Below are 288,358 nucleotides of genomic sequence, written 5' to 3' on the forward strand. Positions count from 1 at the left end.
TGGGGGTGTGAAGTTTTGCGATGAAAATGTGATTGCAATTCATGTAGTTCTGGCATTTAGCTCTTTTGGTTGCACTACCATTACCAAAATAATGGCAGGAACCTTGGGACACTGCGAAATTGTCAAAGTTCAATGAGGCACAAACAGAAGCAGTCAAACAAGTTGAAAGCAAACAGTTAAACTAGATGAGCCACACATATTTTTGTAGGTAATACTTAAAATAAGTCTGTCTGATCCTCAATTTACAGGAAAGCTGAACAGCAACTATGGTAGCTTTAGGTTAGATGAGGTTTGTAAATTGAGATTCAAACAAACAGTTTGCGTGATAATTTTACCATCTCCCTCTACTTTCTCAGACAAATACTTAAGACTGTCTGATTGGCTTTTTTAAAACATGTATGACTGTCTATCTGCTTGTGTCTCTCTTTTTGTGTGATGTTGCTGCTCTCCACCATCTTGGTACAGATACACCTTAAATTTATTTGCATGTGGGTTTTTGTATCTTTTAATAGTAATAAATTGAAAGTAGGATTACATTCAATTGTGTTGAAGGTTCCTGACGTCATCCTCTCAGCTTGTACTTTCAGATTTTACCTTCACATAATCCACCCACTGAACTGAAATAATTGATTTCCACGTCTTCCTAAAATATGTCCCTAATCGAGAGTTTAGAAAAGAGTGTGGGTCATGGGTTTTTGGCAAAAGGAGCTTGAGAAATAAGAGGTTTATTTCTGAACCAGTTATTTATGTATCTGCAGCGCCAGAACCAAATTTCCTTCCTCTTGTTAGTTTAAAGTTTTGTTTTTGCATCCTAACAGGACAGTTCAACATGCTGCCCTCTATTGGTGTTATTGCAAGCTGCTACACACTGGTGCTGTGTTATCTGTTTCACACTTTAACACTGGGTATCTCTAACCCTCACCTGCTTAATTATTTAGATATTTGACATTATTATCATTATACAGCATCAAGTATCAAATGCTATGTATAATAATTGGTCTTTTGGCCTACTTTTTCTTTCATCAAATACCCACACAAAACCTTATCTTAAACTTAACTTTAGACTTAAGCAAATCTTTTAACACTGACGCACTGAGCAGTTCTTTTGTCCAATATTTATCTATATTTATACGTTGCAACTGTCAAATCAATATTTTGAGTATAATCATAGGCCCACTAGCACTGAAACATATTACATGTGCCAGAATAAGCACCTTAGTGTCAAACCTTCCCTGTAAAGTTAACTTGAGCACAGCATTGAATGCCTGCAATTTGCTTTCTCAGCATGACCTTGATGTTTGTAGAAGACAAAGATAATCTGGATTTTTCCAACCAAAAACTTTAAACCAAAAGTTTAGTCACAGATTTTTATGTAAGGTTGCTTGTGTAACTTAATTTGCATACACAAATGCTCTGACATAGCTAATGTACGAATTTAATGCACACCATGATTTTTTCCTAAACCTAACTAAGTAGTTTTTATGCCAAACTGGACCAAAGTCAGCCCATTTCAACATTTAGCAAGTGCTTATTATTGTAACCATGACAACAAAGGTAGGTTGAATATTTTTGACAAAGCTCACTTGACAACTGTTGTCAAAAGGGACCACAAATTATCTTCTACTGCACATCAAAAACTCAAAATGACACGCTAAAAATTCAAAGACATAACACGCGACTGATCCTTAAAAGTACCGTGCTATTTATAAGCCATCGCATTAGATCACACTGGGTATTGCCAGCGCGCATTATTATTGTCCATGAGCTAATGAACTGACCTTTAGCATTCACAATACCGTTAATGTTTCTGCATGAGTGTTACAGCTTAAGAGGGCAACAAATAAAGTGGCACTAATCTCAAGGCTGCTACATTTATGAACGGACCCTGACCACAGAATTTGTACAACTAAGAACACCCCTGACGTATGAACTCCTGGACATTACACCTCACAATGACCATGGCACTTTCACTGCTGCAGGTTAGTAGAACGGCTAACACTGATAATCAGCCCAGAGTGGATTTTCCTAAAGAGGAGCGCTAAGACAAAGATGACTCTAATATTAGACGGCAGCCCATCACTCTGCTTCCGCTTCCTTAGCTTCTGCTTCCTAGGAGAGAAGGCTGAAGGCTCTGACCTCACTGGAAATTAATATTAGAGGTGTTCTATAAGTTGGAAAGAAACCTTTTGAGGTTTTTGGTGTGTATTGCTGTTTAGTTTTCAGGCTAGCAGGCATAGTGTTTAACAGATAGCAGTGGTAATACAGATGCTTATGCTGCTAATTCTAAATTAGACCTAAAATATGAAGATACTGGTTAATTCTTAGGAAGCATTTAATTTAGGAACATTTAACTGGAACCTGCAATCTAAATGTAATGGATTAAATTAGCTCTAATTGTCAGTCTAAATTTTAAAGTATAATGAAAAGATATAAATTTAAAGTAGTCTCACCTCTCACCTCACCTAGTCTCATTCGCCTAGAGTTGAAGTTGAAATGGCAGCTACTGCTTTTTTGCTAGCTAACGTTTAGTTCTTTTTTTTCTATCATGATTTATTTAGCGATATTTGCATTAAGTTAATAACTGAAAAACCATGGTTGGTTCATTTAAATGAATATTTTCAATTACAGTTTACTGCACTGTTATAATTGTGAATTTACTTTCACCGTGAGCGTGAAAAGTAACTAGCTACAGCCTTAGCTATCGCTCAGCTAGCTTTCAGTTGCTTTTGTGCTGTAACAGTCTAGATTAGTTGTCTGTCTCTCTGTATCAATTTGACCTACTATTTTGTCACATTTTAAAGACATTATTTATATTCATTTGTTTTAGTGAGGATAAACGGATGCCAAAGAAGCTTCCTTTTGCTTTTGTACCGTTTGTGATGCTACATTTGTACAAAGCATCAATTTTAAAGTGATAGTCACATGCATCTTTTTTGTTTATGTAAGACATTTTATTTGTGGTTGTTTTACAATGATTTTTAATTGTTATGTTTGATTTTACACAATCAAATATTGCAAGTATACTCTGACGTTGGATTTTCATGACCTTCATGACCTGTTTTTTTCCTTTGCTGCCTCTGTAAAGCACTTTGTAACTTCGATTTTGAAAAGTGCTCTATAAATAAAGGTTATTATTATTATTAGTAGTATTTTCTATTGCTGAAATGATTTGTTTAGAAGCGAATTTGGCAAGCATTTTTAGTAAAAGTAAATGTTACATGAACAAGTGTTGATTTGAATCACTTTTATCAAAAATGTCAATTATCTTTACAAAAGTGTTCGATATTAAATAACATATTGTAGATAATGTAACGGTGGCAACACATCATGAATACATAGCCTGCAGGTATTTACATTCACACATGTTTAGTGCAATAGCTTTAGATGATGAACAGCAGAGGTGTCATTTGTTTTGCCAGACTCTGCCAGCCAAAGACACCCGGGTCCTCCCTAATGAAATAACCTCTTCTGACAGATGGCAAGCACCACTTTCCCTCTGTTGCATAATTTAAACTGACCTCTCTAATTGGACAATGATTCAAGTCATCAGCCTGTGGGAGAAGGTCAAACTTGTCTGAATAAAATCCTGGTTGAGTCTGAAAAGGATTTGTTTACTTTGGGAAAAAATATCAAAGTCACACATGAAAACATTGAAGTTTAAAACACATTATTAACATAGAAGACTCTGAGGCTACAAGATAAGGCGACTTTAAATTCAACCACAACATTGCAAGAGTGTCAGGTTATATGACAGTTAAACTTAATAATAATACTAAGGGCACAATTTCGGATGCATTTCTAATATTCACCCTCCCTGAACAAAAAGCCCTTGACCTTAGTTTGACCAAGACCTGAGCCATGACTCTGGCCCTAATCCAGTTGGATTTGGGTCAGGGTTCCTACCCTTAAAGGTCAGGGTTGATTATCCAACAAATTCAAGTGCAAGAGAGGACTAAGCAGTCTAAACTTTGTTGAAACATTGTTATCGTTAAATCTAATTTTTAGGGAGGTCTTGTATGTCAAAACATCATCACAAATGTTGTTTGTGTGGTTGTAATTTACATCTTTTCAGCATATAAATACATTTGAATGTGGTATTGTAATCTTTATTGTAACAAAATATTACATGCACCGAGTACAGAGCATGTAATAGCTGTGTTGATTTAAATATAAATCGCAGAGACTAAAATATGTTTCAAACAGGTTTGTAGGAACATGTACAAGAAGTCTTTAAAATAATTGACAGAAACACACAAAAACATTTAAAAAGCATTTTGCTAGCCGTTCTTCCCCAATGAGCCTTTAGCAGATTCTCTCCTAACCAAAGTTTGAAATTGTGCCAATTACGCATATATGTTATGTGAAAGGTGTTACTACGAGTGATCCCTCAGATAATTATCATCTGACTCTGCAGTTCGCCCCAGCTCTGCTGCTTAATTTACTCCTTGTTTTCTTACAGCTAATTGTTTTGGTTTTACAACCCCAAACATGTCTAGTTTTGTTCACTGTTAATGCTCTCATTAGTGTTGTTTCCAGCTGAACTGATTGGACACTACCTGCTCAGTACCAGATGGCAGGCGGACACAGGTAGTGACCCTGTGATGAACCAACAAAGTCTGATGACAGTTTTTCAGAAAGTTACAAAATGTAATCCAATTCTTGTACATTGACAAATATTTTGTTTTGTGACATTACATGAACTCTTAAAACCACATCACCTGGTGGCTATTTTGCCACCAAGATTTTCTGCCAGAAAGTTCTTTCTCCGCTGTTTGTGTCCCGTGTGAGACCAAAGGTCAACGTGACTGGCTGTGGTTTGATTGGATTTTGGCACCCATACTTGTTGGTAAGGTTTAGAAAAAGATTATAGTTTCGGTTTATGTAATAAGACAACGCTGACCTTTGGTTTCACGTGGGACATGAATCCTAGTCTCCTGGGTGAAAATCCTGTTTGTTCAACTTCCCCGGTACTCGGACTTTGTCACTCATTGTATTACATCACGAGACTTCCTAAAAGCTGTTGGGGTGCAGGCATGACAAACATTCCAATTGAAATACATTTGGTAAAAAGTTAGGGTGACTGCCATGAACATTTTTTGGAATACTTAAACTATGGATCTAATTTCCTTTAACTACTTCACGAACTGCCATGACACTGGATTGGGAGAACACAGCTGGTGGTATTAGGCTTCTAAAGAGCAATTAGCAATCATTAGCTTGCACGCTAGTCACAACAAAAGGTACGAATATAAAGAGTCTATGTAACGTGCATGTTGTTGTAGTTTTCTGTCACTGGGACTGTTTTAAAATATGTCACTCACAGGGCGCTACAATCATTAGTTCAAAGTTCAGATTACTGTAAAACTGCCTGGTTGGATTATGTTGCACTTGAAGGGGCTTATTTACTGCAGCAAATTGTTACCAGCCAACAAGGGTGGCTAATCCTCTTTACAGGAAGCGGTGAGGGTGGAGACTTACAACATGGAGCCGTCCCACCCTATCACACCAAAACAAGAGAGGCCACACGTCTGCATTGTCTCAATACACTTCTAATGCTACCATCAGATTTAGCACCAAAATCTGCAGAGAGAGGAGGGGACTAGGAAAGGTTCCTGGTCGTGTGTTTTGTCTGTGTAGCTTAGCGTAAAAAAGATCTCTGGATGGGTCAAGAGACAAGTGTTTTCCACACTGAATATGGAATAAGTGAGCTTCAAAAAGACACCTCAGGAATAGGAGTTGGCCTCCATCTCACAGGTAACATTGCAGACAGCAGAGTAGACGCTGCACTCAACAGTTGGAAAAGAGGCATGAATGAGGTAAGAATGAGGTGCATTGTTTGACTGGTAGCAGGGTGCACGTTACAGAACACAACTACAATCCTGACTTGACATACAAAAGTGCTTGCCTGGCAGGGAGGGATTTTCTGTGGACACCGAGGAAGGAGGAATCGAAACTGACAGAGAAAAGAGGAGCAGATAGGGGGTTGGACAGTGAGATGAAGAGGCAGACGCTTAAAGAGGCTTGGTGTCAGTGATCAAGTTAAGGGGGGAACTGCAGGGAGTAGTTATATGGTCTTGGCTGGTTGGCAGATCCCCAAGTTTGTTCAGCCGACAGATGAGGGTCCAGAAGGTGGCTAACAGGATGAGGCCTGATGGCCACGTGGGTACGCGGGGATTACAAGCAGCAAGAAGAAGGTAAAGAGATTAGACTCAGAAAGGAGCCTGCTTTTTTAACCTCGTCACTCCTGTCACACTGACAGAGTTGAGGACATCTCCTGAGCCAAAAATTCCAATCGGTGCACAATCTCTCCTTCCTGAACCTCTCCTCCCTCCATCGCTCCCTCTGCTCATCCATCCATGCAGCCACCTCGTTTGTTTACAGGGATCCAACAGCATCCAGGAACTAACTGCAGCTGAAGAACTGAGTGGACTGTACTCGCTCCCTCTGTGTGTGCTAACAAGCTAAAGTCAGCACCAATGCAGAGACTTTTGCACAATCTGCCGATGGATTCAAGATAAAGAGATTCTGGATTTTACTTTTGTTTGCAGAAGTATCTAATGACAAATGACAACTTCAGGGCTTGTAAAGCACATAAATTAGCCCATCATGCTTTTGAAGTCAGGATTCTTCCTCACTTTGTGTCTGTTTACCCTCCAAGCAAGTCAAATCAAAGGTAAGCATCCTGTGTGGTTGGCTGGTTGTTCTGTAAACGTATGTGATTTTCCCTTGGTTATTGCCTTCGTGTGATAATTGGAGAAAGAGATGCTGTTTGTTTTCATGCTGCAGGTTTTAGGAGATGCATGGGTGAGTGCTGGACAACTCAAAGTTTCAACAATCTATCTGTTGAAGATTATCTTTTAAATCCGCCTGCCTTAAGAAGGACCGACATTTGTAAAGTGTAGGAGAGAAGGTCAATGTCAACATCGCTTAGTTCAGGTGATAATATTCCTGCATGTTTTCTATCAATGAGTTGTTTACTGAATGGCATAGGACTTAAAGAGATGGCGGTCCTCTTCAAGGGCATCCAGACAGTCCGTGTGCCTCTGGTATTTTAAGAACTCTCTCTGCCAAATACCAAATGCTTGCTCAACCTCAAATAGATCTTTGGATTTTAAGAAAAATGTCAAACAGCCAGTGAGTCTTTTGGTCATGAATATTCACTATCAATTAAACGGGCAGAGACATTGAATACATGGTGACTGAGAAAGATAGCATCATTTCACCAGTGATAGAATTTGCATCCACACTGGTTGTCTCGTTTAGTGTGATGTGCCCGGGTGAGCTCATTATCCTGAAGGAAACAAAAGCCATTCTGTTCCCAGTGTTGCAGGACGCTAATCTTTTCTGGCTTGTTATTCTGCTGTGAGGCCTTTTTGCAGCCGCACTGGGCATTAAGGCCCCGCTCAAACACTCCCTCCTCACGCTCAGGCCCTCGTGTCTTTGCATGTGCAAGTCAGGCTTTAAGCATACGATTCCTCAAAAGCCCATTCAAATGTTTTCTCTGTGAATGAAAGTGCACATGATTCGGTTTTATTTTAGGCGACTTTCTTACCTGCTGAAATGTTTGGAAGTGGATGAAAGGTCAGCTGAACAGGTCTGCTGAATGTGTCTGCCTGACAGACGATGAACTGGGAGGATATTTGCCCATTAAGCTACAGGCTACAATATTAATAGTCACACATTCTCAGGATGTTCTTGGTGCCGGGCCAAATTTGGATTTGAGGAAAACAATATGGTTCATTGTAGAGTTAATTATTAATGTGTAATACAGTGATTAACATAGTTGATTCTTTATGTGTCTCCCATTCATCAATGAGGCATTTGTTTTGAACCTTTTTGCTGCGTACACTTTGATTCTAATTCTAATAATGATTAAAGCACAGCAGGCATGCACATTCCTACTTCAGCTATAACTTGGTTGGACACAATGTGAACCACACACATACACAACACAATACATATGTATACTGCAATGAAACAGCCACCACATACTATGACCTATGATTATGCCACGTAGTTAAACACACTAAGTTTGTTTACTATCATTACCAGATACTTAATCACAACAAATATTACTATAATGTGTTAAGGCCACATAAGAAGTTAACATTATGGCAACAACTCGGAATAATGTTTTTACAGTACAATGTGTGAGCGCTATGCTAATACATTAGATACATTACATATTTTAAGCAATGTTTGTCACAACAACAAAAACAGGGACATAAACAAACATTGAGAAACTGAATCATTGTTAAACTGTTATCATTCAGACGTTTCTATAACCTGTTTTGGTTTCCCTATGAAAAGTTGTAAGGCCTCCGATGGTAAGTCATTTTTGATGGGGGCCGACAGCACAGGGCCTGTTATGTAATTTGACTACATAATTTGTTGTGACAAAGAATCTGACAATGTTTAGTCTTTGAATGTTGTATTTCCAAGAACTATAAAAATATAATGAAAATTAAAATAGATATCTTTTTTTTCTCAAAAACGTTTAAAAAGTCCTGATTGGCAACTCATTTTAACGGCCTTTGAATGCTGGTCACATTACAACAAAAAACTATATTTAAATGTATAACATATAAAAATCTTGATTGGCTACTTAGCTAACTATATCGACCAAGAGAGCCAAATTGATCACTCATAAGGCCTTGGGAGAATTGGGGAGACTCTTAATACATTACATTTGAATATATTTTAATTGAGTCCCCTCCTTTATTAACACTGGGTAGGTACAAGCAAGCAGTTTCTTTTCAGACCACTGCTCATGAAGGAGAAGACTTGTTACAGTAACAGAGGTCCCTTAGTTTTTGTAACAATTACGATATCGATACTTGACTGTTGTTGTTGGCATTACCTAGACAGTTGTCAGTAGAGCCGCCATCACCTCCAGCATTTGACCACAGTTTTAGGTTTTTTGGCTTTTTTTAATGTTTGTTTTTGGCCTTTGCCTTTATTCTGATATGACAGTGCATAGGAATGGAAATGTTGGAAGAGAGATTGTCGTTGACACACAAACGACCAAGGGTCAGTGTCGAACCCAGGACCGCTGCATTAAGGACTGTGCCTCTATACATGAGGCACACGTTTTACCGCTGAGCTTTACCATCTATGTGACTGACTTTTGGCTAGCTAGCTAAATTGCTAGGATTAGCTTGTTACAATTGTAAGCGTTGAGTGTTGAATGTCAATCTATGGCAGAGCGGACAAAGAACACTGATCTCAGCGCTGCTGTTTTACTTTAGTGCATCTTCGGTGGCTGATAAGGGCAAACACACCAAAACGTACATTCACAGCAAATGTGCTGCATATACATAAACAATGCAAGGTCAAAAACACACAAATGTGCTGAGTGGAACGGTGTAATTTTTGAGAGGACAGAGAGAAGGGCCAGCAGGGGAATACTGGACAATAGTGAGTAACAGTACCCAGGAGATTTACAGCGCCTCCAGCCAGAACTCTGACTCCGGGGATGATGAAGACACAGCAGGGACGGGAGAGGAGTTAGAGGGAGTAGGGCATTAGTCAACTTCCACCACACGGATGGCCTGAATTGGGGAATCAGCGTGGTCAGACCTGGGTATGCCAGGAGCCAAAGGCAGCAAGAAAACCACCTCACTGCTGCTTTTCCGGTCATCAACTGTCCTCTGTTGTTCTCGAGGGGGGTCTTTTTCAATCAAAAACCAGTTCCTCTTAGTGTTCCCGCTTAAGGCCTGGAGCACATCTGTTGTGATGTCTGGATATGCAGCATTTTTCTGTTGAATTTGTTTTCTGGATTTGTGTGTATTTGTTATATTTGTTAGGGACCTTTGTCTGAATTCACAGCCCATTTCTCCTTATTAAAATCTTTTGGGCTGTTGTGGCTCCTTTGCCCTTGTCAGCCACCATAGTTATCACTCTGTAAGTGTTCCATGAGTTAGGTCCATGTTTTCAACTGAGCTGCCCCACCCTAACTGTAGTTTAAAAAGCATCTTAAATACATAAAAAAAAACAACTAAAAGACAATCCCCTAATCTTAGGCCTGGCAACCAATGGGCTTGTAATACACTTGGTGTAGAGTACTCTAACTGTTGGTAAATATCTCAATTATTTTATGTTTGATTTATCCAAATAGAGGATTATGAACATCTCCTAGAGTACAGTAAATTTCCATCTTGTCTAGGATGTCCTGCTAATAGCTCTGTGTCTGATGCCGATTTAACGGAGCATATATAATCTCACTCACTTTCTCCTTTACTTCTTCTATAACCTTCATTGTCTTGCTAATCCAGAGGAGGCACTGTTTGTCATTTGGGTCCAATGACCTCAAGTCTGTATTTTGGGGCTCATAAATCCTGGCTTATTGTCTTATAAAGTCCTCTGAGGTTTGCCACCTGGCATCACAATTTGTGCCTTTGTTCTTAAACAGCTTTATTCAATAGAGGGCCTGTGATTGAGAGTGTTAACTGGCACACTGGCTTGGTTAATGGTGTGGAATTACCTTCCACTAAAGCCTCAGGAGGGCAACTGAGGTTGTTTTCTTTCCTAAGATGATCAGAAAATAAAGGCAGTTTTACTCAGGAAGCAAGTTTCCTGAAACTTTGTAACAGAGAGGCTGCAGGGATTTCGTGTCCAACTTTCTGCTGTATTGTTTGCGTGGGACTGGATTGTTACCTGCTTTTAATCCTTTCAAGGTTTGCTGTGCACGCACATCCCTTTACAGCTGTAATCCATGTGCCTGCATTTATGCAACTACTCATTCGGACGCTCCGCAGTACAAACACATCTTTACACTCTGTGCCACTGAGTAGCTTCAGTGATGCAAGTCGCCCAAGGGCATCTCAGCAGCCGTTCCTTAGAGAGAAGACACTTTTACTCATTCGCTCTCTCGACACATTTGTGCACTTTCACAGCGTTCAATAGGATATCCTTCACAGAGCTGCACCTCAAGCTTCATGCCCCACATTTTTACACTACAGTGAACTTAAAGGCTCAAGTAACTCAATAAGAGATGCAGACTTAACCTACACTGCTCATTTGTCCCTAAATTAACTCTCAGGAAACCTCTTGGCGTTTGGTGCAAAACAGTGCAAAGAATAGAATAAAAACTTTAAGTACATAAACAGCAGGACTCCTACTGTCAATAAACTTAAAAGTAAATAAAAAATATATCCCATAATGCATCTCTTTAGGGTGTTTCATTAGACCCACCATGTCTTTTGACACAACCCCTTACCCCAGTTCATAAAACTGACTTTTAAAATGTAAAAGTCTCTAGTCTCAAACTGAGTTAACCCTGCTGACACCTTTAGGTACTCCTTGCGACGATTACACCGACCAAACTTTGTCAAGAGGGGCCCTTTAAATTTACACTTTGCTTTGCTTGCGATAATGTAAACTTAAAGATTAATGTGTTTCCAGGAAATACTATTTTCAATGGTGGTTTTGCAATTGCCAAAGAAACAATTAACAGTTAAAACCTTATTATACGTCTTACTTTTCTTCTTACTTTTCTTACTGCCCTTGCAGACCTTCATGACAACGGTTTTCCTGGACTCAGGGATGTGAAGCACCGGCACTTTCTAGAAGCCTCCAGACCGATCAGACACACCACAAATGTCAGAGCAGAGCAGGGTGGACATCGGACGAAAAGGTCAACGATCTTCCACACGGGGGTCAAAGTGTGTCCCCAGGAGACGATGACAGAAGTGATCGGCAGCCATCGGACCTATTACAAACTCAGAGGTAAGAGGACGTTTCCACTGTTAGACTTTGACGTGAGCTGGTATAAACTTTTTGTTTTGAACTTAAACTTAAGAATAATTATCTCTGAACATCTTACAGTGAAATGAATACGCTTGTGCCAAATGAGAATAAAGCATTTTAATCTATCAGATTTCCTGGAAAGAAGATAAAAATATATTTAAATCTTCTAAAATTTGTGTGATTCTCTTAATCTTGTCAATTAATGTCTGTACACATACATGTTTCTTCATTAGGAGGTGTGTTATTGGTCTTAATTTAAAGCCTGGTGATGTTGACATGATGATGCACTGAGGCTGTTTTGCAGGCTTTAGGGACACTTCATGTAATCAAGTTATATGCAAATGTCCTTTGTCCAAGAGAGATGGATTGCGGATACATTTAGAGGGAAAGATTTCCACCATGGCTCTCATAATGGCTCAGTAACTCAAATTGTTCCCCGACAGCTGCTGCGGCGTATGATTGTAAAAGGAGGCAGATTAATTTGGTGTGTTTGAGGTAATCGCATCGCTCCAGAATGAGTTTGTCAGACAATAAATTTCCCACAGGCATCGTGATGTTGGACAATGTGGAGCTCGTTTCCGCCACAGAGGCAGTTAAAACATGCTGTAGCTTCAGGGGGTCTTTGTGCTCATGATTTTTATATTCACTAAAATGTCACAGACATGCAACAACTTAAGTATACAGTTTGACATTTACTGGAACAGCCATTATGACCTTATTCTGCTGTCCCAATCAAATCATGTTTAATGTATTTTGAGACTTATTGTAGCATTGTGACATTGTAAACGGTTACATGCTGTGCGTTCATAAATGAAGCTGCAGTGAAATGTTTCTCTGAGAGGAAAATTAAGCTAATGTTATAGATAAATCGCTAAATCACTGCAAACTTGTCCCATGCAGAGAAGCCAGGATCTATGCTAAAAATCCTTTCAGTTCTGTTATTTCCACCCTGTCGCTTTTGGAGCAAACATATGAAATGCTATGGATTGTATGGCGTCTCATATTCATGAATATTTGTGAGTCATTTCACCCTTTTTCCAAATATTTTCTGTGTCAAAGTCAGAAGAAAACATTTAAATCCATGTGATTTGTCTTCAGTTTGTCAGGAGGCGATTTGGGAAGCGTTTCGGATCTTCTTTGACAGAGTCCCAGACTCAGAGGAGTACAGATCCTGGGTTTACACCTGCCAGCATGAAAACCTCTGCATGGACGACCTGGCCAGGAACTTTAGCAGCGCTCAGGAGCATCTCGATATGGTTGCCAGAGTGAGTCCGTGATCAACACAACCAAAGAACTATTTTCTGAACAATGTGTCAAAGCTGATATTGAAGCTGATATCTTGTTTCTTACTTTAGAGAGTAGCCATGTCAGCTGAAATTGAAGGGTAAGTGAAAATGTTCTTAAATGTTGTGTTTAATGTGACTTTCCTGTGCAAGTACACACTTTAAAACCACAATATGTCTATATGAAACATAGTACCTGGTAAAAATCCAAAGAAAGCATAAACATAGCTTTTAAAAACTAGGCTCCAAATGTTCAAACCAGCTAAAGCATTGCCGCCCTAATAAATAAAAAAACACTGATTGTTGACTACCTCACAACAAATATTATTTGTCTTAGTAAAACTCTTAATATGTTCCTTTATTCCCAGAGTTGAAACTGGAACCCCAGATCCAGATAGTGAATGTGAGTTGGACACTAATACTGTTAAATTTAAAACTATAAGGCTATGAATACATTTTCATAATGACATCACAAATTCACTGGTGACTCTCTGTTTTATCACAGGCACATGGACACCGCATCTGATTCTGCCGCCAACTGAGGTTGACGTGGTACGATAACCTGCAAAGTGTCTGAATCGACCTTTACCGTTTTTATTTTATTTAACAATTTGAGCACAAAAAATAATGTGAAGCTAGTTTAATAAAATTTTCTTTCCCAGATTCAAGAAGACTTGATAAAAGAGACCTTTGAGTACATTGTTGAATTCAGCGTCACAGTCGTGGACCCGGCTTACAACGACGTCCTGAGTGACCCAGAGGCTGTACAGAACAGTGACATCACACGAGAGCTCACAGACAAGGTAAGAGCCAAGTGTGAGTTTACAGACCCACAGCCGATGTTAAAGCCTCTGGAGATTTGGTTTGAAGAATTACAAACTATCATACTTCAACACAGCTCAATTTGCAGTCTATTTCTCAAGACTGTGAATGTGACTGATCACGTTTTGATTGCCCGGCTCTGCTTGGCTCTGCACACAACAATGCAGCATGTGATTATCGGCCTTGTGCAGCCCTGAAACATATAATTGAGGCATCTGAAGCAGAAGCCCGGCAAGCTTAAGATTTCCATTTCAATTAGTCACCGAGTGGTTTGCTACAAAACTCTTTGCTATCCATATTATAGTTAGCGGTTAGCATTCACATGCAATGTTAACCAAGACTCCCCAATTTGTTCTCAAAACTTGCAAATTGCAAAAAGAAAATATATTACATAACGCTATTGTGGATTTAGGTTTCCACTGGCTTTAACATTACTCTAAGCTGTCTTACTTGCATCTCTACAAACACAGAAAGCTCCTTGTCTGCATTTGAGAACCTTACTGTGTGTTTTAGAGTTTATTTTATTCCACAACAGCTGTTTTGTCACCTCTTTATAACCTCTTCCCCAACAACTTATTCTTGTGTTTCTTCCTTCCCTTCAAAACAGAACAGTTCTTTCTCACAGCACTGTTGTGTCATATTGTAAGATGTCTCGTTAGGAGATCAAAGATCACCAGCTTCTACGTTGTTGTATTGTTAGGTGTAATTATTCACCCTGATTGATTTAACAGCTTTAAAGTTGTCAGCGAAGGGGCTTAAGTCAATGACCACAAGCCTGAAATAGTAAGACCTAATCATATAGATTATCTCCGACTAAGAAGGCATACACTAAGACTCTAACCACGGCTCTTTTTTTCATGAGCTGAACTCAAAGATCGAAGACTTTTTCTATGTACACAAAAGGCCTATTTCTCTCAAATATTGTTCACAAATTTGTCTAAATCTGTGTTAGTGAGCACTTCTCCTTTGCCCAGATAATCCATCCACCTCACAGGTGTGGCATATCAAGATGCTGATTAGACAGCATGATTATTGCACAGGTGTGCCTTAGGGTGGCCACAATAAAAGGCCACTCTAAAATGTGCACTCTGTTTTATCACACAGCACAATGCCACAGATGTCGCAAGTTTTGAGGGAGCGTGCAATTGGCATGCTGACTGCAGGAATGTCCACCAGAGCTGTTGCCTGTGAATTGAATGTTCATTTCTCTACCATAAGCCGTCTCCAAAGGCGTTTCAGAGAATTTGGCTGTGCTCACTAACACAGATTTATACAAATTTGTGAACAATATTATATTTATTATTATTATTATTATATATAAGAAATAGGCCTTTTCTGTACATAGAAAAAGTCTTAGATCTTTGAGTTCAGTTCATGAAAAATGGGATCAAAAACAAAAGTGTTGTGTTTATATTTTTGATCAGTGTGACTGAATGTTGCCTCCACGCAGGCATTCACCACCATGCTCTGGCATATTTTTGGTCACAGTGTAGATCAAGAAACAAAAGTAACTACATGTGTTTGTGGCTTTCATAGCTACTACGATGTCCTATATTATTCTAATCTTTTTACCTGTTGACAGTTTGCTAGCCACCACTTTTTTTCGTTTTTTCGGAGCCTGTGTCCCCCTCCCCCACTGCCCTCTTGTAGTCCTCAGCGTTTCAAACTTTAGGTAGCATATAACTTGACTTGCACACCTTAATGCACACCTGTTCTTAATCAGTTAATCAGCTCAGGTAACTGATAAGGGAGCAGTGCAGGGGTCCGTTTCACAAAGCAGGTTCAACAAACTCTGAGTCTAACCCTGAACTCTGAGTTGATCTACTCTGAGATAGGAGTTTTCGGTTCCAGAACAGCTGATCAGAGTTAGTTCAATCAACTCTGAGTAGGTTCAGCCAGAGTTAAGTGCGTGCACACCGACTATAAGAAGCCAGCATTAATGGAGCCCCGACACCACGATTCACCATGGCAACGGTACACAAAAAGAGGTGCTCCTACGTCACACCAGTGGAGCTGGAAATCCTCATGCGGACGTTCAGCGAATACGAGCAGGTTTTTAGAAAAATAAAGTAACACGGCTGCAGCTGCAAAAGACAGAGAAGCGGCGTGGGAAGAAACTGCTGCTCGAGTAAATTTGCAAGTTTGAACTGGTCTATTTATTTAATACTTAATCACGACCGGAAGCTAAAATGTATATTAATTTAGGAGCAATCCAGCGGGAGAAAAAAAACATACATGGAAGCACTTCAATCATATTTTAAATATTAAACAGATTAAATATCATTCAGTGGCTGTTTTAATGTGCATTAGCTTTATCCCTAACATGATGCTGACTTCACATACATTATAATTCATGTTGATTAAACTGAATTGTGTTAGTTTAAAAAAAAAAACATCCAACTTACGGCGTCTTATTTGAGTGCTCTCGGCAGTGGTGGTGGAAAATTTAAAAATGAAGACTTTGACACAGATTTGTCTCTTGATTTTTTTTATCATAATTATAAAAGACTTTTGCAAAGCGGTCAGAGCAGCACAGAGACGCAACGTTTCTTCTTTAATTCGGTAACCGCTCAAACACGCTTGAGACGGGCTGAATGAATGAGGAAGTCGAATGAGGGTTTTATATTCTAGAGGGAGGAGACAGAGCGAAACTCTGAGTTTCCTGAAGAAAACCTGCTCGCGACCAGGTTAGGTTGAACCTAACTTTCTGAAACAGCAAACCTGAGGTTTCCCTCATTTCAGAGTTAACAAACTCAGGGTTTTCACTAAACCCGCTTTCTGAAACGGACCCCTGGGCTCGAGTGTTTGTTACGGGTGCTTAAAAAAATAAACAATAAATAATATTACAACAGGAAAAACTGCATTGATGCCGGGAATATAATTCAAATGCTTGTTATTGAATATAAAATGCAAGCAGAAGCCTATTTAATCCGCACATTACTATAGACCAAAACAAACAGGTTAGATAAATTAACATGCAGCACTCCAACACAGCCCCAATCCAATTCAAAATCACCACAACAAGAATCTGGGGATATACCAAAAACAGCGAAACGTCTTCACTACGTTAGCATCCGCATTGCTGGAATTAGCAGTCTGTGGCCGTAGCGGCCGAGAGCATCCGAGCTCCCTCGTTTTTTATCAGGAAAACACACGGTTAATGGTTTGCACTAAGGTAATGTACGGCATGTCACCGAAACGCATCGTCGCTTATATTAACTTCTGGGCAAGAAACTGTCAGAGTATGTAAACATATGTTTTTGTTGTCCCACACATTCATTCACACACAACAAGCAGCGGTCAACGGTCATCATCACTCGCCTCACTGAAACGTGACGTCATTACGTAAATTAAATAAATGACTAGATTTAGGTTTTTAAAAAGTTGGGGTTTTTTTAGGAAAATCTTAATGTTTTTTCCAAACTGTTTCTCTTTTATTCTCTTCTGTTTTTTGTATAGATGCTTCGTGTGTTTGAAAGGGTTCCAGGATTCAAGGAGATTCAAGTTCTGGGATTTCGGTAGGCAATTAAGTTTTAATCGAGGTTTTCTTAAAAGGTTGGCAGTCTAATAATGCTTTGTGATGATGGTGAATTTTTCCAAAACATTGCAGTAAATAAGATGGGAGTCTTAAAACATAAATTTCTTATTATGCTCTTCCCCTTCAGTGACTTTTATTGAAGTCTCTGGAGAAAATGTACCATCCCCCAAAATATCCAAATTTAGTACATGACTCAGAATTTTTCCCCTTTTCATGCAACCGTTTCCAGTGTGGTCTGTTTGTTGTGATGGTTTCTGACATGATTTGTCGTGTTGCAGCTCTGATGATGTGTCTGTGCGTGTGGTCTTTAACGGAGACACAGAGCTCAATGACGATATTGAGGCTCTTGAGGAGCCATACACAGACGAGGATGCAAATGCTCCTAAATTGAAGCGCATCATAGTCAGGGCCTTAAGAGAGGAACCATCACTCCCACTGGACATAAGGACACTCAGCTTCGAGGCTGGTAAGCCTAATACACTCATATTTAACTGAATAAAATACCATAACAGGATTTTAAAGTGTATGAATCTTTCTTTTTCAGTTAACACAGTTCATCCAGTCGCGGAGCTCGGCATGAACCCTGTTGAGAGTGCTGTATCTGGGGACTACAGCACACTGCCACCCACAGAGGACACTACTCCCACTCACAGCTTCCTCCCCACTGTGGCAGTGATAGAAAACTCTATGGATGCTTTTACAATTGAACCAGAAACACACACCTTTGTGCCTTTCATCCCAAACATCGTCCCAGAAACAACTTCTGCCGCCACTGATGAGACTCCTTTAATGGCATCAATAGAGGAGGAATCCACCGGAGATTCCGCAGAGGGGCCCAGCACCATTACAACACCAGACACAAAGCTTGATGAAGGAAGTGTGGCTGAACTTGAAGAAGCGTTGACTGACGGTAGGCCCTCTTGAAGTTAAATGTTTTTATGTCAAGGTTGTGGTGTAGACTCCATTTGGAGATATTGACAAGAAAAAAAGGGAACCTCAGGTTTGAACTGCAACTTAACCCTCACTTTGCCATCATGGTGTGGTTTGCCTTGCCTCTTGCTGATGGTGGGAAAGCGGTGGGAGAATGAGCTTATTGCTGTTACGGTCTAAAGACCCAACATACTGGAACAGCTGATGTATATTGGTTTATAATGGAAATAAAAGTTTTCCTGATGGGAAACGAAGAAGAAAAAGTACATTAAAGTTAATTATGTAATAAAAATAATGTAATTAAAATGACATTAAAGCTAACTTGAGAGGGTGATGCCAAACCAAAGAAGAGATTACTTATTATATTAAGGTAATTTAATTAAATTAGGAAAATACAAAATAACTACAAAGAAACTTATTGAGGAGTTGGTGACGAATGAAATGGCAGAAGGAAAAAATTAATACTTGCTGATTAAAAGCAAATAAAAATAAGTGTTTATTACAACATTATGTGGTAATTAAGTCTTCTTAGTAAGTTTTTGGCACTTTGAGTTTACAGGGATATATTCTGTAATGGAAGAGCTTCATTTAAAAAGGTTCTTCATTTTATTACATCACCGTTTAACAATGCTTTATTTGATTAGTTGGTTGATCCTCATGTCCTTTTAATATGAACCGAAACCCTAAGAGTATCTTTAAGTGGAAGCATAATCAAATTTTAATTTCCTCTAAGTTACTGGATAATGAGTATCCACACTGGACGGTCCATATAAAGAGTGACCTATTTTATGTTTTCATTTCTTCACCTGCACAGAATGCGCACCTCTCATAGCTAATAGAAAGGGCAGTGCAATTAGACTTGGTGGTTTTGTGCATGGAGATGCTCCCAGCTGAGGCACTACATCATATTAAAACCCATTAACAAGCAGTAGTTGAGTCATTACGAACTCATGCTGTGCAGCCAAACATTCTTCAAACCTGCAGAACTTCTTTTAAATTCTTGTGTGTCAGGCTGTGTCAGGCTTGTCAAGATGAATTTAGGAGAAATGTGTACAAAATGATGCACACTATATCTACAGAATAACATTTAATGATAGTTGCAGGTTTCAAAGACTTCAAATATTTAACTCATTGTGAAAATCATATGGACTTGAAGAAAGAGTAGGAACAACCTAAAACAATGTTACAGTTGGACAATGAGGCATCAGAATATAGTAAGAACCTTCAAGATAATTTAAGGAATAGTTTGACATCAAGAACTATTTTCTGTTAATTGAGAAGATTGACACCACCTTAGCAGGGGGGTCAGTTCGCCTGGTGTGTCCAAATGTCAATCATCTCTCTACTAGCGCCTCTAAAGCTAACATTACTACTATTACACTATGTGCGGTAATTATTGGTGTAACAAGCACAGATAGTAGTCTATCTGGCAACCTCACTGTTAAAGCAAGACTAGAAACTGCATTTAGCTATTGTTAGTTTAAATATAGGGCCAGTGTATAGCTCCCCAAAAACCAAAATAGTTTTCTTTTCACATTGATATTTGTGTTTGAATAAAAAATAAGATAAAAACAAGCTAATAATTGTGCTTTAGAGTTGTGGTGGATTTTTTTGAAAAAACTGAGTCTAGCTGTTTCCCAATGCTGTCTTTTTGCTAAGCTAGGCTACTCTCTTCCTGTCTCTAGCTACGTACCGAAGATGAGAGTGGTATAAATCTTCTTATCTGACTTTTGGGGAATACAAATAAATGAAGCATGTACGTTAAAAAAGGAAAGAAGAGGGGCAAACTGTGTGTCAAGGTGTTAACCTTGAGGCACAATGGCTAGAGTGGAGGTGGCTTTGGTCATCAGCCGTAGCAGGGTCCTTAACTTGTAGTAAATTGGTCAAAGCAGTGGGATATAATGGATACTGGTAGGCTACCTAACAGCTGAAACAGCAAACCTGCCTAAATTGCAATGATACCTCTAACAGCCTTCATGCAATTAAATGCCCTTTCTGATGTTTTCTTTTTTTCAGAACTACCAGAGCCAGTTGACGTGGTCAATGTGGAACATCCTACTGAGGTTTCCAGTGACCTGCCAGAGTTTACGGATCCCACAGTTACTGAGATACCTGTCATAGAAGCGACGGTCCCAGTCTACACTACATCATCTCATGAGCATGCTGTCGAAGGCATTTAAAATTCTTCTTGAGTTTCCAAAAATACAAATTGACACAATCTAAGACAGAACATATTATACAGTCAAAGAGTGACTCATTAAATTTAAGCTAACTTTATCTACTTGATACCTAGCTCAAGCAGGGGGGAAAAGCTAGCCGGTTGTGTAAGAAACTTTAATCATGCACCTACTACGACCTCACAAAAGATAACTGAGTGGGGTAATTTTTTGTGTAAATAATAAAGACAGTAGTTGTCTGGCAACTTCACTGAGAAGGCAAAACTAGTGACTACACTTGGCTATTGTTAGCTAAAAAACAGCACAGCTCCCCAAAAAAATACAAATCTTTTTACATTCCCATTAATGTGGTGATTAAACAAACAACATTAGAACATGTTAATTATTATAATTTAGAGCTGCTAGGAGGGTTTAAAAATTGGAGTCAAGCTAGCTGTTTCTTGACGCTTCCAGTCTTTATGTTATGTTAGGCTATTAACTTCCTGTCTCTAGCTATAATAAAGTCACAAACATAAGTGTGGTATAAAACTTCTTGTCTGACGTTTGGAATAAACTATTCTATACCTTAAATAGGAAACAAAAGGGGAAATTGTTTTAGGTGGAGGCGAAAGAGGCTGGTTGCAGTGGAGTTAGCCTGAGCCGTAACAGTAAAAACAGACTCCTAAACCTGTGGTCAAATCATGAAAGCAGCGAGATATGAAGGCTTGACCTTAATGTTTTACCTTGGTGCTACGCTAGCTATAAGCTGACACAGCATTACAGCCTAAATTGCAGTAACATCAGTAACAACTAGTGTACCTGTATATTCCTTTCTTGCAAAAAACAATGCCTTTTTTTTTTTTTTTTTTACAAAATCCCTTTCTTGATATGTTTTTTGTAGAAGTTCCAGAGCTAGCTGTCCTGCTCAATGAGGAACATCCTACTGAAGTTTCCAATGACCTGCCAGAGTTTACGGATCCTGCAATTACTGAGATACCCGACATAGAAGCAACAGTCCCAGTCTACACGACATCATCTCATGAGCATGCTGTTCAAGGCATTGAACCAGATCCAGATGTGGTTCTTTCGCAACCCCCGACAGAGAGCGGCGAAGCCCCCGAGGACAGAGACGAGTCTAGTGGAGGGCACAGTAGTGTGACCCCAGTCTCAATAGTCCTTCCTCCAGGGATCTCAAGTAACCAAGAGCATTTAGGGAACAGTGGAGTTACCCCAGCCTCAATAGACCCTACTTCTGAGAACCCTTACACTAAAGAGGATGTACGGGATAGTGGAGTTACCCCAGCCTCAATAGACCCTACTTCTGAGAACTCTTACAATCAAGAGGATGTACAGGATAGTGGAGTTACCCCAGCCTCAATAGACCCTACTTCTGAGAACTCTTACAATCAAGAGGATGTACGGGATAGTGGAGTTACCCCAGCCTCAATAGACCCTACTTCTGAGAACTCTTACAATCAAGAGGATGTATGGGATAGTGGAGTTACCCCAGCCTCAATAGACCCTACTTCTGAGAACTCTTACAATCAAGAGGATGTACAGGATAGTGGAGTTACCCCAGCCTCAATAGACCCTACTTCTGAGAACTCTTACAATCAAGAGGATGTACGGGATAGTGGAGTTACCCCAGCATCAATAGACCCTACTTCTGAGAACTCTTACAATCAAGAGGATTTACGGGATAGTGGAGTTACTCCAGCCTCAATAGACCCTACTTATGAGAACTCTTACAATCAAGAGGATTTACAGGATAGTGGAGTTACTCCAGCCTCAATAGACCCTACTTATGAGAACTCTTACAATCAAGAGGATTTACAGGATAGTGGAGTTACTCCAGCCTCAATAGACCCTACTTATGAGAACTCTTACAATCAAGAGGATGTACAGGATAGTGGAGTGACCCCAGTCCCAATAGACCTGCCTTCTGAGAACTCTTACACTCAAGACGATGTATGGCACAGTGGAGTGACCCCAGTCCTAATGGACTTGCCATCTGAAAACTCTTACACTCAAGACAATGTATGGAACAGTGAAGTGACCCCAGTCCCAATAGACCTGTCTTCTGAGAACTCGTACACCCAAGAGAATGTTTTGTCAAGTCCCAACGAGATTGAAGTGGAAGTGACCGAAACTCCAGAAGGGGACACTGGTAGTGGATACCCCTCGGAGTCAGATGAACGTCCGTATGGATCCACGGCTGCACCGGTCATGAGACTAGCCAACACCCCTCTGGTGACCTCAGTGGAGAAGAGCAAAGAGTTAGTGGTTTTCTTTAGCTTGAGGGTGACTAACATGATGTTTTCTGATGACCTGTTCAACAAGAGCTCCCCAGAGTATAAATCACTGGAGAATACCTTTCTTGAGCTGGTAGGTACAAAAGCTTTTGTGCTAGATGTCATGATTTTGCATGTTTCATTCTCATATTATTTTTGTCGTGCAAACTGAAATATGTGATAAAAGTACATTGGTGCAAAGTACATTGGTGCAATATATGCTGATTCATTTTGGTTAAAGGTAATATTTAAATAAGAGTAAACACACTTTACTGTAGCCATAAGTCAGTGCTTTATCTAGATCTTGTTGTCCTGTTTAAGTGAGGATGTACTTTGCAATGAGCCTTATCCTCACTGCAGCTTTTTTAAATTTAAATTATCAGTAAATTATTTTATATTTTTTTCTTGGATAAATTATATTTTTTATATAAATTCTGTGAGTTTGATACTGCTTCAAGCAATGGCCAATTTCGAGATCAAAATTGCACTATGCTAATGTTTTAACTTCAGAGGAGTCATTGTGTTAACCAGAAAAAAGGTGGTCAATTAATTCTGTTTTACTCAGACACAGCACTCTGGGTCAAGAAAATCGCCAAACCCTGGAGCTTCCAGTAAATCTGGGCTTGGGCGACAGACAACTTTAGCCTCCATACCGGTATTTTTTTTCCATATTGGAACTACATCTCCAATGCCTCAGAGAGAGCATAACCTTTCTATTTCTTTACTAACCTTTCTGAAATGCAGTATCTAACACTGGGAAAGCACCTAACATTTCTGAAATACTCACCTTTAGCTTTCAGCTTTGCTTTTGACATTAAACCTTGCTTCTTCTTTAGCCCATTGGTTTTATCTGTGAGTCTTGTGGTTCTAACATTGCTTGTTATTGTCTGTTCTGCCTTATGATTTTGAATTGTGCTAAAAATTCTTGCCCTTTCAGGCTTTCAGGGACAAATTAGTGTCTGCAAATAATTTGTCCAAAGTTCTTAGCTATGAAATCAAACAAGGTCTCTGCAGTTGAGTGGTATTGTTAAGGTTTTCAGAACCAAAAAACGTGAACACACAAAAAAGTTTAAATGAATTGTACAACATTTTGAGAATTAAACATATTTCCTCTTTTAGAGTTAAGGTGTGTCCAGACAGAAAGTGAGGCGAATGTCTAACCCTCACCCCAATCCCCCGTTAAAAATATCATCACTGGACTGTTTCGTTAGCTTTGTAGTATCAACCAACCATGTGAGTGGTCGCTTCGTGCCTGTTTACTCAACCTCTGCCTGATCTCAAAAGCTCTGGCTTTTTCTTTTACTTTAGTGTTTATCTTTTTCTCATTCTGTACATTTATGAATTAGCTGCAGATTTATACGGGGATGCGTTGAAATATTTCCAACTAGTTCTTCACCTCTGGTGAATTTGTGTCTTTTTGTGCCAACTTGCGTCTTTCCACCATCATTGTACGCAATTATGTGCATAAAATTCACCTCGCATTCAATGTGGACACACATTTAGACTTTAATATTGGTACCACACTCTAGCTGTTTGTTCAATATTGTAGCTGCAGCCAGCAGCAAGTTTTGGTTAGCTTAGCATAAAGACTTGAATCAGGGGGAAACAGCTAGACATGCTCTATCCGAATGGTCACGAAATCTGCCTACCAGCAGCTCTAATGCTCTTTGCTGGTCTCGAAGCACCTTACACTGACAACAACATTTCAGAAAATGCCCCGCTACATAACAGTCTTAACATTATTACCCATAAAATCACAAATCATGTTGTACACTGTGATTTTTTTATGGATTCAAAAATGAGTAGTACTCTTTGGACCTTTGGAGTTACTGGTAGCCACATTTTGTTACGTTTGGACAGGTGACCTGTGGTCTCCTGTTTCCAGTCTTTATGCTAAGCTAAGCTAACTTGCACATGTGTTGCTCATATGTGTGTTTCAAAATTGACCAGTGTATTTGTTCATGTTTTAAGCCTTAAAGAAAAACTTGCAGTGGGTTAATTAGTAATTAGACTGAAGTGTAGAATAATAATTTGATAATTAAATTTGAATTGCTAAAACTGTATTTCTTTGTACATAGTAGAGTGCAAACTAGCCCAGGGTGGTCTGAATCATGGGACCCTTGTCTGCCTTAGTCATATGACTTGTGAATTGTGGTAAGAAGCTTTAAATAATTCTGCTCAGTTACAGCACAACAGCCATTGAGCTATTAAGGGTTCCAGTCTTCTTAGTGCAACATCAGTCAGGGTTGTGTTTACATCTGTATGTATGTTGCAGCAACATTACTGTGTTGGTTATCTGGTATTGTAGACATACGTATTTGTATATCCTTCTGTACAAGTCAATGAAATAAAATAGATTACAGATTGGTAGAGGTCATTCTGTTGTGAGCATGTGTGTGCTTTAAGCATGTGAGAACTGTCTCTTTAAGCCTGCACCTATTAGAGTACATCAAAGAAAGAAGCATCACTTGACATCCCCGTTTAGTTTCAAGTCTTACCCCGGAGGGTACATATTTTTAGGCTTGTCATGGAACCCTGCACTCTAGGTTATATAAAGGCCTCATGCACAAACTGAGGGGTTACATTACGCTAAAAATTGGGTTGTGTTTGCTGCAATGCCAAGAAGCAGAAGGAATGTGAGCTACTCTACCACTAAAAGGTGGGCTTTGTTTTCTGAAAGAGTTACGAGCCTTCTTGGTTCCAATAGATGATATATCAGTTCAAGAAAGGTTACGGTTAGATATTTTGTGTTATGAATTTTTTTGAATTTGGATTTTCTCAATGAGGTTTAAGACTATTTTCATGGCAGATACATAAATGATCAATGTGTGCACTGCATTAGAGACTACCAAATGAAGAAGTAGGGATACATAGACACAAAATGCATGCAGAGATACATATTACAGACGTTTTTGTGTAGTATCACGGATTACACAGATAAAAGGCGTAACTTAATTACTCTCCATCTCCAATCTTTAATGGTTGCCCAAACCGTGGTTTCTGCAGTGCTCCTCATTAATCGATGTATTTAGCTTCCTTGCAAAAGTAATGTGCTCAGATGTTTGAACTGGTAAGTATTTACCGTATAATGTCTATTTTGACTATTCCATTAGGAATAGTCAACATATCATCCTTTAAATGGGCTGTTTGAGTAAAGAAGGGACACTTTGAAACAAATATATCAAACTTGTCCAAGTATAAATGAAGACACGTCGGATATAATATTCTGCAGCCCATTCAAATGAGCATGATGTGATGTTTTGCTGGATATGGGACATCGTTTGTGATTCGTTAGGCTACATTTACTGTCTCATATATGTGTTTACATATATATGAACCATTAGACTCCAGTGGCTTGGAGTTACCCCTGTTTGCCTTTGCTGCGTGCCTCCATTACTCCTGTACCTACTGGTTTGTAGCAACCAATAAAATTGGACATGGAGGCTGTAATGATTTCATTTGCTACAATCTTAATCGTAAGAACATTTAATCGCAGCTTTATACTCAGTGACTTTTTTTTTTTTTCGACACAAGAGAAGGGATGTTTCATCAGGATTTTCTAAAACAAAGAACCAGTAGATACATGTGTAACCTCAGAGAAGCCTATGTGATTGTGAGACTGAAATTAGGTTGTGTTTTTGTGTTGTGTTTTCTACATTTATTTACACAAGTCAAGTGTATAAAAGCGACTATGAATTCTGCTGGACTGGTTTCTTAGTCCACAATACAGACTGAGGTTTGTTGTGAAACTATTCAGGCTTGACCTTGTGTGGAATCGAAAGAGGTACAGATTGGTATCTAATCTAGAGTGTACAAGTAATGCTTGACATTCTGCATTAAGACAAATGGATGACCAACCAGCAAGCTGAGTCTGTGCTGCAGGCTGTTGCCCATTTGTTCCGGATAGTTAAACCAATCGTACTTCCCACTTTTCTCAGAAACTATTAGCTATAGGGAACTAGCTCCCTGTAAACTGTCCTCCAGTGATAAGTGAAGTAACCCGATCAGAGCAGAGCTCCTTAAGGCCCCTTATCTCCAGCCCGACATCCAGCCCAGCTAAAGCAGCGTAATCTCTCCCTCTCACACTGCGGCTGTTCGATGTTTGGCTCGTCTGCAGTGAACATGAAGTGGCTGGAAGGAGAGCGGTTTGGATCGATGAACATTGATGCAGGTCCATTACTTGAGCTGGTTGACTTCCTCCCCGTCTAAATATCTCCCACAGTCATCAGTCTAAGTCCACAGTCTTAATAGATTGGTTTCCCAGTTAGTCTTTCTAAGCTGAAAGTTTGGGTCTGTGGGGAGATTTTTTTATGCAACAATGTGAACAGTTGGTAGATATATATTAAAATGTGCCTGCATAGCTTAGTTTTTTACTGGGTTAATGTTTTATGACCAGGTGTTGGTAGTGCGTACAAAGGCAGAGAGCATTTGTGGAAACAAGTTTGAAGGCTCAGAGCTTAACTTAAGAAAAGATGAAGAAGTTGTTAAACGCTTGCTAGCCTATTAACCTAATTATGTTAATATTGGAGCTTTCTTGTCTTTTAAACTCAAAAAATTACATACATATAGTTTAACTCCACTAGAGTCCCAGGCTGCAAAGATTGCAGCTACTTCTACTCCGCTTAGCTAGGCTAGCTAACTTAGCAGGATCTGTTTATCCAGCGTTCCATTTTAATACCTTAAAACATGACTAGATTTTGCTTCTGCCTTATTTGGTACAACAAAACTCAATTAATAAGATGTTAGAGCATTACACACAAATTCAAATACAGGAAACACTTCGGAAAAAGTGCGCAGATTTTATTAAGCTAAAGCTAGCTCACCAGCTAGCCTGCAGCCTGTATGCTACTGCAGCAGGTTTTTACCTGTTTTTATAAAGAGTTTCTTGTTATGATATTTGATATATGATAAAACAGATCATATAAAGTCAAAGATTCTGGTCTGAATTCTTCCAACTCCTCTAAGTAGTTAATGCGTTTTAGGCTTTTAGGGTCATTGGGGTAATGCAAACACTTGAATAAACAATTTGAATACTTATGTTACTTTAAGGCACTTAACATAAAAGCTTTAACCGTACAGGATATAATAGATTTCTTGGATTTGAGATATCTTTGATGTCTGCCAAGTCTTTTTTAAATGCATGATCATTTAATTATCTCTCAGACTCTCAGTGACTAGAAATAGTGCCGTGTTCTGTGTTGTGATACTAATACTTTTGATCTAACCCTTATTTTGTTCTGGATGTAATTACACCGTGAACGCAGTGATGGCAGAATTTCATGCTTGCATCAAAATTTAATTATGAACCATTCACAGCTTTCACACCGTGTAATTTGACCTGAATAATTCAAAATAAGCCGTGCTACGACAACCTCAGTCCTGTCATTGTGGAAGTAAAACCACAGGTAAATGATCTCCGCTGGCCTTGTCTTCCTCTCAGGAGGACACAGCTCTTTACTGACACTTACTAACACTAACATCATTTCATTAGAATATCCGAGTAGAGATCTTTGTCTCACTAGGATAAAAAATGATCCTCTTTTTACCCTATTAGATTAAATCGATCTTGCAGAAGTGTTGCTTTCCAGGAAACACATGTTCCTGCTACAAACAAGTGCTCTTTATTACCGATCTAACTGAACAAAACTAACCTTTTAAATGAAAATATCATCTGCAGAAAAATGTAAAGAGATTAAAAAATATATATTTACAAATTAATTTACTTTTCCTTCTTTCCCCCACAGCTTCTGCCGTATCTACAATCCAATCTGACCGGGTTTAAACATCTGGAAATTCTCAACTTTCGAAATGGGAGTGTTGTGGTGAACAGCCGGATGAAACTGGACAAACCGGTACCTTACAACGTCACAGAAGCTGTTCACTGCGTGCTCGAAGACTTCTGCAGTGCAGCATCTAAACGGCTTGACATCGAGATCGACAGCCGCTCCTTGGAAATCGAGCCAGGTGAATTGTCCTTGCTTGAACAGAAGCAATCTACTCTTGTTGAGTGAAAGTAAAATTAAATTCCTTCTCCTGTTGTGAGAGTGCTGACACCTCATGCAGAAAAACAGATCCATAATGTGTTCTTGCAATGACACACTCATTCATGCAAGGTCAGAGTACCTGTCTGCAACACGCCTCCTCACTCTGCTGTCTTTCGGTGTGGTGCAGCATAGAGCTGCTGCATCATTTTGCTTGGAGGAGTTCATGACTGAATTTGACCTCTTTAAGCACACCTTATTGAAAGCAGACACCTTTGTTCACATCAATCAAAATGGCCTTTAATTTCTCCTCTGAATATGCAGACAGTGACAGGCAGGTTGACGCAGCACAAATGTTAATAAGCTATCGCCTCCCTGGTCTGTATTTCTTTCTTCACCTCTTTCCTCCTCTCTTCTTTCCTCTCCTCCTCTTCCCCCCCCCCGTGTTGGTTTCAGCTGACCAAGCAGACCCCTGTAAGTTCCTGGCTTGCAATGAGTTTTCACGCTGCGTGGTGAACAGTTGGACCGATGAGGCAGAGTGCCTGTGTGATCCGGGGTACAGCATCGTGGACGGCCTGCCTTGTCAGAGCACCTGCACTCTGCAGCCAGACTACTGCCTGAACGGAGGCCTGTGTGAAATAATCCCAGGACACGGAGCCACCTGCAGGTACGCAAAAGCTGACGAAAGAAAAAACAAATGACGACTCAGCCTCTTTAAAGGCTTTACATTTATAATGTTCTTTACATTACTATAACTTTCGTAAGAACACTTTAGAGTGGAGTTTTTTATTCTTCCCTATCTTAACGAACGTCATATTGTAATATTGTAATAGAGTTGCAAGCACAAGCAGGAACTGTACTGAAACACCCTTCCTTGGTGGTGCATTCAAGAACATTTAAGATGTGAGAGCGGACTGCTAAAAACATTGAGCATATCAATTAAGCAATATTGCACTTGAGGTTGTGATGTTGTACTGAATATCATCACGGTAGTAGGCACAAGGCCGCGGATAATCACAGCCGTGCTGATATTCAGTCTAACATCACAAACTCGAGTGGGATATTTCTTTTATACAACAGTTAAACAAGTAGCAAATAGTAAATAGTAATAATCAACAACAGGTAATTTTAGCTCAACCAACCCAACTAGTTACACAACTTAATTGAAACTGGACTGTTGTTGCCAAGCAACACAAACATTCTCCTATATCAGCACTCATTAAATGACTCTTATCCAATCTGATCACTTGGTCGGAACTAACTGTTGTATAATTAAGCAACAACACATGAGAGGGAGTGATGTTATACTGAATATCATTCGGTCATAGGCAAATGTATTGACTCACCATATGGCCCCAGGAGTGATATCTGATTAAACCAATCAAAATAGCTTCATATATACAGCTTCATTGTAACGTGGTTTTAATTTCTGGCTCATAATTGAAATATTAAGGTGATTGATGGGTGCCGTGCAAACTGTTTGGAAAACAATCAAAGCTATTGTACTCTAGTGCCAGACTGCATTAGTCTGACTTGCTTTTAATTGTAGTGTTCCTTTAAAGTCACAAAGAAAAATCATCTCGTTTTCCTAGTTAGGAATATTCAGGTCAAAACATGATGTTGTGAAAAGAATAAAGTTTAAAAAAAATGGTTAATTTATAAGAATTGCTTATTTGATTTACATTTCTTCTGTGCCTAACAATATAATATAATGTGCATCTCCCTACATAACATACTGTAAGAATTTCTTGTCATCTCTTTCAGATGCCCTGTAGGTAAATACTGGCACTACCACGGTGAACGCTGCAGCGAGATGGTGTCGATGCCGGTAGACCCCACGCTCATTGTAACCTGCCTCGTGGGAAGTCTCTGCCTTGTTTGTGCCGTCATTGGCCTTTTGGTTTTCATTAACAAGAAATGTATAAAGCCCAAAAAGACTTTGACCTTGGTGTAAGTACGAACGCTTTCATCTTTTAAAATTTAAAGCACTTTTTTGTACAAGGTGTTGCTTTGTTGCAGTGATTTGTGATGTTTTGTGTTGTAAGCATCTTTATTTACCACCTCATCTTCTTTACGTTATAGGAACACCCTTTCACCTTATGCCTTTGAGAATACTTTGAGGGTGAACCCAGTATTTGAGAATGATGATGGTGCCTTAAGTCAAGTTTCCACATATCCATGTTCTTCAAGTTCTTCTTCCCAATCCCAACAGTCTGAACAGGAACATTTTGCCCCTATTGAAAATATACATCTGAGTATCGAGGTACAAAGAGCTTTCATAGGACAAGTGACTAACCCACTAACCCCGACCTTCATCCACAGTGATAGAAACTAATGCGCTTTAACAAACTCTCTGCAAACGATCGTCCTGTTTTCTTTGCAGCAAAGTTTGTGTCGCTCTCACCCTCCATATTTTTATCTTTGCACTGTATGAAATGTTTCATGTATCTTTGAGTATCATTTAAATAATGTTTGTGTGTGGTTTTAATGATAATTTAATGTAGATCAGTGCCTTCTGGTACCTTCCATAATGGCTCAGAGGCCAGTTTAGACATCTGAAAGTACCAAAGAGGCATAACTTTGTCCCAAGTGCAACAAAGATGCACAGTTGTAACAACTGATTCTGTATTAGCAGCTGTAGGCATATTCTCCTGTAATATATCTTACATTCTGGCTGATCCTTGCATTGATATATCGCCTGCCTCTGTGCATTTGGTTGAAGTGCCTCTGGTTCTATTATATATTAATGAAGCTCTCTGTAAACACGGTCTCCTTTCTGTCTCCACAGATCCCCAGACAACTCTACACAACAAGATCAGATAAGTTAGTCTCAGAAATGGTGGACTTCCATCACTGTATACCACACAGTGAGGTGAGCCCCAGAGACATACCCCAAAATATCCTCTCACAAAAGTTAGATATATTCAAAATAAGACAGTAAAGAAAGATATTCAATATGCATTTTATCCATGTAAGTGTTGCTGATATTTCTTAACTTATATATTGAACATTTTACAGATTTATGGTGTATACAGAGGTAAAACAACTGTGTGTAGCTCTTGGTGATTTTTCTCTTCCAAACCAAATCACATTTAACTTTTGAGCATTTAAAGGGGGGGTATTATGCTAATTTCAAGCTTCATATTTCAGTCTGTGCTGCCTGTGGAGTAGCTTAGCATCATTTACAGTTAAAGAGACTCATCATCTGGTGCTCTGTGCAGGCCCTCATACAGCAACTACCTGAAACGACTCAGTCAGCTCTGAACCCCTCACCCCTACAAGCCCGCTTTCCTCTGATTGGTCTCGACCCTCTCACTTTGCGACGTCACACAAATTGGCATTCACAGTAGAGATGGCAGCTATCGTCCGCTGCAGTGGCCTAGATCTTCAGATCTCGTTTAGCTGTAAGATTAGTTCATTAGACTCGTTCACCAAGTCGTTCAGTAACACTTTAGGTCGTAATCTCGTTCAGTGAACAAGTGAGTGAGTGAGTGAGAGAGAGAGAGAGACACACATTTGGTCAAGTGATACGTTCTTTAGTTCTCCAAACCAATGACATGGTCATTTGATAAATACAGCCCTCCACCAAAAGGCTATTGGCCCGTGCTAACATCAATCACTCTGGTTTTCTATGAGGAAGAAGGTGGGGGTTGGGAAGCCACAGCCAGAGCAGTGTGAACGGAAGGAACGAATTTAATGCATGGAAGTGAACGGATCATTCAGTTCACTGAAAAGATGAGTTATTTTTGAACGAATCGTTCATGACCGGAACATCTCTAGTTCACAGCAGCCTGCAGACTGAGCTGAGAAGCCTGGGGATTACTCCAACATACTTTTGACTACAGATTTGACATCCAAGATTGGCACAAACAGCAGAATACCCCCTCTTTAAACATTAGCTTTCACATGAACCTGTTTTAACCTTGAAATGATTTCAATCTCTGCATGCTCAGCTCATGCTTTAATCATTGCAATGAAAAATTCACGATTTGTTGAGTTACTAGAGTGAATATCTGATTTTTTTCCAAGCAAATATCTTGTAGATTAAGTAAGAAGGCTTTTAGTCCTTTATTGTTAATTTCTTTAACTACTTTCATTGTCTTTCCTGTCTCCTCAGACTTGGGGTCGCCCAAATGAATACAGGACATGCTGGTTTTTAAGGCCATCCGATAACGAATGTTGTGAAGTCACAGACGTTTGATGACACCTCGGAGCTGGACTCGGTGACGCAGAAAGTAACACGAGGCAGCAGAGACGGACATTACTGTTTAACTGTGTGTGGAGGCTTGGAACAGTAGAGCAGTTAAATGGTGTTAAAGGTGTTGAGATTAATTGTTCATAATGTTGAAAGTGTCTCGTTAGACAGAAAGCTATGAATATTACGGTGGACTTAGGTTGTCTTAAAGTGGAACCTAACATTTATTCTATATATTGAATGATAGGAACATTTCCTGTATAGGGCTGGCAAAGGTTGTTCTTTCCTCACAATGAGGTATTTATTATTTACGAGCCGATACACATGGTCGTATCTTAAGCTTAGACTTTAAAATGTTTGTTTACTTTAATGCTATTCTTAACCACTGTTGTGTCCCAAAAAGAGAATGAATGTATGAGCTGGTGGGTCATGACATATTGTTGGCTGCTGAGCTGGATTTCCATCAGTCTGTCCTTTTAAAAACACCTCCTCTCGCCAATCATTGCTCCTTTGTTTTTTACACATTTTGCATTTCGAAGCAAAGAATAAAATGTTTTTTTTGCATCAAAAACGTGATGTTTGATTTTTATGTCTGTTTAATTGAGCCGGTTGGGATGAATGAAAATATTTATTGACAATTGAAAGGTTAAAAAGTACTTTAAAACATACCTGCGTGCTGTTTAATGTTTACTAATCATTACTCTTAATGTAAGTGGACAGCTTAAAACAAACCTTTACATGTAGCAAAATATGCACCAAAGAGGCCTTTAAGTACAAACCAAGGTCTAGTTTTGATGCATGACTGTTTGTATTTAATGTTTCTGTAGTTACTGATCGCTGTTTGTGTGTTTATTTGCAGAGGAAGGAACAAAAGAGCCTTAAGTCTGATTTAATCCAGATGATCACTTAATGGGAACATGCCTCAGATCAATGACATCAGCAGTACATTAACCTTTGTTGTTTAATTAATCTAAAATCTAATCCTGTTTGTTGCAATTACCTTTTAGAATGTCAGATCCATTTACAGAGCATTGACCGCAGGTGGCTTTCTTTTACCGATACTGTGAATATTATCGGCTCTCGCTTGTCAGTTATCTGCAGTAAGAAACAATCACACATGGGGGCATGAGTTTATTTTCTACAGTATTCCAGTGCGAAGGCCATCATACAACCAGATCCAAGAGGGAACATTTAAAGTGAATCATTAGTCACAGTCGGCTACAGTATCTGTCAGTAAATAGATGTGAGCCTACATACATGTAAAGCATGATTGTCCAATGAGATGACTGAAACAGAGGAGTCAAGTAATCAGCTTAATAAAATATAACATGAACAAACGCACACGAAGCAAACACACAACTTACAGTAATGTCTGTAAAACAATCCCAAACCCACAAAACTGCAAACACGAAAGCTTCTACATTTCCTTCTTACATAACAAATACAAAAGTGTCTCCTTTTTTAAAGGACTTCAATCTTTAGCAGAGGTGTGTGTGCGCCAGGAAAGAAACGGATGGATTAAGACAAGCTTTTAGGACGGATATAAACTTAGTTTTTATTTTTATTAATTAATCTTTAGCAAAAATAGATTCTATGACTCTGTGAAGTTTCTATTTATGGGCAGTGATATAATTTTTGGGGGAAATTTTGCCATTATAGTTCGAAGTTTAACCCAAAAGGCAACTGGAGTTGGTTGATGTTCTTGAACACGTTGCTAACTGATGTGTAATCAAGGGAGAGTCGTTAACCTGGCCTGTTGACCTGGTATTCCTGAGAGTCGTTAACACCCTCTGACGTTGGAGCGTTGTTGGGTTCACATGATCCAAAGTTTGAGTGTGCTTTCAGCTGTCAGGGCAGAGAATCCAAAATGCGTTGTATGTGAGTGATAGGTGGTGTTTTAGGCCACCACCTCCGTTAAAAGGGATGGTTTTTCAAGCTTAAAGTGCGAAACCACGAGCTGTTTATACAACTTTCTCCACAGCTATGGCGCCAATTTCAAATATAATTGCTTCTATCAATTACAGAGAACACCAGCTTTGACTGACAGTGGCTTTTTCCACGTTAGAATTGCTCCGTTAACACAGAGGGCTTCCTTAACACCTCTTTCAAACCAGCGGCCTCCTCTGGTTAAGAGTTCACATCCTGGCCAGAGAAGGCCGCTGGTTTGAAAGAGGTCAGGAGTTCACATTCACAACACCTATAAGCACATATAATGACCTACAGAGGCTTACATTTCTAGCTCCGTCCACCAGTCAATTTAGAACTGAAGACATGAGAGGTGAAATGTGTTCAAGAAGTTCAACCAAGTCCAGTTGCCTTTTGGATTAAGCCTCAAATTACCATGACCTGACTGAGAACCTTCACAGACGTGTAAGCCATCATAGCTTTGCCAACATTTTTTGGCAAGTGTAAAACTTAAATGGAGGACTGATAAAAACGTTTTTATATTTACCATGAAACTATGAATTGTATAAATATGTATTGAAATATAACTTGCTTACTGTCTCTTAGTTGCATATGATATGATTAAAATGATCTCTACCAGAACTTTAATTGAAAAATTCGTACTCAAATTAGACGTAGATGTTAAACGGTAATTAAAAGCTTGATATTCAGACGACTATGAAGAATGACGTAAAAGAAAGTACAAAGTCACATTTTTTGTCCCTTCAGCAGACCATTAAGGTTTCAGGTTAATAGCTACACAGGCTATGCACCAGTTAAGACTTCCTTGGTGTACTGCAGTAATAATGCAGTGTAAGGCATCAAGGTGGAAATTTCCATTCAAGAACAGACTGAGAAAGAGACTAAACGCGAATGCTAACGCTACACCAGTAAGGTGTTACACTCCAAAGTCAAGATATAAAAAATGAAAATAAACAAAAAGCAGGTGTTTAAAAAGGAGCTTCTCTCTCTGTGGTTACTTCTCTCCATCCCACAAACCGCAGCTACACTGCGCTGCCCCCCCCGAACGTGCTTGTTTGTGAGTCTGTGTATCAGTGTCATGTTTCAGGACCGAGCTGTGCTTATCTCGCCGCTCTGGGTCACTTGAGCAGACTCTGAAGCATGGCGGTGGCGTGCGTGGGCCGGGCCTGCTTGTTCTCGATGGCTCTCTTGAGGTACTGAATCCCGTCGCAGCGTTCCCAGATTTCTTCAAACTGCCGGGGCAGGATCTCCGCCCCCCTCTTCCTTGTCAGGCCCGTCTCCTCCAGACTCAGCTCACACATCTCCATGTCGTCTTTACCTGAGTGATGGTTCAATAAGGGCAGAGGTTTAGTGACAGGATATTTGGGCTTAAGTAGCTTGATCAGAGACATCGATTGATTCTACGTTTACGGCCAAAAACCTGTGAAAAAGTAGTTGCTCTCAGCTCTTGTCCATTACCTGAGAAGTAGGTTCATTTTAAGGGCTTAAAGTCAAACAGACTGGGGACCCTTGGACTAAATGATTAACTGAATTATCAAGAAATTATAATCAATAAAAAAAATGAAGGTACATTGCAGCCCTGAGTTGCTCTCTTTGCGATAGCATGCCAACAATCAATGCTGCTGACTCACCTGCGACCAGCACTATAGGCCGCTTGTCCGGGTGAAGCTCCATCTGTCTGGCTATCCAGGGCCCGTCAAAGTGGGCGTACCACCAGCCCTTCTTTTTATTCTGCGGGTCTTTGTACTGGTCGGCGGGTCGGATGAAAGGAATGCGGAAGTATCGCTGCTGCCGGTTCATGGCCACTTCCTGATGCTGAGCCGTCATGGGAGGAGCCGGGTTCTGTTCAGCTGCAGGCGGACGCAGAGTGATTACTTAATATGTAAAAATGGAAATTGTTGTTTATCTCCAACAAAGCATCTGTTGTTGTCTTTGTTTTCTGATATGATGTAACCTTATAATACTCCTGTTTTTGCATGTGTTGCTAGAAAACACTGAGTGAGGCATCAAGCTTTCAAAACACACAAGATGAAAGAGTAAATCTAACAAGGAGAACCTCGGGAAAGCAGCTTTCAGCCTCTTATGAAATGGCCTTGTTGTGACCCCTGCATCAGCAGAGACCAAGAACAGGATCCAAATATAAGAGAGCCAGTGCGCCTTTCAGGAACTATCATATCAAAAGAGAAAGGAGAGTAAATATAGTGAAAGAACAAGCAACAGTGAATGCAACGCCCCCATCATGTTTGATATTTATTTTTTAAGATGAATAAGAAGGGAAATTAAGAGCACTGGTATGCTTTCAGGCAGTCGCATAACATTTGTGTGTGTGTGTGCGTGTGTGTGTTGGAGGCACACGCCATGCATGGCTTGAGCAATGAGCAATGCAGCGAGCTGTCATACAAGCAGCTTTTGAAACCCGACAACGCGTGGCTGACAGTTATTTGCTAATTAAAATAAATATTTCCGACAGGAGGCGGATGCATTTTTAGGCCTTTGTGTTTCATCTGGTAATTGAATGTTTGAAAACACAGGCAGGTTATTCATGTGCAGGTCATTAATTCCTGCCGATGACAGCGTAAGGAGAAAGAGGGGGAACACTTGTCAGCTGGACCCTAATGTTTCTAATATTAGTGACTTTGTGAAAATACAGATGTGTGTTCATACCCACAGGTGAAGCCTTAAAAGACAAGAGCATAGGGATAATAGGGAAAAATCCCTCTACTAACCATAGTCAGTGACAGATTTGGGAGCCCTCTGATCGCTCCCGTCGTCATTACGTTTCTTGTTCTTGGACTTCCATGCGTGATAAACCTTCAGGCGACGGTGGAACTCCTCTCTGCAGGCCGCCAGCAGCTCAATGTCTGTCCACACAACATGACAACAGTGAGCATTCACATAAATGATTCAATGAAAAGATAAATGATTGGAATTGATGACTGGTGTTATTCACTTCCCACCTCTGTTATCTGGTCTCAGGAGATTTTCTCTAAAATCAAAGACTCTTTGATGCTACATGTTTGAATTTAATAACTCTATATGCCACCTATGGGATGTTATAATTTACATCTCTACAGTTGTGAGACTCACAAGAGACAGATTAAAAGACGAGGTCAAAACCTGGTATGTGGCTGACTGCATCAGGGCAATGTGAGCTTTTGTGGGCAATGTGTTACAAGGACTGTCCTTATGAGGCCGATGACAACGTGTTTGAAAGCAGGTGCGCGCTGCGGACGTAGGTGAGGACAGCGGACGAGCAGTGGAGGAGCAGCCCCGCCTACTCCCTGAACAATGTATCCAGAGCCGTATAGACAGAGACTCGCGTCAGTGGAGGTCCAATATGCTCCATGCTCCGCCATTGCGATGTTGCAACTCTCGCTCTCTACGGCTGTGAAAGTATCACCACCATCAGTCAGTCAGTCAGTCACATACAGACCCATGTGTAGGGCTGACCCCGGCAGCCAGCCAAAAAGGAGGGCTAAAATATCTGAGCTTTTGGCTCTATTATTGGTCGCGGTTGAGTAAACACCCCAGATGTCCTACATTTCCCATAATGCATTGCATTTTTTATATAAACTTCTAGCATCCTAAATACCCATCTTGATGACTCAAGAAAGCTGATATTTAGAGCCACAGCAGACAACAGAGAACTGTTTTTGCAGTAATACTTTATGTCATGAATAAACAGAACTTTATTGGTAAAATTAATGAAATGCCCCTTTAATATTACTTTTGTAACTCATTGTTTTGACCTTTCGACACATATTTAAGGAGTTTAAGACTTACATCCAGATGGATTCTTATGCCAACCGCAACATATCCAGTTATTTCCAGAAAACAGGAACATGGTAAACTTTGAGAAGAGGTGACGATTGATACCACTCTTTTCTCTTAATGTTCAATGTGGAGGTGGACCCTCAGCTCAGGGGTCACGGCGACTGAGCGAGAAAAAGCCTCTATCTGCCCCCTTAAAGCCAAAAATTGTTGTTTTTACACTTTGGCTTTTGTAGGTATAAAATAAACGAGACATAGTCTGTTAAAAAAGTGAGCTTAAAAGGAGCCAGTGGGTGTTTGGTGTCACCTTTGGACTGAGCCAGATGTACTGTTTTTCTCTGTTTTCAGTCATAATGGTTACGACATCTATGAGGACAATACAGACAATATACAGACAATACATCTAATTCTCTGTAAATGCAATGGCAGTACTGTTTATAATAAATGGTGTTGAAGGAATTTCGAAGTCACGTTAAAACATGGATTGGAAATGTTGCCACGGTGATGAAGGTTAAATATTTAGGGCAAAAAGAGTTGTGCAAAATTTTGATGAACTTGTCCTTTTGATTATAATGTAACTCTGTATAATGAAGAGTTCGTGGCCTCACAAAGCAAACATTGAAAACATGCAGATCTTCTAATGAACATAAGGCTATAATCAGTGAGACCTCAAACACAGCTTTTTTGTATATCCACTAGTACAACCAAAGCAACCGGGCTCCACAAATGAGCCAGATGTCCTTGGATTCCCACAGGGGATATCTGGGTCCCTAACATTGATCAGAGTACTGTATACAGGGGCAATTACAAAGCAGCAGAAAGGCATCTGCTTTTCATGCTGACTGAGGAGAGGGGTTGGCCGGGAATGACTCGGCAGGGCAGAAGTCTGGCACCCCTTAAAATGGTGATCGTTTCCTCTTCCCAACGCTAAAATGCATGCTGATGAGCCGGAGCAGCTGTGGGAACATGCTTAGATTAGTTTTTGGACTTTGGACACTGTGTACAGCTGCAGTCTCAGCCTTTGGATAAAAAATGTATGGAGAAGATGCCACATGTTTTACGGGACCAAACGGAAGCATAAATTTGCTGTAAATATTACGTGTTCCACCCTGGGATCTACTGAAAGCTGGGTCAGTGCACACACGCTCTGTAAAGTTGAGAAAGGTGGCATCGCGCTGAACTCGGGTGTGTTTTCTCACCACAGGAAGTGTTGATGACATCTCGCAGCTCAGCATACTTCCACTTGCTGAGGTCGTACTTTTTTACACCGGCAGCAGCTTTGGTTGCTTGCACCTGAGGGCCCCTGTGGCAAGGAACAGATGAACAAGGGTGTGTTAGAGAGAGGGAGAGAGAAAGGAAACAGGGAGTTAGTGTGCAGGGAGGTAAGAGTGTGATAAAGTGGGAGGGACTGTGTGTAACTATGCTGGAACTATGAGTTTTTAGTAACCTGGGATGTGAGGAGAAAATACACAAATATAAAAAGGAAAACAGGATTTATTAAGTGTCCTTAGTGAGAAATAAAAACAGATGCCTCACGTCTTTCAAAGCCCCCTGTCATTGTCTAAGCCAATTAAATTAACACTAGAGGCAGGTCAGTAGGGGAGCTCAAGTGCAGAGCAAGTCCATGTCCTTGCAGCCAAATGTTTTAAACTCCATAAAGATGCAAAGATCTTCTTGTCAGATTACATTTAACATCTGGCGGCATTTTTACTGCTTCTTTTACAGGCTGAAGTTAAATATAAAGGTGAAACGATGCAGAACTTTAGTAACTAACACTGATGGTGCAGAGTTTCAGCTCCTTAAATGACTGCTGGAGGAAGTCTGAGCTCCTGTCAGGCGTGTCTACAGCTTCCCTGCTGAGCTGCGCCTGCTAATGCTATAATACCAGGACTTAGCTCCTCTATTTACAGTCGGCATAGCTGCTAATGTTTCAGAGCAGAGGGTTACTGATGTACGAATCATTAGCCAGATTACCATTACCATTTATAATTCATACTGGCTGGAAAGATTGATTGAAACTGATTCGGGATCATCATCATTCCAGCAGAGACATTAGCCAGAGTGTGCTGGTCGTGAACCAGGGCTGAGCGCTGCAGCCAGGGAGGAGAAGAAGTGGAAGCGTAGCTACGGCCAGGGATGTGATTTTGGCGGGGGGTGAACAGGAAATGGATAGCTGAAGAAAGAGGGAGGGGGTCTTGTGGATGCTACGCCAGTGTATTTACTGTTATTGCACACATTTCATGTGCTCTGAGCTCTGTGGCCTGTACATGTAACACACGTGACCTTCTGACTTTCTTGCAGCAGATCTCCTTTTGGTTTCCAGGAGTCAGCTGACCACAGGGATTGTGGGAGACATGCAACGTGGCCGCTGGATGCCAGAGTCAACACTGACAAGATTACAGGCTATTGGATCAGATGTAATTTAGAGCTCACCCGAGCTACAGATAGGTTGCATGCAGGCTTTCTCCTGGCTTAAAACCATTGTATGAGGTTATGTACATTCAACCCGACCTACACATTGGAGTTCAAATGAAGACAAGTGGGAATAAAGAGGGTAGCTTTGATACCTAAGATATTGTGATTGGATAAGAATTCGAGTTCAGGTCAAAGGTTTTTCCTTCTCTGTGTCAGTTATTTTTGTCTCTGTCAGGACGTCAACACTAATGCTGAGCTCACTCTCTTCACTGGTGACTAAAGTAAACCTCGAATATATTCTTCATTACACAATTTAAATCTCAATATTTTAGTGGTTTAGGTCCTCAACCAGCATCCTAAACTTTAGGAAATCTGCTAACCGACATATAGCTAAGGCTAATTAAAATCAATTGATATAATTAATGAGATCAATGAGATTTAAAGAGGGGGTATTATGTTGTAGTATTTAAGACATATATTTAATGTTACAATGTTGGATGTCCAGACTAAACGTGGGTGAAGTTTAAAATCTGTAGGTAAAAGTATGTTGGAGTAATCCCCAGGCTTCTCAGCTCAGTCTGCCAGGTTTCACAGAGTTTTTCCCACACGCTGCACTTTGTGATGTCACAAATGTAGGGGCGGGGTTTCTTAAAGAGACAGAGCTGACTGAGTGGTTTCAGGCAGAGACTGTGTGAGTGCCTGTACAGTGCACCAGTGTGAGAGAAATGAGTTTTTTTTAACTGTAAATTATGCTAAGCTACTCCACAGGTATCACAGAGTGAAATATGAAGCTTGAAATTAGCATAATACCCCCCCTTTAAACTCTAGTACAATCCATTGATTGATTTAAGACCAACAACATGTCCGTAATCATCACACACTTATAAAGCAGTCATAAGCCCTAAATCTATCCAGTGGACATGAACAAGTACAATAAAATGTATGAGTGAGGGGAGTGAGCACATAGATGGTGCTATGTACCAGCACTACAAAGAATACACACTTTAACAGCTCATGCAGAGCTAATTAAGATCAGAGAGACAAAAGATCACATGCTGCACATTCTGATCAACCTCTCACATAATTATCCTCAAACCGGCTTTGGTTGTGATTCGAGCCACATGAATCAACATAAATCATGCATCTCAATTTGACTGTTGATTTCTCAGAATGAAAGATTTTTTCTTGTCTTTGCATTGCTGGTACGATCCTGAGTTTAATTCAAGGAGCTGAGACATTTGGGTGTGTGACAGAGATTAGGGCAGACAGGGAGGGAGCGAGTGGGGGATTTTTGGTGGTGGTAGGTTCATTTGGACACGGGCAGGTACAGAAACCTGTGCTGATATCTTACATGGCTCTGGCTGTGGATGAAGAGATAGGAAGATCTGAAAGAGAGTCATCGCTGGGAGAAAACACAGCAACAGGAGAAATGCAGTTACACACGCATGCTGAGGCAAAAATGACGTTCTTTATTGTCCGTGCTGCTTACATACACATTAAATATCTGCGCACATATACATTACCTGCGGAGACTCGCGTCTATCTGCCCCTCCTCGGTGATGAGCTCTGCCTCGCTCTGAGCGATCCTCATGGCTAACTCCCTGTCTCGTCTCTCCTGCTCCAGTATGGTGGAGCGCTGGACCTGCTCCTCACGCTCCAGAGCCAGCTGAACCTCCAACTCTGCCTGTAAACACAAAACACATCTTCTTTTATTGTGGGATGACATAAACCAAATCCTGTCTAAATAACAGTGCTGTCTGTGTCTGCTAAATTAGCTGAACTGGTCATCTGTCCACACACAACCGGACATATAACAAACACATTTTCAGGAACAATCAGAAGGACATTTTATAGGCTTAAACCAGAAGCTCCATGTCTTTAATTTAGACATGATTGATCACAAATTTAAGGTAAAAGCACAAACTTTATAATAGCTAATATAAAGGAACCTAGGGGACATATAAAGGAGTGTACATAAAGGGTATAACCTTAGTGGAAAGCCGCTAATGAAGTCCACAATGGGTACTTTTCTCTGAGGAGCTTTAAATATGAATGCGTCTCCAGTTAAGAATACATTATTCATACTGCAGGATGGTCCAATCATCAGCTGCGATACGTGTCCAGGGTCAAGCATGAGAGCCAAAACTCTCAGAGTGTTATGGTGTCAGTATGAATGTTGAGCTGCTGCATGCAGAAGCGAAGCAGGTGGGTTTTATAGACACCTGTTATCGTGCTCGAAACAGCTTTATTACAAAGATTTACTAGCAGGTATTATAAGCACGATCTTGACCATCTTTCTCCCAAATAATCAAATGTATTGTTCGCAGAATGAGGCCCACTCGATTCATTGAGTCCCTATCACTCAAATTTCACAAGTGGATGCTGTAACTAAGAAATAAAAACAGCCGCAGAAGTTGAATTGTGGGCTGTGAAGTGTGATAAGAGAAGTCCCTGTTCCCCTTTAAGAAAAGAGTTGTAGACTGGATGGCGTGCGATAGATAAAGCTAGGTTAAAAGACACTGATAAATAGTTTGAAGGGAGCAAGATACAGTGCTGGGCTGACCTTTGACACGGCAGAAAATAGAAAAGAACACCGAGTAAAATAAAGCCGAAGTCACATCAGGCACTCTGAAAGTTTAGTGCTGCAGCTTTCAGCCTAAAAGCTGCAGATAAATAAACTTTGCAAAGAGTCTCTTGGGATGTGTGGCCTACGACAGCCTGGTGTCACTACTAGAGAGAAAGAAGTGACAGCATGCAAATGTCCAACTGGCCCTGGATGAATAAAAATGGCTAAAGCTGTACAGAAGGTGAGGTGTGTGTTTAACAGATGGATGAATGTACGGTTAGGTAAGGTGAGACATGCAGTAGATGTAGGTGAGTGACACAGGCAGAGATGGATGAAGGTGACAAGGTGTAAATGAAGGTAAAAGGCATGATAATAAAACACAGGAGGGACAAATTAGTTCATCAATCAAGTAGAGTTCTGATAACAACACCAGTCTCTGTACTGCCTAAAATGTGGTGTCAGTATCAGTGAGGAGCCGTCAGTGCACTGATCTGATACCATCATTTATTAGCCCCACACAACAATCAACAAGTGTCAGGTAAATTATTATGTTGACGATAACAAGTGAGGACAATGCAGTGCTATTGGAAAGTGTAATGTTTAAACTAGTACAATGTAAGCAATCAGCGCTTTCACAGCAAAACTGAGGGATCCTCGGTATCGGCTGATATACAAGACTAACTATTCTGAATCAGTACTGGAAAGGAAAAAAATGTATTGGAACATCTCTTCAATCATGACCCTGTGGCCCCCCTCCACGAGTCTGACCTGTGTCATGACCCAGCTGTTGCCATTGAAGACCAAAAGCTAACGAGTGTTTCATGCAGGGTGTATAGAGAGGGCACAGCCCGGTAATGAGTCTGCCATTTCTAAGGTCAGTATGCATTAGTGGAAAAAAATGTACCTCATGAAATACAACATTTTTGTTGTCAAGTAGTAGTATTAGTGTGCTTTGCGAGCGCGGACTTCTTTTGGTGCGTTCAAATGCTTTAGGAAAACCATGTGTGCTCTTTGTGGGACTGATTTGACAACAACATGTCAGGTAGCTCTCAAATACGACGACAGATCTTAGATTTTCTTTCTTTTTCAAGCAACTCCTATCGCTATGTTTGTTGTCATTTACAATCTATTGTCATTGTCAGTTAGGATGCATTTGTTTTCTTGATAAGCCAATTAACTCTGTAGTCTATTAAAGGTCAGAGGTCTGACAGACTGCTCGACCTACACTACTGGACAAATACCAAGAGGAAACTGCAAATGTTAAATCTACTCGCATCACTAGATTTTTGGCTTCTTATGCTTGAAAATTATTATTGTTTTCGTAAATTGTTATTTCCTGTTGAGTAATTGATCCATTAATTGACTTGTGGTTTTAACTCATATCTCATAAAGTGAGGTTCAGTGGTAAACCGAGAATCTCTGTTTGTTTTATGTGTTAAACCGAGAATAAGCGGAGAAAACGTAATAATTCAGTTATCCAGAAAGACTGCTGCTGCACATTGTTGTGTAGAAACCGTAGAGTGCCCTGCTTAATCTCAGATTAGGATTAAGTCCAGGAAACCATCTTACTTACATGTGATTATAATGGCGAGGTATAAGCACAGATTCGCTGCAGGGGTTTAGGGTCAACTCAGTTAAACATTTGCACCTAAAAATCAAATCTGGCTGCAGTACAAAGTTTAAAAAGACGAAAGTAATGAACTTAACTTGATATTTAAACTAATATGTGGTCGTTCTTATATGTTTTCCTGGGCAAAAGAAGAATATTCAAGAAGGGTCCAAACCTGTATGACTTTCTCTTCCTCCTCCCTCTTTTTTCTGTCCTCCTCATCCTGCTTCCTCTTCAGCTCCATCTCTGCTTTCCTAAAATGTGAGAAGACAAGAGCTTTACTGACACTGAAACAACTCATAGTTTCAAACCTTTACCATTGCATTGGCTAAAATGTCTTCAAAAAATGTTTTACAACTTACAGTCTTCTGTCCTCTTCCTCCTGTTTGCGTCGCTGCTCCTCTTTCTCCCTCCTCTTCTTCTCTTTGTCCATCTCCTCCTCAATGTGTTTCAGCCGCTCGCTCTCCTCCTGCTCCTGCTTCTTCTTTTGCATTGAGGAGAGCAGCTGCTCGGAGCGTTTCACCAGCCCCTGGTACTCCGTGTCAATCTCTTTCCAGGTCATCACTGTTGCCTGGTGAACAAGAGACACATCAGAATGGCAGGTGAAAAGTTTGTAGCCTTAAGCCTCAGCAGAGTTCAAAGGCTTTGGTTGCTTTAAACACTGTTACTACAGGCAATAATAAAAACTGACAAGACATTATGGCTAAACTTTAATTTTGTTGGAATAAAACTTTCAAACAGAGGAGGGAAAATGTTGTGCACTTGTACCCTGACTCGGCACACGCTCCACTGTTACCATGGCACACTTTCCCAGGTGGCAACAGAAAAGAGTGACTGACACTGAACCTGTCACCTGCACACGGCAGCCACAATGCTAAATTCCCCACTTTACTTGTCATACAATCAACAGGGGGGAGGAGGGGTCACCGGATTGTGAAGATTCATTAGAGGGAGTCTCTAACAGTGACACGGGGAGGTGAGATGACAACGGCTGGTCCCCAACGTATGGAGATCTGAATGACAGCCATTGGCATCTCATGCATTATTCACGCTGAGACGCCATACCAGGAGCAATTTCTATGCACTCAGGATGCCAGGAGTATCAACAGCGAGGCTGCTAATAGGCCAACAGAGGAGCATGAGGGAGGGGAAGAGGGGAGAGGCGGGGCCAGGAGTCAGAGGTGCGTCAGTGTCAATCAGGACACCTCGAGGAACGTATCTACATACCTGTTGATTATGCAGGTAAAAACAGCATGCATAAAGTCAAGAAAATAAATACTATTGGGAAATTTAGTGCCCAGATGTCTTGAAATCATGTGGAAGTGTTTGTGATGATTTCCTGTACCCACAGGGTCCAATAAGACAAGTGCTTATTGCACAGGGAGAGCGGGGATTATACTAACCACGTCTGATAATTTAACAAAACAGCTTCACTAAATCATATTACCGGAGAGGAGAGGATTTTTTTTTCTACACCTAGCTCTTCTTCTTATCCTGAGGTGATTGAAAATATTGATTCAGGGAGAAAGGATGAGAAAAGGGCACAGCGGCTGAGGAAAGGGCACAGCGAGCAACTGGAGAAGACTGGTTGTGGCGGGGAGATTCATGTGTGAATGTAGAGGAGAACCTTTAAAGGTATGTGCTCTGGAATGTCTTCCCCGGATACACACATACGCTGAAGAAGAGCCAAATGCTAAGTGGAACCTGATAAACAGCTGGAACAAGTAACTTCAAAATCATAAGAGCTCATTAGGTTTTACAGAATGTCAGATGTGAACACAGTCCAGCCTGATGACTCACCTTTATCTTTGCAGACAGAGCGTCTATGGAGGCAGCCAGCTCCTGAACCTTTTTGGCCATCTCCTGCTTGCCCTCTTTCAGCCCGTTCACCACCACGTTGAAGCGGTCCATGTGCTTCTTCAGGTTTCGAACCTTCACCATACCGTCAATGCTAGGAGAGGCATGAAAAGGAGAAACCATCACCTACATATATAATAAACAAGCATGTAGAGTGTTTCATTTAATGGCCGGAGCTTAAAAGAGGTGAAAAACTTACTGTGTATAAGACAGACTTTTCACACTTTTTTTTCATCTAAAAAGTAGGCTGCGTCCTATATATCGATGCGACTAACATACCAGTATTAAATGCAGAGAGAGGTATGTTAGACGATATCACTATCCGGTTGTTAAGAGGTGACGTCACACCTCTGCATTAAACCATTTCTGGGTCCAACACGCTACAATATGCCGCAGTGCTGTTTTCGCTTAAAACAGCGAGGAATACTAACTTGATTGTTGCTAACGCTTCGTCACGGACATGCACCGCCATGATTGCTATTGCAGCCGCCATCCTCTCAACAATCAACATTACCGTAGGCTGCCAGCTAGCTACAGCACCAGTAGCTAGCAGGATTGCAAGCTGTGTGTTTTGAATGTGTTTCAAATGAAAACAAATTGAAATAGTGTTGAAATAACTTGTACACACGTTTTTATTAATAAGTAGCTATAGAAAACCTTTTTCCCACCCACCAAAAACAGACTGAGTCTTATATTCTGGTGCGTCTTATACTGCGGATTTTACAGGACATACGTCTCTGATTTATTTCTATTAAAACCTATTTTTTCCTCTTAGACTTATGCTGATCTCAGGGGCATTAATCAGTGGTATTTGGGTCGACAAACTAACACAGGCCATCTTATAAAAATGCACTTGACTGTTAGCTTGTGGGTATTAGTACCTAGTGGAACAATATCACAGGTGAGAGGAGAGTGTTTGGATCTCATTTGGCCTAATGTTTACAAGAAAGCACAGTTGTGGTGGGATTAACATACATTCATTATTCTCTCCTGCCTGATTATAACGTGGGTAAGAGAGGTACGGGTGTCCCTTTACAGCTCTGTATCACTATGTAATTGCTGAGTCATGCCCCGTATTTAGTGTTTTAATGTGACTTTTCAAAACAACTTTTTAAAGATACAATATCTTCTGTTGCTTTTCTTTTTTAAGCTTCATAAAAAATAGATATATCAATGCTCCAAATAGCTCCTTTCATATTGAACTACATGAGATCATCATGTGTTTGCCGGTATAAAACGTTTCCTCATGCGTCCATTCCCACACTGCCACTCAGTTCGAATGTGATCTGGAAACCCATCATCTGGATGGCTGCTTTCACCAGAGCCATTTTCCCCCCAAATGCAACCCAATCCAGCCAGACACGCTGTATTTCCCAAAGCAGTACAGTGAGACATCATTTCTCCACAGATGACTTTCTGGATTGATTCGAACTCTTAAATTCACAATGTGGGAAAGCCATCAAAACTCACCAAGCGTGAATCAGTTTAAATAAAAAGCACACAGAAAGTACAGGCCCGAAGAAACGAATGAGAGAGCAAAGGGCACAAACAGAAATGATGTGTGTGTGGACCAGGAGGAGACTCACCGTGGCTTATGCTTCTTCTTACACAACCACATGCGAACAGTCTTTTGAATCTTAATGCAGGCCATAGCTCTGTAGTTCATCTTGTTCCGAACTGTAAAGAGAAGAAGAGGATTCAAACAAAGACGTATTGAATACTTAAAGGTGTCTCCAAGGGGGGTTTATGCCCTGAACATGAACTGCAACAACCCCAGTTTGAGGCTGCTCTGAGACTTTGTCATTCCCGTTTTCCCTTCATCCCCTCATGTTCTGTTGTCTCTTTAATAAAGGGATATTCTTTTGTTGTTTTTGAATGCATGAAGATTTATCTGCAAAAAAAACAAGGGTGTTGCACAGAAAAAGGAGTTCCTCTGCATATGTAAAAGTTACCAAAAAGTTTAATCTCCACTTATGATACAACTTTGTATAAACTGCGATAAGGGGCACTATTAATCAGGCATTAACAAAACAAGTAGTGCAGAATATTGGATGTATACTCACATGCCCTCTCTTTCTCTCTCTCTTACACACACGCTAATGAAACTGTGATAATAAGGTGAAGTGTTGAAGTTAATAAACGACCAGGACGAGAGACATAAATTTCCTCGGGCCACTTATGTAAGAAATCAAGCAGAGGCAGTGTTCTGTTATAACCCTGATGTAATTCTATTTCATGCTTTTACACAAATAAGCTGGAGCCTACACTTCGTTATACAGTAGAAATCAATAACTTTGGCAGACTTTAATGGTTCAAGGAACTGCTTTTACAGTACTATTCCCTACTGCCTGAAGCTGCTGCTTTCAATATTCAGAATGAATGGGAAAGTGTGAAATATGATTTAGGAAAGCTGTGAGATGAGAGATTAATAATAAACTGTCAGGAAATGACAAAGTCAACCTCAGGAAAGTGGAATAACTGATATTAAGCTGTGTCACATTTTAAGACGTATATATATAATGTTACAATGTTGGATGTCCAGACGAAACGTGAAGTTTCAAATCTGTAGGTAAAAGTATGTCTGAGTAATCCCCAGGCTTCTCAGCTCAGTCTGCAGGCTGTTGTGAACGCCAGGTTTCACACCGTTTTTTTCTACACTTTGTGATGTCACAAAGTGCAGCCTCAGCAGGCTTCAGAGAGCTGGCCAATCAGAAGAAAGCGGGCTGGTAGGGGCGGGGTTTCTTAAAGGGAGTTTTTGTAACTGTAAATTATGCTAAGCTACTCCACAGGTATCACAGAGTGAAATATGAAGCTTGAAATGAGCACAATACCCCCCCTTTAACTAACAAAAATAAGCTGCTTCCGTGGCCTATCTTCAATTACTGATACTGTTTTAGATTAATTGTCTCATCCATCCATTTTCTATATGGCTTGTCCTGTTCAGGGTCGCACAATATCTTTCAATATTAGGGCAAATGGAAGACTTTTCTCTGTATAAGCTCTGTGTAAGTACAGAAATCAGAAATGGAAGTTAAATGATAACTTAATAGGTAGTGTCACCATCTGAACCAAACATAACCTAGGCAAAGCCAGTAATAAATAAGAGTGTGGTAAGTGATCTAAATCCTAAAATGCACTTAAATCAATGAAAAATGTTCTAAATTGTTCTTAATCCACACTGCAGATACATATAGCACGTTTCAGTGTCTTCAACCTACGTTTGATGACAGACAAGCTGCACCACTGGACCTTCTTCCAGCGGCTGCACACCAACCACGTGTTGACTTTCTTCAGCAGCTCTGCCAGGTGGTCGGGATCAGACTTCATGATCTGATCAAACTCAGCAAACTGATGCCACAGACAAAGACACAAAAATACACATCAAGCTGTGATCCTTTCACTTTTAGAGATATGTGTTCTCATCACATTAATGAGACATAAAGCCGTTTGACTTCTCGGTACCTTTCCAGGGCGGAAGAACACTTTGGTCAATCCAAACTTGAAGTCATTGTCATTGAGTCCCAGAGCTTTGAACAAAGCCTACAGAGGAACAAATTCCCATTCAGAGACACAGCAACATCGTAAATGTGGGACACTAAACTGTTTATGTAAGCAAACCATTTCCCAAATGGGTCAGTGTGGCTGAAGGCCTTTTTATACAACTAATTAGGCTTTCTTAAACAGATTCGCTCCTGTATTTTTATAACTCTTTCTATTTGTCTAGTGAATTTATGTAATCCCACCTTGCAGAAAAGTCGAGGATTCAGGCGTGTGAGCTTGTCAGGCATGTACTTTTTATACACGTTATAGAGTTCATGGAAGGGGGCTCTGGAGGGGAAACCCCCCTGCATCAGGTCCAGCACTGACACCATTCCTAATCAGGAGAAACAACAAACAAAATACATGCTATAATTATAACATAACATGCCTCCGTATTGTTTTCTACCTCCTCTAATCTTCAATCAATACAGTAGGTGTGACCATAAGTGGGGTCAACCTACTTAAATGGCTTTACTAACAGAAGAGCTAAATTGCTTGAAGGTATCCTGAGTGCATTTACTCATCCTAAAGATTATAAATTGATAATATAACAAACCTTTAACAACAGTTTTGGTCGTACCTGAGCACTGCAGCTGTGAAAGAATCAGAGCTCCTTCAAACTGGTGGCTGACCATCTTCAGGTTGGGTTTTACACAGCGAATGAAACTTGAGCCCTACATGCACAAATATGAATTAGTAGATCAGAGAGCAAAAAGTGTGAAACCAAACATAAAGGACATATAACTTAAATGTTACTCACGGTACTTCGAAGCTTTTCCAGCAGCAGGTTCAGCTGAGTCTGTGTGTGCGCGCAGACAGAGGGAAACGTTTCATGATTTGTTGTTAATGTGTGTGAAGAAGGTAACACAGACAGATTAGGTAGCAGTGACATACATCCTTGTCACAGGTTAGTAAATGGGGGAACCAGAGTTTATAGTCCAGCAAGGACAAAAGCAAGACATGGCGATATATTTGTGTAGCATCTTTAAACAACAAGGCAATTCAAATTGTTTTATATAAGACATAAAGTCATAGGGGCAAGATATAAGCGTCCATTGGTTTGTTTTATATAGTAAACAGTTCTATGGGATTATAGTCATCTGGTGATAATGATTCAAACTTAAGAGGCCCAAGAACAGAGCCTTGGGGAACTCCACATCATTTTTTTTACACTAAGAGTAATATTTAAGGGTACAGTAATAATCATCCCTAGAAAAAAAGCACAACTATGAAATTTTGAGACCCTTGGAGAGTACCACTTCAAGAGCATGCCCGTTATTTTTGTGTAAGTTGTGTTACATGTTGAGTCAGTCCATAGTTATCTAGAAAATAACACAGCTCTTCAAGTCCTGCATTTTACTGATCCATAGTTACCCATTAAAATAAACTAAGCTATTCAAATTTTATTTCACATGTCTCTGACAATTAAAGACATTAGAATCTACAATGAAACAATTTATCATGTATTTGCATTTCAAATTCAGTGTAATCATCAAAAGTAGGATAAAAAAGGTTTTTTTTTTGTCATTATAATTACCAATGTTAATATAAAAAAGCATTTTTTGTTGAGTTCAGGAATTTTGTCTAACAATAAAAACTGACTTGAACAGCCACTCTGACCTTGAACTTGTTGCCAACGCTGATGAAGCCGAGCTTGCCCGCTTTCTGTTTGGTGTCCTTGGCGGTGTTGGAGTTCTCAAACAGCTCTCGCACAAATTTGTCTTTCGATTCACACACTAAGCTCTCTAAGGACATGTGAAGGGCATCATTATTCTTCTCCACAAACCGAGTCTAAAACACACACAAGAAGGAGAATTGTATTTCACAGATGTACAAAATGCAAAAGAAATGAATAAATGCTGCTGTGTTCAACGTACATTACTAAAGCAGGGATGAGTGATACTGTTATATTTGTACCAGAGTAACAAATGTGTTGGAGCTAGGACTATTTGTCGTTAAACCGCGTGGGTGATCAACAAAAGATGTTCAAGTCTAGCCAACTGTCTCAAATGTTGATTAATCTTGTGAAGCATTTTGGACTATCTCCCAGCCGAGGCAAAGAAAGACAAATTGTGACAGGCATTTTCCAGTAGATCATGAAAATAATCAGATCAGTTGTATACTTGACTGTTGAGCTTTAGGTAGCTTTATTTGCTAGTATCTCCGCTGTCTAATGTACGGAGACATAATTGATAGAGGTCTTAACACCTGGATTTTGTGAACACCGACCAGCCTTTACAGACCTATACAATAAAATCTGCGTTATGAAATACCGTTTCATAGCAGACAGCTCCAGCAAAATGCCTGATGATAAAGCCTTCGTCATCCCGCAGATTCCTGTGAATGGTCAACTTCGACTTCCGAGGAACCTAAGTGCGAGAGGAAGAAAGCAAATCAAATCTAATGCTAGTGCTAAAACACATAAATATTGATTTCACTCTCATCCAATCCATCACCATCTCTACAGCAGAATGGTGTTTATCCACACCACTATTGAATGAGGATGACTTTCTCTGGAGAATGAAACATTTGGATCAATGAAGTGGAGTGAAATGAAGCAAAAAGAAACAGAAATGATGTCATAAATAGAGGTAACATCTCACAGGCTCTGTGAATTGGTAATTTGATGTTATTTAATTTGTTCGCTTGCATGGAGACACAAGGAAATAACAACTGCACATAGAGGAGATACATGCCATGCTCATCTTATCTGGGTCGATTATTATAAAGGACCCAAAACATGGATAACCAACAGATTGTAGCATTTGTAAGCTCCATTAGCTTCATCACTTAAAAGAAGCACAATAAATCATCCTTAAAGTGTGAAAACTGCACAGCAGACATGTAAGCTAACAGCATATTCAAGCACTTAATATTAAGATTAATGTCTTTCACCCTATTAAATGTACAGAACCGCCTTAGTTATAACTCTCCCTGCAGTCGAGTGTAGCTGCAGCCAGCCACCTCTAATCTTAAACTTGAATTGGTGTCAAGGCTACACTTCTAAAAGGATTTCATGCTCGCAGAGACACAGGCAGGGAGACGAACAATAGCGACAATGGCAGAGACAGAGGGAGGGACCGTGCGTCATTCAGCGAACTACTGTTGCAAACAGGCAGAATAAAAAAAGTGATCACAATGACAATGTGCGGTTGCATTGCTGCCTCGTCCCTCCTTAAAGAACTAAATACACAAAGAAAGAGAATAATAGCAGGAGACTGGAGAGAAAAGACAGACAGAAGGAGAGAGATGCCAGTAAAGCCTTTGAATTGAAGTGAATTGAGAAGGAGAGAGAGAGAGAGAGGGAGGGAGAGAGGAGCTTAAGAGGTCTGACCGTCAGTCTGAAGTGGTCTTTATGCTTGCTGTGAACAGCCAGAGCAAAGTGTTGGTCGCTGGGCTGAGGAAGACGGTTCTCTTCATCCAAGATATCCAGGACTCCCACCAGCTTTGCTTCCACTAAGTCTGGAAATAACAATAATACATGTTACAGCAACATTATTATGATTCATGTACAGTCTGGCATGTACGGTGAAGCAACAGAAGGAAAAGTTAGATCTTCTTCTTGACAATCTGCATGTTTCAAATGCTTTAAGACATTTTAGGGACAAAAGAAAAATACTTTAATCTCAACTAAAGGGCCAGTTTATCGATTTTCAACCTCAGTCCTCTCGTGCTATTATGGGGAGCTAATGCCATTATGGTAGAAACTCACTCTACCATACTCTGTGCCTTTGGAGGACGCTATCCGCTTCTCCAATGGGCCCTGGAAAACCTCCGCCAGACTACGTAAAATGCGTCATCTGGCAGAGGCCAGGGAGCTCGCTAATCTACACTTCCTCAATCAAAGTCGCCCGCCTCCGATGTCTCGTTCAAAATCGTCAGGTTTGAAATGTAGACTGCAGACCTGAAGATTTTTTAGACCGGTATATTCTTGTCGTATTTCTGATTCTGTACCGCTCTGAGCCATTGCCTTTAGCGAAAACAGTAGTATTTCACTCCAGCGTCTCTTGCTGGGCCACTCCTTTCAGAGGGAGGGGCGCAATGCACGCTGGGTGTTGTAGGAATGTAGAACGGGCGAAACCACGAGCTGTTTGTACAACTTTCTCCACAGCTATGGTGCCAATTTAAATATGATTTCTTCTATTGATTACAGAGAACACCAGCTTTGACTGGCAGCGGCTTTTTCCAGGGGCGAACTGCTCCTTTAAGGTTTCACGAAAGGACTCATCGTCGCCATTCTGACACCAAAAGTTAAAAAATATAAAAAAATTCAGCTTCTATAAAGGACATTTATTCGAAATTTCCTGTTTACTGTTTCTGAATATTCAAAGCACAAAAGCATGTTCATCAGGATGCTCATTTACCCATACATCTGAATTATTCATACGGCATGCTGTGTTTGGAATACAATCTAATAGCCAAGGACCCCTGGAAAAATCTGCATGAACAAGCACCTGTGCATAAATCCTGAAGATTGATGAGTGAATTAATGGCCAACCCAAACGGTCATTTGCAAGTCATAAATGTTATTCACGGCTGTCAGTTAACCTCACACATGAATAATCGCAGCCTTTGAAATACAAATCAAACTGCTTCACCTTGATGCTCTGACTACTTCATCCCATTAATGCCGGGACAGAGACGACTCAAACAAGGGGGCATTATTTCTCCGGTTTCTCATTGCACAAAAAAAAGGGACATAAAACCCACAAAAACTAATTGCGCTTGCTCCCTTCAGACACACAGATATGCCAGAGACTTGGATAATGAGAAGTTGGTATTTTTGTCCCCCTGACAGGTGTATTTTGGTTGCACAAGCATCGGCCCAAATGAATGCCAGGCGGGTGAGCTGATGTTACACTCAAACCAACCTTGGTACATCTGTGGGCTGTGGGTTCGGCAGAAGGACGCACTCTGTCAGTCATTTTGTGTTCTGCAGCACAGGCCCTCAAAGGCAACACTTCATCTTAATGATGTGCTTGAGTGTCACTTCATGATCCTGTTTCCAAAAGGTCAACCGAGAAACAGAAACATGTACACAAACTCCTACAGGTCTAACTTTGATTCTGGTCGCAGAATCAACTCAGACATTGTATCAACTTTGTCCTGTATTTTGTTTTGTGCTTTTATTTTGAAGTATACAATTCTGAGATGTTTTTATTGTCTCTCAGCTGCAACTTTTTTCAGGGAAACTTTTGAAAGTAATGGCTAAGGGTTTGAGGATCACCAGCGTGAAATGAGGCTGACATATGCCCCTTTCCCACTGGTCAAAACACCCACTAACACCTGCTAACAGCTGGCATTTTTGCTTAGTGGGAAAGTCTACAACTGGCATTGAGACCCGGGTCAAATGACTCTGCAGTAGACCCGGGTAATTATTAGCGCGATGCTATGATGTGCATTGAAGCTCCGGCCGTTGCCGCCTAAATACAAAAGAACATACAACGGCAAATTTGTTCTTTCTTTTGTGCAAGATGCCGCAACGCTGGCAAGACGAGGTGTGAATGCTTCTTCTGATCCGAGGGGGAAGAACCCTGTTTCTGGCGCGATTTTGACGTCAGACGGTGACGCAGCAGAAAAGAGACTGAAAGGAGTATACTTCACTTGCAATGGGAAATGAGATAATCGGCATTTATTAGTGGGTCTTCCCAGGTCTGAAAATCCGGCATCAGCGCGCTAATTTTGGTGGGAAAGGGGTAATAGAGACTCACCTATGCAGTCCTGGTTGTCAACATAATGCACCTCATTCACTCCCAGCCCTTCTCTTTGATACAGCTCTTGCTCCTGCACAGACATGAACAAATGTCAGAAGTCAAACCTAAAGCACAAAATGTCTTTACATTTTTTTTGAGTGACTTCAGACAGTCATCAGTGACAAAAAAAACAAACAAAACACTTCAACACAACACGATTCAGATAATGAGAAAGAGGCTGTAACCAGAATTGAGGCGCATTAATTGGAGACCTTGGAATAGAATAACGTTAAGAGATCACAGGAGACAAACAAGCCTCATCATGTCCCCTGAGAAATTAGCATTCTAATGAGAGAGCGCAGGAGAGACGGGGGGGAAATATAAGTGAGAAAACAGAGAAGTGAAAGACAGATTAGTTTTCGTCTGTCTCGTGAAAGAGCGGGTTAACTTTGGCCTGTGAGTGACACGAGAAACAGACATCCACGCGCTGCTCACCCACCTCTTTCAGGATGCGCTCGTTGAAGAACTGCTGCAGTTTCTCGTTGCAGTAATTGATACAGAACTGCTCAAAGCTGTTATGTTCAAAATACTCTAGAAGGAGAAAAAAAAACATGTATTTCAATTAATTTTTCAAAATGAAGATTTTTGCAAAGGCGGTGCATAATTATATGGCAGTCAGGGGAAATTAACTCTCAAGCAAGAGCCCTGCTAATGAAGACTGTGTGCGCACAAAGTTTCAGTTAAACTTTGTGCAATAAATTCATATTCATCACTAACTGTGTTTCATTACCAAAGCCAGCGATGTCCAACACCCCGATGAAGTTGGAGGAGGTCTGGAAGGGGAAACACTGGTTGACCCGTTTGACCACATGATCAAAGAGGCGGCTGTAGACCGCCTTGGCCAGGGCATCGCGAGCATTGTTTGCCTGTTCCACCTTTAGAGGCACCCTGGAGGGAAACACAAAGTGGGGCAGTGAGAGTTAGTCCGAAACTGGGACAGGCTAGCCTCTTGTCAAACCTCTCTCTTTATTTTTGTTCTAATCAACCCATTTTTCATGCGGCAGCAAAACTTCAGCCGTGTTGATGTGACACTTTTTGCCGCATAGTGCCGTTCCCCCTCTGACCTCTATTGTAAGCCGGGCGATCATTTTTAAATTAGGGTTTCTGAGCCCAAGATGAGGTATTAAAACTAAAATATGAACCTTGAACTCTCATAGATTCTCTAAAGGCACTTTATCACATTGTCTTTTTTTATTATTCAGAGGGGTTGAGTGTAAAGACAAAGTGCAGATCCACAGTGACCCAGAGTTCAACTCAGCTGTCCCCGCTGGGAGGAAGGTGAATCTAAAATAAAAAGGTCTCCCGTTTGCTGTGAAAGCTTGTTCGCTACTTTTTTCTTTTGATATTCAAAGCACTTGGTCCTCTAAAAAAAAAGAGAAAATGCTCGTCTAATACAAAATGGACTATTCCACCTGTGCTAAGGCGAAGCTACCCCATTCAGCCAGAGAAAAAGGCCACATTCTCTCCATTTAACCACGACCTTTTAGTTAAACGCAGGTCTAATAATAAAGCACATTAAATCCTTACGATTCATCTTACTTGCATGTATTTTCATCTATGCAATACGTCCTATGCAGACCTAGCCACCACCCCCTCTGTAACCCTCACCCTCCCAGGGGTAGGGGTGGATCTGTCTGGGGCTTAATGACAAAGCCAGGCCCCCTTCGCTCCACCTGCTCCCCAGACGCCGGGCCTTTACTGTACTGCAGACATGCTTGCCTGCCTCCTCAGATACGGGCTGCATTATTTATGTGGAGAAAACACTTCCAGGCCAGGCCAGCATCTGGCCCTCCTTAAATATTTATCTATCAAACCTGGCTCCATCACTCAAACACCACATCGCCACCGATGTACACAGGAGCTGCGCCAATACTGCACCACATGCCGGGGTGTAGTTGTGCAGTGTGACTCTGAAAACCCTTCACATTGTGTAACTGTCCCTTATCACTGGGGTTTGCTGTGAGCATCACAGGGCTGTAGGTCATAATAAGATCATTTACTTTAATCTTTTCATCTTAAACAATAGAGACATCTCAGCGCTTTGAAGGTAATAAGTACAGCAGCCTCCTTTGACAATTAAATTGTAGCTGGTTAATCTCCGTCCAGGATCATTAGCTATTTTCAGAGTCCAGTTGTCAGAAAAAAACTGTGACATTGACTTCTGAGGAACTAATAGGATAATTCTTTCTCAACAACAACAATATTTTCTAAAGAAGCTGCACAGAGTTGCAGGACTCTGAAGCTGCATGCTGTCGTTCTTACTTGATAACTGTTCCTTTGGCGCCCCCTGCTGTTGTGAGCATGACTCTGGTTGTGAGGCTGACGCGCAAGTCATCCTTGTCCAGACCGAGCAGATCGGCACAGTACTCCAGAGTCTGACCCGACTGGTTCTTCAGGACACAACCACCTGAAACACACAGGAAGACGCAAACGATTTAAAAAAATCATCCCACAACAATCTGTAGTCCTTAAAATGTGCAAGATTATTTATTTTCCTTTGTGTCAGAATTCTTATTTAATGGACAGAGACTTCTAACAGTCGTTCTCTTAATCACTGTTTGAGACCATATAGGTGACGATATCCAAGGACAGTATATTTGTTCTCCAATATTGCATATTGATCTAATACTGTAACATATATGTGAAATGAAGTGCTCCAATTTATTGAAAAAAAGAAGCAAATGCATCCTTTGCAACTTGTTGGATCATTTCTATGGGCTGATTATTAGTTAGTAGTTTTCTTTACAATTATTGTTCGCCTGTCGAAAGTGCCTTTTTAGGGAACAATGCTCTTGCACAGGAGAAAAATAATTTCTTTCTTTCTGGCAGCAGAAAAGTTGGAAAAAGGAATTTGTTGGTTTTACTGAAGACAAACATAACAGGACTACACACAAAGACATCATTAAAACTAGAAACAATTAAAACAGTAAAACCACAGAACAATACAGTGACGCATTCAAAGTAATCATCCAAAAATGACAAGTTCTCTTGAGAGATCTTGCCAGAACCAAAACACTGACAATCTCTCAGATAATGTCACAATAACTTAAAACAAAAGTATCCGTCTAACCTGAGGAGCTCCCCGTTTCTTCAAAGTCGATGTTTCCGAGATGCAGAACACCTGCGACCACCCTGAACAGGTCCAGCTTCTCGGTGTCGTCCAGCCCGATCTTCTTCATGGCCCCGCACATCCTGTTGAAGTCGCCTTGGTCGTCTAGGAGGGGGTCCTTCAGAGCGCCGACCTTAAGGTGCTAAAAAACAAAAGAGTGAGTCAAAAAAAGTCAAGATGAATAAAAAAACTGAAAATTAAATTCAATATAAATCATGATTTACTCAAACAAATGCAGTTATTCATGTTTTATTGAGTAAATCTGATTCTAAATTGAATCAAAGGAGTCCAGCAGCCACCAATAAACTAAAAAAGCTAAGTTTAATGTGGACTTTGCACTTTTAACAAACCAAAACACTTTACATAAAAGTGTTCAAAGAGCCACCACCAACAGCACACAGAAAGCACACCGTCCTATAAACTACAGAAGCTCTGCTACAGCAGCTTTGTCTCCAAATGTCCTGACAAGAACTCTGTTTGTAGCATTAAAAAAAGCTGATGTGACATCTAGAAATATCTCAGAGGATGAAATTAGAAAAAACAGGCATTAAAATTAATACAATTAACAAGGGCTGCACGATTAACACTAAATGTAGGCAGACCTGCAAAGTATGGAATACATATATTAATTGTGCAGCCCTGCATTGTATGACTGAATAAGCTGAATAAGCCATCACCCTTAGTCCTTTTCTATTGAAGCACGACTTAGACCCGGCCCCACCCAAACCTTACAGACACATGCAGACAAAAAGGAAGCATGCACTCTTATTTCCTGTTTGGACTACACACAGCAGCACGTAAAGCCTGAGAGCCTCAGAGTTTACGTCAGGAAACAAACAGGATGAAGAGCAGGCACAAAGCCCTGATAAGAAAGGTAACGTCACCTTATTGTCCTACATAACAGACACGTGGAGGAACAAACAGACAGCCATGATTCAATTAGATAATGTACTTACAACTGCACAGCTTACAGTGCTAGCATCACAAAGGTACTGTTATTGATTATGTCTTCACATAGTTACACAAACCTTTTCACATTCAATTTATAAATGCTAGAGAACTACAAGTTCAAGCAAGTATTCATCTACATTTTGGATGCAATATTTCAATAGGAAGTTCTTATAGTATTTTTAGCACAAGTAAGATTAAATTACATCTTAAAACAGAGTTTATAATTAGCCTCTTAGCTAATAAAAAAGTTCCTCTCTTAACGTGCTAAACTAAATAAACCCATTATAAGTAAATGCATTAACTGAGAACTGACAGCACCTCCTCTTCTCACCACTAATCGACATGAGACTTTGATTAGCATAAAAGAAAATACTCTAAGAAAACAAGACTTAGAATGAACATGTATAATTAGTCCCTGAGAGAGCAACATGTCATACTTATTGTTCTAATTGTTTCATGATATTAATTACACAGCTCCTGCAGGCTCTGCATACTATCTCACCAAGGCCCTCGTTCTTTTCATGTCATACATAATTCATCGTTTACATAAAGCTGAACTACTTTCCTGGCATGAAATATTCCTATTGACCAGTTCTTGCATATCATTTAAGATTTACAGCTACTTTTCCTGGAATACTGTCTCTGGTGTCCTTTCAGTCTAGAGCTGCAGGGATCAGACGATGAATGGATTAGGTGACTTAAAGATTTATAGTCAATCTTTTCAGGCATTTTTTAAGCAAGATCAAGATCATAATTGGGAGTAAATAAAGAGTCTTTGACTTTTGGACTGCTCGTTTGACAAAAGAAGCAATATAAAGATTGTTCTTAAGGATCTGGGAAATTATGATGAGCGTTTTGCTAAATATTCTGACATTTCATAAAGTTAAAGATTCATTAGCTGGGTTTACATGAAGCCTAATATTCCGCTTACAATTGTTTTAAAAGCTCAAACCAAATAAAAATGCTGTATTTAAACACCTCACTTAGAATGAAAGTGCAGAGAGGTGCTTTAAACCTTTTCATGAACCGATCAAATGAAAAATTGTACCATGTAAATGATTTGACCCGATGACATCCTGACTGTGTCCTTCTGCACATGCCCTCCGTCTTGACGTAAATGCATGGTGATGTATGTTTCACAAGATGGCAGCATCCAAGTTAAACTGGACAACCTCAGAGAGCATGTTTTGTAATTCAAACATTAAGAGACCTTAGACGGCTAGATGGAACTTTTCGGTACGTGTTTCCCACACATAGACTACACCTGGGCCATCCAGGCATCTCAACGTCTGCCAAAGTCTATTTGGTGAGTATTCTATCATGTTTCTTATTTTATCTGTTCAAGATCTTCACCCACGACTGACTAACGTCTGAACATCCTTCCCTTGTGCTGTGCCCCTGCCGTTGCGAGGAGCATCTCCACACAAGCTTGTCACAGAAACACACACACAGAGAGAAGACTTCTTGTACTTCGGTGTTAAATTTGGACCTTCTGGGGCGCTGGTTTAGCTCAGTCGGTAGAGCAGGCGCCCCATATACAGAGGCTACAGTCCTCGTCGCATTGATCGCAGGCTCGACTCCCGGTCTGCCGATCATTTGTGCATGTCAGCCCCCACGCTCCACTCCCCACATTTCCCGTCTCTCTTCAGCTTTCCTATCGAATAAAGGCAAAAAGCCAAAAAAATAATCTTAAAAAAAAATGTGGACCTTCTTATGCCACTATTTTAAAAGCTTTTAAGTGCAGCGCCGAACCCACCAGCGCGTGTCACAAAGTTGTTCCGATAAAATGCGTCGGCGCATGTTAACACCAGATCATAATGGATCACACCCCATGTAAACAGTTGTAAGCAGTCTTCAATCGGATTGACAAAAAGCGTGCATATAAACCCAGCTATTGACTCATCCTGAAAATAACTACATTATTTGAAATAGTTGTTAATTCCATCCTTATTTCAGACCGGTTAAACGTCTATCTGAGTGCAGGGAAAAGCGCAGGAAATAATCCAAAAGTGTTTCATTATCTTATCTGTCACTGCTCTTTGATATAAAGTACGTTTCCATACAAAGTGTCCAAAACAATCATGTGCATGGTTAAAGTGATAGAGCCAGGACAGAGCGGGACGTTACCTCAGGACTCTTGCGGTTCTGCATGATTTGTTTATCTGATTCCTTACTGGCAAAGTATCTGGTGCATCCTCGGTTCAGGTACTGTAACAGAGAAAAATCAGCTTACAAACAGTCAAACGTAATTAGTATTTAGTGATATTAAATTCAGAAACAGTGTAAATGCATTTCACTGGTGGTGGCAAACCCACAGGGGATATTTATATTGATTTTTATCAGCTCAAAGATTTACTCTACTGTCTGCTGATATTGCTGCACAGCTGACTAGTGGTGAATCACATGAGGTAATTGCCTCTGTTGATGTGGGTGTCACCTCAGGGACCTGATATAATGACACTATGGTAAACATCTAAAGGAACAGCTTGAGCTGCTTGTTGTTCCGTTAAGCGTTGTTTTGTAGAGCATGTAGAAGAAAATAAGGGCTCAGGTAAACACCTTTATGCTCTCTGACTTTGCCCCTGTTGAGTTGATAATTGCATTAGCAAAGGAAATAATTCAATTGTGACTTTTTTTTTTACAGAGGGAATTTTGATTTCACACGGGAGGACCTCTTCACATCCCTTAAAATGAACCAATGCGACTCCTAGTGGGCGTCCAGAGAACTACCAGCCATTGCTCCTTCAGCACTGAGAAAAACTTCACTTTGGAAAGGCTAAATTGAAACTATCTTCATGTTATCTGTGCTCTCATTGGAGGTTTAGGATGTCTTATTTGTATGCATATTATTGGCCCTGCAGACCCTTATGTTCGTCTGAGTCCACTGACCCTGAAGCTGTCTGGAGAGTCCAGGTGCAGCCTCTTCTTTATGTCATCGGACGCCCCGGCACACAGCCTGTAGAAGATGTGGTAGTTCCTTTCGTCGTTACTTTGCATGCAAATCCTCGACTTCTCCAGCAAGTAATGCGACACGAATCCACCGACTACTGCGTTCTGGAGACGAAAGAAAAGCTCAGGTTTTAAACATCATGGTCCACACTCAGCCAGTCATCAACCGAGAATGTAACCAGTGATTAAAGATTACCTTCTCATTAAAGTGGATTTCCACAAACTTCCCAAAGCGACTGCTGTTATTATTCCGGACTGTCTTTGCATTTCCAAAGGCCTCAAGAAGGGGATTGGCTGAAATGAAACAAAAAGAATCAGAACCACATTGGACCGCTACACTACAAACAATAATTAAACTGAGATGATTGTTTGTGTTTCGTTAAACATTACCTTCTACAATTCTCTCGTCAATATCTTGACCACTTCCATATGTTGTGGTGAGATATCTACAGAACAGGGAGGACGTGAGGATGACATCCGCAATGATGATAAATATGTAAAGTACATCACAAGAAGATAAAGACAATATTGTTTGGATGGACCTCTAAAAACAGAGCAGGCAGTTTTTTGTTTTGTCAATGTGTGTTGGTGAAGTATCTTGGTTTGCAAAGAGAGGAGGACATTTTTATTCCAACAGCTCTTTGTATACTCAGAGGACAGCAGGTAAGAGTAAAGGGACAATGAAGCATGGGAGGCAGCAGGTATCATGTGGGCTCTTACCTCAGAACAAACTTGGTGTTTTCAGTCTTCCCAGCTCCAGATTCACCAGAGACGATGATGGACTGGCTCATCTTGAGAACCTTCATGTCCCTGTAGGCTTTGTCAGCTAAAACACAAAAAAATCACTTAACTTTCTAGTCATAATAATCTAACACAATCTGCAGTATTGCAAAAATGTAGAAATTAAGTCGTGCATAAGAATACCAATGTGACAAGTCATAAGGGGTTGCTCTTAAAATATGACACTGAATATTATTGTAGATGTCTTAATTGTGCATTTTCATATTTACTTCTGTTTATGTTTCAAATTTAAAGACCCCCTCCAGTGAAAATTAAGTGTTTAACCTTGTAAACATCTCCATGTGGTGTTTTTCATGTGCTACAAGACATATCAGGGACAACATCAGCAGTCATCTCCATGGCTGGACCTGTCTGCTTTTAAACTGCAGTGTACCAAGGACAGGCTGAACAACACGTTTTCAGATTGGCAGGTTTGAGACGTCACAAACCTAAGGAGCCAATCCCGTTAATTGACAGGGTGATGCTATGTATATCATGACGCACATTGTGATGTCACAAAGTGCAGCCTCAGCAGGCTTCGGAGAACTGGCCAATCAGAGGAAAGTGGGCTTGTAGGGGCGGGGTTTCTTAAAGGGACAGAGCTGACCTGAGTCGTTTCAGGCAGAGGCTGTATGAGGGCCTGCACAGAGCACCAGTGTGAGAAAAATAATGATTTTTTTTAAACTGTAAATGATGCTAAGCTACTCCACAGGAATCACAGAGTGAAATATGAAGCTTGAAATTAGCATAATGCCCCCCCCCCCCCCCCCGCCCATTAGTATTAGTTTTAAATGTGTTTTAAATCAACCGTTCCTCTTTTTTTAAAGCACTACCACCTCAGCTTGTACATGCATAAACTCATCCCTTAACAGTGATCAGAAGGTGTGAGCTCTCACCTATAGCATATACGTGAGGTGGCAGAGTTCCCAGAGACTTCCCTCTGTATGACTTAATGGGGTCAGGGCCGTACAGCTTGGGGATGTCAGTGTAAGGATTCACAGCTATCAAGATGTTTGCCACAAAAGTCTGTAATACACACAAATACAGGCATGATTAGAGTCACTTAATTCAGATAATAAACAGCACATATAACATATACATTATTAAATAATGGGAGACAACAGAGAGGAAAACGAGCCCAGTGAAGGCTGCTGAGACACACCTTAACTTGTTTTCCTGTCTTGCTTTTCCCATCTACCAGCTGTCCCTTATTTCCTAAGTGAGTGTTGGATCAGGATTGGGTTTGTCAGTCTGACTTTGTGACCCTTTTCTATCCCGCCTTCCCTCTGTACCACCTGCTACTTTCCCCCCTAGGGAGACGAGGAAAGGGATCCTCTCTCCTTCTGTCCTCCAACCTGTTGCCGTATCTCCTTATTATGCAACTAGATAGTAGTGACTTTAAGCCATTGCAAGAGCAAATAACGAAAGGTTACATAGCAGAATATTGTGGAACATACATAGATGTGGTCTTTATTGTACCGCACTCTGACGTTGTTGAGAAGAGTGGCTTCATTCAAGTACATAAGTGAACCTGAAAAAAGAGGGGACAAACACGACAATTAAATTAGTAAAAACACTTAAAGGACAACAGAAAAAAATATTGTCAAAATATAAACGTGTGTAGACTTACAGTTGTCATCTACATGTTTGTTGACATCATCCTCTGCAGGGAAGACTTGGCTCATTGACGCAAGAAAGGTCTGAAACACAAAAAGATTCACATGATGTCGTTTCCAGGACATGCAACATGTCACACTCCCTCTTCTTATCCTTTCCAACTTTGTATGCAGGATTCTGCATTGTTTATTTCTTGTTATTTGCAAAGCTTATGACACCAAACAAATGCTGATTAGCATCCAAAAAAAGGGAGACATATTAGACACCATAAAAAGCTAAGCAAGCATGCACAAACATGAATCATTCATCGTGCTTAAAGATCACAGTAATGATGTTCGGTGCGACATGTTCCCAGGCTAAATTAGTTACTCATATTCTGGGTCTATTGTTTTAGGAGTCTGAGTTAATGGAAATAAACTCAATGGAACAAGCGGGCTGTGAGAGGAACAAGGGGGAGACATGGCAGGGTGATGAATAATTTGGTGGGAGCGCAACCAGATCTGAACACCTGAGTGAGTTAGTGAGTGTACGAGGTGGGTGTGTGCACTCCAGCAGGGATGAAGGTGGTGTCTGAGCAGGTCTTGTAGGAACCAATCAATTCTTTGTATTATTAAAATCAACCAAACTTTAATACCAACATTTAGGACCACCAGGGAATGAAGCAATGGTGCTTCTATTAAAGGCGAGTGACATTATTAACAATACATTAAACACATTCATTACTCTCCCTACATCAATACTGCTTGCATGTGTGAGTGTGACCCAGTATGTGCTATGGTGCATTGTTTATTACCACAAACAGGCTGCGAGCATAAACAGAATCTGCTTTGTGTGCCAGCTGCAGTGCCTGAGCTCATTCTGGACATGCCCATCCACATTAATAACCATGTGAGAAATGTCTAACCAATAAAATTGACAAAGAAGAAGAGGCAGCCATGCTGAGAGTTGTGTACCCACTGAGGCACTAATGAGCTCCTCACTGTAGTAAAAAAAAAGCACTCAATGGGCCTTTCATTCGCTCCCTGAATGAGGCAAAGTTTATGCCTCATCATAATGATCATTCAAAGTTCACAGCTATTCGTAACGAGATTCACTTCAAACTCAGCGTAGCGCAGCTTTAAATATTTATCTTCATGAGTCATTTAGAGCGGAGCAGAGTGTTAATATTATGCAGCTGTCTGTCAGTAGGGTGAGATAATTGCTCATTTTCAATGCAACTTTGATTCAGCAGCTTCTTTGCTACTGCTGAGATCACTGAAGTACAGTTTCAATGTGAAAAACCTCAAAGTATTGAACCTTCAGAAATGTTTTAGAGTAAGAAAACATGGTTACATTAGAGAATCATGATTTCATGTTCTGTATGGACTCAAAGTCAGCCAAAAACACGGCATCGATTTGTAACAAATGCTTTTAATAGGAAGATGATATTTTGTTACTCAGATTGCACAAACAGTAGTGCTATGATATTGGATGTTTCACTTAGTTTAAATAAAAAAATACAACATAACATCCTGCTAACAATATGCAATACAATATCATAAAAATGGTAGATGTTAGCTCAGTCTGTAGGATCTTGGCTTGGGAACCAGAGGGTGGCCGGTTCAAGTCCCGGTGCGGACCAAGCATGGAAATTGAGATTGGTAGCTGGGGAGTATTCTCAACATTACAAAGCCCTTGTATCTAACGTATTAAAGATATTTTTGCAGTGCAAGTAATTCCTACTCACAAAGAGCTGTTCTGAATACATGATCAAGAGTAATGTAAAGCTATCAAACTTAGTAATGAAGTGTTCTTATTAGGGATGCTAATAAAATTAACTGCTAACCCACAATGAGGATGTTGACCGATTAATACTATCAGTTAAACAGTTTAAAAAAACTGTTGTTGTATATCTCTGCGTTCCTGGGACATCGGTACCATCTGACAGTCTCACAGTGCACCAGACTAACCCCACGGCATGTCGACATGTTGCTATTTCTTCACCAAAACCGAACTGTCTCCTACATAATAAGGACCGGTGTAGGCCTGGTCTTTTTATTTTAAGTTTCCATAGACTGTTGTTCACGTATTGACTGTTTTTGAGCAGAAATTAGGGTGAACAATTCCGCACGAGGCACAGCAGAGTAACTTGTTCTGTGTTCTGTGTGCTGACCGTCAAAGAAAGGTCGGCTGTAAATGTTTATTTACTTATCGTTGCTGCTGGATCACACAACTGTATTCTCCAGTGCGTGCGGAATGGACACTGGACAGTGTATTAATATCTGTGGGCACGATTGACGGTGCCACAGGTATTTACTTTTTAAGGTTAATAATAAATGTACCTTTTTAGTTGTGTGTGTGTTTCTGCGAGTATTAGAGAGAGCACGCATCAGAAGGAGCGCGCATGATGGAAAGCTTGTCAGTCTCAGCCTCTAAAAATGATATTTAATTCTTTTTGGTTAATGATTAAAGACTGTTAATAGAGGTAGGTTATCAGTAAAAAAAAATCTAAATTAGCATCCCTAGTTCTTATAGTGGACTGATCAAACACAGGCCTTACTCTTGACATAAATAATGGCTGTAATCCCTTTAGCTGTTCCAGTCCCAGGGCCCTGGGCCAGCATTGTGCGCGCTGGCTCACTGACACTGCTTTCTGGAGCACCTAAATAGGCCTAGAAGACAATTTGATGTGTTTCGGGAGGGAAAGTATAAGTTTATGTGATAAAATAAGCTCTAAACATAATACAGTGAATGATGCTTTAGTTTCAGGGTCCTGGTATTGTGCGTGCTGGCTCACTGTAACACTGCTGTGTTTGATGTCTGAGGTGAGAAAGGTCCACGCATCAGCTATGGTGAAAACACTTTAACCAAAAACTGTAGAGGTTACTGCAGGAGTCCATTCTGTTGTAAACATTAAAAGGCCTGCTTGCTGCTGGGGACATGTGACGGCTCAGGTGTAACAGGTGGCTTTTACCTCCTAATGAGCAGCTCTCCCGCTAGGCAACACTATCAGCGCACCTGCTGCTGCTCTCGTCATTTATTCATGCCTCCGTACATGCGGTCTCTCATGTTTCTCACATTTTACACATTGTTGTCCTGACGCCCTCAAATATCACTTTAGACAGAACACATACTCTTTAATTTCTCACACACAGCATTATAACTCTCCATGAAAGACTTGGTTTTTTGAATGTATTAATTGTGTTTGTTGCAAGCACCCTCCTGGGATTTTATGGCAAACAACGCCTCATTTATGTGACCCACTACTTGAATGTGCAATTCTCCCGTGAATTTGCCGAGTCACATGAAAGGAAAAAAAGCAACGACCCCTCACCCGTTTTCCCAGTTGGCCTTACTTTGCCTGTAAATGGAAAGCCGGGGTGTGTGCTCGCGCCTGTGTGTTTGTGTGTGATGACCCACCTTGCCCCTCTGGTTCAGTGGCTCTATGGTGAGCGTGTCGGCTCCTATGTCAACGATCATGCCCAGCTGGAACCCGTCGGTGGGGTGGGGTGCCCACACTGGCTTCCCATCCTCCATGGCTTAGCTCCAGTCAGCACGACCACACAACTGGGAGACAGAAAGGGGGAAGAGCCCATATGTGTCTTTAAATACATATGCAAAGTACAGCGTACAGTTTTGCATTTTTCCTAGCGTACTTCAAACAAACTGAATTTGCTTCTAAGCTGGTCCCATTGCTTGTTTATGAGCTTGTAAGGCTGCACAACATATATTTCAACTTTTCCTCACAACTCACAAACTGAAGTTAATATGACTACTGGTAATTTAACAACTGAGGACACATAAATTCTGCCTGTGATACTGCCTAAAATGCATGATGGGTTATCGGCAAATATGCCAGTCAATGCACCGATTCAATACCATAATGTATTAGCCCAACACATACAAAAATCAACAGGTTTCAGGTAAAATATCACGTGATGATCACAAACAACAAAAGTGCAATGCTAGCAGAGAGGGTAAAGCCGGCTTTAGTCAAAGCTAACAAAATGAATACAATCAGTGCTTATCCACCAATAAAAAGTTTTTTTTTTAAGGGGAACATATTCAGCTATGCAATCAGTTTCCTATTATTCTAATGTGTTTTTAAATCACGTTGGTAAAGTTTGTTTTGGTTTAAAAATTGTTTACATATTTTAATGTAATTATTTTTCGGAGCCTCTCCTTCCTCCTGAAACGAACAAGCCGTTTTGCCATTCAAAGGTCAGACCTTAGCCACGATTGGCTGACAGTATTTGGAGTGAACGCGTAGCCCCTCCCCCAAGTGTGCGATCGCATCTGCTGTCATTGTACGGAATTGATGCCAAAATAGCCCCCGTGATAGGTGCTGACATCTTGCGATGGTGACGTCATCTGGAGCCAGGAGTCGGTGACAGAGAATCGGTGGGTGGAGCCACCGTAGCCACTTCTGCTACCCAAAACACACACTTAACTTAGCGAAAAAACAGCAAAGATCCCTCACGCTGGTGTGTTTAAAAGCAGAACAGCTTCTTTGTGTCGGTCTGAGGTTAACGTTTACAGATATGGGAACTTCAATGACTGTAGTGATTGTTTTAGTTACGTCTCCTCTCGTCGTTCCTCCTCTACTCTGCACAGATCGGCTGCAGGAGTCGCATTTGTCAACAGAACTGTCAATCATCCTTTTTACAGCATCAAATAACTAATTAAAAATAAACGCTAGGATGTAAATCAGCATGATAAGAACTACAATGACAGAAACCATGTTTGAGAAAAATGTCTTTGCCGTGTATTTTGATTTTATAGTTTGACTCACGGCGGGCTTTATGACCTATACTGCAGCCAGTCAGCAGGGGGCGCTCAAAATGTTTTGGCTTCACTTTTAGGGAGCTGTCATGTCGTCCATGTTTGAAATCTTGACGACGACACAAGCTAGTGCAAGAAGGCAGCCTGAGGTGAATGAGGGTGAATGATGATTGGTGAATTTCAGCGAAAGCAAGGTTCTACGTAGAAACGTGCAGCTGTTGCCATTTCATTTCAGAGGCGCCCTTTTTTAAAATGCAATTCTGGAAAAAAACACGGAATTATGCAGTTTCAATAAACGACCAAAAATGTGAAAACCATGCAAAATATGAGAACATCCATTCAAAAGATATGGGCCCTTTAATCCTGCTGGTGTCGGAGGGATACCCTGGTTCTAGAGTCATGAAATCCTCCTAATACAATAATATTTTGTGGGTAAACTTATCTTTTCTCTTATATGGAGACTATTATCAAAGTAGATAAGTGTAGAATCTTCTGTCAAGTCTCACAAAAGGAAATCATTGTTTTATCAAATGGATCTACTTTGGCATCCTCAGCCGCCGTCCAAGATTTGATTGGGACCTGACCCACTGCTGCTGTCGGCATCGCCTTCCATTAACTTGTTACTTCAAGTGCTGATCTCATAAGGGAGGATTTTCCACCTGAAGCAGACTGGAGTTGCCTCCGTAGGGATTTTTGAAATCTCCAGCAAGACGACACTACCCCCAAGTGACCTTCCGTAAACTGCCCCGCCAGACAAAACATCTCAAGTCTGTCGGTGAACGTCCGGACAGAGCAGGGTGAAGCTAAAGCAGATGATCCGGGGACAGTGCTGTTTGTGGTGCACCTTCTGCTCTAAATTCACTGGTTAAGTAACAAACCAAAAACTTTCTTACACAACTAAATCCCAATAAGCCTTAAGTTGGTTTGGGAATTCTAAGTAACCAAACGTCTTGGCAAACTGCTGACTGATGACTCAACTAGTGGATCATTTCTGTCTAAATCCTTTGTTGCCGAACTCGGAGCATCTTTAGTCTTTGTATTAGCACACTCGTCATTGAACAATTCTTGGCGTTTAATCCTACAACCACTGAGTTCCACATAACAAAAGTCCTGATTGTTACGCTTGAGTTTTCAATTAGCTTCAGGGATTGGGATCGAGGAAAGGATAGATGCTGCAAATTGCTGATGCAGCAAAAGGACCAAAGTTCTACAGGTACAGGGACATCAACCCAGAACAATGGCGGATCCAACGCAGGGAGACATCGATGGTCTTGCAGTATTAAAATTTGCGATAATACTTCTGCAGCTAACTTGGTAAGACGCAGACTTTGCTGAAAGTCTGATTTCTTTGGGTTGCATAAAAACGGTAAACCATTTCTAGTTATGGCGCAGAAGATAGTCCCTTTCATGTTAGCGCTGACAGACTTTTACTGCTCCATTATCCACAACGTCATGTCTGGTCAATAAACCTACTTCTGGCTCTTTGTTATTACACTACAAATTTCCAGTCACTCACACACTGGGAACAGTGGGCTAAGATGGATAACCCATACAAACAGAGACAGAAGTAACATTTATTGAAAAGCTAAAATGCTGTATTACTGGACAGGACACATAAGGGACAAAAAAAGGGTTGATTTGGGGGACTTCTGTGTACTTGTGCTAATGCAAAATAACTAAAAATATAAGAATGAATTATATACGTAACCACTACAAGTGTAAAGAAACAAAAAATGGTTTGCATCTAAAGTAAATGATCCTCAGCGGAGATAATATACAATGCAAATCAGGGCAGGGTGTTATCAATGCCTTCAGTGACAATGAACGTAAGATAAGGCACGATGTTATCTCAGTTTATGGTTACATAACCTATATATTATTACCGCAAGAATCTTTGTTCTTTTTCCCCCGTGTGGGCCGACAGCAGAGAACGAATATGATATCACACATTAAAGGACACACCTACCATAGAGGCCTAAACATCCACTCAGAATAAAACTTTAGGGCTTCTTACAAAATGGATCTATTGGATGCACAATAGCAAAGTGATTAATTAATTCAACAAGATACTAGAAACTTCTTGATCTTTAGTAGACAGCAGAGCCAGTGAATTGTCTTCACACACAGCAGACGCAAACTACAGTCACTGAAGCTCGATATACAAATCTAAATCACTTGTGTACACTAAATGGACGCTGCATGCAAAATTTCTAGTGGTGGTCATTTGATTATCAAACATTAAGACTGTATGGTTTTTGCATGGTAAATGAACAGAGCAAATTCTAGCATAAGAAGGCCTAATAAATGCACAAGAAGGAGGAAGGACTATATGTCTTTCCCAGTCAGTTATCTTCAACCTTCAAGAGAGCCTTTCTCAGATGACTGATAACTACAAAGCTTCCCACAGTTCCTTTCTTCAGTCCAGGGATAATTGGAGCATATCCTCACAGGAAATAAGTCCAGTTCAAAACTGCATGAACATCAAAAGCCTACATGACTATCCACATCTTTATATAGTATAAACATTGCATATACTATATAATGGAGAGGCCTATTTTGTCATTCATGTTATTCTGTAACAAACTCTGTTCACCTAATGTCTTTATAATCCACAACACAGCCCGATGAACCCAGAGCTTTGGGATTCTTCTGCTATACTTTCAAAGCGTACATCAAAACAATCTGGTTTATCACTTAGGGAGATGTTCTTCAACCTCTACATTACAAAGCCAAAGGCTTTACTGACTGTGGGCAAAACACAGAGCTGTCCCTCATGATGAGTAACTTTGACTCAGGCCTAAATCCTCTTAGTGTTTGACCCTAATCCAGAAAGAGAGGTGAAATGCAAGAGGTAAGATCTAAGCCCAACTAATAAAAGTCAGTGATCAATTGTGATGCAGGAGGGTTCATGTCACATGCAGGATCTCTTACAGTACAGAGAGAAGGAAACATAAACATACACACATGAATGGACACCGGTTAAAGAGTTAAAGCAGGACACAAAAAACACGCCTCTTGTTTCCTGCCTCTTGTTTCCTGTTCTCTACCAGGCAAATGGGACATGGAAAATGCATTGGATATTGACCACAGGCCTAAAGGATGAATAGATTTTTGGTCTAAAATAAGGTTAATTTGGCTGAGGGTTAGCACAGTGTTACAAATAGTAGAACTGAGCACAACAAATTAAATTACACAGTAAAGAAAGAAAGAAAGAAAGAAAGAAAGAACATGACCACAAATGTAAGGTTCTTAAGAACCAGGGATACTATGAATACAGTACAAAATACTGTGAGTTTAAATGAAGTAACAGTAGTAATACTTTTATGATGTCATGAAGTGGGAAAAGTGCTGTTTTTTTCCGAGTACATTGAAAGCAACACCCCTGATAAATTGCATCTCACGTATCAACCGCTTTTGAACAAGTTAAACGGTAAAAAGCAACGTCAAATACCTAATTATAACTACTTTGACAGTCTGGCAGCAACAGGTATTAATGCAGGCAAGGCTAGTAATTAATTGAATATAAAACGTTGTTAATATACACTTACTTTCATCCATGAAACTGTAATGATAATAAAAGTACCTGAAGCTGTTTCTGACGCAGGCTTTTCGCTTAAAAGTGCAACAGTTTGACAAAAGCGGGGACACTTACGACTCGTATCCTTCAGACAGTCAAATTTACGTTGAGGGCGACAGCAGCGACTTTTAAGTTCCTCATGCAGATGTGTAGTTGTAGCAGTAGTCCAACTTCCTCGTTGTGTCTCTTCCAGGGGCAGGAACGGGCCAACGCAGCTTCAGGCTGTCTGCACGACAGTCTGTGCTCGCGCTCCGGTGATCCAAGGTGACGTCACTGTCACTGTACTCTGTTGAAGGTGCGTTGACGTGCTGCTCGTAAGACCCCGTGACAGGTAGTTTGTACTTTTACCCTCTATGGTGCAGCAGAGGAACGTTTTTTTATCTTATTCATAAAGAAAACGTGATGATATAACATTTTAACCCCTATAAAGTATGCACGTGACTCTGCTGTAACAAGTTATAAATAAAATATATCAAACAATTCTCTGGTAACCGTTTTCTTGGACCTATATGTTACCACATGCTCTTACTGTACCTCCTATAATTCTTTTAGTATGTCAATATAGCCTAAGGAAAAAAAAATTAACCACAATATATAGTAATATATAGTTTATAAAATGTAATCATACAACTAGAGTAAGGGGATGAATTGAACAAAAACAGGGCTACTTGCCTTGTGCTGCCTTGAGTCTCATGAATATTTGATGGGCAGGTAATCTAAAACTTTTGGGGGGATTTTTGAAGGAGACACCCAATCCTCCATTGAAAGCTGCCACTGGGTTTGTAAATCTAATTAGGATATGTGATACTCCTGTATTGGACCATATCCGATTACTGACTCTAGATGACAGCATGTAAACATTAACATGACATTTTGAGTTCACAAGTTAAAAGTCCAAGTTAGTGTTTGCAAGAGATCCTAAATAATGCATATTGCATTCATGAGATACAACAGTACATGCAAGTCACACATTGTTATATTTTGAGCATTTTGTTTAACTCTGGTTAAGATAAATAAAAAGGATTCAAGACTATTTAAAGTCCAAAAATATATTTTTGGGAATACTGATCATACATTACCTTCATCACTGTAATCTAGGCCTTAAGTAATGTAATTCAAAGAAAAAAGGAGGAGTGATTGCACAGGGAAGATCTAAACCAGTAGTTAAAGAGGCCCACGCCACTATTGCACTTGCATGGACAATGGCTCCCTCAGGTGGCCGCAACAGGGACACGCAGATCGGTGTATCTGGAACTTAATCCCAAACCAATTAACTGTCTAACAGCAGAGAACAGAAAACAGAGAATGCACTGGAGAGATGATCATCATAAGCAACCAATGCACACTGGGGAAATGATGCAGGCAGAAATAATCTGCAAGCAAAGTATCAGATCTGCGACACACAATCACATAACACTTGATGCTCATGATGCGCATGCCAATAATATATATTACATTTTAATGTTTAGCATTGTTAATTTGTGTGTAACTAATAAAATGTAGTTTGTTATAATTATATTACATACACCTTAGCTTACATCAGGAGATCTGGTAAAAATCAGCTATACAGATAGTGAAGTTCAGGTGGCTATGTGACTTGTTGAGTTAAATACTTTAAATGTTGTTATTCTAAATATTTAAAAATCTCTCTGAAATTATTAAAAACTTTTAAGAATCATTTGCTTTTGAGTTTGAAGCAGAGTCGGTGTATCCATCGGGGCCCCTCCTCTGTCAATCACTGGACTACTTTCCCAGCCAATTATCTGCGGGGTCCCAGCTGCTTCGGACTTTATCTGTGAACTGTTTATATATTTCCTATCACACGCATTCTGTCGAGCCTGAGGGAACATGAAATGTTTCTGTAGGACTACCAGCGTTCAAATCTCTCTTTGCAAACTGGCAACACTTCGCGACTTCTGCCTGGAAACACGTCTGCAGGTAAGCTGTCCAGATCTTTGGACATGTGAAATACTTTTTTACTCATGATAATTGTTGTTCTCAGCGATCCTAAGTAGAAAACAAAATGTTCTTATACATGTTTAGGTCTGGCAAATGTGACTGGGATGTTTCTTCCTTTGAAACAAGCAATCATTTCTCTGGAAGATAAATATGGACTTCTTTCTTTATCTTATATTTATGGCTTCAATCGTCTGTAGTTGATTTTTTGCAACTACCAAATTACACTTATTCCAAATCTCTTTTTGGCTTATATTCGGGAGAAAATATTGACATTTTTGAAATGGTATGCACGTATTAGTAGCATGCAAACTGAATATAATGCCTTATGAATGTACAGGCATATATAATGGCATTGACTCGTGGCATTACTGTTTAGCAGCTGGAAGAAATTTCTGCCTATGATTTCCCTGTTTAATGTGAAACACTTCTGAAATATGATATTCTCTTGAAAATATCTATGTCAAAAGATCTTTGGTTAATTTCTTTAGATGATGCGTATCATCTTATTCTCTCTTGTTTCTCCAGTGTAGCCTAAACTCATGTAAAGGATGGTAGGAGATAATCTGTTATTTCCCATGATACTCATGTCCGTGCTGACATCGTATGGGCAGCAACTGGCAGAGGAGTCCTGCACTGTTCAGATCCTGGTCCCTGGACTCAAAGGCATGCTATTATGTATACTTTCTAACACACTCTATAAAAAGCAAACCAAAAAAATCATCATATTTTGATATAATTTTTTCCCTTTCTTGTTCTGCAAAAGGAGATCCAGGAGAGAAAGGTCAGAAAGGTGCACCAGGGAGACCAGGAAGAGTCGGCCCTCCTGGAGAGACTGGTACAGTTTTTGCAGAATACTGCCTCGTATTTTAGTTTCCAGTGCAGAGGGAAACATGTAGACGTATGCGTCTCCTCACTTTACACTACCGCTAAGCTGAAAGGAGAAAGAACTGGGGTAAAGATCACATTTCTCGAGCTGATAATGTGCTGTTACATCACTAGCAGGCCATCCAGAGATGGACAAGTGTTTACATTCGGGTGAGAGGTTGGAGGAGAAATGATTGGTGGAGTGTTTACTGAAGAACCTAATGAGGAGTGGAGGCTGTCGACATACTTTTTGATGGAGATTACACAGACTCAGCATTTTATTTCACGTACCTTGCTGTAAAGTGCAAGTAAATAGTGGATACCTCTTTCAGGTCAACCTGGGCTTAAAGGTCAGAAAGGCATTATGGGACGTTATGGAAAAGTAGGCCCAAGTGGAATGAAAGGTAATTACAAAACCCGGAAACATTCTTTCCACGTAGATGTTTATTAAAGTGAAATATATTTCATGTTTTATAAATACTTACGCTTCATATCTCAGGGGTGAAGGGCGACATGGGGGATCCTGGTCCAAGAGGCCCTAATGGTGATCCAGGTGAGAGATAACATGTTGTTATTCAGACTGTAAAAGAAATCATGGCAGGATTAGACGGACGTGTTTGGTGGAATGTGTGTTAATCCTCCACATATTTGCCTTATCAGGTGTTCCATGTGAGTGCACACCAATGAGAAAAATGATTGGAGAAATGGACATTCTTGTGGCGCAGCTCTCCTCCGAACTGAAATTCATTAAAAATGGTAAGATCTGAGCGTTTGACACCTCATTTCAGGATCAGTTCTTGCTGTTACTTGTTATCCTCATAGAAGTGCAAATGCTGGGCATGCCAAAGTGAAATTTATAGAAATACAAGTGCTCATTTTTCAGCACTGCCCTCCCCTGCAGCTGTTGCTGGCATAAAAGAGACAGACAGTAAGGTGTATCTGTTGGTGAAGGAGGAGAAACGCTACGCGGACGCCGAGCTCTACTGCCAGACGAGGGGAGGGCACCTGGCCATGCCCAAGGATGAGGGAGCCAACGCAGCCGTCGCGGGGTATATAACGGAAGCGGGCCAGAGCAGAGTCTACATCGGCATCAACGACCGGCAGCAGGAGGGTGTGTTCACCTACGCCGATCAATCTCCCATGACCACTTTCAGCAAATGGAGGAAAGGGGAGCCCAACAACGCCTACGATGACGAGGACTGTGCTGAGATGGTGGCAAATGGGGAGTGGACGGATGTGGCGTGTAATCCCACCATGTATTTTGTTTGTGAATTTGACAAAGACAGTGTCTGAGCTCAGTCTATGTTAAAGAGACTGCTTAGAAAACTGATAAATATAACAAAAACGGTTTATGTATTGATTGTGCTGTATCTTCTCTCTGTAAATACGAAGACAAAGTGACCACAAGTTGTGCAAACTACTATATTTTCTACTTTCTCTTTATTCTTATAGCTATTTATTTCTTGGCTCACTAAACATTCAGAGTTTTTGTTCCTTTCTGAGAATTTTACTTATTTTAAGTGCACCCTTAATCTTGTATTCTGCAACTCATTAGTGCCTGCAAGCAAACATATTGAGTTGTTATGTTATGCAAACTATCTACTGAGCATTATTTGCAGCAGTGGCGTCAACAAAACAAGACAAATAAGCTGTGGTGGGCTGTAGTTTGTGCATAAATTGTGAAATGAAAGACAGATTTTGGTTCCAGTTGGGTGCTTTTAATCAGAGAAATAAAATATATTCAAGACGTACGATAACTTATGTGCTGTTTCTTGTAAAATAAAGATTCACTAATAATGTAAACACAGAGAGAAAGTGTCTGTGCATCATTTCTGATGAAGACCTGAGCTGACTGCATGTATTTAGTGCAGCAGCTGAACCAAATGCAGCAGCGTAAGACAGCTCCACCCAGTGGACAAAAACCGTACTGCAACAGTCTGGGATTTAAAGTAAATGCCCAAGGCTGCTTGGACACTTTTTGACCTGCCATATAAGGAAAGAGCACAAGTGTAACAAATAAATTTAACATGACTCTGGCCATAACAGTGTAGAAGTGAACCAAACCCCGGAGCCTGAAATCAGAGCAGTATAAATTCAACCACCATTCATTTAAATATTTAACCCTGGACTTTCAATCTGTAAAATACTATCTGCGAAAACGCCTTTACTCCTGCACAAAAAGTGTCAACATATCCTGAAGCTATCTCAAATTAAATATGTCAAGCATTGTTGATCGATATGTTCTATTACAAATTCTGATGATGTATTTTAAATGTGCTTGAGTAAGTGACATACACACTGTGTAACAGTTAAAGCATACGCTCAACTCAGGTACTCAGTTTAGTTCATGCTCAAAGGTTTTGTATACTTTAAGGCAGTGGTTCTCAACTGGTCTAGCCCCAGGACCCACCACCGCCTCCTTGATGACAAATCGCGACCAAAATTTCACTCAAGTTTATTGAATGAAAAAGGGTGCAGTTTGGACCTGTGACAGAACAAAACACCACAGCAAGTCAGCTTCACAAAACACAACAGTGTAACAGTCCAGCAATGACCAGCAGGTAGCAGTGCATAAGAGGAAAATACTTCTTCGTCATTTCAGCAGAAATAAACTAAAAAAGTGCGACATAAATGCAACTACTGTAGGGCTCATCAAGTTTCAAGAATGTAAATGTAACTGTAGCTGGGATTACCCAATCAGTGGATACATGGAGTTTGAATAAACTACACTTCTACTGCACTACACGCACGTCATAGGAAACCTATGTCCTTCAAAATAAAAGTGCAACATAGACTTTTTACCACAACTTTTTTCTTTCAAGCACACATCTGCGACCCACCGAAAACATCTCCGCGACCCACTTTTGGGTCCCGACCCATCAGTTGAGAACCACGGCTTTAACGGTGTATATGACCTGAAGTTTTTGCAATAGTACTATTTTTCTATGAGTGGATTCTCATTTTGTTTTTTGTCTCATGATGTAATATGCGATATTCTACAGATAAAGGATAAAAATATGCAGCAAAGTCGGGCTAGTTTTGAGATTGTTTTTGTGTTTAATAGAAGAAGGAATTGCATTCTGCGAATCTGTTGTAGTTTTGTGGGTAACACTCGATGTAGACACAACTTTGCTTTGTTTACACTAAAACTCCACAGGGACTCTTCTACCACTAAAGCACAGAGATTACATAATGTGTCAAAGTGACAAAGGAAACTCCCCCACTGCTACTCCCCGAGTCTTCACTTGACAAGGGAGACACGGGAGTCTTTTCTTTGGGTAGTCACTCTTTGTGTTGCGGTTACATTGGAAGAACATCACTAAGAAAAAACTGCATATAATTTTTTTTAAAGTTACGCAACAGATATAACTGGTGTTTTTAAGGGACATTTATTAGGACGTATTTGAAGATTTATCTATGTTAGTGTAGCCTGGGACTCGACACTTTTGTTGTGACATGACTATTATTTAAAAATAATGCATTTTCTAAACACAAGAGAGTTTAAAATAATGATAAAATTAATTACCGTTGATAACAATATGACAGTTTGCTGAATGACAAAAACAAGACATTACATACGTTCAATGCGGTTAATATGGCATTTTCCTCTTTGTAAATCCTCTATGGTTTAGTTGTGTGATTAATAGAAGTTGTCTTACAGCCCTAGCTGCTATTGTTTTTTAGGCTGGGCATCCCAGCTGAGATGATATCCTATTGAGTCCCTCTAAGAGAAGGAATTTGAATATGCATGATTCAGTTCTCCTAATAAAGCACCGCACCAGTCCCTTAAGAAATGAATAATTAATGCTCAGATGAATTATGCATTTAATTGACCAGGAGTTGTCTGGCATAAACCAATTAGGTGCCATTGTTGGTGCAATCTCTGGTTACCTTTGTGGTAAACAATTTGGACAGCTCTGTCAAACAGTGGGCTGGCAGATAATCTGTTGCTGAAAAAATAGCCTGTGAATGGAAGATATGGCTACAGTGCATGGAAATGAGACAAAACACACCCTGCATCCATTTCTACATACTGCATAGGACTCAAAGGCATAACACCTGTATCCTAGATTTTACATATATGTAAGACAAAAGTCATTGTTTATCTAGAGGTGAGAGGTTCTAGATGAGAGGATTGGCAAATGGGTTGGAGAAAGGTTGTGTTGAGGTGTAAAGTAGACCTAATCCATACAGGTGTATCGATGGCTCTCATCAACGTTCACATATCATTTGAAACTCCCCTGCAAATAAAAAACATAATGTTGCTTAGAGGTAAATGCATAAAAAAATGCATTGTGCAGAAAGTTCAAGTTCTACTAAGATAAAAGTCCCATATTTAAATTTCAAAGGAGTTGGTCGGTTGATGTCCCTCACTTTGTTTATGCTGGATGCAGAAGGCTCTTGTATGTTTAATAAGGTAAGCAGGCTCGAAAATGTTGCCGAAAATCTGTATTGAAGTCTAACTTATCCCAACTTAACTTTTAAACTGCAATATTAAGGTCATCTTCCTAATGGAAAACTCACCCTATGCTCCAGCAGATCATGGACTGCTTCTGAATCTTCATTCAAAGGCAGTCTGGTTACTGGTCGCAGAAATATGGATCCTGGGGCCACTAACAAAAATAATACATAAGAATTAGGTAGTATGAATAAAATAAGCACTATAGATAAACTTGTTACATATTTGATATATTGTACATTATTACTTTTTATGGCCATGTTTATTGCAGTACAGATTTATAACCGTTTAATATTCCCCTGCTGGTTGCCTAGGAAACACTAACGATTTAGAATCAACGCTAAATTAACGTTAACAACAAACAAAAACATGCTAACGTTAGCAAACAACAACAGAAGGCGGATAGGTTTCTTGAAGCTACACCTCTAATTTGGAAGAGTTGGTTTCCATATCAGATGTTATCTCCAGTTACGTCTCCGGAGGCTCAGCTCACTTGTCTGTGACACATTTACTTTTGACACCAGACGCTGTTGTTGTTTACTTTTTTACCTGCTTCTGTAAGCTAAAGCTAGCTAAGTATGCCTTTCACAAGAGGTAATATGCTGCCGACAAAAACAGTAATTGTCTACAGGAACGGAGACGCTTTCTTTCCCGGAAGAAAAGTAGTTGTGAATCCGCGGCAGGTAAACAATTTAGACAGCTTGTTGTCATCTCTGACCAGAGGGATTGAGGCTCCGTTCGGCGCCGTGAGGAAGCTGTACACTCCCAGAGAGGGCCACAAGGTTCAGTGTTTGGAAGACCTGCAGCATGGAAGTGTGTATGTAGCAGCCGGAAATGAGCACTTCAAAAAGCTGGAGTAGGTACCAGTCTGTAAGGTGCACCCTCACACACTTTAAGGAGGTCATTTAAACGAGGACGAGGCCAGTAAGCTAGCTATATTGTCGATATCTGGTTTTCTGTCATGTTTCCTTCTTTTGTTTGGTCGGGATGACTGGGTTTGTACTCCATTGTTCTCATGGTATGTTTTACTTCTTTAAGCCAAGTCTATATTGGTGTACATTTTGGTTTTCAGTCTACTGTAAGAGCTTAATATGCCATGGTGTTTACTACCAGTTTTCTTGGAGTTAGCATGATGAGCAGGCTTAAAGCTTTCCTCCCATTATCTTTATAGATCATCAGTAACTGGATATGTTTCACCTAAATCCTGGTTTTGTGTCTTTAACATGTTTTTTAATGCCTTTCAGTTATAGTGAGATAACAACCAAGAAGCCACAAAAGAAGAAAATACAGCAGGTAAGTTAAAACCGCTCTTTTTGTGTTGGATCAGTCTTACCTTTATTTTCAGGTGTATTATTACTGTATGTCTGACAATACTGTATGGAGAGATGTATAGGCTGAAACTCTGGGGGAAAATTGTCTTAAATTGGTCTGAGTAACAATGATCCGAACCAAACGCGGATAATATACACAATAGTCCTGTTATCACACATAGGGTTTGAGTCAGACTAAATGCCCAATTTCTCACTTATCACTGCTCCTTATTCATTTTCTGAACCCTACTTTTTTTAAATTTCAGATCCGACCTGTTCATCACAGCAAAATCGTAGTTCCTGCTCGCTGTAGGAGAACTGCAGATGAGTCTTGCACGATTAGGTGAGTGTAACTTTTACTAAAGTAAGGTGTAAATACTAAATAATCTAATGTGAAAAACTTTAATTTCTGTGTGATTTAGTAAATATATTTTGTGTTTTTCCTTGTTTTCTTTTCAACTATTGAATGCTCTTGTATTTGTGTCTCATTGATTTGATGTGTTTTACAGTGTTTTTACCAACGGAGATGTCTTGGCTGCTCCCGCTCGAATACGGATCCCAAAGTATACTCTTAGAAGCTGGGAAAATGTTTTAGCCATGGTGACAGAGAAAGTGCGCCTCCGCACTGGTGCTGTGTACAGGTAAGGCTTAACATAAGTACAATGTGAACCCTTGTAGTCTTGAATAAGTCATGTGCAACATTGAGGGCACGAAGAGGTATAACCTGGAGTTGTTCTGTATTTAGAAGATGCGACCTGGCTCTAAAGAATACATTTTGGTATATTTTCAGGTATGCCATTATATATACTAGCTTCATTTTGTTTTCAGGCTTTGTACATTAGATGGACGTCCTGTCTGCGGTCCCACTGAGCTGGAGAACAACCGTCACTATGTTGCAGTTGGTGCAGAAAAGTTTAAAGCGCTGCCATATGAGCAGTGCATCCCCTGCAGGGACCTAATCAGGGAAAACAACAGGCTCCAAGGGTATGAGACATTAGATTTTTGATCAATTAAATATGTTTTTTTCTACATACTTTAAAGCAACATTGGATCCCTTTTTTTCTGTGAAAAAGAAGAGCGATAATATGTCAATTTTGGTCTCCCATTTTTTCGCTGCAGCCAAGACACACCGCCTGCTAACAGAAAGACAAGACAAGCTGAGGATGCGGTGAGTGCTTTTGCCTCAGAGTTGGCTGCTTTTTAACATCTGGTCGTTCACTTTTCTCGCAACATGCTACATTCCCTCTAGTTCATTGCTGTAACACCTCGGTAGTATCACAGTCCAACAGCGTATCTTTGCACACGCAGCATTTCAATTAACATTTCCCATGTGCGAGACTTGTTGTGGGGGTGCAATTCGTTATGAAACAGCAGTATCATCAATCACTGTCTGTAGGAGGCATTGAGTTACCTTTGCTTTCCACTTTGATGGGTAATCCCCACAGAGACAGGCTGGCCCACTTGATCAAGTGCAGTGAGCCTCATAGACAGATCATATGCACCAGGGGGACTTCACCGACTGAAAAAAAACCAAAAAAAAAAACCTCTTATTCAAACCAGAACCGGGACAATTTGTATTGTGATTAAGTAGACAGTGAAGTGCTTTGAATCCATATGAGGATTGCGCTGCTGTGGGCCCGAGCTGAGCACCATATCACACTGTGAAGATGAGAACATGCCCACTCAGCAGGTTCAGGTAGAGATGGGGGGCCTCCCTGTGAGAGATGTGTCTGACATCTGATTTTTCTAACCATGAAAGATGACAATGGTGTGACAGATGTCAATTTTTTTTCAGATGGAGAAAAATGCCCCGATGCTTTTTCTCTAGCTGTATTAAGGGCTTATATTGATGTAGTGTAAAATGATTTGAATATTTATTTGTTACATTTTGGAATCAGTATAAATTCTTATGTGTAAAACTTCATCTTTTTAACATCTATTAGAGCAAAAAAACATTGTATGAAAGCCACACAACAAATTCTGGTCAACTGAGCTTCAATCTTTAAGTAGGAAAATCTGAATCAACACCTCCTTTGCCATTTCACACATTACCATAAGGTGGAGACAGAGACAGAGCTATGGCTGTGTTTTCCATCCACCGGCTCATTGGAGTATTAGTCATTCAATGGACGTGATGCTGCCGCATTTTGCTCCCTTCGCCTCTACATCTGATCCCTCATGAATTTGTAAACATGATTTGACCAGTTAATAAGGGCCTTTCAGAGGGGACAGATACATGTGACAAAAATCACCCTCTCTGTCTTGATCTGTCAGCTGTTTAGCTTACTGATTATACATACATTTATAGGGTCATGTCCGTCATTAATTTCAGTTTGACCTCACAAAACAACAGCAGTCTGGTTTGAAACGCCTGTAAAAAAAGATCCTTTAAAGATTCCCCACTTGGGCGGTGTAAAATGTAACCTTGCTCTTGCAGCCTGGCTGTATGGGAAATGGAGTCTGTCCTGTCCTGTCTGCACCGGCGGCGGAGCGTTCCTGCATCGCTGAATGGGACATCTGGTGTGGAGCAGTCGCTTCAGTCTAAACTGACGGCTCTGCAGAGTGTAATATTAAAACTCCTGCACACCGTGTTCCCATTGGAAGCGTGCATATATGCTGAGTTAGGTGTTCACCGACATGATGAGGTAGAAACTCTTGAGGTAGACATAACATAAAGAGAAGATTAATAGGGGGGAGAGGACTGCAAAGAGAAATAGAAAGAAAGGGAATAATGATGTGCATCAAAGCAAAGTGCTTTCATATTACAGCGATAATGATGAGCAGCGCAATTGTGCTTCACATGTACTTGAATGCATCCTGTGAAAACAGCCCAGAAAGGCTGACTAAACCTTTAAAAGCTGCTCTCCCTGACATCAGCGATGACTTGCTGCCGCTCCACTGTTTCTGCATGATGTCATTGGTGAGAGGAAGCAGCAATGCCCCGTGGAAAACTAACCCCCTCCTCTCTGCTCACTGCTGCCAGCATGTCTGCTCACTGAGGACCCGGCCCTGGGAGTGGCTCCTACTGATACCACATCCCGCATGGCTAGAGGCTGGCCGGTCCAATTGGTTGGGACCCCAGTTTTCCCCTGGCTATCATATCTCGGTGTCCTCTTGTTGACTCCTGTTCTCTGCCACTTGAGAGGGCCACAGATTACTTGCTGCTCGGTCCCCCTGAGCCCCCTTCACACTAACTCTAACACTCTCTTTCTCTCTCGTGGTCTCTGTTTCTCTGGGGCCTCCTGATACACACAGTTGTCTGCTCCCACAGGACATGGAACTGTAGATATGTAATGCAGAAGGAGAGGCGAGATGACCTCAGCTTTTTTCCACTGCCGTGTTTCCAGTTGCGCTGCTACTTGTACTGTACTCTCCCGGCTCTGAGGCGCCCCTCGTCCTCTGCTTTCACCTCCCTGAGTGAGACAGCCTTGATTTAACTATGTTGATTTAAATAAGATCTATTTACATCTCACCAGCAGGCTGTAAACATGCCAAACAAGCTGTTCAATTTTTGATTGCCCAGATGTATTTCAAATCTGAACTTTACCGTGAAGTTGTTTTGCATCAGTCACACACGAATGAGGTTACGAAACTGAATTAACAGCTTACCGCTGCGACAGTGCCACTGCTCCTCTCGCTTTGATCTTGCGTGGTTATGTGGACACTACAGCGCTAGAGTGTGAACTCTGTTTCAACTCATCCTTTCGCTGAATATACAAGGCAAACTTCACTCTTCTTTTGTTGTTTTATTCCTCTCCCTCGGCCCACCAACGGCTGTAGAAATTCAAAAGAATATCAACAGACTTTGCCTCCGCATTAAAGAAGGCAAACAAGTGAAGAAACAACGCTGCTTCTCCCAAGAGTCCATGTTAGTGAGCTTGCAAACACCATTGCCAGAAGTGTATTCTGGTGGAAGCCTGAGATCACTACACTATCCCCCAAGCCAGCCCAGGGATCCAGCCAGGCAGCTGCAGTAAAGAGCGCTGTAGCTGAAAAGAAACATTAAGTCTGCTCTCTCGCGCTCCCTGTGTCTGTGTCTCTCATTCTCCGTGAGGGAGACATACCTCACCTCGCTACCTACGGAGGGGATGAGGAGCCTGTGAGGAGAAAATTGCCTTTTGTGGAAGCATTAATTCAGATGTGTACCCTGCTGTCTGAACATCACTCTGAACTCTCCCCACTGCTCTCTCGCTCCCTCACTCTCCCACCATTGCAACTAACTCCCAACCCTCTTTCCTTTCCTCCCCTCTTCATCAATAACCTTCTGCTGTCTACTGCTGAAGAATAACTTATTCCCTACGACTCCCTCCCTTTCCCTTTAAGCTTGTTTGGATTTTCATTGTTTGATCTGGCTTGATAAATAAGACAAATGCAGTTAGAAATTCATGGCTGCCCCATTTCATCAATAAATGATTAGTTTGCCACGCTCCCTGGTGATTGATAGGTTGTGCACGGGATGTATTGGAACCAGATGAATTCAATACAGTAGGAGTCGCGGGGGAGCTACAAAGCATATCAGCTCATGAAAAATTGAGGTCAATGGAAAATGTAAAAAAAAAAAATAAACACAGAAAAGAGAGGAGAACAAGTTTTGCCCTGCTGTGTTTTGTCTTTTGTCTTCTCTTCTTCCTCTTTACAAAACAACAGCGAAAAGTCGATGATGAATCACAGAGAAATCTGAGGAAATGTGCCTTAATCTGTGCCCCTGTTTTCTGCTCTCTTTTGTCTCTTCATGTAGCTTGCTCACACAGGCTTTGGAGAGGACCTTGAGCACGCAGCCAGGGGCCGCATGAAGAAACACGCAGCCAAGCCGGAGAGAACCAAACAACAGAGGCAGGTGTCCAGGAACCCAGTTCCCTTCTCAACAGGGGGTAAGCAGAGCAATTCTATAGAAATAGCTCTCTCTCTCAAGCCCCCCATCCTCATATTGCTTTCTTTCCACCTCCTTTTTTTTTACCATGGCAAAATGAAGAAACCTGTTGGCTTTTGATGACAAATATATATGCATATGTTTGGGCAGGGCACACATATAGGCGGATGCGCCATCCTATATTCCTCTGGGTTTTCATGAGAGGAGATATGAGTTAGAGTAGAGTCGAACAAAACTACCATTTGGCAGGTGAAGGAGCTTTCTTTGGATCCTCAACCTGTTCTTTTGAGTCCAAACAGAACACAGCCCCCCTGCTCTTTGAAAAGAAACGCTGTGAATATTAAACAGAACACGACTTCAAACACAAATCAAGGGGGCCTAAATCATAGATGAATTCAATCAGGCCATTTAGTTGAATATGTATCCAGAAAGCCTTGTTAGCTGCGTGGGGGGAAAACAAAATGCTCTAATTTGCTCCTGATGCGTGGATAAAAATGGTAATAAGTTATTAATCACAAATGACGCCGACGAAAGAACATAAAAGTGACTAAATAGTCCTTTGGATTGATGGGTTTGAACACTGAGGCAGTTGCGCTGTTCAAAAGTGACACTGTTAATCATTGATACAGAGTAATTGTGTGTTTGCTTCCTCTAACCAGTTATTCACTAGTGGTTGTTTCGGTCGTGTTTGTTTTACCATCTGTGCTCAGTAATTCTCAACTTGAAGAAGTCCTAATGCGCAAACTGTATAATGGGACATGATGTAGCAGCAAAGATGGGCTGTTCGTCCCAGTTTGAAACCATCCATTCTGTATGTATACAAAAACAGCTGACATTATTTAACAATTATATAAGTATAGATGGAAGTGACTATTTAAATTCCTCCTAATGGTTTATGATAACGCAGCTGTTTGTAGCTAGACCAGAGTGCAGATCCTGAGACACATTGTGGGAACTTGATAGTAAGGCTGTCACGATAACAAATATCAATCTGACAATATATCAATCACTTTTAGATTTAGATTAGATTAGATTAGATTTTGGTATACCAGTTGTATCTAATTTAATTTAACTTAATTGTTATCTATTCCTATTTCTATTTGTACTTGCCTTCTTGCTACTTGCTTGGCTTGTCTTTGTGCTGTTGCAACAACCGAATTTCCCCTCTGGGGATCAATAAGTCTTATCTTATCTTATATCGTCGTCCTGATTCGTGCAATACAATTACCAATAGGCTGGCGCCAAATATCGATATTTTAATTTTCAAATATACGGCGCTCTAAACAGATTTCCCAGCAATTTTGACTCACTGCGTCATTACTTCACGACTCGTTGCCGTGGCCCTTATTACATGAGTTACGGAAATAAATTGATTAGTTAATTAGTTAATTAACTAAAGTTAATTAGATATCATGATGTATCGTTACATGATTGTCTTGCAATCTATCAATAATCACAGAATCTCTGTATTGTGATATTACTGTTATCGTAGATAGTATCGCGTGACGTATCATGAGTTAGCCTGCGACTCGCGCCCCTACAGGACAGTAGCAGGGGATGGCAAGCCACAGCCACAACCGCTATGTTTACATTTTTACTGTTCATCAGACTTGCTCCTTTTTTTCCACTTTGTGTGGGTATTTTGACTGTTAAATAGATCCTAATGAAAACAGGAGTTAAAAGTTTAATTTCCCTGCCAGCTGTTCTCTTCTTCTGCTTCAGAGTTTCATTCTTTGTTTTTTAATTGGGAGGAAATGATGGCAGCTGCTCTGGTTGCAAAACTTAATGTAAATTCACCAGTGTTGGAACATTTTAGCTAAAAACCAAATTCAAAGGGGATTAAGAAAATTCACAAAATCTGGACAAGAAAAGGTCTCTGTGAAATGGGAAAATACAATAGAAATACAATACAATGGAATTTAAAGCCTCATCTTGGAAATTCAGGTTGCAAGGTTGGAGGTTCGATCCCCAGCTCCTCAGCTACATGTCGAAGTGTCCTTGGGCAAGGCACTGAACCCCAAATTGCTCCCAGTGGCATAGCCAACAGGTATGAATGTGATAACTGACAGTTGGGCCCTTTACGTAGCAGCCTCTGCCATCAGTGCATGAATGTGTGTGTGAATGGGTGAATGTGATATGTAGTGTAAAAACAGCTTCGAGTGGTTGCAAAGACCAGAAAAACACTCTATAAGTACAGTCCATTTACCATTTACCATTTATATAGATATTTATACCACAGTTAGTTTCAACCAAGTGATCTGATTGGATAAGAGCCATTTCATGAGTGCTGAAATAGAGTATAACATCACTGGGACTCCACTTTGTGTATCACTCCGCCTCAGCCAGGTGTTCTGAATACTGTTAATTAATGAATGTCATTGATCAAGTTGCTACCTCTGAATCACACAGCAGACTCTTATTTCACTGGTTGATGATAAATTAAAACAGATAAATGTACATGATAAAAAACAGCTGATCTGTGGTAACCTGTAGAAACAGAGTGCAGGAGAATGTTTGTGTTGCCTGGCAACAAAAGTCTAGTTTCAGTTAAGTTGTGAGCAAAAATAATCTGTTGTTGATTGTTACTTTTTACTACTATTACTACTATTTGCTGCTTGTTTAACTGTTGTATAAAAGCAATATCACACTGGAGGTGGTGATGTTAAACTGGATATCAGCACGGCTGTGATTATCTGCAGGATACTACAACCGAATCCCTGCTGTGATGATATTCAGTACAACATCACTGCCTCTCATTTGATATTGCTCAAATATGAAGCACCAAATTCAGGATAAATGAAGAAATAAAGATAAAGTAAACAGGTGATATTCATGGATCTTCAAACTTTTCATACAGGCATCAATTCTAAGTAGTGTTCACAAACTTGTGTAGGATCAGAGCACTTCTTTTCTTCCATCATTTGTCCTTTTTCTATATATCTAGAGAGAGATCTAGAAGTAATGCTCAACTGAAAACTTAATGAAGTTGCCTCTTTGAGCTAAACTAATTAGCGACATACATTTTTCGATACATTGTTCCTTTTGTCTTATCGCTGATTAATCCACCAGACTTTGTTATCTAATATTGAAATCAAATTTCTTACAACAATTGAAGTAGATTAAAGCTCAGTCGTCTGTTTAATTATTCACAGTATCACATCCAGCAGCCAAAAACAACAAGGAGTTTGTTTACAAGGGAAAACAACAGTGTGACGATGCTGTATAAGCAATTCCCCCCACATGCATCAAGAGCAACCTGTCACTGTCAGGAGCTAACCTCGGACTGGAAGTTCACGCTGGCTGGCCATATTTGTGGCAGGGCAGCTGTGGCTTTCTGTGGCCCTTTGGTCTGCGGGACCGCTCTAAATAAATAAATGGCTTGACAGCAACATTGATCTCTGGTGAAGTTGGACAGGGGAAAGCAAAGGGAGAGGACAGGAGGGCAGTGAGGGATGGAGGGGTATAGAGAGAGGGGGAATGAGTGTGCAGAAGAATGAGGCGGTGACTGCCAGCAGATGAGGTAATTGTGATTAATCACTTTTTCGCAGAGGGCAGCGTGCTCGATGCACAAAACATGAGAAGTGAGATGGCGGGAGCGGCGGAAGTGCAGGAGGACCGCCATTTGGAGGTGGAGCTGCCGATAGATCAGGTAAAACACAAGCCTGTGCAGCGCTGCAGCCTGATGAGGTCTTACAATCTTTGAACAGCGTGGTCCTGTTGACCAGACAGAATTGATTCCAGTCTAAATGCACCAGTATTAACATCACCTTGTTTAAAGAAAAGCCACCTGACCATGCGCTGATTCCATTGAACTTAAATATAGGCCTCTAGCTGCACCTTTCCTTTGAGCTTTTTGTCAGTGAAGAGCAAAAGTTGAGTCTAAAAGTTGACGAACAAGTTTACATTTGATGTAAAATGCATGGTTTAGGTAGGAAAAGGTGTCTGCCGCTATGACATCCTCTCCCCATTTTCCTCCCACTAAGCTCCCGGTGTGTTTTTCAGCTTCAAAAAGAATTCAGAATAAACTCCCACTCCCTCCTAATATTATTTTTTTTCCGCCAGAGTAAGGCTCATGAATGCTCAGCCGAACAAGTTACATAAATATATAAATATTTAGCAAAATCAATACAGCAGTGCAGTACAGTCTAAGCCAAGGGGGATCTTGTTTTCTCCCCGCCTGCAGGTTGAGGCCAAGATAGTCGAAGAGGAGGATGAGAGTTGCTGCGCGAGTCCCTGCAAGGCCCCCCTCCATGATTCAGACGGCTTGTGTCTGCAGAGGTCTTTGTCTGCAGTTTCCAGGAAGGATGTTAGTACCCTTATTATGAGTTCCATGTAGTTACTATTTCACATGTAGTTCATTTTAACTTTATTATTAAGTCCAATTTTTTCATTTGCTTTGGGATAAGGTCATATAAAGAATGGTCTAACCAGCAATTATGGTAATCACCATTATGGTAATCAACCAGCAGAGCGTCACAAAGACCTGCTTCCAGCAGCTATACTTAAATCCACTGTGTGTGTGTAACATGTTTCTCTGTCTCCATGGTTCTCTTTGTGAATTGTGTACTCTGTATTTACCAGCGCAGCTTTTCTTCAAGGCAAGGAGAGGCAGTGAAAGCCGCAACGCACAGTAGTACTGCTACAGACACAGGATTAAAGACACCTGCGCCTGAGGTACAACTCTATGTGCTATGACTTTACAGAGCTTAGCTGTAGCCACAGATTCTGAATATATCACAGCTTTAAAAAATACATACAAGTGTGTATTCTTGATTAGAGTCGAGCCCCATCACAGCGTGCGGTTGTATTCAGTGTCTGCACTGCAATATAGTCTGGTTATTGCATATATTCAGAGTGATGAAGTATGACTGGGATGTGTATACAGATGTTTTCGCATGGATCTGTGCTCCCTAGAAATTACACTCATTTAAATACACTTATTTTGCCCTGATAATCCCCGAGGGACGGCCGCGTGAAGCCGTGTAACTGTGATGAATGCGCACAATAGTTTGGTGATATTACTATTCCGAGCAATTTCATGCGGCTTTGAAATGAGAAGATATTGAGTCTTATTTAAGCAATCAATAACCTTGAACATTTTGTTTTAATGAAAACTATAATTTCAAGCAGTGGCAATTACACCAGAGGGGAATGTTTTGGTGTGGTGATGATTTTGCTTGCGTATGCACTTTTGCAATAAAGATATTCTTATCGGGGTAATTATTGACTTCTTGGGGCCAGTTATGACCCTGGCTAAAGACCTCATCAATAGCTTAATTCATTACTTATCGCTTTTAGTCATACATGAATGTTGCTGATTCAGATTGGCTATGGATTACAGGGACAGACCATTTGATAATGGAAAATAATAATAATAATAATGATCCTCGGGACGGACTCAGCTACTTTTTGCAATAACATCTCACCGAGCAGTTTTTTGATTTGTCGGCTAATGAAGAGTGACACAAGGGGAAGGTGGGATTCTTATTGCAAGCATGCCAGAGCACATCTTCAATTTTAAACCCAGTTCACACGAGAGGTGTCCAAAGTGTATGAGCGCTACATTAAAGGATGTCATTCAAGCTCAACTGTGGAAACTTTTTTGCATCAGAACATCTACTTCGCCGGGATTTAGCTTTGCAGAGATGTTGTTTAAAGTCATCTCGAAGTAAACAGTAATCTACTATGGCTGAACAAATGAAGAAAAGATCGATGACTACAGATACAACTTCAAAAATAAGTGAAAATCTAAAGAAAAAGAAACAAGTTTGACGCTCAGATGAAGGCAAACTGTCTAAAAAGGAAAGCGACCGTCAGCGAGGACAATCAAGAGTTACAACCGGAGCCTCCTGTGGACGTCACACATGTGACACTGTTTGGATATCTGGGAAGTGTGCTCCTGCAATTACCGCTTATCGCACGAGGTGCCGCCAAAGAGAACAAAACTGAGATCTTCCAGATTACAACTTTAATCGAGGACTCTGCTACATTTCTAAAAGGTCACCAGATCTGTGAAAATGATGCAGCAGGTGAGACTTAACCGAACTTAAAGTCTTCCCATCATTCACAAACGCTCTCCTCTTTCCCCTTTGAGGCCAAACAGACCGTCGCTGTCTCAAAGTCAGCAGCAACCTCATTATTTACACGGCTGTGAATAATAATGAGGGCTAACTGCGCTGCTATGACTCATACTTTGAGCTGAGTTGGGGCAGATTTCCTCCCACTCCTGTGCTCATATGTGGTCGTGACATGCCCAGAGTACTCCGTATATACGTGCATGTATATAGTAGATATTGATGACCAAATTCAATTACATGATTACATTTTCAGCCCAAGCTTTAAATGATTTATTGTATTGAATTTAAATAGTGAATACATTTACAGACAGTACACCGGTGAGGCGGTTGCATGCGTGCGATATTGACCTGTGTGGTCCGGGCCAAATAAAGAATAACGAGATTCAGCATCTCTGCCAAGTGGAGACGTCCGCTGGGAGTGAAGGCAGGCTATCTCAGTGGAAGAGAGCGAGAGGACGGCGGGCCCGAGCCTGATGCACATTTATCAAAGCATTTCTTATAATCACTTGACTGACTTTTGTTGGGCTTTCTGAAGGTTGGCTTTTCCTTTCGAGTGCACTCTGTTAAGGAGCTGATTGATTTCACGAGGGTTGGGGGGGGGGTCTGTCTATGTTGTAGATGTCATACACTTTGAGGAAATGCAGACAAGGGTAGATTTGTACTCACTAGTGTGCTACTGTGTTTACAACTATCATTTGTTTTGATTTAACAATATTGGCTGATTTATCAACCAGTCAGCTAAGCATTTTTTCTTAATTAATATTGTTAGAAATGCCAATACGTCCAGGGATGTTTGATCAATCGTCTTCCTCTTCTTAAGAATTTTGTGATAAAAAATCGAATCATTATTGACCGCCGCATTGATCCATTCCTTTCCTTTTCCAATGCGAGTCCATTTCATTTGTCTTTCAGTTGTTTTTCCCCTGCTCCTATTCCCTGAAGCTTAGGTTAGCCATTTCAAAGGCCCGATCCTCCCCATGCAAGGTCAACTATAATCAACTCTAGACAATGTCACCGCCTTGCATTTCCACAGAGCCAGGCAGAGGGAAGATGACTCCTCTGGGCTTTTAAGGACCTACTGCATTATACCATTCAATTACTGTTCATTAGACAGTGTACAGCCATTAATCAGACTGAGATGTTCTGCTAGTCCTCAGCGGGGACAATGAACTGGGGAAATTTATTCTGACTTCCTGTCTGGGCCGCTGTTTAGTCGTAAGAACAGAGATGACACTTTGGAATGCACTGAAGCTTTCAGTGCACAGACGTCCTAAACTGAACTGCTACTCCGCTCGCCGAGTCTGCTTTCAAGTGAAGTTCTCTTCTTCATGCAGCCTTGTCTTTGAATTTTAAAAGACATAGGCTTTGTCAGAGATTTACTGCATATGTGGGAGAGTATTACGAATCTGATATATCACTAAAAGAGGAAGAAGCTGACAGATTTACCGATTGGAGCTGCATATGCATCGAGTATGACTAGATGATGATATGAGAAACTGATTTATGTTTTCCAGGCGGCTAAAGAGAGGGAGCTCTGCTTGGTTCTTCGCACACTACGGTCACGGATGTGCCGCTTTCTCAAGGGTAGGTTCATCAAAGCATAAAGCCTGGTAGTAGCTCACTGGCAGCAGCAGCAGCGGCGGCGGCCCCCGCGTTCCCCTCCGCAGCACCTAATGCACCCATAAAGAGACCACTAATACACTCTGCATTACCAGTTCCTCCCTCACATTGCATGTCACCGGATCCGCAACCACCTCTCAACATCTGGGAGAGCTTTACGCCATGCTTTATGGAGACCATCTGGTTGAGTGGGTTTTTTTGCCTCCCCAATCTCAGATGACTTATTCTAGTATTAAAGGCACCTGCACATCAAGGTGTGCCATGCTAGGGCCCGAGATTATTCACCGCTCTTTATATTTCCCTCGTCGTTTGTAATTTGGAGCCACTCAGACAGAATGAGAGGTATGTGTCCCTTGTTACCATGGAAATCTTATTCCAAGTGGAGCTGCATGGTGTGACTTTTATTTGATTGATCAAGAGAAGAACACATCTAAAAAAAATACAAAATAAAAGCTGTATACATTTGATTACGGGGGGGAGGAAGAAGATAACATAGTGTTAAAGTCGAACCAAAGCAATGATGTAAAGTTGACATTCTCCTTTGTTGGCTGAATGTGCCTTTCAGCTGGTTCGAGCAATTTCATTCTAATTGCCTACAAAACACAGGCTTTGGCTGCGGGGCCCGTTCAGTGGTTTCCCAGCGTCTTCAATTGTTCCCTGTGAAAATTCCTAAGGTGACTAAATGGAACGGGATGTGAATCTCTGCACGCGGTTATCGCTGTCTGCCCTTCAATCTGAGCTTCGCCCTGTCAGCGTGACACCGGGAAAATCACCGCGTCCTGCGCTAACAGCAGGCTCCCCACCTCGCTCACAAGGCACCTGTGCTATCATAAAAGTACACAGATACACCTGCATGCACATGCAACATATGAGCACAGTTATCTAACAGACCCGGCATGATTTTTTAGGCATATACATGTATTCTCTTTCAATTTCCTCATATTGCCCGTACCAGAGGGTGAGATGCACACTCTAACTCTCGCTCTGATTTCCCTGCAGAATATCAATGGACACTGCAGGGGGCATTTGAGATATATCACAGCACATTATTGCTTCAGAATCACGTCTCCATTTTTTCTGTCCCTATCACATTATAGTGTTGTTGCTGTTTATGAATGGTTCTGCATCATTCATGCCTCACACTCCCTGGCTGTCGCAGCGAATCTGCAGATGACACAGATGCGATGCTTTTAACAGGCGACTCGGAGGGGAAGTGGGATGTGAAAGGAAATGCAAGTGATCGCTAACAGAATCTGCCACCTGCTTTGCAGTGAAATGTCAATATGTGGGCCGGTTTTTAAGCTGGGTGAAAATACGAGGCCTTTTTATAGAAGCAAATCTACCATCAAAGTGCTCAAACTGCCTCCTTCATACACTTTAACACGGGTATTCCATCTTCACCTCCTGGTTTCAAAGCAAGAGACACCACTGGGTTCAATTCGGCCGAGATTCTCCTTCAAAAGTTATTGGCACCGTGTACAATGGCCTTGTAATTTATGAGAACTGTTAGGGCCTCTGACAGAAGTCGTAAAGCATCTTGACTGATTGGGTAGATATGAGATGTGTGCAGTCACGGCATATTGTCGCCGGTATGTGCGCGCGACATGCAGAGAGTCGCGCGGCGTGCTCTGTCACAGATAAATTACTCCACACAGTCAAATTAAGTTGTTGTAAATCACCTCCCGGACCCGAGACTAGTCCTGAGTGACGACCTTTACGCCTATTTGACTTTAAGTCTTATTTATGTTAATCACATCTGTATTATACCGACAGTAAAATTGTGTCATATGCGAAAAGGTCATTGTTTTGCGGTGAGCCTGTGACGGGGACAGAAAAACACCCTGCTTTTGTTTTTCACTTTCTCTTCTTATACATAAAGTTATAATGTTCTTTTGTATTCTTTCTTTTTTACAGTCTTTGATCCTGAAAGTCATTAAAAAGGTATGCACTGTACAAACAGTATCATTAAATGTCTCATTGATTCAACTTGTAATCTCACACACATAAAACATACTGCAGAGCGCAGAGCTCCGTATAGCGCACAGCAGTGTTCATCCATATGGGGATACAGCTTGTTCCATGTTATTGTAGCCCATTAGAACAACTTGTGAGCACTACAGATGCTGGGAGAGGATATTAAATGCTTGTGAAAATCCCTCCACAAAGAGCTTCAAGATATTTACCAGCACTAAAGTAATCGCATATTCTATGGATGTTAGTCCACTGCGATACATCTGATGATGCAGAATGCATGTGTCTGATGCAGACAAAGAGCGAGTGGTATCCTTGGGGATGGTTCCTCTCAGGGTGAATGAGAGCCTTTTGTTAACTGCGGTAAAGTTGCGAGAGAATGTATGCTGTTCTTCTTATTAATCATATACATGTCTTGAAAAGGCCTTCAAAAAGCAGCAGCTCCCAACAGCAATAAGTTCCTCCCTCTTCTTTCTTTTTTTTCACATTTACATGGAGAAAAATAATAAGTACCAAAGACTCGTGTGTCGAAAATCAGCCATTGTGATGTGAGAGAGGCGTCTGCGTGTGATCTCCCCCTGCACTCGAGACGACAGGCTCTGTGAAGTGCACCACTGCCCAGTTACACATTAGCTTTGATTGCCAGTTTGTTGTGCGCGTAGCCCGTAGCTTTGAACCGCATCTCAAGATGAAAGCCAACCTTGTCTACTGTGTGTCCACTGTAGACCGCTGCTGTTGCTTATTTGCTTCAGGCACCATCAAGGGCTTCGGGACTATTTTCTCTCTCTATAGTTCTGTACCATGCTGGGGCGAGCATTATGTATAATTTATCATACAATACATCCAGAGACAGCGCGCCGTCTCCTCTTCATTTTCATTTAATGCCTCTTCTTTCTTTCTGCATCTTGTGTTGATTGTGGTCAACGCATGATTCCACTAAGGTGTGTGATTGTGGAAAGACTTTGATAATAGTGTTTCACAGCCTCTCTCTTTCCTCTTGGAAGCAGAGCCATAGAATACAGTGTCAGACTGCTGCGGACCAGACGTCCTCGCTCTCTTCCGTCTCCAGCAGCCAGCTGCTCATGTATAAGATGAAACAGTGTTATAAACCAAATAAAAATGTCTTGCCTCTTGACAGCCCCACCGTGAATATATGGCCTCTTATTTCAGTGAATATATTGCATAATTATGTATGGTTATGAATATTACATGGAGCCCCACACTGAGTGCATGGTAAGATGCCTAATTGCGGAGTTTAATTATTAAGAAGCAAAGGTCCTGAGCGGGTTTTGTGAGAAGCACTTTTGATAAATTATTTTTTGCAGTTTTCTGATGAATTATTTTGGGGGCTTGTGTCTAATCAGCAGGCGTAGTGGACGGCGTAACTGCTCTTGAGAGAGACTTATCTTCCCATGGAGGGGAATTACTATGCTGATTAAATCCACTGAAATCAACTAATAACTTAATGATATTGGAGTGGATCAAAAGAATGAATCATCGCCCTCTCGTACCGGCGGCTGCGAGGAACACAAGGGCACAGCGATGGGGAGGACGAGGGCTGTTGCCGTTGACCTCGGGGCGCAGCTTTAATATTTCTGCGTCGCATGAGGGAAGGGAAACGCAGACAGGGAGCATGTGATGGTATGTGCTAAAGCGAACCAAAGCACCTCATATAAAACACTGTGTAGAATTGCTTTACTTTATACTTCATATGAAGCACTTCAAGGAAAAAGTCCAGAGAGGCTGACTAAACAAGGAATAATAAACTAGATCTCCCTCAAGTACTGCCAAAGCCACTAGACACAGCTGCTTGTATAACTGCAGCGCTGCTTCTCTTCCTCTCCAGCTTGTACTGTAACTGAAGCGCCCACACAAAAACATTCCTCCCTAGTTATGTATTCAGTTCAAGTGCACTTAATATGCAGGAAAAGTTTAAGGCTTGACCTCGCTTTTGAGTCAAAAGAAATTTGAAAATGAATAAAACAAGCCTCTCTGCGTGTTACTTCAAATATAGAACCGGCTCGCATGATGTATTCCTCCATAAAAGCTAATGGCTGTAATACAGACAATAAGAATCATTGACCCACTTAATCGCAGCTCCATGTTGCGCTGTGTCACTGTGAAACTAAGTTCACCACAACTGCAGGATCAAACGCGGGGTAATAGCCGGGCCGCCTCCTACAAAATGCATGTCGGTCTGGCACTTATGAAACGCAGGCAAGCTGCTTTTCGCGAGGCAGCACAAATATGTGAATAATTGATTGATATCGATGCGAGGATCACCGCGCTGTATCCAGTAGTTGTTTGGTTAAGAAGCCTCCCGCGGAGGGCAGGAGCCCGGCCATCTGTCAATAACACGTCAGCCGTCTCACGCGGCGGGCACTCTGACCAGCTCAAACGCTCCAGTGAGCAGCTGAACAATTGTTCTCAACGTGATGTTAAATCAGCTTTTCTGCTCTGGAGCCAAAGTGTTTCAGGTCTGCTTCAGTCACGGGTACAGAGAGTATCAAATAAGAGCCATATTCTAATTCTGCTCTCTTGCTGTGTGATACAATTGCAGTGATTACAATTGATTCATTATGATGTGGAGTGCAGCTCTGGAATTAATAGTTGATGCAAGGTGTATACATAGTAAACATTGCCCTTTTGACCTTTACCCAGGTGCATGAACTACAAAAACCTCTTTGGAAAAAGGCTTTAGATGCAGGATGTGACAGCTATCTCAAATCAAGCTGCAAACTCCAGCGCTGAAAAATGAAGCTGATGGGAATGTTGAGGGTGTGTCCAAAAGCCAATTCTTATGAGTCAGATCTCATAAGGCTCCATAACTTGACAGCAGAAATAAACATGTTTACAACCAGGTCTCTATAGCTTAGTTTCTTTATATAACAACTACATACAAAGGGGGGAACTGTTATATAACTCCCCCATTTGAATTATATTAGATATGATTGGCTGCCTGCCATAGATGTCACTGAACATCACCTCTCAGCTGTGAGTGTTGTTACCTTTGCGTTTTTTGTCATGCAAATACCTGACAAGTAATTCGGCTTGCTGTTCAGTTTTTTGTACTAAAGACTGCCCAAGAAGTCTGTGCCAATGACTCTATGTAAAGATGGACGACGCTTCTGCGCCTCCTCTCGTTGTACAAAAATGATTCCTTAATGCCATCTTGCACATTGGGGAGACTGCGCAGTAGAGGTTGGCTGGTGGAGCCGCGTTATTGATGTCCCGCTCCTTCCGCTATCCAAAACACACATTTAACTTACAGAAAAAACAGCAAAAATCCCTTATGTCAGCTCTTCCTGCAGCAGAACTGCTTCTTTTGTTGGTCTGAAGCAATGACTGTGTATAAAGATGACTCCATCCACTCTCATTGTATGAAATTGATTGCCAAAATAGCCCCTGTGATAGACGCTGCCATCTTGCGCTGGTGACGTCATTTGGAGACAGAGCTGCGCAGTAGAGATCGGCAGGTGGAGCCGCTGTAGCCGCTACCGCTAACCAAAACACACACTTAACGTACCAAGAAAAACAGCAAGTATCCTGCACGTCGCCGTATAAAACAGCAGAACAGCTTCTTGTGTTGGTCTGAAGCAGACGTTCACAGGTATGTAAACTTCAGTGACTGTAGTGATTGTTTTAGTTACGTCTCCTCTCACCATTCCTACTTTACTCTGCTAATCTGGAACAGATCGGCTGCAGTAGCCAAATTTGTCAACAGAGCTGTCAATCATCCTTTTTACAGCATCAAATAACTAATTAAAAATAAACTTGTTAGAAAAATGAACACTTGGATGTAAGTCAGCATGATAAGAACTAACTATAATGACAGAATCCATGTTTGAGAAAAATGTATTTGGCATGTATTTTGATTTCATAGTTTGACTCATGTCCCATCTGTTAACATGGAGGAGGCGGGCTTTATGACCTATACTGCAGCCAGTCAGCAGGGGGCGATAGAGATGTTTTGGCCTCACTTTTAGGGAGCTGGCATGTCGCCCATCTTTTTATACAGTCTATGGCGTGGTCTGGTATGCTCACCAAATCTAGTATAATGTTAGCATAACTGGCAGTTATCAGTGTCTGCGGTGGCGTCCAGAGCATAGGAGTCATGAATGTTGTTGGCTTTAGTCGGATCGTGCCAATCACCTGTGGCAAGTGAGTCGCTACTCCGGTGATGTTCCACAGTCTCTTTTAGCTTCTTTATTTTTATATTTAAACATGTCTGGTCAGCTGCCACACCTACGTCCATTATTTACATAGTCTAAGTCTTAAATGCACAACAATCTAATATCACAGGCTAACTGAGCAGCTTTTGTACAGATGAGGGATTTTAGGTTCAGTGCCTTGCTCAAAGGCACATAGTGGCTGTTATTGAAGTTTTAAAGGACACTCCGGTCACAGGCTGAATTGGATAAAAGTGTCTGTGAACTTTTGTATGTTGTGTAATTGAGATGAAAATTGCTGAAGGTCATTTTTCACAGAGGCTCCACATGCCTTGAGACCCATATTGAGCTTCCTTGCACACGAGATGGACAGGTGGTGTTATAAAAAGACCTTTCTCACCGCTGACATCATCCTGAGCCACCAGGAGGCCACTTTTCCTCTCTCTCTCTCTCTCTCTCTGGCCCTCTCTCTCTCTCTACCCACCATCTGAAGCTAATGGCTGGAAGCACAGCTAAAAGCTCTCAGTGTGATAAGGTAATGTGGAGTCAGACAGACAGAGCAGACAGAGAGAGAGTGAGAGAGGGGGGGAGGAAGAGTGCTATATCAGTGGGACCATATATACTGATTATACAGTGATGAGGAAATGGTCTAAAAATAAAAACAAATGGAGAATGCGAGATGATATCACTGCACACAGATTGCTGACTGCAGTGTTTGCAGTCACATCCAGATGGTTGTGGAGCGGGGATGACGGTGGGAGCCGAGGCTTACTGCTGTCCTCTCGTCTGACCTTCCTGATGTCATGCTTGATAAAATAAAAGCGCGTGGTAATTTTTCTCGCAAACTCACACGCTTTTAAAAGTGAAATTTATAACATTTCAGCTTTTAATTCACAACCTGTCATTGTTTTGAAATGGAGGTGTTAATATCCATTCATGTGTGGTTTTTTTCGTGCCTGGAAATTTAAAACAAACGAGCATATTGTGCTTGTATCATTTGCTCAGTCCTCACTTTGTGCAGATGGTGCCAACAGTCTAAATTACTGCTAAACCAGACGCTCCCTTCACTCTTCTCTCACCTTGTCCTCACTCTGCCGACTGCACACACATACGCCTGTTTTTCAGTTTCTTTTTTCCTCCTTCCTCGCCTGCCTCGTACGTCCTCTCCCTCTCTCTCTCACCCCCTCTTGTTCTCCTTTATCTGCTCCCAGACTGGCTGTCCTTAGTAAGATGGATGTGTGCATTCCCAGGGCAGATGGCCCTGTTGTTACTCTGTGTACCCGGCTCACACTTTAACACCCGGCCTCCTTGTCTGGCCTGACGGGCCATTGCCTGGGGAAAGGACTCTTGCTTCTACACCGTGCAGCAAACATGTGTGTTGTGCAGCTAACCGCATGGGTGCTCACACCTTTTCTTTGTAAGGGAGTAGACTGAAGCAGACTGTGTGCCAAATACACAGATGGGTTCTTTCTTAAAGGATCACAGTTTTTTTTATATCGGGAAGCTTTAATATACATACAATATACATTAATTTGCATAGTAAGATGTTGGTTATGTTTTCTTAAGGATTCATTGAGACATTTTTAATGTTTTTATCTCCAAAGTAGCGTTTATACTTTAAACAAGATCTCTAGTCTGCCCTGTGAGTACCAGAGGAGTTGGAAACATCAGTCATTAAAAGTTAAAAAATAGTACCAACATTAGGAGTGACACCTGAAAAAATTCAGCCAAGACAAAATTGTAGTAAATACAATTTCATATTTATGTTCAGGGTCAGCGCTGTCACAGTTTGAAGAGTCCTAATTCAAACCCCAGTTTGGACGAAGTGGGCCTTTCTGTGCGGAGTTTGCATGTTCTCCCCTGTGCATTTCGACTCCCTACCACAGTGCAAAGACATGCTCGTTAGGTACATTGGTGACACTAAAATTGCCTGTAGGTGTGAGTGTGAAAGGTTGGCTGTCTGTATGTGTCAGCCCTGTGATTGACTGGCGATCAGTCCATGTTTAACCCCACCTCTTGCCCAAATAACAGCTGGGATTAACTCCAGCCGCACGCGACCCTGAACAGGATAAGCGGTATAGATAATGGATGGATCAGAATCAGCTTTATTGGCCAGGTATGTACACATACAAGGAATTTAACTCCAGATGGATGGATGGATGGATGGATGGACGGATGGATGGATGGATGGCCAACCAACAAGGTTTGTCCCATTTCAAGGTATTCCTCAAATTGTTGCCAAGAAACTTCCATTGTTTGAGGGGACAACAGTGAAGTGCGTTGTTGTCCTCAATACCTCAAACCAATTAAGTTTCTGTCAATTGTGTGATTTGATTAAATGTTTAATTTAGGACAATCATAGCAGGTCATCATGATCACTGGTATTCCATTTAATTTGGTCTTCACTCAGTGAAATGGCAAACTGCACTTATATAGCACCTCTCAAGTGTTCCGACCACTCAACATGCTTATACACCACACGTCACATTCACAATCAAACAATCATTTGCTTTCAATTTTGTTCAATGCTTAACTGATAAACTAATCATTCATTCACATACATACCTGATGGCTGTGCCTTCAAGAGCAATTTGGGGATCAGTATCTTGCCCAAGGACACTTCGGCTTGTAGACTGCAGGAGCTGGGATCGAAACCGCCAACCTTCCGATTGGAGGGCGACTCACTCTACCTCTGAGCCATCGCCGTCCTAGTGGTAAGTATATTTTGTTGCAGAGAAAGTTGTCCATAAAGAAATCACACCATTTGCCCCAGAGTTTGTTAAACACAATGAATCCAAGTACTCACACTACCTGACATTATTTTGTTACTTTAGTGAGTTTTGTGTGAGAATAAGTGCTTTACATATATTTCTGTATGAACAATATGGCTCTTACGTAAAGCTTCTAAATGTTTGTCCTTCTCTACTTCAAAGTGGTTCATTCAAGATGCATGCATTCATTACATAACCTATAGGAAGGAAATGGTAGTTTCCAGTAGGAAATAGTTCCCCACGTAATTACCATGTGTTGTACCTCCAAACCTGTCTTTGTGTTCTACTGGCTGTTTACACTCTGTTGTTGTTTAGTCTGCTGCTTACTGAACAGATGTGTTCGCATGTCTTTTGAAGCTAGTACATTCTAGTTAAATATCAGCACATGGATGCTTCTTTGTAGCTCCAGATTAACTTCCTGTTTAATAATACTTCTTTCTTTCAGTTACAGTAAAAGTGTTCTGATTGCTTCTTAACAAAGACCAGTATTTCTACATGCATGTTCTGCATGCGTTCCACCTCTTCTTACCTCCTGCTGGTACCGATTTGGCAGCATTCAGCATGACGGCGACCTGTGCCTTTTTGATTGATTCGTTCCATTTCATTGCCATGATAAACTTTTATAACAGCTATCATTTACTGGCAGCATGTGTGGACCTCTTTAGGAGATCTGTGCTTGATTCCTACTCGTGATCTAAGGATGATAAATCACTGGGTACACATAAATTATATCAGTGATATCACATGCAGTACAGGCCTTTAGTGGGCACATATGTAAATCCAGCACGGGATGTTCAGCTTTGCGAAATTGCAGTCTTTGTCTACCCTCTAACCATACAATTTCTTTCATTTCAATCTCAGCACGCAATTGGAATATTGTCCCTTAGCTGCTGCTATCATATGTAATGAATGTGCTGCCCCAAAGGTGAGAGCCATAATTGATTAAAAACCATAATGTTTTCCATGCCTCGGTGTAGTCGGCGATAAGGATATCTGTGATGTGCGAGTGTGTACGTATGTAGGTGTTCTGTGTGTGTGTTTATGTGAGTGGACGGGACGGGACATCAAAGTCGCGTTAGCCGTGGCTCTATTTCATCCCGGCTAATGAAGAAGCTGTGAGTGTGCTTCTGGGTCACAGTGGGAACACGCACAGCGAGGTCACTTCAAAGGCGGGATAATGACGGATTAAGTCTAAATCACGGCCATGCTTTAGTCGCTGTCTCACATCTAGCCTGTCGCTTTGCATTTTATTAACAAATCATGGCAATATGATCTGGTGAAAATGTGCCTGCCTTAATTTCGCTTGTCCATCTTACTCTGCGCAAATCCCCTACATCCAGATTAGCGGGATCCTGGTGGGCAGAGTGGTGGGCCTTCTATAAACCCCTTGATGGCGATGAAATCTTCTTTCATTACTGTCTTTATATCTCCTTGTGTATTCTTGTTTTAATGCACTGCTATCGCTGCAGTTCCTTATTGCTTTGTGTTATGACTGTGACAGTGCTGCAGCTTTTCATTTATGGAGACCCTACAGCTTCCCGGGCAAAGATGTTCTATCCTTTGCTTGTTCTTTTCTGCATTTAAAATTAACCAACACACCCACAGGCCTCGGAGCTGAGTCAACGAAGCAGACATTTCTGCATCATTGCTACAGTTGTTGCTACAACCCTCTGAACTACACATGAACTAGCAACGGTTTAGAAGGGGAAGACACTGCGAGATTATTAAGCTTTAGTGCTCTTATGTGTAAGAGGATGGCACGTGATTATATTGTTCTTGTTCGGTATATAACCCTCAGGATCTTTGACCTCAGGCCTGCTGTGCCTGTGCTGGTACAGGTATGTAGGAAGCACTCGGGGAAGTCTGATTGCAGCTGGTGTGATATATCCTCCTGTAGACCGTCCAAGAGCACTCAGATACAACACAGCCTAGCAGTTATAATCAAGGGCACCGACTTCAGGCTGGCTGCTTTAATCCTTGTTTGTGATAAAGAGGTGCAAGGTTGGTGAAATGTTCAGGTTTTTCCAACTCTTACGTATGAGGACTTGCTTCATTACTGTGTTTTATATCATTAATTAAACATCTTTGTGTTTTGCTCACACAAAATCAGCAATAAGAGGACATCACAGTGGAATTTTTGCGACCATTTTTCTGACATTTTTACAGAGTAAATGCATGCAGAATAGCTTGAAAAATAATCTACACATTAATGGATAATGAAAATAATCACAGCCCTAATCCAGGCTCCCCCGGACATTAATGTACACATTACTGCTAAATTAATTCACCACATACAGACACATAATCCAGTATACTGTACATACATTAATAAGACACACTGTATAAATGTTGGGAGTGAATACTTAGTAGAGGATTATTGGAGCTGAATCCGGGCTGCCCGGCCCCGTGTCCAGAAAGCCTCATTTGTCGGAGGCTCCGTGGCAGCTCCCATTTCACCTGGGTTCTCCCATGTTTAATTGGCCTCATTATGTGATTAACTTAGCAAATTTACCCCTTACCCTCAAGGCACAGCTTTGAATACTGGCAGACCACAAACCTTCCCAAAGTCACTCCATCACTGAAACCACAACGTCAGCATTTAGGCCGGCCATCACAATCCACTGGGAAGTTTTCATTTTCCTGCAGAGAGGCCTGTTTGCCTGTATTAACCTCTCCACCTTTGACTCAACACACCGCTTATAAAACTGCGGTAATTCATTCTAAGATGATTAGCAATATATCATTGTTTCCTTAGAAATGCTCAGTATGCATATTATGTTGCTTATCATGCTTTATATGCTTAGCATGATTTCTGCAAGCTCTGTATTCTTGTGTTCTCTTGTATTATGCATGACCCGTGTTGTATCATTTAGGTAGATGTCTGCATTCAGACCCTTGACCCACACTTCCAGAAAGCGGGGAGTTTGTATATGGAACATAAATCTATTTAATTTCAGGTTTCAAAGGCAGCTCTATTCATCTTTAGGTGTTGCCTCTCAGATTAAGCACAACCAGGGAGTCAGCAGGAAAACAACAACATGCCCTTATGTATAAAGGACAGAATTATTTGGTTGTAAATGACTACCAGAGGGTCTTATATGACCATTTTAATGTAATTCAACAAGATACCGGACACACTGGGTTAATGATGTAAAAACTGCTTTATAGGCCTTGAACTATTTATTTATGTTCAGGTAAACATAATGGTTTGGGTTGAAATAAATATGTTGGTTACGCAACGTTAAGTAACACTACTCTCAGTAACGCTACACTAAGTGATGTTACTTGAAGTTATGATATTTGAATTTATGCTAGTTACCTTATGTACGTTGCCTTAATAACCCAAAGGTGACTTTTGGTTTAACTACACACATAACCACAACCGTATCCTTGGTAAAATTCTTGGAATTGACGCTACACTATGTGACGCTACTGTAAGTGAAGATTCTTGATGTGTCGCTACTGTTAGTTACGTGACTTGAAGTTACGATACTTGAATTTATGATATTTAGCTACACAACCGCTTCCTTGGTAAAATTCTTTGAAGTGACGTGACTTGAAGTGCTGCTTGAAGTTACGCTACTTGAAGTTATGCAACGCTTCTTGCGCTAGTTACCTAGTTACCCTAGTTATATATGTTGCCTTAATAACCGAAAGTTGACTTTTGGTTTAGCTACATACGGGACAACAACCGTCACCATGGTAAAATTCTTTATACCACGTCATGTGACTCCCTCCTTTGTTGCCGTCATAATTTCTATAACCTCTAGCGGTCTCCTTGGTAAAATTCTTTGAAGTCGCATGACTTTGAAGTTACACGACTTTAAGTTACGCAATGCGTCTCGAAGTTACGCTATGCTACTTGAAGTTATGCTAGTTACCTTATGTACGTTGCCTTAATAACCCAAAGTTGACTTTTGGTTTAGTTACACACGGGACCACAACCGTCTCCTTGGTAAAATTCTTTGAAGTGACACGACTTGATGTGACGTGACTTAAAGTTACGCTGCTTCAAGTTACGCGACTTGAAGTTGTGCTATTTGAAGTTACACTATTTGAAGTTACGCTATTTGAAGTTACGCAACGCTAATTGAAGTAATGCTAGTTACCTTATGTACGTTGCCTTAATAACCCAAAGTTGACTTGGTTTAGCTACACACGGGACCACAACCGTCTCCATTGTAAAATTCTTTATACCACGTCATGTGACTCCCTCCTTTGTTGCCGTCATAATTTCTATGGCCACTAGCGGTCGCTGCCCTACTATTATCTTAAATATTGTTTGTAATAACCTGCTTGCAAAGACCACCTGTATATTTCTGTCTTTGTGAGGAGAGTCTGAAAGATTTTCCAATCCAAAACACAAAATCTAATATTTTGAAAGCACCACTTGTGTGTCTGCAGGTTCATAGATATTGGTTTCATTTTGTTGATGTCCTTGGAGGATAGTGCGGAAAATGAAAGGAAGATGAAAAACAAAGTCCATGATGTTAATCTACCCTGTCATCACTGAGATCTCACAGGTCCTCTGTGGGCTCCCTGACAGTCAGATGAAATGGCCTGTAAAGTGCCAATTTTACCAGACCACTTGTTATTTGCCAGCAAAGTCATAGGTTCGCTTCCTTGTTTAATAACGGATGGCGGAGGAGGTGGCGAAGGGGGGAAAGTGTGTGTCCATGTGAAGGCGGGAAGAGGAGTAGAGGAGGGGCAGTAGGGTAGAGGAGAAGTTTACAAATGGGATCCATCATTTTTCATGCACAGAGGTGACATCCCTCCGTCAGCCAATTTCGCTCCAATAGCCCAGTCCCTTGGTTCATTGATATCTGCATTAGGGACCTTTGTTAAAGGTCTCATCTAAATGCATTGAAAAACGCCTTGCTCCCTCTGTGTACCTCCTACTGTTAAAAGTGTGTGTGTTCATGCATGTTGCTTGTGCAAAGATTTGCCGACTTGGCTTTGTCTACATTAAGGTTAGTCTTCGTGGCAGTGCAATGTGGTGTCACTGAACCTGAAAAGTAAAAAAAAAAAAAAAAACAGCAAGAGAGAAAACTGTCAACAAAGCCACAACAAAAGCAAACTACTCCGAGCGCTCTGAGAGCAGAAGTGTTCTCACTCTGCGCCACTGAGTAACTCTTTGGTGTCATGTAATGAATTTAATAAATCTAAATGAACGGCAAAGAATGGGACGTGACCTTTGAACTTGTTTCAAGAAGAGGGCAGCTGGCACTGTGAAGGAGCTCATTTCAAATTGATATAAATATGACATTGCCTTCTGTATGAAGTTGGTTTGAGTAGGCCCATTAACCAAAACACTTCATATCCACTTCATTTTATTCCACTAAAAACACCACCCATCATGCCCTGCTCTTGTGCAGGCCTGCAGTTCAAACCAACCTGACTGTACATCCCTTGCTACTATTAAGAAGATTTAATTTGCTATTCCTATCCATCTTTTTATTCAGAGCCATACTGTGATACGGCAGAGGTGCTGAGGGGCTAATGTCGCTGTCAATCCCCCCCCCCCACATCCATCCCCTCAGCTACAATCTCATGGCTTAATTTCCACACAGATCCAAGCACCCTCCAGCTTTAAGAGGTCTCATTCGCACACTTGAATCAAAATTGCCCCAAACTCTCTTGTCCGGTAATTTCCAAACACTTTGGTTATAAGCAATGTTGCACTTTGAGCGGTTTTTAGCAGGTGCGCCTTCATTTTCGGTTCGTGAACTTTCAAGCGGAGGGCGAGCCGCACGCACAGCCAATCAAGTATTTCATTAATATATTTAAAGCAGATGTATGTCGAGCATTTCATTTGCAGCTTTTAGGTAGTTAGGCGATATCTCCTGGCACTCTCATAAGATATATTAAGAATAGTAATTAATAAACTTGATAATCTGAAATTGACTAATAATTTGGTGCTTGAGGACATCCCTGCAGTGTGGTCCCACAGGGATCCCATTAAAAGTCCCACTACCCACTATAATCTATAGTTGTCTAGTTGTGCTATATGCTTCAGCCATGCTGCCCTTGCAACAATATTGAAATCCACTTTCAAATGACTTTGGAGTGAATCATTTACATTAAGTTTGCAAACCTTGTGGCACATCACTGCAGCGACGTGAATGTGTCCCAGAATGTTTACAAAGAGAATAGCTCGGGGAGTACCTGCCACAGCCTCGCCTGTCACTCTTCTGAAGAGAAAATGTGAGTGTTTGACACGAGCTATTACTGTTGTTGTTTTCAGATACGGTCCAGGAGAGGACAGGTCCGTGTTAAAGTTCTTCAGTCGGAGCTGTGCGCTTTCCTCAAGATGAATTAAAGTGCGATTAATAGCGCAGAGGCCTCGACCCCCCCCTTTTGAATAACCCTCAAAAGGCAGCGGGAACTCGTTCTTAATGCTCACGCCGATGTGCTCCCTTTCAAATAAACTTAATGCAGCCGTACTCTTTATCATGTGAGGCGGAAATGTCAGCGGCGACTCAAACAGGCTCAGCCAAACCTCCCGAACACGCCGAGATTGGATGTGAAATCAGAGCAAGGGTCAGTGACAAAAAGAAATTGGGTTTTATGCAGAGCGTGCCTCAATACACAACACTCCCAAACCAAAGGTAAAAGCAAAAAAGCCCTCACCGGCTATTTTCGACCCATCATTATTTCTCATAAATCCCAAACTAGCCAGGACCAGTGCCTTTGACAGCATGACTGATGAGTTTGCCGTCGTGAATGTCAGGAGAAATGGTCTCCCGCACCTTATCTCCCCTATTTCTCATTGTGAGTGAGACTTGGGGGTTTTTATGGAGAAAAGCCACGGCCGTTGTGATGAGCATTACCCGGTGATAATGAAGGGCACGCTGCTGTACTGTCAGCCTCTGCAGGCAGACAGGCAGGGGAAGCAGGGAGGCTTGCACACAGGCGTTTGTCCATTCATGCGTTCATGTGCCCTTATGTCTTTATCTGGAGACCAGGATAAATGAGCATATTTATATATTTACACTGTGTCAGCGTTGTGATTGCCTTATCTGCTGCTGCCTTTCATTCACGGAGTGAAATGTCAAGAGGTAATCAAGTCAAATGTGCCTTCTGTCAATGCTATTCATAGATCTCAAATTGTATATTGGAAATATTTGGGTGATGGGTCTGTGAAGTGCTCCTTTCTGACATATTCGATTCAACTGGAGATGTTTCCATTCTGTTTGATTATTCATATGATCCACCTTTAAACCACATATAGTCCCATATATAATGGAGAAAAAATAGAAACCATACATTCTTAATGTTTGGGTTTTCACTCTGAAAGTCTCACCGCTCATTGAACAATTACGGTGTGTTTGAGTGCGTTCAGAAATTTAACCAAACCTCACAAGTCAAGTATGGATTTTCTTTTTTCCCCAACACAGCCTGTGTTTCTGAAGAAAAAAAAAAACCCCTCTGATTTGATGATGCTGCTTTCTAGTCCCACAAGTGAGCCACATATCCCACTGAGGCCGGCGTTAAGGGGCTTTCAGTGATCCCGCCTGTAACTTGGCATGCGAACCTGCCAGTGCAGACGGAGGATAATGAGCTCGGACCCAAGTCTGCGAGGCAGGAAGCTGCATATTTATGATGGCTTAAAGAAGCATTTATTGCCTAGTTTCCATCAGAGCATGGTCTGCAGAGACCTGACACTTTTCCTTAGAGATTAGTCTCCTGTAAGGTGGCGGTCTGGCAAGCTTGCTTCCTCCCTCTCTTTCTCTCACTCCTATCTCTCTCCCCTTCCTCTGCTTATTCTCCCGCCCTCTCTTACAAGTTTTCACTTTTTATGCCACTACATGTCCTTTGCCTCCGCTGATACAAATCAGGGTGAAAACATATTTGTTTACCGTGAAGAAGAAAGAGAGAGAGAAAGAGAAGCGGCGCTGTGCTAAATGTCAAAGAAGATGAGGTGGGTCAGGCTGGCGAGCGCGGCTGCGATTACGGCTGTCTTCGCACGGCATCATCACAAACTCTGACAACCTGCACAATTTATGCTCCGTAGGGCTAAGTCTTCCAGATCCGCTGTTTCACCGAGAAATTAAATTCACATGTTATCTTTAGAAACATCCTTCCTCTGTTTCCCCCCCCCTCCAATAGCGGTGTCAGGAGCAAAGCAATGTGCGGTGTCAAACTGCACCGCTCAAACCAAAGAGTAATGGATTCTGGCATAAGGAATCACTTCTGTCTTTCTGGGCAAAGCCACATAAGCACTCTTATCCGCTTGTGTTGATGTCTGTTTCCTTCAATAGTTTATCATATAGAGGAACTTATAGGATACGTAGGAAAAGTTAGCTATCATTTTTTAATGACTTTTAAGCGGGCAGGTTGTCGGCTGTTCGGCCTGCGATATGACAAGCTCCAATGTGCTCACGCCTCCACTCCACGCCTGTATGTTTGCCGAGCGCCTTGCGTGTGAGCTATATGATTCTTTCATGAGCCGTGTGGTGGCTGGCTTTTCATAGGCGCGCTCTCATTGAGCACTTAATCAATACCTGTCATCTTGAACTCATCCTCTAAAGTGGGCCCCTGTTCTTTGTCTGCCCCGTAATCCATCTCCATAGAGCTATTTGAATTTGTATTACACACTAAGAGGACCTTCTCCACTATCAGAAGACTTAACAGATTGTTTAAGGACCCTCAGTACGTATTTTCATAAGCACGAGACCCGCTTTATAAAAATCTATACAAGGGGCCTGAGGACCCGGTGCACTGTGGCGAGCAGGGTAAGCCGGGAACGTGTGGGGAATCTTAGATTTGGAGGAAGGCAATTTCAGCGTCTTGGTTTTTCTGATTGTTTTGTTAAAGCTGGTTTTATTGCTGTTGCTCAGCTCTTCTGTCTGTCTATTTGCTCTGGGTTTAAGGAGTCGGCAAAGGTAATTTATAGTATTTCCCCCCCTAGGAGAGTATTTGATAAGGCACTTCTAAAGCCGCACGGCCACAGGCTTCTAAAAAAAAAAAAAAGGGGCATGAGCACGCTTTCTAAATCACCGTCAGCTTCTCGTGATTGTACTTTTGCGAGTCTATCTGTAGTAAAGACTGATAGCACTCTGGGTGCAATGCCGCAGCGCTTGTAGTTTGTGAGTTTATCTGAAATAAACATTGATGGTATTGGAAGCACAAAGACACTCTGCATTTAAGTGATTCTTTTTTTTTTCTGGTTCGGTTCCAGTCGTGCAGCTCCGCCGTCTCAGAAACAAATGTGCAGCGAGCCGTGCTCTTAACACAGTTAAGAAAATAGTTTTCGAAAATTGGACCTTGAAGAATTCAGAGTGGGTGAGTAATTGGAGGTCAATGGAAAGCAATGCTCCACGACAGAGCTGAACCCGCAGAGAGAGAGGGAAAGAGAGAGAGGAGCCGGCAGAGTGTCAATCAGTCTGTGTTTTGCCCGCATTGCCCCTTAATTTAATCACTGTTTAATTACTGCCGTCCCCTGAGGGCTGCTCCGTTAGGTTCAGTTACTGAGCCTTCTCCCCTTCCTCTGCCTCCGTCTCTGGGTGCGTATTTAGCCCTTGGACACTCTCTCTAAAGCGGGCCACTCTCTCAGAAGCCTCAGCAGTATTTCAACCTTACCTCGGGGCCCCCCTCGCACAAATCTGCTGATGATAATGTCAAGGGCAAGCACATATGCATATGTGTGATGAAAGCTGGCCTGCAGGAGGAGAGGAGACGCAAATACACAACTTTATCCAGCAGAGGAAGAGCAGGGAACGTCTCACGGCCCCTTCCGTGTTTAAGTCTCTGCACGCAGGGTTGGATGTTATGTGGAATCCAAGAGCTCATCTTTAGAAGTCTCTGCTGGAAGGAGCGGTCCGGTTTACATAAACGCTCCCTGGCACTATATAATGTGTACTGTCATATGTATGGCCAAACACGGAGCACATGTTGTGGTTTCTCTGGATTACCCACCACCACAGATCAGACACAGAGACCCGCGTCGGGGGAATAACTCACATTTAGCTCTTAAGCTACAGCAATCAATATAAATTTAGCATGGTAATGATCAGGTGCAGGGGGTGTAAGTCTCCTGTGCCTGCCTCTCTCTCTTTTTCCTGGTACATGCCACGGCGCCACGGCTCCCAGAGGCCCGTGGGTAACACGGCTAAGGCTCGGCGCTGCACGTCAAACCTCAGCTGAGGATTACAGCGTGGGGAAACAAACAAACAAGGCTGTCTCAGAGTCTTAGCGACAGGCACAGGCAAGAGCCGGCGCTGGTAATGAAGCCACTGACGCTTATGCACACACACACACACACACGTGCACACAACAGCCCTCAACCCTGCACAGTTCCTGCAGAAGCAGAGGTATTTTAGAGCGTGTTAAGGATATAATGGGACAAATAGAGATGACGTGATGAGGGGGTTGTGTGTGTGAATGTGTGTGAGACTGACTGATAGATGAGATGCTGTCTCTCAGGAGAGTGTCCGTGATGATGACTATCGCCAGGGGAAGAGAGTTGAGACAGTTGTGGCTCCTGGGTATTCAGATTGGAGTGTTGACAGGTTTATTATTGAAGTTTGTTTTTTTTCTTACTCCTCCTTCCTCGTTCTGTCACTGGACGGGAAGTGTCAGAGTGTGATAGTCGCTGTCTCCGTCTGTAGTTTCCCTTCTTGACAGACAACAAGTCTGCCGTTTCTACACCAGCTGGTGTCTTGCCACCCTGGCAGCCGCTTCAAGACATCATCCGGAGGCTCGTCGAGACAACAATAATGCAGATTAATTAAACAGGGAAACACTTAATGTTTCGCTGTCTATTTTTATACGCAAAGTTGTAAAAATTTTACAGTGTGGGATGCGCAATCAATGCCAAAAACAGATCGAAAATTGGCTGGAGGACGGTGCCAAATGTAATCCCTTTGAAGCTTTCTCGCCGGCCTTGTTTGTGTCAAGCAGGATGCCTATAGCCGGAGAACCAAGGCCTGTAATGCAATTGACGACCTGCTGCCTCTGACATTAATAAAGATGGAACATGTACAGGAAATTAAACTCTCACTTTCCTATTGTAATGAGATCTTATCAATCATGATGCTGTTTACCCCGCAATCAGATAAAATGATCAAATTGAAGCTCAATCAGGGCCTCGTGCGACGCCATCGCTGTAACCTGCCGGCATTACTCTTCTAAATGGATGGCAAAGTGAATGGGATTTAAATAAAGACTCTATATGTTAATGGGCAGGATTTAGCTCCCCTGGTGAGCCACTTCCTACAGGGACGGCGAGGGGGGGGGGGGGAGGAAAGGAGCACCGAAGATGAATGTCAGGAGAGTGTTCTTGTGTTACACACATTTCTAATCTTCTTCTTCCTGCGTTAAAAAATGCAGGAAGGAGGAAAGCGAACATGTTGACCTCAGTGAGCGTCTCAGGCGTCTCTGTGTCCCGCTCGGCCACAAGAGGGGAGTAGCTAGCTGCTGAGACGGCAAACAGGCCACAGGTTCATAATCACACTGGAGAGATGTCAGATATATTAACTAAAAGGTATTATCATCTGCTTCAATTTTATATAACACTGGATTTTTTTTCTCCTCTTACATGAGCCTGTGATCTTTGATACAGAAGAGGGGGGAAGCATTATGTACAAGGAGATGAGGCGATGCAAAATCTAATGGTATTGGCTTTTACAGGTAATAAGGGGGGCACTGATCAAAGGTTCACAATACTCAAAAGCAGCTAGGTTGCACTCAGGAGGGGGACCAAGTGCTCTCCAGCCGGGCCGAGCAAATTGCCAGATCAGCTAATCAGAATTCAACTGGAAGATGTAAGTTAGTGGAGACTAATTGGAGACACATTTAAGGGGCATCCATCTGGATATGGCGATGCTCTCCTGCTCCTCTTAGTAATTTCTGGTGAATATTAATAATGTTTTTTATATTATAGTGTATGTGTGGAGTGGGGAGGGGAGGGAAGGAGGGGGGGGAGCGAAATTACTCCGAGGATATCTCAAGCGGACCATCCATCTACGTGCCCTCTCGGCTTCTCTTGAGGAGGCCGGTGGTGGAGGAGCCACGCGCTTATGAAAGACAGTGCATGTGGGATGTTATCAGCACCTGCTCAACACGGCTATATGAGCCAATTAAACAAGTATGAGTGTATGTTGTCCTCCTCCACGCGATTAGAATCACGATCCCAGGCCGCGTGGTCCTGCTTGACCTGGCTCACGTTGAGATGGAATATTTCCTGGAAAAAAAGGTTCAGCTAATGAAGCCACAGGCTGATCAAGAAGTCGGACGCAACTGTAGATTAATGAAGTCCCGGAGATAAGAGCGGCTGAATTTGCATAAGACACTCCACAAGAATTAGTAGTAATATACTGTATGTGTAATATAGGCAGTGTTAATGCTGTGGAATAAGTGGAGGTCTTACCTGTTGACTGTATATAGTGGTCATAACACTGCACTGAATTAACTAAACAAACTGTACACTTTACTTAGTTCTCCGTTAAACAACATCTTTGTCGTCAGTATTGTGACATTTTTCCGAGTGTAATTGAATATTTAGGACTATTTAGAGGAAGGATTTAAATTAAATCCTTGAAATGGGATTGGATTGCAAAAAAAAAAGTGTGCATAGCTCAGCAAATGTAGTGCGATACAAAGCTATGGAAAGATTTAGAGCTGGTGGAAAGAACCATGCGTTCAGATCACAACTGTTGAAGAAATAAATGATACCTTAACCACATCATTTGGAAATGTTAGCTACATATATAGCTGGTTTGCCTGATACAAACAAGCTTATATTCCAATGCGACTGTATCTGATGGCTGTGTCGTATTTGATTAAATACATTTGTGGAATATGAATCATCAATAAAATGTGTAAATACTTCAGAAAAGATAAAAGGCAGGGTAATTTTATCCAGAATTACATACAAATAGATGAGTTGACGGATATGCTGCGTGTAATGAGACAAATAAATAACTGACACATAGAACAGAGAGTGACAGAAATTGCAAATATTTTCCTATTTGACTGTCTTAAACCTACAACAGAGTACTAGGGCCACATTTCAGGAAAAAGTCGTAATATTACGAGAATAATGTCGTAATATTGCGAGAAAAAGCCGTAAGAGAAGAAAGTCGTAATATTACGAGAATAAAGTCATACGAAAGTCGTAAATATTATAGGAATAAAATCAGAATCAGAATCAGCTTTATTAGCCAGGTATGTACACATACAAGGAATTTGACTCTGGTTTAACTTTGTTCCCTATGTACACCTTAACACTAAATATTAAAAATCAAACTAATATGTACAAGCCAACATTCAACATTAAATATTAGTATCTAGTATTACTATTAACTAGTATCTACAAGCCTGCGAAAGACAATAGTGCAAATGGCGCAATGGCGTTATTACAAGAAAAAAGTTGTAATAATATGACATCTGTCGTACTATAAGAATAAAGTTGTAATATTACAAGAAAAAAGTTGCAGTATTCAGAAAAAAAGTCATAATACGCAAATAAAGTCGTAATATTATGAGAAGAAAGTCGTTACTTTCGTGTGTTTTTATGAAGGGGATTATCTGAAGAGCAGCCAGCCGCCTGCGCTAAAATGAGGAACGTGGAGCATCTTGTGAAGATGCTTGTAAATGATTACACATGAGGCTTAATACAACTTTAGCCGGAGCTTTATGTATTGAACACACCCGGTAGTATGGAAACATAGCATACATGTATCTCGCGAGAACATGCGAGATCTTCTAGTCTCACAGGTTTCCCTGAAGACTGTGTTACCGTATACAAGATACTTTCTTTTCTTTTGGCACATCAGCACCACTTTCTCACAAGTATCAGGACTCCTGATTTTAATCATTTTAGCGCACGCGGCTAGCTGGTCTTCTGATATTTGCCTTCAAAATAACATAAGCTTTATACAACTTTTTTCTCAGGAAATTGTTAATTTATTGTTGTAATATTACGACTTTATTCCCCTAATTCTGTCGTAAACCCTATGCTGTTTAAGGTATAAAGCTGTTGTCTTCCCATGATCCACGTTTTCAGTTTCCATGGATTCAATTCTGTGACCCTACGACATCATTTTTTCCCAAAGCTGTACAGTGGATCCCGACCTGCCAGAGAAAACACCGGGGCGAGGAACACCGTCAATATGGCATTCACAACTGCTGTTATTTCCCCCAGGACCTGGAATCACACATTTGAAACAATCCACCGGGGACACATTTAGACAACAGACCCATCGGAAAAGGCTGGTAACTCAAACCTCAGTGTCACACTGCTACATTTAACACACTTTAAAATGGAAAAAGAGGAAAAATAAAGATAAATCTATGTGAAGACGCCATCAGGTGTCACAATCTGGGTTTCTTTTTGCATAAAATAGGTGCAAGACCAATAACATCTAATGAAAAGACAATGTGTATGCTCAAGACTCCAGGGTCATAAGTCTGCTTGTATTATTTCTGAAATTATTCTTTCTCTCTTCTACAATGGTCACCATCTTTACCTAATATAATACTGCACTATAAACTGTATTGTAGAAGCATTTAGAGAAAATGATAAACCCACAAAGCTGTCATCAGGCTGGAGATTCCATTTAAGCTATGATTACTGTCCCAGATGTCAGTGATGATGGAGGCAACAAGGAGGAGTGTTATATTAGTCCCCAAAGCCTGACAACCACGACACCTCTCTGATTTTACAACCTAACTTTCTCTTACTCCACACGGAGACATTTTCACTCTGCTGCTTTGATATGCCTCGATGGTTTTTATATTGTAGGGGGTAAAAAAAAAAACCTCCCTCCGCAACGACAGGTGTCTGATTTCTATTCCCACAGCAAACACACGCCACAGCTAGATGCAGATTGCCTGTGGAGATCGCCGTGTGTGTGAAATAATAGTGTATCTGGAAATACTGGCCGCGGGACAGTCCGCACGCTTCCAGATGAGACGTGTGTTTGAGACGAAATGATACAACGGTGAGCGAGTGATTGCCGTAATGATAGATCCCTAACCAGACATTTCTCATAAATGGAAACTTGGGTTTGAAAAGACTCAGGAATGGGTATGTCAAAGTGTGAGACAATTTAGAGCAAAATGTTTTCGTACTAAATTGCTGCATCATGGATGCTCGGGATGCTTGAAGGTAATAGAGTTCACGTCTGGGTGGAATCAGTCAGACCATGAAAGTTTGGAAAGACTCATGTTGATGGACGGAGAAGTTTGAGCAAGTTTTCACATCTGGCTTGTCCTAAATGATTTTTTTGATTGATGGGTTTACGTTTGACATAATGCACCGCTGAAGCATGAATAAATGGAATAATTTTAACATATATTTAACACTAACGCTGTATCAAGGCGCTCTTTCAATGCCATTTTCTTGTGCTATGCAGAATGGAAGGTCTAACCTCGGGGTATGACGATATGATTAGAATGGGAAGTCATTCCCTCTCCATCCTCACGGCCACTGTGATAAAAATATAAGGAAGTGATTAGGGAGGTAGAAAAAGCTTTAGTTCATTTATATTTCATACCATTTGAAAAAGTAATCTGACCTATAGACACGGTGGCTCATGATGGATATGAAAGTAGGGAAGACGACATCTGTATAAACGGCTTAATTTCAATGGAATCGCTGCATTATTTACGTCATTAAAAACCAACCCTACTGCATAACCTATATTCAGAGGACAAATGCACTAATACAAGGTTGGAGATGAAAATAAGGTGACAGCATGGGCACTTTGCAAAGAGACATCTTAAATCAGCCTGATCAGTCGAGCATAATGTGATGGCTATTACATTTAGGCTGTACATATGGATATCTGTCAGGGAGTATGGCATGCTGTAAGTGGGAGATCACATCAGATATAGCTGGAGAGTTTGACATCAGGAAGGCACTGGTTGAACTCCATACATTATTAGTGTAGGGATGTGTCACTTTCAATTTGCGCTGCATTGCACTTGTGGTTATTAATTCTGTTTTGCAAACACTTTTTTCCATTAGATTATGATGGTCAATATTTTCACCATACAATTATCATGTCATCGAAAATGTCACAGTTTGATTTTTCATTTATAACCTTGCAGTAACTGATTTTTAGGCCACTTGGAGGCAGCAGAAACAAGCTGTAAACAATTATACACGATATATAAACAAGGTGGTATGTACCAACACTTTACTGTATTCGGAGCCCGATACCGGGCAGAGTCATCATGAAGTAAAGTATCTTAAAGGTAAAGTCATCATACAGTTAGCTGCGCGGTCAACAGAAGCTACACTTAGCAGCACTTACTTTAGCAAAGCTATCTGTTGATCAGGAGCCATTTCTCAAAAGTTGTGTGATTTCTTTGCTCATGTTATAAAGTTGTGTTTTTGCACAGCAGTCTGCGGTACATTAACAGAGACAGCATCTAACATTACAAAGTCTGATAATAAATTCCCTTTCTCTCTCCAATAATAAACCTGTTACACCCAGCGCCCCCTACAGGCCTGGAGCACTTTCGTTGTCTTTTGCATGTATCTTCTGAGTTTGTGGGTTTCTGACATCATTTCTGTATTTGCAGCCCGTTTGATGTTAATGCATATGTTTTGGCTTTTTGCAGCATGTTTTTTCAATTTGCAGCGCGTTTCTGTCGTTGCATTTCATTTGCACGTTTTTGAATTAACATCGTTTATGGATTTGCTGCCCTTTTTCTTCTAATGGAAATCGTTTGGGCCGTTGCGCGCGATTGCCCTTGTCGGCCACCGTAGGTATGGCTAATACCTTAGCGAAAAATCCATGCATCAAACAGACAGAGCAAACATTTATTCAGAATCTTCCTTATGAAGTCTGGTGTTAAGTTCGCTTTTTGCTCTGTTTTTGGTCTCCACCACCTGCTTCAGGAAATATCTGGTTCGTTAGCTGGTTAAGGTTCTAGAATGTTCGACAGCTAGTCGCTAACTTTCTTTGTCTGCTGTTGGGTGCTGGGAATTGCCTACACTGGGGATTTATGGCGGGGGTTTTTTGGCAGTAAAAAACGACACTAAACAAAAAACTATTGCCCACTTTGGTCTAAACTACCAGTGATGAGAGTAAACCAAATAAGTAAAGTTATGGATGGACAACCGCAACAGCTATAATATGTTTTAACACTCACTAAAGCAGAGTGGAACTTCAGAGATACTTCTTTCACATATGATCACCAATATAATCCACTGGTAATGTAAAAAATATTGATAATAGCTACTTTTTTCATACCTTATTACATATATATGTACTTTTTGCAAATCTGTCTGGTTCTGCAAACCAGGGCAGGTCTAACACACAGTATGCTGCCCTATTTATACAACATGCTATTACAGTGTTCAGTATTCAGTTTTAGTGTTGCTACCCCCATACACATTCAGCTCTGCATCACCAAACCAAGGTGAAGCAGGATACTGACATACATTAACTCTGACCCTGCCCAAACATTTACATACACCAAACACAAACCAGGTCTGTTGATGTCCCCATAAACATGACACATATGTGATGTGCCTGTCACACACAGGCAGTGTCACTGTGACCGTGTGACATTGTGACAAAGCCTTGTGTACCTATGTATGTATGTGAAATAGGAGCATGTGGGGGTGGTTGCATTTTGGGCTTTTTGATGAGTGTGATTGCGTGGGCGCTTTTATGCTGCCTCACTTTGACAGCACTGGTCCGGCCCCGTCCTGCAGGTCAGCTGGGGTTTAATTGTCAACCTTAAATATTCATGGGCACATTGAGTAGATAAATGAAGGTATAAGCACACTGTAAAATTTCCAATAGGTCAGGTGTCGCTGACTTCACCGGATACAATTTACTGTATGCTCTGACATTCGCTGCAATGCCAATTAATATGTTAAGAGCATGAAAAGAAACCCTAATGGCATTTTCCATTTATGCATTATGAAGTACTCCACGATGAGATGGATACCTTTAAGACTAAAGGTGCCGCGCTATAAAAAGGAGCGCTTCATGAGGGTGTTTTATATAGGAATGAATCTATATAATTCTAACATAGACTCAAACCTTTGATGCTTCCAGTCATTACTTTTTACCTGGGAAACGTGTTCCCTCTTGATAAGCGGAGCAGAGTGGTCAAATTATTTTACAGTCTGTCATTATACTCTTGGACAAAAGTGATCAAAGCCTCTGTACTGCAGAAACTCCAGGAGCTCTTTGTCAGTTTAAACTTAGTACTTTAAGTTGTATACTCATCACAAAATAATACCAGATACACCACACAATCTATTTCTGACCCAGATTCATATTTCATTAATATTTACACCCACTAACAGGCAAGTGTTACCGCTTTGTTGCTAGCTGAAGTACCTAGCAATGTTAGCTTCCGTTTGACCCTTTTAAACCAAAGAATGACATGTTATATAGTTGACCAACTATATTAGGCTAAACTGAATACTATTTAACAATTATTTGAACAGGGAATTACATATTATAATCATCATAAACATACTTCATGATACAAACTATCAAGCTAATGTTGAGTATAGCATTTGTTAAGCTAGCATAATCAGGTCCTTCTCGGTCTTATTTGCATGGATACTACTGCCACTATAACGCAAATTTTTCGCCATTTACTTGATCTACAATATTTATGAAAGTTTAATGGCAAAACCCAATTTATTTACTAGCTTAAAACTAGCTTGTAGCATAACTACACTAGCTTAGGATCTTTTCACTTAGAAGTAGCAGTGGTCTTGGTCCTGGTGCAGCTCAATCCACTTTGGTCTCACTTACCACTTAAAATGTAATATAATATGGTTACAGTAAACATTTGAATTTAATAATATTCCTTTCTTCTGTCTCGTAAAAGTGGTAGTATTTTACTTTTTTTCATGGATTCTCTTTTTTATGCAAACATGAACAGTAACGTAGCAACACAATCAAAGCCAAGTTAACCCAACTCAGCCTTCCATCTGTCCCCCTCTTGCCAAGGTTAGCATCCCCTCATCCTCTGTGCTTCCATCTTTCTCCTTAATGGCTTATTTGACGATAATTAACCCTGAATCCTACAGAGACGGGCCAGTGAGAGATTGATGGCCTCGTCGGCCTGCTACACCTGTTCTGCTGCAAGGCTCACAGTTACCAAACCATGGCCAAATATGACTGCCCTGCAGCCTCGCGTGTTGATGTCAAAGACAAACACAGGTCCTCCCCAGTGGCCTGGGTGTTCTGTATAGGGCGACATTGTGACCACAACCTCTGATTACACTCATTATTCCACCCTTGGCTGGCTGCTGTGAGGGGGCATCCCGGGCTCCCTTTTGTCCCAATTAGCTACACTGTCCCTTAAAAAGTCTATTCATCTGCTGCTACACATCCTCTCGCATACAGATGCTCTGAATTACTGGAAAGCGTCTTTCATCAGGCCAGTCCTGTCGTCACTGAATCCATTTAGGGAAGAAAACAAGTGCATATTTGGGAATTTGGCAGCTCATGGGGACTGTAGAGTTGACAGCTGAAATGAAATAGTGGCGGAAGTTCTTTCATTTCAGTTGTTGCTGTTTTGCAGACCTCAATTTAATGTATAAAGACTTAATATGAACATTTTTTTGAAATTGCTTTCAAACATAAGAGCTGTAATAAACCAACACATGTAGCACACTTGATTTTGTTGTCTTTTTTTTTTTTCTGTGTTAAATTTCTGCTGTAAAAGCAGAATATCATGCCAGAGCTGAATGGCATTTCCAGGCTTCACACATGTGCTCACTATTACCATGAACAGATGTTAATTAGTTCTTTTTTCTTCCCTTTACTTGAGATCTTCCTCTCTCCCAGAGATGGAGGCCTTGGTCGTCTTCTCGGCATGTTGGGGTGAAGCATGGGCCTCTGTCATGTTCACTGCAGAGGGGCTTTCGGGAGTTTGGGAATAATCGAATGCAAGAAAAGTGTTTAATTTTTCATAAACAGAGGAACCACCGAATGCACACAACTAACAATGTACCCCAAAGCAGATGTAGAGCGTTTTTAATTTATGGAGAACTGAGCGAAATGGGCAGATGGAGCAAGAGGAGGTGGAGGCATGCTGAGGGACTCCACTTTTCTCTCTTCTCACCTCACAAACAAGAGAAGCCTGTGAGCGTGTGCCACGACGCGCACAAACACACTCCCACACAGCGCTCAAAGACACGAGCACATGCACAAACGCAGACATGTTCCACCCCCAACATTTACATGCACACTTCCCACCGCAGCCATCACTTCCACCGCACACAGACACACACATCTACCCCCCCCTCCCTTTTTCAACACAATCCCACTCTCCCCTGCAACCCCTAACCAAACACACACACACAGATACAACCCCCTCCCACACATACACACACACACACGCACATACAACCAAAAATTATCCCACAATTAGCCCCTCACAGACGCACACGAGCAAATCCTCGGGGTTGAACTGGACCCGTTTGAGAACATTCAGTAATGAACTGCCTCATGTGCTCTGCAGAATCCGCAGCAAGTAGACAGGCTTCATTCTGGCGGGCCATATGTAGGTATGAATATGCATGGGAATCTGTCATACAGGCAGCAAGCACTACATATATATGATGCCAAAGGTCACCAGTGTGAGGAGTGAAATTAGCTCTCGGTTGGGCATTTGGAGACATGTAAGACTGTGTTTGGAGAGCGTGGGCGGACTGTGAATCATGCCAATGCGTGCATCTAGTCCTTTGCTCACTTTTAGAGGACAACATTGATTGAGAAGTTTGGCCACTCGCTAGTATTTGTTTTTGTAGGAGATAGAGGCAAAATGTTGAAGTCGGTTGGTAGAAGTTGTAAAAACACCAAGGCGGCACTAGTGATATGATGAATGTGTACATTGTTTGTTTTCCTGGCACAAATGTTGTTAAAGTCCAGTCTGCTTTATTAAAAGCCATGGTGATGCAGTATGTGGAATCTGACTGTTGAATTTAAACAGGTGCAAGAAAGTTAAGCCAAAGCTTATTTGTAGCTCAGGACTGTCTTGAATAATGCTCTCCTGCTAACGATTTTATTGTTATTTGATTGAAACTCCATCTGGTCCTGCACTGCCAAATACATCGTGATAGATAGACACATCAACAGCTTGATGGATCCATCAACATAGCCTGTACTATCCTACATTATGACAGATACCAATGACTGTATATATAGATGGACGACACGTCTCCATCTGCTCTCATTGTACAAAATTGATGCCAAAATAGCCGCCAACATCATTTGGAGTCAGAGTTGCGCAGTAGAGATCGGTGGGTGGAGCCGCTGTATCCACTTCCGCTAACCAAAACACACACTTAACTTACTGGAAAAAATGGCAAAAATCCCGCATGTTGGTGTATTTAACAGCAGAACAGCTTCTTGTGCTAGTCTGAGGTTCATGTTCACAGATATGGAAACTTCCAAGACTCTAGTGATTGTTTTAGTTACGTCTCCTCTCACCATTCCTCCTTTACTCTACTAATCTGGAACAGATCGACTGCAGGAACCGTTATTTGTCAACAGAGCTGTCAATCATCCTTTTTACAGCATCAAATAACTAAACTAAACTTGTTAGAAAAATGAACACTTGGACATAAATCAGCATTATAAGAACTAGCTATAATGACAGAAACCATGTTTGAGAAACATGTCTTTGGCGTGTATTTTGATTTAATAGTTTGACTCATGTCCCATCTGTTAACATGGAGAAGGCGGGCTTTATGACCTATACTGCAGCCGGTCAGCAGGGGGCGATAGAGATGTTTTGGCTGTCATGTCGTAGATTCTTTTATACAGTCTATGGAAATTACTTATGCATTTGCTTTATCTCCTTTAACAGTGCTGCATGGGCTTTGACACAGTGGCCACAGACAGAGATGCTAGCCATGTGCTGCCAAACAGCCCAAAGACTTCTCCTTTAGACAATCGTTAAAATAACAAATGTAAAATGACACCAACTTTTGTAAGGACCACAAACCACCAGAAATGACTTTGCATGATAGCAGTAAGTACATATAATAACATTAATATAGATGGAATTCATGCGTAGAGGCTGTCGGCATGAAATTGGCCCGCCTAGCCGGATAGAGACTATAATGCACATGCTCTGCTGGCCATGCTAGGCCTGCCAACATGTGCTGCTCAGTTGTATCTTTGAATAGCCAAATTTGAGGAATCTTCATTAAATTGTTTTTTGGCTCATGTTAAAAAGCAAATAGATGCCAATACATATATTTACATTACACAAAATTGGTAAGGCTCCACTGTAGTTGTGTAATTCTTTATGAAACATGATTAAAAGTCACTCCTCTGATATACTTTATAACATAAAACTACAAAACTTTTTTGCTTATCTTTTTAAACAAATGTGCAGAGTAGGATACTGACATTATGTCCATCATCCCGAGAAGCCCGAGTAGTTTTGGTTTATATCAGCATCTTTTTTATTATAGGCATTTGACTGAGCCACCTCTCAGACAGGGTTTTGTTGTAGTAAGACTTGGCCCTGTTGTTGATGTGTTTCATCTCTCCCAAATGACTTGTCACTTCGGTCCAAACCCAACTTCTTCTTGTAAAAAATAAAGACGGGAGATATTTTTGCGAGCCAGTTTGCAGTTCCAACAAGCACAACTATCTCCAGCTTGTTAACTATTTATTTGCTGTGACATTAGACCGCCATTGTGCTTCACCAAAACACATGTGTCCCCAGGCATGGCCCAGACGGCCTCACTGTCCCGCAGTCTTTCTGCTGTAAATTCCCCACTTAAAATTTCATGATCTCCGCTCGGCAGGATACCACTTCCATCATGAAAGAGTTCTCAAACCTAATAACCGTTACTACTCTGGCGGAGCCATCAAAAACCTATTTGTTTCAACAAAAGCCCCTCTCCCCCATGCAATGCTGCTTGGTAATAATGCCAGATAGGTTTTAAGGGCAATGAATTGTGGAATTACCATTTTCTCCTCTCTCTGTCTCTGTCTCTCTCTTTCCTTCTTTTCTCTCTCTCTCTCTCAAGATCATTATATTAAACACTTAATTATTCATTGGTAATGCCTGTCATGGTGAAATATTGTCCTCTGCCAATCTGAATGCATCATACTGCCTGGGCCTGCCTCTCTTCCCGAGGTTAATGGCACAGCCCTCGCCTGCATTAGCTTGGCTAAATGCAGTGCACCTCATAAGTCAAAGTTCTCTAAGTGAGTGGAGAAGTCATCACCTCGAGCGCTCTCTTTTTCTTTCTCCTTCAGCACGTGGGTCAGTGAGATCATCCCCGCACAGGAACTCGCTCCGACACACACACACACACACTCACGTATACATGTCCACATTGGATCTTTATTGTTTTATCTGAAGGATGGTTTGGGCTTGATAGAGCAGTAGCAGCTGAATGGGGCTCGCCATAAGGGCTTTTAAAGGTGAGGGGTGAACGGATCACTATTCATGCAGTGCACTCATGGACTGAACATCCATAGATGGGCCCCTATAGGGTACATAGAGCGTTATGACTAAATTATGAGTCTGACATTAGTCATTCCATACCACATGTTCAATTTGGATGGACATAAACAGTATTAAACAGATTACAGGAGATAGTGGTGACAAGGATCTCTCAGGTCTGATGCGAAGATGCACGACATGCTCCTTGTCTTAATACACTCAGGCATGCAATATTTCTTCAGCAAATATGCAGAGCTAACAAAAAGGATAGTTTTGTGCACTTAAGCAAATTGCATGTTGATTACATCTTCCTGATATTGCTGAAATGAAATTCATTTTATCATTGCTTAACAGGGAATTACACCTAATAAGAAATCCTTCCGGAATACACAAAAAAAATGCAAACATTTAATGTGTGCCAATAACAGGAAATGCTGACATATGGGCAAACATTTCACGAGCAATGCAGCTTTTCTCTGTGGCAAATAAAATGAATACAAAAAACAATTAATTTTATTTGAAGGGAGGTCAATCTGTTTTAACCCTCGCTGAATGAGGTGGCAGAGAAAAGGGGCAAAAAGGATGCTGGAGATTAATACCTTGTCTTAAAAGCCGATATGGATCATTATTTTACAGCCTTCTATTACCTGGTTAAACATGTATGACTTGGTGTCAGCACATTATTAAAGGTGCCTCCTTGCCCTGATGCTTACCTCACCGCTGGGCCATCTATGAAAGATCGCAGTTTGGAAAAAAAACAAGTTATTGCAAGAGCTTGCAATCTTTCTCAGCAGATTGTGTGGGCCATATCCTCTCAGAGGACCATACTGAATACAAAGTGCTTACTTTTCTTATTGGATCTGATTCTGCAGAAAACATAAATTAGTAGTGCATTGGCAATTTTCAGGTGTCATTTAAGATCTATAAAAATTTATTACTTATAGGCTGTCTGTGCAAGCAAGTTTTAGTGACCCATACTCATGTGTAAGTCGTTATTATGACAAAAACAGATGAGAAAGTTACGTAATGTAGTATAAAGAGTTCAGGTTCACACAGGAAGTAGGTTAGGGTGGATAGACTGGCCAAAGAAACACAAGACTTTCATCCATTAACTTGTGTTCACGTCAGATGTGTAGCTAAACCAAATGTCCATGTGGAATTATTTACGTAAAGCGCAAGTTACGTCACATACATAACATTTCTTACGTCAGGAACCTAAGTTATGTAACCGCAATGTTTTACTATATTTAACCAATTAGTGTTGGTTTCGTTACCTAAGATGTTCATTTATTTACGCAACGTGCGTAAGTTACGTACCATAGGTATTATTACCTACTCACAAACATGAAGTTACATAACCACAATCTTGTCCTCAACTTAACCCAATCCAAAAGTCAATGTATATTGTGGCCTTAACCTAACCCACAGGTTAGGTTCCTTTACCTAACGTTATATCGTAAGTTACGTTACCACTATACTATACTTTATTCTAGTTTATGTTTGTTCCTTTATGTAAACCAAAAGTCAGTGTTGAGTAACTTTTGTAACATGCGTAGGTTTCCTCACATATCCAACATGACCTACTTCACAAACGATACTTAAAGGTATAATAAGTAGGATTTTTCCTTGCATTTTGTCAACAACACATTCAAACTGGGCCCCTCCTCCTGGGCTCTTAATCCAAAGCTCACTCTCTCGTTTGAGAACACGCCCACCCCGCCGAGCTAACACCGACAGCATCACGGTTACCATTGCGCTAGCATGCTAACCGCCGGTTACTGTTACACTAGCATGCTAAGTGCCGGTTACCTTTGCGCTAGCATGCTAACCGCCGGTTAGCTTGTCCCACCTGGTTTGAGGCACCTACCTGTCCAACAGATGTCATGCCAAATGTGCATCGCTCTTTTGCCATGTTCGGTCTGAATGAGGCCCAGTTGCTAATTTGAACCACTCCCACACTCACCTATACACTGTGATTGGCTCAGGGAACCACGACAGCACCCCTCCTGCAAAACGTCCCGTGCAAAGCAAAACAACAGAACAGATGCAGAGGGAAGGGTCTGCACACACACACACACCAACACACATAGAGGCCCATAAGTGATGATTTATATTATATTATATCCTACTTATTATACCTTTAAGTTTCGTATCCATGATCTTTTTCTAAACTGAACCTTCTATTTTTGGTTCCTCCACCTAAAGAAGTAGTTTTGTGGCCAAACTTGACCAAACTGCAGCTGTTACACAACGTTAACCATTTGTTCCATTGCTATTTGTTTTGTTTGAGACCATCATTATAAATGCTGTTTAGAGAGTCATTGTATGAATATATGTTGCTTTACACTCATCTCAACCCTTTTTTTTAGTTTTCACACTTCAGTGGCTTACTATGGAATATATTTGACACCTGGTCCAAAATCAATTCCTTTCATGAAGTGTTGCACCTCGTGTTCTGCTTTTACTTCCATACTTCAGAACCTCATTAAAAACACAGAGAGGGGAGAGAAAGTCTCAAGGGGCCAACAAAAATACCATTCCTTCAAATCATTTGTTTGTTATTAGTTAATGACTCCTGAAATCCAACAGCACATTTGGGTGATGAAATTTCTGACCTTCACTTCACAGTTGACTCTCCTCACTGTAGAGCTCATTAGTGAACCATCTAATCTCATTAGACGATGCTGGGCTAAGGTGGCACAGTGACAAAGTAACCAGCCTCTCTCTCTCTCTGTCTGTCTCTCTTTGGTTTGGACCAGGAGCAGAAACAGGTGTGGGAGCGGGCGTTCGAGTCTGGGGGAGGCGGAGTCCTCGCTAACCCTTCTCCTCTAATTGCCGCGGATGCCAGTATGCTCGCTATCGGCTGCCTTTCATAACAGTTGGTGTTTGGCAAGAGGCTTTTATGTTTGTTTTAGCTGATGCTTTGCTACTTATTGTGTCTCTGTCAAAGGAATACTTTTTGCATCCTTAGTTGAACTGAAATATGTGCGTCCCCGGTGGATGCGGATGCCAACTGCTCCCAGACACATTCCAGTCAAACATCCACTTTTGAAACTTCCAGCAACAATCTGATGTTGATTTAGCATCTTACTGCAACTATTTACAGGAAACTTCTGCACATAGAGAAAGAGACAGAGGCACTGCAGCACAGCTGTGAGGATTAAACAATGTATGAGCAGCCCTACAGGTTCCACCAACTCCTTAGGCCTTATGCATATAGGGTAGATATTTCCTTGTTGGGACGGAGATAATCACATTTCTTCTCGCTATAACACGTTAAAGTCTTAAATCATTCATATCATGTCCTGTTTTATTATACTTGAGCTTTGTTCTGGAGTCTAATCTCACTCTAACAATAATTTTCTGATACACCTCCTTGATATATTTCACTCCAAACATCAGACAACCTCGGCTCCAAACTTAAAATTTACTCCTCCGTCTGCACATTGCCTCGGCGAGGCTCATATTCCAGATCACGCGGAGCCGTATTTATTGTCGCAGCTTATTTAAATAATCACCGGCGTGTCGGCGCACATTATGGCCCTCCGTCAAGGTAATAACACATTGTCAGTGCTGTTGGGAAGCAAATATTAAACCATAGATCAATGTTTAACAATGCATAATGGACTGGATCTGCATGTTCCCGTTTCCATTTCAGTTGGCCTTTGGCTATATTAGAATAATTTAATGCTCCAAATAATGTGAAAAAAAGCTGTTGTTATTATTGCTTTTTTGATAAATAGTTAAGGGAATCAGTGTTACATGTATTATAGAATATGAGGTTGTTTGCATGTGACAGTCGTTTGACTGTGATGTTGAGACCTTTGCCTTTGCAGAAACAGCAGGGGAGCAGAGTGTAAAGCAAAAACTACATATGAATCACTTTGATGCATATACAAACACAAGAGTACAGAGCTGCATATTTACAGTGAAACAATATTCTTTTTACCATTTAACCTATAGAGACCATAGGGTTGTTTTTCATATTATGGACATTCTGACACACTATGTAGTGAATTACTAACATCCTTCATGTTATATTTTTTATTACACGGCTGTGTTAAATAAAAGAATGCGATTGGTTAATTACGGCATTCCGAGGTCTGTTATTCCTCGATAACAGACCGTTGTTATGAAGAACAGACCGTTGCTAGGGATGCGGCTCTAATCACACCATCATGAGGACTAACTGCGATCATATCAATCTGCCAAAAGAAGTCCGGTAAATTTGACGTCGGTCTGTTTACAGAGGAGGAAAAAAGAAAAGAGTCAAGAGAAAGCAATAAAGGTTGAAAGACGCAAAAAAAAGCTGAAGACAGCACATGAAGTAAACATTTAACTGAACAGGATACGACGGTGTTTAAAGACGGTGAATGGAAAAAGAAGATGTCAACAGACTCTGACAGTGACGAGACAGAAAACCTCAATCAGGTGCTGATTCCTGCGGTCACGCTCACCTTGTCTTACTTCACCATCAGAGGAAATGTTTCAATTTGATGTGAGCAAAAACAGCTAGCTAAGCTCATTTTAAGAAGGTTACAGAGTTAGCCGTTGCTATGGACGCAGCGGACTATTTTTAAACAGAAATAAGCCTTTAGTGTGAGGGTGGGTCCTGCTCACTCTGTTCGGGTTCCATTCCACTGTAACAACCTGCCCACTATACATTATCCCTTAAATAGCAACCATTTGCTCACATACAGTGTTAACCATTTAGTTACTTGGTGGCATTGGAAAAAAGCTGTTAACACAATACTTACATCAACCACTTAAGTTGACATGGCTAACATGTTAGCAAGCAATTAGCTATTTTTTACATCCAGTAGTTAAGAAGCAACATTAGCATTTATTTAGAGTCGCCTCTCTGGACACCTGGAAAATGTTAGCACGATATTCACTCTCCTTTTAGTTCAGTTTTTATCCGGAAAGATGAGGAAAAAAAACCTTTGACAGGATACAAATTTGAGTTTTATCAGTTGCTTTCTTTGTAGCCTATTCAGTCGGAAGAAGTGTTTGAAATTTTGTACATATAAATTCACCTGACACTGTGCAGGTAGATAAATGTATATGTTGTGTTTCTGCTGACTGACTACAGTGGAGTCCCATATGGGTTGGACCAAGCTAACTATCTTCAGCAGTTCCAGGAGCACACACACAGACATGCACACACAGACTTCACACTTCCCTATCATGGCTTGGTGGTGAATCTGCTCGAGGTTCAATGAACCATCAGTTGGAAAATCTCCCCTGTTGATCCTGACTCATTGTGTGTTGGGTGCCTGGCCTGTGGCGTTGGCCCCAGGGATTCCTTCCTGGATCAGCTGTTGCTAGCTGAGCCAGCAGCTAACAGAGCCCTGGGGAGCTCCAGGTGGGTCTGATTAGCTCTCCACGGAAGACAAGGGTCAGGGGAGGGCGGCTCGGGTTACCTTCGAGGAGGAGTAAAAGGAAGAGAATAAGGGGAGGTGGGAAAAGAGGGTAGCTGCGTGCGGTGTGCAGGGAAATGAGTGGTTGTGGGGAATTAGACACATGTCGGCCGAGGTCTCAATTTTCCCGCAATCAGCACGACACCTGGCCTCGTCTTAATTGGTCAGAATAGCTCATCTAATCCATCGCCTGTCCTCCTCGGTGTCTGGAGCCTTCTGAGCTCCATTCGGCGCTGAGGCGAATGGACAAAAGACAGGGATGAAAAAGGGGGGCCTCCCTTTGAGGCCTAATCCAATTAGATAACTGTTAGAAACCCTGAGTAGAGTTTCACGTCCTTTAAAAGTACACACGAACTCTGGCGACCTCTGCGACCTCGGAGAATGCCATCTTGTTAAGAGTCGCAGCAGGGACCCCGATCCCCTTGTCTTGGTTTCTCTGACCGGAGGGTTTTTGTGTGTTTGTGTGTGTGTGTGTGTGTTTTAGAAAGAGACACAGGGAGGGATAAATGCTCCTGACTCATAAGGCAGCATCACCCCAGTCTGGAATAGATCGGCATCTGATGGTCTCTCCTGATAGTTGCGCGATAGAGCTTCTGTTTGCTTTCAGTTTAAAGTTAATTAACTCTTTAATACTCTTATGTAAACACAACAAAATAAAACAACACAACGCCAGAGCCACTCTCGCATAGAAAAGTACAGAAACCCGCACTACGGGGACCTTTCTGATTTATTCATATTTACAGAATCCCGATCGCCGTAGGTGATATCTTTGCCAGTAAATACATGAATATGCATCGCTGCTTTTTGAGACTTACACATTTCCCACACACCTACCACTTTTATTCATGCAGAAAGGTTTCAGGCGCTGCTTTAAAACAGCCAGCGTCCTACATTTTGTGAAACACATCTAAGTATCGTAAACTTGTGATGTGCCCTGTAGGTGGCGTGGCCTTCGGAGACTGCCCCTAAATGTTTGCTGAAGGGGGGCACCGGCTGGCCCTCGTAATACCCCGTAATGTCCCTGCATAGTGATCAAACAATGAAATTTAATCAGTGGCCTCCAGTCTACTTCCCATAAAAATGTGTTCTCTAATATAAAGTTCATTTCTATGAATATTAAAGCAGCATATCATCTGTTGAATATTTCATTTGATCTCCGCCTTTAATAATGCAAAATGAGGAATAGAACATTTGCCCCTTTTTTTTCCTATAGATGATGACTTTGTCCACTTATTGTATATATCACATATTGCATTACACGCTGTGGTATATAGGTGGAGTTAAAAATGGCACTTTCTTCTATGGATATTAGGCCACAGCTTGGGGCGTTTTCCCTGTCGTTGAAATGTACTGAATCAGAATGATGGAGGTTTAAGTAAATTTCTACAGTGAAGCATTGCTCGACACCTGCCCACTTTTGGAGTTAACTTTTCGGTGACGTAAAGCTTCTGGAAGCAGTAAAGATGCTGAAACGGTTACGTAAGGGCTGCACAAGCTCTGGATGATTATCTTGTATAATTGTGCGACATTATAAGGATGCAAATGAAGTGTGTAGACATGGCAACCCTGTTGGAAAAAGCCTTGAGGCTGTCTCCCCTTTGTTTCCTTCCCCTCTCAGCCACGTTCTAATTGTATTATCCCCGTCATTTTAGTTATTTGCTTCTCTCTCGCTCTCTGCATCCCTCCTCTGAATGTCTTTGTACGGCACAGTCATCAAGGTGATAATTGCATTGCCAGTCCCCAGTAAGAGACATTCTTAATTATTTCAGCATTAGGCGGTAGTTATACAGGCTATTAATGCTTGACTTCGCAATTATATACTTTGTTTGATTGCCTTTTATCAGCAGGATACAATGGGCTTATTTGTGCCTGACAAGAGGAACACCGCAGTTTTATGCAAAAGATAAGTGATGTGACATTCCCTGTATGGCTTCCATTCACATGCAAACGGCGCATGTTGCGTTGAAGTGCTTTTAATCTCGGCAAACATCCCGCACATGAAAATAGCTGCATAGAATTTAATGTGCGCTCGGAATGAGCTGTCAAGCCATGAAAAGAAGTTTGGGTCAGCGTGTGCTTTTGAAGACTTGACGCCTGCTTCCCCCGGTCTCCTCCTTTTATAAAATCTCCAAAGTCATTATCCAGTTTGGTCGGAAATGTTGACACCTTCTTTTGAACACGTGTTTCAGGCTCATATGGATCGCTCGAGCGCCCCTTCTTGGACTTGTTTGACCCTTTGTACTTTATTGTAAGCTGATGTGCTTTCCCCGCATCATTCCTCGAGTATCTGCACTCTAACAGTAACGCACTTACAATATGCTGCTAATAAGTGACATTAGATTTTACATGCTGCTTTATAATTCAATTCAGGCCTAATTACACTGTGGTATCCACCTGGCACCAGCCCCCACTACCACATTCCTGTGTCTTTAAAGCCTTGGCCCCGGCATCAAAGCCGCCTGGTTTTGATGATATTTTGGCACCGGGCTGCGTTGGCTGCAACTTAAATAGGATTAGAGTGTTGCCCGTTAAAGAAGGCCGCCGCTCTTCATCTCAGCATAACAGGATATTATGAGCACTTTTCAATGTCAGAACTGAAAGGAAAGAAATGTAACATATGAAAGGAAACGGCAAAACAAAAATAGTGCATCATTTATCATTCACTCGTATGCCATCACTTCCTTCACTTCCAGTTATGTGACTCCACTTAAACTCATGTGAACCACATTACATTTAACGCACCGCCTTTAAAGGGCCAGTCCGCTTACTGTCCACTCGAGTGCACCTTCGCTGAACGCTGTTTGGCTTGCCAACATTATTACAAGTTAAATCAGGCTCAGATATTCCTCGTCAGCACACCAGATGTCAAATTCAATAAAAACACTCACCTGATAGAATAAATGCAGAGCAGACAATGAAGCCAGTTCTCAAATGAAAGCGACTGCAGTGCCCACCGTTCACAGATGTGCATTAACATTGTCCGCTAACTGCCAGTTCATTGCTTATTCTGTTTTTAATTATTGCCTCGAACTGCCAAGCTCGGCTAGTTTTTGGCTGGAATATTAATGCGTGATGAGCTGTCTTGAAGCTGCACTTAGTCATTTCTGGCCACTGGAGTTAGCAAGTGCCCCGCTCCAAAAAAAAAACCTCCCACAAACACAGCCAATGTAACATATGCAACACATGTAACATCAGCTCATCAACTCGTTAGATATTGATCCTTGATAAGCCTGGAACAGAACTACTGGTGCACCAAAACAAATTCTATCTGTCTTAATTGCAAAAATAAATAGCTGCCATATGTGATGCATGTCTCAAGTACAAATAAAACTTTCAGAAACACAGTCCAAGTTACCCCTGGATCATAATTATTGTTATTTCAAAGCAGCAAGAAATCTTCTTCTACTTTCCTAACAAATTTAAATCCAAGGGCCTAATTCACTGAAGGATTGCGCGGCGTCTGTACCCGAACGACACAAAAAGGCTACGCCTAATTCTTGAAGCGCATGCAAACTGCACAGCAGAGAAAACAGCTGAAATTGGCCCCTTTATTTGCAAATAAGCCTCATTGCTAAAAAAGTCTAATTCACAAACAGCAGCGCTAACAGCAGGTAAATATTACCGTCTGCAGAGAGGGCTGCTTCGCGCAGAATTCCCAGTAATAATGACAACAGTTCCACCTCTTGTGTGACCAAAAAATGTAATTGTCTGTAAATAATATAAATATTATAATCAGGAGATCAATCGGTCAATGCGAGGCTCAACCCTGGCACACCTTGTCCACATATGTGGAGGAGGTCTGGAGCCGTTACCCAGCACAGGGATTATTATATCTATACAAGCTGCTCTTTCAGGCTTGCTCAGGAAATGCATAGCTGCATTACAGACTGTGAAACTTGTAAAACACCTGTCGAGTCTGGGCTTTACAATAAATTGTTAAAAGAGCTGCCCCCCTCCTCTCCCTGCTCATCACTGATCTGTGCTGGAGCTGAGCTCTGTCGGTGTGCAGCTCGGCGCAGCAGAGAGTGGAGGTGCAGACAGCTCCTCTCCACAGTCAGACGCAAAACAAGAGCAAACTGCACGGATCTGCCAAACTTTAGGGGCGTGTTTGCGCTTTAATATCATTAGTGCGATTTGCTTTGTGAATTGGACCTTGAGACGGAGCAGATAGCGGGGGCGCAATTTATGGAGCTATCAGCGACCGCAATTCATTCTTAGTGAATTCCCCTCTATGTCTCTTGGGTCTCTAGCTGCCAAATGTACGAGGAAAATGCCAGTAGTTTAAGAAGTTGTATTGACTTTTTAAACAATGCTGCGAAAACGTAATATTAATTGAATAATAGAAACAAAAGAAGCGGTCAATGATAATGCTGCTTCTGCTACTGAAGCGAGAGACAGAAAACCACAGCTCCTGTAACTGAATAAAAAGGCTTCAAGGAAAGAAAACTCGACTCACATGTCTCCTGTATAATTTATGAGGAAAAACAGCCTCACTGTGTGTTTGTTTTTATATCTAAAAGAATCCTGTTCATGCTTTTTATTTACCATCATCACTCAGTCTGACAGAAAATTCTCCCTGTGATGGAGTAAGAGCGCGAATGTTCCGATCAGTAATGAAAAGATTTCATCACAATTAATAAGCAAGCCATCATTTATTTATGCAGCAATTAATGTGATTCATTATTGATAAGTAAGATCAAGCGGCTCCCTGCTGTGTTTTAAAAGTTGTGTTTCAAAGCCATCAATGGCCATGCCACAAACATGTCTGCTCGTTCTGATACAATAATTATGAAAAGCACAGTGACTCTACTGATCTACAAACATGTCAGTGTGACTGCGTAAACACTTGTCACTTTGTCACTTTGTTATGAAAGGAAGAAATAAAAGTCCTGTTAGTTCTGTAGACTCATGATCATAAGGTAGAGTTAATGGACAAATTTGGTAACATGGTAACCGAGCTGATTGAGTGGCCCAAAAAAAGCACACAGAAAAGAAGAAGTACGGGTATAAGAATGGGTCAATACAACATTGAACTTAACACAGACTGCTGTTCTCTTCTTGTAGCCAATAATATGTGTTGTTGTTTATTTAAGTGGCCAATAACCTTATCTATACGTGTGTTAGTTCCTGCTATATCATGCTGAATATTACTTGGCATTGAGTGTTTGGGAACCTGTTACAGCAGCTCTCTACTAATACTTGTATTTAGACTTGTGCTTCTTCTTATCACACCCTGAGACACTATAGCGCAATTAGTTTAAGTTTAAACAGCACTATTTGTACACTGTTTGCCTTTAATTTTGAGTTTAACTGCTTTTGTATTATGTCTGTCATTGTTTCTTTTCTTGTTTTTACTCTTATGTGCTTTTAGTTTTTTATTATCTGTAATTAATTCTGTCCTTGTTCAGCAACATTTCACCTCTGGAGATCAAAAGAGGCTTCTCTTATCTTGTGTTTTGTACAGTAACTATGATGACAAAGTTCCTTTAATCCTAACAAAGTGATCATTCTCTTTTTTTTTTACTTAAACCTACTAAATAGTGTTGCCACATTAAAAAAAATCTTAGGGAAAACTCTTTTATTTTACTTAAACTTACCGCCTTTAATTTTTTTTTACTTAAAGCTCCTGTGAGGAACTTCCGATTTGTGTTGATTTTGGCGCCCCCTATGGACAAAGCCGTTCCTCTTATCTCTTTGCTGATTTTGTCCTTTACATGCTGAAGTGGTGGTTTTTAACACAAAATCTCATCCTGTTTTCTTTAACAGTCATATGTATCACTCACTTTAAGTTTCTGCCCTGGAAAATGTAAACAAAGGCAGCGTGCAGTTAATCGCTTCGTCTGACACCTACCCCCCCCCGCCAGCAGTTTCAGGCATTAAAAATAACTATATAGTAATAATCAATCTTGTCGCTGATGGTCTGGTTTGCTTTTGTAGGTCATATAGAGTCATCAGAATTAATTTCAGCTTGTTTCATAAGTAGATAAAAACTCCTCACAGGAGCTTTAAACTTACCAAAAAAGTGTTTTCTTAGTGCCTTTCTTAGACAGGGCAATTTTTTTTTTTTTTAAGAAAATGAAGTTTTTGAGATTAAACATTTGCAAACAAATATTCTTTATTTATGACCCTGGCTCCGGATCATTATTTAGTACAAAAACAAGACCAGAGAAAGCTTTCTACTTGGCATAAAGTTTCAGGTAATAAGTGCTGCATCCAGGAAATGATTTCAGATCTCTTCCTCAGCTCAGCCGGTGGGAGTATTTCTTTTTAAAGTCACTTAAAGAAATAAATGCTGACACAAAGAGATGAAACCCTCTGCTTGGAAACTCTGGTTTGGACCCTGACACTTGCTGCGCTGTCCTTCAACACTCCTTATAACAATAAAATGCGTTATAACTATTTCCTCATTTTTTTTCCTTCAGCCACAGACGGCCGCTATAATCTGCCTGACATCTACCCACACAGAGACCCCTTTCACACTGGCATCCACCCACCCACACACACACACACACATGCTGCTGCAACAAACACATGCACAGCAGTCATTGCCCATGCAGCAGGACATACATCAAGACCACCGTGTGGACATCAAAGATCAAATTACACCTCCCAGTATGAGACACATTGATAACCCCGATGTCAGTAGGAATCCAATCAAAATCTAAATTGTGCCCCACTAAAACGGCCCCCTTGATTAGTTCTCCAATAAAATCCATTTCCTGCCCTTGTGCCTATTTTAGGCGCTTTATTTCCCCTGTGGTACCGAGCAATAGGCCCTGCTCAGGACTCCCATCTCTGAAGGCCCGCTGTGATGTGTGTCTGTCTGGAGTGCTTTACAGGAGCTTGATGCTTCTGTCCGCCCCCCGACCATTCCCAGTGATTATACAAGCCCTACTCTTAGCTTTTCCAATATTCACCGCTGGCTCAACCTTTTGTGTCCACCTTGAGCAGAGCTAAACGGATAGTTTTCAGAAAATTGGGGCACTTTTTTTCTACCATTTTTTTTTTATCTGTAGCCTGAATTGTAGCTCTATCTTCCAGGGAGGCAAAGAAAATGACACGTGTAATTCAGATCCATCTAGTCTCTCCATCACAGGAATGGTGCCATGATTCGTTCAGCTACAAAAGTCCTATCCCCTGTTAAGCAGTCTTATATCTCCCCAAAAAAAGTGAGCAGAAGTTACGTCTGGATCTGTATTACCATTATTACATGCTGCAAGTTTTATGTTAATTCAACTGTAGCACTTGCAGTCATATTTCTCCTCGGTGCGTTTCCATATTTATTACACTCACTCTGCCTCTTTGTTATTCCTCTGGTGCCTACATTATGTGTTCCCTGGAGTGTGGATCTGCCGCCGTTGCTTCTCATGTTCCTGACTTTATAAATTGCTGTTAAGTAAAATTATGTCTTGGAAATGAACGCAGAGCTCAGGATTCATGGTTCAATCATTATTCTTACCTTGAAAGTAGAAAAGGGGGCTTTTGTAGAGCTTGAAAGGAAATAAGTAATTGCAGTCTTGATGGTGGATTGTATAGAGTATTGTTACACAGCATGGGATATATAGTATACTGTAAGTTCTTTGGACTGTAAGGTATACAGTGCAAACTATGATTTCTGTTAACCTGTTTGATCGGGTCCAGTGGCCGAGTTTTGAGTTCAGTTTACAGCCTGTAACAGTTGTATCATGTCTCCTGTGCCTTTGGAGGGAGCTGTCAGGTCAGCCCGACTTGGACTTGAGACTTGAAATATCAAACAAAAGTGAGGCATTAGAAAGTGGAGATGTGAAGTTTGAAAAAAGCGCCCACTTAAGAGGCAAATGGTATCAAGTTGTATTAAGGAAGTTTTTGGAGCTTAACTGATACCAGAGAGTAAAAGTCCGGATATCTAGGATATCTGCTGCTTCAATTTTCTCTCTCTTTTTTCAATTGCGTCTTCGAAAAGTTCTTCAACTTTATGGAAGTACAAAACTGAATTGCTGGCGCACCACTTTAATATGAACACCATTTTCAGATGCCCGTATAAGACACACTTTTAATACTTTTTTGTCATTTAAAAAGTGGGCTGCGTCCTACGAGTGCGACCAGTATACCAATATAAAATGCAGAGAAAGGGGTATGTTACTGTGTTACAGTATTTTACCCTGGCGATGGCACTATCCTGTTGTTAAGTGGCGACATCACATCCCTGCATTAAACTGTTTCCGGGTCCAAGCCGCTACAACGTCTCCTATTTACAATATGCCGCACTGCTGTTTCCCTCGCTGCGAGGAAAGCTAACTTGATTGTTGCTAACACTTCGTCACGGACATGCACCGACATGATCGCCATGGCAGCCGCCGCCCTCAAAACAATCACCGTTACTGTAGGCTGCCAGCTACCGTTAGCTACAGCACCGATAGCTAGCAGGATTGCAAACTCGACATGGTGAAAACAGATGGTGGGCTGTAATTTCTGTGTTTTGAATGTGTTTTAAATTAAAATAAATTGAAATAGTGTTGAAATAACTTGTATACACATTTGTATTAATAAATAGCCATATAAAATCTTAGGATACCCCCCAGAACAGACTGCGTCTTATATTCTGGGGCGATTTATATTCTGGATTTTACAGTATTTATGACCCTGGACATTTGTAGCATACCATACCCCCTCTCTCCTCCTGTCCTTTTTCTTTTCCAGATTTTCTGATAGTAACAGCAAAGAACCAATCATTAATGTTGTGTTTGAGCCCTAGAAAGCCCTTGCCTTTATTTTGTGTCCCTAAAACTAAATTTATACCACAGTTTAATCAAGTTGATGTCCGTCCAATTTTGAGAATTGCTGGTAAGCTTGATAACACAGACCTCAGCTGTATAACATGGTTAAATACTCTGCAGCTTCGCGGCTGTGGCTCAGTGGTAGTCGGTCATCTCAAATGGAATGTTGGGGGTTCGATCCCTGACCGCTACAGTCACATGTTGAAGTGTTCTTGGGCAAGACGCTGAACCCCAAATTGCTCCCGAAGGCGTAGCCTTTGGTGTATGAATGGCCGTACGATCCTGATTGGAGATTGGCACTTAGGCCTTTGCCATCAATGTGTGACTGAGTGTGTTAATGGGCGAATGTGACACGCAGTGTAAAAGTGCTTTGAGTGGTCAGAAGAAGTACAGTCCATTTACCATTTACAGGCTGTATGTTCTTTGTGATAGGTGCACTTTCTATGTAGCTCTAATGTATTCCATAAAAGTGTGTACACGCTGATGGACCGGTGTATTTAGGTTACTTTATTTGGTGTGTTCTTTTCTTTTTTTGGCCTTTGATGCCTTTATTGATAGAGGACAGTGGATAGTGTTGGAAACAGGGGATGAGAGAATGTGGGATGACACACGGCAAAGGGCCGAGGGTGGGAGTCGAACCCGGCCTCTGCATCGAGGACTGTCGCCTTTGTACATGGGCCTCCGATTTAACCCTTATTGGGGTACTCTGTCACAGCTTGTTATAAGATAGTTGTGACAAGGTAGACCTCTTTGGGTTTTAGTTAATCTACATATGACTAATTCACAATGTAGGATAATATATTAGTATTTCTGTTTTTTGGCATACAGAAGGAATGAAAAGGAATGCAGTCATGCTTAGCGATTATTATAAATAAAACTTAAGGAAAACACAGATTAAATATGTTTAATTACATCAAATGGTTTGAAAAAACACAACCAAATTCATTTCATGCCTGATAAATCCTAACACTAGAAGTGAATTGGACCAAAGAGCAGGACGTCACAGTTTCTGCCAAGCAACACCTCGTCCTCTATTGACCCCTTATCTATCAGAGGCCAGGCAGTAAAGGGTTAACTGCCATTAATCCTCCATCTTCAATAGTGGACTGATTTATCATTGGACTTGACAAAAGCTGATTTGTTTACTCATAGATCCTCCCCTTTGGTTGCACACGCCGCCGGGTCCGGTCTGTCCGGCGAGAAGCATGTGACAACTTGACACGTTGACGTGTGCGCGTAATTGTGTGTCACGCATATAAAGTTTACTAAAATGGAGATTGACCATCCGGAGATGTTTTACAGCAGAATTACCTAATTTACTGTATTGACATTATTGACCCTTTTACAGGCCTGAGCAGGGATTCTGGTGACCTCAGCCAGTAAACACATGGCTGGAGATCAATACGACAAAGTCAGAGTTCACTCGGCTCCCTCGGCCAGGTTGATTGCGGAATGAACTCCATTAAAAGTTTCCAAAGCCCAAAAGTCAAACATCATTTGGCTCAGACGTCAGAAAGCGTCTACTGGAAAGCCAAAAGACGCGCCGGCGCTAATGGAGTTTGTTTTGGGGGGTTTTAATTGCAGGTGCACTTGTGCCAATAACTCAATGAGTTCTGCACAGGGGGGATTTGTGAAAGGGAGCGAGCATGTTTGAGATTAAAGTCAAAGGACTGAACTTCACTAAGCCCTGTCCGAACCGCACATTTCTGTCCCGCTGACATCTGCGTCTGCATTGACAGCTGTCCTCTCAGATCTGTGGCCGTGTCGCTGCAGCAGAACACGAATCTCCCACCAGTCACTTCTCCGCGGCTCGGTGTTTCGCTTGTCAAAGCCGTCGCACTTACAGGCAAGTTTTTTGGGCGACACCTCTTTATGTGGGGACACCTGCCATCGTCATTACTCTAATTGTCCGTTATTGTCTGCTGAATGAAGGGCACACTGAATGAAATTAGGCACTCGAGTTGCCACCACAGTGTTGATTCGATTCAGTAGTCAGACTTGGGAGGTCTACAGTAATTGCATTCACAAATTGAGCACGCACACACACACTCTCTGCCGTCGCTTTCCCCCCTCTGCTGCCACTCTGTGTATTCTTCCCCGTCTTTTTTTTCTCCAGCAGCCACAGCTCCACACTCTCCTCATCAGTCACCCCCCACCCACTTCCCTTCTCCTCCGTCATCCCTTCATCCCTCCGCCCGTCTGCAGCCAAGACTCACTTTTCCCTCTATTTAAGAAGATAAAGCCGTAATGGCTCCTCTTTGTGCTACTGACGGCCACTCAGCCGTGTCAGCCCAGTCAACAGATAAATAATTCTTTCCTCCGTTCTTCCCTTTATCGCCAGCTAGCTTCAATTAGCACAAGTTACAGTCATTTAATGAATTTCCTCTGTGACCTTTGCTCTGCTCGGCCTCCTTTTCAGGGATTTGACTAATTTAACTCTGTCTGAAAGATGTGTGTGTGTGTGTGTGTGTGGCTGGAGCTGGTGCGATTCAGGATGGGGGGCGTGACATGTTTTGTGTGCTGACTGATAAATGGATGTATAATGCTGGTAGATAAAGGTTTGCAAAGCGTTAGGAAGGGAAGAGGCAAGGAAGGAGTGCATTCATACCCCTCCTCCCCGAGCTGTCCAGAGCTGTGACATGTGGGCCGACACTCTGTCCCTCTCTTCGTTCTCTCCCTCCCCTCCCTCCCCCTCTTTCTGTAGATAGATATTTTTATTCCTTGGCACCTCCGAGTAGATAGGCCATTGGGCTCCTGTCTGCCGGGGCAGCTGGCTGGGGGTTGGAAAGGGATGAAGGATAAGTAGATTCAATCGGGCGTTGCAAATCAACTTTTCCACCAGCATCCTGGGAAGACCTGATAATACAGGTTTCTAATATCTGACCTGTCTGGCAGAAAGAGAGAGAGAGAGGGGAGGAGAAAGGAAAAAGAGGAGAGGCAATGAACACATTGATTTGACGCGGCTAATAGTCCTGCAGTTGATAAGCACACAGGCGCCAGTCACAAAAATGAAAGGCTATAGCAACAGAGGGAAATAAATTGGGTCTAGCTTTTTTGTCTCAGTCGCCGTCAGAGTTTGGACGTGTATCAGAGGGCTTTGGCAGACAGGGCATCAGCAAGGTTTCCTGTTTGTGTCTCTCCACCTGTCAGCCTTCATCCACTCCCCAACCTGGAATACTGTTATCATCGCCCGATTCAAAAAGGCTCAAACACATGCAGGGCTGCTTATGCGAGGCGAACTCCGATGTGTGAAGGAGGGAAAACAAGACAGTGGGAGCGAAGCAGGCGGAAACACGCAGGGTGAGCCGCCGCTGACAGTGTGGCAACACTTTATTTATGTGCGGGACGCTCGCTCAGACGGCGGCTTAATTAACATGCGCGTCACACTTTACTTCTATTCCTGATTTAGACGATTCAACAACTGCATGGGCTTCCTCAAAAAAGATTTTACTAGCTGCCTACTTTTAAAGTAGTAACATGATCATTCCCTAACCTAAGTGTTTATAAGTCTAGCCAATACAACGAAAAGTCCCTTAACATTAGCTGGGTTTATTTGGTCAGTCATCATCAGTTTAAAAGAGCAAACCCAATAAAAATGCTCCATATAAACACCTCAGTCAGAATAAAAAAGCCCAAACTGATTGAAATTTCAATCGGACCTTCATCCAGCAATTTCTGTTCTTAGGATAAGGCAGGGGCGGTAATAAGGTTAGACCTAACAGCTCCTTGTGCCCGTCTTCCCCTCTCCACTGCTTCCAGCAGCAGTAGTAGGCATACGTTGGTGTCACGCTTGCTTGCGTAAGACCAACAAAACAGAGGCAACTACTGCGCTGAACAGACGATAAATCTCCAAAACTTGAGCTGATATAGAAAGCTAACCATGTACGATACGATACACTTCATTGTCCCCTTAAGGAAATTTGTTTTGGGCTCCAATGCTGCACACACTTCGCTCCCAATACAGTAGGATCAGTAAATTAATGACAATAGAAACCAACACAATCCACATGTAGACAAGAGTACATGCCAGTGAAAGACCACAAACATGTATTGCACGTAACCCATATTGCACAGATCCAGATAAAGGGAAGCATGAAGTAAGCATGTCAGTCGCTTTGTTCTGCAACACCACAGAATGTTCAACAGACTGGATAAGGAGTACCAGTGTAGTATATACACATTATAAAACCAGGATACTTCAAAAACATGATCATAATCAGGATACTAATGCTGATGTTAACACACTCGTTAATAAAAAAGTCACTTAAAGCCAAACCACGATCTTTACCCTAAACCTAACAATTCATAATTTGGTCTAATCCTTCACATCATAAAACCAACTTATTCTTCAGCAACAGTATTTCTTTTCCTCTATGTGATGTTTACAGCTGACAGGATGTAACCAAACATCTTCCTCCTCTGAGGTGTTTGTGTAGCGACTCAGCCAGCATGGATCAGGCCTGCAGAGGCAGACAGGGCTGAGCCCGCTGCGTCCGTCCAGCCCGCGCTCAGTGTGACAGAGCCGACACTGCCACTCTGACCTTTCCTGATGCTACCAGCTACGACCCAAGCCAATACCTGCGCTAACGAGACGCTGACGGGGCCTGACAGCCGGGGGTGGCACGCAATTATTCCACCGAGGGAAACTGCATGTCTGCGAGTGTGTGTGTGTGTGGGTAAGGTTAGTGTGTGTGAAAGACTTAAACAGTGCGCGCTTGTGTCGCAGACTCCAAGCTGCATTCCTTATATGAATGATTGATGTGTCCAAATCTCGGTAGAACTGCCCTGTCAGATCCCCACACAGGTGAGTTTCATCAGCGTGAGCTCGGTCACCCAGAATACCTCGCGTTCGGTCGGGGGTTCTGATCTCAGAGTAGCCTGGCCTTGCCTGCTCCCAGTATTGCCTGATGTGACCCATTTATTGACTTCCTTGTCAGCTGTGTTGTTTGAAGTCAGGGCTTTGGCCATAAGCAATTTATTTCTTTTCCACACTATTGAAAAAAGGGCCAACCTTGAGGAGAGTGATATGTTGTTGGCTCAGTGTATCCACGTCGATGCTCAGATCCAGCAGGAATGAGGACAGGCTGGTTATAACGTGCTGGTATTGCTGTCTGCAGACATATACGAGTCATCAGACGCATGTTTCATATCAGCTGTTACATTTTGGTCACAGGATTATCTCATAAATAGATGATTAGATTCATCTTTATCTGATTAACAGCAGCTAATTAGCCTGATAAGCTACTGAAGCGCGGCGCTGCTGTTGTTCTTGTGGAACATCTCAGATGAGGTGACTTTGAGGATGGTGTCAGTAAATCAATTAAGACCTCAGTCGATAAATTAAACTGGCAGAAGATAATAAGAGATACTGTACGTACAGTAGACTCCCGGATTTGACTTTGACACATTGATTGAATGATTAAATCCATACATTTAAACAGATGACAGTATTGAAGGCGGTTATCTTTATGTGTGTTGTTTATTTCTAAGTTGCTGCTCACTCGATATATTCAAGGTTATTAACAGCAGCTGATAATTTGTGCCGTTTTAAGTTACTTGACATGCTGGAAGTAGTCGTGACTTTGTCCAAAGAAAGTTGGGATGTTTTGATGCTTTATATTAATTTTGGCAGCTATTTTAGATTTAGTCTTAGTCTTAAGTTTTGTCACATTTAGTCAAGTTTACCCTTTATAGTTTTAGTCTAGTTTTAGTCCAAAACAACTCAAAAGATTTTAGTCCTGTTTAGTCAATAAAAAGTCACATGTTAGTCAATACTTTTAGTCAACACGTTTTCTCTCTTCCAACTAATTCAATCTGCTGTAAAGCGCCGTCCTTGCATTAAGTATTTCCTGACAATGTTCTCCATGGTAATAGCCTATAGATCCTCAGCTGAGGTTATGTGTTTATGGAAACTTCTGGAACGTAACGTTACGCATGTAAAGCCACAGAACAAAGCCGTGCAGGTACAGTAGCACATACTGCACGTTCCTCTCTAACCGTAATAACTTTATATATTTATCATCGCTTCTCATTAAAACAGACAAAAGACAGCCGGTGATGACTCCTTTTTGTGTGGAAGAAGCGTCAAATGACGCGTAAAACGCCCCTTTTTTCTTTGAGCGTGCACAGAGCCTGACGCAGAAAGTCTGGGTGACACAGAGAAAGTTCATAACCACCTTTATGATACATGGTCGTTTTGTGTGCGTTGGGGTAAGCCGATGCGCAAAGTGGGGGAAATATGGATTTTAAATGTCCGACAGCCCACCACTAAGATTTTAAGGTGGCCGCACTCTGCCCAGACAACGCCCAACTCAACATTCTAAAGTCGGCAGTTGCTGCTTAAAGTCTTTAGAATGTTCCGGAAACCAACTGCCAGCTCCTCACTGCCCAGACGTCAGCTGACAGGACAGACTTTTGTGGCCTACTTTTTCCTTAAAGTTTTTGCTTCATTTTACATTGACGGAGGTCGTGCGTACTCTAAGTATTGTTGGCCAGTTGTTAAGGGAACGCACTCTCAGAATATTGCTGTTTGTTGGGAAAAGGCGGACATTGGTCTGACTTTCTACGACTCCACCAAACCCAACTGATGGTGCACGCTGACCCCACAGTTGGTGTTGGTTGGCATTGTCTGGGCAGCAACCTTAAGTCCCGTCTCGTTTTGTTAACGCAAACAAAACATATGTGTTGTGAGAGTCTTTATCATCAACGATCTATTTTTAGCTTGGAAAGATCGTTGACGAACATTTATCGTCATAATTTTCATTAATGTAATTAACACTGCAGTAAAGCCATCTATTGGCTGAGCGAGCCGTTTGTCTTCGGACATCACTTCTCATCGATTTCGTGTTGGATCTGTTAATATGGATTCACTGTGAGTCTCAGTAAAGTAACTGTAAGGCTGGATGAAGTAGCTAATGTAATAGAGACGATCACACTGAAGCGTCAGCTGTTTGCTTCACAGCAAGTACAAAAGCAAGTCTCTAGCATGCAAAAAAGTTGCGGCAATTTGTTAAGTTTGCATGAATAAGTAGGAACGCAACATCACATCTTCCTGGAGCGACTGAAATATACAATAAAACATATTTGTGATCCAAAAGGAAGCACAAAAAGCATTGCATCCCCACAAATCCCTGCAAAGAACAGACGCTTGTACTACAAATCCAAAACAAGGATACGTTTGACACAGGCTGTCTCATCTGTCAGGTCATTGCTCTGTCAGATTCTACACCGGCTACAAGTTGCACATAGTTATTACATCAAAGCAAGTGCATAGAGTATTACAATAATCCAAGAGAGGGGGAGGGGGAGCTTCAAACGTGGAGGAAACTGCAACAGGGAAGTCGGGTCAGGACCTTATACGCTGCTGCCTGGATAATAAAAGAAGGATTTGTGCTGAGAACAAAGGAGGAGAGGTGGAGGACTCGAGGAGTGACACTGTCTGAACAACATCCAGCAGACATATCAGCTCGATATGACTCAAATAAACACATGAGAATTAATAATTTAAGCAGAAATCAAAGTTAGATTGGAAGCACAATTTGCGGCCTCATAAAATAGTCCCTGTCCGTCACCGCCAGCGAAAACATTAAAAGTGAGTTTTATCAGTTTGACGGAATAAAATCAGATGAAATAATCTGATCACTAAAGGCCCGTCTCTTTCACTTTGATCTGCGACTCTTTGTGAATTAAGGATAACAATTTAGCTGAACATCAAGCTACTTCTATCAGATAGTTAGACGCTCTTTGGTGGGAATATGTGCCAACTTCCAAGGGCATAAATCAAAGGCATAAGAGGGAGTTGCTATTCCTTTGTTGCAAAGGCCACTTGGCTCAGATACATCAGTGGCTGAGCTTACTGCAATGCCTTGGAGGACTCGGAGCTCGCCGTTTGTTATTGATCTGTCTGTGTAAAGTTTCTGCAGAGTGGTTCCGTGTATAAAGCAGCTATGCATTTTTAAAGCCAGACTGGACACGTAACATTTATCTATACCCTAAACCCTAATTATAGCAATTCCACGCTTGACAAATTGTCGTTTTCTGAGCTCACCTAGCTTATCTCTGCTCTCACATGTCCACTTCTTGATGCTCTTAATTTGTAGTCATGTGTTTGTGATTGATGGAAATTTCAGCCTTTGCAATGGGAAAGTGTTAGCGGACTGATGGGAAGCAGAGGTCACTCTCTGAATTGTTATTTCAAATACAGCCCGCCGCGCTCTTAACATTCCTCCCTCTCCCTCTCTCTATAAGTGCACTATATTCTTAACAGTGATCCATTGTGGTGCCCATGACAAGAAAATAATGTATTTCTACCCGAGTCTATCAGAGAAATGACTTTGGAGGTAGAGGGAAGAGGAGCGAGATCAATATGTTTCAGGCAGCTGTGAGTGTTTTTGAAACTGAATTTCCACCTTCCTTTGAGTTGTTTTGACCTTGATCTCCAAGAAGATACGTCTCCGCTGCTCCCCCGGCTTTCACCACTCTGTGATTATCCTGTACACTATGAAAGATAACCTGCGTGGCGAGCTCCACTTTTCCCCGGCCCCCCTCGCGGCAGCCCCTCGTCATTATCTTGCCAATCCGAAAAAAAACAGAACAAAAGATGTCACCGCGCGGCCGTTGCACACCTTCATCCTGCGCGCGCCCCTCATTATTATTATCCCCTTGCTGTCTAACTGTTCTCAACGATAATTGAATTTAAATGAAGAAAAGGCAAAGGAGAATGTTCTTTTTAACATGCAGCCATTAAAAGCGCTGGTTGTTTTAATGGGCCGGGTCTTAAAGTAGCGAGACTGCGGAGGAGAGAGAGGTGGAGAACAGCAACTAAAACAAGGGAGAGATTAGAAAATTGGATTATAATTAGTTTACTGCAAATTGCTGCGGCTCTGTGGCTCTTTAGAGCTTGTGGGGATCTTCAAATCGCTCTGTTTGTGCACGGCTTAGGTTTCCGTGCGCATGTTCTATTTTCAGCCTTGTTTATGATGACACGCCGGGCCCCGCTACTCGGACCAAAAGGAAATGGGCACGAATGCATGATGGGATTTCTGCCAAAATAAACATCCAGCGTTGTCCCCAGATGATTGCTCAAAGAGAGGTGCTCGTGGAGGCGTCTGCAGACGGAAACACATGTTGTGACAGTTCACACGGAGCGATTCGATGCATGCAGGAATCAAATGATATGCCACAGCCAGGGAGCCGTCCCAATGAAAACAAAATCAGGGCATTAGCATGTTTCAGCTGCGCCTCAATCAAGGTTGTCCGTGCTCTCTGGTTTTCAGGTCCCCTCGGTGGGATTGGAGACAGACAGAGGGAGGAAAAAAAAGCAACATCCGTGTGGATATTAGATGCTTTCCAGACAGAACTCTCTCGCTTTGCATAACGCGCTCCTTTCAACCTGACTGGTTAGCAAGAGGAAACATCCACGGCTCCATATGGTCATGCTGTGCCAAGATATCGGAAAGAGCATTAGTCTGACACTGGCTTTGATGATGCATGCCTCATATTGGCCTCAAGGTTGATTTGGAATTAAAACAGTTGCACCCCGTTTTTCAATTTCAGGACGATCAGAAAACAGAGACGTACAAGCAATACAGTAGAAAGCGCACTCATGATTTAGCTAAGATTGTCTCGCAAATAAGTTGAAGTGGAATCTTTTTAAAGAGAAACCCGGAGAGTAACTTTATACACACCGAGTGTTGAAATCCCTCCTCTGTGTGTGCATCATTTCTGGGAACAAATTGGCCAAGTTATACGAGTAATATCAACAGAATCAGTTCTGTGTAGTGCGGTAGCGATGGCAGCTGGAACCCAAAATGCATTACATTTTCATTATGACCGGAGCAATGCAGCACATAGTAAGGTGCACTCCTGGTGCACCCCATTTATTCTGAATGAAGAGGTGGCTGCTGCAGTTCAATGACCTCTTATCTGATGGTGTGCCGCTGTCATTGAAGCCATCAGAGTGAAAGGATTAAGCCGGGCTTATATCGATATAAGTCCTGAATGGAGCTAAACACACACACACGTACACATTCAGGGCACACAAACACACACGCGCACACGTATGCAATATAGCATGTCCTTCTGGAAAACATTGGAAAGGCATATTAGGTCAAAGCTTCTGGGTGGGAAGATATGTTTTCATCTTGCCAGCAGATGAGGAAAAAAGGAAAGTCAATAGAATTCTCTCGACTAGATATTAAACAAATCAGCCTCGGCCGCCGGTCCTAGCTGCATGTCAATAGTACAATGACATCACATTAAGTGTGCACCGCGGAGCATTTACATCATAGGTTGGGGAAGAAGTGGCTGCTTTGCTGCACTGATGGAGAGGTTAGACGACTTCTTGTGTGCATTTATCACCATTTGCAAGGATGCAAATAACTATTACCCTTCTACAAGCATGGACTAAACAGTCAGAGCATGCACATATTCACAGAAAGCAACATGTTTCTATTCTACCCACCTTTACAACACTTGACCTGAACGCCCTCCGTTTTGCGTTATTTCCAGTAAACATAAAATAGTGCTGACAACACACCCCGCGCTCTCCTTATATCAGGCCTCCTGTGGACCTTGTGGGGATTTGTTGCAGCAATCAAGACTCGGTCCATCTGACAATTAGATCTGATGACCTTCAGCCTGCGTGCTTCCCAAGCACAATGCAGCACCACATGCATCACTCCAGCAGCATATCAAACATTTATGTGCCCTGAAATCCTGAAACCCTTTGAAAGCAGCTACTCAAACGATGAAATTGGCCTGTTTTAATATTCAGTTCAAAACCTGCTTTAATGTTTCACCTCTGTCACCTCGTGGCCTCCGAACACAAACAGTGTAATGATTAAAAAAAGCACACGCTGTAATGCCAGCGGAAGTAACTCCTGCCTCCTTGTTGATCCTTTCTGTTTCAGCATGCGTGGTCATAGTTGCGTGAAGACCTGCCTTTGAACCTACCTGCTTTAATGTTGCTAATGCAGGATTTCATCAGATAGGGCCGAATTACTCCTCCGACATGCATAATGTATTGTTATGTCTTTACACATCTAGCTCAAGATCAGGGAAATGTAGTAACGTGGGAGAAAAAGGGTCAGCTCTTCCTGCTGATTTCACACTGTATGTAACCTATTGTGTTCCCATCCGTTAATGCAGCGATATTTGTGATAGCAAAGTGATTTCTAATGTTGCAGCTAAAGGAGGAGTTTGGAATTTCAACAGCTACTGTGCACCGGTACTGCACACCGAACCACTTTACTGCAGCACTGCCACTATATAAATCAACAGATTGGATTTGTGTCGTCGTCGAGACTTTCAACTGCAATCTGCACCCTTTCCTCAAGTCCGCATTTCCCGTACTTTCTTGGGAGAGTTCATTGCGAGCTTGGTGACAGGAAGAGCGTTATTGTCCATCCCCCTACTTAATGTAAACAGATGTTTGTATATAGAAATAGTACTCAATAAAGTTTGAGAACCTTTTTAAACAAAGCGAGCATTGATGGTGACGGGGGGAAAAAACAAGCGGCAACCTCTGGTGAAGCCAATGTGATCGTGCAAAAAACTGCAGTTCCTCAAGTGTCCACTTGAGTCTGGCTCCAGAACCCAAGAAATAACATTACGGCAGATGGGAAAATGACATTTTTTTTTACAGCAGAATAAACATGTTTACAGCCTGGTACAAAATTACTGGTACTAATTTCTCCATTCCTAAGAACTGTAAGGGGGTGAATTTTTAAATTAACTCACCTGTTTTAATTATATCAAGCCTTAAATCATAGAGGCGTGGTCACTTGAGTGAGAGGTGGATACTGCTGGCTGTCTGCCAGACAACAACACAGTCACTGAACTAAACCTCTCAGACACAGTCTGGCTTGCTGTGTGATTTATGGACCTATCGGGTCTTCAAACAAGTCTGTCTCCAGCTTTTTCAGTGAATTAAATTCTACTATTATTGTTTTGATATATTTTTTCACTAAGTAGCAGGTATACTACTGTGCTCCACATAGTTGGCTTGTTAGCCTGTTAAGTGTTTATCATACATTTATGTAATTGTCGGCCAGTGCATAGGAGTCAGGATTGTTGCTGGCTTTTTCCCGGAGAGATTACGGTGGACTAAAGACCGGTTATTTTAAGTATCCGGTGCTTGTCTTTTACCCGCTGCTCTTTCACCAGGCGAGCGAGCGGCAAGTCCGCCACTTTAGTCTGATAAATAAACAGCCAACACCACAAAAAGAATCTACTCAGTGGAAAACACTAAGTTACACCAGCTCATTTATGAGCTAATGGATTAGCCACAGACACAGACTGTTAGCTAGCTTTGATAACCTGGCGTTTGCCAACCCCTCACCTCTCCAGAACCACCCTCTGATCCAAATATGGTCACTTTTAGCTCCAGATAACCAACATGGCGGCGGCCAAATCCCAAACTTGAGGTCTCATTCACGCAGTCGAGAGACCAGTGCTTGACATCATAGTGGCTACATCCATTATTTATACTGTCTATGAAAAAAACATGTAGTTAAACACTGGTGGGTTTTTTTGCCCGTTTGTAGAAATGTTTTTTTTTTTTTTAGTCAGATATTCACATTTTTATTAATGTCTTCTTTACCTTTTGATTGTTTACTAAAATGTGTAAAAAGCATAATCGGGACTTTAAGCAGCGACGGCTGAGGGACGGTTACAGCGCCTGTGAAATTCCAACGGGTTGCCATGGCGGTAGAAATCTAATGTCACTAAGCAACGATTTGTTCCTAACTGCTGCTGGCAGCGGATGACATGTCTATAATAAACAGGAAAAAAAACGGTCAAATTAGCGGGTATCTTTAACAAATATACTAATAATCCATACAACTACTAAAGGTATAATCGAATATAAATAAAATGACAGTGTCAAATATCATAAAAAACGTATAATTACCTGCTTACACTCTGATGTTGTAGTGACTGGAAGTGCTGTTATCATTTAATGGCGCATCGTGTTTCCAGGCAACGTATGATGTCATAATAATGTGTTCCATTGCTCTTTTTTTATACCCTCTCAGGCTCTCACACTGCACACCTGACGTCGGTAAAGTCTGTGAGGGTTCAGGGTTTAGGGTCGAGATTGGGATTCGGCCTTCTTTAGTTTTTCCACTTCCTAGTGTCTAATCACATGTCTCAGAACTAACCAATCAGAGGCTAGGATGAACAAGGCAAAAGAAAACCACAGAGGAATGTAAACATTATACTGTGTAAATGTGTTAAACATATTTTCATAACTTCATAACATTTGAATTAATTTCACTTTACTTATTATGGATTAGGTTTAAGATGAAGTAAATAGGGGGATATTTTGGGCCTCCAAGCGTTCTATCTCAAGTTTGAAAATTAAATGTTGTAAATGAAAGCGTACTTTTTGTGCACAGTGACCTCGAACCCAAATTAATGTTTAGGTGCTTAAATTAAATCCTACGGCTAAATTAATTTAACAAACACTTTAAAATATTGAACACTTTTTTTCTCTCTCTCTCTCTCTCTTTCCAACACAGACCGCGTCGCTCGGGGCTGTCGGAGGCACCATGTTTGTTCTCACAGATGAGTCCCACAGAGAGAGAGAGACTGGGCACCGGCCTCGTGGCTAAAAAAGAAGGTAATTTTTCAAAAGAACTTCCAGGGTGTGAAGAAGCCTGAAGTCCACCCATATGTCTCTGCTGCATGCTAACACACTGAGCTGCTGCTGCTGCTGCTATGACCTTCCTTATGGCGAGTGAAATCGCAGTGGTCTTAGTTAACAGCAAATCCTATCAGAACGAATTTCTCTCTCTTGCTCTGCTGTGAATCTGGTGTGTTAAATCAATTTAAAAAGCTGACAACAAACATCGAGTCCTCTGGGTTTTTAATGTGCTGATGCCAAGTTTGTGATTCCTGTTTTATAACATTTCTCTGCAGCTCCTGAAGCTTGTACAGGAGCTGTAAAGTTGCGTTCCTCAAAGCAGCATTGCTCACAATCTCGCCAGCTGAACATCTAAATACTTCCGATCTCAAGCAGAGACATATTGACTAAGACAGAACCTTATGGTGTCATAACTAATAACTCAGCGTCTTGATTTACCATCTATAATTCACTCCAGCAAGGCACTTACTGTCTCGGAATAAATTGGAATATTTAAGCAAACAGATATATGCCTTGTGGCATTTAAATAAGTAATACATTTCCCTCCCAAGTGTTCTCAATCCTGAAAAAGAGTGCAATCCAGTATACAAGTTTGATGCAGCCGCTCGCCAGAATGAGTGTTTTATTTTTCATGCTTTTGCCATCCATTAGCTGTGTTTTTCAACCAGGTTGACACACTTGGAGATACAGTTATTCAAAATGTTGGAGTCAAATTGAACATTCATTTGGCATTCTGAGATACGGTATGCGACCATGCATATGGATGCAGTGCATCACAGGGTTTTCCTCCTGCAGAGCATCTCAGTTCATGGTTAGATGCAGGATTGCAGTTGTGACGACTGCTTGTAAAAGCGTATGATAGAAACATGTAAGACGCCTCACTGAATTTCATTTTCTCTATAATAATTTCCTTCCTGATTACCAGTTATAGCCGCAGAAATTGAAGCCATTTCTGCACCAAACCCCATTCAATTCTTCCCTTATTTGTCCCCGATTACAAAATGCTCTATAATCTTAAACAGCGATTATCCAGATATGAATCCACAACATGCTCCATTCAACAGACCTCCGCCTGAAATGTGCTTAAGGCATGGGGCTAGATGGAGGCCGGGTGGAGGCGACTGTGTTTGAGGAAGGGGGGGGGGGGGGGGGCTTCCACCTCCTTCAAGCTCTTAAGTCACTCTCCTGCTCCGACCGCGAGTTACTCAGCGAGCTAGCTCCTGCCTGCCTTTTTCAAATGCTAATGACGAGCAGCGCTGAAAGCCTCAAATTGGGCCGTGCAATTCAGCCTGTGGTGTTTGGTGAGGCCCTGCTCATGTTGGAGACCATGGTCTTTCCCCTGCACCCGCCCCCCCCCCTCCTCCTAGTCTTTTGTGTGCTGCGGTAATAGGCACAGATGTTCCTCTTGCCTCACACAGGGCCACTTTTCCCTAATCGCCACCTTGTATGCGGACGGCTTTCACCTGCCCCGGCAGCCCTCTCTTTCTCTCTGCTTTTCCTCCACTCAAACCCCCCCTTTCTCCCTCTCTTTCTCTTTTTTTTTGTGTTCGATCACTCCCCCTGCCACTACAAGAAGGCCCTCCCTGATGCCCCCCAAGTTTTAGGTGCTACTTCTCGGGGTGATTGTTTAAACGCAGAATTGTGGAAATAAAGAGAGAGAACAGTTTGGATGGAGGGTGTAAAAAGAAGCTGGAGTAATTTTTTGTGTGATTTGGTTTTTAAAAAAGAGGAGACAGGCGAGTCACTCCTCACTCCAGCTGGAGAGAATTTGGAACATAATACCCTTGTAGCAGCTCAGCCAAACCTCAGTGCTGATGGTGCATTTAGGCCGCCTCCCTCCATTGGGCGAGTGGATTGAGGAGCAAGAGGTGGAGGGGGGCGGGAGGCTTAAAAATTGGACCGAAGTGCAGTTTGCTTCACGGCCCCTGTGGTGTGGCGTTATTTATCGATGTGCTTTCAAACCGAGTGTGGAAATGTGTCAAAATTTGGTCTCAGTGGGACCTTGGCAAAAAAAAAAAACCTTCTCACTGATGTTTTTTGCTGGAAAATAAGTTTGATGAGTATCTTAATCACCTTGAAATGAGAGCGTGGCAGGTGCTAGTGAAGTGCAATGGCACATTTGCTATGAGTGATGTTCCGATTCAAAGCAGGAAAAAGACACCTTATGTGGTAACGTTTAATAAATAGCTGCAAAAATCAGGTTATTACTCCGAAAGATTGCATTACATCACATTTTCTTACATTGTGTCAAACATTTTCAGCGCCTTGCTTTGATAATCAAAGCCTTGAATCATCTCTCGTCTCTTGTCAAAGTACACATTTAAATGCATTGTGTAGGGAGGGAGGCAAAAGCAGCTTGGAACAATGTCGAACCTAAACCAAAACAAAATGACACCTGACTGCATACAACAACAGAATAAACACACAACAACAAACAATTACTTCTATTTGCATGAAAATAACAATTTAACAAACTAGTCACTCATGCCTCATTTCCCATCATGCCTTGTGTTGGACTGATGGGCTGTCGCTACAATATTTTGTTGGGGTTGTGTTTAAATGATGACATACAAACATTAAACAAAAATAAAACTCAGACCGTCTTTTAACTGTCTACGGAAGCCCTGAGCGGACACGCATCCATTCATTTTATTTACTCCTGTTCTTCCCGTGATAACGTGTCATTTCCGGTTGTTTTCTGGAGATCTCGACTTATTATCTCGTTATCTCCAGTCAGATGATTATAACTTGAATCCTGAGAGTTGCAAAAGCACAAAGCAAACAGAAATAGGCTGAATTTACCTCAGCAGTGTGGGCAATGGCAGCATGGCATGTGGTATCACTGTGACCAGCCTACCAGAAGATTATCCCTTACCATTAGAAAATCAGTGCTGTTATCTCGAGATAATGAGACATATTAATCTGTTATAACAGGGGAAACCAGTTTTGTTATCCTGAGATAATGAGGCGAATATGTCGAAATCTCAGAGTAAAAAAAAAGGAAGGGATGGATGTCCGCTTCGGGCTTCCGTAACTGTCAAATGTATCACTCACTGTAAGTATTTTCTTTGTAAAAAGTCTATTAGCTTTATATTGCTTCGACTGACCCAGTGGCAGCGGTCACAGGCATTAAAAAATAACTTGATAGAAATAATCAATCTTCTCGTTTATGGTCTCGTTTGCTTTGTAGCTCATGTAGAGGCGTCCGTGTTAGCTTCATTCAGTTCATAACCTGCTAAAAACTCCTCACAGGAGCTTTAAAGGACCAACTAAAAATAGAACTGACGTCTGCTTCTTGGACTCAACTTGTTGTCAATCAATCAGTAAAAAAAAATAAATAAGTCTACTTATATATTCCAGGTTTAACAAAGGAAAATGTAGAAAATGTATGCATGGCACTCGACATACAGATTCACCAGACTTCACTTTTATGCCCTTATTTTGACAGCTCAACAGCACTGCCTGCACTTAAAGAACAGTATGTGCGCTACACTGAAAACGGGCTGTTATCCTCAGTCTCCAGACAGAACCTGACTCTTCCCAGTTTGGTGTATGATTGGAGCGTTAATGCAAAGATAAAGCGGAGCTGCAGTCGAAACAGCCGAGGATTAAATCAATGGATTCTCTTTGGTGGCTTAGCGTGGTGAGAATGGGCTTCATACTGTCTCGCTGTTCGGGAGGCTTCTAAGAAACGCCAGTCTGAGGCCAAATAATTGATCATTACTGCGCGTGGCACCGCGGCAGAACCAGGGGATTCTAAAATCAACTTTTTCTGTCCTCCAACACATTTAATAAAATATTCAGCCTGTGTCGAGTGGAGGAGGTGATGATTGCTCGGAGAGTGAGAGTTCTCTTTTCGTTGTTGTGATGTTGCGCCTGGTGCATCTGACACTTTTGTGATGTATCTTGACAGTTTTATGGTTCAGCAGAGACCTCTTTATTGCGTGTGTTCGCTGAGTGCATCATACTGTAATCATAACTTAACCACGACCTTGGCCTGAGCTGTGCTGGGAAAAAGGAGGCTGTAACGGCGCTTATGATGCAACACGAGACAGGAGATAGGAGCCAATGGAGGTCGCTGATTCGCTTTTTTCACACGATTGCGCTCTTTTGCTTTTCTCTCAAGCAAATCCCAAAACAAACACAAGCTGAGGAAAACACTTGAACTAACTCAGTTTCATCAGAACATTGAGATCAGGTTTTATCACCAAACGTGATCGAACCAAGACAGGATGATTCTACTTAACCAATAAGTATCCAACATTACGTCTCTCTCACCTAAAGTAGATCCTGACAAATAAAGTCATAGAGACTCAAAAAACATAAATATTTAGCAGGAGAGAAGCCCAAGTGTGAGATTATAGCAGGAAGATTTATCACCACATGTACTGAGGACGGCCACATACACGAGTAAACAACAAACACACAATGACAAACATACCCAGGGTGCATTTTTCCGTTGAAAAGACGTTCAAAACTTGTCTCAAAATTCATCACACATTAACACACATATTAAAGGCAATTTTCAAATCACATAGCGGCTAAAATGATTGTCTGAGTGACCAGTGCGTCACAGTCACAATGAAAAAATGATTGCAGCATTCACTCATAACCATCATGCCACCGGCATCTCGTTAGACACGTGTGTCCGTCAGGCATAAATGAACAGCATCAGCATCCAGGGGTCGTTCTGCCTTCGTAGTCAGAGCTGCAGAGCCAAAGTACCGTGTACCTTCTTTTTTCTTCTTCTGTGGGGAATGTTTAAGGGCCTGTGTCCACTAAGGGCCCGATCAGACAGAACGCGTTTCAGCAGCTGGGGGCGGCTTTTTTACGTTGCAGAGAACCTGGCGTTCCGCTCTGTGGGCCTTGGTTTTTGAAGAAACACGCTGAGCGCCTCGAGTTGAAAAAACTTTCAAGTTTTTTCTAATTGACCAATCAGATCAAAGGAGAGGCGGGCCTTCTGTCCGTTTACAATATAATGGTTAGATTAATGACAGCAATGATTCAGTGGTTGCAGTTCAGCGTTTTAAGCAGTTTTTTGTCGCTGTCACAGCGCTCTCAGTTGAAAGTAGTTCAGCTTTTGGAACACCGCCGCACTTGTGAATGTCACTTCTCCCATACCGACCAATCAAGGTCAAGAAGGGGCGGGTCTTCAGATATCAATTTTGGCAACAACAATGGCGGCGGAGAAGCTATAATCCTTTCATTTTATTGAGGGTACATTTTCCTTGTCTAGAGCTGCTGCTAACGCCAGGACACGATTCCGTTCCTTAGTTTTCATGTTTTCCTTGTAAAGAAGTGCTGGCAGACAACCTTCGTAACCTAGCAACAATAAGCACCGGTGACAAGTGCTCTGAAACTGAGGTCGTGTCACCGTCAGTGCAAAAAAACTGCGTTGAACAGGCCCTGAAACTGCTCTCTTTACAATGTCTCTGAAGCTTTTTGTCACACAGCCCAAAAAGTGCCATATTTTGGTCGGAAAAGTAAAATGTGTTGAAATGACCTTTGCGTAGACGGGATTTCACCCACCGCTGCCAAATGATTTTGGAAAAAATGCTGCTACGATCATCACTTTCATCACCTTTTCATTCAAATGAACAAATTATCAAAATTATAAAACATTTTTTCTTTTTTCTGACTCGATGTCGTAACCGTTTTTTAGCTGGTTGAAATGAGATCTTAGACTTTCAGCCAGTTTTCAACCAAATTTCAACGTTGAAATCCCAGTTGGTGCTCACTGGGTACCTGAAAATAAGACCAATATAGACAGATGAACACACAAACACACACACACGCACACACACAGTAAGACCTTGAACTGTTTTTCAACCCCCCCAGCACACTCACTCACAATTACACAATCACTATTAAACATTCAGTCTTTCAGAAACACACATTTAACAACAAATTATACTTTTTGTTTGTTTGTTTGTTTATTTTCTTCTCATTATAATCTGATTATTACTCGATTTATTACATTCATGCCACAGAAGCATATTGAATTGACCTAAAGTGAGCTTTACTGAAGTTGATTCCCTGACTGTACAGTATTCAGTAGCCCCCCCCCCCCACACACACACATGCCCAGCACATCGAGTGCAGTGTGATTATTCAGCCTTTCGTCAGCTGTTTGATTGCTTCTCTCAAAGGGCAAAGCCCCGCAGTAGCTTGCATGCAGGATAATTAGTGTTGCGATTGTACTCAATAACCACGGGCACCTGTCTGCGAGCACCCATAGGCCACTTTGGTCAGTTTGACTTGATGCACACCGAAGGATCTCGCTCTCGCTGAGCCAATCGAGCGAATTATTGCAGGTTACGAGGGCCGTTTGATGATATATTTATGCAGCATATGTATGACAAGACTGCTGATTCTGTAGCAGCAAACAACAGCCGCACCTCCCATCTGCTGAACACGCCGATTCAGACTCTGCGGAAACTTCCGAGGTTGTGATCCAAAACATTGTCATCTGATCGCTTTTCACATGCTTTGCTAATAAGATGTTCCTCATAAAGTGTTTGGGTTTAATTGCAGCTCATTATTTGGGATTGAATTTCATAAAGTGGATTTTGCAAGGATTAACGAAAGAAGCGATTTGTAAGCTTCTCGTGTGCGTTTAAACATCCTGTGTCTGCCTGTGGCTGCAAACAGCTCCGCTACTCAGAAGATGTGTGTCAATATTTGACCATTTTCCCCAAGAAGAAGAAAAAACAGGTGTGTTTTTGCAGATTTGAAAGCTGCTGCTGCAGAGTAAAACACTGTGATGGATCAACCAGGAATCATGTCAGTGATATTCCAAAGCAGGTCTTGTTCAGTGGAGGTTTAATATCAATATTCAGGGTTTAAAGGTGCATCGTGTAACTTTCAAAAATCCTCTTTGTTAGTGACACGGTTGGCCGTAGAGTGAACTGCAGTCAACCTTCTTGCTCGCACTGATGTTATCCATTCCACTGTATTTTGCTGCGTTGGCTAACTGGCAAGCTAACGGTAGCTTGTTGCCAGCTTACAGCTGGCTGGCTAACCTTAGCCTAGGCAGAAAATGCAACGTTATTAGCTAATAGAAAACAATCGTTAGTTATACACATTTGCTTTGTTCTGCTACATAATTTACTGTTGGCCAAAATCAACACTGTTTGTCATGTTAGCTGGCAAAGTTATTCACACTCAGATAGTATTTTGGTTGTCATAACATTAGCGAGCATGCTAAGGTTAGCCAACCAGCTCTTAAGTAAATACACTGCACTAATCTGGCATTGCGCTTCGTAACCGAACGGCAAAGTTACGCTGGCGAACCAGCAAATCATCACAAGCCTTAGCGAACATTAGCCAGCTAAAACCACAGTATCACAATGATATGTATTTCACATACTTTGCATCGATCTCTGTTGACTGTAGGGGTGGAGAATGAGCTATAGGAAGCGAGGCGAGGAGAGCGCGCAGATACGTCACATCCTCTTCTTTTCGCGGGTAATCTGGCCGGAGTGCTTCACATAAGAATCAGCCCACAGGCTGTTAGAGGCAATGGAGGAAGTCAATCTTTCAGTTCCTCTACTATCCCTTCACACATTGGCAATTTAAAATGATTAACACATGTAAAATCTTACACAATCCACCTTTAAGTACAAAGGACTTAGGATCCAGCATGTGTAATCTTTTTATATATTTAGTATATAACACTATGTGCTGCATCCACTTCCTTCTTAGGTGCACATTTGCATCGTGTGATTAGGTGATCGACATATTTCGGTGACATCCTCGTGTCAGGCGGCACATTTGCAAAGTCTTTGCAGGCCTTAATGAATATTGAGTGCTCTATCTCTCTCGCCTCCCAATTAATGAATAGATGTTGGTAATTATTTGACCAATGCCTCTCTCTCATGACACGTCCCATATCCATCACTAAGTTAAAAATAAATTAAAATCAATAGTGCCGGCAGACTCTTAGGACAGTGTCAGAGCTTCCTATGGAGGGACCCATGCAGGTCTGAATAACAACTATTGATCCTCCTTGAGGAATATTCTCTTTTATCACCTCCCCTCCTCTGCATGCACACACGCACAGATGCGCACACACAAGATAAGTGTTTCTTTTTCTGTCTTTTCTGGTTTAGTTAGCACATACCTGCTGACAAAACCTCACCCTGCTATCGCTCTATCTCACGATAACGGATGCAAAAAAGTCTGAAACAAAAAAGCAGCCGATAAAAGCTGGCAGCACGGCTGTGATTTATATTTCAAACGACTCCCTCTTCTGTCCCTCTGCCTCCGTCCCCCTGTGTGGTAGGCGGCCATTGTGTAAACAGCTCCTTGAAAAACAAATGGCTCCCTAAATCGTTGTAAAGAGCTGTGGCAGCTCGATCCGAGCGGAGGCCCGGGGAGAGAGAGGGGGACGGGGAGATAACGTGTGTCAGCAAACATTGACTGGGCTTTATCACAATGAGGTTTCTGTGTTGGAGGAGCTAAGAGGCTGGCCGGCTAATCGTCCTCCGCAGAGAGCACACATTCCTACAGGTCAGGGCTCAGGGTTATATGTGTGTGTGTGTGTGTGTTCGGTGTGTGTGTGTGGACAGAAGGACTTTTGGTGTTTATGCTCAGAGAAAAATGCAATTTTGTCATTTTCGTCCTCACCCCTCCTCCTGTCTCGGCTAACTTTGTGCGCTGTGACCTGCGATAAGCCCCCCGACAGAAAAGCGGTGTGTTTGCAGTTATGACTGCGATGACTATTTGTTTACCCTTATCTAAACTGCGCGATAAATCACAGACGAGAAGTAACATCTGGCGTGGTCGGAGACGAGGAGGAGGAGGAGTGTGTGTGTGTGTTTTTTAACAGAGGGGTCACTCTCAGCTGCCCGGCGGAGAGGGTGAGACTTTACAGCTCAAGGACAGAGCGGGGAATTAAGTTTCACACAGGCATGAAGGAGGTTTACTCTCTTAACAAACGACATCCGAGGAGAAAGGCGCACTAAAAGCACTCAGGGTGATTCCGCTTCAGCTGTGAGGTTAGCCTCGAGGCATCGTTTCATCTTCGGTTCATGACTCGGGAGTTTTGCCCCCTTGTGTCTCTTTAAGTGTTCTCTGCTCTGTTCTTGTAGGGCGACAGTTTGCAATAACACCCCGTCTGCCTCTCTCTGCACGTCCACCAAGGTGCTGTCAGCTGCAGTTACCAAGTGAGCCAACAGATGTCACCCTTTCCAGCTGATTCCCTCTCAAACATGGGTTTGAAAAAGCAGTGCTGCCTCAGACAGAGACTTAGAATTAGCAATGCAGACGACACGCCGGTGCAGGATTTACTTTGATATACATCATGTATGTTAATGTAATTCTTTATCGATCCCCCCAGGGGAAAGTCCCTGTTTTTGCTTTCTCCATGCGGGGGAGGTCAGAGTGCGGGGTCAAATCCAGCCTAACCTCACCCAGAGCTGGTAGGGACATGGTGTCGTGTTCAATGACACCTCGACAGGGGGAATGCGTCCTGACATGTGGGTTTAAAGCCTGGTCATGTGAATGGAAGTAGCCTGTGGAATATATAACCTTGCAGACACAGTAATGCTCGGAAATGTAAAAAAAAAAATGGAGGTCAAAACTGTCCTAACCCTAATATGACTTTTTTTTTCATGCATAAATTCGCCCGTTTAATCCTGTTTAGCCGTCAACTTCTGCGGAATGGCTGCTCTCCTTATCGTATTTATCCAGTGATGACAGATTAGTGGGCGTTAAATGCACTTCACATACAGTAGACATCGCCCCGGATTGGTACAGCCAGTTTCAGGAGGGGAGGGGAGGGGAGGGGAGGGAGGGCTCAGGCGCGGAGTATCTTTTTTTTTTGTGTTGTCAAAAAAAAGATGAATGAAAATCCACTCGCTGAGGCGGCTGCAAACTGGAACAAGATAATTCTCCGCAATAAGTCTCAAAGTGAACAGTGTAATCATTTTGCGTTCTCTGGGACTGAATACAGTTTGCATTATTACCCCTTTGATGGAGGAATACCTCAAAGTGCATGCACATATTTCTCAGGTTTGCATGGCAGCTGTTGGTTCTGCATCCAGCATACAGTTCAATTACTATGAAAAAAGCTGTGGGGATAATGCACACACAGACACGCATGCAGAGTAAGTAGCTGAGTGTGCAGGCTGAGTTCCTTCCAGGCAAAGGCTTGTCGGAGAATCTAAGAGGCAGGCAGGAAGGCACAAGGTGGAGACCTCTTCAGATCTGGCTGCTATTAACAGTCTTGTGATCTGCTCATGTTTACCCACTCTCACAACACTGCTACTCGGGGCTGTGTGGAGCAGGGGACGCGGGGCCCGGCCCTCTTTGAAGTGAAGTTGATCCCTCAGACTACGCTCTTGGTAATTGCACCTTCTCTCTCTTCTCTGACCCCCCCCTCCCTCACCGCCTCTTTTTCCTTTTTTCCCCCTCTTTTTTTTCTCTCACTCAGATGAGATTTGAAGATGCAGATGGGGAGTTTTTAATGCGATTGTTTGGCTTTTTCCATCTTTGCTTTGATCTGAACCAAATATTATAGCAAAAAGTGAAACATAAGTGCATTTTTTAAGCTGAAAAACATCTTAGTTATGAACGCGACGGCGAGGGGATTTCCATGCGCGAGAGCTTATCGTCGTCGCTGATACTTTTCATCTCCTGTTTCCCTCTCTGTCGCTTAAAAAACCGCCGTCTTCCCTCTATAATTCACTCGACCAGATTTAGATTATCATAATTGAAAAGTGGAAGCAAAGCGACGCGAACAGGCCGAGCAGAAAACGCTCGTGTTAACCAGCAGCTGACAAAAAAAATGCCATTTGTTTGTGCACTTACTGTCTGTCGATAAAGCAGCCGTAATGACACTTGATTTGATTTTTTTGTTTTTTTGTTTATCCGTCCGCTGTCACTGACGTGCGCTGTGTTCAGTGGCGTGCGGCGCTGGAACACCTGTGTGTTGTTGTAATTACTTTGATTATACCTACTATGGGGTATTACAGCAGTGTGCGGAGAGAGACAGAGAGATAGAGAGAGAGAGGGTCCAATTTAACCTGCAGTGAATTTCAATTCTACATGAAAACAAGGGGAAAAATTGCTTTCTGGAATACTTGATGAGCGGAGAGCTGTTCATATGGACGCACGCTGTGATCTCCTGCGTGTGTGTGTGAATATAATAAGCAACAGGGATGCATATTGGACTGTGAAGTTCAAGGGTTGTACTTTTCCCTTTTCGCTTTTGATCAGTTTGCCGTGATGGGTATTGGTCTGCATCCAGACATATGACAGTCCAGGGGGCCTCGCCGGTGAAGCGCGCTCTCCCGAAAGATGCCAGGTGCCTGATTCGGAACAAATGCTCACAAACAGAAACAAAAAACACACCAGAGGGACTTCTCTCTGTGTGTGTGTGTGTGTGTGTGTGTGTGTGTGTGTGTTCCTCTCCTCGAAGGGTAAGGATGGCAGGTATTGAACTGCGTTGGGGTAGAACGAGCAGCCGTGGGCATCTCCCGGTTCATGACGCTAGTCAGAAAACTGACAAAGCAAAGCTGCTTTTTATTCTGCAGCCACGATGTAAATGGAGCTCCCACCTCAGCCCCTCTGACTGTACAGATTCCCTCTTTCTTCTCCTTTTCCTGCCTTCTCTGTACTCCGCTCCCTCTTGTCTAGTTAGAGGGCAGATATACCTTCCTCACCAGACAGGAGAAACCTATACTTTATCACTGCCATATATGGGGAAAGGTATTTTCTCCCATAGGGGAAAACTGGCATGCAATTATAATGTTCTCGCTGCCCCAAACACCCTTCACAAAATACATAGCATCCTGTTTTTGAGTTTATGAGTTTATGATCTCGAACATGGCACCACAGTGTTGCACGAGGGTGTTTCCCTTTACGTCTCCTACGCTTGATTTACTCGAGAGCTACGGCTTTTTAAATTGACCTCCATTTTTTTTCCCCTCCAGCAGCTGTGAAAAGGATCGAAAACAGAAAGTCGGAATAAGTGCTTTTCCAGGACGAGCTGGATGGAAAACTTGTAATTAGAAATATTTCACTTCTAAACAACCGTGCCCTTAGTGTTTTACCCGCATAAATACCCGCGCACAGATAGTGCAAACACACCTGTGATTAGTTGCGCTAAATTGCAGACAAATAAATTGAACAAGTAAATGCGCAAAATTGCACATGACAGCACTTTGAGATGTCTGGAAGCAGTTTCTACGGCCTGAAAACACTGCTGCAGTGTGCCCGTCGCTGCACACTCGCCGGCTCTCTAGCATCGCAGTGCTAAAGCAGGACAGATGTTGAGGGTTAGAGAGGCCCCCGGTGGGATATTGAGAATGATGGTTTGGCAGGGAGTGCACGAACAATAAAAAAGAAGGAGGCCGGAGGTTCTGCTTTCACTACACCTGACCCGATGCTGCCCTGAAACCTGTTCGGCCTCATCCGAAATGAAAGAGAGGTAGCCTTTGTCGTGCCCGCCGCTAATTCACGTCTGCATTCCGAGCGGGGGGATCGCAAGAATGATCGGAGACAAGGCTTGGAAATGCTGGCGAAACCAAGAAGGAGGAGGGCACGTTTCAAACATTTAAGAGGCTCTTGCGTGGAATAATATCCCCCAGAAATGTGGGAGAGGAGAGCTTCAAAGTGAGGAGACATAAAAGTGCATTCTGAAGCGCGTCCAGTTATCAATTCCCAATTCATCGAGGGATCCGATCGATAGCTGTCCTCTTGAATTTCAGGACAAGCCTTTGAAGTAAGCAGAGGAGGTACAGTATGTGTATAACACTGTATGTTTTGATGCTCCACAGACTTTATAAAGCAAGTATCAAACTTCACAGATTTTATATTCCCAGCAGTCCTCCAAACGTGTCTCATAAATGCAACATCAGTTCCTTCAGTTTGGATCTCTCAGTTTGAGCTTTCAATAAATTCATCGTAATAAAAATGGAAGCTCGAGGTTTCACTGATGTTCTGAATAACTTTTCTTTCCGCGAATATAAAAAAAATCCTCCTGTTTCTCTCCGTGTTTGTCAGATTCAGGTTATTCCCGGATGCTGCATAATTGCAGGCTGCAGCTGCCGCAGCGCGGTGTTACATTTTCTGTGAGTTTACATACGCTATGTTTCGTCAAGTGGAAAATTGTTTTCTGCATGATGCCAACAGGTGGACTCATTAGAGAGTCAACATAATCATGGCAATCGCTCCTCTCTGCAATTAGAAATATTGATCATTTACATATTATCCTGAGCCGTGGTGGAGTTTATTGTTTTACTTACTGGTGTTTCCAAAGACAAACATCTGTAGCGAGCAGCAGCCAGGACTTCAGTCAGATGCTCCGTCTACGAATGGACATAAAAAAGAGGGCAGGAGGTCCACATTGTCTACAGTAGTTTGAGCATTACATCTAAATTCCATTGACCTTAACTGTACTGGCTAGTCAGAGGTGGATCTGTCACTTTGACTACAGCACATCGTTCGAGCCTTGGTTCGGACAAAGTGGGCCTCTCTGTGTGTGGAGTTTGCATGTTCTCCCCGTGCATGCGTGGGTTCCCTCCGGGTACTCCGGCTTCCTCCCACAGTCCAAAGACATGCTCGTTAGGTTCAGTGGTGACTCTAAGATTGCTCGTAGCTGTGAATGTGATCGTGAAAGGTTGTCTGTCTCTGTGTGTCAGCCCTGTGATTGACAGGCAAGCAGTTCAGGGTGTACCCCACCTCTCGCCCAATGACATTCCATAAATATCAAAACACAGTAACAATTAGTTTAGTTTTTTAATGTATTAACACTACACTTAGATTACAAAGGATTTTTTTATCAACTTGAACTTTGACCTTATTGAGTATCAGTCCAACCAAACTGTTATTATGCCATCAAATGTCTGAATGTGGTTCCACGAATCAGATCTAAACAAGTTAATTCCAGTTTGCCATACATGGAATCAATACCATATTCTAATCTTGTTAATCTAAATAATATTAATACAATATATGTAAAGTGGAGTTTGGCAAAAAGGTTTTCATGTTAGAAGAACTGTAGTACTGCTTTAATTAAGCAATATCACATGAGAGAAAGTGATGTTGTTCTGATGCGGCCTCGAGCAGTGCTGTTATTCAGTACAACATCACGACCTCGAGTGGGATATTGCTTTTATACAACAGTTATGCAAGCAGCAAATAGTAGTAAACAGTAACAATCAACAACAGATTATTATTTTTTGCTCCAAACTCAACTAGTTCCACAATTTAACTGAAACTGGAATGTTGTTGCCAAGCAACCCAAACATTCTCCTGCATTCTGTAGCTGTGTCCAAATCCACGGGCTGCAGCCTTCGAAGGAGGCGGCCCACGAAGGATGCTCCATTCGTAGCCTGCGTAGACCATTAAAGCTGAACTGAAATGAGACGGTCTGGTCTACCCTTGTGTCACCAAACGCTGCTCCTGTCACCTAGCAACAGGCAGATGGCGGGCTAAATAGCTAGCATAACTAACATCGCGTAGTTAAACTATTATTTTAAAGATAATTTATTTCAAGGGCCCTTTCGTTTTCTTAAACACTTGCTATCCGATTGAGTTGAAACCAAAAACTTGTACATTTTAAAGTGTATTCCTCCACCGTTTAAATGTCCGCCATTTCGTTTGAATTGGCGCGCAATGCACTCGGGATATGGTAGGCCGCGAAGGATGCACCTGATGCATTTGTTGGCCGCATCTGAAGTAGCCTTCGACAGCCTTTGACGCGCTTCTGTGACGCAATCGGCCTTCAAATATGGCCTTCGAAGGCTGCAGCTCCTGGATTGGGACACAGCTTGTGTCTGCAGGTTAGGGTTATAACACTACACTTAGATTACAAAGGATTTTTATATCAACTTGAACTTTGACCTTTATTGAGGATCAGTCCAAACCAATATGGCCTTCGAAGGCTGCAGCTCCTGGATTGGGACACAGCTTGTGTCTGCAGGTTACCACAGATCAGCTACTTTGTATAATGTATATATAAGGGATTTTGAGGACCCGGCTTGATCGACGTAAACATACACGGCCTGCTATAATGTTAATTAACAGTATTCAGAACACCTGACTAAGGCGGAGTGATACACAGAGTGAAAAGTCCCAGTGCTGTTTTACTCTATATCAACACTCATGGAATGCCTGTTATCCAATCAGATCACTTGGTTGGAATTAACTGTTGTACATACACAAATACATGTTAAATTTGCTGAATTAGCTGCACACTATTAACCAACCAGGACAGAAACTTTTAATTTGTGTGTTACTGTGTGTTGACTATAGCTAACACAAGACAGTTAGGAAAGAAGTTTGCAGTAAGTTGAGTTTTACCTTCCCATGTGCACACCTTTCAAAATTTTGTTTTAGTACTCATCAGAAATATTTGTCAAAAATTCTTTGCTCACTAAAAAATGCATGAAAAAAGCAGCTCCATGTGCGTTCCTCATACTGCTCCATGAATAAGAGAAATGATATTGGCTTTTATCTACAACATAAGTCAATGTAAGGTAACAGGTCTAACCTGAGCTGTCATGTTTATCACAATCGCTGTGGTCTGTACAGCCGAGGGTCGAGTTTCCACGTCCACCTCCACCGCTCCTCTCCGTCTTCCAGCTCCACCTGCCTGCAGATGTTGACCAAGACTAAAGGTCGGCTCGGGGCATTTTAGTTCACTGCACTTTGTTGTCTACCTCTCACTCTGAGAAGCAAACCTCTGCGGCCTGGCCTCCCGGGGTCAACCACAACATTGACTCGCTCCCAGCTTGTCAACGTGTCAGGGTGCATGCAGGCGTGCTGGAGAGGACGGAGGGAGACAGACACATGAAAGGCTCGCATGTTGTGAAGATGGCGGTTGAAGATGGCCGTCTAAAACACTGTTCACATTATGCTCTGCCTAAAGGAAAGAGGGGCAGTCCAGTGGAAATGAAATGACCCCTCTGGACCTGCTGTCATGTGACATCTTTGTTTTCCAATCCGACCAGTATTCCAGCCGCATGAGTCAAACTATTTTTGCTTTGAAATAAACTAATTACAGTTTTATGTAATGGAAATCTGACAGCCTCATGTAAATACTCCCACAGCTGCTTTTCCAACTCTTCATTTAACTGCAACCCGAGTAGAAAAAAAACTGCTCTCACAACAAGTCCTGTCAGTCTGCTTCAACCGAAAACATCTTCAGCGTCACATCACGTTACATCAGCGAGCAAAAAGAGACACGGCACTTTAAAAAACATTCCTTTTTTAACACTTGTCTTCTTGTGGGCTGAAGCACAGATTTGAGTCATGTAACATTTAAAGAGGATGTGCAGGAGGGAACAAATCTTTTTCAATGGCTCCAATGGCCTCTTATTTTAACGCAGTCACACGCAGCACAAGCAGATGTCGTCCTGGCTGGTAGGGACAGATGTAAAGCCGGACGTAACCAACGTGTCCCCTCTTTCCATACAGTTTAGATCGCTGTCCAAACAGTAGAGGCGCCAATTTCAAAGTGTCAAAGCAATTACAACAGTGACATCCGCGTGGTTTGGGGGGGGTAAATGGCTGATGGAGTGTAAATGTCTCGCCTACTAGCTTTTTAGCCGTCACCGCCCACCCCTGCACTTCCATCTGCTCCGTTTCCTGATGCATCAGATTGGACATTTCTTGGACAAAAGATGCGCCGGTCCATCGGAGTCAAGGGAGTTTGAGCTGCTGCGTTCATTAAAGATGTCCATTGGTGATCACGAGAGCGTATCGGTTGCTTCATTGGCAGGGTAGCATTTGGATTAATACCCCTATCCCACCAAAATGTGCACGTTGACACGGGTTTTTCAGATTCTGGAAGACCCGCTTATAGATGCCGATTGTCTGTTGTCCCAAATGCGCAAACATTGAAGATGTTATGATTTGTTCCCTCCTGCAAATCCCCTTTAAATGTTACATGACTCAAATCTGTGTTTCAGCCCACGAGAAGACAAGTGTTAAAAAAGGAATGTTCTTAAAGTGCCGTGTCTCTTTTTGCTCGCTGATGTAACGTGATGTGACGCCGAAGATGTTTTCGGTTGAAGCAGACTGACAGGACTTGTCGTGAGAGCAGTTAGGTCTTTATTGTATCTATTACTAATTTAGTATGTGTATAAAACTTGTCGCCGACAAATTTGGAACGATGTTCTAGCGCTGCTCGGACGGAGACGGCTGGAACTTGAACCTGAGATGACGAGGAGTCGCAGAAGTTACAGACGGAGCATAGCATCGTGCCGGAAAGGGGGAGGAGATTAACGTGTCGACACAGGTTTTGTGTTGGCGATAATTGCCCGGGTCTGAATGCCAGACCCACCAGCCCGTTCCACCGAGCAAGTGGGTTTTTTGACCAGTGGTAAGGCGGCTTAAGTCTAACAGGGCAAAAAGAACTTTTAAAAAGCGAAACATGTCTTGCACGTGCAGAATAGAACATATGTGCACTCATCTGCATCTACAGTATCAGAAACTGCCTAATACACCCTCTTCTTACGCTAATCTAACACACTTTGTACCTCGTATCAGAGACTGGAAACACTCCTTGATATATTCAGCGGGGGAAGCAAGTTCATCACTCGATGAAAAATGAATTGATGGAAAAATTTACCTTGAATGTCCCGGACAAATACATCCATAAGCCACTTACGTAGATAAGCTAAGTGGCAAACCTTACTCACTCCTTTTAATATGCCTGACTGGTGCTCGGAGAAAGAGGGAAAGCAGTGCAGATATGACGTACCCTCTTGCTCCCCCTCATTAATCTTAATAAAACAATTGACCCCTGAATAGCTTATTCCTGCCCCGCACCATTAGGCTGCATGACCGAGGCTTTAAATATTAAGCAGGCTTTGTAAAATTTGATAAAATGTTTAGCAAATGGCAGAAGGCGCGGCGCACTCGTGGGCTTTTTTCCTCTTACGCCGGCGTCGTAAATGATAGATATGTTTTTATTAGACAGAATGCTGTTTTAAGCAGCGTTGCCGTATTGATATTTGCCTTCAGCTTGCATGATTTAAGGCGGCAGATACGTGCTTTTACCTCCCCTACCTTTCACAGCTAACCGCTCTGACATAATCTAGCAGGGAGACCATGTGAGCTTCACTCAACGCTGCTCCTCGTCCGTCTAATGCTGCACTATTTCTGCCCTTTTGCCCCCTCACACGGCAGCGACAGCGCACAGTACACCACACAATATACAGTAATTTGTCTCTGATTAAAATTTCTGCTGAGCTTTGAAGCCCATACTGGTGTTCAGTGCTGAAGTGGTCTTCCTCGTCTGGTAAAAATTGAAAGCCTTTTCATCTCAGAGGGCTTAAGGGGTCAAAGGAACACCAAATAACCCTCCCTGTTGTGTTTCTTTTTTTTTTTTCCCTCAGATGCTTGTAACAAACTGCACCTTTGTCGGACGCGGCCCCTGTCAGGCCGGGGCTTGAGGGGGGGTGGGGTGGGGGGTGCTGCCCTCGGGTTCAGGCTTTGGAGACCCTGTCAACTTCAAAATGGGGTCTGCTTTATTTCACCCCCTGACCCCAGGCCCAAAAAGAGCCACGCAGGAAAAACAGAGAGATATACGATACATCAAGGCCTAGTGAAACTCCACGGCTGGGAAATGAGGAGGCTGGGAAGTGCAGAGTGAGCAGAAAATGAAGGCGCTTATTGTAGGGGGATTTCGAACACCATGGTTCCTATTCGGGGTGAATCAAGGTTGCTACATTGTGAGATTGAAGTTTTGATACTTATTCCATTCATGCAGTGTACTGTTACAATACATCCACCGTGTGATATGAAAGCAAAGTCGTCTGTCGCAAGCTTTGCATATTATTTGCACCTTCCTTACCTTCAATAAAACAGAAATGAGAGAAGAAAACGTGAGTGGCGTCCAATTTTTAAGTGTAAATTTGAGGATAATGAAGTGCAACATTTGATTAGAGAGAAAACTTCTCTGATGTGGATTGAGATTGACAGCGCCATTAAAGGTTTTCGGGGAGACACTGAAACCCGTGGATAAATTCGCAAGTTTGGCGCATCTGCATCAAATGAATGAAATTGATTGACTTGGAGATGTTGCTGCATAGCCAATCAATCTAAAGAGGGACAAACCCAGGGGGCGTCCACGGGGATGCGCAGAGGAAGGGCCTCCTTTTGTTTTGGGGCCCGATGTCACCCAGTCCTTGACCTTGGGTGATGTGGTGGTGGGGGGGGGGAGTCCAGGCCCCTCCGCTTCACTCAGGCCCGGGTGAGAATGCATGGGACGGAGGCTTGGGTGCTCAATATGGGAGAGCCGGGCTTTCAAGCTCAGGGTCACGGGGTCAGCATCAATGCTCAGGAGTATTAATGAGTGACCTTCGGAAAATGGTGGAGGAGGACAGAGGGATGGAGAGGTGGTGGAGAAAAAAAAATGAAGGGAAGGGGTGGGCGGGGTGAGTGGCAGAGAGAAAACTGTAAAGCCCTGAGAGAATGGAGGCTGAGACCTGTTTCTCCAAGATAACAGAGATTGGCCTATGAAAATGCATCCATCACAAGGCCACTAAGCCGGAGCCCTCTTTTGTGTGTCCATGTCGGCTAAGAGCGAGGGCAGCCGGGAGGGAGGGGTGGGATGGATAGGGAAGGGAGGAGGGGGGGGGGGGTCAATCTGTGGAGATGGGGTTAGGGAATGGGGGAGAGAAAGGGAAGGGGTCGCTCAGGCCGGCCCGGCGTGGACAAGTGAAGTGGGAACGCTCCATTGCTTATTCAACAGGGAGCAGATCTCTAAGAAGATAGAGGCCCACCAGTCTTTTGAATTGGGAGGGGTGGGGGGGGTGGCGTTGTGGTTGGGGTGGAGGAGATTTCTAATTTCGGTCATGGCTGAGGGCTGAGGATGAGCAGGAGGAAGAGCGACCGGCGTAATGCTCTTAGAGGTTAAAGGCTCGGGTACTTCTCTTCCAATAAGAGTATGTTCTGAGGGAAATATTAGCATCAAGTGCATGTAACAATTAACCTGCTTTTATCCCTGCCGCTGCTTTTATATAAGAGGCAACTCACAGAACATCGGTCGTGAATTCATTTCAAATCATGTCTTCCCCTGCTTCACTTACAGCAAACTTTGAAGTACTTACTTTCCTCCGCTTCTCTTATGTTTTGCGTTTAAAGCGCGCTGCTGGAGTCTTTTTTTCCTACACAATGGCGAGCTTGTCACTCAGAGTCTGCTTTATACTGACTTGTGTTTTCAGCTGCTGTGTCTCCAGAATCTCGCAGGAAAACATCCTCCGTCCAATCGGCGACGCTGCACGTTCGGTTTCTGCTGTGAGGAGCAGGTTGACGCAGATGAGCAACAGACTGGAGATAGGTTGCATAAAGAGGGGGGTTGCTGATATCTTCTACTTTGCATTGGAAGTGGAACATTCAAATTAATGTGACTGCCTTCAAGTTTTCCCCCTTTTTTCTCTGCCTTTCTCTTCTTTTACCCTCAGGCTTTTTAATTTTCACTGGTCCTTCCCGTGGCGTCCGTCCATCCTGGAGACAGATGCACCATGGGCGCTTTAAAGCTCCGTAATGTATACATTATTCATATCACTCCACAAAAGGTGCTCATTAAACTTTACACGGCCAATGGAGTAGGCAGCCGTAGATTGAAAGTGTTGCCCGTATCACAAATGTCACAGAGGATTGACAGAGAGAGGAGAGAGAGCGTTGCTGGGGGTTTGATTTGAAGATGGCTTTGATTTAACTCCAGGGTTATTTGCATTCGGCTTTAAATATTCTCCCCTTGTAGTGGGGATGCTAGTACTACACAGAACTAAAAATACTAGGATGTAAGCACAGATTTTCTGAGCAAAAATACTCCATATTATATGTATATGTAACAATAAGTTACTGCACGAAGGAGCAGATACAGGGCCTGAGGTTGATGTATGTATGTATTCATAAACCCCATATACAGTAATTCAACATCAAATGCATCTTTAAGTGTGCCTAAACCCCAGTAGTGTTTCTCACGACACAAACAAGCTGCCAAAGAGGGCCCTTTGGGTACGACCTACACGCCTTCCTTCTTCTTGGCCGGGGTCTCAGCTGAGCATTCATCCCTTAATAATACAACACTTAACCCTCCTGTATCGTCCATAAAAGGCCGGCCTGGCAGGTACAGTAAACTGGTGGGATTAACAAAAGCTTGGCGGCGAGCTGAGAAAAACATCCACACAGGGAAATGAGCTGTCATTACAGTAGCGAGCAGCACTCAGGCACTTCTCTGTGTGTGCTCGTCTCTTCTGCTTGCTACCCCCAAGGTCCTCTTGCACTCATAAATACATAATTACGCCCACCGCCCGCCATGATGATTTCTGTTTTCATCAGCTGTCAGAAATGACCTGAATTACCCATCACTGTTTGACCCAAATGCAGCCGTCAGATATGTTAATCACAGCTTACATAACCACTCAGCGCTCTCTCCGCCGACTTAAACTGTGTGTACACGCGTGCCTGAAACCCCCTTTAAGTAGCACCTGTCAGCGGCGCAACACAAATAAAGACAAAAGGAATAAAAGAAAATTTCAAAACTCCAGATGAGGTATTTTGCATCCATAAATTAACCTTGACTTTGACGTGTCTCGGCGGGAGGCGTGCTGAGCTGTACCTTTTTAATGTTTAACATGACAGGAGAGACAGAAAAACAGCAAAGGCTGATGTCCCTGAAAGCTCTGACCTGAACTTATCCAATATGCAGGAGTGAGACGCAGGAAAACAAGACAAACGCTGTGTTGACTATTGCCTTTTAGTTTTCTGTCTTTCTAGAAATATTTTGACAGCCGTAATTAAATATGTATTTATGTAGATATCGTCAGGATAGTTTTAAAGGGATGTAAACAACTCTTTGTACACTAAATTTAGCACTTAAATTTATTCTATTGAAGCTCTTGTAACAGAGTCTGTGCATAAACAACATCTGCAAACTTCACCCCCCATCCGCTTTCTATGGGACACCACTTGCTTGCTCTTCTCCTGGTGTGTCGTGCCGCGTCTCACACTCCATCATAACCTTACCGGACTCTTTTAAAGCCGAGTGTGTTTGACATTCTCGCGTTTGAACTCGTGTTACCCGGCACGACTCTGTTCTCTTCAGACAAAACATGGCCGAGGTCACAGTGGGAATTGTAAGCACAGGCTGATGGCATTAATATTTCTTTGTAGCACGTTTATACGACTAATCTTAACACTAGCCATGAGAATTTACATCAATTTATTATGAAAGAATTATGTGCCTTTCCAAGTCCACATAAATTCATAGCCGGCGGTTATTTGCATTATGTGTAAGATGTTTGCATAGTATTGCTAACTGATCATTTTGTAAAAATACCACTTGTTATAGTCCATTACACTAACTCACTCTGATATCTGATGTTGTAATTAGACACATAATTTTATCAGATCAAGGCTAACATACAAGTTAGTGTTTCTGCTGTCAGCGCTAAATCATCACAGCAACAAGTTGCAGAAAGAGCCTTTTTGCAATGTTATCTCATTAGCTGTAATTATAACAGATATCATCTTGTATTATTGTGTGAACCAACATATCCCCGAGCTAAAGTCCTCCCCCCAGCCCCGGCGCCTGTTTCCACATAACACCGGGTAGATTTCGCTCTGCCGTCTTTTCTTTGCATAAACAGCGCCTGCAGTCAGAGTCTGCTCTGATCAAAGGGACAAATCTATCCAGGAGCAATCAGGTTGCTGTGCTAGGCCCGGGCTGCTGACAACTCCAGGCTCTTTGATCAGAAATACATCATCTTCAGCAGGCTGCCTGCCTGGATGCCTTTGTCTGGGGCCAGGAAATAGGGGAAGTGATAGCTCCCTCTTGGTGCTCTTCTTCACTGCTACGCCTTTTGGCAGGCAAGATGAAAGCTAGCCCAATTATAAGTGAAAATACCCCAAGTGAACTGAGCTGAGCTTCTGGGGTGCAGCTCCAGCCACCAGCCCCCCTTATATCATCACTAAATCTCTATACTCTGTCTATGCATGATGGTACAAAAGATATTGTCAATTTCTCTTCTTCTCTTTCTTGGTGAAATGAGACTTTGGTAGAGATAGTGTACCGGTGCAATTGAGGTCACATCCAAAAGCATCGGTCTCCCTCCTTCCAATTTAGTAACTGCAGTTCTAATAACGTGGTCTTCTCGGCAAAGGAAAAAGAAAAGTGAATGTCTGGGCTTCTAAGCACGACTCGTCTGCCCCCTCCTCCCCTCCTTTCAACCCCTCGACTGTGAGCTAAAGCGATTTTTTTTTTCCTCTTCGCACCCGGCTTCAAGAGGTGGAACAGGAGATGTTGAATGATGGACAGGTGTGCAGGCATTGTGCTGTTCTGCTCTGCACTGAAGGAGATCATTGATTTGCATTACAGTCCCACACATAAAACACAACCCTCCCCACACACACACGCCCTCATCCACATCTTACTGTTCCACCCCTATGACTGCACCGCCTCCCACATGGCAGCCCACACCCCGACTCCTAATCAAGGAGTGAATGTTTATCTCACTTCCTGTCTTTCATAGGGGTGGAGTGTTATCTCCGGCTTCTGGTACCACCTCACCTGGGCTGACCCGAGAGGGAAAGCTATCACGCCTCAAACGCGGGCTTTACAAGCCGGCTCAGGTGATGTCAGAGCCATACATTACCTCGCAGCGTATGTACATCTGGATGCATTAAATGAGGGTTATTGCAGGAGACTTAACCTTTCTCACTGTCACGCTTGGCTTATATCTCGGCTCAAACAAATCAAACCAATTTCACTTGAATATATTACCCAAGCATGTTGTCTTCTATCTTGAAGCGTGCAGGGAAAAAAGCAACAACACAGAGGGAATCCGCTGCTGCTTAAAGGTGTAATCCCCCCACGTCAACAGCCTCAGAAGCATATCAGGTGTCTTTAAGCTCATCCACCTGTCAGTGAGCTCTTCCAGCAATTACACATCTGTCAAGTGTCACCTATCTCAGCCCTCACTGACAAGGGTTATGTCAAGCAGTCAGCCATTACGCCGGCCCAAATGGAGTCTGCATTGTTTAGAGCCAGCAGGAAGTGGCTGTGGCACGGAAGAGTGAGCAGGATCTTCATAGTGTGACTGAGGTAGCCAAGCTATAATGGTTAGTTTCAGAGATGGAAAAGAGGAGGGGGCTTCTGTTCAGATCTCTTTTCTTGCATCTCCTCATATTTCTCATAGCCAGAATGGAAGCAGGGGAGTTTTTTGTTCACTACACCGAGCCTGGGGACTCATCCGGGCTGGTTAAATCTTTGCCCAGGGCAACGGCTTTTATATGCATGAGCTTGATTTGACCTGTCTTCAGGCTGTGAATCGGGTTATGCAAAAGAGAAAATCAGGCAGAATATTAAATATGATATCAGACTTAGCCTCTCAAAGTGCTTGAATATTGTCTTATTGAAGGTTTGAAATATATACTGTGTGAGTTTTTGTAATTTTCAATGTCCTGTATAGTTTATTTTGCCCTGTGGTAGAGATAGACACTTTAAAGGAAGAACAAGCTAGCTAAAGGACTGTGAGTTTTTGTAATTTGTGTTGTCCTGGATAGTTTATTGTCCACGTGTGGCAGAGGAAAGACACTTTAAAGTTATAGCTAAAGGACTTTGAGTTTTTGTAACTTTCATTGTGTTGTTGGGTTTAATTTGCTCTGTGGTGAAGAAAATACACCTTTAACGTATGAAGACGCTGCCTCACAGACTACATTAGCTGTTTGCTAACAACAAACTTAGAGCAAATTTAAGGTATTAGCTTGAAATTGTGTTTGATAAGCTTACTTGCTTTCTGTCTTGAGAGTTAAGGTTGACAAGATTGAACCTCTCTCATATCTGTCTGGTAAACGTAAGGCTAAAGTAAGCAGCCAGTTAGCTTAAGCTAGCACATAGCAGCTAGCATGTCTCCCTGCAGTAAAAAAGAACAAACAAAACACAACTAACCAGTACAGCAAGAGCAAACTTTAACACATTATTTTTCTGATATTTCATCTGGTAAAAAAGTGTGGAAACAACAAGCTGCATTTTTAAGGGTTTTATGAGCTAGCCTATTTTTTCGCTAGCAGAGCAAGCAGGGTGCTTCTTTTTTAGCAAGAATGTTCTTTTGAGTTGGTATTATTACTTCCCCTGCTTAATTCTCTTGAACAATGAACATGACCGACCGTAGATTGAAAAACCTAAAAATTGTTAAGCTAAATAGCCAAACAACCACAGCTACTGTTAGCTTATATTGTGCGCAAGGTTTACCACACTTTAAGGTCCTCAAAATCTCCTTCTAAACACTCCTCAGCCCTCTTGAATATTTCAGTATGTGTGGTGGTCTGAGAGGATCATCAGATCGTGTCTTGTCTTTGTGGCCACTTGTAATGGCTGTTAACACCCCGTCTTTGTTGCTTTCTCGGCTGAATTTTGTATCACAGGTGCTATGCTAAGTGTTAAAAGCTTGCGAGAAAAGAAGGAAAGATTGAATCTGGGTCACTTTAATGCTCTCGTCCGTCACACCACTACATCTCCTCGGGCCTGAGACGCAAGGCACATTGTCAAGTATTAATGAAGAAAACGTCCCTGTAGGGCTGGTGTTTGTCAAACCAAATTACATACATTCAGTTGGAAAGGTGAGGATTAATCTTTCAAATCCCTTCTGGATGTGTAGGATGCACCGTACAATCCCACACTGAAAATAACCCCCCTGACGATGACGCGAATTGGCTGAGCAGAAGTATTGTGCTGTTATGGTATACATACTGCAGGACGGGATACAGTAAACTAGTGAATATGCTGACAGCAATACATAACCCGCTATAGCTGCAGCTCTGGTAAATATGCACACACATAAACAAAAACTAGGACAGAATATATTGTAGCAGTGTGCCAGCCACTGTTTGGTGTTTTTATCATAGTTTTTTCCATTTTGGGCTCTTCATCAAATGAATAATTCTGACTAATTTTTATAAAATATAGAAAGACAAACAAAACAGGAGCAAGTGAGGGAGGCCTGAGCCCGTGTGACAATAACATCTCGCATAGGTGGTCATACAGCAGCATACAGTTAAGCTTAAACAACATGCAAATGTTTCTTTTATACTTAATATTATCACATGAACAGAGCATGTGTGAAAAATTACATATTCAAACCCACTCATGTTAAACAACCTAACAAACAAACAAGTAAGCAAAAAAAAAAAAATCTATTCCAGCGCAGCCAACTGCATGTCAATAGCTCTGTATTTGTTCTGGCAAAAATGGCCTCTTTCACAAACCGCTTTACAGCTTTTGTCCCGCGTGGCGGTTTTATTTGGATGCAAAGCAAAAAAAAAAAAATCTCAGTCAATTAAATGCCATTGATAGTACAGAGACGGGCTGCTGTGGGAAAGCCAAAGCGATCCACGTCCTCGCTCATTTATGGCGGGGATTTGGTGTACCATGGGAAAGAAGAAGCACTGGAGGTGGATGTGCAGAATTTCCCCCCCTACTCTCCTGCTAGTGTCTTGCTGAGATTTAAATAAGCCTAAAGATTACTTGAGGGCCTTTAAATGCAAATTTTAGTGAGTGTGCAAAGCCCCTCCTGTAAACCTCGGCCTTATCATTTGCCTCCCAGATTAGGGCCTGTCTGAGATGGGAAGCTGGCTCCAGGCCCCCCAATAAGCTGCAGGCCAGGGGCCACTCCAGCGAGAGGAGAGGGATGGAGAGGGAAGGAGCTCGCTGTGCCAAGGTCAGTGGTGGCTGCACTCACAATAATCAGCAAGTATCAAGAGACTTACATCTGTGTGTTTGCTTATCTCACTGTGTGTTTGTGTTTTTAACTACTTCAACTATAGCACGCTCACTCACGAGGGCCCCGGGCCAGGATCTTTGACAAATTAGGCAATAATCAATTAACAAATTAAGAAAAAGTAAGCATAATAAGCTTGTATCCCATGCATTATACAACACTTTGCTGCACAGCTACAGCACTTGGCCCGGTGTCCTGCACTTTTCCTAGCGGCGATAACAGATGTTGGAAATGGCTTTGATAGGTATATTGGCTCCGAGGAAAATCCAAGTGTATTTATGGTTTGAAACATGAAAGGATCCTGACTTGTGGATGCATTTATATTTGAATGGCACCCACTTCATTACTTAATGATTTGAAAAGGCTGTTAGGGAGCTGAACCTGAGCCAATGAACCCGTGACCCTGCTGAGTCAATGTGTTAAGCAGACACAGGCTCTGCTTCAGGCAGCTACACTTCTCACACCACGGAAATATGGCACATGCATATGGAATAAATGAGAATACATTAGAGGAGATTAAAATAACCCATGTTATACAAGAAGGAAATAGAACATATATACACTGTATATACTTTATGTCTATGTATGTGAAGAGTTTAATATATGAGATTGTCCTATGGATAACTGCAGTTCCAGTTGGCATTCTCGACTTTTATAGCATCTTTTAGCTCATTGTTTGGGTTTTGCTGCCCAGCTAAGGTCCCCTGCACACATTAGAGAGGAAAATAGCTGTGAGAGTGTATCTTTAAGATGCAAGTGCAGGGACTATTAAGCCGGAGATATACTTGCTTTTAACTTTGTGTGTGCATGATGGCTGCCCCTTGTTCCCTGCGTCTGTTTGGAGCGTCGGCTGTGCATGTCCTAAAAAAAAACAGCTATGCATACGTGAGATGTAGTATGCACATGAACAGTAGGGGCGGTGTCGAGGCAGAGGGGATGTGACAGGGTCAACAAAGGCAGAAAGTTTAGAAAACAAGCTGATAAAGCAAGTCCGCAATATCCAGATCTATGACAGACTTGCCTGACAAAGTAGCTGGAGACACAAAAGTTTTATTTTAGAAGCCAATGTGGAAACCTGCAACACTAAATGGAAACAAGTCCGGGACTGTTACGTCCGCATGGAGGAAAATGTTGGAGAAACGGAGCGGGGGCGGTGCCGACGGTGTGTTCTCTCCACCGAACACACAACAGCTGTCGCCTTTTCTGCTGTGATCTCAGAATTAACATGATAGTAACCTCCTCGAGTGTCTCCATGTCCGTTGTTTACATCCCGCACATACGGTAGTTGCATACGGCCTGAGCTCTCTGGTGTGCCCTCTAGAGGTATCCTCCAGTAACACAGGGAGTGCTTAGACAAGTATGTGAACAATTATGTTCATGAGGAAGCCGGTTGTGTGCGCGAATGCAAGGTTAAAAAGCAGGTATATCTCCAGCGTTAGGGATGCACAACAAATTACACACCATGGGCGATAGGAATATGTGCGAAAACAAATTGCAAAAGTCTGCTGGCAACACAATAATAATAAGAAACACTTTTTATGTACACATGCCATGTATTAAAGCTCAGCGTAGATGTTGTGATGAAAAAGAAGAGACATTCTGCTGGTTGGAATTACTTTGGAGACAGGTGAGACAACATGTAATATGTAAAACATGCAATGCAAAAAACAGTGAGTTACAGCTAATATGCACAGTTTTATATCGGTTTTCCATGTTGTATTGCTGTTGCAATATTGAACAATGTTGCAGCACATTGCAGATTTTGGTTCTGTGCAGGCCTAGTGACTTTAGTGCAGAGTGATACAGAGTGTTCCTGCAGCCAGCACCTACCAGCCATTATTGGAACTGCAGCTGAAGGCAATTGTGCTCTGGCTTTGGTGGTGAACCGTAATGGTTGCTGCTCGCTGCTAAGCAGTATGAGTCAGGCAGTTATGCTGCTCGAGGGCACAACCATAGCAGCGATTCGGGAGGGTGTATTTACTTTCCCTGCTCTGATGTTTTTTACTTTGGCTTTTCATGCCCTCACTTTTCAAACCACTAAAAGTCTGCAAAGCTTTTTACTCCATATCAGTGTATCTGCAGCACCGAGGTCACTGAGCTGCACACACTATTCTTCACTCTGCCCGAGCACATTATGTCACTCCAGCCTCTGATGTTTCCACCCTCACTGTAGCCTACGCTGTGTGCGTCTGGCACAGTGTGTAGGCACAGCTGGTGTCAACAAGGACCTGCGCTGTCAGAAAGCACCAAACTCAGGTCAAGGTCAGCGAGGGAAAAGTTAGTGATGGTGGGAGGACGGATGGTGGCAGTCTTGACTGATGATGTGGTTGACTGCTCTCCTTCTAACAAACACGCACACACACATTAGACCCCCTTCCCTTTCATCCCCTTTTTCTTTACTATGTCCCCTTGTCATACACACACCCCCTCCCTTTTTCCTCCCAGGTGCTCAGGAACATAGTGGATGAGGTGGAGGACATGAGGAGCCCACCGGAGAGAGAACAGATGTCACATGCCTCTTGCACCACACTCAGGGATGTGTGTGTGGGTGTGTGTGTGTTCTGTGCGGTGACAGGTAGCGTGTCTTGGTTGAAAGGTAAGGCAGGGCCCGACTCCCAGTAGGAAATGGAATGAAATGGGGGCCAATAAGGGGGGAAGGGGCGCAAGGATGAAAAAGGAATGTATGAAAATAGGTTGTGGATGTAGACACCTTGTCGTCTTGTGTTCGGTGTGAACCGTACAAAAGCCTGTCAGTCAAAACTGAGGCTATAAAATGCCTCGTTGTGTACCGAGCTTTGAGTAAAATCCCCAATAATCAATAAATTAACAATCAAATGTGCATTTAATTTAAATCTCTGCCCTCCAAAGAGCCGATGTAAATCACCGAGACAACCGTCTCCGTTTACTGCTGCTACAGCCGACAAGACCGGGTCTTTTGTCATGGCGCCATGCATGCTTTCATTTATCATTCATGGGTCATATTGTTCTAGATTGGTGATTAGACAGTTGGCAGGTTCAGAGCTACATTAATGGCCTGAACATATGCACCTACACAAGCACACGCATCGATTAAAGGTTGCCTTTTTAAAAATGTAACCAGCCCCGCACTAAAGGCTGTGTAAATTCAAAAGTACACTATGTTCTCCATCAAGATAAAGCTCCACCTTTGTCATAATTACACCCTCACCTGTGAATTAACTCATTAGAAATCACGCTGATAAGACACATGCCATGTCCACCTTCCCTTCCACATGGCGAGCGATCCCCTGCGATACCTCCCTCTGTGATAATGTACATATTCATTATTCAACGCGGCCTGTCAGATTAACAGAATATTCGGCAGATTAGCTGGTTAGCTGTCTGGTGGTCTTGTCTTTTATCCGGTGACTAGAGTGCCCTGACTAAGCACATCATAATGGCAGCAATCCCAAGTGGTGTGTGGAGCACGCGGAGGAGGAGACCTACTTTTCCCTACTTTTGATCCGGTCCGAGTCGCTGAAAGGTTTAGATGGATTACGCTGTCTCTAAATGTTTGCACTGATCATAACTACACTGATGTATGTGTATGAATATTTACATGGCATGTTTGGCCACAAGGGAAGAAAGATTTATCCTTCAGTTGGAGTCAGAGGTATATCTGTGAGCCGGCATCTCCTATACCTTCCAGGTGCTGAAGCCTGCGTGTGTATCCGGCAGAGCTTAAGTGTTCAAAGCCACCTTCATGTTGTGGCCCGGTGCGTCCTGCATGATAAGCAGGCGTCTCTTTCCTGCAGCACGGCGCTCTGTTGGATGATGAAGAAATCAGAACCGAATGGGGGCTGCTTCCTAGATATGCACGCTGTGTATCTTTGGAGGTAAATGCATGCATGTGTGTTTGCAGAAGTGTTTATTTAAGCGCGTTTGTGTGTGCAAACCCGGCTTTTTAATCTGAGCCAGTCGGAGCTCGGTTTTTGGCAGATTTCCGCCGTTCGTTTGAAGGTGACATCACTCTGAGGATTCTCCACTTGAGTGTAGATGCGTGTGTGTGTGTTTGTTGCACATATGCTCACAATTACGTTTCCACAGGGAAACCAGTGGGCAGGACGGAAAGTGTATTTGAACCTGCATTACATAAGTCGACAATCAGCGGGTATGGTAGTGATTCAAGCTATGGTAAACATGTTGGCACGAACTAATCAGGGAATCTTTCATCTTCTAGTGTTGCAGTGTATTCATCATTCTGGCACAGCGCTGTATACTTTGAGGTCTGAGAGGGGTTGTTCTTTGGCGTACAGTATGTACAGTCTGTGTGTACGGGCGCAAAGAGTCTGAAGGTGCCCACAATGTGTCTATTCCCGTAAATAATTAACATCACCCGCTTTACAGGAGCGGTACAGTCTGCAGCTCTTTTCTCCGAGCAGATGAGGCAACATCCTCATCAACCCGCGACAAACACTAAGGTTAGAATCATTAATTGGCGGAGCAGATTTTATTGGACAGCCCTTTATTAATGTTTTACAAGAGCATTGCCTCATTCTCAGATTACCGTCCGCGCCGAACGTATCGCTAATTTAGCCTTTTAGTGCTAAACTCCTCTCGGTCCCACTCGTCGGGGCCCCCTGAGTGTTTACAATTGCCTTCAGTTGTTAAAGTCAGTCTGGTCTGACTCTCTTTACGGTTGACTTTTTGTTAAGTATGAGGTGCCACGTCCCCGCTCTGTGTAAAGAGGAGAAGCAGCCCCCCCAAAAAAGGCACCGCGGGGGCATCGTAAAAAAAGCCTCACAGGATATTGAAATAATGACTGTTGTTTGCAAAAACAGGACAGCCCAACTCAAATCATTTCCTCGTGTATTTGTCCACAGCAGGTCGTAAAATCTTCCGAGAACACTCAAAGTTGTCTGCGGTCTGCTTATCCAATTCGGACCGGGCCTCATAGAAAAGAAACACTGCCTCTAACTGCCTTGTTATCGGGGCTGAGTTGGCCGTGCGGCCTGAATCTGTTCTGATTTTGGGCCTATCAGTCTGGAGAGTGAGGGCACAGGCAGTGAATTAATGGTCAGGAGATTTATTTGTTTGGTGTAATAAGGACTGTAAAACAGTAAGAGCTCTGTGCAGCCTTGCAGGCCCCCCCTTGCCCCGTGGGTACAATCAAATGTTGCCAGTAAATCAATAGAGCTGGAAGAGGTTTTTATAACCCGAGTTTAACACCAGGCTCTAAGTGCTCCAGGTGGCAGGTCATTTGTTCATTATCCCAACTTATCACAATAAACAATGGCAACTCTGATTGGACTACTCTGCTGCTGGGAGGGGGAAAAATGGGAGAGGAAGAAGACCAAAAAAAAAAGTCTCAGGTGGGCAAGGGAGGGCTAATAAGGGAGGAAGAGAGTGGGCAGGAGACAGGGGAGAAGCGGAAGATTAAGCGCTGTAATTACGTACAGGAGCACAGAGGAGGACCGGGACAGTAGGAGTAACAGATAGCGTGAGAGCTCTACAAGCTGTCAGCCTGTACTGATGACTCCTCTGATGCCATCGGGGCGCTCTGTTTCAGTGGCACCAACAGGTTTCAGCTTTGAGTATTGTAAATAAAATCAGTGCGGGTTCTTTTAGAGCAAATCTCACTGTAAAATAAAAAAAACCAGGGGTTTTGGGGGTTTGGTTGTGCAGAAACAAGATGAATTGCTTCAATAATTTGGGCCTCGTAAAACAAGCCTCAAGCTGTTTCCATTTTATTGCAAAAATGAATAAAAAGTATCTTATCTGCAGATTATGCCTTGAAAATGACATATCGGCTTTGGCAGATGCGTCATTTTTCTGCCGATATTTTCCGCCGATAAAACAATGCTTTAATTATGTCTAAATGCTCAATGATTTCCTAAAAGAGCTTGACGTAATGCTACGACATTAACTCGGCGCGAGTGTGCGCGCACTGCCTGCGCAAAGTTATCAACAATATACAAATAAAGACTAAAAAGTCGCAGAAACTCGAGCCAATGACTAGAAGTTAAACAACTTTCACAACTCTTAAGAAGCTAACAGTTAGCTCACATTTTCGTCATTTTATCGGACTTAACAACATCAAACACGCCGAAAATACACTCTTGTGGCCAAAAATGGCGCTATCAGAGAGTAACATAAACATCAGTGCAAAACTAACTTAGATATTCATGGACGCACACACGATAAAAAGAGTCCGTCAGCGATCACTGATGTCTCCGTAGTAGGTGCAGTAAACAAGTCCGGGCATGTCTCCCTCACTGCCGTGTTTCGAGAGGATGCTGCATTCAGGTACGCTCAGAAATGTGAGTGATCAGACATGTGACCTTTTGTACAACGGCTCTGACGTCAAGCGTGAAGAAGGGTGCAAGATGTCTGGCATTTTTGGGCCACTACAATAAGAATAGGTATGATATCAATTCCACTACAGGAGAGACTTGATGTTCTCTGCAAGTAGGGGGAAAAATCGGTATCGAAATCAGCAATCGGCAAAAAGGGTTGGAAAATATCAGCATAAAATCAAATCTTGTGCATCCCTAAAAAGTATCTAACAGGAGCATATGACAGCAGATAGTGTTTTAAATCACCACAGAGATCCAACCAAACTAAAGGCATCATTTCTGCAGGAACATTTTAACACTGTTTGTGCAGCTAGTACAGAAGTAAAAGAAGCCTACATGCTGTTTGCAGATGGCTTTACCCAAAGACCCTTACAGCAATGTGAGTGCATTTTTGTGACCCCACTGGGATTTGAACTCCTAACCCAAGCAACCACATGCTTTACCAACCAAACCACACCGGGCCACACGGTTCTGCACGTTGTTCATAGAAGACACTCCAACATATAGGAACCACGTGGACTATCATGGGCATACGGTACAGTGCAAAAAAAACAACTCCAATCTTAGTTATTCAGATTTTGTGCGCTTAATTTATGAGTCCTGTACAGGAGCACGGCAGCTGGAGTTTGTAATTATACAACACACTCCACTCTTTCTGTTCTGCCGACACACTGCTGCATAATTTACACGTCTATTAGCTCATCAATTACAGTGTAATTACTTAGAAGCACAAGTAGCTTTTTACCATATTATAAAGCAAGTCATCAAATGAAGAAGACAAACAAACAAACAAACAAGCAAGCAAACAAGGCGATTACGATGCGGCAAACAAAGAGATGTCATTTTGAAAGGCTGGATGTCCCGATATAGCTTCCTTCTTCTTCTCCTGCTTGTGTGTTAGTCTGAGCGGGACTCATCCTCGGCTTATGTTTACCCCTGATTCCTCTGGTCTGCAGACCGTCTCCTGATTCATTAGTGTGATTAATAAGCCTATCATGTGAAACAAAAATAGTGTAGCGTTTTATCTCAACACGCATTGTTCCTCCCGTAAGCTCTATTCCAGCAAGAATCTGCGCCCCTCTCTTCTTCTTCTCCTTCACTTTTTGATGAATTAATGGCAGAGTGATTTTAGAAATGCATTATGCATGCTAAGAATCGGTCCGTAATGGAAACAAACAGAGACAGTGGCGCAGGTCGGGGTGGCAAATCTATTGACCATCAGCAGCGCCTCATCCAGTATGCATTACTTAGAAGGGCGGGATTTGTTTTTGTGCTGTGAATACTAAGACCCGAGCCGACACCAGACGCCAAAAGTGCTGATGAGCTCGTTGCAATTTGGCGACGCGGTTTGAATTCTTGTCATTTCAGTAACGTTAGAAGGATGTGACAAACGCAAAGGCAGTCTGGGAACTTGGGCTCGTGTTAAGAGCATATTTTCTCTCCTTTTATGTTTGCTGTGAGTTTCAAACACTCTTGAAATAACCGTGGATGAAGTTAAAAGACTTAAATGGCAGCGATCCCATCATCCACTCAATCAAAGGCATCTTCTCTGCAGCTCTCAAGCGCTGCACAGTCATCCTTTGACACAAACGTCCGCCTCGAACACAGACAGCACTGTCTAGACTCCGTTTGTACATCCTTGAAATATACTTTTAATAAACAAAGGGCCTCGTTTCTTCGCAGCTTTGGGCCTGCACTCAGTCAGAACAGCCCATTCAGCATTCAGCGCATTCACGCTGCTCTTGTTTTGGCTGCCGCAGGTCATAGCGGTGATAAATCTGGGGAAGTTAGCCTTGGTAATGGACTCCAGAAGGGGCCTGGGAGTTAAACAGTGATGAGCAATGGAAACTGTGGTCAGCGAGAGAGCAGCTGTAACCCTCTAACAGGCGTGGACAAGATGGGAGGAAGGAAACAGCAGAACGTTCAGAGGCCCTGCGATGGGTCTATTTTGGGAGAGAGGGGCTGGAGGGAGAGGCGGAGGGGGATCCAGTTGAGCAGCACATGTGGATTTGCTGCAGGCTGACTGTTGAAGAAGCAGAGAGAGCTCAGCAGGAGAACAAGAGCGCTGGAGATGAAGAGCTTGTACAGAGGCACTGTTAACTCGGAAAACTAGTTTTTTTTAATGTTGGGTGTGCCTTGAGAGTTTGTGTAAAGGGTAAGTGGAGCTACACAAGTACAGCCCTGGAAAAAGATATGTGGCAAGCCACTGTTGCATAATCCTCTAGAGACGAAGCTAGCAAAGGCAGGAGAACGAGAGGATGATGGGAAGAGAGAGAGGGAGGGAGAGGGAGAGGGAGGGGAGTCTGCTGCTTTTTTTGTCATTAAGGTCATAAGTGCTCCCTCTTTCTCAGGTTCTCTCCTCTCCGCTTCACCTTTGACCTCAGAATGATCCTCGATTAATGCCATTTGTTGAACACAACAGATTCTTTGTGAACACGCAGAAGAAATGGCTCGGGTATTGATATGTATATTAGCCCCCAACGGGCTCGGCTTTCTCTGCAGTTTTACAATTCTTATTGACGAGTGTTTGCAGCCGCTGCAAGTTATTGCCTAAATCATTGATTTCATTGACGTGGCTCAACGGGAATCCACAGAACGACTGGTTTAAAAAGCGAGGATGATTCTTGGGAATCAATACTGATTATGACTCAGAAGGGCCAGACTGTTATTGCGAGGTCACCTATTAAATTGTCTCGGCTGTTTACATTTTAATCCGGCTTTTATTTGTGTTTTGAGTTCCAAAGATTCTTGCCATAAGGCTGAAATCCCCTCGTCTGGCTTGTGTCTTGACAAAGTAAATAAATGATTCGGGACCCTCGCCGGCTGGGTTGGAATGTCAAAGGTCACGAGGTCAGAGTTGCAAGCAGCCAAATTAAGTTTGAGGACACCATCCGCTCAGTTCCCCCCTCTATTTGATTACTGCCTACCCATGTGCCCTAGAACATGGACAAACAACCCAAGCGCGGCTCGTTGGGAATTTGAAGGTGAACATACAAGTAAATCCGTCACCTTCCTTTAACATCCAACACTTTGATTGAGACCTTATGTGCTTAAAATAAACGCAGGGTTGGAGGAAAAGCAGCCATGTTGAGACACAGAAGTAAAGTACTTGGCAGTGTGCAGCGGCTCAGTGGGAAGAAAAGAGTCTTATGTGTCTGTTATTGTTGAAAATTTAGGACTTCTCCTGTGCAATCTGTCATTTGTTTTCAGGGCAGGAGACAACCCACAGGGAATGGATCTCATTCAAACATTAAAGCGTCTTCCAAGGCACTTGAAGTAAACAAATTAGACCTGGTGCTTCAGATTGCTCAAATGACAATATATCTCAATAATTGGGGATGATAAAGAACGCCTTTGATATGTTGCAGGCTTGGCCGTGTCTGGAAAGCAGTACGAAGGGGAAGCCTGTGGTTTCACTTCACAATCTCAGTCTCATTATAAATCTTCACAGCAGATACATTTTATAATGCCGTGTTTGGCTGAATAAACAGTTATGATTTGGCGCGAAACAGACGCCGCGGACGCCTCACTTGAGCGAGCTGCCAGCCTCGCTGTGTACACGATGGAAAGCAGGCAGCCAAGGAGCCTCTCCGCTGGAAATTATGAATATAAAGTCATGCATTATAGATTTGCTTGTGAATTTATTTATTCTCCTGCAAAAGTCGGAAATGTAAGCCGGCCAAATCAATGTGGAGGAGTTCATCTCTGTCCACCTAATCATTTGCTAATGGCTACTATCAATTGTCTGCCCACGGCGTCTGCATCCAACACTGTTGCAATTAAAGTCAGCATGCGCATACTGTACAGTCGGCTAAAGGTGCTTTAGCATGGGATTCCAGGTTAATGTATTGATTATCTTCTGCATGGTAAATTGGATTTATTCCACACCATCAGTCTTGTTTATTTATTTATAATCGCACTGTAATTTATCAAAAATGAAGGATTTCCTATGGTGCTGATGGGAAGGAACATTAGCTGTCAAGGTAATCAAATGCACCGAATTCTTTTAAATAATAAAGTAAATCTGAGGAAACAGACGGAATCCTGAGAGAAGGAATAACAGACCTGCTTCGCTGCTGGAGTAATGCAACAGTGGGCGCTGCTTGTAAGTCACACAGACTCAACAACAGCTTGCACTTTCTGAACATGTTGCTTATTTATTTATTTGCCTGCTTGCCGGCCCTGCACCCACACCCTTGTGCTTCTGCCAGCGTCGACAAATACATTGAATACAAAGGAACGCTTGCTTTTGGAGGGATATTATTAATTCATGATGCCCTGGAGTCCTCCTGTCCGTTCCAGACATTGTTTTAGTGTTTCTGTCACTGGTTTTGTAAAGACTGGGACACTGGTCTGACTACAGCTGCAGACCACTGAAGTAGCACCGGCTATCTATGTGATTAATATTCAAGGAAAGCAGAACAAATAAGGCAAGAAGAATGGCGTCTTTTTGCATTTCTTTTCCAGCTTTATCTCTGAAAAACATCCATAATACATAAGACTTTTATAATATGTTTATATCTCTGCTGCAGCATGAGATTCCAGGCTTCCTCAGGCGGCCTCGAGCTCAGGAGGATGCTCCTATACGTGCATAACAAAATGTGTGGGGGTCTTCACTGTAAGCTCTTCTCCTCTGGCATTGATGTACACTAATGTACTCCACCTCCCCTTGGGTAGACCTGTCTGGATCATCTCATCAGAATCCTATACATCCATCCATCCATCCCATCGTGCGCCGCCTTACACCGCCGTCATTGTCCGTAATAAAACGGTCTTATAGCCCAGAGAGGCTGTTTGATTGCCTGGCTATTCACCATAATATAATATTCTCCCTGTAGTCCGCACTTTAAACCTGTCTCGCACTGACAAGCGTGCATCACCCTGTGGGGTCAGCGGGGTCCCCCATCACTGTCCAACCACCTACTCTGACTGACGCAAATCCTATAGAATAGCCTGCTTTGAAGCGGAGCATGCGTCCCCTCTTGACACTTGCAGCACGTCTGCAGATCTCCAGTAACAATATCACCTATAGAATCAATCCCAGCGCTGTGTTTGAGGCCTATGGAAGCCATTGATCAGAGCTTTCATGTCACGGCCTTTCATAAATTGCGACCTTTTTAGTATTGGCATGCCCCGTCACTCCCGGAGACAGTGGTGTAATCGTGACTCCCTCCAGTGGGCAGAGCAGGGGGGGGGGGGCGGCTGGAGGAGTCCGAGGCGACGCAGCGCTGTGTCACAGGTGTCAAAGCAGCTGCTGCTTATTGACAATTAGGCTCCTCTGGACCCCTGGAATGAAATCGGAGATGACAAGACCCTGACTTTGATCCTGACCTGACACCTCATCTAACAAATATGTAATTGTGGCCCCTCGAGGGGAATTCAGTTTTTTTTATTAAGGATGAAAAAAACAATGCTTGGGTTGACTGTTTTTTTAAGGGCGTGTTGTGAAATAAGAAGACTGCTAAAGTCAATCAATCAAACTATTCTTTATTCATATAGCGCCCAATTGGGCTGCAGTGCATTCGGGTGGTGCAGGGGTTAACGCCGTCACCTCACAGCTAGAATTGTCCAGTTTTAATCCGTAGGTGTGAATGTGAGTGTCAAAGGTTGTCTTACTCTGCGTTTGACCCTTACACTTTATAAAAAGATGGACGACGTGACCGCTCCCTAAAAGTGAAGCAAAACCATCTCTATCACCCCCTGCTGACTGGCTGCAGTATAGGTCATAAAGCCCGCCTCCTCCATGTTAACAGATGGGACATGAGTCAAATTATAAAATCAAATTACACATCAAATAAATGTTTCTCAAACATGGTTTCTGTCATTATAGTTAGTTCTTATCATGCTGATTTATGTCCAACTTCTAACAAGTTTATTTTTAATTAGTTATTTGATGCTGTAAAAAGGATGATTGGCAGCTCTGTTTACAAATACGGCTCCTGCAGTCGATCTGTTCCCGATTAGCAGAGTAGAGGAGGAACAGCGAGAGGAGACAAAAACAATCACTACAATCAGTGAAGTTTGTATGAACACAAGAAGCTGTTCTGCTACAGCTCCACCTGCCGATCTCTCAAGATGGCAGCGCCCGTCACGGGTGCTATTTTGGCTTCAATTTTGTACAGTGAGAGCAGACGGAGACGCGCATCCATCTATATACAGTCATTGGTGTCAGCCCTCTGATTGGTCAGTCCATTGGTACTCTGCCTCTCGCCCAATGACAGCTGGGATAGGCTCCAGCCCCCTGCGAACCTGAACATGACAAGCGATATAGATGATGGATGGATGGATGGTTATGATGGTTAAGTTATCTCGTGCACTTTACATAGAGCAGGTCCAGACTGTATTCTTTTATATGGTTTATAGAGACCCAACATTAATCCACCAATGAGCAAGAAATTGGCAGCAGTGGCAAGAAAAAAACTTCCATTTAACTGGCAGAAACCTCGAGCAGAAGCAGACTTATTGGTAGACAGCCATCTGCTGCAACAGGGCCCAGAAAGTTGGATCGAGGGAGAGGCAGAAAGAGAGAGATGGATGGAGACCAACAAACAGACAGATAATGCCGATTTATAGTAGCAATATCGATAATAATGGTAGAAATATGACTAATATTAGCAATAACACCTATAATAATGGTAATATTGCCTCACAAGTTACAATAGTCACTCCTATATATTTAAAAAGCGATGTCCAACAAACAGCTTTATGCATTTTTTATGTGCTTGCGTGCCTTTCCAATCACATTAGGCAATCTCGTCCTATTCCTTCCTCTGAGACGCTCCAAGCTGTTTGAGTTTTCAGGCGACTGCAGCAGTCAGAAGTACTTGCGCTTGTTAAAATTGACCGTAAACAGCTCATTGTTATAAGAGGGCCAGACACGGTCATTTGATACCAGCACTAGAGCGGCTTCTCGCCCCTTAGCTATCCTGTTATTTCACTCTAGTACACATGGGCTTCCACGGATGAAATATTGGCAGTATAAGGCGAGCACACACTGCTCGGGAAAAGATGTCTGTAGAGCATTATTTTACACAAGGGGAAATGTTAAGAGCGCAGACTTAAAACTCAAGGCGGGTATTAATGCAACAGTACTTGATAACAGCTTTGTTTTGCTTTAATGTTCACGAGTGGCAGATTTATTTACATTGCCTTTCTCTGTTTGCATTATTCTTTGCTGAAACAAATGAACTTAAAGCAATGAAAAATAAAAAATAAAGCCGACAATCTGAGTTGTTTGTTTGGATGAATGCAAAATTTTTCTGTGAAGATAAAAGAGATGGTGCTTTCACTACCCCACCTGTCTCTCTCCACAGCGCCCTCCCCTCCACGCCCCCTCCCCTCTCTGTTTTCTCTCTTTCATATTCAGGCCATCATCGGCTCAGCTGACGGCAGTCTGATGTGTTCTCAGCGTGCTCCTTTACATGCACATGTCAACGCAGTTGAATGAGTCACCCGAACTGACAGCAGATGGTGCTCTTTGGGTACGAGAGGCCTGCTCCGTCCGCTCAGCCCGCTCTCCGTGCAATCTATCATCATTCTCCTTCTCTGTCTTCTCCCACAAGACCACTGAGGGGACTCTGGACCACCATCCTCTGTGCCATCATTTACCTTTGTGCAGGGGAATGTCAGTCTGCTCAGCCTTGGGCTTTTTATCCGGGGAGCTGGCGGCAGCTAGTCGACGTGCAGTTTAGACAGGGATCCATGGGGCACTTCTTAATGATGTGGTTCAGTGATAAACCTGGGAAGACTGACTGACTGACTGAAAATTGTCTCGGTGTGCGAGAAAAAGCAAGAAAAAAAAAAGGCGAATTGAAGAGAAGCTGCTGGAGGAAAGCATATAGGCAGAGGGTAACTGAAGTTCAATGCTTTAAACTTTTAAACTTTAAAATGTTTGCATTATAAAGTGTAGGGAAGATGGTTCTCCAGCAGCGGGGGTATTAATTTAACAAACCCTAAAGAGATGAAGACTTACAACCAAAAGGATCGATTAGCATACATTAAATGTGCCCATGAAGACACATTCTGCCCAGACAGAGTCTATAATGTGATATAATGAATCCATTTGGGAACCTGATATATAGCATGTAGGATTTAGTTGTTCACAAGCTCCCTGACCCATTTCTGCAATGCAAATGTTTTAATATGCCAGAGTGATGCTGGGAGCCAATCAGGTATATTGCAGTGATTAGATTAAAATCCGATTTTTCCGTCAACTCAGCAAAGCCGTATCGGTAGTCAATTAAGATCTGTCATAATGTGATGGAGGACAGTTTGAAATGATCCCTTGCTCTGCTAAATGTATGACAGGCTACTACTAAAAGGGTCACCGGCGCGACCTTGATTCACCAGAGGCTTTAAATACACAATCTGCTGGTTTCAGCATATGCAATATTTCTCGTAGTCTCCAAGTGAAACGTCAATGAAGTGTGTCTGCAGGCGCCCGTGCAGACAGTTCTTTATACATTTCCCATTTTCCCACACAATAGAAATCAATGCACAAGTAATTCACATATTCATTAAGAAAGTATGTCCACAGTTCTAAGCCTATTTGTGAATTAGCTGACAAATTATCCCTTTTCACATTAGCGCTCTGACTGAGCGGCGGGCAGTGGGATTCAGACTTGGACACTTTTTTTCGCTCTGTTAATAGTCCTACTTAATACTCATCAATCATAGCAGTCAGAAAATATTGATTGCTGGCTAGATTAAATCAGAGTTATTCCACTGCGATGGCTATTACAAAGTACAGCTATTACAGTGAAACAGTTCTTGATTTACTATGAGAGAGGATCTCCTGCCTCGCTGTGGTGTGTTTTCCTCGGCTGTGTGTTTGTGTGTGTGTGTGTGCCTGGAGCTTTAATACTAAATAACTATGCATAATAATCAACTTTGACTACCTTGGTTTTCTTAAGGACAGTATGAGGTGGATGTTACACTGTATGACTACATCTTTGCGTAGTACAGATGACCCATAATGATGTGTCACAAATGATGTCATCAGCAATACTCATAATGGCATCACCAAGTGAGTCCGAACACCTGTGACAGCTATAATCTGTATAATACCTTGGTTTAGGACCATGTGTCTGTGGTTGCACTGTACAATGCTATTATTTAAATGTATATTTAAAAATAACTTTTACTTTAAAAGTTTAACATGCCCTGAGGAAATTAGCGACATACATTAGGCGATTTATTTTAGGGTGTTATCTACTTTGTTGTTGTTGAAAAGGTTTGTAAGATGGATTTTATTTATACGATTCAGTTTCAGCCAGAACGGCTGGCTTGTAATTTATGTGAATGAAGGAGGACTGGGAAAAATAAAAAGAGAGACTGTATCATGAAGAGAACAGCTCACATTTAATAAGTAGACTTGAAAACATAGGTACGAAAAATTAGTTTAAACACATGAGCTTTTCAAAGTGAGGAGTATTTGTATCATTAGCTGTAAAATGACTGTAAAAGGAGTTTTTACCAGTTGCTTGCCAAAAGAATTAGTATGATATATCTGTCGTCTATAATCTAGTTAGCAAGTTAGCCGGACCGTTAGCACATAGCATAAAGAGAAAGGCTAACAGTGAGTGAGGAGAGTTGCTAACGTTAGCTAGAAAAGGAATTAAATGTAAACACAGAGGCACATCAAAGTGTTTCCTCTAGTAACGTAACTGTTAAATGACTGTAAAAGGAATTTTTACCAGGTTCCTTTCCTAAAGAAGTAGTACAATATTTTACTTCTTTAGAAACTAGTTAGCTAGCATTGCAGTTTATAGTGGACCATTAGCTCATAGCATAAGTAGAACGGCTAACGGTGAGTGATGAGAGTTGCTAGCGTTAGCTAGAAAATGAATTAAATGTAATGTTTCTTTGAGTAACTGTCAAATAACTTTGAAAGGAATTGTTACCAGGAGCCTAACTAGTAGCCTACAATATTTTACTTGTGTAGAAGCTACTTAGCTAGCATTGAGTTTCTATTGTGGACTTTAAGCTTGCAAGTCGTTAGCTAGTGTAGCAGCATGATGCAATCTTGGTTGGCAGATTAAGAGAAGGAACGTATTAAGCATTAGCCTCTGGATTTATCATTATAATATTTTGAGGACCTCGTGAAGAATCTCTCCTTCATTTTCAACGTTTTCACTGTTTTAAATTAGCTAATGGCTAACCCTGTTAGCCATCAGCTTTGGCAGACAGATGTCTTAAGTTGTTGTACTTGTCGCACAGATTCCCTCCTTTGAGCTTGTACATACATATTAGACTTTCAGACAGATCAAACACATTACCTGAAAATTGGTTTAATACACTTGTAAACTTAATAAAAACAAACATTGTGTCTAACTACATTAAGATGATTGTGAATATTTTTGTGTACTTTGGTTCCTTACATCGTCATATGTACATGCATGAGTCCAGGATAAATTTCCCTATGGGCATAATGAAGTGTATCGTATCGTATCATATTGTAAACAAAACATGGACACTGTGCTGAGAAACAAAGATATTCTCCAGCTTCTATAGTTCAGACACACTGGCAGTATGGAGCCATGCTCTGTTTGAGATGTACTGTCTGCCCTGCTTGACCTCTGTTGACTTCACCACCAGGGAGTTATGAAAGCGCTGTGAGTAGCGGCCCTGTTCTCTGCTGCAGTTGTGTGAGCTGAAACGCCTTCAGACAGGTGCTGCCGAGTGTGCCTCAGTGCACCCAAACAGCTGGGGCCAGTCATCAGCGCTCACTGGAGATGACATCACCTGACAAGTGTTCATCTGACTCATCTCCCGCTCTCTGGCTTCATCTCAGGCCCCCTGACACGTGCTTCACCTCGGAAAGGAGGGCCGGACGGGACGAGCGAGGGCCGGGTCGCTAGGTTCAGTCATGCTGGTAAACTATGCCAAGACCATGCAAAAAGGAGGTGAGGTAAGAGGGCAGAGGCAGGTGATGCAGTCTCACTCATCATCCCGGTGACAGGTGCGATACTTTGCTTCAGTGCATCTATAGCCTCTTTAATATCCGCACTCAATGTATCATATATTAGAGCAGTTAGAAAAGAAATAAGCCGGACACAAAGGGCAATTAAACTAGAGGAGTCAAGAGTAGAACAAGGCTATTCCACTTTAGTGTGTAGGGTTGTGAATCAGGGAAGGTCCATCCCTGCCTAGGACATAAAACAGTGATCTCCTTAATTACCTAGCATAAAATCCACAGCATAATATTCTCACCCCGGTGTTATACAGGACTGGAGTCGTATGATTCTCTGGAGGTGACTGTCTCGTACGGTGGCAAGGGGAGACATGAAGGTAATGTAAATGGATGGGCTCTTTTGTAGGTTGCTGTAAAAAGCAATCAATTAATTTGGTAATTTATACATTTCAGTAGAAGGTGAACTGGATAGAATATGCGATTCGCCATTAAACTGTCCAACACATCATTCTTAACTTTAGATGGCTTTACACGCACGGAAGATCCGGTGGATGTGCTCTGCATTTTCACAACACATTTGTCGCTTTACTATGTCGCTGTCGCACTTCTTTGTGAAAGATAAAGGCTTTAAATATGAAAAAAGGATGCTATGTATTATCAGCTTGTGTCCAATTTAAGGTGAGATAATATACATAAAGAGTGGTATACTGGTTGCATTTTATAAACAGAGTATGATGATGTTTGTTACAGTAATCATGCTTATGATAAAGATGATGACGCCTCATAAAATCATAGTGGAGGTGTTATTATTGCCTTACATCCTGAGCCTCTCTCCTCTGTAGCGCGTCTGATGAGTGCGTCCTGGTGCCGCATGAGCAGCATTACATCATCCCGTCCTTCCCGGCACGATGAGATCACAGCCCCCCTTCGCTATCCCAGTAGCAGAGCAGACTGCTGCAGGACCCAAAGGATCCTCTCTCCCACAGTCAGGGTAAAATGTGAGACTGTTTTTGTCTGCAACCCACACAGCCCCCCCCCCAAAAAAACACACACCAGCAGAACTCTGCTCAGGTTCATTCACAGGTGAAGCCTCTATTTCAGGTGCGGAGCAGAGAGAATCAGTCGAACGCTTTAAATACACTCGCATACAAGCAGATCGACACAAATATACACAGACAGTTGGAAACTTGCAAATCCCAAAAACACCCTGTGGTGTTTGCCGTGTGATCACAGAGCATACAAATCATTTTCTACATCAAAGAATCCTTGTAACTCTGAGAGCTTATTCAGTTTAAATCTTTTTACATCTCTTTGAATGACTCCCGCTTAAAGTGTGAACACAAATCCAGACAGAGGAGTTTCAATTTTGGGTGTAACAAAAACAGATTGTAGCCTCGTAGCTGTTCAATGAAGATTTAGCTTTATCAGATGTGTGTCAGTCTGGGCACTGGTCTGTGTCCTTCCCCCTCTGGGTCACCAAGTGCTCAGTTGCCATTCGGGATTCAGGCATATGAAGATGAATGGACAGATGATCTGATTCTTGCGGACCTGGATGACTCCTGCCCCGGCTCAGGTTACACAGTCTCCACCCTCTGAGTGTCCTCCCCTCACACCCCTTCTCCCATTCTGGTTATCCTGTCTGTGACACCGTAATGATGACAAAGACTAACAAGTAAACAGCAGCATCCAGCACCACAGAGGAGCCTTTTATGGCGCAATGAAAGTGAGGGATGAAGCGCGGTTGTCATCCGGGGGAGCTCCAGCAAATCACCGCACAACAGCAAACAGTCAGGCAGGCGAGTGGAGATGACCGCGGTGGCGCTGGCATTGAGCTGAGCTGTTTGTCAACAATCAGTCGATCTGTCAGCGTAATGCAGCGCAACAAATCAGCTCAGCTACCACTCTCTGTCCGGGGCCAAGAGCTGGGGAAAAAAAGAACTGTGTCACAGCAGCTGGAAGCAAGAAACACACTCGCATACCTCAGTGTGACTCGGTCCTACTAATGAGGGACTGATCCTGCTTCAAAGTGCTGTCAGATTTAGAGTTTGAACACTTGGATGTGCCACATTAATACCTGATTAAGTCAGAATTAATGTGAATAAATTTGTTTTGTTCAACATCTTAGCCTTTATATCCTGATTAGCTGCTGCTTTAGACCTTTAGATCTCTTTGAAAACACTCTGCTGAAGTGGATACATTTAAAAATGCGCACTTACAGCTTGTGGATTGCTTAAAAGTTTTTTCCTTCACGCCCTAGTTGCCAATGCTCTGATGCCCACTTCTCCCTTTTGCTACTCGTCCCATGCCAAGTTCCAGCAGCTGTGAAAACACAAGGAGCCGGGACTTAAAGAGATATATTGTTAAACACAAACCCGTCACGCATGCTGCCATTCACACACTCCCTCTAACTCGATTAACATGTTGCCAGCACTCGGACGAGGACGTACTTTTCTGCTGTGTGCAAAGAGAGCAAACTCTCTCGCAAACTGACTGGCACTTCCAAACTGTGGCATGCATGAACACACGCATGTGCACATGAACACGCGCACATTCTTCTTCTTCTTCTCCCTGCGCATGAAATCAGTGCTCAGACGCTGCGGCCACGCTGCAGTTGTCCCTTTTCACTGCTTTGACTATTGTCGAGTAAAGCGCCATTGTGTGCCCAAAACGGATTAGAAAGCGGGGAATAAAGAGCAAGCTGCACACATTTTCAAACTTCTTTAAGATGCTGCCCACAGTGACACAATACACTATTGCCGGCGCACAATGCGAGCCGGAGCTTTAGGGGGGAGATGTAATCCCTCAGGTCACCAGTTACACATGGTAAGACGTTCTTAAACACACACACACTCAACCTTGTATTTTGTAACGCGGATGTGTGCGATTTAATCTGTATTGTCAAGTGCGGGGCGGCACGTAGTTATCAATATTCATCATCAGTAGAGCATATGGTCCTCAATCACTGCTTGATTAATCAATATATTGACATGATCACACCTGCGCGAGATAAATCACCCATGAACATGAGCTTGTTGTGCAGTTCATTCAATATACATGAGGGAATCATTCAAGAGGTAACATCAATGTGGTACAGCTGAGGACGGCCTGAAGGTGATGCAGCATGTAGGAGGCGTGTGTGTGTGTGTGTGTGTGTGTGTGCGTTCGTTTAGACCTCCCACCAGAAACACACACGCACACACATGCAGCACAGGAGACAGCGTGTGGAAATGCATGCTCCACTCTGATGACATCACCGCCTTGGCTAGGTAGCAGGGGCATTTTCCATAGGCTGTCCTCTGTTGCTGTGGAGAGGCCTCCACCAATCCCCGCCCCCTTCCCCCTGCTTAATGTATACAACACCGGCTCGGTGAATGATCGGTGACATCGCTTCCTTGGGCCGATCCAAAGACAACATCATGTGACCGTTCAGACCCCCCCCCCCAAAAAATCCTTTTCAGCCTTCTGATCGCCTGATGCCGGGTGTTTAGGGCTATTTGTCGCCTACTGTGTGAGCAGAATACAGAGCGGGCCTCATGAGGCGCTGATATGACATGTGACAGCCAATCATCTGAGGGTGTTTATGTTAACTAAGCATTTCCATTTAACTCTTGGTCTCGGCTTGTACGTATAATAAAGGTGTTCCGCATGTCAATTTGTTTGGGATCTTAAGCATGATACAGTAAACACTGAGTGCAGCGGCCCGGAAAAGAATTGACCAGCTTTGTACACAGTCTGTGATTTAACACTGAACAGAGCTAAGGCAGAGAACTGCTGACAACACTGCCCATTACTCTGCGCTCTCTGCAGTCCATGCACAGTACATGAAGTGTGCATGCCATAAATCCCCGGCTGTTTTGCTCGATACCCACACCTGACACCGGCTGAAGATCTATACCTGTCTTGAAATGTCTCTCTACCCCCCCTCGTCTCAATAGCCGCGTCCCTTGGTAGACATTTAAAGAGGCGTGGGCAGCTAAAGCATTCTTTCTCTAGGGCTTTCGGAGAAGAAAGAGTTCAAGAGGTCAGAGATATGTGTTATTTTCCCACCGGTGCAACACTCAGGATGTGTCAGAGCCGTGTGTCAGGGAATGACAGCGGAAAAGAAAGACGGCAGGAGAGGTAGATCTGGCAGACAAAGGCCAGACTTCACAGAGAAAGCTCGAGATCAATGGATCGACGGGCTATGCACCCGTACGCTCACAAACAAGTACACACACACACACACACGTACGCACTCCAGCAAACACACAGCGCTGCAGTTTGATGCTGAGATTGACCTATCTGGAGCCCGTCAGAAAAACTTGAGAAAGACGTACAGACAAACACAGGAATAGACGGACGGAAACGAAACACTTCCACCTCTGTACCTTCGCAGAGTACAGTCTCCTCGACAGTCCCCCTCCCCGAGCTTGTCATCTTTGACGAATGGATCCGGGTAACTGTCAATTAAAATGAAATCCCATCTGCGGAGTGGAATGAGGGGGACACTTTCAATGAAACACACAAACACAAACCGTGTTTCTGAGGACCCGTCTTCTGCCCGGAGACGGGGGTTGATCCGCACGCTGGGCTTCATATGGGCAATACATCAAACAGACAACATTATCACTGACTACACCTCTGAAAACTTCAACATGATTAATTATAATTAATTAGCGAAATGCTACGTGTTGGCTAATTTATCATATTTGCATTATTCAGAATCCATCATCAACCCGGAGCCGGCAGCCTCCTGTTAATTTTTTTTATGATGATTTTGCAGCTTAGTGCTAAATCGGCAAGTTGCGCACTCGCTCCCTTGAGATGATCTCAGACAGTCGTTGGTAAACAATTTAGCTTCGGCCTTTGTGGAATTCTAACTCGGACCATATTCATCCGTTTTCGATGCGCGCGTGGCTGCTAATTCATTTTAAAGCGCATTTGTCAGTTATATTGATCGCTGATTGACATCTTGTAACCTTGCTGAGTAAGGTGAAAACGTCAGTTTGTGCTGTTTAATAAAGTAAAGCATTTACATCCGCAGAAGAGTATTTTTCTATCTGGGTTGGATTAGAAAAAGATGAGCCTCCATCATAAAGCTTTATAAATATTTGCTGAGGTATCGTTTAAGCTTTTTGTTTTTGCAGCTTTATAGAGAAGCTGTTTGAAGTGCATTTAAAGTGGACATAAATGACAACCATACATTACTAATGACCACAGCTGGGACTTCAGCCAATCCGCTTTATGCAAAATCATCACTATATGATTGAGACCAAAAGTAGAGCTGAAAGTCAGTGTGCAAGCCTCATTACCCCAATTAATGACACTTCTTATTGCATAAGCAAAACTCATCTGAGGGTAGAAGTCAATACCTTTGTCATGGTTATGATAATGGCCTTAAACGCTCATCTGTAGTGATACGCACAAGGGGGAACTTTGGAGCCTGACACTGAAGGACATCAATGCTGCAGTATGGGTAATTAAAATGAGTGCGTCCCAGCCATTGCAATTAAACAGGGAAAAGTGTGTCAGGGCCTGTGTATGATTTGTGTCATTAATTTTCATTACCAAATGTTTATTAACCTTTCTATCTTGTGCAGTCCTCACGCTTGTGTGTGTGTGTGTGTGTGTGTGTGTGTGTGTGTGTGTGTTTGTGGGTCTCGTGGTATTTTTCACCTCCCACTCAACGCTCCGATCATGGGAAATTTCACGTGCGGTTCAGGGACCTGTAAATGTGCATGTTTTTAATACACCGCGCATTCATCAGCGGCGGCGGCAACAGGGACCTGCGCGGCATTAGCGGGCCGTCCAATGAAGGAAATATTATGGCTCGTAATTAAATTTGAAATTAAGTGATATTTCATCTCTTCTCATTAATTAGAAAAGAGGTCTTCTGTGATATAATTATTTATTTCCGGCAATAGGAGAGGACAACCGTAATCCTCTCGGCAATGTCAGGTGTTTTCACACATCAGGTGAGGGGGGCGGCGGGGATACATCTGAGATATGTTTGCGGCGCTGTGCTAGCTCCTTGTCATCTGCATGTTTAAGTGAGGATTCCAGAGATTTTCAGAGCTCATTGAAGCTTGATAGCTACAACCAGGTAGGTGTATTCTGGGTATTAAGCAGCGTCAAGCTTACGACATCAAAGGTGCGAGAGTGATATATAGACTACAGGACAAAAAAGGCAACTGAAGGGGGCTGGTACTCGCATTAATCAGGCTATAATGATATTAGACCACTTCCTTTTTGTGCGTCTGCAGGAAAGTGTTGCTCAATGGTGATCACTATCAAAGCTTAGAGCAGCAATCCCCGTTAAAGATGCATGGAGAAATGGATAGTGGTCGGTTAGGGATTAAGAACACGATCTCTCATTCCAGCCGCATGCATTCTTGGTAATGTCAAGAGGGGATCTGGAGAATAAATACCTTTGCCCAGATACATGGATACCAATGCCACCTCAGTCACCTGGTCTTAACTTTGATCAGTAATTTTCTAGTAACGAGATTTCTCTGATTTCATTAAATAGTCATTTCGCACCTGGAAGCCCAAGGCTTTGCCAAGAGATCAATGATCTAATCACGTTACCGTTAAGCCAATTGGCTTGAAAGTCCTTTGTGATATCCCTTTACTGTTTTAATGACTTAGTTCAGATTAAACAGGTTTTAGGAGCCAGGGATTAGGGGACACATCCATTGAGGTGGAAAAAAGCTTTTTTCTGATGCATAATTTATTGCGAAGAAAGGGAACGGATTAACGAGGGGCCGTGTGCCCGCCACTCAACGGCCACTGGTCAGTGATTAGAACAGTTACCGCGAGACAGGAGCGATATCGCTCCCTCTTCTTCCTTTTTGGGCAAAAATAAGATCCAACATGAATATGAAAGCTGAACGTGTCTCAGAGCTATTGTTTGCCTCTGTTGGTCCATGACTCACCACTTCCTCGTCACCAAGCAGCAAGCGATGTGTTCGACCCCCTTAATGAGTCAACATCATTAACCAGAAAGCCTAAACAATGATTTACTAACCATGTACGGTGGCGGGTGATGATTACCTGACTCAGCGAGGGATCCACAGCATCTAATTTGCACAATTAGCATTTTATTAGTTGTGTACCTAACTTACCTGATGGCTGCCTAAGGTGTAGCAATTAGCATGGAAATAGATTGCTTAATAACAAGCTGCTTTTTTAGTGCTGCATTCAAACACACGAGGAAAAAAAAGTCGATATTTCACACATAAGCCGCTTTCATTTTCCCAACCGAGGGAGCTGCAACTCATCTACTAAACAAGTGTCTCATTTAAGGACTGCTGCCTTTCTCCTGCAGACAAAGTGTGTGTTTGTTGGCCCACTGGCAACATGTGTTTCCTCAAACTACCTCATGCACAGTTGGCACTGAGAAAACATGTAAATAAACACAATAAAACACAGCCGAGTCACATCTGCCAGTGAAAAGGAATAGCTCCGCTGGCAGGAGCCCCACTCCCGTAGCTTTGTGAAGGTTCTAAAAAGTTAATTATGAATTGGAGACATGTGGTTGAACACTTTCCAAACATATTTTGTCTCTCGCTGCCCCGCTTTCTCCTCCCTGATTTTTCCTGGCTGTTGCTTCATCCTCTTTCCAACTGTCTCTTTCTTCCAAGCCTGTTTTTTTTTTTTTTTCCTGCACAGCGTTAATCTTCCTCGGGCTCCTCAATTATGTATCCATGGGCAGGAAGAGCCATTTGCTCCTGCCTGAATACCATGAATAGCAATAACAGCGCTTCAGAAACACATTACCAAACACAATTAGAGCAGACAACGCTTCTATAACCTGCTAGGCCACTAACTCACAGCCCTGTAAACACATATTTACTTTTAAATGAAGTTTATTCTCCGTCTCTGCTGGCGGGGTTCATTTTTTCACCTCTATCATAAAACGCATGCGTTCTCCTCTTAAGAGTAATTTCTAATGTATGTAATTGGCTGGAGTGGAAGTGTTCGGAAATGGAGGATTTTCAAAATAAGAAACACCCCTCAGGTATGATGTTTAACAGAGCTTTTTTTCATGCACTTGCTGTTAGATGAATTGCCTCTCTGTTAGCCTAAGGATACCAAAGCTGAGTTCTTTTACTGGTTCACCTGGTGCCTATAAAAGCCACTGGTAGGCTGTTACTGTGTCAGTGACAAACGGCTGATTCACCATGCACTGACTAATCTAATGCAGCCAAGAGAGCGCGAGAGAAGGCCTGAGAGCTTCATCTCCTTCAGACAACCTTCTCTAGTAAAACACTCCAAACACCGCCCCTGGCTGTGCAGGAAGCTGAGGATTATGAGTGTACACTCTGATTCTCCTCTCGCTTTGTCTCAAAGTGTGGGAGAGCTGAGGAGTGGAAGTGAAACATGACTGTGAAAGGAGGGGTAGGCTAATTACACATGAGAAAAGTGGGAGCCCTTTGTAATTCTTTGAAACAAAGATGGCAGGTTCACATATCATGCCTAAAAATAACACAGCTTTTACACTGAATAGAGAGAGTACAGTGTTATTTATCATACTGAACACCAGAGTATGGGTTATATTAAAACCTTTCCAACCTTATGTTATGAGTTGTAAAGTCTTTAAACACTTATTTTCTTGTATAATAAAGTTTCAACTATAGGCAGAGAGAAAAACAAAATACCTGGTTATGGCCGTGTTCATATTGTCAAGGAAAACCCCTCCAGTTTAGTGTAACTGCATGAACAGCAGCTGTATCCATTGTAACTGTACGGCTTAAGAGCTGCTGTATGTACATTAGGATACAGAAATATTAATACTGTATGTTCTATGTTAATGAAGTTAAAATTATCTTCTTGTTAGGTTTATATAGCAGTGTGTTGTTCTTGCGCTAAATTATGATAAGTGTATTTTAAGCAGCTTGAGCAGCTCCTTCAGCAGCAGACTGCTTCACCCACCTTGCAAGAAGTTGCACTACCGCAGGTCATTGATCCCATCTGAAGTCAGACTCTTTAACATCAGCATCACTGTCTGGTCAGAATACTTGTCTGTAACTCAACCATCATTCACTACATGGCAGCTACTTTGCTCTGTTTTTTTCCTATTCATGCATATCTATTGTGATATATTATTGTAGTATAATATCGTACTTTGGTATATATTTCTACATTTTAATTACCTCATTCATGCTGTGCAATTATGTCTGTGCAATGACTTCTCATGCGCAATTGTTATTTATTATGCAATACATGGTGCATATATCTATTATTAATATTATTATTGTATTTTATTGTCTTGTTGTCATTTTTATCCATCACTTGTTTTACCCTGTCCTTTACTTGTGCTGTTGTAACAAGTGAATCAATAAAGTCTGTCTTATCTTATCTTATATTTTATTTTTGGGGAAAATTCTACAAGCATGAAGAAACGACTTTTATTTTGAAGGATGCGTGTAAGCAATTCCGCTAGCATCTATAGTCTATATACTAACGTTTTGCTGATATGTCGTTTGTGTATTTTTATGAAACGTTCTAAATACGAATGGGCTAAAAGTTACACACCTTCTCATTGAGGGATATGTAGCGGGGAAAGTATAGGATAGAAAAAATGTATAGAAAGTTTCGTATTTTCTGCGATGCAATTACCGCACTTCCGTTGGACTACTTCCGGTTTGTGTTTGAACGTTTCCCGGGAAGGTACGCATTTCGTTTTTTTGTAGTAATAGTGACGTAATGTAACTTAAAAACACGTGTAAAGAAAATATATAGGCATTGATACGTTTTAGAGTTTATGTTTTATTCCTTGTAATGCATAATTATGAAAGGGGAAAGGTGTGCTGAGCTCTCTTCTGTGTGTCAACACTGACATGTAGCTTGCTACGCTAGGGTGTACTGTTGACACTGTTTGCTAGCATGTTGCATTTACTGGCTTTACTCCTGATGTTACACAGGTAGCCTACTGAGAGCATGAATAGGGGAAAAACTAAACATACTGCAGGTATGTGAGTTAACTACTTTCTTCCGTTTTTTGAAGTGACAGTATACATTAAAATACTGTATAATGCCAATTAATGTATTTCTTTTTCAATGCTATCCTGCATATTCTCTCTCTGTTTGGACTAGACAACCCAATTGGACCTAAATTAATTTCACATATTGCAAAGGAAATAAAATTCGGTGCAAAAATGAACATATTTGAGAAAGTAAACAACCATTTATAACACAACAAAATACAACACTAAAACAACAATTCATTACTTAAATTTAAAAAAAGAACATGTGAAGACATCCTTAATGCTGTATCCTCAAATGGACTTCAGTGTGTCTGAGTAATTCTTCTTCAACTAAAACGACTAATTCCATGAGACCACGTCTGTTCCCAGCAAAAACATAATTAGTCAAGACCAGGCTTAATCCACCTCAGGGAACGCAGCCCAGGATGTACCATTAATGGAGGCATTTTTGCTGTAGAGCACACCTGCTAATTTAGTATTATCATATAGTGCGGGTGATTGTCAAACTGCATTATTACACCTGTCTGAAGAGCAACATACAATAGATGTGTGAGCCGCCGCACGCCACCTTCTGTCAGGCATGTGAGCGTTCAGCTTATCATGATTAATTATCATATTTAAATGTCCAAATGTCAGTGTTGACTCTGAGAAGCAAATATGAGTGTGTCTTAGTGGTGCAGCAGAGTTTGACTCACGCAGTGAAGTTATTAATCTCTTCTCCCCAACTCATCTCATTGTCCCCTGCATAATGACAGTCTGTGTTAATTGTGACTGTTTATAAAATGGAGCTCGACGTCGGAGCCAAGCTGCGCTAATCTCATCATCCTCGTTTTCTTTCTCTGCACCACTAGGTTTGAAAATCAACTATTGATGTTCCTTATTACATTAGGTGAGCTGCTTGATGGCAACACACAGCTGCAGGCCGTTTGTATGGATATCCTATTGATCTGATTTACATATATAGAGAGTTTGTTGTTTGTTGCTGAGCAGACACTGTGTGTCTGGAAGTGAACTATTGAAAAAGTGACATTCTCTGTCACTTTGAAGATTTCTTTTAATACATCCAGGAAAATAAGTTTTATGACAAAAGCCTCTTTGTTGTAGAAAATGTATCGGAGCAGGAGCCAACATAAAGCAATCGTGGTTGTCCAAGTTTTTATTTTATCTAGGTGTGTTTGTATATGTTCAAATTCAGCATGGATGAATATGTGTATCCAACTTTGACAAAGAGTAGGGACCTGGTGTCACTCACTACTTAGAGTCCAATCTCTGATCCCATCGGCTAAAGTCTGACGATGATATAGCCTCTGGGGACAACGGTGAACATGCCGGGCTTGTAGCCAGCAGTTGGCAATAAACGGTTTCCTGTCAAGACTTCCTTTTCTGTTTGCTGCATGGTTTACAGAAAAATAACCCGTTTTTCTTGTGATTGACTTCATTTACCGGGTCTTTGCCAGAATTTCAACATCATGATGCAAATTTAAAAAAAAGTAAAAATAAAGTTTTATCAGGTCTGTCCTCAAGAGGAGAAGAAAACTACTTTAAAATGCTGTTTGCTGAACGGAGGTCGGATCGATCATGATTCATTCAAGGAAGTCAGGGAACGCTGAGCGGCTTTCTTGACAGCGCGTCAGGGAATTTATCTCAAGTTGAATTTTAGATCTAGAACAGATTGTTAGCCGTTAGCATGCAGATGTTTGTTTATAGAGATTAATCAGAAGGTAAATCATCGTCACATAGCTGCTGATGGGAGTCGGGATGTCATTACGGTGCATTATGTTCCGCCTGCTTTTGCTCTCTACACAGACTGTTTTTCTTGCATAGGCCGCAGCCTGCTGATACGTGATTGGTCAATATATCTCGAACTACAAGCGTAGAACAAACGTAAACCAGAACTCTTGCCTTCCTGCCTACAGATTCTAAATTTCTATGTACAGTCTGTAAACAGAGATTACTTAGTATCTAAAATGAACATGATGTTATTGTACGCTAACAAAACATTAATTTAACTTGTTTTAATATTTCAGAAAAACTGATGAAAGACACCAAGAGAACATGAAACAGAGTTGAGCAAAAAGTGAGCTGTTATATTGGAAGCAAGCAAGAAGAGAGAAAGGTAAGTGAAAAACTCCAAAACACCAAACATGAACTTTAAATCAACACAGGGTACAAAGATATCGAAGTAAATGCATGTATGTCGTTAGAGCTAAAAGACAGAATGCACAAGAACTCTAATGCTTGAGTTGTTGGATAATTGTCAGCCAATGCAGTTAATTAGCAGGCACGCTAACCTGACTGCGTCTACGCGTGTAACAGCTTTAAACTCACAAGGAACTTCTGTTCTCCTGAACCCTCTGCTTGTTCCTGTGAACACTCACACAGAGTTGTGGGCTATTTTTTCTGCTCAGACTCCAACGCAGCTCGAATTTATTGATAAGGCCGGTAAGATGGATAGATTAAAAATTAAACCTGCACTGTGCAGCTTTTGTATTCTTGCTTGTCGGTGATTTCATCATCGCAGTGCCTTCATAACAAAATACATAGAAACACGAATAAACAAATAATGTTTTGCTTGTTAAAATCTCATTGAATTTAATACATGTACAAAGCATTCAGCTTGTTATGCTGCAACACTGTATGGAGACTTCTTGAGGCATATTTAAGTTTGCATTAGTTTGCATGCTGTGATCTGGTGCTAGTTGTAAACGATGCTGTCCTAATTTCATGGCTTGCCGGGGCGAGTGTAAGAATCCCGCCTCATTTGTCTCTAATTTGTTCCCAGTGCACATATGAGAGGGGTTATAAATACATTAGTCCTCTCCGTAGCGCGGCACGCTGGGGGGGCCGCCGGGCAATCAAGCAGCTTGCCGTACGTATAGTGCTGCTTTTTACGCCGTCCAACAGCGGCGGCGTGGAGATGGGACAGCATGTACCATCTACCTCATGCAGCGACCGCGAGCAGGTTGTGCTGTCCCAGAGGTGGGCTGCCTGCGCTGTACATTAAAGCCTTGAGCGATGGACAGATCGGATGCGAGCTTGTGCAATAAAGAGAACTGTGGGCCGTGCAGACACCAGACTACTCATATCTTTCATCCCCCTGATGTAATCCACCGGTGGTTTGAGTCAGTGATGCGGAAACATCAATTAAAACACGACGATTATCACTAAATTTGTCATTAGCCCTGAGGAGGAAGCAGCCACGGCCAGAATGTCTGTCTTTTTCTCTTGCAGACACACTAACACACACACACACACACACAGTACTGCCTGCGGGACCTTACAGAGCGAGAGATAGGTCTTAACTTGTTCTGCACTTGGGAGAAAATCAAATCCTGGTGCATTTTCATCAGCTGTCAGCGTCAGACAGATATTTCTGCCGGGCTGGGCAGGAAATTAGGCTATTAAGCTTTTCACAAGGCTCTTGTCATTTCGCCTGCTTTCCTACAGATGTTCTATCAATGTTCGTCTATCTTTCCCATGGCTACATACTTTCTTTCAGTGGACCCAAAAAGCAGCACTCTCCTCTCCTGCCTCCTTTGTTGTCTCCTCTGCTCTTCTCTCTTCTGTCTGTCACTGTCTTCCTTCATCTCTCACGCTTTCTGCTGATTTCTTGACTTAATTTGCGCCTGCTTTGGGTTCAAGCGCAAAATCAATTCCAAGGAGGTCAGCAGGGGTCAGTGGCCAGGCCAGAGCCAGAGCAAAGTGGATTACTGATTATCATGCAGGCAACATGGCGTCCAGATCACAGTATTATGCGCTGTATGAGAAGCAATCACAAGATTTGAAATGTGGAAAAGAAGTGGGAGCTACTGACGCCAAAACACACTCATTCACATGATTCAAATCTTATTTCCAGCCAAAGAAATGGGTGTTGGTGTGATATTATTCAGTCCAATAAGAAGTAGGAGGCAGACTTATGAATTCTCAGTGCTTGTTGTCTATAAGAGAGAATGATGATAGTTTTTTTTTATTTCGAGACAATGCTTCAAACAAAATGTGAGTCTATAAATTCACCATGAACAAACATCGTGGAATAAGAGCTTCTGGGACAATCATTGTAACTCTCAAAGAAAACCGTCACCCAGCAACTGTGATACTCCACACAACACACTCACATAATACTATACAGAACTATCAGAACATATTCAATGCCATTACCTTGTGCTGTGCTGTTGTGAGAGGCGGTTGGCTGTGATGATGAGCTGCATCAAAGTAAAGGTTACGATTAGCAATGCTCATCAGTACAGCAGCTTTGAGAAATATGAACGTATATTTTTTACTGAAGCACAAAAAAATCATTCAGTGAGATCAGCTGAGAGCAGGATGGATATTAAGCACCCGCCACTTATTAAATATCTATGTTGGAGAATAAAATGGGCTAAATGAAGTCAGCTGCCATTGGCAGGTTTCTCTCATCACTATAACACAAACTATAAGTTTATGCAACGCTGTTTGTTTTCCATCGACTCCCACTAAGTGTGGTGAAAAGTACATTATTTGCCTCGAGTAAAAGCAGAAATCCACATCAAATGGAAATACACAAGTTGAGTACATGTACCTCAAATTGTACTGAAGCACAGCACTTAGTACACTACTTGCAAACCAGTGGCCACCAGTGGTTTGTGGTGAAAAAACATTTTGGCTGGTATCTTTTCAGTTTTCCAGTCTTTGGCAGATAGTCCAAAACATGACATTTTGGACCCTGGTTGAGAGCGATGCCAGACTTCTGAGCAACATATCACATATTAATCAGTAGGGAACTAGTGACCATTATTTAAAGACATATGGAGCAAGAGAGACTCAACTCTCAAATGACGTGCATTGTTGTTGTAGACTTATGATATGCTAGTTTTTACCTGCAAAGTTTGCACTTGACCTGTCTCTGCATTTTTCTCCGGTTCAGAATCTCACCCGGCACTAACGCTTTCTTCTTCTTTTGTTATTTAATTGCAGTTAGCAAACAGCTTTCAGATGCGCTCCAGCCACCGCCTGGCAGTAGGACCGAATTACAACCAGGTGCTGGTAAAAACGATAGAAAAATATATTTTTAAAGCTCCTGTGAGGAGTTTTTTGCTGGTTATGAAACAGACTGAAATTAATTCTAATGACTCTATATGACCTACAAAAGCAAACCAGACCATCAGCGACAAGATTGATTATTTCTATATAGTTATTTTTAACTGAAACTGCTGGCAACGGGGTAGGTGTCAGACGATTACCTGCATGCTGCCTTTGTTTACATTTTCCAGGGCAAAAATGTAAAGTGAGTGATACTTATGACTGTTAAAGAAAGCAGGATGGGATTTTTTGTTAAAAACCACCACTTTAGCATGTACAGGACAGAATCGGCAAAGAGATAAGAGGTACAGCTTTGTCCACAGGGGGCGCCAACATCAACACAAACTAAAAGTTCCTCACAGGAGCTTTAAGATGAGATGATAGTTGCTTTTCGATTTTTTATAAGTGAATGACCACTTGACTATTCGAACATCATGACCCATCCCTATTAATCCGTGAGCTTTACAGGTTCTTGTAGGCGGATTATGTTACCTTTGGACTGAGCCATTCTAGCTGTTTCCACCTGTCTCTGGTCTCTGCGTTAAACTAACTGACTGCTGGCTACAGCCTTGTATTTAATTTGTTAAATCAATTTAATATTTCAAAAATTTGATATCAATCTTTGCATATAAATCTCCACCAGAAATGTTAGACCGTCTATTTCTCAAAATGCCTCATTATTCCGTCCAACCTGTTTAATACGAGGTTGGCTAGTTTGGCCTTTCTCACGTCAGTAATTCAGATTTTTATTTACAAAATATGACCTGCAGAAAAGAACAGTTGTATTGCTTAGACGGGTCCTCTCTATGGCCGACACTTTTCCCCACTAATGTTATCAGACATTTGCGATGTTTGACTGGAAGATACAATGTTTGACATCAAGCCACTGAAGCGTCAGCAGCAGAGATGTTTGTGTATGTAAATGATGACACTTTGTTGGCTGATTTACGAGTTTATGAGGGGACATAGCACACAAAATGAAATGTCAATTGGCAGATTTACACACATTCGCACGCCCATCATTCCTATATTCCTCAGAAGCCCTGACATGCTTATTTCAGCGCCGTGTTTCTTGAGCTCCCTGCGCTTTCATACAGTCTGTTTTGTAGGCCACAGACTGGATAATTGATTTGCCTCGCTTTTTATTTTTAGATTTGAATGACATTCCAGGGAATTTTTCCAATTGTCATGATCTCATTTGTACTTCCTCCTCTGCTTGCCGAGATGTCGATGGGGGATCTGGAGGTACCGCGGCATTTCAAAAAGGGGGGCACATTACGCAGCACTTTTATCCTAGCTTGACGGAACAGCTGCTGTTCCTTGGTTTCTTTTTCTCTTCATCTCTTTCTCCCCCCTCTTGTCAGGAAGCCTCTCAACTAATCTATCATCCCCTCTCTCTCTACTTAAACTTGACTTTACTGTTGGATGGCAAAGGTAGAATGAAAGGGAAATAGGATCTCATTATTTCAGACCCACCGCTCACTCTGCTCATGATTGATCGTTATCAGAAAAAAGCCCATTTGGAGGCAAGTGATTTCTGCTTTAGAGGAGAAAGAATACATAGGTCTATTTAAAAAAATGATATTCAAAGTCTTCAGGGAGTAAAGGAAGCCATACTTTTTCTCTGCTGTGATGGAAATGATCAATCTTTCACTATGCACATAAAGCATGCTCTTGAATAAGGCTTGTTATGGTTTTTATGAATGTTAAAAAAAGTTACTGCTGCGGGAGCTTTAGGTGTGTCAATACTCAATTTAGAGCTTAACTGTGCTGCAACCGGGAGCTATTGCTTCTACTACATACAAAGCACAGTGACATGAAGGGTGCAATTAATCTCTTGGTCATTTATTTAACTCTTAAATGTAAAATTATTGCAAGGAAGTTCCTTGGTAGCAGAGCTTAGGTCAATGCTAGAAACATTAACTCATAGCTCCAGGAGCAGCTCCAGTTTTTATACATATAAAATGCTCTGCTTGAACTAATAAATTGTGACTGATTCGTTTTTTTTCTGCAAAATACGTTTAATTACCTTGTAAAAATCCTCCCAAGGCATCTCCTCCTTCTCCCTTATTTAATTCCCAACTCGGCATAGTCCCCGCCCACTATGCACAATTCCAACTGTCAACAACAAAACCCGTCTCTGCCGTCGTTTAGTGTTGAAACTTAGCTAGCTTGAAATGTAGTAATTAGTAGCTAACGTTAACGATGAAGGTTACAGCTGGCTCGCGCATCGCCGAAGTGGTTGCCATAATGATATGCATAGCGTCACCCTGTCCATTAACGAGATTGGCTCCTTAGGTTTGTGACGTCACAAACCTGCCAATCTGAAAATGTGTTGTTCAGCCTGTCCTTGGTACACTGCAGTTTAAAAGGCCCAGCCAGGGAGATGACTGCTTATGTTGTCCCTGATATGTCTTGTAGCGCATGAAGAACACCACATGGAGATGTTTACAAGGTTAAACACTTGATTTTCACTGAAGGGGGTCTTAAAACTAACTTTCAGTCACACTGACCTCCAGCCAAGTAACTTGTGTTAGAAAAGCAAAGCTGCTGTACGTGACTTAAGTCTGCTTATAGCTTTCTATATTTCTTATAGCTATAACTGTTTGCATGGTTCCTGTATTTGCAGCACGTTTGACGTTAATGCACTTGTTTCGTCTTTTTGCAGCACGTGTTTTTTATTCGCAGTGTTTTTCCGTCGTTGCTTTTGTTTTGGACTTTTGCATGTGTTTTTGAATTGCATCGTTTCTGATGTTTCTTCTATTGGAAACTGTTTGGGCTGTTGCAGCATGATTGTCCTTGCCGGCCACCGTAGTTAACATTTCATTGTCAAAAATATATAAAAAATTGTGCTTTTCTTTTCACTCAGGATTTTTAATAGCGTTATGATTTCTTGTCTGTATTCATAACATTTCCTACACACCTCTGCAGACTAAACCTGACAGGAATGTCTTGGTTTTCACAATATTATTGCAAATTCGGGTCGTATTCTTCATAAAATCCGCTCCTTCATCGTCAGTTCCGGCAGTGTTGGTGCCCGAAAGATGTGAGACGAGTCGGGGAAAAAGTTTCCAGACAGTACGAAAAGACCCATGACCTCTGTTTCTCCCTTAAAGCAAGCACAGAGAGTCTGGAGCAATGTGTTCCCAAACTGTATAAAACATCAAAGCAGGGTAGACACTGATGACAACAAAAGACAAAAGGCCATGTGAAAGAGCAGCTTTCTGAGCTACTGTGTGCTCTCTAACCTGTCATGCAGGGTTTTGGGGGTCCTGACCTGTCTGCCAGCAGATATGACATGTCACCAGGGAGCATACCTTTTGGGAACAGTCTCAAACTACACAGTTGGAAGGTTAGACGTTGACAAACAGTAAGCAGTATAGATGATAACTGTTCTTGACAACAGCGCTGTCACGTCATGACAAAATAGCTCTGAATAATAGGGTAAACACACAGTCAAACGCAGCGTTTTGGCAACTTTAATTGCTTAAATCCCGAGCTGTTTCAGGATCACTGCCGACTGCGACTGCTCGCTTCAACTTCCGCTGATATATCCCCAAAAGTGGATGAGGAAAAGTATTAAATGATCCATGGAAATGGGGCCCATGAAACCCAGAACATAAGTAGCCTCCGGCATGCAACACACTTCCTGACCTCGCACCCCAGACGGCGCACACGTACGCTCATTCATGTAAGACGTGTGCCTTTGCTGCAGCTTAATTTGAGTTCCCTCAGACTGAGCACAGCGGCAGGGTGCGCCTGGGAGGGAGTGACGTACCCAGGTGACTGCTCGCCAGTTTAGAGGAAGTTCAAACCACTCTGGGAGGGCATTTATATGCGCTCAGCACATCTTTATCCCACAGGCCAGAATTTACAAATAGATTTCAAATTAGAGCCTCTGCTTTAATTTTCTAATGCAGTGACCCATCCTGCAGCAGTGTAATAGCAGGTCCCAGTGTGACAATTAAAATAAATCACGTCTGAACAGAATTCGCCATATGTATTCATGCCTCATCAGTAACTGAATTGACGTAAATGATTTATCCCAGGGAACTTAAATACCAATGCCCATACCACATAGGGCTACCACCCTGCAAGCGCTCAACATCCACACGCTTTCAACAGCCCTGCTGTGAATAATGAAATCGACGTGTCTAAGATGAATGGATGGATGTAGGGAGACAGACAACGGTGGTTTCCTGAGCCCTCTGAAACGCTAACCAAGAAAAATGCTCGCAATTACCTGTTGTTAAAACCAACCGAATGTTTTCTTTGATAATCAAATTACATTTTTTTATTTGTTACAGCGTGTGTTCCAAAAAAGTTGTTTTTTAAACTTCATCATCCCACATTTTTACAAAGACAGACCGCTCCTTTTTCTTCTGGCTCAGAAGAAGTCGTAACATGGAGCGAACAGCTAGTCGCCAATTAAGTAGCACCATAATGAATAGCCCATATTTGAACCGTACTACACCAAAAGGAAAAAAAAAAAAAAGGTGCGACACCATGGGCTAGCTTCACTTTTTATTAAAACTGACAGCTACAGTGTGTAGAAATGTCCTTTGATTAAAGCCTGGAAAGCACACTTTGAGCTCTAAATATCATTATGCTCTCGTGTGAAGCTACTTACCCAGTTTTAGTCACAGACCCCCACCAGCTATTAAAATACTGTGAATATGTTGCCCACTGTGTATCACCAGTCACCTTCCTCCTGATTTGGACATCCTCATCCTCATGCGCCGCTTCACCCTCATCAGCTTTACTTTCTCTGCTTTTGATTAATCCTGTCTCATTTGAGATTTTGAAACTATCAATGGGAATTATTCAAATCCCCGAGGTATGAAATAGCTATGAGGAGGCTGCGGAAGACACTCATTAACCCCAAATGGAGGGGAGCCCACAGTAAATCTCGATGAATTCTCCCCGTCATAGAAATCTGATTAGTTACGGTGGCTGTACTTAATCCCTGTTGAAGGTAGAAGTTAATTTTTGTCCAGTGTGTATGCAATAATTCAAGATAGGAAAAATAGCATTATGTTTTCTGCAACTGCTTTTAAAGTATACTTGCAGTTTTGTAATAATGTGTTACTGCTGAGACTTTGGTGTGTATATATTAATAAATAAGGGGGCTTAAATCCCTGGGAAAATACCATTTATTGCAAAAAAGGGAAAAGAAATATTAAGTCGTCAGCCAACTCTGTGACAGTTGTAACGACTGGATGAACCCAATAGCCCAAGATTTGAACCAATAACAGGATGCACTTGTATGGATTTAATCACTGGGATGTAATGGCGTGTTCACAGGCCTGCAGATTGCATTGTTCTATTGATCATCCCATTGTAGTTAGTTCTGCACTTCCATCCTCAGAGGCATGTCTTTATCCTTTTGGAATGCGATGGACGATTTTTTTGAACGAAGCCGTAAAAAATGCACGGCGGACGCCAGCTGAACAGATCACAATCTTGCCACATAAACCAAAACTAGACATCTTCCCTGGAGGGACTTGTTTTAGCTGTAGCACCACATCCAAATTGGATCAACAGCTGCTGTATATGATTCCATAATTTGTGGCATAATATGTTCCATTAATGCCAGAGCACTCACAGGCATTAGAGAGACAGTTGATGCAAACCTCTCAGGATGTGCTCTGCTTATTCTCTGCCTTATTTCCCAGAAACATGGCACAGACTGGTGCCGCTGCCATTCTCTTACATGCAGATGTCAATTATAGAGGTGGCAGAGACTGGTGAGCTGTGCACATCTGCTGGTGGATGATGTCTCCCCCAGCACCGCGCGAGCCAATGAAGCATAAATCTCCACCATCAGTTGGCAAGCTTCACCTTAACAAGCCCGACTGAGAAGCCTGTCTGCTAGGCACTATTTTTTTTACAGTGGCAAAAAAATATAATGTGCTGGATTATCATCTTTTTTTTTTTAAGGAATTTCTTTCTTTCTTTTTTTCTCTCTCTCTTTGATGCACAGACACAGTTAGATTTTCTTTGTCCTTCACGGGTCACATGGCCTGGAGGGTATATGGGGCATGTCTGTATGTCTTCTTCTCTGTTTGTGATAGGGGGGTTCTTCCTCATCACACCCAGACCTCTGCTGCCTGCTGTGTTATTAGGCAAACACAGTACATTAGGGACAGCCCAGCTCCACCACCGTTGTCATCGAAAACATCTAGTTATCACATCTTGCGCTCAACCACCTGCTGAGTTCACAGAGCTATCAGCATCCCCCGTGACCCGCTTGTGTCTCTGTATGTCTCTGCTGGAGACCTTGGATATGTTAAACACCCCCATACAGCCAAGACCAAGTTTTTCTACACGCAGCATCTCCCTCAGAAAATAGTTTGCTCACTGCTCTAATTTGCACCAACGCGTGTGTACACGCACATACACACAAACAAACAAAGTTTAATTTGTGAACATAGCCTACCTCCAGCGAATGCACCGACTTGCACCAGAGTGACTCTGTTTGTGCTATACCGCATCACAAGCTGTTTGTCATCAACAACACGGCTGTTTCCAAAAGCATCGGGCTCTAAGTGTGTGGATTACAGCGGTATACATTTGTATAATGCCTGTGATAATGGGATAAAGCAGCTTCCGTGGGAGAAATCTGTATGGAGAATGGATTATTCCAAAGCTCTGCCTATGGGACGTTGAACCCAGGAGTTATCACAAGCAGTCAGCATCTCAAGTGGGTGCATTGCCTCAGAAAAGTGTTCTGATGCCGCGTTTCATGTCCGCGTGCTATTCTCTGGAGAGAAAACACGAGATGGGGAGGCCGCAGTCGTGTATGTTTTAGTCAGTAATTACCATAGGAGCACTCGAAAGGATGAGGTATTGTAGTTCCGTTGCAAATTTGCATTTGCTTTACATTAGGACTCTGCACATGGCCCGCATTTATTTATTGTTCTCTCGCTCATGATACAGGAACCCACTGAACTAGTTTGTATGTTTCTCTTGATAGCCATTATAGAGGAAAATTAGCATTTCCATGCATACAAAAGCAATTACCGTCAATTTATACACATTTCATAGAAACATGTCCCCAATTAGAGGGCCATTTCAGGGGACTGATAAGACGAGCAGCTCTCACATTGAACATCTGAGGTCTGGACAGCCGGCGCGTCCTGCTTTCCCCCTGATCCCTATCTCTGTCTGTGGCTCCGGCATTATGAGGAGTTCAGTCTGCAGCTCTCGCTCATTTCAGGAACAGCTAATTTCACCCTTAATAAGGCTGCTGCGGAAAAACAAATGTTGCTGTGCTGATAGTAAAGCTTTGATAGTAGCGACTGGATACTCGTGCAGACCGGAATTCGTTATTGTCTTCATCAAAGGCATTTTATGTGCCTTGTGTTAATAATAAAGTTTCTAGTAGATCTTAATAAGATTTAATATAATATGGATTGTGAAACTGTAGATTCTCTAATCCTCTATTGACTCTAATGGTTTTATGCCGGTGCACTTGTGTGTCCTTCCTCTATATGTCCTGTTGCCGTTCTTATGAGGAAGAGGAAAATCTCGGATGACATCTCCGAATCTGCCCATTCATTAGCCCAAACAGGCTTATCTGCTTAAAGACTTTGGCTAAGACCCCTTTCTCACTGAGGGATGACTCACCTCCGTATTGCCTCGTTATTCACTAACGGCAACAATTACGTCACCCTGGTACTGGCTGTTGGAGATTACGGAGTTATTTGTGCAAATCCTCTTTTACATGATATCAAATGCTCTGCCAGGGGTCCGCGCGCGAGGAGCAGAGGAGACAATCAGCCTGTCGAGGCTCTTAAGGAACCTGAGTGATTCAAGGAGTTCACCAATTATTTATACAATAGAGGGAGGAGAGAAGATGACGATGACATAGATAACAAGGATGCTGACATAAGCCGTGTTGAGGTCAACAGTGCACTAACGAGCACAAGGTGTTCAAAGGCAAAAAAGGTGGACAGCTTCGATAAGCAAGGGCAATCAACATGTTCACATAAAGTACAGCAGAGTTTGAAGGACTGACGTGGCCTAGTTCCACATTATAGGGACAACAGCCACAACAAGAACAGTTACATGAGAAAATGGACACCACTCGTATATATCTTTTCTTTGAATATTGTAGGAAGCTATATCCTGGATTCAAGATTAAAATAATCCTACCAAAGACCTTTAAGTTCACCAATTTACACGTGATATCACGTCTGTTTATCTTTACACGTCTGTATATCAATTACAAAAAATGTAATTGCAAAAACAAAAATGTGTGGTTTTGAAAGGGGTTATGTGCTGGGCTAGTTCGTATTCATCACTTAAATTTCAAGACACATTTCAATGCGGGGACATTATAGTGTATCATATTGTATCGTACTGCATCGTGCCGTATCGTACCGCACTGTATCACATCGTACTATATCGTACTGTATCAAATCGTATCATACTATATTGTACTGTATCATATCGTATCATACTATATCGTACTGTATTGTATCATACTATATTGTACTGTATCAAATCGTATCATACTATATCGTACTGTATTGTATCATACTATATTGTACTGTATCATATGGTATCATACTATATCGTACTGTATTGTATCATACTATATTGTACTGTATCATATCGTATCATACTATATCGTACTGTATTGTATCATACTATATTGTACTGTATCATATCGTATCATACTATATCGTACTGTATTGTATCATACTATATTGTACTGTATCAAATCGTATCATACTATATCGTACTGTATTGTATCATACTATATCGTACTGTATCATATCGTATCATACTATATCGTACTGTATTGTATCATACTATATTGTACTGTATCATATCGTGTCATGCTATATCGTACTGTATCGTATCATACTATATCGTACTGTATCATATCGTATCATACTATATCGTACTGTATCATATCGTATCATACTATATTGTACTGTATCGTATCGTATCATACTATATCGTACTGTATTGTATCGTATCATACTATATCGTACTGTATCGTATTGTACCGTATCATTCGGTATTGTACCCTATCGTACAGTATTGTACTGTATCGTATATTATCGTCTCGTATCGTACCCTATCGTACCGCACTGTATCGTATCGTATCGCATCATATCGTACTGTAATGTATCATACTATATCGTACTGTATCATATCGTATCATACTATATCGTACTGTATCATATCGTATCATACTATATCGTACTGTATTGTATCATACTATATTGTACTGTATCATATCGTGTCATGCTATATCGTACTGTATCGTATCATACTATATCGTACTGTATCATATCGTATCATACTATATCGTACTGTATCATATCGTATCATACTATATTGTACTGTATCGTATCGTATCATACTATATTGTACTGTATCGTATCGTATCATACTATATCGTACTGTATTGTATCGTATCATACTATATCGTACTGTATCGTATTGTACCGTATCATTCGGTATTGTACCCTATCGTACAGTATTGTACTGTATCGTATATTATCGTCTCGTATCGTACCCTATCGTACCGCACTGTATCGTATCGTATCGCATCATATCGTACTGTAATGTATCATACTATATCGTACTGTATCATATCGTATCATACTATATCGTACTGTATCATATCGTATCATACTATATCGTACTGTATTGTATCATACTATATTGTACTGTATCATATCGTGTCATGCTATATCGTACTGTATCGTATCATACTATATTGTACTGTATTGTATCGTATCATACTATATCGTACTGTATTGTATCGTATCATACTATATTGTACTGTATCGTATCGTATCATACTATATCGTACTGTATTGTATCGTATCATACTATATCGTACTGTATCGTATTGTACCGTATCATTCGGTATTGTACCCTATCGTACAGTATTGTACTGTATCGTACCGTATGTTACAGTATTGTACTGTATCGTATATTATCGTCTCGTATCGTACCCTATCGTACCGCACTGTATCGTATCGTATCGCATCATATCGTACTGTAATGTATCTTGAGAAACATGTTTCACTAATTTTAGGATTACTTGGCACATATTGCCAACCTCTATATATCAACAATCTGCTCTTTTTACATATTTTTTTGTTTTTGTAAGAATTCAACCAGTCATCATTCATCGCCCAGCCAACAGGCTGCTGGAACAACAGCTTATCTACCACATTTTTCATACAACCAAACTAACCCAGCTACATTTATAAATACACAGAAGTAAAGGCAGATGTAATAAAATAGATAGAATAAAAGATACTATTACAGATAATCTTATCTGCACCGTAGCGGTCGTAGCCCAGGCTGTCCCAGCTGCTGTGTTGCAGTTGGGATCTCATGATTCTGCCATTTATTTATTTGGGAGCCATATATACTTGGGGAGGAATGGCACAGGATTGTGAACTCAATCACAGTGCGAGGGGATGTCAGTGCGCAGGGCGCTCCCCGTGAATCACACACTGAAAGGCTATCACCCAAACCTCCAAGGTCCACTGCCAACTCATCAGTCATCGCGGACCAGACCAGGCCACAGACTGATCAGGCATGCACTCTCTCTGGTCACTTGGGACATTCACAAACTCAGCCCCTTCCCTCCATCGTTCTCCTCTATATCCATACCAATATCCATACTCTCTGCTGAAACCATAGCATAACATATTCCAAGGTCTGAGTGTGACTTTGCCTCTCAAAATTCTGTCACTGCCTAGATTGTGTCGGAAACTGAAGGCCACCACGGCTTGTTTTGTCACACTGGCTGCTCTCTTTAGATGGATTTTCATACTCGTATTTCTGGCTGTAATGTTTTTATGTAGCTGTTATGGAGTACTTTTATGTCTTTTATATAGGTAAGCAACATTTAATAGCTATATTCAACAACACAAAGTTATGATACTTTTGTTCTGGTGCTTGTTTTATGTTTTATATGATTTTGAATAGTTTGAATGCAGCTTTTGAGTGGATGTTTCCCTACAAAATACTGATATAATACTATGCTAGCATTTCTAAGAGTTTTTTTTGCTTTTTTTAACTCCACATTATGCTAGTATTAGCCAAAATATAAGCATGCTACCATTTAAGATATATCTATATATCGTATATATCTCAACACAAGATCGTGATTGAAATTCTGGCACTGTTTTAAGTGGTACCAAACAGTCACATGGAATTTTTTCCAAGGTCCCAAGATCCCTTTCATGAATATCTCCACCAACTTACATGGCCATCCATCCAGTTGTTGAGATCTCAGACCGACAGACTGATGCTCCCCTGATACTGTAGCAGAAAAACACACATTGCATGTTTTAAACAGCGTTTGTCCAACACGATGTGGGCGATGAGGTACGAAGAAAACATGCATAAATGAGTGACAAGAGCTGTGTGGGACATGAGGGATAATACAAATTTACATGATTATACCGACAGATGAGTGATTTACCTGCGCTTGTGTCTGACAGCCATTTTAGATGAAGGACGTATGAGTGGCATCCGATGCTGTATTCTGTAACTGTAGCTCCTGAACCAAACTCGCATCATATGCTGTAATTGATGCACGGCCGTGCGGAGGTGCAGGGTACATGGAGCGATGTTTATCTACCAAATTTCACCACTGGGACACAGATGCATTATGGGATATGCAATGAGGTTGATCCGGCGCTTGACACTAGAAAACTGCTTTGTAATTCAAAACACTTTTTTTCTCCCCCCTTTTAAAAAGTATTATCTGCTAAGTTCACTCGCTCTGGCTTTTCTCTCCCCCTGCGCACACTTTACAGCCACGCACATCGCTCTCATTTGGCACACTCACGCCTTCGCCACGTTTGGAAAAAATAGTTGATATGACAATTTCACACATATAGCGTTATCCTTTGCCTCACTCCAATTCACCTGTGGCCAAGCAATCTTCCTAAAGTAAGCACAATAATACGTAATTACCATAATGTTTGAGTTCAAAAAAAAGAGGAGGGGGAAAAAAAACTTTGAATGGAAGCAGGAGTTGGCGGCGTGGAGGGGAGGAGAAATATTTGATTAATCTTCTTAACACGTTTCATGTGCAGATTCTTTGAGTTAATTTCAAGGACCATGCCTAAAGGAGATTACCTCCCCATGCTCCTGCACATTTGCTCATGAGTGATTTTGTTTATTCATGTTTTATATTATAATGCTCCTCCTGCCGTCTGCAGCCACAGAACCAACGGCAAAAATGCAATTTATTTCCCGCTCTGCACACGATGGAGACAGCTGATAATGTCACCAGGAAATATGAAGACTGCTGGGACGGGACCAAACAGCCTACTATTTATGTATGGAATATAAATAAAATATTTTGTGAGGGTTCTCTTAACCCACACACACACCTAAACACACAAATTCTCCCCTAAAAAAAGTTGCTCCGGTTAGTGTCATTGATTTGAACTGTGTGTATTTGCGTGTGTGTTTCTGTGTGTTGTGATTTACATATCTGACATCTGTCAGTAGATCAGCATGCATCTACAATAACATGGATCATTACAGAGAGTCATATAAAAGGTCAAAGATGCGTTCAAGTTCCCAGAGGTTGCAGATTATGCCTCGGCTCAGTCGCCAATCACACTTATCATCAACAGCTCACCCCTGCCAGTGTGTGTGCCTCCCTCATACGAAAACCCATCCACAGTATGTTGTCATGACATATATGACACAGCCCACTCATATTTCACTGACGCGACTCGGTTATGAGCATGCATCAAAGTCTCTTTCATCACTCCCGCTAATATGGATTTATCTGTTCCACTGGCAGTGATGGGACGGCTGACGTAACTGTTTACAGTGACTCCTCTGCTCCCCTCCAGACGACGAGGACGATGATGATGACGACCGGCGCTCTTTTGCCCGGCAGACGGCCCGGATGGCAGGATTTATGGCCCGCGGTGCCCAATCCCCGGCACAAAACATCGCATTGTCTCTGGGTAGATCGTTCAGCCTGTCCTTGCTTTATTGATCCCACTCCTCACAAGTTCACAACTTCCGCGTTCCTGGTGCATCGCCTGACAGCAGGGAGATTTAGTGGAGGGATGAGGTCAGATAGAGGAAGAGAGATGGAGGGAAGAGGGAGGAGAAGGAGAGTGAGTCAATGGAAATGGGAAATAAGAGAAGGAGGGGAAGTAAAGAGAGAGAGGAGAGAAGGAGATGGAAAGAGAGAGAGGAAGACGGAGAGAGTTACTTCCTCTGGGAGGATGCAGCTCCAGGCTGGGTCAGAGAAGATTGATACATGTGAGTGTGTGGAGGCCTGCAGAATTAGCCCCCGGTACAGTAGAAATCCACTGGTAAACACACCCTGCAGCTCTCAAAGGTGCTCGCATCAATCTCTCGTTCTGCAGTGCACAGTGTCCACACACATGCGCTCATATCTCTAAGTGTTTGACTCACTGAAGTGGTCAGTGAATGACTGTTATACTCTACAGTAAACACAAACATCATCCAGGCTGACTACAGCACTTGTTGGGTAATCTTTTCACCTGGTCATTTTGCTTTTAGCACTTTTAAAACCACAGAGACGCCTCCTCCTGTTAGCATCTCTGCCGCGCGCTGTACGAGATGTGTGCACAGGCGTGTGCAAACACGCCTTGACAGGCATGGCACTGTACTCTGAGGTGACATACTGCCCGCTTCAGCCATTCACCTCTTTGTGAGCCTTTGGTCGTAGGAGTCCCTGAAATCCCCTTCCAGACATGACTTTGAATGACCTCCTCCCGTCTCTTCTTCAGTTCTCTTTTTTAGAGCTTTGTTTCCCCCAGAGTCTCTAAGATTACATTAGAGACAGCGACTCTGTACTGTTCACAAAGCCCACGGGGAGTGTGAAGAAGGCAAAGGGAGGCAACTTACATAAGGCCGATCCCGACTCACAACCCAGCGGCCCTGAGGGAGAACAGAGACATGGCTCTCTAATGTTTATGTCAACCCTTGTGCAGCTTAATTGGCCTGGCAATCATGGAATATGAACTGTTTGTGTTTGTGTGTGTCAGTGGCTTTGTGGGTGCGTCTTTGTCTGTGTATTTATGTAATGCACTGTACATTTGTTCTCTGTATGTGTACACTATTCATTGTTAATGACTTGTCTGGTGCCTCTTTCACCAACTTACAGTCTGAACATTCATTAGAGGTGCATAAGGAGCCGCTCTGCAGCGTAACTCCTTATCTTTTGAACTCAGACGCTGTGATAAGGGTTTCAGAATGACTCCAGATCAGAGTGCGACTGCATTCAATTACTTCTTCGCCATTTGAAAAGCAGACAGACTTCCACGCGGAGCCGGAGAGCCTGAAACGTGTGTGCTCTTGTTTTCAGACGAAGATAAAAAAAAAGTTTGGGTTATCTTGTTGAAGTAGTGAACAGGAAAATAAAATAAAAGCAGTGTGTGCTGTGCCGTCAGCATAGAGAAGCTTTGATAATCAGACTTTTTATTCTTTCACTGAAGTCGGTGAACGCAGAGTACACACAGAGCAGCACACAGGGGAGAGGAGCGCAGAGATTTGGGTTGCGTGATCCAAAAACGAAATGGGTCATCAAATTACCCCTGTGATTGTGTGTACCTGCCCAATTATGATTGATCTCTGCAAGAGAAAACAAAGTGCTATATTTTATTTGCATGTTAAAGATGCTCTCTCCACCCCCCCCTCTCTCTCAGCACCATAATTATCTCAAATGTGAAATGCTATTTAGGTATTCATAATTTATTTCTGTGTGGGGAGGACACAATAGACAAGCGTGCAACGCTCTGCCAAGCCCCAGATTTTTTTTTTAGTTAATTGAAAATCTCATTTGCATGAGGAGAAAATCAAACACTCATTTCCATACATGAGATTATAAAAAGATAACTGCTAGTGTTTGTTGTTCCATATTTGATCCGAGCATTTCCACCTAATTGCTAAATGCTGCAAATAGGGCTAGAGTGTAACCTCCAAACTAATGTTCACAAGGCGGCTGGATGTTATGTTTCGGATCGAAAGCCTCGCCGTGTTTTCGCTCCGTGTTTTCCAAAGTTTGTGTGTGCAATCAGGCGGATGTGTATCTTTGTCGGAGCCGCTGTGATTCCATATCTGTAACACAGTAAATGCATAGCTGCGTTGCTGGGTATCTGCCAGCCTCGTAAACAGCGCTGCCAGCCCAGCTGGATGTTGTGCGGAGAGGCACATGCACAGAGCGGGCTGTAGCAGTCAGAGCCAGTGATCTTCTCTATGATTTGTGTGTGAGAGATCAGAGGTGTTCTGTTTCACCCCTCACAAACAACCCCGTGTATTCAAACTCTCTTCCCCCCCCTCCCTCACTCTCTCACTATCACACACACACACAAACACAACCCCGTCTATTCCAGGCGGACACCATTACAGACCTGGCCTCAGCCTCTGTTCCCTACTTGAAGCTCATTAATGCAGCCTCCGACATGGGCGGACACCAGATTTCCAACCCCTCCCTCCCCTCTTCCTCCCTCCCTCCCTCCCTCCCTTCTCTTTCTTTCTCTCCCCCCAAAAAACATGATTAATGGGATTTATGTAGTGGAGTGAACCCCACGTAAAAAAAAAAAACTGGCCTGAGCGTTGCCGGGCATGACTTAGTGCAGCGCTGACACATTTCTGTCTCACACATTATGAATCAGTGGGGGGTAATTTTCAGATGAGACCATAAACAGTGAAGTAAGCTGTTGTCCGATGAGGGATTCTTCTAAATAAGGCCTGCAGGGATTTGCTGTTGAGCTAGCATGTTGCACAAAACACTCAGAGACCTTGTGGACAATTTAAATTGTAGTTTGTTTTCTTCTTTTATTTCTAATTAAGTGTTTGTCTCGACATGCTATCTCTATGTTTTTTTTTTTAAGTCTGGCATGCTAGTTAGCGCCTTTTGTCTCGCTGTGCCGCCTATTAACAGGATTCAATTCCTCTGTGTCATCCAGCATAGCGTGTGGAAGTTGCAAACATTCAGATTTCTGCTGCTAATGATCAGGTTACAATCTTCATGTGATGGAGGGTCAAGAAACATAAACCCTGCGGTTTCCTCACGCAGGTGATGATGAGGTGACGCGGCCTGTGTTGTTTGCTTCACCTGCTGAGGCCGCCGCGTGTGGCTTCATACTGTTTTTCCTTTTCAAAGGCTAAACCCCAGCATGACTCGTAAACACATCTGCATCCACGCGCGCGTGTACACAGCTCTGCTACCACCGCTCGCACACGTGACGACCTCTATTCAGTAGCTGGGAAAGGACAACTGTCAAATTAAATGACATAAGGTATATTTTATTTCTCAGCGCGTCTGACCTAAGCATTTTGCCTCAGAAATATGTGCGATGTGTTTTCATCTAGGGCTCCAGCGCAGGTAATTGAAAAGCATTGCTCAGTGTAGCGTATGCACTCAGACATGCGATGAGGCCACCATTACGGTTCAGCATGGCCTGGAGGGATGAGCGGATGGAGGGATGGAAGGGCTGCGTGCCATGATAGAAATTTTAGATTAACTGGGACCCTCACACTCCTCAATGTCAATGGGTAAACTGGAAATATCTGTGTGTATGGCATCTAAAAACCACAATTATACACGTTTTACAGCTTTAAAGCAGTGTTTTTATTTTTATTATTATTAAAGGTCCAGTCTTTGTCCAACATCTCAAATTGAAGTGCGCCACTTAAGACCTTAAATCTTCCTCCTTAACGCCACGTGATTTTTTTCCCCACCTTTTTCCTTATGGCCTTCACGGAGCGTGTGCAGTAAATGGGCAGGGAGCGTGAATACTCACTGCCTCATGTAATAAGCATATAATTAAACTCCTCTGACAATTACATCATGCATTATCAGCCTAAGCCAGATCCATTACTCCTCTCGATCAATGGCTCGGCCACAATAGGCCTCCTACTCTGACCACACCAGGGACCGGCGGCCAGGCAGCTGCAGGCCTCTTTGCTGTATTGCAGGAGCAGTAAGTGCTGTTAGTGACATCCAACACCGAGGGCTTGAATGGAGAGAGGGAGGAAGGCAAGGCTACTTAATGCAAGGTAAGGGGAAGAAGGAAATGGGGAATTAGTCGTGATGAGGACGGCGAGGAGGTGGTGCAGCTACTTGCTGAGGCTCTGGAGTGTAATGATGAGTCATGGAAGAGTGAATTAGAGAGTGGTCCTTTTTTCCTCTGCAGCATCGGAGATTGCTATCTCTAATAATGAAATCCTCAAAGATTACCGAGGTCGAGCAAAGGCTAGTCCAGCACTGAGTTGCATAATGATTATGAATTAAACATCAGAGGAACTTCCAGCCAAGCATGCGAGCTCGCAGAGACACATTTAAACTCCGGGTACATCAACAATTCAGATACGGAATAATTTAAAGTCGGCTCTTTCATACTGTACAGGCAGCGAGAAATACATTCAGAGGGAGGGAAGAAGGGAGGAAAGTCAAGCACTTTGCTGAAAGAGGTCATCAACTATTATCACATATTCAGTGGCATCGCTGGCAGGAAGAACTTAGCACAGCGACCACATGCGTGCCATCTGCTAATGTGATGTGAGAAGAGTATGAGATTACAATTTTGATCGGTCTGCCAAATCCCCCCTGCCTGTCGGAGTGGACGGAGAGGAACAACCACAGGCCCTGCGAATAGATTAAATCAGCCCAACCTCTCTCTGGCTCCATCTGCTTCCCCCTCTCTCACCCTAACCTCTATTCATCTATTCCCCTCCTCATCCATCCATTTCATTTTTTTCTTCCTCCTCCTATACTCTCCTGCTCCTTTTCACCAAAAAATTATTACATTACACATCCAGGGAACATCCATTAGCTCGGAACACGCTCTTTCTTCTCCTTCGTCTTCTCCTTCGTCTTGTCCCCCCCCCACCCTTCCTTTCCAGGAATTGGCTGAGGCAATGTTATTTCAGATTATACAGTTGTTAAAGCTCATTTTAAGCTAACAACGGGACATCAAAAGCGGTGAACCCTGCACAGGGGGAGAGGAAGGAGGTGTTGATGGAGTTTCTGGGCAGGTGAGAAATGGAGAGGGGCTGTGAAGAAAAGACCTGATCAGATGGAAGGGGGAGATTAGAGAGGGAATTATTAATGGGGCCAGGGCCCTTTGGTGCAGGAGATTTGTTTGGAGGAGGATGCAAAACTGCTCGCGGGATAATCGGGAGGGAAAAAACTGATTTTCTCTCCTTTAGCACCATGTGGAACAGGAAGATATGATCCAGACAAAGTGTTACTCTAAATTATTTTAATCAAAGCATACGATATTAGCAGCAATTGCATTAAAGAAGTCCACTAATGTGTTAAATGTAACCCCGATAAGATCTGGAACAAACCGACCCCATTTCTGGACTGTATGATTTTTCCTTTTTTTAACTCTGTATGCTTTCCAGGAGCAAGCAGGTCACCCCAAAGGGAGCCAGAGTGATTGATGCCCTGGTGTCGTGCTGATTGACTTCATGCTTGCATACCCTGGAAGAAGGGATGAGGTACAGATGAGGTTCACCGTGGTGGGGCAATCACAGGCGCCCAGGACATACTTCATCTGTAGGCCCCCTTCTCTCCCCACGGAGCGCTCCTCCGTCCACCCACACACCTCGCAGGTTGTGGGGGCTAAAGGCAGAGGGCGGCTCTCGGCGTATAAAGCGCGACCCCGGCGCGAACACACTTGTTTTGCTTTCGTGTCTGATGGGGAATTTAGGGGTCAGTTGGTCTTGAACCGTGTTCTCCCAGGAGGTCAATACGACCATTGTGTTCTGACATGGAAGGGTTGCAGACTGGGGAGTTACCTGTGGTGTGTGTCTGTCAGTCAGACTGTATGTGGACTCAAAGGCAGTGTACGTTATATAAACCAGATTCCATAACAACACAAGCTTACCCATTATACATTTTTACTGTAATCTTTTGGGATTACTTTCTTTAAATGTGAAAGCTTCAAACCTTCTAAAAGAACATGCTATAAGAAGTACACTTCAGACATAGCATGCACTAGAACTGTATGTTAAACACAAAGTGCCCTGTGCGCTACACAGGCCTGGTACTGTATTTATATTGGGGTTTAACGTGATGAGAAACAGATGGAGTGTGTCAAAGATAAAAGGGAAGGAAGTATGAAGTATGACTAAGGTTATAATGATGGGGAGCCAAGACCCAGGAGACCAAATACACATTTTCCCCTCTCTCTCCTTCTCTCTGCTTCCTGCTCTCTGTTTTGCATTTGCTGATTTTTTCCTTTTTTCTATTGGCTGCTCTCTGGATGTTTGCTTATTTAGCCTCAGACCAGATTCACACCAGATCAATCTGTGGCACCGCAGAAGAATAATTCCCCCTCCAGCAGTTATTGGTCCGTGCAGAGATGGGAAAAAGCTGCAGGAAAGGGGAAGTCTTAAGTGGCCGAGTGCCGGCTGGTAGTGAAGCCAGACTAATATCAAGCTCATTGCTCAGTTCTTCAGCCGGTATCGATCTACCATAATGTATGTTTAGCTGATCCTGTTCTGAACTCCTTTCAGTAAACAGGCCGCAGTCGATACTGTCACACCATGTTTGACTAACGCCAGCATGCCAAGCCAACAACCGGCACCTCTCTTGACTTTCACTGCATGTCAAATGAAGCGAGTCGGAGCGGGACTCGCCTCCGAATCCAGCTACTTAAAACCGGCCGACATTAAAACCACACTCAGAATGGCCGCAGCGGCAGAGGTGGCGATGCTAATGGGCTACAAACTGTCATGTAGCAGTGTTGTTTGTGTCATCTCCGAGAGCCAGCCCCCCATGTGCACCTGCTGCTGCTGGTGGGGTTCATTATGGATTTCTCTAATGGCTTTTAGAGTTTTAATAGCAGGGTTTTGCATGGAGCGGGTAATGAATAACTAGATGTCGTCCCTGTGCCTAATGAGAGAGCCCACTGTTTCTCAGAGACTCGAGGAGGAGATGAGTATGGCAGGCAGCTCCTGGACTCCGTCTTTATTTATTCATTTGTACGTATTTGTTTGCGTGATGGATTATTTGTGCAAGTGGCTCTTTTTTTTTGGGAAACACACAACTTTTACCCGCTTGTGAACTAACTTTGTGAGCCTGTTTTGAGAGAATGGTGTTGTATTTTTAGCTCATATGCTCCCCAACAGGGTAAAGTTACGGCATTTTGCACCTGTGGTCCTAATGAGACTGCCTGCTCTGACATCAGTCATATCCACTTGCTGGATTTCAGCCTCCCTTTCATTCAAATGGGAGAATGAAGAAGTAACTAGTGGCTGAATTTGAATTCAAGCTCTCCTTCAACCTATAACCTTGACAGATATAGCTTGGGGCACTGTTTTAGCTCAGTTGGTAGAGCAGCCGCCCCGTGTTCAGAGGCTACAGTCCTCGATGCACCGATCGCAGGCTCGACTCCCGGTCTGCTGGTCATTTGGGGCGGCTGTGGCTCAGTAGTAGAGTCGGTCGTCTCTCAATTGCAAAGGTTGAGGGTTGGATGGATCCCTGACCACTACAGTCACGTCGCAGTGCCCTTGGGCAAAACACTGAACCCCAAATTGTTCCAGCTGGCAGAGCCATTGTGAATGCATAGATCCTGATTAGAAATTGGCACTTAGGCCTCTGCCATCAGTGTGTGAATGGGTGAACGTGACATGTAGTGTAAAAGCAGCTTTGAGTGGTCGGAGGACTAGAAAAGCGCTCCATAAGTACAGTCAATTTTGTGCCTGTCGAAGGGCTGTCATGGTACTGAATTTTTCTAACCGAGGTGAAACACCAATGCCCTCTTGCGGCCCCAGCACGCTGCCGGAGTATGTCTTGTTTATTTAACGACAGAGCGTCTCCCTGATGGTAAAAACGTCATCAACCTGAGGGAACATGGCATGAGTGGTGGAAACGTGAGTTTATTAACCACTACTAGGTTCGTATCCTTATTTGTAGAAATGAAATCCGTGGTGACGGGCTAGTTGTTGTTGTAGCAGCTAAACAAGCCCATTACGAGTCTCCACACAGGCTCGTCTGCGCCGTTTAGATGCGCAGAGGGTTGAAACAGCAGTGCTCTGACAGCCAGGTGTCTTTCCTGTTATTTTTACTGTGAGTTTTTTGTTCATAATGTATCGTTCTGTATGGGAAAGATGAGGTGCTCCTCTGGGACACGTGGATAGTGAGTTCACTGCGTCCCTTTAGATTTGAATGTGTCAGAGACACAGGATGCGTACCTAGCAACATCACTGCATCAATGATATAAAAGAATCGCGGTGACGACGGTCACTGGGCCACCCTGTGGTTGGCGTCACATCTTTGTTCCTCCCCAACTTTCCATGCATCTCTGACTTTATGTATCCTGTAGGTTTGTGTGCTGTGGGTTCAGTTAAGGTTTTGTCAGGAAGTAAAAACAGGAGTTTACCTCTCACAACCCCAATCGATATGACCTCTAGAAAACACATTGGCATAATCAATCACTCAGTCTCATGTTTTAAAATTCTGTCTTTCAGCAGCAGCTGACAGCTTGGATTACCATTAATACCATTCACTCAGATACCTGCGCTCCCCTGCTTCATATCAGGCATTACTTTTTTTGTGGAATGTTTGATGAAAAGTGGAGGGAGGACTCTGCTCGTCAAGCACTTTTTCTGATGAATCACTGTTATGTCGGTGGTGTTGTCTCTCGGCGGAATGAGCCGGTTCGATATTCTCCCTCTGTCTCCTCCAAAGCAATAGACAGCTGTCTGTTCTCACAAATTGACTGCAGGTGCTGATGTAATGAAAGCCTCGTAGCAGCGGCTTCTGTGGAGAACAAGAGCAGAATTAGAGCAAGCAAAGGTCATATGCAGAAATGATATAATGTGCACAGCGCTCACTAAATGCATAAAACCATACGGGGCTTATATCCCATTCATGAAGAACGCCGTTGAGGTAAATGCAAAGTAAGTGAGTTAAAGCCATTATCCCTTATTGATTTCCCCTATTGAATCTGGACCAATCACAGCAGAAGAGATGTAAAGAGAGAGAGGCACTTACAGAGTAATGCTCAAGTTCTGGGGAAATTAGTGCAAAATTGCTTCCTGATATTGACTTGAGGAAAATATTGCAGATGTTTAGTGCTTCATTTGTTAAATATAAAGCTGTCACACTGCAGCAAAGGCTCTGAATCCGACTCTGTGAAGATGAGAAATACAGAATCTAACATGGAATTCAAACTCGTGCTGCTCTACTATTCAAGGTGAAACGCCTCCTCCTACATAATGCATCTCCTCTTACCTTGGTTTGCCAACAGTCGCTCCCCTAAATATCGACCCTATACTATTCTAATGTAGTGCAATGAATGAAAATAAGGCTTCCTCGCAAGTGCCTTCTGTGAGACGGACCCTCCACATTAACTAATGTGTGACATATAGTGGTATGGGCATGTTGTCCGCTGTACAGCATGTGCACTTTGTCACAAGAGTTTTGAAATCAATCAGCCCGTGTGAGTTATTCACAGTCCAACATCAAAAAGGCATTACTTATCTAAGGCTTTTAATTTCCAATCCATCTGTCAAGCCGGTTGAAATATGGAATCTCATTACTTTGAACAAGTGGGGAGGGGGGACAACATAAATCATTTTATTTTCATCTCGCCCTGACAGAGTCTGTTTAGAACCAGACCAGAAAGAAACGGCGGAGAAAGTGGGGAGTCGGAGAGTGAAAGTGACAATCAGGGAAAGGGAAAGAGAGAGATCGAACGTGACACCTGGAGGGACATGGAGGGAGAGATGGAGAGAGTAAGTGGAGGAAGTACAACATTTTTTTAATGATCATCGTCTACACCCTCTAAAATTTGTGAGTGGATTGTTTCAAAAATCACAACAGCAAGAAAACGGACAAATCAGATGTTTTCAAAGATTTATTAAAGTAAAGTTCGAGACATTTAGGGTCCGGATTGTGCTCTCATATTGGGAAACTTAAATGGCTAACCTGCATTTAAGGGAAGAAGAAAATTTAAAAAAGGATTTAAAAAAGATTTGATCCATTCCCTTTGGCAACATCCACATCCGTACACTCCAACAGACTCACAGGAGGACAGCTTTTCCACTAATTATTCATGTCACCCTGGGAGGGATTGAGACACAAATTGAGTGTAGCGCTCCTTTAAATCCATCACTGTACCATAGTCTAATAATTCACGTCTATTACAGACCCTCTAAATTATTAATTGGCCACCATAATGAAAATATGCTAATTACAGCCTAGCTATCGAACACGAATGCATAACACTCCTTGGCCATCATAATTAGGATAAGTAATTATTGAAGCATTACTTTGTGAAGTTGAGTTATGACGACCTGTCAGCTGCTTGTGAACGATCAGAACGCCAAATTGTGTTTGATTGACGGCAGCACTTTTGATGACTCATTTAAGGAAACCCGTTCCCGACAGGTTCTTTGAATATTTGTGTAAACCTTGTAGAAAATGTTGCCGGTGTTACTAGAGGGGAAATAATTATTGCTGCTGCATGCAAGAATGCACAGACGTTATGTTTATGCCAGCAAACAGCAGTGAGCCCTGTCGTTCTGTACAGGCTTATAGATTTAGAAAATGATTTGAAACACAGCCCAAAGAGTGAAACAGCACTTGTTCCCAAACTGTCGCCCTTCACTCAGCTGCTTCTGATTAAGCAAAAGGAAACCCTTCAGTCCCTCTCTCTCTCAGTCTGCTCTTTTTCCCCCCTCACTTTTTTCTCCGTCCTTCTTTCACGATGGGGCCGCCGAGCCGTTTCCAACAGAGAACTATTCTAAAAGTTTATCAACAGCTCCTAGTCAATCCGTTCCTCCTTCTTTGTGCTCTCTTCTCTGGGGTTCCTTTTCCTTCTTCCTTCCCCCCCTCGGGGGCCTGATAGAAAGGAGAGCTCTGTCATGGCCCTGTGGAGAGAAAATGGCGGAATTCATCCCATGCTGTGTCGGTGATAACACTCCCGAGCGTGACACATCCCGCCTCAGATTACAAGCAGAGGATTCATTCCTTGCATTCTCCTTGTCACCTCGCGTTCAATGCTGGCATTAAGCAATTTGCCGTAGAATAATGGGCTCTATCAAGACGAGGCCCTGCCTGCGAAACACTGAATGTCTGTGCAGCAGTCATGTTACAGGAATGACATTCAGTGTGGTTTGCATACATAAGGTCTGTAAACACAAATGTACAAAACCACACGCATGCATGCACTGGAATTGATAAAACAAAGCAAGTACTAAACATACATCCACACACAGCCCTTCTGTTACAAACCACTCCTCTAGAGCAAGTAACGGAGGAGCCGGGACTCTATATACAAAGTCGGCAATAGATAATACAGCAGCCCTAGCCTCCAATATGATTCTGTAAGTGACCCAGATTACAATAAATGACACTAACTATGAGTTATCAGCTGATCTGTGAACCCCCCGCCGGATGCGGCGCGGTAGCTGTAGCCGGAGAGAGAATAGTGCTGACTAATGGCTCTCTCTGTGTGCCTGCCTGGTGCCAGAGCTGATGTAACTCTGCCAGGAAGCAGTCTGTTAACAGATATTTGAGTCGCCGCAATCGCCAGCCAAGACTGAGTCACTCGATTATTCAATGAGCTTTTTTTTTTAAACATGCGAGATCTTCAGGATGAAGACAGATAAAAAGTCCAGTCAGCAGCTAATGAATGATGTCATTTGTTTAAGTAGAATTAACAGTAAACAGAGCAGAGAAAATGGCATGATTCTGCGTCTTGTAACGAGAGACCACAAAAGTCCATCATAAGTTATATAGACAGAATTATAGCACCGGTATAAAACATGATCCCATTCATACATATGAGACGCATTAATGTGCGACCTGTTTGTGGATATCATATCTGGACAAGGAAAATACGTGTTAACATCAGGTATGCATGCACGTAGATCACATTGCGATCAGACTGTGTTTGGATTGATTGGAAGGCTTTTAGAGGTCAGGCTTTTATTGTGATAGGATCTCAGATAGGTGCTCACTGAACTCTACCTTTTCCTACGTGCTTTGGCAAAACAAGAAAAAGTGTTAAGTAGAAATAGATTGGAAATGTGACTTCAATCAATCAATCAAATTTTGTTTGTGTAGCGCCAAATCATAACCAGAGTAATCTCAAGACACTTTACAAAAAGAGCAGGTCTAGACCGTACTCTTTTTTTTCTATTATTTAGAGAGAGACCCAACATGAGCAGCACATTTAACAACAGTGGCAACGAAAAGCTTCAGAAACATCGAGCAGAACCAGGCTCATGTTGAACAGCCGTCTGCATCGACTGGATGAAAAGTGGGATAGAGGGAGATGCAGGACAGAGACGGGCAGAGAGCAACAACAACAACAACAACATATGTTCTTCTTTAAAGCAATTGTGACATAAACGAGCAGCTTAGTTTTATTGACCTGGGATGCTTCCTGCCTAACTTTTTTTTTTTGGCAAAGTCAGATCGTTACAATGCAAAATAATGAGAAGACATTCAGCATGATGCCTGGTGCAAATCCAAAGATACAGAAATTGATTAGATGTCATTATCACATGTTAATACAGGGTATAAATGGAAGAGTGAAATATCTAACCTATCTTTATTATTTCATGGATCATCACATTGCTATGAATTGTTGAAACAGACATTCATGGTTCCCAGAGGATGAATCTTCAAATTCATCAACCTGACATTTTTGGATTTCAGTGAAATGTCTTAAACTAGTGCGTGGATTCCTTTTAAGAGTTCATGTGTTCATGATTATCGGCTGGGCCGATTATCGGCGCAGATATTCGGCATTTTGGCGCATATCGGCATCGGCATTTTTTTTTTTTATTTAAAAAAAACAAATTTTATTTCTTATTTTTTAATCCGAAGGCTGATAAGAGATCAATTTAAAACTGGGTTATTTTGGCTCTGATGCATATGCTTAAAGGCATTAAAACAAAGTTAAGCGTCGGAGTTTGTATTATTCAAAATTTTGACGCCAATATTTTCACTTTTACTGCAAATGAATATCGGCTTCAAATATCGGTTATCGGCCTCCTGGACTACTAATAATCGGTATCGGTATCAGCCCTGATAAAACCATATCGGTCTATCTCTACCTCCCAATCCATGATTCCTTGAATTTTCATGCAACACTGTCATCAAGTACAATTTTTAACTTGCCTAATACATCAGTTTATACCAAAAAAGTACTGACGGTTTCCAACGGCCTCTGATTTGCTTTGTATTCATTGTTAATTACCAAGTTGTTGCATACAAATCACCAACGCCATTGTTAACATGGTAAACAGTATTCAAGCTAAACATCAGACTGTTTGCATTCTCACTGTGAGCATGTTAATATGCTATTATTAGCATTTAGCTCAAAGAATCTGTCTAAGTAAAGCCTCACATAGCCATTAGCATGGCTGTAAACTCTTGTTAATGTGTCCACCCAGGACTCCATGAAAGCAATATTGATATTGACTAGCATGTAGCCTAGCTCGCTCCAAGCAATACCTCTATTTCTAGCACCAAAATCAACAGAGCTCAGCCCCCTCTCGCCCTTCCAGACAACCTGTTCAAGCCTCATAATGAGCCTATTCACACCTTTATTCCTCGTTCCATTCCTTTCATTTTAATACCAACACCTTATCCCGACTCCCTTCCCTCCTGCAGTTCTCTGCTTAACAACGGTGACCCTCGCTGACCCTGACACAACCTCACTGTCTTCCTCTGAGTAGCTAATGGCCAGCAGGCCTCATCTCTCTATTGACCCTTTGCCCATACTGAGGTGAATTATAGCACCTGAGCGGCGGTCTAATGCGGCAGGTCCTGACACAGAGACATCAGTCCAGGAGGGCCAGTCCCGGTCAGACTAATGATGCAGACGTTGGTAAATGACTGGCAATATGAGAGAGAGGCAGAGAAAGAGAGAGAGAGAGAGAGCTTATTAGGCCTGATTGCCTCATCATTGTGTAGGGAAGACAAGCAGAAAGACTATGGAGTTCATTTCTCCAGGGTGACTCTGTTTCTGCCCGACTTCATCCCAGCCGCTGATCAATGGATTGATTATGGACTTGATATGAGAGCTGATTGCAAATCTGGCACATACCGCGCGCTGATGATTAGCTGATGTGACGCTCCTTTGAAGTAATATCTCACCTTGCCTATTATTCGCATTTTGTTTGCACTGCACAGATAACATGTTAAAGGTCTTTGAAGGTCAGTTTTTAACAGGCCGGCTCTTGTTTTAATGTGGAAGAAATTAGATTTTGTGTGACACTCTCTGAAGTCGAATAATGTTTGCTTGTGTGTGTGTGTGTGTGTGTGTGTGTGTGTGTGTTTCCTGTCAGCACAGGCTCCTTTCTCAATCACAGGCTGGTATAGATTCCCAGCAGTGTGCAGCATACACAACATGCTTATCCTCAGGGATCCAGACACATTCTGCCTCCTGCTGTCAGGCTGAGGACACCCACCTCCCTTCACCTCCGCCCCCTCCTCCTCCTTCTCCTTTCCTCCAGTCCTTCCTTCTCCCTTTTCCTCCTCTTTCGCCTGGCCTGAGACACAGGGCGTGTGATGACAGAGGTGTCAACACAGGTCACAGTGATCCTCTCTTACCGTTCTGTTCCCACTGGCCCGAGAGTCGATGCATTCCTCCCCGCTCTCGGTCCCCATCAGTCTGCTCTCTGTGTTCTCAGGATCTACATTCCTGCCCATCAAGAGTTTCCACTGTCCGGACTCACAGGGGTCCAGTTACACCGGGCTATAGTCGGAGAGAAGCCTGTGTGAATGTTTCTCTCTGTAATCCTCCATCTCTTCGTCCAATCGTCCAGATTAGTCATTGTGTGCGGATCTGTTCGCTGCTACTTCTTTCCCTCTCCCTGCTTATCTGTTCTCGCTTTCTGGTCAGTGTGAGTGCCTCTCTGTCTCTGTTTCTTTTCTCAGACTCTATTCCTTCAAGGCCAGGGTAAGTACTCCACTAATGGCCTCTATAGGTGTATTTCAATGAGGGTTCAAAATTAGGATCTGTCAGGGCCATAATTGCAGTAATATTTGGCTTGGACAAATCAAGAGGTCACTTATCAGAGTCCTATGTGACACATCACAAAATAGCAAATGAATGCCTTTGGACTGTTGCACTTTTTCTGCATCAAAACGAGTGGTTAACAGAATTTTAACTACTAATGTGTTTTATGGTACTTTTTATTCATCAAGTATCTGTGTTGAGCATCACTGGAAAAAGTTTGTTTCCCAAAAAATACTTGCGTACATGCCTCAATATCTGAAACCTGTAGAAGACTGTTGAACAAAAAGTGTGGCGAACTCATCCATCCATCCATCCATCCATCTATAACCTCACATTCTGTTCAGGCTCATTCAGCCGATCCCAGCATGCATTGGAGGACATATACTGGTCTCCAGTTTCTCACATGGCTCTGATGCATACGTGGACATACACATTCACACTTATATTCACACCTAAAGGCAATTTAGATGTTTTCCAGTTCACGTAACCTGGATGTCTTTGGACAAGCTGTTTGCACATCAACAGGACATCTGTGAGACCTTGCGGGGAGCTAACTTCTCGGGTGGTCAACATAAGGACACTCTCTCTTGCTTGCTATTCTATGCTTTTTAGTAAATCCTCTGCATGGTACAAATTATTTTATAAATTGGCATGTTTTTATAGATACAATAGGTCAAAGCTCTAGGTGTAATCTTTAAGCTTTGAGATGTCTTATAAAGTGTTCAACTGATCATCTACTATATGGATGGTACATAGTATAGCAAATATACTTTTTAGGTGCAGTCTTACCGCTCTCACCAACCTTGTTTCCAACCGCAGCGTGCAGCTGTTTTAAGCTAAAGTGCTTTGATAAAACCACTGTGTGCTAACTGCCTAGCATCAGGTAGCTAGCTAGTGAAAATTCTACTTCTTAAGACTCAAATAGTTCCTCTGAAGGTGGTGGAGACCAAAACAGAGCCAAAAGAAGTTTGTCTCCTATTGGTCTGATGGCCAGAAAGACGAACCCAATTAGAATTGCTGATTCCTTGCAAACATATACGCCTCTTGCAACTGATACCTACTATGTCACTGTTGTGGAAATCAGTTCGGTGCATCACTGTTTTTATTATATGCCAACCACGTCATGACCGAGAGTGCATTGACTAATAAGTGAATTGCTTCCAGGCGTAGGAGGTAATGTGAAGGGTAAGACCAAATTACAATTTGGGGCACAAGCTTGCTAAGCTAATCTCTATATCTGTTAAGAAATATGTGAAATGTATTTATAAGAATATTGTGACTTTTCACCCTCTAACCCTAACTTTGCATAGTTGCAAGTTGTTTGGGAAAACAGTAAATGCTGTAGTAAAGTGTGGTCATAGCCAATGGAATAATTCTATTTTCAGCCTAACAACATCCTTCCAAGTTCATGGATTTAAACCTTCTACTTTCATCAGGAGCCAACATGTTTTATGCATAGAAAGAGTCTACATGTCTACAGCTGTCCTGAAGTTTTATTCATCTTCCATTTCTTTCCTTCTCCAATCTTTTCCAATATTACAGCCTTGCACTGTATCCCTTTGCCCTGGGCAATATTAGCGACAGCCTGACAGACGGTATTAAACAAGAAAGCTAAAATCCGATTCCTCCCTCCCCATGAGTGTTCACTTTGCTAAAGTTCTCATTACCTGAGGGAGACAAGGGGCTAGAAAAGTCTCATTTCAGTGAGATTTCAGCAGCGAGGTGCCCAGACCTTATATCTTTATATTCAATGTTTCAGATGCAATCTCCTCCACACCCTCTTCTCTTGGTTATGAAGTAACCCCTGCCAAATACATTGGCTTTTCTCCCTTGGCTAATCTCACATCATCACATCAGGCCTGTTGTATTGATTTCTGGGGAAAGTAGTCCTAAATTGCTCTTCCTTTGTCAATCTGAGGCTTGTTACCAGGCAACAGGATGACCCAACTCCCCTTTACCCCACCTCCCTCGCTCACACAACCCCAAAACACACAAACACACACGCACACAAACACACACGCTCAATTACACTCCTGACATGGTGCCAAAACTGCAATCTGAGAGTACCTTTGCCCCTTCTAATGTGAGATATGAAACGGTGCTGGTGACAAATATATGGCAACACATGCAAACACCAGATCAATGTTGGAGGGCGAAGCCATCTTTTATTGAAGGTATGAAATTACTCCACTTTCTGTCTTTCAAACGCCAGAAAGACTTCACAATAAAACACCCCAAAATACACGCTCCTAATTTGAACACAAGAATGAATTTAATGCAGAATGATAAAAATAATTTGGGCTTTTCAGTTGGAGACAGTGTAGCATGTGTAATTATTTAATAGCATGAATTCTGCGCTTGAGGCAATTTGGTTAAAAATTGAGTTTCGCATTAAAAGTGATGACTGTCGAGTCAAATCCCTATGACGACTTCGAGCTAAGACAAATTGTTGCTGGCTTTTTGATAGATTGCCCAAATATTTAAACACAATTATTCAAACACAGCCACGCATATTAATCACATTTGGACAATGCTCTTCTGTTCTCGGCGGCCATTTTTCATTTGCTGAAACCCCTTTCAATCTAAAGTCAACTCATCAGAGTAATTTCCAAATATTCAATCTCGAATTCACAGAACAGACGCACACACTGAACACACTCACACATGCATTTCGCAACCTCAGAGGGGTGGGGACGGCGTTGGTAGCACAGGAAGAGAGGGAGGGGGGGGGATTAAATTGTGGACCACCTGCTTCTGTCACCTGGGACATATTTTACATGATTGAGCCAAGTGCCTGAGATTGGACACACATGACAACATTCAGGGAGCTGGGCTGGGTACGAATGTGCGTTTTTTTGGCACGAAACGAGTGCTACATTTGTATCCCCGCGCTCCCTTCTGCACCATCTCCTTAATGCCTCTTACACAAATAAGTAACTCCAAACAAACAGACAACTGACGGATAGGGATTGAGGTTTTTAATGAGAAAAAGACAGACAGAAGCGGAAATGAAACACTGGTCGCCCATACAAATCGCTGTAATAACCATATCTGCATTAAAGCTTTGTAATAACTTATACAGCATTGCTTTATTGAGGTGGGGAGGGGGAAAAAAAAGAAAATAAATGCCTATCTGCAGTGTTCTGAATTAATATCTCATTATGGTTCCGCATCATCATTTTTTGGTCTCATTTTAAAAAGGCAGGGGATTACACACTAATTACATATTGCATGGTGGGGAATGTTTCCACTGGTGATGAATAAAAGTCCAACTGCTCAGAGGGAAGTGTTCCTGTTTCACTAAAGGGGGTGCTGCTCTTTATCAATCAAGTCGGCTTCACTGTAAACAGGGTAATGAATCGGAGGAAGATCTCCTGATCCCGGTCGTTTCTGTTTATTTGTCAGTGTCTAAAGACGCTTCTTCTTAGCTGTTTTCTGTTTTAAAAAAACTCCCCAAGTTATTCCAGCATGAACGACATCCCCTAATCACTGGTTTCCATCATAATTTGGTCAAACTTGAAACACATTTCCTCTCTGTGTTCATTAAAAGACGTCTGTATTCATTCGCATCCGCTGACTCCTTCATGTCACAAGGGTTTTATCTTCTCTCCCCTGCACATATTCAAAACACTGAAAGAAAGAGAAATCCCTCGCCATCACATCTTTCCACTGATGAAATTGGCTCCTTTTAGAAATGATTCCAAATGTGCCTGTGTCTTTGTGTGTGTGTGTGTGTGTGCCCGCATCGCAGGGAGGCTGCAGCGATAGCCTCAGGCTGCACTCCTCTGTATGTATCTGATCTAGGCCTAATGAAGCTGAAAGCCTGGCAGTTGTGAGGAGCATCTGCAGAGCCACAGAGTGATGGGCATCTCATTCTGCCGCCCTGTCCCAGGGGGGGGCCACACACATCTGAGGACCCTGCCTGCTGTTTGCACAGTGACTCGGTGCCCCCGTGTACCCGTGCTGCAGAAGGTCATGCCACATATGCTGAGGATGCCATCTGGAAGGTCTGCTCGACTGCCACCGCGGCCTCTCACGCTACCCTGCGCTGGTGATATAACCGGCTCAGAGGCTGACCAAAAACATGATTTGGAAAATTAAACTGCCAAGTTTTTTTGTTTTTGTTTACAGGCATACCTCCACATGTAATCAAAGTCAAACCTTTTGTACAAACATTCACATAGGAACAAACAGACAGATAATATGGACAACAAGACTAGGTCAAAACCTAGAGTATGGCTGACTGCATCAGGTCAATGTGCGACTGTCCTTATGAGGCCGATGACAACGTGTTTGAAAGCAGGTGCGCGCCGCTCGTCTGCTGTCCTCAGAACAAAGTATCCAGAGCCATATAGACAGAGAGTCGCGTCAGTGGAGGTCCAACATGCTCCATGATCCGCCATTGCAATGTCGCAACTCTCTCTCTCTATGGCTCTGAAAGTACCTTCACTCAGTCAGTCAGTCAGTCAGTCAGTCAGTTACTCAGTCAGTCACCTACAGACCAATGTGTAGGGCTGACCCCGGCGGTCAGCCAAAAAATGAACCAGAAATCACTCAGTTAAATGATACTGGATTATTTTGATGGCAGACATACTATAGAAACTAGAACATCCAAGGAGAAACAAATGATTCTATACACATTAGAGTACATATGATGTTCGTACATGTTGATTTCATTACCATCAGCCTGTATAGGGACATGTGCGACAGTGACAATCGTGGTTTTGATGAATAGACGACTCACTTACCCAAGGCCTTTAATTTTTCTCTTCTTTTATATGCATGAAAGCAGCAATCATGGTCTCCTTTCTCTGTTTCCCTTCAGCCTTTTATTATCATTATTTATTCTTTCCTGTTGACACTTCGCAATCTCCGCGATCTGGAGATGATTAAATTACAGGCATTAATATGGCAACAGAGTCCAGTGCAACGGGGTCTGTGCTGCTTCTACCCCATACATCTAAATATAGATTTAATAACAGTGGCTGTTTTTTTTCATCAGTGGCTTGAAATGCTTACCGTGCAATCTGCAGCTTTCCCTCTTCCTCTCTTTGCATAAAAACATCAAAATACTTGAGAAGAAGTACTGTAGCTCTCTCTCCCTCTTTCCCCGTGCCTCTCTGTAATGAGGAGAAGGCAGAGGAACGATGGTCTGACCATTTGCTTTTCGAGCTACATTAAGCACAAAGCCAGAGGAGATGCTCCTTGGCAGATTTCATAACAGTGGTGTAATAAAAAAAGGACGTCTAACCAGTGGTGTACTGCAGGGAAGGCATTTAGGCAGAATGACTAACTGATGGGCCTCCTTTCTCTGCTGCTCTACCTCTACTGAAGCTCCACGACGTTCTTTTGTGGCTCATCTGCATCGCCGTAATGATGAGCGCTCATGTATCCAGATAGGTGATACAAGGGAGAGACATATCAAGAAACATGAGACGTCTTCATAGAAGGAAGATGGCATGTTATTGTATGAGTGAGGAAGGCTGTCTTAACCAAACCGACAGGCATCACGCAGGACGAGCGGTGATGTGTTCGCTCCATCGTGACACGCTGGAAACATCTCGCTGTGAAACGTCTTGCCAGGAAGCTTTAGCGTCAGAGTGTTGCTCGCTCAATTCTCATGTCAATTAGTTTAGATTACCTCACAGGAAATCATATTACCGCCCTGATGTGAAGGTGTTATTTATCAAAATTTGCACACTTTGCAACACGAAGAATTTGTAATAGATCCGGCGAAAACTGCCTCTTCTACTCTGCAGCGGTTCTGTTTGTCTCTGTGCAGCCTCTGTGGGGTTTATCGAATGTGTCTGACCCACTGTCTTTTATGGAACGTCTTCCAGCGGTTCCTAATTACCTTTGGTTTTATGGTCAGACCTGTGTCAGTCCCCCCGCTCAATTTGTTTCTGTGAAATATGGCTCGGCCTTGGGTTCAAGTAGGGGAGAAAACACGGCACATTGATTAATCAAGGCGCGAAGGTTCAACCTCTGTTCTCAGGGAAGTCAATCCAATGACATGTTTTCACCTGGGGCACATTCCAGAAGTCTGAAGTTGCTTCCTCTCCTTAATTAATTCCCTTATATGCTTCCTTCATCTCTTCTCCTCTTACCTCAAAGTGATCATGTTAAAAAGCTTCCTCGCTTGTTTTTTTTTGTGGGACAGTGAATGCAGCACGAGCAAGAAAAGAGAGAAGACCGGCCCCGGAGTTATAGGGGGGATGGTTTTCAATGGAGTCTGGAAGTGGTGCCCTGAGAGGACGTCAGAGCAGTGTTATATGTGGTAAACAGACTGTAAACACAATATGTCTCGCTATAGATGTGGAAATTACAGGCCTGGTTGACTTTTACTGTGCGATGACGACCGCAAAACTGCTTTGCATTGTTGCTGCACACAATAATAGTTACCATATTGCTTTACGAGCTAAAGGATCCGCACCTTTTACTGCTATTCTGGAACACACAAAAGAAACACTTAGACTCTTTCCTTTTATTTTTGCAGCCTGTTGTGACTTGAATGCAGCATTACGATCAAAAGGAAACTCCATATATTGGTAAAAACAAGCAAATGAAACGGAGATAGTTTGTAAAAAATTTAAAAGCGAAAAACATTTGTGGGAGCAATTTTGCTCGGCGAGGTTATCTAAGTGCCTTCGATGTCTCCTCAGTTTGGTTTATTAGGGAAGTATCTGGCTTACCATGAGCAGTGAGACAATTACAAAGACAATTTCACGGGCAGGGTTTCTATAATCATCAATGCATGCTGGGAGCCCATATCAGAGTAAGTTCCATTTGGACTGAAGAGAATTCATTTGTAGTTTATAACTCACACTGCAGCCATTAGCAACTGCACTCAATCAGAGATTCTGAAAAGAAGTGAGGATGAAAATGTGAAAACAACATGCAAATTAAAGCTTTTGAGCTCAAGTAAATGAGCGACTTAAATGATTTATCCAGCGCATGTTAAGTGCTGCCTTTTAAGCATGCATTGTTGAGCCTCTGGACCTGACACAAAAAGCTAATTCATAATACTTATTAAACATTTCTTTCAGAACAACAGCAATAGATTTAATCCAACAATGTAAAACTTTACAGGAAGTGAGCACAAATCTGCATTCGCTTAATCTTTTTTAACGTGATGGTTCAGAGAGAAACTGGAGCTGGCCGACAAGAGGCCACTTACAGTAATCCCTATTATGTATGCTTACATCAGGCTGCAGTGTTGTTTTGATGAAAACATAACAAGTCATAATGAATGGAAATGAATGTATGTTTGTGGGATCAAAATAGCACATAATTACACTATTACCCCTGACGATACAGGTATGCCCCCCATCCAACACCGCAAACATCAAGGTCTCGCCAGCAAATATTTTCCTTGAGGTTACTTTGTAAACAAATTAAATTCATTAAAGGTGGATGACTGGAGGTAAACAGTGACATGCCCTGTGTGCAGCTTGCAGCCAACGATGAATTTCCCTGCTGAGATAAATATAATGCGATTCAACGCGATACATTGGACGTAAAGCTTAGCAGGTGATCTTATATTAAAGCTAGATGATGCATAGCGCTGATTATTATTGCTTTGAATTAGGATCCATTCTCCCTATAAGCTTATTGTGTTTAGAATATCATTGCGCTAATGATGAATGAGTTTGTGCCACACCGTGATAGACACGGCTATTAGGGCTAAAAGGAGATGGGACCCACACCCACAGGAGCCACAGCAATTAGTTTCAGCCAGATCAGAGGGTGCTGGCATAATGACCTGATTCTGGCAGCTTATTCTATTCCTGATCTCTAATCACGGCCGCCACTGGCATCTTTCTCTGTCTCTCTCTATTCCTCTTCCTATCTCTCCCCTCCTGGTCCGGGGATATGAATTAATGAAATAATAAAGACTAATGCGAATGTTGCGGGGCCGAGTGACCACTCACACGTGGCTCTCTTGCTTTAGCGAGTACAATTACACAGTAAGTTTGATCGGCGGTGATAGACAAAACAGCAGGGGCTCATAAATATGGATGGAGAGTCTGAGAAAATAAATTAACAGGGCCTGGCCTCTCGGCTGCCCCACTTAGACTGTCAATTACGGACCTGACAGGAGCCTTGCGAAAGAGCCACACAAGGATGACACGCGCGCACACACACACACATACACAGTCATTAAAGTGTGCATTTGAGACCATTCTGCAGCCATACAGCAGTCACCTGCTTCATTATCAGCAGACAGAGTTCATGCTTTATGACATGTATCAAGAGCTTACAGTTATTGAGCAGTGTCAGCCGCTGCACAAAATCCAATGCAGGGATTGATTCGGGGGGGAAATGACGGGAATTCTCATTTTCACACATTGTAAAAAAAAAAATGTAAGCTGCTTTTTTTTGCAGGTTTGTGGAGGTGTGCGCTGACGGTCTGTGGGCAAGGGGCAAAAAAAAAGACCCCAACTCCTGCATTTTAAAACTGACACAGTTAGGAATGAAGCACCTTTTTCAGGCAGGGTCACTGTGTTTTCATGTTTTTTATCCTCTCATTTTTAAATATGACAGTGAATTAAATTATGTATGCTGAGAGGATGAACACATTACAAGAGGGCAAAGAGTGGAAGGACAAACAGTCAGGAATTAAAGACCCTCTTTGGCCGAGTCTGTGCACTTGTCTTCTGGATTCATGTTCGGTGTGAAAGGGTCAGCCGTGCAGTTTCGATACCAGCAATAAGTCACCGTGTGACCTAAAAAGCTGGCTTAAAGCCAATTTATGGGGATTTGCAGGAAGAACTAGCATACATTGGCTTATGTCAATATATCAATACAATTTGATGCAGTGATGCAATTTAGTTGCTCTTGTTTATTCCAGGAAGCATACATTCTATGTGCACATTTTGGTGACTTAAGCCGGTTTTTCCATATGAAAAGGGTTACACAGAAGCAGGAGGGGTCACGGTTTGGGGGTGTAAAGAAGCTGGCTGGCAGCAGTATATTGGAAGATATTGATTTTTCCTTAAAGACCCTGATGTTCCACAAATATCAGCTGCCATAATAATCTAAAAGCAATAACATTTCTCCTGCCAGCCTTCCTTTTTTTATAAGGAGCCAGAATGTCTTTGTAGATTATCCTCGGCCCGCTCTGATAGGCGAGGGATGGCGGTATAGGGTGCAGCCCGTCCTAAAACATTGTTCCACTTCTGATAGAAAATGCGAGCTCTTGTATACCTCAGGGGTCTGATTTGGATTCTGTTGGCAAGCCCAGCAAGGAAAAAAATACCGCCCTCAGCTATTGCAAATAAGAAAATAATTTGCTGCTATGCTTTTGAATAATGAATCTCACAAGTTACCTTTGAGGATGTCGGGCTCTGAATAAGCAGTCAGGTGCGTGAACAAACCAGCCACCAGAGTATTGCACACTCTACAAAATGAATGCATATTGACTCTCAGCATCACACAGATGGAAACTTTTAATTTTCTTTAGGGGTCCTGTGAGGCCTTGTGAGTAAAAGTAGGAAACAAGTTACACATCTTTGTATTGTATACACATTTACAATGATGTGTGTTAAAGAGTGTATGAGTACCTTATCAATGGTCAGTGTATTACCTACAGTAGATGCCGTCAGCACAGCCCTCTGTACTGCTGTCAGGGCTGCAGCAAAACATGTTTTAGCCACTTAGGGAAAAAACGGATATAAAGAATCAATGTAAGTTCAAGTGTTTGCTACATTCTGAATGTTTTCATGTCTTCACCTTGCTGTCAGACAGCCTTTTTCTTTGGATCTTTGCACACAGCATCTGTATCCCTTTGCATGCAGCTTTCTATATAAGATCCAAATGGTTCATACAATCCCACCTCAAATGATGCAATGTTTAAAAAGGGCATGAGAGTAAAGAAGCCCTTTTTACATTCCATTTCAACCACCACTGTAACCATTTTACATTTGACCAAGCGACTCCGGTGTAAAGCTGCCCAGTGTGTGTTTTCAGGTGCTTGCCATGTAAACAAAAAACGCAAGCTTCACATACACACATGCGCTTCGCCGTTTACACTGACGCCGTTTTCGCCTCTGTTATGACCTCCGATGCCGGCTCAGAGGCGGAACGACTTCGCCCCACCATTCCACCCCGTTGTGTTTGACATAGAAGACCAGACTTAAGAGAGGTGTAACAGTTCTGCCTTGAACTGACATTGTAAAGTATGTAGAGTTCAGTTTTCTTGTTTTTTTCCCCAAACTTTTCAACTCACCCTGATTGGTTCCACCAAAAAGCATTTTAGATATCTGACAATATTGGTTATCAGGAAACATGGGCTAAGAAAGGGAGAAGTCAAAGTTCCCAGGCAAGAATTGAATAAGAGCTGTCACAGTTGCACTTTATGTTGTAGATTCAGAGCTCAGTATATCAGGGTCGAGAATCTGTTTTCGAGTTTTTGTAAAACGGATAGAAAACAACAGATTGTCTCCACGTAGTATCAGTCAATCAATCAGAGAACACAGATGGCTTCTCAGGGAAGCACATTTTTCTCTCAGTTTAGCCTGCAGGACCCGTTCTGACAACTAAAGCTGAGCTGAGAGCAACTTTCCTGCTACTTCCAAATTTTTGTTTTGTGATAAGCAATTTTGCTGAGATCAAAACTATTCTATGGTGGCGCTGGTTTAGCTCAGTTGGTAGAGCAGGCGCTCTATGTACAGAGGCTACAGTCCTCGATGCACTGATCGCAGGTCCGACTCCCGGTCTGCCGATCATTTGGTGGATGTCATCCCCCTCTCTGCTTCCCATGTTTCCTGTCTCTCTTCAGCTGTCCTACTTAATAAAGGCAAAAAGCCAAAAAAAATAATCTTTAAAAAAAACCCTAAAAACTATTCTACAGTTGCATTCAATCCAACGGCATCAAACAGTTTCCACATGATAACTGATGTTTCCACGTGATGCCTTAAACAACACGCCCCCACCAACACAGGCCCCTGTGCTGTCTGCAGGACTATTTTCAGTCTGAATCCACACTAATGTACTATTTCTAAAATTTTTTCAGCTTTATAACTTGTAATTTGTTTCGCAAAAGTAAGTCAATTAGTTATAATGTAATAAAGATTGATTATTCCGTTTCCTAAGCTATCAGCAGACTTAATAACACCAGCAAGTTTCACCAGCAAACCAGAGGGTCACATATCATAACCAATGCTTAGTATCAGTGAAGTGACACGCTGGAACCAAACACAAACTTCCTCCTGAAACAGTGCTGGAGGCTGATTCAAACAAGTTGCCTCACAGCAAGTAGAACGATTTCATTTGGGTCTGCGCGCACACTGTGATCCGCAGACAGTTCAGTGTTGCTACCAGGTCTTTGTTGTCACAGAGAGGAGAGAGATCAGCGCCTGCCAATAGAAATGAAAGCATTAGGGATGGATTGAAAAGCAGAAAACGCTCTGCCAATTCTCCATGATCATTAACTCATTGACAATTTTGTCAGCAAATTATGCGTGGTCTGTGTCAGGCTTTTCCAGGCAATTTCCCCGCGAACCATCACATCATCATCATTGTTTACCCGCTGTGTTTGCTGCTAAAAAAAAAACACCAGTTAAAACACACTGTGAGGGGAAAATCTTTAAGCTTTGTTTTGCTCATTACTGAGAACTGTCCATACCTTTACATGATCTCATCTTTTCAGCCCTTTTGCTCTGTCTGCTAAAGGTCTCGGAAGGAGAAGTCCGTATTGGATAGTGAAGACTATTAGTGTGGGAGACAGCGATGTTGACGATGTGCGGTATCGATTGTGCCACCTAGAATAAGTTGCCATAACGGGATCATATTGATCAGGATCATTGATGGTGTACAGTATGTTTCACTGCCCTGTGGACAAATTCAATTGTATTGATGAAAGCACGTTGTGAGGATCAAGTGCATACCTACACCACGCTGCATGTAGAGATGGGAGACTGATACACGGCCGATTACTCAAATTAAGTCACAGCCACAACAGTCTAGACTGCCTGCGTACAAGTGGCTTAGGAGACTAATACAGAAAAGTGCTGCAAATCTACTCTACGTTCCTTCGGTCCTCTCGTGTTTTTCAAGATGAGGAATTAATTAATTCTGCGTCCAAACCAAAGACATTTAAATACGTGCAAAAGCTGCTCAGTGTGTTTGAATGCACGGGGCAGACGGACAGATTTCAGTAGCTGTAACTAAAGCATAGATTAGCACTTAATCTCGTTGTAGGGGTTTCTTCTTTCACTCCGAATCATTCCAGGAAACAAGAGCAGATTTGAAATCCATCCAAATCTAATTAAAACGCTCAATACAAAGGACTGTGTGCTTTTTTGACAGTTTGATAGGAGGGATGAGAGGCACAGTGAGGGAGGGCCTATACTGTACCCGTTTCACAGGAGGCTCCATGCAGAGTTGCTCTTTGGAGGGGGTGCCTTTTGTTGTTACTGGAGACAGATAGGCATTCCTGATAAATGTGAAAATGTGTCAAAACTCAGGAGGGAAGCCGGGGAAGTACCAGAGGTAAATTTGGCCTACTTGGGCATCATTACAGCTATTGTGCGACTGTCAGTAAGTTCACCCACATTGTGCTGTATTTTCTGCTGATGTACAGTGCACATTTTTCCGTAGTGGTGCTATGTTGCTATGTAGACTGTCTCATATTCTAGGTTATAAATTCACTTTGAGGTGTTTTTCAATTTTAAGAATCTCTGTAAAAAATGAAAACACACCCCGACATCTGAAACAACCACTGCTGACTCCTGAATAACTGGGCGTGAAGCCACAAGGCAATCTGAGAGAGCGGCTAGCTTCACATGGACAGGACTTCACATGCTGTCTGACCACAGGCAAAAAAAAGAGAAATCAATATTTCTTTACAGGCCTGGGAGACTCTGAGGGCTTGCTTAACGCCCTAACAACATGCTTCAGAGCGCTGTCTGTCCCGTAAACCTATCGGATCTCTGCGATCTCCAACTCTGCCCGGCGACAGGCCCTCCCAGGCCCCCCGCTCGTGCTTTACTGTCTGGCCCCTGCAGTCCCAGCCTGTGCAGCCCCCTGTCCCAGTCCCTGCAACCTCTTGCTCCCCAGCCTCTATAGCAGCAACAGCAGTGCTGTTAGCATTGTTAATGGCTATTGTTATGAATGAGGACCTCTGCTCCTCTTTCTTCATTGGCAGGCCCGGGGCAGGCAGATGGATAGGCTGCTACTCCTTCTCTGCTATCAGGACAGCCCAGACGCTGGGCCCGGGACTGGCGGAACAAAGTAGGAGGAATGATGCCCCAGTGGGGAGAAAAGGGCGAAAGGGACCATGGCAAAAGAGGAGGGAGAAAGAGGGGAAAGGGGATGAGGGAGGAGAGTCAAGGGAAGAGGGCGACAGCAAGAGAAAAAAGGGCAGAGAAGGAGGGGGCAAGAGACAGGGGTGAAGGAGCAAGGGAGCAATAGAAGGGAGCAGGTCTCTCCTCCCCTGAATAAATTTGGAGCTCCATTGTGAGGATGTAAGAGAGGAGTGTGGCTGCTGTCTGTGGCAGAGGCCTATATTCTCAGCAGCCTGTGGAGAAGAAAAGAGGAGGGGTGAGGGGCACACACTGCCCCGTTACTGGCCCCCTGCCGTACCCCCCCTAACCCCCCTACCCCTCCAGAACCCCTGCCTGGTGATGAATGGTGGTACTTGCTGAAAGTGAAGCCTGCTGGTGAGCCTTGGCTCTGGCTGGGAGGCAGAGGGAGTCTGCTTGGAAGATCACAGGGACAAACTCAGCAAAAGGCTGCCCTTCAGTCGCACATATACTCCCCCAAGATGGCAGGCCCCGCTGTTGGCACACCACCACAGATACGGGTAACAGAAAAAGAGCCTGAACTTAGCCCCAAACAGAGTCTCTTGCTTTCTAGTATGAAGGGATTCAGAACTTTAACAAGTGCACTAAATCTCATTTTGGTTTAAAACACAGCTTCAGTGAAGAATCCTGGCGGTGAAAAGGAGCAACACTTATATAATGATTCTATAGTCTTCTGCATCTAGTTAGACAACTCCTTTACTATTGATCATGATCTCACTTCCATAAATTACCGATTGCGGTCAGGAATGTCAGCCGAGACATTTGCTATAACCGCAGAAATGGAACATACTAATTGCTCACTCAAATAACGAATGCGCTATTTGCTGACTACATCACAAATATGCTGTTTGGTTGATACAAGATTTATTTCAGGCACTGCACATAAAAAAATCCATGTCAACAACACTGTTTTCTTGCAATCTCTCTAATGAGTGGTGTCTGCTTCTCGCTACTTCCTTCCCTCACTGCCACACGCACAAACTAAAAGAGTAGACCCCTCTCTTGTTATGTTACAGAAAGGCGCAGCGAGATGGAGAGAGAGAAGTAGGAGGAGAGATGGAGAGAGAGAGCCTGGGGGCTGGCCTCTGTCCCGGCTCCCCCAGCCTCTCTGGATCGCAGCCATCTGCCACAGCTGCTGCCTGGCTTTAACTGCCACTCTAATTGACAATGAACCCAGAGCCCTGTGATAATTGTGGCTGCTTGGTGACTTGGGCAGGTAATGCCTCCCTTTCAGGATTTATCAGGCCCCATCTGTTCCTCGTAGTGCTATATGTGGCAGAAAAGGCCCCCTACCCAACCATCAGCACTCACCACTACTTCATGCCCTCTTTCCTCCTCCCCTTTCCCCCCCCTCTGTCGCTCCATCCATCCCTCAATCTGCCCCCCCCCTTCCCTCCTCTCCTGCTTGTTCTTCATGTGCATTGTCATAGCCAACCAATATCCTGCTCCCTAACGGCTCCTCCGTCTCCTCCTCCAGTTGCTGAGCAAATATTGGGCTTTTTTTGTGAAAGGATGCTTATTAGAGAGCGGCTCCCCCAGCCAGGGGCTGCAGCCACACCCACCAGAGGGCACCGCTCCGAGGCGAGGATTGTTTGTTCAATCATTAACTAAAAATAAAAGACTCCTCGCGGTTGCCTGAATCCCCCCTTTTCCTGTGTCCTGCAGCGTGAGGTGAGTGTTCTGCGTGGCGAGTCGAAAACAACTGGACAGGGCGGGGGGCCATAACCTCACACTCTTTGCCAACACCACCCCGCCCCTTCTCTCTTGATTAGATAGTACCATCTTTCCCCCAACGTGGGGGGAACAATTGAGATCTCTACAGCGATAGCAGGTGTTGTGTCCGATGGTGTTTGATTATTGCTATGCTCAATCTTGATCAAGCCTGCTTACCAGCCGGCCCCCACGTTCTGGACTGTCACTGTCAACAACGTTGCACATTTAGCATGTCAGATGTTGTAACGCTGATAAATTGATGGATAATTCTCATATCATTCTTTATGTAAATAATTGACAATTCCAATATGGGGTTTATGGATGCGCTCAGTGCAAACAAAAGGGTGCACAACTTCCACGCTTGCAGGTTTAAGCACTTTTATTCTTTTCATCTGTCAACAGCTGCTTTCATGAAATCGCTATTACAACAGGTTGTCTTCACATTTACAAACAAAATCAGTCGTGAATGTTTTCTGAATCCGACAAAAGCAAAAAGACACGGCCCCCAAGTAGCGTATCGTCCGATGATGCAGACAGGAAGCGCACACCGCTACTGGCACTGGAGGCCGTGCCAAATGCTTTTCTCTATTGCCAGATTAATGTCAGATACTGGCAGATAACTGGAAAATATGTCAGCTTTACTTTCCAGAAATGGACAGATCTTGGCCATGTGCTGCCTAATTGTGGGCAGTGTTTTCCCATCTGTTAGGAGCAGATATCATTTTCAGACAGAGTGATCAGATATGCTTCAGATTTACAATCATTGTCCTAAATGGAGAATTTGTATTTATTTATAGCACAATTTGGAACTCGCTGTTCATATTTTAGGTACAATATGAACAACAGCAGATCATTTGGTCGGGAGCCACAGTCGGTTTTGTTGCCCCCTGAAAAAAGACACAAGAATGCTTCAGTGGTTTTTGATCACCATAAAAAATCAAGTCATAACTGTTTATGGAATAATTTTCACAACTCACAGCGGGAAACTAGATTTTTTTTTTCTCCTTCCCTTCATTATTGTGCGTTGCTTAAATTAACTGTAATTGTATTTCATGGGATAACACAGATTCTAGCACCCTTCCCTGTTTGTAAACTACGCGTAGAAAACATGTTTTACAAACCATTAAGCCCACAAATTTATTCACACAAATAAAACCAGCCATCTGTAATTTAGCATTATTTCAGTGCATTAGGAACAGAACATTTAACTCAGCCATAATTTTAGGCTTTGAATTAGAGCTTGGATGAGAAGGCACTCTAAACAGAGTGCCGTGTGGACACAGGATATCGCACGAGAGTGGGAAAATGTCATGTGGAGAGTTTATGAATATGAAACAGGGTTACAATTGAGATACAGGAAAGCATTCGGTGTAGCTGACACTCTATCATTTAACTCGTTGGCTGGAGAGGAATTGATATTTGAATATGGATGTGATATAATAGCCAAAAAGCTGCATATGCGATGGAAATCATAGTTTCTGCTTTCGGCCAAGACTGACCAGAATACATGAGACCCACACATGATTTTCCAGCGCATCCCGTTCTAATACCTCATCCATTCCAGGCAAGATTTCAGGATTTCAAGTGCAAGGACATCCTTAGGCCCTAAAAGCCTTCCCCCATCACATTCAGCAGGCATGTGATACCGAAACAGCAAGATCTCTCCCTCTCTTACACACTTACACACTCACAAACATACACACAGACGCACGGTCACTCACGAATGCATCCTGCTGACAACCCACCACTCCTAATCCCTCCTCATCATGGCTGCCTGAGCCCTCAGGGTTCCAGTCATTTGCTGTGTATCTACCACGGGATACTGATGCTGCTGTGTTGCCTGCTCAGGTGCAGGTGTGTTAGAGCGAAGTGCGTGTGTGTGTGTGTGTGCGCCAATTCAAAATGTGGTTGCATGATTTGAAACAGGAATTAGCTGCTTAAACACCATACTTACCTTCAGGGTGCTCACCTGCAAGCTAATCTTAATGGTCAAAAAGATGGAATTAACGCCACAGACGGTTGATTTGCAGAATGATCAATGATTAAATCGTTTTATGGAATATTTATGAGCTTAAATAAAAGTACATTTGAGTCTCTCAGAGATTGTAAAAGAACGATCAACCTTTTAGTTCTCTGTGAAGTCAGTGAGTAGCAGTCATACCCTGTAAACACAAAGCAACAACCAGGCATTACCCATGTATGCTTCATGGGACTTCCATGCTAAAGCTAACAGCCAGAAAGACGAGAGCTAAAAAGCTAAAGTCACTTTCACGACACAAACGGATAAATCAAAGTTCAGAAGAACTTGTTTTTAGTTTAATTTTTAACGGTTCAGTGTATTAATGTGACTTTATAAACTGGAAGCTCAAGTGAACAGAATCGGTGTTTCTTGCCAAGTAGGTTTACACATACAAGGAATTTGTTTTGGTGCAGAATAATTAACACAGAACTCGAATAAAATTAAGTAAAAGACTTAAATAGAATAAGATAAAAATAGGATTAAGAATTAAAATATAAAAAGCAATACGTATAATACAACATATGTACAACGGGTGTGATTAAAAATAGTGCAGCGTATAGACAATATAAGTCCAGTGTGCATTAATGTAACACATAGTCTGAATTACAGACTTAACACTCATTAAGTCTTAAGTGACTGAGGGGCTGGATGAGAGACCATGTCACGTGGGGGGGTGGAGGGGGGTCGGGGCCTTGTTGACGAGGCTGGCAGCAGAGGAGAAGAAACTGTTCCTGTGTCGGGAGGTTTTGGTCCTGAGGGAGCGCAGCCTCTTGCCAGAGGGGAGGGTCTCAAAGAGTCTGTGACCAGGGTGAGAGGGGTCGGCCTCGATCTTACCTGCACGCCTCAGGTTCCTGGAGGTGTACAGGTCCTCAAGAGATGGCAGATTGCAGCCAATCACCCTCTCTGCAGAGCGGATGATACGCTGCAGCCTGCCCTTGTCCATAGCAGTAGCAGCAGCGTACCAGGCAGTGATGGAGCAGGTGAGGATGGACTCAACGATGGCGGTGTAGAGGTGCACCATCATTGTCTTTGGCAGGTTGAACTTCTTCAGCTGCCGCAGGAAGTACATCCTCTGCTGTCCCTTTTTGATGAGGGAGCCAATGTTCAGCTCCCACTTGAGGTCCTGGCTGATGATGGTCCCCAGGAAGTGGATAGAGTCAAGCTGATAGTCGATTTTGATGGCCTTGAGGGTTAATTGCAAATCTGTGGTTCACAGGAGAGAATGTGTGTTTAAAGTTAAAAAGATGCTAATAAACAGTATTTTAGCTTAACTTCTTTTGTGTTGATTCTACATTCATTTCCTGATCTTACTTTTAAATATCCATTATTACAAGCTTCAGTCTTAAGCAGAAAAAAAAGCGATTAATCACAGCAAATTGTGCGATTAATTAGATAATTTCTTTTAATGCATCGACAGCCCTAGTTTTTAGAGATGTTTATGTTTTTCAGTTAAATAGTCGCAGATGATTAACATTAATGCCTTTCTGACTTTTGATAGTTTACTATTGCTGTGACCAATATATCGGCAGGCCCATGATATCGGGCATATATTGGGCCGTGACGGATAATCTTTATTGCCATATATTTGCACTGATATGGAATCTTTTTTTACTGGACATAAAATGCAGAAACATGCATGGGGTGATTTAGAAAAAGTTTTATCATGTTGTTTATTCAGCTGAGCACCCTCAAACTGCATACTTAATTATACTAACACTGTTTGCAGCACATGAAGCAGATCATGATAACTGAGTAGGCAATGGACAACAGTAGACTTGGTTGAGGATGTATAATACTGTGATATCTAGTAATCCTAAATGAATTTGTGTAAGAAAGCAGCCTTTTGAATATGTCATTGGTGCTCAATCCACTTACTAAACGCCAATTTAATTCAGGTTAAAAAAATACACTATATCAGCCACCATGTTTTTTTTTGTTTGTTTGTAGGGTTTGTTTTGGCTTTTGCCTTCATTTGATAGGACAGCTGAAGAGAAACAGGAAATGCAGGGAGTAGAGAGTCGGGGATGACATGCACCAAATGATCGGCAGGCCCGGAGTCGAACGTGCGATCAGTACATCGAGGGCTGTAGCCTCTGTACACGGGGCGCCTGCTCTACCAACTGAGCTAAACCAGCGTCCCGTCACCAGATAATCGCGTTTTAATCTCTTTTCTTCACTATAATATGTGCGTGGGTTTTCCCCTTCAGAAATCTATATCGGTATCGGCCTCAAATAACCCATAATATTCAGAGTGTAGTTGTTAATCCACTATGGCTGTCGTAAACACCATGAAAGTTTAAGTGCTGCTCATATATTTATTATTTACCATCATAGCCCCGACCATCACATAAGCACATATTCACACAGACATATTTAATGTATGTGCATATAGTTTATTTTTGCATTTTAAAGCACACGTGTTGTAAGGAAAGCATGCGTCTGGCTTTGAGGACGCCGTGAGCCGGATGAGGCTAATTAAACACAAAAACTGCTCTCAGAGCTCTCACTCACGTTATAAGTGAGGACAAAGGCAATGACATGATCTTAATCAAAATGACAAGAACATTAAAAATGTAGCATTGCTCAACACAGGCAAAGATAAGAATCGATTTGGGCTGCTGATGATGGTTATCACCATTAATTATTGAATTAGCTCTCCATCATCACATAAGTGCACTGCTGCATCCTCCGGGGCAGGGACGGGAATATGTTTCTCTCTGCTAATGTACTATTTCACTTCTCCTCCACTATGCTACATGTTACCCTGCAGCTAAATTCACACTCATACGTTAAACATGTAAACACAACATACTCGCTTTATCTCTGCGTCTCAGACTTGCTGTCTGGCTGTATTGTTTTCTCTCTTCCCATTGGTCTTAATCTCTCTGTGCGAAACGTGAAAGTGGATTGGACGCTAGCAGTGTGATAGCACACATCTCCAGCTCTCTCTTGTAATAACTACAGAGTCCCGCGTGTTGTGAGCCTGTGATCCTGCGAGCCCGCGGCCCATCAGAAACACCATGTCCCTCTAGGTGCATTAATCCGACAGGCAGGGCTCGGCGCTGAGGGCTGAGGCCTAGTTATTCCCCGCCTCGGCCTCCCAGGATGGCCCTGCTTAGGCAGAGGAGCTCCCCACTGACCCCCGGGCTACGGGGGCGCCGAGATTAGCAGCTTTGTAACTTTGTATCTGTCACAGGCCAGTGCTGTGGGGAAGGACGGGCCTGGATTAGCACAGGGGAGAGGAGAGCTATTCTACATTTCACACACAGCTAAGAGGGGATTCAGGATTCTGGTCACTGCCAACTGGGACACAGGGTGTAGATGAGAGTTTGGGGAGGTATTGCATGCATGTATATGTGTGTGGGTTTGACTCAGGATGTTTGAAGTGGAATTAAAATAAAGATTAGAAAGTTAATCCCAAGGTTTGGGAGATGTACTGTATGGGCAACATGATCCTGATTCACAAAGGAAGATTTCCGATCAGATGAAATCAAGCTGCTCACCGTACTGCGACTTCCAATGTGTTTTTTGTGTGTGGCTACATTAAATCATTTTTTACACAATATGACTAATTACATTTATTTATGTACTTTCATATTTACATAAACAAGGCGACGCCTTCAGTTCCATTTTGTGCTGCATCCCGGCTCATGCATCAAACTAATAATTCTTTACCTAAATTTGTTGCATCTTCTAGAGGAAAAATATAAATAAAATTATTCCAAAAAATGTTTTACCAAAAATTTAATCAACAGCGCTCTGTTTTCAAGCGCCAAATCATAACCAAATTTATCTTGAGACACTACAAAAAGAGCAGGTCTAGACCGACTCTGTGTTACGTTATTTAAAGAGAGGCCCAACATGGATCACAATGAGAAGCACTTAGCAACATTCGGCACATTAGCAAGGAAAAACTTCGAAACCTCGAGCAGAACCAGACTCATGTTGAACAGCCATCTGCCTCGGCTGGATGGGCCGAAAATGGGATAGAAGGAGATGCAGGACAGAGACAGGCAAAGAGAGCAACAACAACATATGTTCTTGTTACATCTACAACAACAGGTTATACATACTTATGGTTATGATGCCAATAATAGCACAAGTGTAAAGATGAGTAAGAACAGTATAGTCCTGATGAAAGGCTGATAATAATGAATTAGCGAGAGAAACATAGTAATGATAAAGGCTGCAGTAATAGTAATTGTAACAGTTGAAGTCAACAGGTCTGCTATTAACATTTTCCAGTCAATGTGCCACATTCCTGCTCATAGTAATATCTTTGCATCAAACTTAGACTTAAAATAAGGTCCTTTACCTGAATTGGGTGCACCTTTGCATCGGTAATCTCAGTGTGTCTCTGGGAGTCGGGTGGATAGGGTGTCGGTTATGGATGTCTGACTTGACGCTGAACAAAAGACAGGGTAGCAGTAACATTCCATTCCTCTTGGCCCTCATACATCATGCTGCACTTTGTGCAAGTTAGTTGTGTTGCTTCGCGGCACAGACAAAAGTTTTATACACTATTTGCATATGTTTTATTGCTTAACGTCATTTGCCTTAAATCCGAAATACCTCCAAACAACCGGACCGGTGTTTCAATTTAAAGAGTGACTTCTCTCTCTTGTCACGAGGACAGCTACGTATTCTCTTCCTGTTTTCAACAGCTGCTGCAAGTACGACAACCACAGACGCATTCACGCTGCAAGGTAGGCGCTCATGACATGCCAGCGTCCCCAAATGTAAAGCCAAACTTCCCGGTCGCCCCCCGGTGGAGTGGCTGTTAGTTCAGGGAGCGTTGATTTGGTTTCCTACGGGCGAAGCACGCATTTTAAACGTCAATATTGCCGTCAATCAATTATTTAATCACGAGAAGCCAAAATCATGATCCGAAATAATATCCGATTAATTGTGCAGCCCTAATATGATGTCAGTTTTGTAATCTCAATATCAAAAAGTCTGGGTTCCTTCCTTTCCAACTTCCTTTTTTCTTTCACAACACACTAATAGCTTTGACTAAATACTTTAAACATTCAAATTAATTCAGAATGTCCTTTGAAAACTGCCCCACACTATTTATTATGTGTTGAAATGGTTTCAAACATCTTCTCATTCACTGATACACAAAGGGCTGCAGTGAATAAACCAGCGGCAAACATAATGCTAATCAGACACTCAATCATCCCAAACAATACACAATAGACACTAAATATGAAGATGGCTGTATAGTTCACATGAATAGCTGCCCTGCAGGTTTGAGGTGTCGCTGATAGCAGAGCATTGTGAAGGGCCATTACCATATGTTTTGGCCATTGTCATTAGCCTGCTATTTGTCGGTCAAGGGACCCCGACATGATAGAGAGGGAGCGCTCATTTATCATAAACATACAACAGAGATTCAGGCACTCACAAAGACACCTCGCACCTCTGCATTAATATTCACTGCTTCAATGGAATTGTTCTTTTTTTCCTCCTTTTCTCTCTAAAAACTCTTGCTCACAGCTTTCCCTGTAATTTCTCTACTATGAGATGTCTCCTTTTCTATTTAGGGCCATTCTTCTCCACTTTGCATAATGGTGTCAAGGTTAATAGCCTTATAGTAATAGTGCTTACATTGCATATTCCCAAATTCCCAGGCTCCGCCAGCCAAGAGGATCACTCGTTCTTCAAAAGGCAACACGCAACACTTTAACTTCTGCACACTTTTAAGTAAGTCATAAAAGACGCAGTATTCCCATTCCAGGGATTTATGCAAATACTTATAAGTAAATGTATAAGTCAGTGTGTGAGACTGCCACAGATGGAGAGACAGACAGATAAAACCACCGTTCAGGCGACTTGGCCTAGCCTCGCTAAATGGCTTCCGACAGCCAGATTCATCAGTGGCTCATCTGTGCTGTTTACACTGTTTAATTGTTTGACAGTTCCTGTTTATGCTGTGTCACTTCCAATCCTCTCCGCCTCCATTAAACAGCCGGGCTTTCCTTCAATAAATGAGCAGCATTTAAAATTAGCCAGTGGCCGCACCGCTGGACGGGATCAAACGAAAAATGCGGCCGTCCGGCTTCCTGCAGGCGTCAATCTCACATCCTGGAAGCGAGACCAGGTCAGCAACACTTAAGGCACAATTTGTACAGAGAACGTGCATGTATATTTATGTACTTGTGTGTCTGTCAATTCCCCTGAAGCCACTTTTTTTTTTACCCTACATCTCAAAGTGGGAGGCTTGATAGAGAATCAGTCGCGCCTTTGAAGTCTGTTATAAATAAGACGGTTAAGGGGACCTGCATGGGCAGTGATCCTGGATCGCTACTCTTAAGAAGCTTGATATATACGGGTCATTGACTTAAGATGACTTATTAGCACACACACGCTGCAGGTAATGGAAGCGTAGTTATACAAGCTTGCACTTTGCATGCCACGACTATTCAACCTTCAACAGCTCCTATATAACCAAGAACAGTGGGCTCAGGGGAGAGAACAAGTGAGCGAGACGGAGAGAGAGCAAAACAGACAGCCAGAGGGTGGAAAGAGAGAGTCGGTGGAGAGAGTCAGAGAGAGAGAGAGCGCGCCTGCAAAGATGAAAGACAATGCAATCAATAAGATATATAAGATAACAAATAATGCCCTGGGTATCTCATTAATCGTAACATAGGCTTATTATGCTGAGCACAGGTTTATAAAGCTGGGTCACTTTGAGTCGCTTTATTGAAATATCAGCAAAGGTAAGAGGAGGTAAAACACTACAGAGACTAAAACTTACTGTAGCGTAAGCACAATGTGTGACAGAAGGTCACCTGCTCACCAATAGTTCGAGGAGCATGTTTGTTGGTGCGCACTCGAAAGGATTGTGCGGAAAACAATAAGACTTGCTCGCTTATACAACATATAAAACCATGCAAACTATCCAGAACGGTTGATACAGGCTGTAAAAACAGTTTGTTGTTGCGTATCAGGCTGTGTGTGGCTCTGTGAGTTGCAGTGTGTTATTGTTGTAGACACTGTGATGACATTGGGCCCTCCGTCATTCTTCCCTTCACGCGTAAGAGGAAGAAAATGATAGCTTATCCCTCGATGCCCTTGAAGGCAAGGTGTCTCTGCATAGTATATCCATCACAATCAACACCAGATCATTTATATTAAATGCCGCCTTCTTCTTCTTCTTTTTTTTAAAGCTACCCCCCTGTAATATACCGGTTCGAATGCAGGCTGAATTTAAACAGAGCAATAAACAGTGATGGTCGCACACAACTTGTCCTTCTAATTTACAGCCTGGAGCCGGGCACTGGGCTAAGGAGAGAGGAAGGTTGGGAGTCCAGATTCATAATGACCTACACGTTCCCACCTGATCTCTCTTCTCCGGGTGCCGTGGCTTTCTGCCATAAAGGTGCATAAAATCCATTAGCAGGGACGACGCTTTACAAAGAGTAATATTGTAATTTCCATAAATGCAATGTCTGTTGGTCTTTTTCATTAATCTTGATGACATTTTAGCATGATAATTTATTTATATATATGTATACACATCACCACTTTTAATAGCAAATTAATAAAATGAGCCGTTATTGGCATAAAATACGGCCTCTGCTTGTGATTGGGATTACAGTCCCTTGGTGGCCGGGTCAACACCTAGCTTAATCCTCATTTTAAATTGGCAAAGTATGCTGTCAACTTGCTAATACTGTGGAAAGTGCAGCACGACACAGTCTGCTCTGAAATATGAATTGTTCCTAATTTAAACCCCTTTCCCACTGAAATTACCGCATTGACGTGGGTTTTTCAGACCCGCTAATAGAGGGTATGCATGTGACATCACTGTACACAGAAGTCGCTGCGATAACACCCACTGAGTGGACTACTGAGTAGCATTAGGCGTTCAGTTTAAACCGCGCGAAAACACTGAAAACACTCTAAAATGGGAAAGGGCTGTATAGAGCTGTACCCTCTATAGAAGACAGTTCAGAGCAGCAGGTTTTCTTTGTTTGTGTTGGCTGAAGCCACTGACATGGCAACGAAGTACACGCTGTGTCATCGCGCATCCTCACTCCTGATATAGCTGCAAACATCAACGCTGCTGCATGTGAACATCTCCAAGTCCTGCCATGCATATACAATGGGCTGTCAAAACTGTCCCTGTCTTCTCTACAGCTATCCAAGGTTTCAACAGAGGCTTATTCATTCTCTGACTGTGTTTTACCTTAATGTTAGTGACTGGCAGTGTTAGCTACGAACAAAGTAGCTAGCTTAGCTAGCTAACATACCGTTTTTACAAATAAAATGTGTAATACAATTTAAAAAATATGTACAACCTTTCCACATACAACCAGAATATCCATTGGTGTCCTCGTCACTTTAATTTCACCAACAAATCCCGCCTTGAAGTACGACCAACCGTCAAGGCTTTTATATGCCTTCAGATTTTTCCCGGGTCAAAATAAGGTACATATGTATGTCAGGAAACCTGATTTCTGGCCACATGGCAATGTCCATAGGCCACTGGTTCTTTGGTAAGTCATAGGGATCACTGTCGAGTCCAACTGCCTTTAATTTAAGCAGATAATCTGGTGTTTTAGTCCCCGTTCCTTCGTTTCCCCTACTGAAGGCACCATGTTGCAGGGTCTTTTGCCAGCGCATACCCTCTATAAGTAGATTGTATGTAGATTGTCTCTCTTCCCATTGCCAGTGGAGTATACGCCTTTCAGCCTCACTTTCTGCTGCGTCACCGCCTGACATCACAAACGCGCCGGGGACAGGGATAGCAAACAGTGAAGATGTTACTGATGGTTAGGTCTTTATTGTATCTATTACTCATTCAGTCTGTTTATTAAACTTGGCGGCGACAAATTTGGAACGATGTTCGAGCGCTGCTCGGATGTACACTGGCGGAATTTGTAGCTGAGATGACAGGGTTTTTTGACCAGTGGCAAAGCAACTTTACTTTTACTGTTCTTTGGTTTATGAGTTAAAATATTTCCCTACTTTTTTCCTCTTATCTTGATGCATTACAAAGCTTGCAAGTGAGTATAAATAGCTAAAAAAACATGAGTAATCATGAATCATTAGATGACTGCAGGGAGCAAGTCCCAAATTCAGAGAAAGCCTCGTCTCAAACGAGGAAAATCTGCATTACAAAGCATCTCAGGACTCTGATTAAACACTTCCCACAATTACCAAGCAAATTCTGCATGCGAGCCTGGAATGAGCTTACTGCCTGCAAACATGACATCACTATGTAGAGTAATGCTGATTCACACACTTTCTATGCAATTGTGTTTCTCCACAAATCACTGAACCTACACAAATGTCACCCGGTGCACCGTACCAAATGGCCTTCCCCTTCGCATTAGTCTAACAGCAGACAGAGAGAAATGTTACCTTCATCAGACACTGATCAGTGAGTTCCACAACATTGCCCCCCAATGTCTCCGCCTGTGTACATATGGAGCCCTTTTTCATGAATTGGAAATTTTCCATCCCTGAATTTTCATATGACTAATGGCGTATTGTTTTCTGACTTACAAAGACAGATATGGTGCGAGCAATGCCACTGCATAAATAGGTGCGCCAGACGTGGTTCATTAATAAGGTAACTCTCGCATTTTTCTTTTTGCGTTTGATAGGTGGCTGTTGGTTTTATCGTGGGATTTGCTGCTTGAACTGGCAGTGCTGTTCTAGCTCCAGCGCGCTGTATAATTGATTGAGATCCGAGCCCTGTCGTTTCTAGATGGCAGCAGACATGAGCTTTATGCGGGATAATATGAGGGATGCTGGCTTTGACCCGAGTCCATGGCGAGTCGCGTCTCACCTATAAAAATTTCCATGGATGATTAATACAGGAATCATGTCTGCTTATTAGGGCTCAATTCAGCCGCCAGTGGAGGGGTGTGAGCGTGAATTTTAAGAGGGTATCCAAAATAGGACGGCCTGGAATAGCAGGCGAAGTCTGGGGTAGCAGTGACTTAGATATGACTTATGCGTACACACACCCATACACACACAAACACGTAGAACCAATCTGAATCCGGCCCACCCTACCATACCATTTCACTGAGCACTGAAATGCTTGAATGAAGATGGATAGGATTTCCTGGAATGTAATCCGGAGGAGGCTGCTGGTCATTGCCGGACCCTATCTTGGTTTCCGCGCGTGCTGTCACTTACTCACCCAGCCAGCTAGTGGTGGGCCTAAACACGACGTGCCCTTGATTCCCCCAGAAAGGGAAATTACCGGGGACGCCGAATATGAGCCAGACATTCACGGTCATGCCTTTGCAAGATGTCCAAAGTCAAGGTCTCGGTCACTTTGGCCTTCCGCCTGTCCCTTCCCCAACTCGACTGATCAATATGTCATAGAGCGCCGCCCAATCAAAGTGAAATACTCAGGACACGCCTCCTAATAACATATTTGCAGCCATAAATGTAAAGATTAACGATAACAAATGACCGAGCCAGCCTTATGTATGCCCTGACGCTCTCTCAATGCATGAAATTTCAGGCTAGCTGCTGCTTGTCTTCAGGTTCATTACCTCCACATGGAGGCATGGGGGGGTTTCAATCATACCACCCCAAAAATATAACCCCCATCCAGCAACCAAACAGACTCGCACAAACATGCACGCACACACAGCACTCCTCATCTTATAATGAAAACATAGGTTAGGCACACATTAATCAATGCAGACACCAAGTTCTATGAAATCTAAATGGGGTAAACATCCCCTGAGCATTCATTACCATTTTGTGTCAGGCTGAAGAAATGAAATAAAAAATGAAGAAGAAATACATTAGTATATTGATTCCATGTTTTTTAGAGGTGTCAGCCCGTACAAGAAACCTTTGTCATCCCAGGCTTTATAGAAACACTCCCAACTTTAAGGTTACGCTTACACGCACATACAGAAGTGAGATAGGCCGTTTGGTTTAAGTCCATAAATGCAAATTGTGACAAGCCCAGATATAATGTGAACGTAGGTTACAGCCGGATCGTAAATATTGACACAGTAAAGCGTGCTGAAATGGGACCTTGTAAAAGCAGGGGTTGTGACCCTGATTGTAAAGAGAAAATAAGACCACAAAAGAGCAGATTCCTTCCTATAATAAAAATTACAGCCAATCTCTTTGATATTTTAGAATAATCACCTGTTTTCAGACTCGCCTATATTGTTTTAATATCTTTATATAGTCCAAATTGTCCACTTTCTTACTATTTACTCCGTCGAAGTTCCCTCTATCTTTCCTCTCTTTTTAAGACATGCTGTACTCCTGACTGCTGCTGTAGGGCAGTGGTAAGTCATAGCACGACATGCAGATATTAGAAATGCAACAGTCTAAGCACAGGGCTGACCCGAGGGGGGGGAGACGAGAGGAAGACAAGGGGGAGGAATTGACATGCAGAGGCTCTCAGTGCTGTTGGCCTACAACTGAAGAGCCCTTAACCAAATGAGAGGGCTGGTCTGGATGGCTTCCATGGGCCTCTGCGGGCCTCAGCAGGCCAGGAGCGGGATGAAAGCATGCTATGATGTATCCACAGGCTCAGACGGTTCAGAACATCTGGGGTCTAAAACAAGATCCCGTCCTGACTCATGTTGCCTTTGAGGAGAAAACGCTACCGGAGATTTAAAAGGGTTTGTGTGTGTGTGTGTGTGTGCGTGTGTGTGTGTCAGAGCTGTATGTGTACTGTAGACTGCAGGATTAGGGTTAGCATGTAGTGGAACATGGAACCTTTAATTTCCTGTAAGTCTTGCATGTTCCTGAACATTACAGATCGTTCTAATCTGTTTGCATGATCAGTGATGTGGTCGCGTCTCGGAAGAAATATTCAGACCAATAAATAAACATCAGCGGAGACAAAGATGAGGTGTTTATCACTGTGCCTGCAGCCATGACGAGCCTACGTGAGAGACAGTACCAGTTGCCCTTTACCGTGGTGCAAATTACATGCAGAAGTGGCATGTCAGACATGTGTGACTGTTGGCCTATGAATACATAGGCAGTAATCAACATTGTTTAAAATGCTCATTTGCATATGCATGCATCATTAATTTGATGCAAATGAGGCAGTGGGGACTGCACTGGTGTGACTCTCCTTGTAACCCAATAGTATAGCTGTCAGAGGAAGGTTACAAAGAGAGGCAAAGTCATTAGTTTGCAACAGTCCTTCCATATAGATCCACTTTTTCCTCTTGATGATTAATGGAGAAGATGAGCAAAAGTAACTTTTTGGTGATGTATGCTCTTTTGTCTGCCTTTCTGTGTCCAAATTGTGCACAAGCATTGATACGCACAACAAGCTTGACATCAAGAGGCCGTCTGTGGGCATTTGTGCCATAAATGCATCCCAACGTTATGGAAGACCTGAGTTTATCCCTCATGCTAATGTTTCTTTATTTTCTATTATGCATGCACTACTTAAGAAGCATAATTTATAAGAGATTATTTATTTTCCTTGCGTGATCCAGAGAGAACATGCTGGCTTGACCTGTTTTGCTGTAGATTGTGATTTAAATGCAACATGAATAGTGGACAAAGGATGTTGCAGGATATTCCCTCATGCATTTCGCAGCCAGGTTTATAAAAAGAGGTTACATAAGGTTGTATCATCTCAGTTTGGGTCAAATACTATGAAACTGACACCAAATTGAAGTGAATGAATACACTGATCCTGCACTTCACCTTTTCAGCAGCATGTTGTCTTCTTCAGTTAATCCGATATCGTCATGTATCGTTATATGATTGTCTTGCAATATATCAATTATGGCAGAATCGCTTTACTGTGATGTTATCATTATCATAAGCCACATATCGTGTCATTATCCTGTAATTCCCATCTCTAATCGACACCAGTATCGGCATCAATATTATCATTGATACCAGTATCGGTATCGACCTCCAATACTGCCTAAGATGTGATATTGGGCAAGTAAGCCAGTAGGGGTTCCATGTTTAATTTAATTGTCGATAATAGTCGGTTACGTCATCACGCATGTTTTTCATGCTGTTTGCGCACGTCACATCGTTTTCCGGAGTTTGCTGAGGGGTGAGCCGTCGCACATCCTTACTATCTCTCCTGAGAGGTGCGCCGGAGACGCGACGCGTAAACAAAACATAGCGGTGGCCGATGAAACACCCTCACGTCCTAAAACTTCTAAAGTCTGGCAGCATTTCACCCTCAACGCTGCAAAGAAAAGGATCGCCTGCAAGATTTGTAAAGCGGACCTTAAAAATCACGGGAGCAAGTCGGTGATGCGCGAGCATTTAAAGAGAAGGCACGCTGGACTAGCACAGATAACATAATTAGCTTCTCAGCTAGCGAATGTCAGCCATCTAAAGATGGAGTTGTATTAGTTTTTAACATTAATATATCACTGTAGTGCTCTGGAAAGAACCTTACGCATCTTTCCTTTAAACATGAACTGTGTGTGTCTCCTTCTCATTTCTTGTTCTCCCTCATTTTATTCATCTTTTAATAAATCCAAAACGTTTATTAAAAGACTTATTTTTGAATGAAGAACTCATATTTATTGTCTTTATTGTTAGTGAGCAGTCAACATGCTTAAAGGAACCTTCTACTAAATGTAAAAGCTGATAGCTAAATAAGAGCCATTTATTAATTGTGCGATTATTAATCCGACTAGTTGACTTATCGTTTCAATAATCGATGACTGGTCGACTATCAGAACAGTCGTTAGTTGCAGCCCTATGAGCCAGTCAATGCAACGATCGGAATATAACCAATCAGCACAAATAAATCAACTGGTTTCAGGTTAATTCTCGTGTGACGATAACAAAAAACAAGAGTGTGATGCTAGCAGTGTTCGTCGAAGCTAGCAAAACGTCATTCATCAGTGTTTTTCCACCAATATTCCGTCTTTATTCCACTTGTATTGGAGAGGCATTCGGTATCGGCCAATACTCAAGTCTGGATCTCTGAATCTGTATCGGAAAGGGAAAAAATGCTGCTACTCGGAATGAACTGAGACGCCTCTGAGACGCTGATTTAAAGGGAATAAGAACAAAAACGTCCTATATGTTCTACATCCAGGAGGTTCAAGTAAAGGCTGAAATGTTCTCATACTCATCAGAGTTGGTAAACGATGCTACTCTCCGTGAACCTGATATGCATAATGCAGCAGAGATGTTCTAATAACAAAAAAATACAGCATCAATAATGTATTTGTATGAGAATGGACTCGCACAAACTGCTCTCACACCTACTACTTCACTGATTCCACCGTCTCCTTTCTGCTCTGTAATGAATCAGTCTGGCACGGTGCGGCGGGAGGAAGAGAAAAAAAAAGGTGGCCTCAGCAAATATAGATGAGAATGACACCTTCTGGAGTTTGAGAAGTTGAAGAGGCATCTAATAACACCCCCCCACCCCCCCCTCTCTTAGCCGCGTATCCCCTTGGCTGATACGACGCTTCCGGAGGGGCCTAAGAAGACACACGATGACAGCCATGCTCAGAGGAAGATGGTAACAAGATGTGATGCATAACACATGAGAGAGGCTGGGGTGTCATTACAGAGGGATGAGCAGGCTTCATCAAGCACATCACAAATACATTTTAGATGACACCTTCCACTTGTGATGCGCTTACTTCAGAGAAAATAACATTTATTACCCTGTTATGTTTATTGCAAATATGCAGATGAATGAGACAGCTGCGCGGGACCCGGGGTGTAGATGAATTACTCAATTCCCATTTGTTTTACATAAACTTTTTGTATTACTTTAAAACACTTTCTCTTTGTTGCTTTTTTTTTTTTTTCACGGAATATTTCGTATTAGTATTCTGATCCTGATAGACTGTCCCCTTTTCACTGCTGCGCTCGGAATAAATTTGATATGCCTGAGCGCTCGCAGTAGACTTTGTTTTCCTTCCAAAAAGCGCTTGTTATAGACTCAATAAACATCCAAGCCTCCCTTTTTTTCCAGAGAGAGAACATCCCAAAAACTGTCATGATTGCTTTGGAAAAGAGCCTATGAAAAGTTATGCAAATTAACTATTTAGTCGGGTGCTCCTCCCAGTGACATATGGCTGCGGCCAAAACATTAAATCCCTGCAAAGTCAATGTGAAACATGCGTTTGTTTTCTCGCCAGACTTTAATTTTAACAGCTTTATGGACATTTCTGAAAGGTTTAAAACGGTATTGATGGTAAGACACATTAAAGGAGCAGTTCTCCCCTGGAAAAGCCGCTGTCAGTCAAAGCTGGTGTTCACTGTAATCGACAGAAGCAATTATATTTGAAATTGGCGGCGTAGCAGTGGAGAAAGTTGGTTCATGGTTTCGCTCATTCAAAATCCCTACAACACCCAGCGTGCATTGCGCCACTTCCTCTGAAAGGAACGGCCCAGTGAGAGACGCTGGAGTTAAATATTGTCGTTGCGGTGCAGAATCTGAAATACGAGGAGAATATACCGGTGGATTGTCGAAGAAATCTACAGGTCTGCAGTCTACATTTCAAACCCGACGATTTTGAACTAGACATGACATCAGAGGCGGGCGTCCTAAATTGAGGAAGTGTAGTTTAGCAAGCTCCCTGGCCTCCGACAGATGACGAGTTTTACGTAGTCTGGCGGAGGTTTTCCAGGATAGCGTCCTCCAAAGGCATTTTTTCCTACAATAATAGCATGATAGGACTGATTTGGAAAATTGGCGAACTGGCCCTTTTTTAGGGCCTTAAAAAAACAATGTTGAACAATATTTGGACATATGTTTTAGTCTTCTTTGCACATCTGAATGTGGAGGGTTTTGTTGTTTAATATTCAGATGAGAGTCTAAAACACCCTACTTCCCACAACATAAGTTGCTATTTCAGGATCCCATTGACCTGTGCTTCTACAATGCCTTAAACAGTGCTTGAGAAGAACCTATTTTTATATTTCCTGTATTCCCACTCCAAGTATTCCCCCGCTGAAGTCTTCTCAGCAGTGCGCAGCGATGATGCAGGGAAACAGAGAAGAGGAGGAACAAAAATCTGCTGAGCTACTTAAAGTTTTTACACAGAGTGAAAGAGAGAGAGGGGGGGGGAGGGGTAGCTAATAAAAATGCTTACATGCAATGAGAGAAATACACAAGAGCAATCAATATTTTATGTAACAGCTCAGGCTGGGTTTGCAGAAGTGAACGGGGAGAAGCCAGATGAAAAATAGATTGCATTAATCCAGCGCTGTGATTTACAACAATTATGTCATCCGTGGGATATACAGAGGGATGATTTCTGAATAATTTTGGGCAAGAAAGAAAGCAAAAAAAGAGGGAGGAAAAAAAGGAGGAGTCTGGAGAGGGGAGACAGAATGAGAAAGTGCCATCTAATGTAAATTCAGCAAACCCTGCCTCAGCCCCATCCTACCCCTGCCCCTTCCCTCCGTCCCAGCCCTGAAGCTCGGCGGTGCTCCGCCGCCCTCCGCACCATGTCACCATCCACATTCTCCTTCTCTGCTCAATGTTCCATGACAACAAGGTGAGACGGACAGCAGAGGTTAGGCTGAACAGCTGCTTCCTGGGTTGGAAATTCCAGGCATTGAGGGCCATCTGTCTATATGTTCACTGATGTATATGGGAGCCATCTATCAGGCTGCTAGCCCTGCAGCTGCTGGGGCCGTCACAGCCCAGTCTGCCACCCGCCCGCCCGCCTGCTTGCCTGCCTGCCTGCCTGCTTGCTTGGCTGGCTTCTCCCAGCCTCAACCCCAATACAATGAGAGCTCCTTCTTCACTTTGTGTCACACAGAATGGGCTGATTTGATTAAGTCCTGGGCTCTCATTATGTTAGGTAGGGGTGTAGAATTTCAATGATAATCCATAATGCATGACCGGGGGTTTTGTTGCCATGGTGACATAAATTCAAGGTTACCAGCTCAGACGCATAATTGGGTGCGCATTGAGCGCTGAAGAGGTGCTGTTAAAATTCCCCTCATGAAAGTGGAGCATCAATCATGCTGTCGCAGATTGCAAAGTACTCATAATCAGATGAAATGCTCGACGGAGAGAAAACGTCACAACAGGACAGGGCTTCCTACTCTTTGAGAACTAATGCAACATATAAAAAAACCGGACCGGGAGACAACTTAACGTTTTTGTTTTCTTACATTTTTTTTCCCCCCTCCTAAAAGCCTCCTCTTTTCCAGGCTTCTTTTGTACAGTAAGTTGGTCTCAGCTCATTTGGCCCTTATCTTGCTCTCCCAGGCAGGAATATCCCCGCGGTCTGTGCAGCTCTCCCCCCAAATGATGGAAATCAATTCTCACAAGAGATCAGGACCTCTATGACAAGCAGAGCCTGCAGCTCGGGGCTCATCAGACCCATTTGAACGGCAGACAAAAGCAAAAAGATTTCTGCCCCTTGTGCCTTCTCCTGAAATCCCATTGAAAATCTGCTCATGCCTTCTCCAATCTGCGCCACAGTTCTTTTATTGATGCTGCTTTTTTTTTTTTTTGGGATGGGGAAGGGGATCGACAAGGGGATGTGCTCGCTTGAAGGCGTGTGCGGGACGGGGAATGGTGTGGGTCCCCTGGATAAAACCTTCTCTTCTCCGCACCCCCCTCCTCCGTTTTCCTTCTACTTCTGGTATCTCTAACAATAAAAAATCAAAGACATGATGAGTGGCTTGAAGCTACTTGTTAGTCAGTTAAAGTTTTTTTTCTCTTCTTCTTAAAACCAGTGGAAAGATTGTCAGGAATGGAGCTGAAAGCGTGAAGTTTTGTAGGTCAGGTTATTGTGCGATTTAGAGCGTACTAACCGTCGCTGGCTGGCAGGTTGGACCGCTTCAATCACATGAGCTCTAACCTGAAATACCCCCCCGTCCATCAATACAGCCCCACTATAATTCTCCTATGGTTAATAACCATAAATCAAATGAGATTCATAAACCATTAAGATGGTGCTTATTATCTCTTACACTAGGTAGTTCAGATATTCATAGCCTGGAGGTACGAGCCTTCAAACCAATAATCTGCTCCATCTATGCAATATTTCCCTCTTTTTATCACATGAATTATGCTTTGTGTCATAATTTACCAGAACATTTCTCATCACTAGAGTAATACGCTTTACTGAATTCATTTTCCCTGCGTGTACACCACGGCACCACACACTAACTGGAGGCGCTTCTTCCTCATTGATAAGCAGAGTTACAAGGTCACACATCACTTGCGGGATCAGACTCGCAGGATGTGTCTGTCGCGTATCGTCTTTTTTTGGGGGGGAGTTTAAAAGTGCAGCTCCGATCTTTAGGACACGAGCATGAAAAATTGATGCCGTTTACTTTAACTCCGGTGGAAAAAAGCAGACAACAAACACATGAGGGAGTTTTTTTTTTTCTCCCCGCAGTGCTCAAGCATCAAATTAAGGCCCAACAAGAAGACAACCATGTATGCCAGTCACGGCTTACCTTCAAAGGCCCGTGTTCGACTATAGAAGCCATTTTGTTTGAAGGTACAAAGGAAAAGCAGGTTATTAAGAGGAAGGCTTTAAAAAATGGAGAGACAGACATTCTTTTTCAAGTCCAATTTTCCCCCCGCTACTGTATTTGCCACCTATCATTCCGATGAGCGCGTTGCTTTAAAGCGACTCAACAGGGTTCCTGCTGAAGATCTGGATCAAGTTTTTAATGAGGCTGTCACAGGTGTGGATCTGCTGATGCCGAAGCTCCGTGGGACTTAACACGGGCCTTACCCAGTCAATTAAAGAGTCCGGGGTATTCACACAGAACACGCACCTCAAGCGTGCCCTGTGCAGCTTTGTTTTCCGCCTGTCGCTCTATCCTCTTGTGAAATCGGTTGCAACGCCGAGGCCCTCTCGCCCGAGAACAGGCGTTCGAGTTTGATGTAACTTTCATTGCTTTGAACTGAAACGCACAATTCTCTTGATTTCCAGCTGTTCTACGGCCCTCGCTTCACATCTCCAAGCTGATTCCCAAAAGCTAAAGAGCAGCACAACTGCACAACTTTTCCATACGTTTAATTTTAATCAGGGATTGGCTTTTCACATTTGGCTCGTTAGAGTTTGGGATTTGGGGAATTTTTTCGGGCAGTCTAGGGATCCTTCCTCCGTGTGTGTGTGTGAGTGCAAGACAGAGCGAGAGAGAGAGGGTGTGTGAGAGAGGAAGGAAGCCTGTAATTCCCTGTCCTCCACATGAACCCTTGATACTGTCCCATATGTTATATTCCCCCATTTCACTTGTCAAAGGGCTGATGTGTGGCTTGTATGGAGAACAAACATGTGTTCCAAATGTGTGTCAGTAATGCTACGCGGTGACCTGACCCCGGCGTCTATTTATGTGCATGTGCCGTAGCGCGTTTTATTCTGAATATGGGCGATGTGTACCCGGATTGACGACGCTCAGTGGACTCAAGGCTACCCACGCAGAAACAAAATACACCGGAGGAAGAAGGAGGGCAGTCGCGGAATTAGAAAGCAAAGGAGGAAGGAAGCAGAACGAGGGGCAAAGGGGGGGAGGAGAGGAGGGAGGGTGAAGGCGAGAACAGAAGGAATGTATTGGTCAAGCACACAGAGTGTCAACAAAGCGGTGTAAAGACTTGTCACTCTTGGTCACTGCGCTCACTGCTCGGCGACTGGAGAGGAATGCGCTGGTCATTCAAGCCCCCCGAATAGGCAAGTGCTCCTTTGGCCCTTCCACCCTGTGCTCCACCATTGTATCAGCGAGAACATTGTTCAGGAGATTCCTTTGTCCCTTTAGATTTTCGGAGGTCCCTTTTCAGGACATCCACCGAGACCCCCTGTGCAGTCAGGCCATAGCTGCTCCCTCGAACAGCTGTCTGGGATCAAGCTGAAGTCACTCTAAGCTGGCTCCCATTTGGGCCAATGCATTACAGATGTTTATCCTTCAGAATTAGACTGCCGGCTAGCTAGCTGCAGGGAGGATGATAATGCACACTTCCATTTGGCCAACTTGCAGCGGTTATGTATTTCCGTATTGGGGTCTTAAACCAAGTTGACCCCTGGTAAAGATTTCTCTTTTCAGCCCCTTCCCAGTGTGATTGAATTCAGCCTCAGCTTAGGGGCCATAATAAGCCCTTCCCAATGCTCCAGCGAGCAGATCTCCAATGCACAAACTGTGGCCTCCCCCCATTGTAATGTTTACAAGGTCAAGGTTGCAGGGTCACTGTTTCTGGCTTAGTTAAATTGGCATGCTCTTTTTTTTGGTAATGGATTACCGACTTGGTGATGGCTTGATGCTTAGTGTCACTTTTATCAAGGGCAGGAGAATAATATGGGGACAAGCTAAGGATTTAGGGCCAAATGCAGACAATTGAAGCATCTCAATAGATATCGAACACAGTGGTGGGGATTTGCATAACCTGGTCGGAGGCAGATAGGAGAGAAAACACTCTCTTGGACCTGACAGTCTGAAGGATCATTTGAGTGATTTATGCAGGAAATTGTATTTGCGAAGCATGGGAGATAATTTAATAAAGCAAGGCCTGGCCTAGTCCTCAAGAACAGGGGGGCTCTTTGCTGAAAAATGATACAGCCTCCTGTCTGAGGGGGTGGCAGATAACAAAGGCCAATATTTACCGTGGATTTGTGCTCCTTCTATTTCCTGTCTTAGTCTTACTATTATCTTGCCTGGTTTCCTGAAATGAGCAAACATATCATATGCATACATATAAATGTTTAATATATGCAAATGCAACCTGTTTCATTTCCTTTATGCAAATGTTGTATCATTATTATTAGCAAAAATGACGAGAATATCAGTGAATCGCACGGCGGCGGCGGCTTTAACTACAGTGGTGAATAATCACGCTGTTACAGAGAGAGAAGAAGGCACCAAGAATCCAGATAAGTTCATGTACGTCAGGCTCGTAACATCAATCCCTGACAGATAATTAGGTCCTTTGTTTAAAGCGACTCTTTGGTGGCGAGGGACGTGTCTTGCAAAACACATTCCGGTAACAAGACGAGACACATCATGGAAGATGAGTTGAATTGTGTTGAGGATGTTGACCTCTGCTCATGCTGGAGCATAAAAATGAGATGGACAGAGCCTGCGCTGGATGCCTCTAAGTGGAGTGCTGCAGGACCTTGCCTTTATTGCATATAAACAACTGTGAAGAGCCACATAAATACTGTACGTCCTCAGACCAATAACTGATATATTTTCACTAAGTACGCTGCTTCACCTTATTAGCGTGCGGCTGAGCTTCAACCTTGCCCCTGCATCAATCCACCGCATGCGTGCATCCGTACATATAGGGCCCTTCCTGATATTCTAAGTATGGCGAGAGAGTTGGCCCCGGTTAATGTTGCATGTCAGCAGAGTAAGGGTCTCTCTCTCTTCTTCTGCAGTAGGTCTGTTAATGTTTAGAGTCAGGAGGCCCAGGGGACTCTAAATCCCTCGGACACAAAGAGCCTCTGTGTGCCGGCGAGGTCACATCTGCCCAATGACTCTGTGTGCATATAGGGAGCACTCTATAGGCCATCAGAGGGGCCTGCTGCCTGCAACTGCCCCACTTCCATAATACAACTCTGTGTGCACCATGCCGGCCAGTGGGCTTGATAGAGCTTGACATTTCACCACACGCACATTAAACTCGCTGTCACGTCAGCCCATTCTCCTGGAGATGCGGGGAGAAATGTAACATCATAAAAAAGCCTGAGCATCTGCGGTGCATAACAACAGTGCTGAAGCACTGAGACCAAACATAAAATTAGTGCTTTGGTCATTATGTTGAAACTGACAATAAATGATCGCACCATTACAACTCATACGAGTGTCCGCAGACGATTATCTTAATGAAAAGAATTTCATTTCAACCCACTCTGCTGTCTTATCGTCACCTATTTAAAGCTGACATACAGAGTCATGACAAGGACAATGGTGCGCATTTGGTTTGACGTTATGTCTCTAAATAACAGATGTTTACTCAGTGATTCCTTTCTCTAATTAAGGTCCTTAAAGGTGAAACAAAAGATTTAGTTCTCAACGTCAAAATAGTATCATAAGGACTTGTTCTTGTTTATCGGGCCTCCTCACCCAGCGCTGGAATATTAACACACCTTCCAAGTGATTAGCATTGCTATTGACATGGTAAACAGTGATTAAAAATATATGCCTTTTAATGGGCCCCAGCCTTGCCAATCAGATAGCGTGCAGGCTAGTCAATGATGCAATAAATCATTAGGTCTGGCCAGTGGAAACCCGGGCTATCCACTGAATCCAGGTTGACTCGATATGGAGATATCAATGAGAGCCTTTGTTTTGTCCACCGCAGCAAATTAGACACGCCGCTGTGCTCGGTTAATGTACACACTGCAATCTTCCCTGACCTATACAGGCTGAATTTAGCACTTGGGATTTCTCATAAAGCAGAAGTTTCATTCCAGTTGGCTACACAGAGTGAATGTGGCCCAGATGATGGGATGGCTCGAAAGGCCATCAGCTGGAATGAAAATAATCTGTTCAATGAGACAGCAGTGTTGTCACACTGCCAATGAAATGACACACTTGGAGTTTGGTGCATTTAAAGCCAACCTCGCGTGTATTTAACCAGCTGTAAAAATGGCTCGAGAACATACAAGAGAAAAAAAACTTCCAGTCCAGTTGACCTTTGACCTTGTTTATATTGCTCGGGATAAAACTCTGAAACGGGGGTGGCCAGCGGACGGTTAAATGTACTCTGCACACTGAGAGCGGTTACACCCTAGGGACAAAGTGGAGGAGACCTTTTAGGAGGTGACAATGACAGGAGAGGTGTGATGGGGTCAGGGTGGTTTGATACCATCCTATTGAGGCCTTAATTGCTCATAGAGAGGCTATAGGGGCCTTCTGTGCATCCACTGTGAAAGGGCTGAGCCAGGGAAGGTAATTTATGACTGGCAGGGTGAGGTTACAGGGGGGAGCGTCCCCTTAAAAAGAGAGGCATGCATGCCTGGTCCCTCTCCTGAGTTTCAAGTGGCTCAATAGACAGCAATTGAGCTACTTGGGAGGTGGACCTGCAAGTCTCTTTCTCTTTCCCACTCTCTCATTCTTTCTGTCTTTTCTCTAACTCTCTGTCTAACTCCGCTCGGCTGCTCCCTCCCATGTTCTCGATCGGCTCATCTGGGTGTGCTGCGGCGGGATATCAATCTTAATGAAGCTGCCAGGCCAGTGTCGTATCAACTTTAGACTACAGGCCTTGATAAGCATACCAATTCTCTGTAACAATACCCAGGGTAATAACCAGGACAATAAGGTCTCACAGAGGATGGAGTGTGGAGACATCTGAATTTTATGGGTGCCGTGTGTGTGAATGAGAGAGAGGGAGAGAGAGAGAGCACATAAATTGTCTGTCAGTGTCTGTGTGCGTGCAGGAAGAGCATGTGTTTTAAAGTGTACATATACATGGTGCATGTGCATGATATAAAGAGTGAACAGTTCCATCCGATTCAAATCATATGTCTTCCTATCTCGCATGTCAGCGTCGCATTAAAGCAGGACCACATACGAAGAGCAGCGTTAGAGATTCAACCGGACTTCACTCAAATATCGAAGCAAACTTTGTTGCATAAGCTACAGGTCACCGAGAGATTATCCTCCAGGTTTCCCCTCATCATTCAGCTCCCCGGTCATGTCTGCGAGATGAGTCAAATGTTGTGTTTACAGTATGGTTTTATCTCCACAGCCAGATAGGTCTGGAGTGGGGAATGTGGGCGCCTGCCTGCTGGCTGCCTCTGGTTTTGGAGGGCGTTGGAGGACAAAGTGTGACTGTGCGACCGTGTGTCTGTTTGTATCTGGGGGGTTTGGTCACATGAGGCCAAGATGAACGCCTGTGGTCTTTAATTTATTGTGGTGGGTTTATGTGGCTGTGACTATCGCACACATTAGCAACATTACACTGCTTTCATCTGCAGAGTTCCTCTCGGATTAGAATGAGGGGGGGAAAAAAAGATGCTAACCACAAACTTATTTAGAGGAGATGGAGGGAAAAGGAGGGGGATTTCCATTCTGACTTCCTCGCAGGGGCAGGCAGACATGTGGTTGGATGTTTGATGTCAGCCTCAAGGAATTTGTTTGCACAAACGGCTCATATGCTGACTGCATTGATGTTACTCAGCTTTGCATAGCCATCTTGCATCACTTTCTAGGTATCATCTTATTAGTGTCTTCAGGAAGTCGCGTTGTTGCAGGCAGGTAGCGCAAATTCAACCAATCCCTCGTGTCCTCTGCTTGGCCTTGCAGTTGTTTCCAATCACCACAACTTTTCTGAATATATGACCAATCATCCTATAGTTCTACAATAGCGATTGAAGGGTGGAGCCACAGTAGCCACTTCCGCTAACCAAACACACACTTAACTCCCTGACGTCGCACGCCGGCGTGTTTAACAGCAGAACAGCGTCTTGTGTTTGTCTGAAGCAGACATTCACACATATGGAAACTTCAATGACTAGTGACTGTTTTAATTACGAGCTGTCAATCATCCTTTTTACAGCATCAAATATTTAAGTAAAACTAAACTTGTCAGAAAAATGAACACTTGGACGTAAATCAGCATGATAAGAACTAACTTTAATGACAGAAACCATGTTTGATTAACATGTATTTGTTGTGTATTTTGATTTTATAGTTTGACTCATGTCCCATCTGTTAACATGGAGGAGGCGGCCTTTATGACCTATACTGCAGCCAGTCAGCAGGGGGCGATAGAGATGTTTTGGCTTCACATTTAAGGAGCTTACATGTCGTCCATCTTTTTATACAGTCTGTGGTTGACAAGTGTATTAAGTCTGACAGCCAATCATAGGGCTAACTTTTCCACCAACCATAAGCTGTTGTCACTGATTGATGTGTTTGCAGCGCTGATCTCAGAGAGGCATTGTGCAGTGTAGAAATTATGCCCCCGTCCTTGGGTGGAGTCTGTCAACCAATCAGAATAAAGATGTAGAGAATGTTTTGTTAGAACTTTTGTAATCCAGAGCCTTTTTTGGTAAGGTAACTAACAACGTTCACCACGGTTTGCAATTATTTTTGCAAAATTTAAATTCTTCAGCAATTTCATGAAAAAAAATTAGGCATTTTAAGTTTGCAACAATCCCGAAATAAGGGCCAGCGAAATCCTGGAGGAACTGTCTAATTACAGGGAACGTTTTTGGAATTTGGGGGGAAAAAAAAAAGTCATGACTATGTTTTCCATAAGCATACACATTACCATCCAGAAATGGGGCTGGAAAAAATTCACATCACATTTGCAGTGAACATGGAGACACTGTTCTTCTTCATTGTGGTTAGATCAAAAAGATTAATCCAACAGAGAGCAGACAGAGGGGGGTCATCCAGGAGCTTTAACACACCAAGAAATGTGATGATGCCTCTTGATTCATCCCTTAGATAAGAGGTTTAGAGCTGACAGACATGGCTACGACGAAGCCTGCTTGTCACAGGTGGGGTTTTGAATGGCAGGTCCATTCTCTTGTGTGAATGCTTTCTGTTGGAGCTCAAAAGAGCTAATTAAAAGAGACTATGGACCAGTCTTCGAGGTGTTTCTCATTACAGTCACATTCTACAGTAGAGGCCCCAACCTGAGCCTCTACAGGTTATATATATGCTAGTAACAGATCACTGGTACAACCTTGGAGGCTCTTCTTCCTCATCTGTTTGACACTGATAAAGAAACAATAGACACAACCATTCGATACTGTTGCAGAAACAATTCACACATTTATATGATCAATCGGAAAATGAGTAAGGCGGGGAGAGCATTTTCTTCACCGCATCCTGAGTCGGTGAGATCAGTTAATGCAGTCCACGGTGCGGACAGTCTGGCTCAGCTGGACATATGAGATATTTATAGATCCAGAGTCCCTGTGGATTGGTCGTCTGGTGGGTTGTCCTTTATTGATCCGAGTTTCAGGAAACAAACACACCACAGGTCAGACATCCACGCACACCTCGGGAATGTGGAACCTGGAAATATTGCACACAGGTAAGGAAATGGTGGAGGGGAAAAGCATAAGGGTACAGAATACTTCAGTTAGATTCAGTATGTATTGTACTTTTCAAAACCAGGGTCATAAAGTGACGGGGTAGGCCATAAGGGGCATAAAGTAATAAGTAAACGTAATACCCGAAATCATCTAAAAATCAGCGAGACAAGTGGTTGACTTGGGAGGTTTGGAATGGCACTAGGTTTCATTGGGAGATGTAGCTGTGTGTCATCAGCAAAGCTGTAAAATAAAGTGTAATGTTTTTGCATAATATGGTCAAGTAGGAGCATTTATAGAGAGAATAAAACCGGCCCCAGCATTGAACCCTGAGGGACTCCACTAATTACTGTTAAGTGAGGGGAAGCATGGTCACCAATAGAAACATTGGAGTTAGAGGGCTGATACCACTAGAAACACTGGGTCTATGGGGCTGAAATTTAAATTAGTGTTATGTAGGAGAGATTTAGATAAATTATAGCACCTGAGCAGCTGAATGTATGACACATGGCTCTTTTGTTCCTATGATGTTTTGGGGCCCATGTCCCTCTGAGAGTGCAAGGTGGCACTTTGTTGCATTTAGCTTGTTTTCAGGCAGCAGACCCCATCGCTGTCAATGCCCCAAATGATAACTTTTTATTGGTGCACAATGCGCGGCTTACTGATGCTACTCAGCCATTAAGATGAGGTAGAGACAGAGAGAAAAAGAGAGAAAGACAGGCCCCCACTGCTATAATTTAGGACACTCTTATCCGTGCCATCAGCTCGGATTGTAATTCAAGAAGCAACAGTGTGGAGGGCCTGGTCCTTTTTTATGCACAGCCATTATTGGGGGCGGTGAGATACAGTAGTGGCTTTTAGCACAGGAGAGGCCAGACATAGATGGGTCGTCCAAGTGTTTTACAATTGAATGTGCTAAACCGCTGCCACCATGCAGCCACACAGGCAGCCAAGGATGGGCCCTGATTCAGGTCCCCCCCCCCTCCTCCCCCTCCTGCTGTCCTCTGCTCTGGGCCTCAGTGATGGGCAGAGAGGACCGGGCTGTTATCCCCTCTGGTAATTACCACCATTAAAGCTAATCCTGGTCCAATTCAGGCTGCTTTTGTTTTGAGCTTTATCTCTTCAGTGCTGGAGAGTTTCTCCTTTCAGAGCAGCACACAAAGACACAGTTTTTAGAGTTGGTAATTATCTGTTTTATCCCCTCGGCTGGGAATAGGATGAAAAATACTCGAGATGGACAGAAGCATATCTGCTCTCTCGTTCTCTCACACTGCCTCTCTCCATCTTCTCCTACCTCCATCTGCTGCCGCAATCTCTCACCTCTTTCTCCTCCTTTTTCGTCCCTTTTTTTCGTTCAGTATGACAAAAAGATAATTGTTAAATTCTGCGCTGGATGTTATTGAGAGATTAACGAGATTGAGCATGAATTTATCAATCTCTGTGACAATACTGCGATAAATGTAATTATATTCGCTACTTATTAGCATGATGGTAATGCTGGCCCCCTAATTTTCCGCTGTAATTGCGGCTCTATTTTTACGAGGTGTTAACTGCTATTAATCACATTGATGATTCAGTAAATGTAGCGCAAAGACTTCCATTCAATTCCATTTCCTCTGACCTATCTCTCAGCAGATCTGTCTCTTATCAAAGGAATAAAAGATCATTGTTACATAAAAGAGGAGAGGGAGAAAGAGGGAGCGCTCTCCATGCAGAACCTGTTTTAATGGACTTTTTCATCCTTTTTGCTCAAATCAAACCGGATGTCATAATTTTCAATTTGCCAGTTTTCACTGCCGCCACTTTTTCCTTTTTAATTTTATGAGCTGGCAAATTGTCAACTGTCAAAGTGAAAGTGACATCCTGCAGTCAGAAATAGACCTGTTCTGGGTTAATGTCTGACTGATGAATATGCTTTGTGTTACACTAATCAGTGTGAGCATTGTGACACCATGTCTACTGCACCTTATTAATGCTGGTAACAGTATTCTACCCATCACACTAGTTGGCTATCACACGCACACTTGTCGTCTACCCCTATATGAGTGGTATAGCCTGTGCACATCTTTAATAAGCACCATCTGACTACGAGAATCAACAATAGAGTTGGTGTGATAGGCAGCATGAATCCAAATGCCCTTGTTATATCCAGCAACACTCTCCGCCAGCTTTCCTCCAGCACTTTGTTTCACTTGCCCACTCGCAGCTCGTCTTCACTCCAGATGGCGCTTCACTTCCTGGTCCCGGGCCTGCTGTGCTGGGACCGTCCTCCGATTGGCCGGCGCACCTGCTCCCCCGTCGCCTGAGACATGATTGACAAGTGCCTTCCCCAAACAGAGGCCCTGCTGCTGCTGACATTCTGTCGTTGAGTGACAGCCCCCATAGTGTCGAGCTCCCCGCTGGTGATTCTGGGCATGACATCATTAGTTTCTCTCTATCAAACAGCTGTTCCTGATTCCTGGTGTTCATAAAATCAGGCATCTGATTCTACAGAGTGTAAATAACATTAATTAGGCTTTGCAGGCGTCGCACAAATCAAGGCTGAGCGCGTTGCATGTTTGTTGAAGTGATAAATCAAGGCTGGATATAAGAAACATAGCCTTATTTATTTGGAACAAATTACAAGGATGATGTAACCAACAAATTTGTCTTTTGCTTCTATGGCTTAAAGGTATAATAAGTAGGATATTCCTAGAAAAATAAGATATAGACTTTTACAAATATAATATAATAAAAATCATCACTTATGGGCCTCTATGTGTGTTGGTGAGTGTGTGTGTAGACCCTTGTGAGACCCTTCCCTCTGCATCTGTTCTGTTGTTTTGCTTTGCACGGGACGTTTTCAGGGGGGGCGCTGTTGTGGTTCCCTGAGCCAATCACAGCGTATAGGTGAGTGTGGGAGTAGTTCAAATTAGCAACTGGGCCCCATTCAGACCGGCGAACATGGCGAAAGAGCGATGCAGAGTTGGCCTTCTTTCTGTTGGACAGGTAGGCGGTTAGCATG

The 288,358-nt window shown here is 42.4% G+C and overlaps 4 protein-coding genes across 7 annotated transcripts; 3 read left to right on the forward strand and 1 right to left on the reverse strand.

The window, feature by feature from the left end:
* The first annotated feature begins 6,606 nt into the window (after nt 1-6,606).
* impg1b (interphotoreceptor matrix proteoglycan 1b) lies at nt 6,607-32,013 on the forward strand. Its single transcript, XM_069661732.1, has 19 exons — nt 6,607-6,673; nt 11,512-11,727; nt 12,847-13,013; nt 13,104-13,132; nt 13,400-13,434; nt 13,537-13,583; nt 13,694-13,834; nt 17,313-17,371; nt 17,670-17,857; nt 17,936-18,301; nt 20,338-20,493; nt 21,379-22,862; nt 23,334-23,423; nt 28,513-28,732; nt 29,206-29,416; nt 30,514-30,699; nt 30,832-31,012; nt 31,538-31,662; nt 31,971-32,013. The coding sequence occupies exons 1-19, from the start codon at nt 6,607-6,609 to the stop codon at nt 32,011-32,013; spliced, it is 4,011 nt and encodes a 1,336-aa protein (XP_069517833.1).
* Nucleotides 32,014-35,356: 3,343 nt separating this feature from the next.
* Nucleotides 35,357-69,303, reverse strand: myo6b (myosin VIb). 4 transcript variants are annotated; one of them, XM_069661336.1, is made up of 33 exons: nt 69,187-69,303; nt 65,801-65,870; nt 65,628-65,701; nt 65,067-65,196; nt 64,111-64,216; nt 63,781-63,836; nt 63,587-63,684; nt 63,331-63,495; nt 62,569-62,649; nt 60,375-60,383; nt 59,452-59,632; nt 58,644-58,788; nt 57,112-57,269; nt 56,821-56,912; nt 56,340-56,412; nt 53,963-54,090; nt 52,902-52,997; nt 52,249-52,419; nt 51,389-51,427; nt 51,209-51,302; nt 50,832-50,962; nt 50,551-50,628; nt 50,307-50,436; nt 48,675-48,765; nt 47,032-47,182; nt 45,594-45,802; nt 45,407-45,485; nt 42,580-42,740; nt 42,408-42,458; nt 39,841-39,944; nt 37,597-37,731; nt 36,502-36,720; nt 35,357-36,188 (listed from the first exon to the last, which is right to left on the reverse strand). In XM_069661336.1, exons 1-33 carry the CDS (start codon nt 69,301-69,303, stop codon nt 35,989-35,991), a joined length of 3,822 nt encoding a protein of 1,273 aa, XP_069517437.1. In that variant the 3' UTR covers nt 35,357-35,988. The 4 variants fall into 4 exon arrangements, with proteins under 4 accessions (XP_069517437.1, XP_069517434.1, XP_069517438.1 ...); XM_069661333.1 differs by lacking the exon at nt 60,375-60,383; XM_069661337.1 differs by lacking the exon at nt 42,408-42,458.
* A 7,329-nt stretch (nt 69,304-76,632) lies between these two features.
* colec11 (collectin sub-family member 11) lies at nt 76,633-78,241 on the forward strand. The gene is made up of 6 exons (XM_069662257.1): nt 76,633-76,747; nt 76,848-76,919; nt 77,281-77,352; nt 77,448-77,501; nt 77,609-77,704; nt 77,850-78,241. Exons 1-6 carry the CDS (start codon nt 76,633-76,635, stop codon nt 78,239-78,241), a joined length of 801 nt encoding a protein of 266 aa, XP_069518358.1.
* Nucleotides 78,242-81,985: 3,744 nt separating this feature from the next.
* On the forward strand, nt 81,986-227,421 carry LOC138591214 (doublecortin domain-containing protein 2C). Its single transcript, XM_069661733.1, has 10 exons — nt 81,986-82,263; nt 82,652-82,700; nt 82,984-83,060; nt 83,227-83,358; nt 83,546-83,701; nt 83,837-83,885; nt 87,456-87,588; nt 91,136-91,236; nt 91,771-91,897; nt 227,273-227,421. The coding sequence occupies exons 1-10, from the start codon at nt 81,986-81,988 to the stop codon at nt 227,419-227,421; spliced, it is 1,251 nt and encodes a 416-aa protein (XP_069517834.1).
* Nucleotides 227,422-288,358: the final 60,937 nt, after the last annotated feature.

This window comes from Semicossyphus pulcher, unplaced genomic scaffold, assembly GCF_022749685.1.
Source record: "Semicossyphus pulcher isolate SPU_LCO1_2020_fin unplaced genomic scaffold, fSemPul1.0.p SCAF_14, whole genome shotgun sequence".
NCBI classification, from domain to species: Eukaryota; Metazoa; Chordata; class Actinopteri; order Labriformes; family Labridae; genus Semicossyphus; species Semicossyphus pulcher.

What these genes read in the sequence shown, in the direction of transcription:
- impg1b (XM_069661732.1), top strand. Translation starts at nt 6,607, where the DNA reads ATGCTTTTGAAGTCAGGATTCTTCCTCACTTTGTGTCTGTTTACCCTC. An exon ending in GACCTATTACAAACTCAGAG is followed by an intron (nt 11,728 to 12,846) that starts GTAAGAGGACGT and finishes ATTTGTCTTCAG; the next exon opens with TTTGTCAGGAGGCGATTTGG. An exon ending in CCCAGATCCAGATAGTGAAT is followed by an intron (nt 13,435 to 13,536) that starts GTGAGTTGGACA and finishes GTTTTATCACAG; the next exon opens with GCACATGGACACCGCATCTG.
- colec11 (XM_069662257.1), top strand. Translation starts at nt 76,633, where the DNA reads ATGGTAGGAGATAATCTGTTATTTCCCATGATACTCATGTCCGTGCTG. An exon ending in CCTGGTCCCTGGACTCAAAG is followed by an intron (nt 76,748 to 76,847) that starts GCATGCTATTAT and finishes GTTCTGCAAAAG; the next exon opens with GAGATCCAGGAGAGAAAGGT. An exon ending in AGGCCCTAATGGTGATCCAG is followed by an intron (nt 77,502 to 77,608) that starts GTGAGAGATAAC and finishes TTGCCTTATCAG; the next exon opens with GTGTTCCATGTGAGTGCACA.
- myo6b (XM_069661336.1), bottom strand. Translation starts at nt 69,303, where the DNA reads ATGGAGGATGGGAAGCCAGTGTGGGCACCCCACCCCACCGACGGGTTC. An exon ending in GTTGGACATCGCTGGCTTTG is followed by an intron (nt 56,913 to 57,111) that starts GTAATGAAACAC and finishes TTCTCCTTCTAG; the next exon opens with AGTATTTTGAACATAACAGC. An exon ending in AAGACCACTTCAGACTGACG is followed by an intron (nt 52,998 to 53,962) that starts GTCAGACCTCTT and finishes TCTCGCACTTAG; the next exon opens with GTTCCTCGGAAGTCGAAGTT.
- LOC138591214 (XM_069661733.1), top strand. Translation starts at nt 81,986, where the DNA reads ATGCCTTTCACAAGAGGTAATATGCTGCCGACAAAAACAGTAATTGTC. An exon ending in GAGCACTTCAAAAAGCTGGA is followed by an intron (nt 82,264 to 82,651) that starts GTAGGTACCAGT and finishes AATGCCTTTCAG; the next exon opens with TTATAGTGAGATAACAACCA. An exon ending in AGTTCCCTTCTCAACAGGGG is followed by an intron (nt 87,589 to 91,135) that starts GTAAGCAGAGCA and finishes ACTTTTTCGCAG; the next exon opens with AGGGCAGCGTGCTCGATGCA.